Here is a 263,978-nt window from a genome sequence, read left to right on the forward strand (position 1 = left end):
ACTGTACGCGGTCACATGGCTTTTCAAATCTGAAGACACATCGGAAAGGATTTTTCATTCGCTCATCCATCCCTTCCTTCATTCAGCTAACAGTTATTCCGGGACTTCTGTGTGTGTCCCCTCGTGCCAGATCCTGACTTGGGCTGGTTAGGCAAGGAGGGGTCAAAGAGTGGGTCCAAGGTTGAAAATTACATCACCTCTGCAAAAAGAAGAGTTATAGAAACATTGCATTAGATCATAATATTGAAGCAATGTTAAATCCCCGAAGGTTACAATTATATCATTATGTAGGACAGTGCCATTGTTCTTAAAAGGTATATATTTAGGGGTAAAGTGTCATAATGGGCACAATTATCCAAAAGTTTGGCAAGAAGAATATAAGTATGTGTGTGTGTGCTCTCTATACACGTGTGTATACAGACTATATATTTTTTCTGTAGAAAATATATTACGCATGTGTATGTATCTATATGGAGAGACCGAGTGTTACAAAAGAGCAATGATCGGCGAATCTAGGGCCAGAGAACAGGGGTGTTCATTGTATTTATCTTGTACCTTTTCTATGTTTTTAAATTTTTCACAGTACAGAGTTGGAGGAAAATTTATCATCTCTGACTTCAAGGAGCTTACTATCTAGAGATCAAAAATTTTTTCTAATAAAAAAGGAAGAGAGGGAAAAACTAAATTTAAAAATGTAGGATCAGAAGTCCCTGGAAGGATGTTGACGCTATTCAACCAGGCTGGAAACCTTTGGCAAGGAAGCCTTGGAGGCCGGTGTCGGCCACATGCACAAACTCAACTATAAAGAAGGAAGGCCCATGGCCCTTGCGCTTGAGTCCGGTGGAGCCCACGGCCAACGCTCCCAGGAAGCAAACACTGCAAGTTTCCTGGAGACCCTCCCTCCTTCCCCTCCCAGCCCGTGGAGAGGGTGTCCTGCTGTGGACCCGGGTCCTCAGAGGTGACAATCACCCCCGCTAGCCGGGGCCAGGCCACAGCCTCCACGCGACGTGTGCCTGCAGTCACTGAGTGCTGGCCAGGTGACACCGGAACGGATATTTAAGAACGGGGAAGGTACAAAGGATGTTTGAGAACATAAATCAGAAGGGAGATGGAGAGGGCGCCTGGATGGCTCAGTCAGTTGAGTGGCCAACTCTGGATTCATGATCTCAGGGTGGTGAGATCGAGCCCTGCATCAGACTCCGCACTCAACTGGGAGTCAGAGCCTGCTTGAGATTTTCTCCCTCTGCCTCTGCCCCTCCCCCTGCTTGTGTGCACACACACATGCTCGCTAAAATAAATAAATAAAGCTTAAAAAAAAATAGAAAGCAAACACCTCTGCTTTGTCTTTCTTCAGAAGGACCTTCACAGAAGCCGATGGAAACAGATAAGGGCATGCAGTTGGCCAGCCGGGCCCGACTGGACGAGGGGCTGAGGGGCTCTTCCCTGCTGACGGTTTGACTCAGATGCTAGACTAGAAGCCTGAGCTTCTTGGTTGGTGACGTTACCACAAGAGGAAGAAGAGAGAAGAGCAGCAGTGGGGCCCGTTGGGAGGGGTCAGGAGGCTGCAGACCTGAGAGCAAGGCTCAGGGGAGGCTCTGATGACCTCACGGCCAGGCTGGTGTTGACTTGACCGGGAAAGCTAAGGTCATCCTGCAACCCCTGAGTCACCCAGGATGGGATGAGGGCCAAGCCGTCTTCCCAAGGACGAAGGGCCACCTGCAAAGCTGGGAAGTGTCATCCTCCTTCCGTCCTCACTATGTTACCGCTGCAGGGAGGTGACATCGTTTGTGGCTAGCAAGTCACCCCCATCGTAAATAACAGTTTCAGAAGTCAGGAGGTCACTCACAGGAGTGGAGAAGAGCCAAGGTGGACCTGGAGAGAATGTTCTCCACCTCGGTAGGAGCTGTAATTCTCTCCCCATCACTAGCCAATTACAGACGCAGGACTTAGACGTCAGCGTGTTCGACCACAAAGCCCAGGTCTCTCTGTGCAGCCGTGAATTCCCCGAACCACAGGGTGCTGCCTCACCATCAGACCTGGAATCGAAGGTTTCTCTCTACCCAGTCCTGTGCGAGGATGTCAACATCCTGGCTGGAATTCCTGATGCCCGACTTCATAGTTCTTGACTTTATAATGCTTTTGATCTGGGGGTCACCTCGCCTAGCAATCCGAACCATGCCCTGTGCGGTGGTCCCCGCCCTGAACTTCCTGTCCTGTTGGCCACCTGGGCTCCCAGGCCTGGATTTCTCTGTTCCTCTGTAAGATCGTCAGCTCAAAAACTCAGACTGGGGCCTCGCTCTGACTTGAAACACTTTCTCATTCATCCCGAGTCCCAGCTACTGTGCAGATGACCCACAGGATCTCTTTTAGTTATAAAAATCACTTGGCTGTACCTTTTATTAACTCTTTAATCCTTAAGTCAACTGAGTCCATTCCACTTGCTCCTGTTTTTCAGGAAGAATGATTATTTTTGCTCTGACAAAGCTAACCCCTGCTCCGTCTGTGCTTTTGACTCCTTCCTACATCTTCTGGGGTCTTATTTTAATTATTTCCCCCCATTTTGGGGGGGATTTTTGATCACTGTCTTTTGGGGCTCTTTGCTCCCAGCCAGCATATCCAGTCTCTCTCCCACATGCCTCACAGACCGTGAAGCCCAAAGCGTTTCCTGCCACCAAGAAAAGTGGCCATAGAATGTTTGGGGGGCATAAAGACTCGAGGGCTTGTACCACGTGCTTCCAGGGAAACCAGCCTGGATCCTGGATATGACCGCCTACACCCAGGATGGGTGTTCAAGCCCAAGGTAGCTTCTTCCCAGTGTAGGAGGTGGCTAGACCCAAGTTGTGACTTAGAGAAGTCCTCCAATCAGATCCTGTCCCAAAAGCACGGCTCTCAAGTACAACCCGAGGAAGGTCATTGACCTGTTGAGTCCTGACCTGGGATAGGTCAGTTTTCCAGTTCTTGGCCAACATGCTGTACATCCCAGTGTGGAACATGTTGGAGGCAAATGGCTTCCATGCTTGTCACCCGTTGAGATCTCAGCACTTGAGATCATCTGTGGTGTGCTGCTTCCTTCCTCGCTCCTACACGCCTTCCTGTGGAATGGCAGGGCAGTCAGAACGTCTGGCTCTACACAGGCCATAGCATTTCGTCACCCCACGACACACGATGGGAGCTCAGCACATGTATTTGACCAAAGCAGCCTCCTCTCATTTCTGAGTATCTTTTAATGGACCACCATGTCATATCTCCACAGTGCGTTGGGTTACTTCCTTTCTCTCTAAGGGGTTATTCATCCTCCCAGCTCAACTTCTAGGGTGCCTCTTGAGTTTGTCACCACCTTCCTGTTCTCACTGTCACTACCATCAGGTGTCAACCTAGACTTTCTGACCTCATGCCCCTCCCTGCCAACCTATCCTACAATATTCCCAACAGGCAGCGGCCATTGGGCATTCTCACAATGATGACTGTTGGCTCATGGAAGTACTGTTTCGTGACTTTGAAACACCTAGAGCATATTCACTTTGGTTGTCCAAGCTACAGGTTCTTCTTCGGGGTCAGAGCAGGCAGGGACACGTGCCTCTTCTGTCTTCACACACTGAGTCTTTCTGTTGGAGCTACAGATAAGAGCCTTTCTCCTCCCCCTGTTCTAGAAAACTCTGTCCTGTGCAGCAAGATAGGAAGATCAAAGCTCTTGGCAAACACAACCCAGTGTTCCTACAAGAAAGATGGAGGAAATGTCCCTGGTGTCAGATTGGGGGTCTTGGGTTCAGAGAGAATCAGTGAGTTGGAGGTACCTGAGACTGGAACCTGGAGAGCCCGCACCAGGGCCAGCACTTGCGTTCAGTAAGAGCTGTCTCGCTTCACATTCTCATTCTTCACACCCTTTAACTGGAGGTTAGCTCTTTGGTATTTGTACTTTCAAATGCCCCCCCCCCCACACACACACACAAATACAAAAGGACAGTCTGATTGATCAGAACAGAATTCTAATGTATGTGTAATCATATTAAATGATGAAAATAAATTGCTTTTTCTTTTTTTCTCTATTTTTTTATAGAAGGGTGCTAACTTTCTTAAGGCAATTAATTACCTTTTTATGATTTAGACATTTTCAATATTTAGAAGCAACAATGGTTGCCCAAAATGATAAGCACAATGCTATTAGATGACTTCAAAAACAATTTTAAATTATTTTCTTCTATCCTTCTTCTGCCAGACTGTCCGTGATGAGGTGACAACCAATATTAAGTGATAAGAAGCACAAACTGAATAACCCACCAGTGTTCTTCCCCCACGGCTAAGCGGCTACTACGGGGGAGTTTGGATGTGGGCTAAAGCAGTTGGGGCCAAGGGTCAAGGACAGATGAAAAAATGGCAAAACTGAAAGGGCAAACTGAACCAGACTGCCGTTACAGGCTGAGCAAATTCTAACGGGAAAAAGGAAAAGAGATCTAGCAGGGGGAGAATGGAGGACAGCCGGATAGGGGGATGAGCATTTGAAAGCTGAAGTCTAAGACTTTGGGGGGCTGGGGAGAAAGAAAGAGTTGGAAACAATTGCCGCAGGAGCTGGGTGAGAGATTTTGAGAGCAGGAAGGAATGGGGAAGGAGGATTTTAAGAGAAGTTGGAATGTGTAAGGAACATACTCCTTCAGAGACATGGCAGTCAAGGCTCAAGTTACCTCCAATTACTGTAGTTCTTCTGAATGGGATTCTGGCCAGACATAGGCCTTAAGATGAAAAAGAACTGATGCCTTTATGCAGATTCAATTTACAAGACAAGAGTCAAATTAATTTAGGAAGACTGGCGTAGGCCTCCCTGCTCCCCAGGGAATTTTAATGGCTGATTCTCAGCTGAAATTTTATTCCCGGGTGTGGAAACAAAGAGCCAATTTGCTAGACAATGGCCAGTGTGAAAATCCAAATTCACAGATCCTCATAAAAGCGGCTTTTTATGTGGACTAGAAGATCTTTCTAGCATTGCAAAGCTCCCTTCTAACCCATATATGACCAGGGCCTTGTCTACGGGGTCATTTAAATTTCTTAATGCTTGTTTTCCTCAGTATCTCTTCATTCCAGTGATTTCTAAAAAGATATCAATTGATTCTCTCCCTCCCCAACTGGCTTTCATCTTTTTAAGTAACATCTTTCTTAAGCAAAACACTTCACCTGTACAGGACCCCAGAGAGAAGGAAGTCAGAGAGAAGCCATTACCATCACCCAGACCATTCTTGAAATTCAGGCAAGTTAGTTACACCAAGCTTGTCGAGCACTTTTAGACCTCAGTTTCCTCTGACAGGCTTGGTTGTCAGGTTTCTCAGGCATTCATCTTCAGGGGAAAAAAATTTAAACGGAAAAAGAGTGACCCATGCTGCCCTGTTTCTGTTAAGGATTCAAAGGATGGATGTTGGAGGAGTGGATGGATGTTGGATGGATGTTGGGTGGATGTTGGGTGGATGTCGGGTACAGGAGTGGAAGCGTGTTGGGTGGATGTTGGGTACAGGAGTGGAAGCATGTTGGGTGGATGTTGGGTACAGGAGTGGAAGCATGTTGGGTGGATGTTGGGTACAGGAGTGGAAGCATGTTGGGTGGATATTGAGTGGATGTTGGGTACAGGAGTGGATGCATGTTGGGTGGATGTTGGACGGAGGAGTAGAGGGATCCTTCCTTCCACAGCCAGCCCTGTTGTGGGGCAAGGATGGGAGATAGGGAGACACTGAGGCATAGAGAGTTCTCCCAGCATTAAAGAGGACAGACAAGCAGGTAGACTGAGTTCTAGGGTCTCTATAAAGGCAGAAAGTAGAAAGACAGCACTCAGGCTTCTGGGCCAGACTTAGGAAGCATCTGTGGGGTCTGAACATTTCGTAGACTCTTCTGGTGGCCGGCCAGATGTCAAGTTCTGAGTCCTCTATACCTACAAAGAACTTTTTGTTCTCATAAGACAGACTATATCTCTTGCCCAGTTGGTTTTTAATTGCTTCCCAGCACTCAGGTGACTGATGCTTTTGCTGGCGCCTTTTCTTAGCCCATTGTTGGTGAAGGGGAAAGGCTCAGGACCAAGAGGGGATTGAACCAGTGGTGATAACTGCCAGCCCCAGAAAGCCCAAGCTTCATCCTAGCTCCTAGGGCCACCATTTCTGGATGGCCTGGGCTCTGGGCCCTGCAGCTCTCTCCATGTACCCCTTGCTCTGCAGCCCAGAGGCAGCCAGCTGGCCTTCCCTGCTCCTCCCTCCCCTGCAGGGCCTGGAACACAGTCTCCCAGGCCCGAGTTTGTGGTATCAATCACTGCCTTTGTTGGAATGATGTGGGAACAGATCCTTTCAGGATGAATGAATCTATCAATTATTCTTCATTCCAGTTATCATCTTGGAGTAAATCTGCAACTATTATTCAAGGACCTTAACTGTAAGAATGTTATGAAATTCTAGACCTATTATAATTGTCTTTGTCCGCAGAGTGATTCGTGACAACTTTAAAAGTGAAAAAGACCTGTTATGGACGACGTAGTGTCAGCCCTCTAAATCCCTACGTTGAAGTCCTAACCCGTCAGAAAGTGACTGCTTTGGAGACAGGGTCTTTGAAGGGGTGACGGAGTTGAAATGAGGTCACTAAGGTGGCCCCTGGTCCACTGATTGGTGGCTTTATTAGGAGAGGGGTGAGGAGGCACACACAGAGGACCGTCGCGTGAAGATGCAGAGAGAAGACCGCGGTCTGCAAGCCAAGGAGAAGCCGACCCTGCCGACACCTTGCTCCCGGACTTGCAGCCACCGGGACTGGGAGAAAATGACTTTCTTTTGTCGAAGCCCCCAGTCCGTGGTGTTTATTATGGCAACCTCAGCAAACGAATACAGGGTCTCAACCCCCAACCACAGGGGCAGCAACAACAGAAGGTGAAACAGACTTTGTCCTCATCCCAGAGCAGAAAGCCAGGGGAGGCGAGGGAGGCAATGTAAAGAGGAAAGGAAGTGCCCCATGCCCGGGAGAGTGTCCCCAGCACTCACCACACAAAGACCCCAGTGGGACCCCGCCTCTGACATTTGAGAACAAAGCAGAAGCCCCCACTGAGCCCCCACTGAGGAGACTAGGGTTACATTTAGAAGCAGACAACACTTACTCCCTGCACACCCACAGAGTTACAAACAGCAAATGCAAAAAGGCAAAGTGCATGGAGTCTCAGCCCATTCTGCAAATGGGAGACTGGCCTTTGCAGCGGGTCCAGCCTCTCAAGCGCGCCTCCCCACCCACCAGTCAGGAAGGCAGGGGGCCTGGGGTGCGTGGTTCGGACCGTGGATCAGGAACGGCAGCCGTGGCTTCTGGACCAGCTCCCTTCGAACTAGCAGCACGTTCCTGCTTTCCACTCCTGTCACGCCCCCATTTGTGCCTCTAGAAATGGAGCCAGCTGCTCTCTAAGGGCCCTTTTTGTACGAAAATGCTATGGTTTTGATTCATAATGATGATTCATAGTGAGTCAACAAGAAACAGTTTAAATTATGTTCTGATGATTCTAGTTAAGAAAACAGGCAAGTAGGCACTCTGTTGTGGAAATGCTTCCATCAGAGTTACGAGAATTTGAGAACCGCTTTGTTCTTTACGGAGGTGAGGTTCAGATACTGGGTGGAGCCTCTCATCCCTTCTGATGCTCAATGGGGACTAACTGTGCGTGTCTCCGCAGCATTAAGAAGATTACGTATGGTGCAAATTCAAGGTCAGGAAGTTCCACAGGTTGAAAACAGCACGTTATTTCAGGGCGTGTGACAGCGTGGAAAGTTGACATATCATAGCTACTCAATCCCAGCTTTCTTTCAGAAGCAGGACTATCCAAGAACACAAAACCTGGGTATTTACAATGTGGTTAGCATCCTTCCGAAGAAGTTCGTGGTTTCCAAATAGTGAGAATCTGTAGATAATCTTATCTGTCTTTACATTATTTTATAAATTGTAATTATTTCAACATTAAAACCAAAGGACATGAAGATGTCCCTTGCCTCTTAGATAAAGATGCGTTCACTTCCTCTGGTTTACTTACCCCTCGCATTAGATATGAAGAGCGTGGCAGGTCCAGCAGGTGCCCCCCTGCTCGACGCCCAGTGCAGAGCGCGGGGCAGACAACGAAACAGAGAAGTGCCCGAGGAAAGCCCCTCTCTGCTCCGGGCCTTCATTTCCCACACCAGGAGTTTTCTGGACTCTAGGTCCTTCTTTCATATGTTTTGCTGGTTCATTTTCATTCTAAGATGAGCATTTTATTTTTTATTTTATTTTTTTTTTAAAGATTTTATTTATTTATTTGACAGAGATAGAGACAGCCAGCGAGAGAGGGAACACAAGCAGGGGGAGTGGGAGAGGAAGAAGCAGGCTCATAGCGGAGGAGCCTGATGTGGGGCTCGATCCCGTAACGCCGGGATCACGCCCTGAGCCGAAGGCAGACGCTTTAACCGCTGTGCCACCCAGGCGCCCCAAAGATGAGCATTTTAAAGAAAAAGAATAATTCTCTGTGTATCAATGTCTGGAATGCTTGAACCACTGATTTTGCTCTGAGATTTCCTGTAGTAACGTGTCCCAGATGTCCTATTGACAGGGGACGATGCTGACGCTCCGAGCTGCCCGGCTCCTCCCTGCCCGGAAGAGGACCTGCTGACTCTCCCTCGGTGTCCTCGCAGGAGAGCACAAATAGGTATGCTTCCACTGACTCATTCGACACACGTTTGTGGAAGGCCTATGGGGTTTAGGTCGACTCACAGAATATTAGGGTTTCAAGGAATTTTCAAAATAATCTGGACCAAGGCCTTTGTTTCGCAGTCAGAAAACCGAGGCTCTGAGCCAAGTGACTTGCCCAATGTGGAGGTTATGGCATTGTGAGTGACAGGTGGCACTGGAATCCAGTCCTAGGCCCTGGCCTGAGACACTGGGGTTGACTTCGTCTCTGCTGGCTGTGGTTCCAGGAGTGAATGAGAAGAGCTCAGCCCTGCTCCTGACTAGGATGACCACCCCTTGCCACCCTGTCCCCGCAGAGCTTGTGGGTCCCGCCACCCAGGGCCCAGAGCCTTGGCACAAGGACCCAGCTCGCTTCTTTGCGGCATGGCCAATAGGCCCCTTCCCATAGCTGGGTCTCCCCTCCAGCCCAGCGAGCCAGGCTGCTCCAAAGAACAGGAGACCGAAAGAGTCATTCCTTAGCTTTTGACATTTTTTTCATTTTTGTATTGTGATAGGACACGACATAAAATTGTACACTTAACAGTGGCCTTAAGTACATTCAGGACGTGCAGCCATCACCACCATTCCTGTCCAGAACTTTTCCATCATCTCAAACAGAAACCCTGTCCCCATTAAACAAGACCTCCCCCTCCTCCCTCCCCCCAGCCCCCGGCCACCACCGTTATACTGTCTCTGTGAACTTGTCTATTGTGGACGCCCGCGTAAGTGGGATCACACGGTATTTGTCCTTTGCGTCTGGCTTATTTCACTTAGCATTACAATTTCAAGGTCCATCGGTGTTGTAGCATGTGTCAGATTTCATTCCTTTTTCCATAATTCTTTTTCTTTTTAAAAATGCTTAACTGTCATACAATGCACGTAACGTCAAATTTGTCATCTTACTCATGCCGTGGTAAGTGCCTTCATACTGCCGTGCAACGGGTCTCCAGAACTCTTTTCATCCTGAACAACTGGAAGTCTGTCCTCGTAAACAACTAATCCCCATTTCCCTGTCCCCGCATCCCCTGGCTACACTGTTCTCCTTTCTGTCGCTATGAATTTGCCGATTCTAGGTGCTGCCTATAAGCGGAATCATGCAATCTTTGTCCTTTTGAGTTTGACTTGTTTCGCTTAACATAATGTTTCAAGGTTCATTTATGTGGTACCATGTGTCAGAACATTCCTTGTTAAGGTTGAAAAATATTTCGTTGTATGAATATACTACATTTCGTTTAATCCAGCTGTTGATGGATATTTGAGTTGTTTCCACCTTTTGGCTATTGTCAGTAATTCTGGCTTAGCTTTTGATATTCAGAATAAACCAAGGTAATAATTTAAGGGAGTGAGGTTTAGAATTTCCAAAGCTCAGAGTTTATGCCACAAACAAGAGCTTAGTGAATTCGTCATAACGTAAAAGTCTGCTTCCCTCTCTAGGCTGGGGTAGGGAGTGTGCGAGGGGGCTCACTGACTGATGCATCAGCCACCTATCCAGCCCCAACTGGGGACAGCAGAACCCCCAAGATAGATGTGGATATCCAAGCATAGAGGAAATGAGAGCAAGCCTCACTTCTGCGGGGGGGGGGGGGGGGTGGCAGGGAGCCCTCCCAGAGTTCCCCTGACTACAAGAGCATGGGTCTTTAGAGTGGGGATGCCTGAGGGGGGGCAGGCAGTAGGGCATGGGGAGCAGCTAAATGCCCTCATTGGTGAGTAGGGGTGAATCCTTTGCCCTGTAGAGAGGCAGAGTCATATGCACCAGAAAATGAGCAGCCATGTGTGATACCATCAAGGGTTCTGTCCGGGTTCCGCAGGGGCCTGTGGAAAGGGCCTTCGCAAAGGATTTTGGGCATCACGAGGCATGCTTTTTCTAACTGAGACAGAGAAGCAACACTGAGGTTCAAATTCAAAGAAGTATAACCAGAAACGTGAAAGTCTTGATGTTCACGATGGCTATGTCATCCCTCTAGCTCCAATTCAGGCTCCTTTCTGCCTGTCATCAAAAGGAGGAAAGGATGTGCATAATTTAAGCAATATAAAAATAGGCTCCCTTTTGACTTAAAGAGGAAAAGAAGAGTCAGTCCCTCTCTGTCCAGGAAAGACAGGAGGGAAATGTCAGCAGATGGAAATGACAATGAGCCACTCTGGAATTCTGGGAGACTGGATGTGGACCCTGGGCTCTGGTCCTGGAAGGACACTGACATTTATTCACTCACATTGTGGGTTCTCATCTATAAAATGAGGAGCTAGTGTCAGATGCTTCCCATGGCCCCTGGGTGGCTCAGTGTGGAGAACTTCTTTATAGATAAGCTCTATGATGGCCCTTCTCCAAGTGGGGTGTGGTCCCCGGACCAGCAGCATCTGCCTCACCCAGGAACGCCTTAGAAAGGCAACTTCTCAGGCCCCACCCAGACCTACTACAGGAGAAACCCTGGCACCAGGGTGGGGCCCAGAGCTCTGTGGTTTAACCCGCCCTGCAGATGATTCGGGAGTGCCTCTAACTTTGAGAACCACTGCTCTGATACAGATAAAAGACTGAGTTGGGCCTCACCACTTTACTCTTGGGAAGATGGCGAATGGTGAATAACACTTATTCAAGAATCACTAGATGCTAGGAGAAATAGATCAGACTCATTAGATCTGGTAACCGGGGTGCACCAAAGTAAATAAATTTTTACAATTTATAAACATGTAATGCCTTCCTTTTATTTTACTGTAATTAAACAATTTTGAGTTTTTAAAATAACAGTGCTGTCAGTAACCAGACATCTCTATCTGATTAAATGCACAATGCGCAAAAAGCTTTCATAGAGAGATGAAGTCATATAATAATTAAGTTACAGGGAGATCTTTGCAAATTATTTTTCAAAGGCCATGTCATTAAGTTTTTTAGGGGGCTAGCCTGTAAAAACAAAATGTATTTAGATTTAAGTAGATAGATTATATACAAAACTATAATGTTGTGGAAGTAAATATTATTATTTTTTCTTTTAAAGACAAATGTAATCCCCCCAACAATTTGCAGTTACGTACGGTCGTGTTCTCTAGCTCATTTTCTAATACAAAAAGGCTGCCTAAGGTTTCCAGTCATGATATTATTTGGATACGAGACAAAGATGAGCTCTGTGTTATCAACTGTGAGGCAGAATGTTCTTTTGAGTTGCAACCCTGGCTTGCTCTTAAAGTAAGAGAATGTCCTGTGTCTGGGGTGATATTACACCCTGTGAAAATCACCTCACCTCCCACATCCAGCACCGTGTTTTTATTTCAATGTAGCAAAGGCCAAGGTGTGTGTTTGCTTTTGTTAATTTTGTTTCGTTTTTAACCCTAAGAAGTAAGTCTTGCTCAGGGGACTTGATACACGGGACTATACCTCATTGCTTTCAAGTGAAGAAAGAATGTTGTGTTTTTCTTGAATTAAGGTTCTTGATGGTAACAACCACATTTTAAAAGAATTGAACGATTCAAATGGTACCACTGCTGTTTCTTTTTCCAGGGGGGAAAAAAAAAGTACTTGCAATTGGAAAAGGGCTAAGTACGCTGTGGGGTGTGGGCCCTCCCAGCCCTGCCAAAGTCATGGCTTCCGGCTGGGCTAAATTCCTGCTTCCGGTGCTTCTGGGCAATGAGGCGCAGGGCATCAGGTGACCCTCAGTTCTTCCCTTGTCAGCCCCTGTCTTCATCAATGCACATTACGTTCCCCCATTTCAATTCTGCATCCAGACTCACGATTGCCTTTTCTGATGGAGGTGTCCAGGGAACTTAGTTAAAACCCCATGGATCGTGTTCCTTCTAGGGCAGCTTCGAGGTAGAAAGCGCCTCCCTGAGCACAAAGGTGAAAGTCGTCCTGACCCCTTTCATCCACCCAGCGCCAGTGAGCTCAGGGGGGAGGAGAAGAGCTCTCCCCCATGAGCTGGGCTCAGACTCAGCACCGCAGCTGGGCCAGATGCTCGCAGCTGGGCCACGTCGGCCCTGTCAGGGCCACCAGCCCCCGGATCCCAGAGTCAGTGGCAGTCCCCGTGTCCCTGGAGAGCAGAAAGTCACCTCCTCCTCCTTACTGCTTTCTCCCTTCGGGCTCCAGGGCCCTGTACCCTCGGATTATCTTCCTCCTGCTTCCTGACCCACCCTTCAGTCGTCAGACCTCTTTCCTGGCACTCACTCCCAATGTAGCGTTGCCACACTTCCGACGTAGGAGCACAGAAGTCCCTGTTACGGCAGAGTGTCAGGCAAACAACTAATAATTTTGTAGTATAAATGTGTCCCTACTATTGCACGGTGCCAAATATTTACTCGGTTGACAAGTAAATATTGCATGAAACAGACTTAGGGTAAAAATTCTTTATTTGAATTCAAATTTAATTAGGCATCCTGGGTTTTTTCTGCCAACCTTAAAATGATCTCATCCAGTTTCAGGGCTTTTATGCCATCCAGATGCTGACTCCTCCTAAAATGCGTATCGCCAGCCTGGACCTCGCTCTCCCGAACCTCACACTCCCGCTGCCTACGCCCCACTGCCACACGGGTAATTAGTGGATGTCTCCACCTCAACGAATCCAAAACAAGGCTCATCTTTGCCTCAAACACTTGCTCTAGTCCCAGGTAATTTTGTTCTTATCTTCTCAGCCAAATCCCCGAGCTCGTGATTCTTGTCTATTCTCGTGCTTTGGTCCCAGCCGGTCTGCTACCAGCATGTCCGGCAGGCCCCCTGCAAACACCCTACTCATCCTCTGCTTCGTCCTGGATCCCGTACAGTTTTTCCTTAATGTACCAGCAAGAGTCTTTGAAAACATCAGTCCTGTGATGCCACTTCTCAGCCCATCCCCCCACCAGGCTCCCCATGCCACTCACCCTAAACGCCACAGGTCCTTACACTATCCTGCAAAACCCCCATCACCCAGTAACCTGGGTGCCCTCAGACATTCTCTGCTCCTTCAGCCTCCTTGTCCCTCCAGCAAGCCGGCATATTCCAGACGCTTGGTTCTGGTGCCCATTCCTCCTTCCTGGAATGCCCTTCACTCAGATACCCCTCCGCCTGGAGAAGTCCTGCCCATCCCAAAATCTTTGCTTAAATCTCACCTTCTCAGGGCTCCTGGTGGGTTCCGTGGGTTAAGCATCTGCCTGCGGCTCAGGTCATGATCCCAACGTCCTGGGATCAAGGACCACATCAGGCTCCCTGCTCAGCGGAGAGCCTGCTTTTCCCTCTCCCTCTGCCCCTCCTCCTCCTTCCCCTCCCCCATGAGTGTGTGCGTGCTCTCTCTCTCTCTCTCTCTCTCTTTCTCAAATAAATAAATAAACCTCAGCCTGGCTCCTGACCACCTTATTCACATTCTAACCTACTTACCACCCCAGGCACTCCAGACACCCCTTTTCTGACTCTTCTTATCATTTTTCCTGACATAACAACTTCTACTGGGTTGTGACCATACTCATGAAATTATCATTCGTTTTCATGCTCTTCCCACCAGAAAGACCTCCAGCCCCCCAGAGATCTTTGCTTGGTCCCCTGATGGGTGCCAGGCACCCAGAAGAGGGCCTGCCGCACAGCGGCATAAATATTTGTTGGATGAATAACTGGAAGAACGTGTGCGTCTTGGGCAACCAGCGATGACCACAAGAAACACAGCTTCAGGTCGGCTCGTGCTCTCCCAGCGCATGGTTCACTGGGTGGAACAGAAGAGAAATCATTTGCAGAACGTAAATCACCCTTCAATTCCTTCCTTCCCACCCCTTTCTATCCCTCGAAATTCAATGGAGGCGGGTTAAACCCGAGAAGAGGTTGCCCTGTTTCTCCGGTTGGGTGGAGTCCCAGGGAAGTGGGTCAACTCACCACAGAGCCACCTGGGCAGTTTCCAGAGATAAGCCTTCCCAAGGCCAATCATTAACTTGCCGGCCTGCAAAGAGCTGTTTGTTCTTGGGCTCTGTAGCTTTGTAGTCACCTCCGGGGAGCTAATGAACCCGTAAGGAGTCCTGTGACACCGATGGAATGAATTTCACGGCCGTTGGGGCCGTAAGCACTCTCACCTGGTTATCAATAGTTATTTTCCTGGGCGAAGGTGTCAATTTCAGCTTCAGAGGATCCTGAGAATGTCACGTTTTAGGGGTGCGATCAGGGAAGAACCAATCCAAGTTGTTTGCTGAAGGGACTTACTCACCCTTACAAAAATAAGACACAAGGGAACCAGGCTGGGACTAGTCCCTGACACCACTCTCCCCAGCACCCTCAAGTCTCGCTGTCCTTGGCGAGCGTGTGATCCTGGGCAAGGTGACATGGTGCCCAGGGCACAGGCTTCAGGCTAACTGACTCGGATGAAGGTCCAGCTCTACTTCCCTTGTGGGATGCTCTCAGCCTCCCTGAGCCTCAGTTTCCTTTTTTAAAAAATAGGGATGCTATGCCAAAGAGGCGTTGTTAAACACAAATGAAATATGAATGTAATTACTTAGCATAGTGACTTGAATGTAATGAGCACACAATAAACTCTCAGTATTTCCATTTGGGGGGAAGTAAGTGACAGATGCTGGCTTGCTGGGTCCAAAGAAAACAATTTAACTAGTAACAAGTTTTCCCAAGAAAAGTGAACCTCATTTCCCTGAAGGGTGTGGTTTTGCTTCAGTGAATATTTGAAAGTCAGGCAAGAGTTTACTTCTCTGTCCTGGCCAGACACTTGGCTGTTCCTATGATGATACTGTAGGAAGCCTGGTCAAGGGACTTTGTAGTTCAAGTTATATGCCTGCAAGACACAACGTCTTCCCAGAATCGAACTGGGTTGTGTAATTGGTTCCTGGCAATACTTACCGATCCTGTCTTCAGAGAGTTGGTATTAAGTGGTGGAGGCATGATAAACTAGATTATTTTTCATTACAAAGATTACAAAACTATATGATGCATCCGTATAATAAAGGAAAAAATGAATATAGACCCTATGGGGGGAAGAAACGCCACACAAAGCAATCACACAAAGAGTCTCTGGAAAAATGCAAACTATTTTAGTTTATACTGATCCTATTAGGCCATCTTACCTACAATATTCTTCCTGAAGCCCTTTTCATAAACCAAAGCTAGGCTCAGTTCCATTCCTAGGTCACCTGAGCAAAGAGAAATTGACTTTCCTATTAAGATTGGGCTGGAAACACCTCAAATCTGTTGTTTTTGAGAGAAGAGCTAGAGTTTCCTGCTGAATAACAAATGGAGAAGTTGGAGTGAAAAGTTTCTCCTTTCAGCTTTTTTATGGAAACAACACGCGTGTGGAGAAGCATACACATCCTAAGCATGTACGTAACAGTGACCGTCCCCAGAGTGAATCCACCTGTATAATGCTGACCTGACCACCAAAACAGGAAACAGAACGTTACCAGTATCTCTCCCTACCCTTTCCCACTCGCTACCCTCAGCACCTCCAAAGGTAACCGCAGACTTGTAACATAACTTATAACCCATAGGCCACTTCTCCAGGTTTTGAATTATCAGTGGACTCACAGAATAGGTTATCTCTGGAGTCTAGCTTCTTTGGATCAAAATTACATTTGTAAGGTACTTTTTTTTTTTTAAAGATTTATTTTAGAAAGAGAGAGAGAGGAAGGGGCAGAGGGAGAGGGAGAGAGTCTCAAGCAGACTCCTTGCTGAACTTAGAGCCCGATTCTGGGCTCGATCTCAAGACCCTGAGATCATGACCCGAGCAGAAACCAGGAGTCGGATGCTCACGACTAAGCCGCCCAAGCACCCCTGCGACATTTTTCCGTACTGCTGCGTTTACTTGAATTCCATTGATTCCCATGGCTGCACAGCATCATGTGGCGTGCATACCCGACCGTTTCTTTGCATGCTGTCTACGCAGTCTCTGTAGCTGTGAGTCAGTCACTGCAGTTGCTCGCTGGTGCGACAGGCTGCTGTGAAGACCGCTGAACCGTGTGCGCGCACCTCTGTTGGGCATATGTCTAAATGTAGAATTGCTAGGTCATGGGGGGTGCATATCTTCCACTTTATCAGGACACACTGCATGACTGTCCCAAGTGCCCCATCTCTTCACCTGCCTCCAGGGTGTTTGCTCCAAGCACTCCGCAGTCCTGTCAACAACAGGTACATGTCATCGTTTGTACGGTGGCCATTCTGATGGGCGTGTACCGGTGAGGTTGGTCATCTTTTCAAATGTGTGTTGATGACTTAGACACTCTCTTTTGTGAAGCGCCTACTCAGATTTTTCACATTTTCTATGGGGTTGACTTTTTTAAATTTTATTTATTTTTAATTTTATTTATTTAATTTTATTTATTTATTTATGTTTTTATTTATTTAACTAACTATTCACTCCCAACTGTCCTATAGTGCCACCATCGTCATAAATCAAGTGCTCATAAAATCCATAGGTCTATTTCTGGGCTTTCTGTTCTGTTCCATCGGTCTGTTGTTTATGCTTGCACTGTCTTAATCGGTATAGCTTTAGCTCTTGGATCTGAAACGATAGGTCTCTCCCTCCTTGTTCTGCTTGGCTTTTTACATTTCCATGCAAGTGTTAGAATCAACTTACACATCTGCTGGGTTTGAATGGATTGCGTCGAAACCATAGATCAGTTTAGGGAAATTTTGCATCTTGACTTGAATATCTGAATTTCTGTCCATTGATTTAAATCTTCTTTAATCTCTCCTAGTAGAGCCTCACAGCTTCCTATGTACAGGTCTTACACATCCTTCATTAGATTCCGCCTTAGGCGTTTGAGTTTTTTGATGCTATTGTAAATATTTTCATCTTTAAAATTTCATTTTTTTTCTAATTGTCCATTATGGGTGTGTGTTTAGATGATGCAAAGCTGTGTGACAAACTCCCCCAAGCTCGGTGTTGGGAAATAACCACCATTCTACTATGCTCGTAGCGTCTGTGGATGAGCCACACAAGGGACAATGAGAAGGCCCCCTTCTGCTCCAAGTGTCCCGGGCCTCTGCTGAGAAGACTTGAACAACTAGAGGTGATTCACACAGCGAGGGAACCATCTGGAGGCTTCTTCGTTCTTGGGAGGGCACTGGGGCTGGACTGACTCGCAGGCTGGTTTCCTCTGGGACTTCCACAGAAGCCCTTCACATGACCTTTCATGTGCGTGGGCTTCTCACAGCTTTGCTGTTAGGTTCTGAGAAAGGGGACACCAGGAGCAACCCTGCAGAGCCCAAGAATGTTCCAAGAGCCAGGAGGAAGCTGCCTGGCCTTTTCTGACCGAGCCCTGGGAGTTCCACAGCATCATCTCTACCACATTCTATCAGTTGCAGTCAGGTCAGAAGGCCACCCAGATATAAGGGGAGGGAAGGGAACCCCATCTCTTGATGAGGGAGGGTAACTTCCAGTGCAGGAGGGCATGTGGGACGGGATGGCAGGATTGCCAGGGCATCTTTGGAAAATACAGCCTGTTGCTGGTTCATAGATACCCCCGATGCCGGCGTGGTGGCCTGCCAGACTCACTTATTAATTCTAATAAATTATCAGCAGATTCTTTTGGAATTTTATCTATACAGACATGCATTGCGAATAATGAGACTTCTATTTCTTTTTTTCCAGTCTTTACACTTTTTACTTCTTTCTCAGTTACTGGTTTCTTTGTTGTTCCATCAGTGATTCTATCATGCGGTTAAGTTCGCTCTCCCTCCAATCCCGACACAACTGTTTTGAAAAATATTCTATAGAAATGACACAGACAAAGAAAGGATGGGGGGAGGGAATGGTGGATAGTAATGGGGGTGGGGTAAAGGAAGGGTATATTTTCTTCCTCAAAAGAATGTTTGAAGCCCTTGATTCATTTTTTCCCCTCTAGGCTCAACTATAGAATTGGCTTGCAAGCATTTGTTTCACAATTGAGCCAGATGTCGGTTGTTAAGACATCTGGTCCACTGCTCCAAGTCGGCCTCTCATGACTGGCAAAATCCACTGCCTTGGGCCACCCGGGCATTCCTGTGTCCTGCAGCTTCGATTTGAACAACGACTCAAGTCCTCAAGATAGGGTTGCACTGTGGGTGGGATGTGGGATGAGGGAGGGGATGCTTCAGTCTCTCCCTCCATCCCACATCGCTGAGTCCCTCAGGGGATCAGAGGAGAGTATACACCCCCCCTTGGGAAAAGCATTCCCAACTCCAACAGGACTGCCCTCCTCAGCCGGGCTCCTCACCCACCTCTGCTTTCTCCAAAAGCACTCTTTCTATGTCAGCACCCTCCAAACAAGGGAGGATTTATTCACTAAGTGGCAGGACAGAATAGGAATTTGCTAATCATCTTAAACCTCTTACATCACACACAGAGGATGAACTGAAAATGAGACCTGAAATGTGGAATGATAGGACAAGGAGCAGAAACCAGAACCGAGGGCTGAAGCAGGTGAGATCATAGAAGAAACGGATCGACAAATCACAGTTCAGGTGCAAATGCTCAGTTCCAAGCCCGAGGCATCGAGCGTCAGTGCTTAAGAATAGGTCTCACAGAAAAATACCCGCAAATGGTAAAAGTAAAGCAAATGCTTCGCATGCAAGGCGCAAAAATTAAAATTGGTTTTATTTACGACTGTGAAACTTGCAAAACGTCATGAAGAGATTAACAAATGATCGTGAGGTGGCGACGAGAGGCAACAGATGAACGTATGCAGGGATGCGTGAGCGAGCTTCTTTGAGGCTCTCTCTCAGGGCATCACCCCAAAGGGGAAAACCTTGTTTGTGGCAATGGCGGAACACTACAGAAGTCAAGACTATGAGGTCTCCTGGGTTAGGCGCACCTGAGAGGGAGTCCTGCCTTTGCTATTTACCAGCTGCGTAACCTGGAGGAAGGGGCGTGGCCCAGCCCAGCCTCAGCTCCTCCGTTACAAGACAGGGCGAAAGGAGCACCGATACAAAGTGCCCACTGCCCAATGAGTGGAAGCAGGGGATGGTCCGCAGCAAGGGAAAGCAGGAAGCAGGCAACATCCCACAGGAGAACCGTCGTGACAACTGTTGGATACTAAGTAGGTAGATAATTCGGAAAGCAGTAAGGAGATAATTATGAAAATCCTGATGAGGAAATCTTTAGGATGTGTGACATGAAAGTATGATGGCGTTTTCTACGCTGCTATGATTACAGATGAGTAAAATACACATGCACGTGAGCAAAGACTGGGAAAGAACACAGTATACGTGAAAATGAAGGAGGTGATTTTAAGGAGAGTTAAAACTTTTCCTGAAATGTATTTATTATACAAAGTTGCCGAAGAGGTTCCTGCGGTCAGCCGTGAGAGGGATGCTGCGGCGCCCTCCACCAGCAGCAGAGCCAGTGCGAGGAGAGGCTGCGCGCAGGTGCCTTGAGAAGAGAATTAGCAGCACCACGTGGGGAGCAGGAGACGCACGAGGAAGAGGGAGACACAAAGGGAACTCGGAAATCACCATTCACCAACGCAGGGAACCAGAGGTGTGTGTGCGACGGCACCGAGGAGCTCGGGCAGGGTTGGGGCCAGAGATCGTTAGGGGACTTAGTTTGGGATCGGCTGTGAAGACGATCATCAGGTTCCCAGGTAAATGTGTCTGGGGGTTAGGAGAGAGCTGCCAACCGGAAGCAGAGGTCTGTGCGATGTCTTTCCTTTCATGAACGGGTTGAGGAGAGGAGACAAGAATGATCATTGTTCTACACTGTTTCAGGTGCTTCCAGCTACTGTCTCATTTCAACCACCACACGATGGATTTTAGGAATGAGAAAGCTGAGGCTCTAAAAACTTACATGAAGAATTAGGATCCTTTGGGGCGCTTGGGTGGTTTAGTCGGTGAAGCACCTGACTTGATTTCCGTTCAGGTCGTGATCTCGGGGTCATGAGATGGAGCCCCGTGGCGGGGCTCTCTCTCCCTCTCTCTCTGCCCCTCCGTTCACCCCCACCAACCTGCTCTCTCTCCCTCTCTAAAAAATAAAATAAATAAAATAATAAAAAATAAAAAGAAGTAGGAACCTTTGTTGCAAGAAACAAAGCTAGCTTAATGAGGAAATTTGCTGTATAGGAGACTGTCATGGCACCCAAAGCCACAGATGAGAGAGGGGAAAACCACATGCTTTATTTTTATTTTGCACAGGCTGCCAGGTAAGGAGCAAACAGATTGGAAAATGGCGAGAGCAAAACAAGGAGGCCCATGGAGACCATTTTCTTTTTTACAGCCTCTTGGAAATCGGTCATGAAGCTGAATTTTGTTGAACTGGCCATGGCTTTGGCTTGCAACCAAGATAAAATGAGTGATCGTGGAGAAAAGATGTCACATGCTTTTTGCCAGCTTTGGTCTAGTATTCCAAGACTGACTTTCTTTGGGTAAAACTGACTCTCACGTATAAACTCAAGTGCATGGACTATAAATGGACTTCTACACTTAGAATAATAAACATGAGTTTAAGTAAAAATTCTCTTTTTAGCATTTTTATGCCAGTGGAGTTTCTTTCAGACCGGCTTTTCACCCAGAAGCCTAGAGAAGGCAGTGGAAAGAATTTTGAGGTGGGAATCATTAAAATCGGAGCCTTGGCTTTAGCTGCTTCCTGGTCATCGTGTTCATTGTGTAACTCAGGACAAGCAGACCCAGCCTTCCCGGACTCAGGTAGGAGACACTGTCTGTAAAATGAGAGACGCGGACTAAAACAAGTACTTCTCCATCTTTAATGTGCATCTGATGGTCCTGGAGATGTCATTACAATGTAGTTTCTGATTCACGAGGTCTGGGTGGGGCCGGAGAGCGCAGCTCCGACATGCTCCCAGGTGATGCCCATGCCGAGGGTCCACAACCACACCTGACTTAGGTTACCCTCTAGGGCGGCATTAGGCTATACTATAAGCTTCAGTGGTTGCCAGATCAAGAGAAGCGTGTGCCACAATTAATAACAATAAATGCTTATTTTTAAAAATGAAAATGCTTGAATTTTCTGTTTATAAAAGTAATTCATGCTTATCAATTCTTAAAAAAATCACACAACTTATAAAGTGCAAGGGTTGGAAATCATCCAGGGTCAACTAGCACTCACAATGGTGTGCTCTCTTTTCACTCGGTCATGAAGAACACAAGTGCTAAGTTCCAGGACTCCTTTGTATTGCCTCCTCTCCTAAAATCGGATCGTGAAGCCCAATTTGCTGCCCATCACCTGGGAGTTCATTGATTTAAGTTCAGCTCCTCCTTTTACAGTAGATTTGCTGTATCATGTGGTTTCCAGCTGCTCATTGCCCAGATTCAGGAGGAGGGAAAGACCTTCTAGTCATCCCTGTCAGGTTGAATGGACCTGAAGATATCTGAATACTGAGAATAATTTTTAAGAGACTTAAAACACAATTCCGAGTTAAGATCATTAAGAGCTGTTGGACATGAGGTCCTGCATCCACAGTGATGTTTAGGGAATGACTTAGGACATAATCATCATTGATCAAGGAGGAAATCTTGCCTCGTTCCTCTGCACTTTCCTCCATAACAGTTAATGTTATTTGAATGTTAAATGTTCGCGTTAAAGCTATTTGAATGTACTTAAAATGATTGCAATAATAACAACATAGCCTTAAGAGCTTGTTGGTCATTACAAGCAATATATGATACATTTGTAAGGCTCCATTAGAGTTGATTGAAATATACAACTATTAAACGTAAGATTAAATATTCCAAACATCAAGTTGACTTTACTATTTACACATTTTTCTTTGTCTACTTGAAACAGCCGTAACTTCTTTTTTTAAATTTTTTATTATGGTATGTTAGTCACCGTACAGTACATCATTAGTTTTTGATGTAGTGTTCCATGATTCATTGTTTGCATATCACACCCAATGCTCCATGCAATATGTGCCCTCCTTAATACCCATCACCAGCCTATCCCAATCCCCCACACAGCCGTAACTTCTAATTTAGCTACAGTGAGGTAATTATAATTGCAAATCTATGATATGTTTATATTTTATAATTTGGGGAAATTTTCAGTGTATATATATTTATATGGATTTACTTATAATTGTAATCATAATATCAGGCGAACAAAATAAAGCAAAAAAATCATCAGTGTGCTGCTAACAAGGTGTTAAGAGAATGGCTGTTTGAAATGCTCATTAATAACTCAACCATCTAGCATGGCAGTTAAATATAGGGTATATACGTTAGCATTTTAGATAAATGATATTCATCATCTTAAGTACCAAAATTTAGATTAAAAAAACTTTCTGAAACACATAGCATTCCCTCTTTAACAGAGGGTTCTGAAAATACTTTAATCTTTGGGCTACAATACGTTTAATCATCATCGATTATTCTTCTGTTCTTCATCGTCCTAGAACACTGTGACTTTGGAAACCTTGAATCTTTGGGGTTTTACTCATAATCACTTTCTTCTATAAAAGTTATAAATGTTCATTGTTGAAATTTTTTCAAAATGCAGTAAAATATAAAGAAACAATAAAGAATCACCCTCAACCTCACAGTCCAGAAATAATCATTAACAGTTTAATGATTTTTTTGCCCACTGTATGAGTCTCCATGGGCTTCCATGACAAATGACTGCATGGTTTAAAAACCAGAAATTTGTTCTCTCACAATTCAGGAGGCCAGGAGTCTGAAATTAAGGTGTCAGCAGGGTTGGTTCCTTCTGGAGGCTCTGAGGGAGAATCTGTTCCTGCCTTTCTCCTAGCTTCTGGCAGTTGCCAGAATACTAGCCTTGGCATTCACTGGTTTGTAGACACACTGCTCTAAGTTTGCCTCCAAGCCTCCCATGGCCTCACTCTCTGTGTATATTTCTCTCTGTCCTCTCCTCTTATAAGAACACCAGTCATTGGATTTAGGGCTTGTCCTAATCCAGTATGAACTCAACTAATTACATTCTCAAAGACCCTGTTTCCAAATAAAATCACCTTCTGTGGTTCCAGAAGGACATGAATTTTGGGGCAACACTATCCAATCCATTACAGGCAGTGTAACACATATTTGTATAATTATATATTTTATATATAGCCTAGTTCCCTCTTCACTTAACATATTGTGAAAGTTTCCTCATGCCTTTCAAACATAGCATTTTAAATGTATGTAGTCTGTTCTATTATATGACTATCACATCATTTATACACCTAACCTGCTACTTCAGGCATTTAAATGGTTTTCGGTCTTCACTATCATAAATGACTCTAATGACTCTACCTGTACCTAAATCTTTGAGGTCATCTCTGCTTATTTCCTTAGCATAAGTTTTTGTGGGTTGAATTATTGGATAAAGAGTAGGACAGTTTTAAAGGCTCATGATAGATCTTGTTTAATTGCATTCCAAAAAGAATGCACCAATTTACTATCACCAACAAGAGAGAGAGAGAGAGCCCATCGTATAGCGTCCTCTCTACCTTATATGTCAGTTTTTGAATGCTTGACAAGTGGATAGGCAAAAAAATGACAGCACTTCTTCTATTTTTATGTGAAGTGGCATATTTGTTGTTGTTGATGTTGATTGGCTGTGTATCCCTTTTTTGGTGTGTTACAGTTTATATCTTTTATGTCCTTTTATTTATTTGTTTGTTTAAATTTAAAGTAGGCTCCACACCCCGTATGGAGCCCAACATGGGGCCTGAACTCACAACCCTGAGATCGAGACCTGAGCTGAGATCAAGAGTCAGATGCTTAACCGACTGAGCCACCCAGGTGCCTCAATAGCTCTTATGTCTTTTTAAATTTCTCCACTTATCATCATGAATTACTTACAGTCTCGCTGGTTGAACATGCCTCTTGTTCTCACCCCTTACGGCTCGCAGTGTGCTAGAATCCTCAAGCAGACTCCCCATTGAACATGGAACCCGACTCAGGGCTCCATCCCAGGACACTGAGATCAAGACCTGAGCCAAAATCAAGAGTCTGCAGCTTAACTGACTGAACCACCCAGGTACTCCGAAATAAATGGATTTTAAAACATAATTTGAAAAGTTATGAGAACTCTTAAAAATTGCATTGGCTCTAAGAAAGGTCTTGCAAGCATCTTTTATAAGCATTTCTATATGGTCAAATTAATTTTCACCTGGCTATTAAAATAAGCCATTGCCACAAATGAGTTTTCTCTTGAGATCCCTGTTCAGACTCCTTTTTAATGCCTTTGATGTCCTTCATCCTCCCCCGCATCCCCCACCCCATCTCCCTCCCTCCCACCACATACCATCAATATGCCACACACCCTATAGGACCCAGTCCAAACCCCCTTTCCTCAATTAGGAATGCCCTCCCCCCCCCCCCCCACCATAACTGAAAACTCTTCCATCTTCTCTGTCCTCGTGGCACACTGTTTTGTTTTGCTTTTAGCAATTTCTGGTCTTAGTAATTTTGCAATGTGGTCTAGTTATCTGTGAGCACTTGATTTTTCCCTGTGGATGGTAAACATCTGAAGAATGGGAGTGAACACAAGAGTCATACCTAAATACTCCAACGTTATTTGCGACTATGGTTCTAACGGTGGACATTTGAAGGGCATACATCCTAACTATTTGGAGGTTGAAATAATGTTGTGGGAAGGTTAAGAGACCTGGCCTTTCTGGAGTTTCAACAGCCCGCCTCTTTTAAAGTTGCCATGACACTGTGTCATTATAAAGGTCTGCCCAGACCCTCTCCAGCACACTACATGGAATGCCACGTGCACGTGCGTGCCTGCGCGTGCCTGTGTGTGCGCGCGTGTGTGCAGTGGTAATCGATCCTGGGGGCTGCTCTGCGGGGAGAGACTACATCGACCTCAGAGCTGCTGCTTTTTCCCAGTTCTGAACGCCTCCGATCGCTTGGGTTTTCGGCATTATTTCCTTGAAGGTGCTCTGGGGCTCTCCTGGGTGGAGAGCAGTCTCCTCCCCAGCACAGCGTAGCAGCGAGAGGTGAGGGGGGATTGCAGAGTGTGGGGCATCCGCCAAGACAAAGCGATCGCAGGCTGGCTGAATTAAAAGCGAGCGGGTTTAGGACGATTTCCAGGTCGCCACGCAGCCGGGGCGGGAGTCCGTCCGCGCTGAGGCTGGAGGAGCCATGTCGGCGCGGGGATGCAACAGGATTTTGGGGGCCGCGGGCAGGAAGAGAAAAGGCCACCTAGCGGGCTTTGTTTCTGATTCCGGCAGGTTTCCGAGCCACAGATTTCAAACGCGGAGCCAACCTAAGCACTTCCTCGCACTAATTGGAAGAGGAAGGGAGTGACTCATGTTACACCAGCTCCTCTCTTCCCTCCCCGTAACTGCTAAATTGTAGCTTTAAAAGGAAGTGACATGGGGTGGGGAGAGACGTCAGCTGAGGACCACTTTTTTTTTTTCCCCTGAAGGGTCCACCCCATGGGTGGAGTCTCGCTTTTTCTTTCCAGTGTTGGCTGATTTACAGCTCCTATAAACTAGTGGTAATTTCTGCACCCCAGCCTGCACCCTTTCAGTTTCTGATTTCTAAGCCCATGTGCCAGGGGCCGCCAGAAACGAGGTATGTGCTGTTCGTGCTGTTTCCAGGCGAATTCACCTCTGGGCGTGGCGGATGTCTGTGTCTCTCTCTCTATCACTGATCTCCTCTCCTCGGCTGGACCTCACTAAAACCTCTGGAAGGGGTAGGTACAGGACGAGGAAGAGTGGAAGGTGGAGAAGGAAGTGAGGCGACAGTGGGGACGTGGAGGGGGCAGAGCCTGGAAGGCAGACGGGGTTTTGCACCCTTTCTTTGTGCTCAGCGGGGTGAGCGTGCCTTTCCATGTTGTGATTTCGAGCTGCTGTTCTGGGCTGAGTTTCCCCCCTGCGGCCCCCTCCCCTTGGGCGAGAGCGTTTTCTCTGCAATGGATGAAGCTGGGGAGAAGGTTCCTGTTACAGATCGGTCTCCTGTGTCATGCAACACGTTCTTCCGTCCCTGGCGTTCCTATGGCAACCACAAAAATAATACTACACAAAAGGCAGCCCCGATATAAATGGATTTATTTGTATTTCGGTCCGAGCCTACTGCTTTCCGGCTGGTTATTGCCTCGGCTTGCTAAAATCCAGCGTGGCTCTGTGGCTACCCCTCGTCACTTTCATTTTGGTTTTTCCCTATCACAGGAGGGCTGGGGGAGGGGTGTTGTCAAGGAAACGGGCTTTTGTAATTACCTCTTTATTTACTTAATTTTTGGCTTCTGAATTTCTCCATCCTCTCTAGGAGTTATAGAAGGAATACTTTGGTGTTTATGCAAGTCCTCAATTCTGGTCTGTTTTAGAAAACCAGGACAGTTCTCTAGATGTGATATTAATGCTGTAGCCAGACTAAGCAGGGGGGCGAGCGCTCACTTCTTTAAAGGAGGTGAGATTCTTGAAAAAAGTTTCAGAGGGTGCCTGAGAATCAGCCCTGATAGATACATTGTTACTGCCTCACAGGTTTGCCTCCGAGTCTAAATATTCAAAAGAGGGTTCTTTGCTCTAGCTTGCACTTACTTGGCACAAAATCTAAGTTCAACAAGTATGAGTGAGTAACCAAAGGTAACCCACAGCAGGATTCTGTTTTGTGCCCGTGGTCCTTAGATGGATCCCCCATGCGATCGGCTCTCATGAAGGTGAGGGTCCGCAGACCTTCTCTTTTTCAAAATTGGGAAAGCATTCACCCATCTGTGATTATTAGTCAAGCATCCGCAGTTAGAAAAGAATATCATGAGAAGAGGGAGAAAGTGTGTGTGTGTGTGTGTGTGTGTGTGTGTGTGTGTGTGTAGGTGGGCAGGGACAACAGGGACAAGTCAAAGTCCTAAGTTAAAACTACTCAATCTTCTTACTATCCTCTGTGGGGATAAAAAGAATTGATTTTCAGGAAAGATATAAAGCATGAGAGAAAAGTACCACTTACCCAGTAATCAGCAAAGTTAGATATGAGTAGAATCAATGACACGTCTGTCATAAAGATGCAGTCCACACGGGACTGTTAACAGGTTGGAGTCGAGCTGATGCTTTTATTCAGTGTAGCTGAGGATTGACCCCATTCCCCTAATTCAGTCTGTTGAATTACAAATTAGCCTTTATGAGACAGATCGATAGTCATCTCATCCTTGATTCTTAAAATTATCTGTAATTTTGAATAAAGATTTGCGAAGGTCGCTCAGCCCTCATAGTGCCTTCCTGCGACTGAAGCCAAAAGCATTACTTAGAAACCTCAGAGTAACCCCGCAGCATGGAAACAGGAAGAAGGGGTGGTTTTAATGAGGTTCTGTTTGCAGAGATCCTTACCTAAACATGCTATTATCTAGGACTTACAAAACTTGCTATAGTGCAAGAGAGCTCAAGTATTGCAGATTCAAAAATTATCGGAAGATCAGGACTGCAGAGCATGGCACAAGGCTAACTAGAACCAGAGTGAAAGCCCGGAGAACTAATTAAAGGGCATAAAGCATAGAAAAGTGGCTCAAGGATGTAGGTTTACCCCATGGCCCTGCCAAGCAGATGGCCAGTGTGTACGTCTAAGTCTGTGATGGAGTTTCCAGACCTAGCAATTTCACAACAAAAAAGCATTATGGAATGGAGTTCAAAGGGCAAGAATCGTTTGGAAGCACAGCCAGAAATAAATAAATAAATACTGTCCTATCATGGGACCCTGAGCAGAGGTTAAAAACATAATCAGCAGCCTTGACCTGGGAAGGTCAATGGAGCTATAGATGCAAAGGGAATTCGGGGTCTCAGGAAAGAGGCTGTCTAGATGTGACACCAAAGAAGGGATTTGCGAAGTTGGAGTCAGTTTCCATGGGGCTGGGACCTCATTGTCTGCGAGGCTCTGAGTTGGGTGCCCAAGTTAAAGATCCGCCAGACGGGGGTGACAACACATGCAGATGCGCACACGGCTGGAAGGCAGGGGCCAGGCGGGAGGGAGACGGGGGAGCAGATGCGGTTAGTCTGCGAAGAACATGACCGGGATGAGGACGTGACTGTTGGAAGGAGAGGAGATGGGCAAGTCAAGGGGGAAGAAGGCAAATTTGTCCCGGCTAACGGGGTTGGGGGGTAGGAGATGGCGCGTGGTTCTCCATTCTTTTCCCAAGCGGGGGAGAAGTCTGTCTTTAGTGTGGAAACAGGGCAGGTAAACTCTGTGCTGGTGAGTATAGATTCAGGGACAGAACTGTGTGTAAACCAGAAGAAGAAAGACCGGTAGGAGAAAGGCGATGTAAGTAGGTGGTGGAAGCCTACCTAATTCAGTTATTGTTGAGGAAAAGCTCAAGAAATGAAGGCCAGACTTAAATCAGACTTCAAACAAATAAGAAATCTGGGAGAGGGAATCTCACCTATCCCTACAACATCATCCTAGTGATACCTACCACCGCCATCCTTTAAATTGTGGGGTGCTCAGCTGAGCACGTGGCCAACTTACTACGTTTTATGCAGTCCGCTGCATTCTCAAAAGGAGGTCTACAGGGTGTGGGAAGACTCTGCATTCACAGTTCTAAATGGTTTTTGGTACGTGTTTTGAGAGACGTATGTGATCAAGCCTGACTTAATAATCACCCAGCACGACTCAGAGCCTGGTCAACTCTAATTCAATAGTCTTTGTCCAAGACAGAATCTGTTTGGAAAGCAAGTGTTGGTTCTCTGAAATTAGACTTCGTGGTATGGATCAGGGAGCACCAGCTAAGGCTGTGGGAAAGAGCAAGCTCACAGCAGGAACCCATTCTTTTAACAATATTCATTGTATCTCGTATTCTTTTAACAGTATTCATTATATCGTTGTGTCACTGTGTTCTTGAATCTGCCAAGTGCTGTGGACACAACCATGAGCAAAACTGGATACAGAGTAAATAGCTACAGTTTTCAAATATCTGAAGGGTTTTTCAGGGAGATACTTCTAATGATTAAGGAGAAAGATCTTAAAATAAAAGCAATTTTTGGAGGACATTATCATGGAATGCTCTATCTAACCTGTCTCCTCTATTTTTTAAGATGCACTCTTGCTCCACCAAAGATTTTCTAACTGTTTTTGATTTTGTCTTCATTTCGTTACTCCAGTCTGGCTTGTTCTACTTCTTCCTGTGATCCCAAATCCTACTTCTCGGTCACCCTTCATTCATTCATTCATCTATCTATCTATCTATCTATCTATCCACCTCTTTATTCACTCAACAAATGATACCGACTATCATGTGTCAGGCACTCTAAATTATGGGTATAGCAATAAATAGGAAACTATTTCTGTCCTAAAGAAGCTGAGGAACGAACAGGGAGACAAATGTGGAAACAGTCCCTTAAACTAGGGAGGGTTGTTTTTGAGAGAGGCATTTATTGGCCAACGGCACCGCATGCTTCCTTCATTGAACAATTTTATGTATAGCCTGTGCTGGGCGGAGAAGGAAAGAGGGGTTAGCTGTTTGACCATTGTCCGTCTTATAATTTTCTTTTCTCTTTCGCACTGGTTGGTGTCAATATACATTTGTTGATTCATGAAATGGGAAGAGGTGGGATTTCTGACCCTGGAGCCATAGAGGAATAGAATCCAGAAGACTTACCTGTTCTCTTTCTGAAAAGCATTAGCTGAGCATCGATCAAAGTTCCCTCACAGTGACTTACCTGTAGACTTCCACGGGACTATAGCTCCCTCCAGATGGACTTCAAGTAAAGCATTTTTAAAAGAAACTCCCACTGTCATCAAAATGGTGTGCCCATTGGTTTGTGAAAGAGCCTTTTGTCATTTAGAGCTAGATTTCTCCATAATGCATTGCAAGCCCATACCTCCTTCCGACAGAACCACAAGTAGGTTTCAACACCTAAATAGCCAAAATAAAGACTGTTAAAACCGAATTGGAGCACTTACCCTGTCTGTATTTCCTGATGTCATGAAGCTCCTCAGAACTGGATCTCTACCTTCAGCACAGGGATTTTACTGGCAACACGACCGAGTTCATCTGAAGCACTGCTGTCCTCTGCCTACCCGACCTTCAGAGGAAATATTTAGCAAGTTCCCCTTCTTCTTTGGTATTTTGATCTCCGATGAGGTCAGCTTCTCCCTCCAGCGTGAAGCTGTTTCAGAGTTCCAGATAACTCTGGCTGGCACAGATCTCTCCCTTCCGAATTTGGGTTATACCTAGCGGCTATTCCATGGTTATTTCTACATAGGTTCCTCTAAGAGAAGAGGCACATTTTGGGCTTCATAGGAATCTGAAGCTGATCCCTAAAATTGCTGCAGAAGATTAGTCCTCGGTCTGGGGAGGGGGGGGGGATGGCAGGTCACCTGCAGAAGCCATCGGAGATGCTCAGGGGACCAGCCAACCTATAGGTTCTCTGAGAATGGTAACGGCCCACTTTGACAAGGACTTCCTGTGTGCCCGTCTAGTACAGAGACCTCACATCTATCGATTCATTTTAGCCTCATAACGAATCAGGCAGGTAGAACTATTACCACTTTCCACTTTATGGATGCAGAGAGTAAAGATTAGTGAGTTACTCACCTGGTTTCATAATAAGGATCAGAGGTGAGATGTGAACAAGACTGTTCAGCGGTGTATCGTGCCCCCTCCCCCCACGCCGTTGGTGCCATATTCATCCATCTGTGCCCGGGGCCAGCACAGTGCCATGGACTGAGCAGACACACAGTGACCATTTCTGACCTAATGATCAGCTCTCTACCATGCAGACCTTCCCCTGGATCCCTTGCACCCCAGTGTTTGGGAGCTGCAGAAAGACTGGAAGAGACAGTAGTGTTTTGGAACTTGGGGAACAGCTAGAAGCAGAGCCTAGAAGACAAGCTGCTGTGGTTTTCAGGGAGCTTAGATGCTCTGGTTTAGCCCGAGAGCTGATCTGGTGGGGAAGGGCAAGGGCGCTATGGTTCAAATAGCTGATTGCCAGTGCAGGACATGACATCCAATTAAACATGAACTGTTCTCAAAACTATTTTTTTAAAGATTTATTTATTGATTTGAGAGAGAGAGAGAGCAGGAATGGGAGGGGCAGAGGGAGAGGGAGAGAGACTCTTAAGGAGACTCCGTGCTGAGTGTGGTGTGGGGCTCGATCTCATGACCCTGAGGTCATGTCCTGAGCCCAAACCAAGAGCCAGACGCTTAACCAAGTGTGCCATCCAGGCGCCCCTCAAAACTAATTTTTAACCAAGGATTGACCTTTGCTGAGAAGTTGCTCTCAAGGACACCTGTGGTGGCTGCTTGAGCGGCTCCCGAGGCTGTGGGTAGAGAGGCAGACTTTCCTTTGTGTGGTTGCTTGTCAACAAATCCATCGTCGCCTGTAAAGGCAGAGTATTATCTGGAAAGACACTGCCTGCGCTTCTCTCGGACACACTTTGAAATGAGAACCGGTGAAATGCATTGACCGGGAGCGAAATCTGGTCTCTTCCCGTCTCCGGCGCTCTCTCGTGAGCTGTCACCTCTCCGTGGGCTGAGGTTACCCCAGGCTGATGAAAGCTTAAAGAGCCTCTCCATCCCAAGTGCTCCTTCCCAGGATGCCGCCGCTCTCCGCACACCAGCGGTACCATCTCTGAACCTTCCTCCTGGGCCCGGCTCCGTGCCCCTCTTTTCTCTCTTCTGCTGCGGGGAAGGGCGGGCTGCGTGGACCTGCGGTGGTGAGCCGCTTCCTTTCCCAGACGTGCGGCACCTTTTGTGTCTATCTCCTGAAACTCTTGCCTCTGTTTTCTGACATTCATCCTCCATCCCGTCACCCGTCCTTCATAAAACATCACTGTAGATGCTATGACATTGAATGGCAATTTGCTCTTTAAGGTTTAATCCTAACAACTGCCTTTCTAACTGCACTGTTTCTAGCACCGAGCAGAGTACCTGGCACAGAATGGGTGTTGTAGCCTTGTGAAAGGTGGGGTCAGGGAGCCAGGGGTCAGATTTGCTTCACCTGATTCCGCCCCCCCCCCCCCCCCAGGTCCTCCCAGGCCGACATTCCTTTAGGACAAATTCTTGATCTGGGCACTGTTGACATTTGGGGCTGAACAATGCTTTGTCCCGGGGCCCTGCTGTGCCCTGTGGGATGTTTAGCAGCAACCCTGCCTCCACCAGTGGACCCCACCCCCACTCCCACCCCAGGAGTGACAGCCAGAAATGTTCCAGACGTTGCCAGTTGTCCCCTGGGGGGCGGAATCCCCCGCAGTTGAGGACTTCAGGGAACTCCTACCTCTGACCCTCAGAAATCAGGTCCTCTGGCTCCCGGATCCAAGCAAACCCATTTCTCAGGACTAACTTGTACTCACCAGGTTTACAACCACAGCCCAAACCAAAGGGGCAATTCGGTCATTTAAATTAACAGCTGAGAATTGAAAACCAGTTAAGAAAGTAAATGAGGAGCAGACTTGTAACGGGAAGCACTCAAATAGGGCCCCATCCACAGCCTTCTGCTTGGGTGGCCCCAGCCCCTCATCCTGGCAAGGCCCACGGGCCTCAACTCCCTCAACTCCCCCAGAGGGCAAGACAGCCCCTGGGCGGGATGGATTAACATATCTACAGAAAGAACTGTGAGAGCGCTTGCCACAAGGACTTCAGGTCTGTCTGCTGGGAGTTCCTGATTAATTCCCAGTTTCTAGCCAACCAGTGAGCTCCACACCCAGGGCCCACTGGTTACTTATTTGCCTCTTAGCACCCTCCCCTTCCAATCGCGAAGGCATTTCAAGCCTTCTCGGCCTTCTCACTTAGGCCAGAGGGCCCTTTTACTGCTTGTCCTGGGACCAGCCCCTACTTCAGGTAAGGCCCCGGCTCCCCAGCCCAGTGCCTGGTAATGCTGGACATCCAGCCACCTTGTTCCTTCCTTTGTCTGCCCTTCTCCTTTCCAGGACTGGAAAGATGGGCTTGGGGTGGGGGTGGGGGGCTCGGGTGAGTCTGTTCTTCTAGACTCCCACGCGATTCCAGAACCCTCTCATGGCATTCCTTGCTGAACCCTTGTTTCCAGCCTACTGTGGGCCAAGCGCTGAGGGTACAAAGGTGAACCAGATAGGGGCTGCCTACAGGATAAGGCAGAAATTACAAAAGCATTGTGTGTGCTTGCATGATGCGTTCTTTCCCACAACTTCCCTGTATCTTCTTTCAGGGTTAAAGGACCTTCCATAGCTTCACATAAATGAGCAGACATTCTACATCTTAACCCCCCCATCATGTGGAAATTGAAGAAGTTACTTAAGACTGAATGATGCAATGAAAGTTTTGTGGTGTCACTAAATTCCTCCTTTGGCCTCCCACTTCTGGTAGGAGAGTGGGGTTAAAGTGTGAGTAGGGCAGAAAGGGAGAAAGGACCGCAGAGATGTTTTAAATGTGCCTGATTGTTTTAATTATTTATTTTGGGTCCAATTTGAGCCAAACTGGGACTTCATCCCCTCCACCCCACTCCTTCTGTCTTCTCAAATGGCTGAACTGTGATTTGTCTTTAAGACAGTCTGGTCCTAACAGCTTCGCTTTGGCTTGGCTCCCCAGAGAAGATGTACCTTTCTGGAACGTGTGCTTTGCCAGGCTGGGATCTAGTTGTGTCCTGTGGGTGTTGGGCAAGCACTGAGCTGCAATTGCCTAAGAACGGGTAAACCATATGACACGACCCTGCCTGCCTCTCTGGGCAGGGAGAGGACTAGCAGACTGGCAGTCAAGGTGTCCTGCCCTTGTCGAAGAACATAGCATGGGAACATAGCATTAGCCGGAGTCTGGAGACTGCCAGGCCTCCTGCTGTAGATACTTTCTGCTGGGCCACAGAGACGGGGAGCAGGGTGGTGGGGGGGTGCTTTTAGGGACCATGAAAATCAGCCTTGCAGAAGGGAGGACCAGGGGAGGGGTGGCAAAGCCTGGGTTGGCTCCCCAACCCTGGCCACCTGCTTACTTTCTGTGGGACCTTAGGCTCCTTGAGACCAGGGCCTATCTCTGGGTCTGCACTGGCCCCAGCACTGGGAGGTAGCCTCGCATGGCCTCTGTGGCCTCATTTCCCAACCTGGTCAGGGAGGAGGCCTGTGTAGAGGCCAACTTCTTCAACCACCAGCATGGTGGGGTCATTTTGGGGGTGTGCCAGCACGTGGGCAGAGCTGCAGGGTAAACCAGGCCCAGGTCACCCAAGCATCCGTTTTGCTGAAAGAGCCAAGATATATTTTATTTTAAAAAATAAAACCAACATGGATATGCCATGACATAACACGCAATGTTCATGTGAACTTTTAAGGCAAAACGTGCTTGGTTGTTCGATGGCTTTACGCCATAGCTCCAGACCCTGGAGAGTTAGCTTCTTCTGCTGAAGGGAGCGTATCTGCGTAAAGTTTTTAGAGGAAAACTGAGCTGGATGATCTCTAAGTGACTTTGTGGGAAGGAAGTCAATTTATCGTGCTGTCCCTTCCGCTACCTTTCCTCTTTACTCCTGTCACTGAACAGTGAGTCTTGGGGATGGGGTGGGACGGGGCAGGCCATGAGTCATCCCCGGGGACTGGCCTGCCTTGCAACTGTTTCTTCCTTGTCTCTCTGATGGTATCACTGATGGACGATGGACGGTTGCTTGAGTCCCTCTCGTTTTTGGCTCTGGTCATCCACGCTTCTGGACTTTCTTCCCTTCTACTGGAATAACTCCTTCTCTGGATTAGCCCAACGCCCATTCTGTTCTTTCTAATCTCTTCCTGTCCCATTGCATTGACTGTCTCTCCGATAAGGGGTTGCTTTAACTCCTACTGCTTATAGATGTCTTTTATCTTATCACTGGTTTATGATACATTATCTCCTGGTCTCATAAAGATTTCTCTCACTGGGGTTATCTTTTGAAATTTGAACAGAATAGTCAGGCACGTGAAATTTGCCAATTCAAATCCTAATGAGCTATCCTCAAGGTACGCACCACTTTAAGGGTCTTACGCGCTCTAGGAGTTGAAGAATAACTCAACCCAAACCTCCTGCCTTAACTAAGAAGCCTGGGCATGGGCAGATCTTGTTGTAATAGAGGGAACGAGGAGAACTCAATACCGAACTACCCCAATTAAGTGCTTTTCCTCCCTTTTACAATAAGACGTTGGTGGAGAAAAAAAAAATCTGAACTGTGGACTTTGCCTAGGCACAAGCAAACCAAGTTTTATTAGATATACTTGCGAATAATAAGGAAGAAGGGTAGGCCTCGTGTGTGTGTGTGTGTGTGTGTGTGTGTGTGTGTGTATCCCTGCTCTTTTTAAAACCATGTTTTTGGGCCACCTGGCCGGCTCAATCAGGAGAGCACTCGGCTCTTGATCTCCAGGTCAGGAGTTCAAGCCCCATGTTGGGTATCGAGATGACTTAAACAAATAGAACCGTGTTATCAAGTGTGGATATGCAGTATCACTTGGCCCAAGGTTTCACTGAAAATGGAAATAATGCCGTCAAGGTTAGGGTGCAATGGCATCTGCACATGAGAAGTGCTACAGTATATTCCAGTGAAATGTGCACTTGAGAATTCGTGGGACCCTGGGCAGGGCATTAGGGGGCGGAGCCTGCTGAAAGTAGAGAAGCCTTCTCTGTGACCACGGCGGGGGGCGGGGGGGGTCTATTGTCTAATTCAGCTCAAGCCAGCAAGTCTGCAAAAGCCTAGTCCATGTACGAGAGGGCAGAATATCTAGGCGGGGTCAGATTCAGCCGCGTGGAAGACGGCCCCAAATCTGCAGTGCCTGGTGGGAAAAACTATTGTCCAAAGCCTATGTACTTCTGGGGGCTTAATCTGATTTTACCCTGAACCTCCTCACAGCAAGTACAATCCTGAAATGACTGGCTTAACAAGGTCGCTTACTTGTCTGCCTGGGCAAATGGTGAAGAAGGAACCCTCGGTCGCAGGGTAGGGAACGAAAAGAGCAGTCGGCTAAGGAAAGTTTCAGGGTTGAGAGCCACTAGTGTCCAGCAGAGCCATGGTCCTGAGCCGTGTGTGTGTCATGTGACGTCCTCCGTTTACTCAGGCAGGACAACCCGGAGGACGCTGGAAAGACTGCCATCAAAAGCAGAGAGCGGTCTCGTCCACTTCATCTTTTAGCAATTTAGTTCTAAATTTTAACTTTCCAGAAAATTACTTCATTCAAGACAAGTTGTCCCCTGGCTCAGATGGGTGAGGACGGAGATGGCGACAGGTAACGTGGAGGTGGCCGGCTGCCTGCTCCGGGCCACAGCCGTCCCCCGGGGCAGCTGGGCTCTGAGCTGGCCTTCCCAGCCCCAGACGGCGTGTCCTGGCGCGTCTGCTCCCTGTTTGGTTCCTACCCCAGGCTACGCCAGAAGGAAAAGGGAGGTAAATCAAAGCAGGAGAGAGCGAGCCTCGGTGGCGCTGGCGTGGGAGGGCACGCTGAGCCAGCTCGCATCCCTGCGCTCGGATGCAGGGTCCCGGGACGCAGCCACAGACAATGCGGGGCGAGTACCAGGCTGCAGTGAGCAAGGAGCTGCGTCTCCGTCGCTTTAGTCTCATCTCAGGGTCTCAGTGGCAGAGGCTCACCCATGTTCTCAACCTTGCCTGTCTGTTAGTATTGCCCACCTTGGACCAGCAGATCGAGTCTCTGGTTCCTCGATTTTTTAAAAATGTGTTCTAGGTGATTCTGATGGGCTGGGAGAATTGGAACCATGTGACAGAAAGAGGGCGGCTAGAAAGACAGTGACTCTGGACAAACAGAAACCCAGAGCCAGAACAAAGGCGATGAGGATGCTGCTGCTAGCTAGCTACACGTAAGGTTCTCATGTGTCAGGCAGGGTTCCAGAAACAACTAATCCTCACCATGACCCCATGAAGTAGGACCTATTGTCTCCATTTTACAGATGAGGAATTTGCCCAGGGTTGCATAGCCCATAAGGGCAAACCAGCTCTTTGGCTCTTGAGTCCCTGCTCGGGTGTTAAGGTTGATACCTTTACGGGCCTCAGCCTCTTCAGATCCTCCGTGTGCAAGGTTCTGTGTTAGAGGAGTGTAGCAAGGGGCTAATGGTCTGTGTCATAACTATAGTAGCAAGAGTCTGGTAGGTTCTGTTATCTCTGACCAACATAGATTCCTAGAATAGAGGTCGAGTTAAATTATTGAGTTGTCCCACATCAAATACTGCTTAGTAACATTCCATTAGTAGCTGGATTTTTGGCAAGTAAAATACCCACCTGCCTGTAGGAATGCTGCTGTGTTAGTGACGGTGCCCGGGTCTGCGTGTGGTACAGCAGCCACGTTCCATGGACGCTGTGGTCGGCTTATTCATGCGCCATAAGCTGGGTATTTGTCTGGAACGGTGTGGTGGATGTGACTGGCCATTCAAGTCATTCGTAGTATGAATATTGATTACCTACCTGCCACAGCCAGGTCTGCACGCTGGACGCTGTGGATCCCGGATGAAACCACGGGAGCTCCTAAGGAATTCAGGCTGGTAGGAAGGCAGGCAGATAGGCACAGGAAAACATTTACTGATCTCTATGGCCTTGGTACGGTGCTGAATCTTTGACCTCATTTACTCATGCGGTAAGTGATGATTCCCACGTGATGGTTCAGTCCTTGACCCGTGAACTTCACAGTGAAGATGGAAGGGACCATGAGAAGACAGGGAAAAAGGCATCTCATGGTTTCGGGGGAGGCAGCGGGATGGTACAGTCTCAGGCAGGGTTGGAAGGTGTGTTGCTTAGCGAAGCTTGTAGTGACATTGTCCCCAAGTTCTTTACCTCTGGCCATGTGATTATACCTTAAACTGACCCTTACTAAAACCCAGTCCGAAGAACGGCTGTCTGTCGATGGTGTTTCCATGTTTTTTTGGGAGGAATATCGAACACAGCCTGGGAGGAAGGGGGAAGGGAGGGCCTCAGTTGGAGGGGACAGAAGACAGGGGCGCAGAGGGCATACCCTGTCCTGACCTCCTCACCGCCCACCTGCCCTCACTTTCCCTTCTGAAAACACACTGCAATTTCAGGAGAGTCTCTCCTCATTCCTCCCTACACTGTAGCAAGTTCCCTGGGGACGGGGACTGGACGTTTGGTGGCTCCACTCCCCAGGGTGGTGCCTCAGTAGGTATTTGCTGGAGGAATGCAAGGCATCCTTGGAGGGGGGTGTCCAGTGGGAGGACCGCCACCCCCGATGCCTGAATGCCTCCCAGCAGCAAGTGGCCAGGCCAGTGGGGCTTTTGTTCAAGAAGACACCGACCCTCCTTCCCTGGGACAGGTTTGTGTGTTAGCATGCAGTGTAGCTCGTACCAGCCCCAAGCACGTACGGTGTCAAGTGGCTGTGGGTGCCTTTGACGGTGGCCCGCGCGCCCGAGCCGGTGGGAGGACAGAGGTGAGACTCAAGTGTAACCACTCGGTGAGCTCAGGAGCTGGGCTCTGGCAGGCAGCTTGCAGCTGCACGCTACAGAGTCAGCTACCGACGTATTTTGTAAAGTGAACCCCTTTCCTGGAGATTTTTGTTTGCTTTCTGGCAATTCTTAAATGCCTTCCTGAGTTGGGCAGGTGGAGGGGCTGCCCACTGGGCCGGTCAGAGCGCCCCCGGGTGGGCGTAGCTTGGGGGGTGTGCAAGCGGCAAGGTCACACGGGGACTTGCTCTTGGTGTGAGATGCTGCGTTCACTGCCTTGAAATTCCCTTTTTTTTTTTTTTTTAAAGATTTTATTTATTTATTTGACAGAGAGAGAGCACAAGCAGGGGGAGCGACAGGCAGAGGGAGAGGGAGAAGCAGGCTCCCCGCCGAGCAGGGAGCCCAATGTGGGGCTTGATCTCAGGAGATTGTGACGTGAGCCAAAGCAGACGCTTCACCGACGGAGCCCCCGGGCATCCCACTGTCTTGACATTCTTAATACCTTTTGAATAAGGGGCCCTACATTCTCATTTTGCCTTGGGCCCCCCAAATTATCTAGTCCATATGGCATCGAGTCTAGGGAGGTTATTGGGTGTTGGTGAGTGCCAGGTAGAACGGGAAAACTACAGTCCTGCCCTAACTCCGGACGGCTTTTCAAAAGTGGGACCGTGTGAGCCCAGATGGCTACATAAAAATAAAGCCGTGATCACCAGCAGCTCAGAGCACAGGGGCGACCGCTCGAGCCACTGTCACGTCAGGTCGTCTCAGTGTAGGAAGGATGGTGTGTTGCTTAGCGAAGCTTGTAGTGACATTGTCCCCAAGTTCTTTACCTCTGGCCATGTGATTACACCTTAAACTGACCCTTACTAAAACCCAGTCCGAAGAACGGCTGTCTGTCGACGGTGTTTCCATGGTTATTGGGAGGAATATCGAACCATCTTCCAGCATATGAAGATGCCAAAGTCCAAGGCTGAAGTTGCCTCAAATAAGAGAAATCATTTCTGGTGATTGTGAGCCATTATTGCTCTCCTGGGTCCATTGAAATGTGTGTGTAGGTTTTCTCTGTTTTGATTGCCTTTCTGACTCAAGACCTGAAGAAAAATGTGTGTTTGATGTTTTCTACTAAAAACATCAATTTTATATTCAGTAGAAGGTCGCTTTTTAAAAAACAAAATTCTGAGTCGTTAAGCGTCTGCCTTCGGCTCAGGGCGTGATCCTGGCGTTCTGGGATCGAGCCCCACATCAGGCTCCTCCGCTATGAGCCTGCTTCTTCCTCTCCCACTCCCCCTGCTTGTGTTCCCTCTCTCGCTGGCTGTCTCTGTCTCTGTCAAATAAATAAAAAACAAAATTCTAAAAATTGATAGTTAGACACTTTCAAGTATTTGTGGAGATTCCGCCACCCCTGTTTGTGGGAAATTGGTGTTCAAATGGGGGAGGATAGAGAAATACAAAGGTGGAATTGCTGCCATGTTATTTCAGTTATTCCAGTCAAGACAAATCACTTTTTTTTTTTAAAGATTTACTTATTTACTTGAGGCGGGGTGGGGGTGGGGAGGGACAGAGGGAGACGGAGAGAGAGTCTTAAGCAGACTCCCGATGCAGGACTAGATCTCATGACCCTGAGATCACAACCTGAGCCAAAACCAAGAGTCAGTCACTTAAGTGACTGCCAACCCAGACGCCCCCAAGACAAATCACTTTTTAAGGAAGGCAGTGAATTCGCAGTTTTCATCTCTGAATTCTCATTCTTGATCTTGGCATCTCATGGGGCAATTGGAAGAGTATCCTAGGACTGGAGACAAACAAAATTCCCTGTTTCCAAAAGTTGGGAGATGTAAATACAGGAGCCTTTAGTCTGGTATGCAGGACTTGTCCCAAAGGTTTCAATTTAGTAACTAATAAACAATCACATGGAACCAGCGTGCAGCCACTAACGCTAAGCTATGCTGAGTTGGCTTAACTTATTTTGTTGATACCATTATTGGGCGAGTCAACTGGGAAAATGGTGGAGCAAAGGTGTTATTTTTATTGAAGTAAAAAGATCACAGAATGTATGCTCACATCTTTGTGTGTATGATAGTGGAGCTGGGGCTTGGGAGACCAGCTGGACTCAAAAGCTAATGGGACAACAAAACAGGCTTGTTTTCACTTCCGCTATGAAATAGAAGATGGAGCTCATGCTGTCTTTCCTTTTTCCTATTTTACATCTCTTTCTCACTCATTCCTGTCCACATTCCTTTTTAATTTCTGTGAAGAAAATTAATTTAAATCGGCTCCTCAAACTGAAAGGATGGGCCTCTCATTCTTTTTCATTGTTGGGAATTCAACCATTTTTTTTTTCTTTCTTCCATTCATTCATCTGATTTTTGGATGGCTTTTTTGAGACCTACTTTACATACAATAAAATGCACCCATTTTAAGTGTACAGTTCAATGAGTTGGGCAGTTTATACCGTTGTGCTATGGTCGCCAAAATCCAGCGTAGAGCCTTTCGGTCACCCCCAGGACCTGCCCCCCCCCCCCCCCCCGGTTCCTGTTCATGTGAGCCTCACTTGTCCCTGTAGCCCCAGGTAATCAGGAATCCACTGTCTGTTTCTGCAGTTTCAACTGTTCTGGGAGCTGCAGATCGATGGGATAATTCACTATAGAGTGTTTTCGTCTGGCTTCTCTCATTTAGCAGAGCTTTTTTGGAGGCCTGTCCGTGTGTTGCACGGGTCTGTAGTTTGTTCCTTTCATTTTGCTGAGCATGATTCCACTGTATGGATAGAGCACGTCTTGTTTATTCACTTACCTGGTGAGGGATAACCTTACCAGTTTTAAGTTCACCGCTTTTATTCCGGATCCAAAGTATGGATTAGAAATAGGTCCCATTTTCCTTGCTGCTTCATCCCCATCCCCAGAATCCGACTCGAGGGACGCGGACTTCCACAGGAAGGGCTTGGAGGAAGAGTGGGGCGGGCAGCCTCCACCCGTCCCCAGCCACAGTGTCTGTGTCTCAGAACAGCGCAGCAGACCTTTGGAATTGGATGCTGTGGGTTGATCAAGTGAATAACTCAGACTCTGGGGAAAGAGCAAGTCTCTCAGACCTAAACCTGGACTACAAGGCAGCACAAATTCCTGACTTCTATCCTGGCTCATTTGTCTTCCAACCAAAAAAAATGTAAAAATTCTAATGTTGCAGATTGATGAACCCATTTTTTTCTACTCAATTATTTATCTCCCCACTGATTTCATTAACAAAGTGAAGCTTTTGGCAACTCACCAGATTTCATTCACAAACTCTTTCCGTAAGTGTCTACTACACATAGGCCCCGTGCTGGCTCCTGGGCGAGGGGGTAAGCCACCAGACACCGGCCCTGCCTCCCGGAGTCCTGCTCCTGGGAAGCGTTGTCAGCTTCTGCTCTGCTTGGCCGTTAAAGGGCAGCTGACATTATAGCTCTAGTAAAATCTCTTTCGCATATTTCAGCCCTGAAATCTCATCTGAATTTAATCATGGTGAGTCTGCTATAGCGAATATAGTCTATTATGTTCTTTAGTGGGTCGCGTTGATAGTAACGAACAGAAGCAGAGTATTCAATCTCAGGTATTCAAAACTTTTGACCCACTGAAGATTTTCTCTGGACCTTAAGTGCGGAGCCTAATTATCCTATATGGTGGCAATCGCTTCTGTTGGCGTGCATCCCTGAGCTTGATTTCCCTTTGTTCTTTGAGACTGACCGGAAGATATAGGGGTAGTAATTATCCTTACAGCCTTTGCCCACGGGCTTCGCTTAGGATGGAAGTTGAGGCCCCGTCCTACCCTTATTTATGGCCTAGTGTCACAGACATACATCCCTACGGTGTGCTGGTGGGCACTCACATCACAGCAGCACGCCAGGGCACTGCCATCTTGCTCTGTTGCCTGGGTGAGGGGAGGGTGCCTTTTCTGCAGGCTGAAATTCCCCTTGTTCTTCCCCAATCAGGACTCACCCGTTCCTTGTTTTCAACAACGTCGGGACATGTGTGATTATATCACATGTAGAGTAAAAGCTGACTATGCTTATATTTTGTCATCTGTAGACCCAGGAGCTTGTCTTGCTTTTTAAAACAGCTTCATGAGATATAACTCCTACCACAAAGCCCACCCATTCAAGTGTACAAGTCAGTGGTTTGTGATCATTCAGAGTTGTGCAATCATCGCCACTGTGTACTTAGGAGAACATTTCATCACCTCAAAAAAAAAAAAAAAAAAAAAAGGAAGAAACCGGTACCCAGGGGCAGTCACTCCCCCCCCTCCCCAGCCCTGGACAACCAGTAGTCTACTTTCTATCTCTATGGATTTGCCTATTCCGGATCTTTCCTATACACAGAACCACACAGCATGTGGTCTTCTGCGACTGGTTTCTTCACTTGCTGTAATGTCTTTGAGGCTCACGCATGTTGTCGCATGTATCTGTCATTCCTTCTTTTTTTGTGGCTGAGTAATGTTCCATCGTGTGGATACACACCGTTTTGTCCATGAAGCAGTCGATGGGCATTAGGGCTGTTTGCGTTTTTAGCTATTATGAACAATACTGTGCCGGACGTTCGTATACAAGTTTTGGGTGGACTTCATGTTTTCATTTCTTTGGGGCACATGCCTAGGACTGGAATTTGGGGATCATATGGGAACTCCATTCAACATCTAGGGAACCTGAGCCGGGTGCTTTTCATTCACCTCCTAAAATCGTCAGGAGGCTAAGGAAACAGTGATACTTCGCATAGACGTCTCAGACCTTCAAATCCAAGTCCGTTTGCTATTCAGGCCTATCTCGAAGTGTTATCAGAGACCTGATGCAGGAGAATTCTATGCATGGGATGCCACAGGGAAGGAATGAAGAAGCAACTATCAGAAGGGCTGTTGAGTCAGCTCCTGTAGTGGGGATTACAGGGGGTTTTATGACAGGGAACCGGGGCTGTGTCCTGTCCAACCTGCTGGACCTCTGCAGGGCCCTCAGGATAGTAAAAATGGTTTGGTGGGTGTGTTCAGCCGTGTATGCCTTTTTCTTTCCTCTCTTTCTCTCTTTTTTAGAACTTTTATTTTTATTTAGGTTTTTTGTTTGTTTGTTTTGTTTCCCAAGTAGGCTCCATGCCCAGCGTGGGGCTTGAACACATGAACTGAGATTAAGAGTCGCGTGCTCTACGACTGAGCCAGCCAGGTGCCGCAGTGTGTGCCTTTCTCCGAACAGTTTTAGGACACCAGCTCTTTTTGAGTTCAGGCATTGTATTTCCAGAGCTCTCCACTCTGCCAGGATTTGCTTTCTTAGAAAGTAGGAAGTCCTGTGAAGAGCGTTATCTGAAACCGAAAAGCACTTGCTTTCTGTATTGAATCCATTTTTTGTTCTCTCATTTGAGTCACTATTTACTGATCTTTAAGAATTAAATTACTGTTTGAATAAAGCTTAGATCAAGGATTAAAGGAGTAAGTCTCCCAGCAATAAACCATTGCTAAACTATACTTCTGTCCGTGGGAAGGACCTGTTGAAATGGTACCTTGAAGTTTTGTAAGAATGTATTTTCCCCCATATTCCCTGATATTTAGTTATTTTTTACTCTGTGTGGAGGAGTGACATAACCATGAAAAAAGATAACCAATGAATTATACATGTATATAAATCACCTTATAATATTTTGTACAATTTCAAGCCAGTTGTCTTATTTTTCACCCCCAGTAGTTTTGTCGAGTAGGTTGATGGGAATGATACAAAAAGAAACTGAAGGCCCAAACTAAACAAGTCGTAGAACTTCCCTGAGCCTCTATTTCCTTATCTATAAAACGGGTACATGATAAATCAGACAGCATAGTCAATACCAAGTAATGTACAACATACTTAAGTAATCTGAAAAGTGTGGTGCAAAAGTTTGAGCTCTTTTTTTTTCCCCTGAACTAAAATACATTACCCAAGTAGGGTAATGCATTACCCCAACACTCTTCTACCGGGAGTATTTACCAGCATAAAGAAGAAAATTACTATTTTCCATTATCTCTAACTCAGAACATCCTTCTGGAGTGTTAATTGTCCAACCATTTTGGAAAGCAATTTGTTAATATCTGGGAAAGCTGGAGGCGTGCTGTTAGACTAATGCAACAATTCCAATTGCAGTGGTCATTAATCCATTCATTGTCTGTAATAGAGAAAAAGACTGGGAAGACCCTAAATGTCCATCAATATGATAATACATTCATTTTTGGTATAGTCATACAAAAGAATATTTTTCTGCACTTAAAACAACTAAACTGGATGCATAAAATTTCAAAAAGTAGCGAGTGTAGAATGGAAATCATAAATAATTTGAATATTTTTTATGTACATCTTCACAACTAAAAACATATTGTCTGTGAATACAGATACATACAGAAGAATAGACACAGAAGGAAACACATGAATTTCAACCTCAAACTGGAGAAGTGGCTTCAATATCTCTAACAGGTTATTTCTTTAAAAACAAAAACAGCAACAACAACAAAAACCATGAAGCAGGGCACCTGGGTGGCTCAGTCTGTTAAGCATCTGCCTTCGGTTCAGGTCATGATCTCAGGGTCCTGGGTCCTGCTCAGCAGGGAGCCTGTTTCTCCCTCGCCCTCTGCCATTCCCCCTGCTTGTGCATTCTCTCTCTCTGTTGAATAGAGAAAATCTTAAAAAAAAATACGAAGCAAACATGACTAAATATCAATGGGATAAAATATTTTGTATGTTTCGTGTATTTAAAATATTTCAGAAATTTAAAAAAGTTTGATGGCTTATCATCCAGACTATTTCCTAACCACAGAGATACACTTTTCTTGTCTTATACAAGTTGTCTCCTGCTGTATGTATTTTTGTTGCTTGCGCATATTGTAAACATCTTTTTGTCACTAAATATACTTGCTTGTTGTGCTTCCTGGCCCTCCTAAGTCTTTCTGTTACAATTTAATTATTTACTCAGAGAAGAATTTTTAGAAGAAACGAAACTACTGGTGCTTCCTCTAGATATTTTATAATTATTTTCCATTTATTCATTTGTAATTCAAAATTATTTCTAATTCTCTTATGATATATCTGGTCCCTGACACTGAAGGAGCTCATAACTAAGAGCAGAGGTAAAATTAAAGTCTGGCTTAATCAGGGCACAAAGAATCCATTGAGTTTCTTTTTTTGTTTTTTTTTAAAGATTTTATTTATTTATTTGACAGAGATAGAAACAGCCAGCGAGAGAGGGAACACAAGCAGGGGGAGTGGGAGAGGAAGAAGCAGGCTCATAGCGGAGGAGCCTGATGTGGGGCTCGATCCCATAACGTCGGGATCACGCCCTGAGCCGAAGGCAGACGCTTAACCGCTGTGCCACCCAGGCGCCCCTCCATTGAGTTTCTTAAGCAATTCCTTAAATTTGGGCATTCACAATGTTGAACTTTAATTTACTATTTCCAAAAATAACCATCAAACAAGCGTCTGTGTTGGAAAGAGAGTTCTCCCATCCTGGCGGACCTACCTCAGTCACTGCCTGCTGCCCATGACTCCCTCTAATTTTTCCTGTGTCCCAGGAGGCCCTGTGGTTCACCTGTGTCCCAGGAGGCCCTGCGGGTTCCCTGTGTCCCTGGACTCCCTTTAGTGTCCCCTGTGTCCCCTGTGTCCGAGGCTGTTGGTCCTTCAGCAGGAAGTGGCCCAGAGGCCTTGTGAGGCTTTGCTGTCCCCTCTATTCTTGGATGCGTTCCATTCTGGGTTCTTGAGATGTACCAGTTAAGACAACTAAAGCTCCCTGCTGTGTGTGCTAGGGTTTCCATTCCCTAATCTATTTGGTAATGTGTCCTTTTACAAATTTGAACTATTTTCCTTTCTTCTTTTTTTTTTTCCTTCTGCAGAAAGCAGCCTATAGGTAGATAAGTACAATATCAGAGCTAGCAGGACCCTTACAAGTGCTGAGAGTACTTCTTGGATCTCTGAATGGGAAGAGTAAGGCCCAGGCAGTGGCTTCAGCATCCACTTTGGTTTCCCTCATTCCCGTCTGGGATTATGTTGGCATGAATGTAGTTCCAAGGTACAGCTTCCCGGTTTCCTATGGATTCTTAACTAGTGATTGGTAAAGGCAGGTCTGTAGTACACAGTAAGATTTGCTGCCTCTGGAAGAGGAAACAGCATCTGGTGGAGGGCCAGGGAAGAAAGAGTGCTCAGAGCTTAGTCCCTACCCTCGTGAGTGATGGGGCCTGTCACCTGACTCTCTTGATGGCCCGTGTTTCATCTATAAAATGAGTAGTTGGAGTGTCGATCCCTGTAGTTCATTTCTTCCCTGTTTACTGTTATTTAAGGGATGGGATTGTAGTATGAACTTAGGAACAGGGAGGATCTTTCAATAAATGCCTTGGATACAACTCTTTAAATATTTGGAAATACACCCATTTAGATCTTCACGGATTATCATAGACAAATGTCGGATCAAATAGTTAAGAATAAAAATTAGTTATGAAAAACAGTGACGTATGTTTTCTGCAGGATGAAAAGGGTAGAAGGACGAACTTTCTAAGCTCAAACTTTATGAAAGAAATCATAGTTCTCACTTCATAATAATTTAAAGCTCCAATGAGCTAAAAATAAGGGCAAAGAAACTGGGGAAAATGGTCATTTTAAATGGAATAAGAAAGATGTTATTCTATTTAATATATGAAGAGTTCATGAAAATCGATATGCAAGAGATAAACGGGCAATAGATAAAAAGGCAAGTCAGGAAGAAAAAGCAATAGTTTAATGAATGTTAAAAAATATGCCACTTTACTTGTCATCCTGAAAAATGCAAGTTAAAACAATGAGACACACTTTTCGTATATGAAGAGTGAGTCTAGTTTTTGTTGTTCTTAAGTGAGAATTCTTGTTGACAGACATGTGAGGAGATGGGTATTTTTGTATTTTGCTGGAAGAATGTAAATAACTGCAAACCTTTTGGATACGGATTTGGTGATATTTACCAGATACCTTAAACCATTTGCTCCTTGAACCCAGAAATCCTATTCATTCTAAGGAAACAAGTAAAAAATCAGAAGAAAAGTTACCCCCCAAATTATTAATCATTGCTTTATTTATTATTAAAAAGGCAAAAAGAAGTCTAAACGTACAACAATGAGGCGATAATAATTATGATATGCCCAGTATAAGAACTAGAAGAGTTATCTTGTGATATATGGACATTGAAGATGATCTCACTAAAGCTTAAGAAAAGGACATATGAAGTTGATTTAACCCAAGTGCTCAACTATATTTAAAAACAAAAAGGCCTCTGCCATGGTTGTACCTAGCAAAGAAAAAAGAGAAGTCTACGCATTCACCAAAGACTGAAAGAGAATAAACCAAAATGTCAGTGACGGTTATAGGTGCTAAAATTTCTACATTTTAGAACTTTACAAATGTTATATAATGAATGTGAATTACTGTTATAATGGGGCGAAATTATCTTTAAAAATATTCCATGACTATGGCTAAGTGACTTACATAGTGAGTATAATTTCCTTTACTTTTATCAGATTTGTATTTTATTTTATTTTTGTATTTTTATTTTTTTAGATTTGTATTGTAATAGAAGAGTCTTTGTTTAAAAACAAAACAAAACAAAACAAACAAACAAAAACCCAGTCCACTCTGGTCCCCAACCAATATCTGAGCTCCCCTGATGGGGTCTAAGTAGGTAATTTGCTTTCATTTTCGTTGTCTTCATGTCAGTTTGATGTATTTCCTCATGCGATTTCAGCATTTGTAGAAGAGGATTCCATGCTTGTTACACAACGTGATGGCTTAGGGAGCAATCATGGGGGGTTATCTGCATGGCTTTTGCAAGGAGAATAAATTGTTGGGTCATCTGTCCTGTGCTTATTGTAATGGGAAAGAAACGTAGGATGTTGTCATTTCATACTATTGCTTTTGTGTTTGCTTTTGATGGTTCAGTTATTGGTGTGAAGATCAAATTATATTAGGTCATCTAGAGATTTGGATTGGGTCAACATTTCTTGAGCATCTATTTACTCTGTAAGAAGTGGATGGGGTGGGGGTTCATCCTGGGCCTGGAAATATTACTCAGTAAGTGCTGTGATTCGTTGAGCGTAGTACTGACCCACCTGAGACACAGAGAGGGCCCTGTAAGAATCCCCTGTGCTTACCTTCAGAAGTCTAATGCAATGGTATGAAGTTATAACAATAAATATGAATCAATGGCTCTTTAACTGAATGGATGAATGAGTAGCTTCAGGGACAACTTAATGAATGAATAAAGCTATTAATGGATTAACGAATGTTTGCACAGATCCAAGAATACCTGTCCTGGATTCTACTTAACAGAAGTTGAAAAGAACATCACTGCGCTCACCACGCAGTGGTGAGCTCTGTTCCTGAGCTTTGTGACCAAAGGAGAAAAAGAAAAGGAGAGAGAGGAGGCTCTGCTTCATGGTTTATCACTGCTGTTATTAATGAAACTTTTCGAGGAATAGCCAATCCATAATGACCCCAAAAGCACTGTTGCTGTCTGAGTACTTCAATATTCTGTGGTCATATTTCAGACCTCTCTAGAAACAAGGATACTGTAAGTCAACTTATTTTGGGCCCTCACAGCCAGCAGTTCTGTCTTCAATAAATGATTCATGTCAGGAAAGCATTTGAGTGCATTTCTTTTCTAATAAGTCTCTCTTCGGGGCCATTATGCATGGATCAAGTCAGGGAAATTGCCTGGGTTCATCGGCATCCCTTTATGAAAATCAAAGAAATGAAAGATTTAAAATCTAGCCTTATTGATCTCCTACCTTCCACATACTCCTTACCAGAAAAGGAAGAATTGGTAACCACAGGGCCTCCAAGATCTCAAGGATCAAGGGCACTTATGGAGCAGTGAGGAGGACAGAGAGGGATCCACCAAGGAAAGGGCCCAGTCACTGGTGCCCAAGGCACAGAAGAAAAAGACCGCTTGCTTATTTCACCCAAAATTAGTTCCCCTGAGCGGACCCTCACGGAACCCTCCCGTGACACACACAACGATCCCCACTGGTAATGACAGAGCCAGCAGAGTGCTTCCTCCAAGCCCCACTCCCTGGTCGAAACCCTAGGGTATTAATGCCATGGCCGTGCGTATGAATCCGAAGCACCGTGGTTGACAGCATGTGGAGAAGCAGGTCCATTTCCCATTTTCTGAGCCATAAAATCGGGCTCGACAGAACCCGTGCACATGCCTTCCCTCCCTGAACTCTCCCACCGCCCTTCTCTGTGGTGAGCGAATCGGTCGTATTGAACTGACAGCTGAGGAAACTGACATTCCTGGAGGCCAAGTGGCCAAGGTGATGCAGACACGTGGATGGTCAAGAGTCCAACCCAGACCCAAGTCAACACTGGTGCTTCCCTCTCTCTACTTCCGTCTTTGACCACCGCTGGAGTCACGAGGGCTCTGATCCAGATGATCCCAGCCAATGCAAGATAAATCAACGTAGCGCCCCCTGGCCTGGGCTTGCCCCTTAGCTGTTGTGTGGAAGAGAATCCCGTGTCCATGTGGTGTTGCTACACAGCCTTCCAGCTTTGACTACCATCACTTCACATCATCTTGGCTTTATCATTTCCTATCTAATGTTCAGAGCTTCCCCAGGACTGGCAGTTGGGCCATTTGTCTGAGGCTAGTGACCTTTGTTGGTTACAGGCCCTGTTCCCATGGCCACAGACAGTGCTGTCTTGTGCATAATGGTGAAGAGCCATTGACCCAGACAGACTAGGTAGGCTAGGCCGGCATAAGTGAAGAGATTTGTGCGATCTTAGCAACTTTACTGGAAAATCAATGCCAGAGAATGTGCTCGGCAATCTCCGGTGGCTCAGTATCCGTATCCCCACGGTCTCCTGACCCGGCCACTCCCAGACCACGTGGGGTTGTTTGGCCAAACTGGAGCCTGCTTAAAGGTTAGAGCTTCTAAATACTGAAAAGATTAGTGTTGTACCCCCTCCCCCAATGGGTATCGAGAATGAAAATATTAAATTATAAAATACATTTAAGGAAATTTCCAACAAAGTTTTAAATTTTGCCGTAAGTCTTAATTTTAAAGGCTTTTCATTATTATTCGTTTTTAATTTAGTTTGTAATCTTAAAGATCAGATTTTATGAAAAAAATTGAGGCACCATGATTTGCTGGTGACCTAAGTTGCACCAGTAAGTTGGCCCCAACGTCACCCTGCTCAGAAGTCAGCCTCCTGCAAATTGCTTCCTGGTGGGATGCAGCCACACCTTTTCTCGGCTTATTCTTAACATATTCCATATCGCCAGGGTCGTGTTCTCAGCTCCTTATTGCGAGGCTCCAGGGAAGTGCTGGTATGTTCAGAGGACACCAATATGATCATGGTCTTCATCTTGTCAATACCACTCTTTATTTCTCTTCAGCAACGTAAAAGCAAAATCCATATCGTAGGTTCAGCTTATTTCTTCCATGCAGATTAGATAGATAAGTAATTGAAGAAAGCCTCAGAATCAATGATTTGGAACAATCTTCCTTTCGGACAGGAATGGGGACAAAATCATTTAATTAAAACTTGTGAGTGGACTTTGAGGGTCTTACAAATCACTTCACCTCATCTGGGATTGTGTGGATGTCAAAAAAATGCCCAGACAAGGACTCTTACTAAAACAGAAGAGGGGCACCTGGCTGGCTCGGTGGTAGAGCGCGCAACTCTTGATCTCCAGGTTTATAAGTTCGAGTCCCGTGTTGGGTGTAGAGATTGCTTAAAACAAACAAAAGAAACTAATTGTGAGAACCACAGTGGAAAGGTTAATAAGACAAGATGGTAGATGGTCTGGGGTCTTGGGCAAAGCACCTGAAGGAGGAAGAGATGTGTCCGGCAGCCCGGGAGGGCCGGCCGGCTTGTACCGGGGAGCTCCTTCTCGCGTGCCTGAGCTGGGCGCTTTCCTTCTGTCCCTTTGTGCATGTAAGCGTCACGCCATTCCTGGAAGGAGGGGATTATTGCCTCCATTACACAGACACAGAACCTGAGGCGGAGATGAGAAGCCCAGGGTCACACAGTCAGTAAGTGGGGATTTAAACCCAGTGTCTTGCCCACAGAGCTGCTCCTGGGCAGGCTTGGCCACGCAGCTTGTCACGGCCCGCGTGGGAAGGAGAGAAGTGGGCACCGTAAGACCACAGGCCTGACCACGTTGCCTTGGTGATGGTAGGACTAGAGTAGGAGGCGGTTTATATACTGAATAAAGCTCTTTTTTTGTTTTCTGGTGCCAGCTGGTGCCGCGTCTGCCTCACGCCTGCTTCTGTAGGCCCAGAGCTGGTCCCGGGCCACTTCCCCCCTTGGAGAGACCTGAGGGGATAACTGCCTCAACTATTCCTTGGCTTCCACGTATTTCCACACATTTCCCCCATCACAGGTGTATCCCTGACTGACGGCCACCACCCCGCAGCGGCAACCGCTGAAGAGCCAACAGTTTGCATTCAAACATCCGTCCTGCTTTCCTTCTCTATTTGGAAAGGTTTCCTTACTAATTGGAATATCCTTATTTAAAGCAGGAATGTCGATGCTTCCCCGTTTGGAAGATTAGTTTTCCTCACTTCGTGATTTCGTGATACTGGACTTTTGAGAAACTTCCAGAAATTGAACATAATATAACCGTGCATTTTCCACTGAGCGCCTAGCCAAATAGTTCACACACTCTTGGCTGTTGGGAACGCAACCAGCCAGGCGGCTCCCTGAGACGGCACGCACGCTGTGAGGTCAGAGCCCCCCGCACCCTGTGACCGTGGGAGAGCTGGGCTGGGGTTCAGAAATGGAAGACATCGCTCTGGAAAGAAGGTGTGACTGAGGCTGTGCAGGACCAGCTGGCAGGGCAGTCACTCAAAACTCATGATCACCCCAACATCAGAAATGGGACCAGGAATTGAAATACGGCACGTGTTCTCAAGGCTCAAGTTCACGTGCAGTCTAGTTACCTCGGGCTTCCCAGCAGCAGCAGCGGTAGCGGTCAGGTCAGCAGCCTGGCTTTCAGACATTTACTCACTCTTTGACCTTTGCACGCTCCCTAGTCTAGCTAACCCCGTTTCCTCATCTGTAAAATGGGGGTAACAAGACCCTGCATGGTGGGCTTTTGTCACAGGGAATGACATAATGTGTGTGAGACGTTTGTGTACGGACCCTGCTGCGTCGGTTACTGCTCGGAACATCTCCTGTTTAACTCTGGCCGTTTTCATCTTGTGCTCGGTGCAGCTACGAAAGGCCTTAGAGAGTATCTAATTTAACTTCCTGCCATCTCTGTTCTTTTCTCAAGACCGAAAAAGTTACCCAGGTAACTTTTCCATCGCTGTTTACCTCTGAGTCTTGGTCTCCTTGGATTAGACAGAAAAGCCCCTCAGAATGTCTCTTTCTCATTGAAGCTGCTCAGAGCCAACTATGAAATATTAACTAAGAAGCCTCGATTTTCTCTAGACTTAGGTTTTTATTATCCTAAAATTAGACTTCGGAGAGAGAGGCTTGGGTTATTTATCAGAGGGTGTAAGGAAAGCGTTGAGTATGATTCATGACTTCTTCGGAGCTCGGTTTGTTTTAACGGACGTCATGTACGGGACAGGGATATTGGACAGAGGACTGGTCCATCAAATTTTCACACAAGCTAATTTTAATAGGCTTCTGCCAAACCATTAGATGAGGATGATTTTTTAATTGAGGACTATTTTAGTTAGAGATGGTCCCAGAGACGGTTAAATTTGGTCTAGAATACGTTCTCTCCTGTTTTGTTTTGGGCCTTGGGCCAGTCTAACTCTCAGGAATCCAAAAACTAAATTTATCCTTGTTCGTCAGGACTAAGTGCTAAGTGGCTGCCTCAGGCTTCCATAAGTTAGTTGCTGCCCTCTTGGAGATCTCTGCTAAATTCATTCAACCTCACGGAGAAGGCAGAATCGGATCGTTCCAAGAGCAGAACACCCCTCACTCATTTCCCCTAGGACTGCGTCCACGTCCCTTTCCTCTGGGGCCACCACTGGCCCCAGGCATTCTCTGCTCTGCCGACCGAAAATATTGGTCCAGAGACAAATTCACCAGCTAGCCCCACATTAGCTTAGTCTGTGCTACTCTCTGCCAGTCCCTGTAGTTTTCCTTTTCTTTTTATCCGGTTAACCTCGCCCCTTTGAGAGCCCCCTCTGTACACGCAAGCCGAGGAAGAGAGAAGGAGCTGGATCCGCTCAATCACTATTGAGGAGACCCCACTGAAATAACAGGAAACTCTGGTGTGTGAGGGCATCAGTTTTCTGTATTAGAATCAGAGACTATTCGATTTGTGAAGGATCTTAAAGCTCACCTACTCAATTTCTTCCTAATGAAGATGCTGAAACAGTCAGACCAAGCCCAGACTCCAGGTTGGCTGACTTGTCTAAGTGTGTGTGTGCGTGTGCGTGTGTGTGTGTGTGTTGGGGGTGTGTGTGTGAGGTGTGTATGTGTGTGGGGGGGTGTCCACAAAGACAACTGCTGTTAGTGTTTTCCTAAGGCTTTCTATGATTCCAGTACTTTTTTTATACTTGATTTTAAAGTTGTGATTATTATATGTGTGTGTATATATATATATATATATATGTATATATATATGTGATTTTGGGTTCTTTATCTCATCATATTTAAAATATATTCATTTTACTACAAACCTATTATAGTGATACTTACTCAATCGTGTGGGTTTCCCATAATTCACTTTATTGTTTCCTCATGTCGGAAATGTAAGCAGTTTCTAATTTTAGGTGCTTATAAATAATGCTTGCGGAATATCCTTGTGCAGAAAGAATTTTTCTAAAAGTTAATTTTGTCCTTAAGAGAGTTTTCTCAGAAGCTGGGTTACTAGATTGACTGGTGTGAAGATGTGTAAGGTCGTTCTAAAAAGCCCGAGTGGTTGTTCTCACACTGAGGCTAGGGGTCCCACGTGACCTCATCTCTTTCAGCACAGAGTATTATTATTTTAGTTTGGAATATGAAAAATAGGTTTTGGTTTGTTTGCTTAGTATTTACATTTCTTTTCTCTCTTTTCTGTTTTGTGACCTGTCCCGGTATTTGGAATTCAAAGAGTCTAAATAAGGGGTTGTTTTGATTTCGGTGATGATACTAAATTTGTCATGGCTATTATTTTAGCAATTCACTGGGACTGATTTCTTTGGAAGAAAGTTCTGCTTCTTCTAAAACCCTGACCTGGTTCGGTGCTGTAATGTAAATGTAACAAGCAAGCCAGACCTTTAGAAACAAGCTAGCGAAGGAGCTCCTCCCCTTTCTCTCTTGCTGAGTGTAACTGAAGTTCATGCTTATTTAATAGTTTCAGAATATTGACTAAGGCAGAATCTGTAAGTCTTAACTAAGGTTCTCCTGTTTGTTGTTTAATTGAATGCTTTACGTGGAAGGGGTCTGTGTCTATTTAGCGGAGGATGCAGTTTGCATTCTCTCGTGGGGACATTCCGGGCTTGCTTTATTTGCTTCTGTTTCCACTGGCGGAGGCTGGGCAGCATATGGTGCCGTCCGCCTGGCCGTGCAGAGCTGCTCCGGGAGTCCCTGGGAGCCGGGCTAGGCTGCTGTGTGCACGGCTGCGTCCGCTCACTTCCCGGCTAGGAGTGCCGCGTGGGGATCGCGGTGTAGGCGAGAGCATTCCGCCGGCTTGCTCTTTCTCTTATTCTGAGGTCCGCTTCTTCATCCCCACGCCTGGAAATATTGTTCCAGAGTTCAGAAGGTAAAGAGTACGTGAGCTTTTGTGAATGCATCGTTTCCCATTTCTGAGTCACTCGTGGAAAAGGAGAGGTTAGAATTAAAACAGATGGGGGAGGAAATGTTTTAACACGCTTGAAGGTAAATTAAAGAAAATGTCAGGCTCTAGGTATGTAGTGAGAAGGAAAACTAAGTCGATTTATATCTCAGTGCTTTCCCAGAAATGCCAAAGTAATATATCTTAGCTGCTCCCCTTTGCCTCTTTATTTTCTTGCAACTGCAGAAAAGTTCTCCCATTATGTGGGTGCTCCCTGTGTTCCAGGCATTCTGCTAAGTGTCTCAAATACTTGATTATCCTTGATCCTCACAACAACCTCATGTTGAAGGTACTGCTCTGATTTCACGGACAAGGGAAGTGACTTCCATAGCTGTCAAGTGGCTGAGCCTGGATTTCCAGCCAGAGCTGCCTGACCTGAAAGGTCCCCTTGGCCTTTCCTGCTCTCTAATGGCTGTGCCGTGTTGCTCTTCCCAAGCACCGGTGTTTGGACACAAGGTGGACTCCGCTGGCCTCCATGTTGCAGAATTTCTCTTGTCTGTGGCTCATGGGCTGGATTATCAGCTTTGCGCTCCCCGGGATGGGGGTGCCAACACTCTAGTCCTTTCTCCTCAAGTCTTCTCCATCAGCCACCTGCAGTTTCTCACCTTGAGCACCACGTGTGCCCATCATCTGACCACACCTAACCTCAAGGCAGGCCGGGAATGGGTCCATCCACCTCTCTGCCCGGGAAGGGGAAGATCGCATTCTCATTAGAGAAAAGAATAATAAAGCAGAGGAGAAAAAAGAAACCACCATAATTCTTCTGCCAGAATTTAGCCACTATTAATAGATGGCCATGAATATAGAAATAGATGGAGATGTGAATGATATAAATATACACATTATTATTTTACAAACCTGAATCATGCTTCTTTGTTCGCAGTTTTCACCCAATATATTCTAATATTCTTCAAAGGCCTGTACTCGCTGGTTGAATGCCTCTGTTACACAATTGGTTCACGGTCATTCAACATCCCCTATGCATAACCCCTAGGTGTCTCCCATCATGAATGACCTTTTTAGGTCCCAGTGGTACATAGGGCGACTCCTTCCATTGACTAAGAAGCCTTTTCCAACATTAATGACAGCTCTTTCAAAGAGCTGGGAACCAATTTAACACAGACTCATGGGCAACAACACTCTCAAGGACTGCCAGAGACTTTGTCAAATGATGAGTTAAATTCAAAATCTGCTAAACATCCGTAGCTGGGAAGTAAAGGTAATTTGGAGTAACCTATTCTCCTTGAACCACTTAGGATTCCTGGTGACAGGAGCTTTTCGTCTATATTTAAAACGCTGGTTCAGTAATTTTCAGGTGATATAAATTAAGCTCATGGATCAGACTCAACCTTCTGAAAAATTCAAATAATGTATACAGATTGGGTTTCCTGGCATTTTTTCCTCTTCTCTGTGCTTTCTCTTTAACATGTCTTCGCGTGTCCGCAGTTCCTCCTATGTCACCCTCGCTCACTGGACGGTGATGGCCTGAACTTCAGTATCTGGCGAGCCCCCCCCTTCTGTTCTCACCCACAGCCAGCTTGTGCTTCAAGCCCCGATCACATCACTTCCTCCCTCTGTCCCCTCCTCAAACATGACCTGTGTTCCCCACTTGCAGCTGGATTTCACTGTGTATACAGGCTGGAAGGGAACGCCCGGTAGGGTTTGGCTTGAATTCTGCCCCTCACGGGCCTGGAGCCAGCATCTGAGGGTAAGGGTCGGGTAAGGGAGTGCAGGCGGGTTCAAGGCCACCTCAAGCTCCTGAGGTACAGGCCAGGACTCTTCATTGTGCAAGAACCCGAGACAGATAATGGGCAATATCAGCTTGGGGTTTTCAGGCACACGGCTTCTTCACTGTTGCCCTTGAACAAGAAATATCTTTGTTCACAGGAATAGGCTAGGGCAACGGCTTCGTGGTTATTTGTTGATTTATAAACTCCATGAATTACTGCTCTCATCGTCTGAAAAATAAAATTCTTTGTCATTTCCTTGCTTCACGTAAATGACTGAAGTGAATTTACTGGAAAGGTTCTCCCCCTCACGTTCTAGGTAGTCACCAACCTGAGAGGGAAAGAGGCAAAATATTTTAAAATATTTTGACTCTACCTGCTTTCACCACTGGAAAGATCTTTATACCATCTTTCCTCCGTATGGCACTAAATTGGCTGATTACCACATTCCAGAAAAAGCTCGTCTGTATTCAATATGGGTAGGGCGGTCCCCCAGACTTCCATCTGGAATAAATTTAAGACACACAACATATATTCACCCACTTGACACCTTCTTAAATATTTTAGCCTTGTGTCTCTTTTACTAATCAGTCCTGAGACTAAGTCAGTAAAATTGCTTAACAAACTCATGGCTCTGCTAACCTCATCCTTCAAGCAACTCCTTGGCTAGTTTTGGATTTTGCTCTTGCCTATACATTTGAGAATCAGTTTAAGTTAAAAAAACAAAAAACAAAAAACAATAGCTTCTTTGGAATGCCTTTTTTTAAAAAAATATTTTATTTATTTATTTGTCAGAGAGAGAGCACACGGTGGGGGGGGCGGGGAGCGGAGGGAGAAGCAGGCTCTGAGCCGGGAGCCCTGACGCAGAACTTGATCCCAGGACTCTGGGATTCATGACCCGCGCCAAAGGCAGATGCTTAACCAACTGAGGCACCCAGGTGTCCCACCTCCTTGGAATCTTGATACCTCTTTATAGATAGAGAAACTGAGAATGAGAGGAGTTAATTTACCTGAAGATATATGACCAATAAGAAGTACAGTAGAACTTCAAACCCAGACAGTTGAACCCACACTCAGCCACCACATTAATCTAGGAAGGGAATTTGAGGAAGTGTGGGCAGAACCAAACCACCCAAAACCCACCTGCCTGTGATTCCCCTTAAACATTACCAGTATTGCGTTAGACCCCTGCTCCGTGCAGTACTAACAAGGGTTTTACTCAAGGACATGGTGGTCCCTTGTCTTTTACAAGGAAAAAAAATCTTACATTTTCTTTGTAACGTCCTACTGCTGTCTGGAAACTGAGGAAGGCAGCATTTAATCCCCTGCATTTCCAATGTTAGTTGACTTCCTTTTCTTAGCGTTAAGCCAGCATAGCAAAGGATTTGCCAAATACTCATCCTTCTTCTGGCCAGATTGTATGGAAGCTTTTAGTGGCTAATCTAGGGACAGTGAATAAAGCACATGAATATTCAACATCATCCTATAACTGCTGCCAAACGGTAAACCAACGTACATCACTCCTCCCTGTGTGGCTCCTGGAAGTCCAGGGCGCGGAGAGTGTAGCTTAATGCCTGCTCCTCGGAGAGCGACGGAGTATGTTAGAACCGGCTGTGTTTCAAGGAGTTTGACAGCCTGGACATGTCTGTGGGAAATGCTGCCTGAGAAAGCTCAGAAATATGGTGCATCTGTCTCTGCAGAGTCCTGGCTTTGAGCCAGAGAGCAGGGCTTCTGGGAGAGCGGGGTGTCTCAGCTGACCCCAGAGAAGGCAGGCCTAAGGTTACTTTTCGCTTCCCCCCCCATCAGAAATGTATGGAAACCATGCGGGAGTACTGTGTACCTTCCAGATTGTCTAAGCAAGTGTAACGTTCTGGAAGAACACACCTTATGCCTGTCTTCCCGCCCAAGACTATCCTCAAAACCAATCTGGGTGGCCAGAAGCAAGTCCCGTGCCCCACTCTGAGCATAGCTTGTGACCCTGAACTTCACTGAAGGCTGCACTAGCTTTTACATCTGGGGTCATCTCTGGGCTGCTCTGCACAGCCCAAAAGACCCCCCCCCCCCAGCTCATACCCCTGGAGCAAAACAACCCAAGCAGGTGCACAAGAAAGAGCTTAGGAGTAAAACTGAGACCTATGATTAGTTATGGGCTGTGACAACCATAGGCAAATCACCCAACCTGTGAGTCATCTCGTTTCTTATTCTGAAAAATGGAATAATAATAATATCATCTCATTAGACTCATGTGAGGCTTAAAATGGTTTAGTAGATGTGAAACTATTATATAGATTCTTTGGTGTTATTAATAAAGACTGAGGAAGTCTACGGTCTCCCAACCATTACCGTAGAGAGTTCATCCTGAAGTTTGAGCTCCTTCTGGAGAAGTTTGCAGTGAGATCCGCTTCCAGAGCACCAGGCTGCTGTGTCTGCCTGCCTCAGCTTGACTTATTTTCCCATCAGAGTGTGAGAACCTCCTGCCTTTACACTCTCCCTCCAAGGCTTTATTTGCCACACTGTAAAGTCATATCATTATGCCTTTTTGGGGTTGGAGACTGACTACCAGGCTGTGAGTCTGGTTGCTATGCATGTTTTGAGTTTCTTTCTGATTTTAGAATGTGTGTTTGGGGGGGTGGGGGGTGATGGAGGTGGTTCTCTTGCCTTCATAGTTGGTTATTTGTGTTTGCTGATATCTCAAAGTCCATCCCTTGTCCACCTCTATTGAAGTGTTCCACAAATGTATATATTTTTTTAATTAAGCTCCAACTGTGTGCCAACGACTATTCCAATTGATGGGGAGAAAATGATGATTTTCAAGGTGATCGTGTACTTGAAAGAACTGACGGTGTAGTGGAGGAAGGCAAGCAACTGGACAAGGACCAGCAGGGGCTACTACATGGCACGCTAGCACGGGCGCTCTGGGAGGTAGAGCCCATGCCAGGCATCTCCCTGTTCTCACGCAGACCAGGCTTGCCAGAAGCGGAGGGGATGGGTGGGCGCTCAGGCAGAGATGGCAGCAAGAGGGAAGGCCCAGAAACACAGCCGCTGCTGTGAGCCCCAGAGACAGGAGCTGGCATGGTGGCCAAGCACGAGGACTCAAGCCAGCTCAGCCACCCCTGAGCCGTAGAAGCTCTGGAACCCTGGCCAAGTGGCTTGACCTCTCAGGATCTCGGTTCCCTCCTCTGAAATAGTAGTAACTACCTTGCAGGGAGTTAGGACAATTCAAGGAACTATTCGTTTTAAAGTTTTGACATCATGCCTTACGTAAGTAAGCACTACGTAAATGCTGAATATAAATAAATCAACTCAGGCACAATGCATTTAATCTTCAGAGTATCTTTTTAAGAGCTCCCCCCCCCCCCGACTCTAAAAGCACGTATGGTTTTTTGTAACATGTATCATTGGTTTGTATTCTAGACGCTTCCCCGTGTGCCGGGCCTTTTTCCCCTCTGGAAGCATTCTCCTGCAAGTATTTATTTGTTGGAATAAAAGCAACCACACACCATGGACCTCGTCGGGTTGCTGAAGTCTCAGTTCCTGTGCCATCTCGTCTTCTGTTACGTGTTCATCGCCTCGGGGCTAATAATCAACGCCATCCAGCTCTTCACTCTGCTTCTCTGGCCGATTAACAAGCAGCTCTTCCGGAAGATCAACTGCAGGCTGTCCTACTGCGTCTCCAGCCGTAAGAGTCTTTGCGTATTCTTTTGCATCCTCACTGCCGCGGGGTCAGAAGTAGGGCTGCGAGGGGCTCCTGTGTCCTCAGCTGCTGTTTGCTCTTTTCTCTTCCTTTGTTTTAAGTCTGAAATGGCTGTTTTGTCCTCAGTCTGAACAAAAATTATTTTCTGAATGAGTACTGTCATAGCACACCATTCAGCTCAACAGGACGGAAGGGTATCCCGTAGAAAGTAAATGGGCATTCTGTCCCTTTTCTAGTTTTCCTCCTCAGAAGCATTCAGCGTTCATGATTTCTTAGTTACCCTCAGGGAAATAGCATATATGTGTGCGTAAGGGAATATCTAGGTATGTACGGCTCGTACGTGCAGTCACGAATGCAGGTGAGTCTCTGTGCATATGCCTAGATACATAATACATACTCGTATTTTTAAAAATGAAATGACAACATAATATATTGTTCTCTTTCTTGCATCTTTAACTTTTTATTTTGAGGTAATTGTAGATGTACGTGGGATTGGAGGAAATAACACAGAAAGCTCCGTATACCCTTTGGCCAGTTGTCCCCAGCGGGAGGAAGTCTCTTGCATCACCCTAGTATAATGTCCCAACAAGAAAACCAACACTGACACAATCCACCAGCCTTATTTAGAGTTCTCCGGTTTTATATACGTGGATTTATGTGTTTGTGTGTTTGATTATACTAGACTATTTTAAGCATGACTAATTCCATTGGCCTGAATTTTAAAATTGAAATGAAAGGGGATAAATCAGAATATTGGAATTGTCTAGAGATGAGTTTTGTTGTTGATTGACCTTAAATCTGTACCTATTCTCGGTAGAGAATACAGTATATCATTACCAGTTATATATATGGGTGTGAATATATTTAACAATATGAGCTCTTTCAGATCAAGCAATTTAAAAATCTCAGCCCCATTAGATTATGCCAAGAGTCCAAATTTATTGCTATCTTTCTGAAACCCTTAAAATGAAGCAAATTTGAATTTGAATCACAACAATACAAGCTGCATACAATTATCCAAATGGATTACTACTGATCCAATCAGTTATTTATTTTATTTTATTTTATTTTTATTTTTTATTATGTTAATCAGTTATTTTTTAAACTTCAATATACTAACTTGTGAGAAAAAAAAATGATAGAAACATCCTTACTCATGATTTCGCTCACCAACTCAGAACTTGCAAGTATGTCTGATACTATTTCTGATATGGTATCAGTCCTAGACCCACTATGTCTTATGTTAGTGTGTTTTACATAAATGTGTCTTAAAATATTCCTAAGATCATAAAGGCAAGTTATAACTGAAAAAAAAAAAGAATCTTTCATCCACAAGTCTGTGGCATATTGGGTACAGAACTATTCAATGCAATGGTACGGAATGCAAGTTTCTTTGTCATACATTCTACTCTCACGTTGGTCTGTGGTACTTAGGCATCTGGAAATGGACAATTGTCAGAGCAGGGCAGAGGCAGTAGGAGGTGGCCTGAGCCTGAATTGTGGCTGTTTGAAGAGAGAAGAGTTTGCATAATCAAGGGAAGGTGATGATTGTCTGAGATTTACCTTTCGATTTCTTTTTTAAAGATTTTATTTATTTATTTGCCAGAGAGCGAGCTAGCAGGGGGAGCAGCAGGCAGAGAGAAAAGCAGGCTCCCCGTTGAGCAAGGAGCCCAATGAGGGACTCGATCCCAGGACACTGGGTTCATGACCTGAGCCGAAGGCAGACGCTTAACGGCTGAGCCACCCAGGCGCCCCATACCTTTCGATTTTGAATGTCTTTTCATACTCTAGCAATAGGTATCTACTTAAACAAAATTTAAACTTGACGAAGCAATGCTGATTGCACTTTTCATTGGGACCCGTATTTTTATGATTTGCACACATCTATGAGATTCCAAAATCTGTCAGTTTGCAATTTGAAATCATGTCTGTTTGCTGTCATTACCCCTAACCAAATTTCAAGCAGGTGGTTCGGAAGTGCGTTTCTCATTTGGAGTCAAGTAAGAGGTAGAGGTAGGATTCGGGATGCCAGTTCCTAAGAGTACTATATTTGCTTGTAGTGGGTAGTGAAGACTCACCAAGGTTATGGCAGGATCATGTCAAATTCTTAGGGTGCTTTAGTCTCCTTGTTTCTGGTGGAAATGAAGACGGGTAACAAAGTCAGAAAGCAAAACGGATTTTTATGCATCACAAACTGATTAAGTAATTTTAGAATAATTCCAAATGAAACTCAGGAACTAAGCATCCAAGACCGCCAGCCTTTCCCCGCACAGGGGTCACAGAAGGACGGGCAGCCTCGGGGAAGGGCCTGGCAGCACATCCATCCACGGGCTGTGCCGTCAGGTGCATCCACGGTGGGCTGCGCCTACGGCCCCAGAGCAGATCTTCCAGGGGCTATCGGCTGAGCAGACACAGAGTCATTTTATAGCCATGTGAATAGAGAAGGGAAGGAGCAGTTCTGGCTCCTGAGAAAAGAGCAGGTGGTAAAGGAGAGGGTGATGCAACGTGGGTTCGGCTTGTGGGCACCTCATTGTAGTGAGTCCCGTACAAATTCAGGGCTCATCCTTTTCCCAGATTCCCCTTCCCTGGTCCCGTAACGTGCTACACGGCAAGGCAGCTCTCCTCTTCCTCCTTTCACTTGCTCTCTGTGGCGTAGATTTCCTTATACCCTGAGGGCATCACAACGACGACAGAGGACATGTAACAGACAGACTGCTGGCCGTTGATGGTCACGGGCTACAGGTCATGGGCTCCTCGGCAGCTTGGAGTAAGAGAACGTCAGGCTCCTTCTGTTGGCTTCCTCCTCCTCTTCTCTCCAACTTGAGATGAAAACAGTTCATGGGGTTTAATTGTGTCTTCTGGTGTATGAATCACTCTAAACCTTAGGAAATCAGCAGCAGCCATCATTTGTCACTGATATTTTAAGAAAAAAGGCCGAGTAAGTTGTTTCCTGGAGACTCAGACCCCGCTCCCTCCTCCACCCCCATTCACTTTTCCTAATAGAGCTCTGTCCTCATCCCTTTCTCTTAAAATGTTTCTTAAGAGCTTGGTGTTGTAGCAGGTAAATCCAGAGTCGTCAGCAGCCCCGGTGTGGTGCAGCAGGTGTGCAAAAGGCCACACCGATGTCAATGACACGTAGAGACAAAATGCAGCCAAGACGGCTTGGTTACCAGCAAGAGGAGCAGCACAGAGCATTTCATTCTGGAAGCCAGGACCAACATCATGCATAACAATTTGAAAGCATATTTAATCTGGATGGCTGGGTTTGGGATGATTGTTTTATTTTATTTTCGCTTAGATTTAGAGGCAGGAAAGGCTAAGACAGGAGGACAGCTGAGTGAGGAGAGGGAGGGAGGAGCCAGCTTCTGCAAGGGGAGGAGCAGGAAGAAAGGGACAGGAAGGGGGGCAAGGAGTAGAATTGAATTACCTTTCCTTTGCACAGGATGTGCCTTTTAATATCTAGGGAAAGGTGGCCAAGACTGGCTGGATTGTTTTTCTTCCCCTCTGACACTGCAGGTTAAAAAACAAAACAGAACAGAACAAAACAGAAAGATGAAAAGAACCTATTAATGGCAGAGTTTTTTAAAGGGTGTGGGGTGGGGGTCAAGGAGGACTATAGATGACCTTAATGATCCAGCAAGGAAAGGACTACTGGTGACAGGAAACAAAATGGAGATACCCCCTCCCCCTCCTGCCCCTCCCCCTCCTGCCCCCCCCCCCCCCCCAGCCCTGGTGCCTTGCTGCCAAGTTCCGCGCTGCTGCTAACTAGTTCTGTGTGGTTGAGCCGCCCCATCTAATCCCTCCGGACTGCAACACTCGTGGTTTTCAATGTCTGTCCGACGCTCAGCTCCAGGGGCAAGGCTGCATGGTGGCGAGGGGGCAGTCGGCATTTGGAGTGCCAAGTTGCAAAAGAAAACATCTGGCCTTCCTGCTTACAGCCCGCCTCTTCTTTCTTCCCATTAGGGTAGTTAACTACTTGGATAGGTAACTTCAGAACATGAACAACATTTGAATAAAGGGGATGGGGTGGAATTGTCCAAGATTCCAAGATTTTTCTAATAATGAGTTTCGATGTTTTGTTTTTGCACTTGGGAAATGCTTCCTCCTGTCTTCAGCACCCCTGGTGCTCCCCCTGTCTTGGTTCTTGGCCACTTCATTGATAGTAGGCAGGAGTTGAGCATGAAGAGAGAAGCAAGCTTTGGATCACCTAGCCTACAACACCACCCATGTGTGCTACCTTGAAACAGACATTAGTTTTCCTGCTGTAATAACGATACACGTTTGCAATGGACTCCGGGATGTGTAAGTCACTTCGGAGTTGTGACCTGAGAAATGGGGCTCACAGTATGGTGACCTTGGCAGAAGCCGGTCTATAATCCTTTCTGGAAGGGTCCGGGCTCAGTAACTTGTCAGAACAGCCTCAGCAAAGGAATGTGCGTGCAGACAGGATGGAAGCTACGAGATGCCTGAGAAACTGTGCATCCCAGGGCGTTGAATTCCCGGGACACGGGTGAAGTTGAAGACCATGGAGACAGGGAGGCAGCTCCATCCTCCTGAGACAAAACAGACTCTTCCCCCAGCCAGCACATGTCGTTGGCAAGAGACTGATCCATCAGAAGAGGGGTCGCTGTAACCTTTTCCAACATGACCTTGGGAGAAACGCTGCGACCTGTTACCTTGGCAGCGGGCTGGACCATGTCTCTCCTCCCGGCCTGATTTATGGCAGGACTGCTCTTCTCATTTCAAACCAAACTGATTTTTCACTCTCTCCAGTCGTGGGTAGGTTTGACTCCCTCACTCGCCACAGTAGTTCCTCCCCCAGGACGTCAGAAAGGGTCTTTGTTAGATAATCCCAAAGCCCCTCGTCCCGATCCTGCTCATGCAGGCTTGGCTCCTGCTGAGATGTGGGTCCGGGCAGGACCTGCCGATACCTCTGCTGGGAGCCACGGCCCGAAATCCGGGTGTCGTCATCAAAGGTCTTCCGCGGCATCCTTAGCAGGTCCCAGGTGGTGAGCACCTCCCCGGAGGGGACAGACAACTGGCTATATAGGTGGCCATAAGCAGAAGAGCCTAAAGTTGGCACTCTCTCCTTCACTCCAGCTGTGTGAGCAGATAGTGGCCTTGATGCATAGTCAAAGTGAAGGAATTTTGAAGACTCAGAATAAGTGCCTCAGCCTGGGGGTTAGCATTCTGACCCAAGGGCAAAGCCTAGCTCCCCGAATTGCTCTGCTGAGACCCCTTCCTTTCCTCATTGTCACGTGCTGGCACGTTCTGCTTCCCCTGAAGGTTTAACGAGCCAATGCTGCTGGCTTCGCCTGGAGTCACCCTCTGATGGCCTGACCCGGGAGATTTCACTGTGTCCACAGTGCTGTTTAGCGAGTGCTTTCAGGATCGGGCAAAGAGCATCTTCGTCCTCCTAATTTATATTTCTAAGGACTATACCTCCTTGTCAACCCAGGTGATGACAATGGAATCCCAGACTGGATCCATGAGAGAAGGATCAAGCAACAGAGATCCTATGCTAAGTAGCTCCCCCCCCCCCTTTTTTTGGCGATTTATTCAACAAGGATAGAGTACCTCCCACGTGCAGGGCAGAGAGGTTCAGCTGTTTGCCCAGGACGACTCAGGGGGTGGAGGGGCTGTGGATAAATCCGGGAAGTCTAAGTGCAGAGCTCTGCAGCGCTACCTGGCGTGGCCTGGGGCTTGAGGAGCCCAGCTCCCGAGCTGAGGCCGCATGTCCCGCTAGTGACTGTAGTAAGTGACATTCCCCAGGGCTATGGAGGAAGGAAAAGAGAAATGCAATCATAATAGGAAGTTAGTTTCATTTCTAATCATTGCAATCAGTGCAGTCTGTGGTGTTGATTATGTATTAGGCATCATACTAAACCTTTTCTATCCGTTACGTGGCTTAAGCCCATAATCACTCTGAGCAGGCATTCCCCATTTTGTGGCTCAATTAACCAAGGCTCAGAGAGGTCAGGTAACTGGTCTAAGGTCATACAGTTAGTAATGAGGAGAGCTGAGGTCTGCAAATGCATTTTTTTTACCATGTTTTGAAACAAAGATAGTACGTGATCAGAGTTTTTATTTTAACACCCATGGCTAATGTCCAGCAAACATCTGCTGGGATCAACCTTGGGCATGTGAATTCACGGTCTCAGCCTCACCGTCACTGCTCTTCCATACACACACACACACACACACATTGGAGTTCATCCGACCCATCCCCAGGAGGAATGAAGGGGACCCAGTGGCTGCCCTCAGAGGGATCCAGTCTCGTGGGGAAGACATGGGACACAAGCCATTGTGAAACACAAGATAAAAGCTAGGATAGAGGTACACAGGGAACACAGAGGGAGCGACAGTCCATCCTGTGAAAGGGTCCATGTTCGACTGAAACAACATTGCAGGCCAGGGATGACAGAAGAAGGATGCTTTTTGATGTCTTGGCAAGAAGAGGAAAGGTGGTCTAGCCTGAGGAAAAAGCATATTTTAGCATCACCAAAGAGGTAAGCTGGTTTATTCAGGCTGTCAGGCATCGAAAGGAGAGGGGCCTACCGAATGTCAAGACTGTCCTGTGTCTGGAGCCCGAATGGATGGGGCTACAGCAGCCTCGCCAGGCCGGGAGGACAGGAGGACAGGTGTGTGGTGGGGGCTAGAGTGGGCTCGAAGCCTCCGGGACCCTAGATGAACTCCAGGTATTTGTGCTCGGGGATTCCAAGCACCGTGAACATCAGTTTACATCAGGATTTATTTTTGTCTTGCTCTGAGCGGCATTGTTCAAAATGTGCCTTGAGAAATTTTAATTTGTTCCTTTTGAAAAATCTGTTCACACATAATCTTTTATAGAAAGATACCCAGCTGGGTCATTATTTCTTTGAACCATGTTACACCCTCAGGATAATATGAAATAAAAATAGCATGATGCCAAACCGTACAATATAATACCAACCTTATAAATATAGACTGGAAGTCAACTTATTGGAGTACCATTTTTAGGAATTGTAATTAGAGACGATTTTTTTAATTGCCTTTATATTTTCTGAATGTCTTGTATTTCCTACAACGAGCATGTCTTATAAAGTGAAAGAAACAAATACAGAATGAAAACCCAAACACCCAAAAGGACTAAACAGAGAGTGGCTTATGGGAGGGAGGAGAGGGGGAAGATATTAAGGGAGCCCTTTGCAATAAAGGTCAGGTGTGGAGGGAGTCCCGGGGACTGGGATGATGATTTTCAGGCCCTGCTTTCTGCATTTCAGACCCGCATACGGCATAATGAACCCCATTGCAAATACAGTAGTGAGTCCATAGAAAGGAGATAAGAGAGAAGCATGACCCCGGGGCCACATACCCAGGTTACAGGTTGAGCTGTGTCTGCCTCCCCCAAAGCGGTGAAGTACTAACCCCCAGTGCCTGTCAATGTGCCTTGATTTGGAAACAAGGTCTTTGAAGATCATGGAGTTAAGATGCAGTCAGTGGGGTGGGCGCTAATCCATTAGGACTGTGTCCTTATAAAAGGGGAGACGGGGTCACAGTGACAGATGTGCACAGAGCAAAATGATGTGAAGATATGGGGAGAAGACCCGATGTGGGGAAAGGCCTGGAGCAGATTCTGGCAGCCTCATGGGGAGCCAACCTGCCTGCCCCATGGTCTCCAGCTTCTGGCCTCCAGAACTGGGAGACAGTATTGTGGGTTGTAAGCACCCCAGTTTGGGACACTTTGTTATAACAGCCCAGGAAAACCAGTACACTTTCCTTTTCTAAGTCTTTCTCCAGTTGGGCTTTACTTTGCGTTTCACAGCCGCAGTGGAAGGAAATTGGGGTGCCCATATGTGTGGACCCTGTGTTTTTTTCGCCCTCTTCCCCCTCACCTGGCTTCTGCTCACCCACCCGGGCTTGATTTACTGGTAGCACAGGAAACGGAGATGTGCAGATAGACTGCCTCGCTCCCATTCATGGACCAATCCGAGGGCTCCCTCTTCCTACCCCTTCAAGTCAGGGACCTCCGATGAGTGAGGTGGGGCTGGTAACCCGGGCATGAGGAGGACAGTGACAAGCCCACCCGGAGGGGGCAATCCCACGCCCCCTGACTGGTGTGTGCAGATCTTCCCATGAATGGAAACAAGGGCTTGCCCTTTTCTTTCATCCTGTATGTCTTGTATTTGCCACTGACATTTATTTTTAATCACTTTAAGTACATTATTCAAGTCCAGACTGCTTTGGCTAACCACCAAAGCCATCTTCCTGGGAAAAATAGAATTAAATGGTCCTTCAAACCCGGAGAAAGGTCTTAGAAGTGTCAGGGAAAGGGAATCGCTTACACAGAATGCAATACTTGGGTCTGTCTTGGTAACCACCTCTCTGGCCATAAAGGGGGCCATCCATCTTCTCTTCCTTCTATTTGCCTTGCATAAAGAAGTCCTAGCAAATGAAGTAATCTCAGGGAGGCAGTCTGTTCTGGCTCCCACATGCCTGGCTTTTGTGTTCTCAAGTATCAAGGTCGGTGTCTGCCCAGCTTCGTTCAGATACAATGTCTTCTCTTCCTCATCAGTGCAACACTCCCGCCCAGCATCTCTTGCTGAAACCATTTCGTTTAGAATCCGGGCTTTTCCTTTGCTGCCCTTTCCCACACAAAGCTTGTTACTGGATTAGCTCTTTGTACCAGCACCATTTTGTTTATTTAGGGGGAAAAAGTATTGGGGTTGAAATCTGACCACAGCAGCACGTTTTCAGCTCAATTCGTCCAGAAATATGGCGGCTGTCTGGTTGCTACTCCCAGTGACTGGAAGCACATCGAATATCCAGATGGTCTTATCTTCTATAACTGATTCAGTAAATGGAGTTTGATTGGCGACACTGGACTTTTTAGAAAGTTTTTAAGAGTAATGTCCCCGTGTTAGAGGACGCTGTGTTCAACTTGACTAACACCATTTCTGTATCTTAAATATATGTTTGGGTATGTGTGTGTGCATATATGTTTTATGCATAGTAGAGAGAAATGTGTATATTGTATATAATTATATATGTATATAATCCCTACTTTATATAAATTACTTTATATTTTACATAGGGAGCAAGTTTCAAATAGGGATAGTAAAGAAAAGGCAAAATTAGTAATAGCCGTGTGAAACTGAATTGTATGAGCAGATGCTCATCTTTGAGCAAGGCGTCTTAGCTGTTGATGTGGTTTATAAATAAATTAATCCTCAGCCAAGGTTCCCATTTGTTTTTGCAAGCATTAAATTTCACCTGTGACTTAAGTTACAGCTTTCAAATTAGGTTATAAGTTTGACTTTGGTGTCTCGTCACTTCATAAGATGATGGTGTGTGGTCTCCAAAGTGGGGTGGGAATTCCCTAGGAGGTTAACAAGACACGCCATTAGGGTATAGACAGCAATTTATGTTTCTAATTTATGTTTCCTTTATCATTATACATGGGTATAATAAAAGACACTTAAACTATTTTATGAATTCTATAAAACATTAAATCTGCATGTGCTAATGGTGCGTATTTAATTTCTTTTACTTAAATAATCGTAAAGCATTTGAAGACCACCGCCGGAGCCTGCGGGCTTCGGTGCCAGCATACTGGAGATAGAATTTAAAGTAGCACAGAGTTTGAGGCAAGGGAGAGACAGGCTTCATAGACACGAGTTCCAAAGCAAAGGGGCGACGAACAGCAAATCCCCGCGTTTACTTCAGTTGATCTTCGTCCAGACGGGAGGTGAGGCATTTTCAAACAGTTTGAGGCATCCCTTCTCAGGCTCTATCCCAGGTCTTCAGAAAGGAATTAGAAGTATTCCCCCACCTCCACGTTTTGTTTTGAAGAAAAACACATAGCTGTTTTATCATAATGTTGTAAAGTACACACGAGGCCCCTGCCTGTTGCGGCGCACGGAGGCCATCCGTGGAAAGCATTGAGTCGAGTGGGTTTTCTCTCACATTCTCAGGCTGCCTTCACAGACCCCGTGCAGCCGGATTGGGGTAGATTTATTTGCATGTATTGTGTCTGGGGCCATGGGATGGGGGGTGAGCAGTGACCTGCTCTGGTCTTCCTGGAAGGAAACTGCATTGGGAACGGCGTGTCCTGGATTCCTGTGCGCTGGCCTAACCCTCTTGGTGACTGGGCCTTTGTTTTTCCACTTGTAAAACGAGGGAAAGAGAACACGCTATAAAAATGTAGGGTGAAGGCATTCTTGCTGTTACGACGCACTTAGTCAGCAGGTGCGGGCCAGATGGCGTGGAGTGTGTCTGGCAAGGAGCTCTGATAACCTGGAACGGGGGAGGAGAAGGACTTGGTTGGGGTGGTGGAAGAACGTGGCAGGGGACACGCTGGGGGCCGGGGGGAGACCTGCCCGGGAGATGCCAAAGAGGTGGCCGTACTTGCAGGACAGTATGCGGAGGAGGGACTAGGGACTAGAGGTCACACAGCCTAGGAAGGAAGGAGTCGGGCACATGGAGAAAGCCACCACCACCCGGGCAAAGACCCGTAATGATGGGAGCTGTCTGGGAAAAGCAAGGCGGCGCGGGACATGCTGAGCCCCTCCGGTGAACTCTAAGGAGACCGGGGGGGTGGGGGGAGCTTCCCTTGCGGGGGACTGTGTGGCAGGGCGTTCTTCAAACCACCTGTGTGCATGGAGTTGTTCAGACGACCTTTCGAATCCCTTCCAGGGTTGAGAACCTGAGTCAGGAACGTTGACCCCGTACACAGGGCTGCGGGCCGCCTGCCCAGGCCTGGGTGCTGAGGATAGAGTGTTGAGGGCTAAGGAGGTAGCCCTCAGAGTTAACAAAGGGCTATGGGGACGCGTTTCAGAGAAAATAGATGTGGACTAGATGAAGAGATGACGGAGGTACAAGGCGTGTTCACCCGCCGAGGGAGGGGGAGGGAGGGGGAGGCTGGCGTGGCATCAGCTAGATGGGCAGAGGGAGGAACTGCGCAGATTTTGTTTAAAACAATAGCATTAAAAACTGCAGTAAGAAAAATAAGGCTTTGAAATGGCCAGAAGGCCTACTTTGGTGACAGCTTTGCCTGATAATGGCTCCTGGGAGGGAGGTGAGGTTCACGGGGAGGGGAGGGCTTCCCCCTTCTGCCTCCTCCTCCCCTCTGGGTCCTATTTGCCCCAAGCGTCTTGAGGGTGACCAGCCTTTCAAGTTTGCCTCCATCTGCCAGGGTCCCCAGGCTGTGGGACTAACAGCTTCATAATCAGGACAACCCCAGGCAAACTGACATGTTAATCTCTGTAACTTTGGTCCAAGGGCAGACACCCAGGCCTAAACCCACCGCCGGAACCAAGAAATGAGCTAATGTTCACTGCCTGCTCCTTGTGGGTGATCCTAGGCCAAGGACAAGAAAGATTTTGGTTATGTGCCCTCCTAGGCATTAATGTTTTACTTAACCTGCCTTTTATCATATGAATTCGCCACTTTTCACTTCAAAAGGGGTACCTTTTGACAGACACTACCGTGACATTTTAGTTTGAGCATTCTCTGCCCCAACACCACGGCTGGCCGTCCTGGGTTTTGTAAACCCAGCCTTCGTGAGCGCTGCTTCAGCTCGTGGTCCTTTCTCAGTGGCAATAAACGAGCTGTGTAAATTCAACAGAAATTATTTTCATGTGAGATATTTGTTTCGAGGATGAATATGTCTGGCTGACATTGCACTTGGAGGTCATTTTCATGCTAGTCTCATAATCAGTTAGGCCAAGACTGGACTGATGGGACAGTTCCTGGCTGAGATGTGCAAGTGGAAAGCAATCTTTCATGTCATTTGCACCAAAATAATGTGTGTGATGCTTAGGATTATTTTCTTGGAACAAGAGAGGGGAATGCCATGTTCAAAGAATAAGGCGATGCCTGCCAGCAAAGGCACTGGGCGGGTGCACGGTACAGAGCACTGGTTAGTGTGTGACTAAGGCCCCGAAGCCTTCATCCGGCAGCTCTGTCTCAGTCCTGCAGTTTGCAAAGCCCATGCTGGCACTTCCCCTCAAACCTGGAAAGATGAGTCACTCCCTTCCCTGGGATTCCCTGGCACTTGTCTCTGTCTTGACTTAACCTTATTGCTGCTGGGAATGCGAACTCCCTGGGGCAGTGATGTTTGATTGGGGGTCATCCCCGTAGGGCCAGCGGCTGGCACAGAGCAAGAGCCCTCTCTGGGACGGTTGTGTGGATACATCAGGGGACCGCCCCAGGCCTGGAGTGAGCCACTGTGCACATGGAGCACCCCGCTTGACCCTGAAGATATGTTTATGGAACCTGCAGGTGTGGGTGATTGGAAGACCCAGATGGACTCATTGCATTTCACTGTTTCTAAGTCATAATTATTGAATGAGCCCAAACCTGTCTATCGAGTACTAATCTAGTATAACACACAGGAGGGAACAGAAGACCGTGTTACTCATTCCTAAGTAATATGGGAGAGACTTCAGTATTGTAGGATTTCAGTTACTCTAGTCTGGACTAGCCGGGGAAGGCTCTAGCAAGGGAATGACATCAGCCAGACCTCAGAGAACAGGAACCCGGGGTGAGGAGAGAGGCAGAAGGCACGTGTGCCAGGACTCCCAGTTGTGTGGGGCTGAAGCCCAGCTAGCCCAAGCACCTGTCAGGACTTTATTAGCTCACGGTACCAAACAACAGTGAGGGGGGCTGGTGTTGGCGTCCCCCGGCCACAGGAGCCTGGATGCTGGCTGACTCAGCTCCCTTAGCTCCTCTGTGCTGGTGGCCCTGATTCTTTGCACGTGGGTTTTCTTCACCCAGCATGGCTGCCAGAAGCTTCAAACTCTCATTCTGCTACCAAGGAGGAGAGGGGTCTCCCACCTCCCAGCTCCAGCGCCTGGCCCAATCGGAGTCGCGAGCCCATCTCTATAACTAGTAGAGCCGATAGTCCCCAGTGCCAGCTGCTAAAATTTTCCAAGTCAGTTATGAACCACAACCACCACAAACTTATATTATAAAACAAAGGCAGTAAGTACTCAAAACTCATCCCTTCCAAATTAGTTTATTGCATTTTACTCTTACGTCCCTCCTGGAGGTGATTTATGGTGACCTTGTGCTATGTAACCCCGCATTCAATGTACAGATAGACATCAGCCACGGTGGGGTCTTTACACCACGGAAGTCGGCAAAGCCATACATCGGGGCTTCTCTTCCGCCCTGCAGAGCTGGTTGGTAAACATTTTCCAGCAACCCACCGTCTGCACTGTCACTCTGGACAGGGGAGAGTACGGAAGTGACCTTGTCCAGGTCACAGGCCCACCACTGAGTGTGTGCTGTCACCGGCCAGGCGGTGGAGCAGAGGCTGCTGGCTGGACTCTTTCATTCTTTTCCAAGGCTGCGGGTCGTGTCTCACTGGAAATCGTCCTGAGCCAAAGGCAGCAGGCGTCCCTGCCAGGCATCATTTTCACCAGGAGAATTTGCATGCTCGTAAATACGTGGCTATTCAGGTGCAACGTGTAGCTTGAAGCAGACGGGGGCAGGTTCTAGTCCCGCATCTCCCACTAGAGGCAGGATTCACGGAGAAAAGGTGAATGAGGGAAAGGCTTCCATGCTGGGCTGGGACATTGTCGGCACCATTGTGCACCCTACGGAGCTTTGAGCACAGGTCTCCACCTCAGCGCTCCACCAATGCATCCTCCCCCTGACGCCCCCTGTGGTTTTGAAAAGCACACTCAAACAATGGAATGCCCTTCGATTCAATGCAGTGAACATGTATTGAGTCCCTACTGTTAGCACATTCCAGGCATGGTGCTCTAGGTGCTGGGCACGTAGAGCTGACTGGGAGCCAGGCTCTGACCCTAGCGCCTCCTGCCCCCACCCCTGTCCTCTGCTGCATTTCCCACCCTCCGCGCTGTGCGTTGGCTTCCCCACGGAAGGACTGCATTTCCCTGGGCACTCCTGTCTTTGCCCATCTCCACACTGTGCTTGCTGTGCTCTGGCCTCTGGCATGCCTCCTTGTTCCGTCTGCTCGTCGTCCAGACGTGTTGTGACTCAGGCCAGAGCCAGCCGATGGGAAGCCGGGGAGCACAGCACAGCGCGGGCGAGAACGGTATCGGCAGGTGATGAGCTGAGCGGGTGCAGGAGGGAAGCCCGCGCCGGTTAAGGCAGGAGGTGCAATCACTGAAGGAATTACCTTAAAAGAGAGAATTGGGGTCCCAGATGCTGCCCGAGCATTTTTGGAGCTTTCATGAGTGGAGCAAAGCGGGTGCATGGGGAACGAGGGGTTGCATGAAAGCCATTTGACAGCGCGGATGGACTAGCCCGAGGATTCCCGAAGGCGGGCGTAGAGATTGTCTGCCCTCCTGGTGCAAGAGGGTTGTGTGTTTCACACGGTCCCCTGGGGACAGAGAGACTGGGGAGAGGGTGGCCTCTCCGCCCCACAGCTTTCTTCCAAGAGCCCTGAGAGCATTGCGCTTTGCTTCCCTGTGTGTTAGTTCATTCTCGCCCCAGCCCACCACCCCAACGTGGGGCCGGAACTCTGGAACACGTATCACCGTCCAGGCGTCGGGTGTGCGCGTGTTACGGTGCCCTTTGTGGGGCCGCCAAGGAGCCTTGTCAGCTCGGGAGGCAAGCGAGCTCTTGGCCGCCTCACGAATTTGGCTTTAGTTGAATGTCATTGTTTGTTTTCTGTAATCCCTGTCAACAGGACGTGGAGCCGCAGAGAGGCAAGCTCGTCTGCACTGGGACAGCTTCTCAGCTCTGGGGGCAGAGAAGGGTTGACAGCCCTTCGTGGAAGGGTGCGTGCAGAAGGTCTTCCTGTGGACACACATTAACTTGATGTTGTCTACTCCATCCACTCTGATGTGTACGTTCAGTGGTACTGCTGCGTCAGTAGGAAAGGATTGGGTACATACGTCTACAAAGGGGACATCGTCGTGCACTGGTGACCGTATATGGAGACTTGGAGAGTTTGAGCCACCAAGAGGAACCTTGGGATTTTTGTTGCAGTTGAGGTGGGAGAGATCATTCTAGCCGGTGGTTCAAGTGAGGGGGCCTCTTCTGTCTCTCAAACATCTCTGTATCTCATGTGTGTGCTTGACTCTCAGACATAAACGACTAGGATGTTGAAGGTTCAAAAAGAACTTATTGTGGGTTAAAATACGGTTTCTGTCTATAGCTCTCTGTGCCAGAAAGCCAGACCTGATCGCCGCACTCATGCCGAGGAGCCAGGATATTTCCGTGCGGTTCCCAGGAGCCAGCCTGGGCTGAGCCACGGTCACTGGGGATTTACGTATATTCTGTCGAATCAGAAGTGTGCAAGGTAGCAGAGGAGGAGGAGCTGTGACCTCCAGGAGCTTGAGATCCAGCACAAATCTGCCTGCTGGGTCGGACAGACCTTTCAACCCCTAGATACATGGAAACTCGAGCCTGGGAAGTCATTTACAAACAAGCAGTAGATTCAAATGCAATGCTCAGGGGTGTGCAGGGTGGGCTCTTAAGTTAAGTGGGAATCACGTGTCAGGCCGAATTGTGACGACTCCTTTAATAGTAGTGTTAAATTGTATTCAGGTCTGTAAAATTAGAAATGAGAGTGTCTGTAGATATTCCCTTTTGGGGATTTAAGTCAGTATTTAAAAGCCTACCTAAAGGCCATAGCCTAGCCTCCCTAAAGGACCGATTGTCACTCGTGAGCCAGGTGTGAACCGATTTTTCGAGGCTGCCGTTAGCTGCTCCTGTTGCGTTTATCTGAGTCCTGAGGAAGCTAGCAGAACAGGTTTGGGAGCCTACAAAAGCCTAGTTTTGGAAGATTCCAACTTGCAATCCAATCCAACGCAGTTTGAAATATTGTACTTTTGCAGGCCCTTTCCCAGCGAGGACGCTGGGGGCCGAGGGCAGGCCCCAGGCACCCCGCTGCCAGCCCTAGAACTGAACAGTCCAGCAGCTCCTCTGAGGTTAGCCAGAAATGGTGCATAAACAGGGACCCCGAGAGCAGGCCAGAGAAGTGACGTCCCCCCATACTCTGCTCCCCACAGGCAGATTCACCCGCTGACCTGCAGGACCCGGGCCAGTTAGGCTGGTTTGGTTTCTGCCGCCATGAGACTGCTCAGAAGCCCCCGGGCCCCCAACCATCCTTGCCTTAGCCCGTCTCCAGGCTTCTGCCTGTCTCCTTCCGTCCCGGCCGTCACCTTGGGTTTCGAACACACCGCTCAGCCTATTCTGCCTCCCGTCATTTCTGGTCTTCAGCACATCCTTGTCGGGTCTCCAGCCCTCCTCTGTATCTGGGCCTTGACCGCCATCCCTGATTCACTCAACAAACGTGCGTGGAGCACCTGCTCCCGCTGCTCACTGTCTTGGGAGCCGGGCAGACAGCGGAGGGCACCTTCCCTCTCCCTTGGAGCTTCCCCGCCGGGGGCCTGGCGGCTGAGCCTCCAGAAGTGGACTGGCCTCTGACAGGGGGTCTTGCTGCCTGAGTGGCCCCCAAACCTAGGCCCTGCTCTCTGGCCTCACCCCGCCCTGTCCACGTGCAGGTCTAGTCCCAGGTCTCTCCTGGCCTGTGCTCTCAGACCCCCCTGTTAGACTGGGTGCCGACCCTCAGGATTGGCAATAAAGGAAACAAAAATCCCCTCCTCGTTCTGCCTTGTTAAGATCATTAACATATTTTATAGCTAAATTCCTGAGGACTCTTTGGAGGGGCTTGGCAACATCTTCCTCGTAAATGAGCGGTCTCTAAGCCCTTTGATCCAGCCTCGTGGCACCTGCTGTGGCACCAGCTGTCGGAGAGGTTGATGTGAGCTCTTGGATGAATTCTAGCGCACGCCGGAGAGGAGGAGGCCGACGATCCCCCCACCCCGGGCTGGGCTCGGGATTTCTGCGTGTGCCTTTCTGCGGAGCTGGCCTCCAGAGGGAGGGAGCGCCATCCACACGTCAGGTGTCCACTCCCATGGGGATCGCATCTCAGTGAAGCACCACTCTGACCTCCATCGGCAGGCGTCCGCTGATTCATGGGCAGCCCAGCTTTTTCCATTTGGCTTGGTTTCTGTTTCCTTGACGAAGCCCGATTCCCTGTGTGATGCTCGCGCCGTCTCCCAGGGACGGACACACGAGGCTCGTTGCAGGGAACCCTTTAGTGCCGCTCGCCCACTTCGATGACGTTCCGGATGGCGGTGCCAGTCACGTGTTGTCTGATTTTGAACCGCTGTTTCCTGTCGGGCTACATTTGATTGTCCCAAATTATGAATTCATGGAATTCACGTTCTCTTCTTTTGTACCTGGTGTAACTACTTGGAAAAGAATTCTTTATTTAAACCCACCAGCCACAAAGATTTTCCTCTTGAGTCCATATCGTTATTTTCCATTCCTTCCCTTTTTTGTCCTGTAGCTCTGACTCTTGAAAATCTACGTGATGAACGATACTTTTTCAACCAAGTCGCTCACTGCAGGCGTTTCTGTTACTGTGCATCTAAGTGAATTCTAACGCAGCTCACAGAGACAGGGACTGCTGTGCGCCTTATTGGATTTTGTCTTCAATTCTGGAGTGCTGTACAAAAGAAAACCCAGCTCAGCTCTGCGGTGTCAGTGCCATCTGGAGTGTGTGGGTGTGTACATTTGTAGACAAAAGTGTGTGTGTTGTATCCAGCTGTTGACAACGGAGGACGCCAGGGTTGAAAGAAAGAGAAGCGTCTCCCAAGCTGCAGAGATGATAAATGTACGAGAGCAGTGCTCCCCAGAGGGAACTTCCACGTGGGAAGCATCCTGAGAGATTTGTCCGAACACCGACTGGCTTTCCTTTCAGTGACACGGTGTTTTTCTCGGTAGCTGGTGTTCATATAAAACAGGAAAGACTGAAATGTCAAATGGATGCTTGGTTTCCAGAAAACCAGTTTTTGCACTGACAATCCCTGCCTTATTAGAATGGGGACTCGGCCTCACCTAGTTTTGAACAAGACAACCAGGGCTGGAGGTAGGGACATTAAAAAGCCTAAGAAATGATGGCTGATATCGCTTTTGGTTCTCATTTTTCCACCTCTTGTTAGAATATATAAAGTAAAATACCTCAGGGCATCCCTTGGCTGATTGTAAATCCATGGCTCTCGGTCTCCAGCTCCTACGCAAGCCTCGGGCTGCCTTTCCCACTCCTGGCACCACAGGCTCCGTGTGGTGCTCAGAATTCACCCCGGGCCCCCCAGCTGCCTGTCACAGGGCTTTCCTTGCTCTGCCAGTGGGCCGCCATTTTCGTTCCCAGTGACTTCCCATCTGCCTCGCCCATATCCAGCGCCCACTCCCTCTCCAACCCCCTTATCCTAGCCTACCTTTTTCTTTTTAACCAGAGGAACAGATTTTTCTTAAATACTACTTTATGTATTTCTTGTTGGTTGTTCATGGTCATCTGTCTGGACCCCCGTCTGCCCCTCGCTTCACTGGAATTTGAGCTCCTTACAGGGACCTCCGTCTAGAGTCCACGTATGGGTTCCATCTGTACAGAGCAGTGCTTTGCACCTGGCAGCACTAATAAATATTTGTTGAAAGAATTGGTTCATTGCAGTATACTTGTGTTACCTTCTTAGCAAATGTGTTTACCCAGCTTTACAGCATCTTCATAGCAAAGCCCAGTGCCCTGAATGACAGTTGGTACCAAAACAGCCTAGAGACTGATCATGTGACCCAGGAGGTTTTTGTTCTGTTCTGTTCTGTTCTGTTCTGTTTTGTTTTGTTGCTCAGAACTGCCCCAGAGTTAGGCAGGGTCCTGGCACTCACTGGAGAACAGATGGGTCTATGCCAGAGCACCAGGAGCAAGAGGGGCTTTTATCTCTTCAGTGACTGACTCTATTGACATTTTTAAGCAGCCAAAGACATTTTAGCAATTTTGCCTCCAGGAGATTTCTAGAATCACTAATTGATTGCTCACTCTTCTTTGCAGAAGAGAGATCAGATCAACTCATCTGCATAGATTTTGTGGAAACATGAGACTCTTAAATTCACATCTGCATTGGAAACAGTGTCTGGATAATAGCTTTATACTTTCTAGGGACCCGGGATTTCCTTGGAATGTTCCACTGGGTAACTAGAAGGACTATCTTTCAGCCTATTTTCTCTCTGTTGTTCTGATTGGAATTTCTATTGTTCTGTCTTTGATCTCATGGATTCTTTTCCTCTGCTGTTCTGTTGGGCCCACCCATTGACTTTGTTATTTTGTTGCACCTTTTTAATTCCAAAGTTTCTATTTGATTCTTCTTTGCATCTTCTGTTTATCTATCAAGACTTTCTACTTTTCTTTTACCTCAATGTGTTCACAATTCCTTGTTGAAGGATTTTTAGGACGGCCATTTTAAAGCTCTGGCCAGAGAAGCCAAGTATCTATAGCATCTCCGTGTTGACAGATGTCAGTTGTCTTTCCTCATTAAAGTTGAGACTCTCTTGGTTTTGTTATATACAGTGATTTCTAGTTGTATCCTGGACATACTGAGACTCTGGATCCTATTAAGACCTGTTTTAGCAGGTCTCCTCTGACACTGTGTTAGTGAGGGAAGGGCTGCCATCTTGCTACTGCCCAGCAAGGGTAAGTGCAGGGTCCTCATTGTACTTTCACTGAAGGATGCCCTGGAGGGTGGAAGGGTGTCTTGCTGGTGTTGAGCAAAGACCACCTGGGCTGGGCGGGGGAGGAGTGCATTCTCACATGGGGGACTTAGGGGCTCATTCCCAAGGGAGGGTGGTGAAAGTCCCAGCTCCGCAATAAGCCTTCCCAGACACCACCCAGGAGGTGGAGGAATTGGGGAGGAATGCTTCCTTACAGCCTGAAAGTGGTCCCCCTCCCCCGCCCAGGCCTTTGCTGATATGAATCAGAGTGGGGCTGTAGTTTTTCCGTGTTTGGTTGGAGTAGGGCAGTTCATGTCTAGAAGTTTTCTGTCGTAGAGACTGCCTTTTCCCTGGTCCCTTAGCTGGAAAGAGGAGGTTTGGGGGGGAAGCTATTTTCATCTGCATCCCATTAGCATTTCCAGGTTGCCAACATCTACATCACCCAGTCTGGGATATATGAAAAAATATTCATGAACCTCAGGGAACTCACCGCCATGTTCTCCCTCTGATCCTGAGGTGGCCCCTGCCACCTTCTCTCCACCTTTCAGAGTCTCTGTCTAATGCCCTGCAGTTAGCTGAACAGGAAGAAGTGTGTCTAATCCACCTTGTCCCAGAACTAGACGTCTGAAGGACTATTTTTTTTTAAATTATTTATTTATTTATTCTACAGAGATAGAGACAGCCAGCGAGAGAGGGAACACAAGCGGGGCGGGTGGGGGAGAGGAAGAAGCAGGCTCCCAGCAGAAGAGCCCGACGTGGGGCTCGATCCCAGAACCCCGGGATCACACCCTGAGCCAAAGGCGGACGTGTAACGACTGAGCCACCCAGGCGCCCCTGAAGATCTATTTTAATGCCCTATTTTAGAAGAAACAACTTTGAAAAGGAGACCAAGAAAGAATCAAGAGTTTCATGTTGGCATGTGTGTTGTAATTTCAACTCTTACAAATGTGTTCCCCCCCCCCCCCAATCTATTCCTCAAAATGGATTTAACTTCCTTTCTGGGTTTGGTTTTTTTTTTTTTTGTTTTTTTTTTTGTGATCTGCCAGTGGGAAGATTCATGCTGCCTCCCTCCCCCCCCCCAAAAGTTCTATTGCTTCTTGCTTCAGACAGCAGGTACCCATCTAGTTGATCTTTCATGTAAGTTGGGTGTCTTGAGTAGAATAAGCTGGATACATGCTTCATTGCCTGACAAGATGTGCTTCAAAGCCTCTGTTCCCTCTGTCTGAGGAGTGTTGCTCTTTCAAGTTTTTGACTTTCAGGTGTCCCTTTTGGTCATTCTTGAGAGCCCTGACTTATTGACCAAAATTGATGCAGGAAGAGAATGCTGTCACGTCAGCATCAGGAAACAGAGGTGGAAGGAGACTCATGGCTGCCCTTGTTCCAGGAGACATAGGACTGCCCTTGCTTCATCTTTGGGCCAGCCCTGGTCATTTGGCCTCACTGCCTCAGTTTCTCTGGCTGAGCCTAGAGAGCAGCTTGGCACGGGACCTGGAGGTCAATGGCACATACATGCCCACTGTCTGAGGTTGGGCAGCCTGGAGGGAGGCAGGTGGGGGGTATATGTTTTAGGAGCAGTCATGCCAGTGGATCATTACTTGTTTGACCCTGGGCAAGTCAGCCCTGCAGTGCTGTTCACACTATGCTTACAACACAGAGCGTCCGCGGGTAAAAGTTTTCTGCACACACCCTTCCATGAAGCGCCGTCAGCCTTTCTCTGCCCCTGTGTCAAAGTCTTGCTCAGTCACCAGGGCTGAGATTGAGGCCAGGCCTGTCTTTGGTTCCCCCCAGCACTTTTTCATCAGTAGTGCTGTGTAGGCACTCATACCACGTAGACCTTTAAACTTGATAATCTTTCAAGTATGGGGGGGGGGAACCCTATTTTCTTTTCTTTCCCTTTAACTACAACTCACTTCTTTCTGTAGCTGATTCCGTAGTTGTTACAACATAGTCAAGTGCAGGGGGAGGGGAAGGAATGGAAAGTCATTCGAAGCTTTAATTCACTGCAACTACGTGTTTAATTCTGGAGGAAAAATCTTGCGTCTTCTATCAACTACATCAGAATATATATATATATGTCTACTCGACTTGACACCATAGCACCAAATTCTTCAGATTTGAGGGAACAACTTTTTTTTTTCTTCAAACATCTGCTGGTGACAAACAACTGTAGATCAGTTTTGATTGACATTTTGTTTGCTTTTTTAGATTTAATTAGCATTTGTAAAATTTAGGAGAGTTAAACTTAATCATGACATAATGGGATAATGAGAACCGAGTGTGGTTCCTAGGTAATTGTCTTTGACTGCAGGGTAAATACAGAAGGAAAAGGAAATCTGGGGGGGGGGGGGGGTAAGTAGTAGCTGAAGTATTTACCTTCCAGCCTGGAGCCAGTTACAAACTTGGATGCATGAATATGAAATTGAAGGCATGCGTTGTTATTAAATCCAATAAAACTGGACCAACCGAAGGGCAGTGTGAGGACGCAATAATTGAAACTTCTATCCAGACTAACTTAAAGACCATTTTCTCAAATATCGGACATTTTTAAAATATATTTTAGGGCGCCTGGGTGGTGCAGTTGGTGTGGCTTCCGATTCTTGGTTCCTGCTCAGGTCATGATCTCAGGGTTGTGGGATGGAGCCCTGCCTGGGCTCTATGCTCAGCGGGGAAGCTTCTTGTCCCTTCTCCCTCTGCCCCTCCCCCCACTGGCCTGTGTGTGCTGCTCTCTCTCTAAAATACATAAAGTCTTTAAAAATATATATATACATTCTATATTGATGTAGAAAGATATACAAATGTTAATAGACACACAGTCCCCTTTGTAAACATTTATTAATATGAGGATTAAATGCGTTCAACTCCTCTGAACACAACTGAGGACAAATTTAATTTTTTAAAATGCATCTTCCCAGCCCATATATTTGGAATTGAGAAGGTAAAATCAACTCAAGTGTTCTCAAATTGTTTTCCAAACATTGAACCTAGAATCAAAATTAAATGGAAGCATCTTTCGACTTGGAGGCCACAGCCACTTTTATGAGCCCTCATTACTGCTTGTTTATGTTAATGGTATGCAAGTCTGCACAGCCGAAGGAAGCCTTGATTAAATGCTTTTGCGGTGAATTTAGAAGGTCAGAAGAAGGGTGAGATGAGAATACAACAAAGGAACACAAACTCCATGGGGGCAGGGAGCTGGGCAGGGAGCTGGCCAGGCAGATAGTGGGAACTCTCCCACAGGACTTGGGTCCCATGGGTCTCATGAATTCCAGCCAGCCCGATTCCAGCACAATTCCATGAATTCGCATCCATTCGTTATTCATTTAACAAACATTTGTTGAGTGTCTGTAACATGCCAAGCACTATGCCGGGTGCCTCGTAAGAAGGAGTAAGACACAGCTCTGTGCCCTAGAAAAGCTTTTGGTCTAACAGTCGAATCCGGGGAGAGGGAGAGAGAGCATAGACAATGATGATGCAAAGTACGTTGCGGTTACTAAACACTGTGTAACACAGCACCCCAAAATGTAGCGGTTTAAAACAACCATTCCGTTACGCCTACTGATGCTCTGGGCCATGAAGCTACACAGTGCTTGGGGGGAATGGCTGTACTCTGCTCCAGGCTGTCTGGCTCTCGGCGAGAAGACTCCAGAGCTGGGGGCTAGAAGGAACTGGAGGTGTCTTACTCACTGATCTAGCAGTTTAGGTGGGCTGTTGGCCAGGACCTCAGCTGGGGGCTGTCAGCTGAGAGCTCTGTCCCTGTCATCTGGCCTTCCCTGTGGCCTGGCAGCCTAAGGTAGTAGGATTTCTGAGCTGGTCATTCGGGGCCCCAAAATGTGTGTCCTAGCTCAAAGGGCGAAAGGTGTGCTGCCTCTGTGACCTAGCCTTGAGAGTCATCCCTTGCTTCCACCATGTTCTATCGGTTACAGGCACGTTAGCAGCCCTCTCAGAACGAGGGCCGGGGCGGGGGAACTTGACTCTACCTCTCAATGGCGGAACGACCCCATTCTAGAAGAACATGGGGCAGAGGAGATATTCTTTACAGCTATCTGGGGAAAATTCAGTTGGCCGCAGGATAGTAATTTTTAATTATGTCTTTGACAATCCTTTCTGCAAGAAGTGGGACCTAATTGCTAACTCTCCACTGTTGGCTGGTCGTAGTGACTCTCTTCTAGCAAACGGATGGTGGACATGATGCTCTGTGACTTCTGAGTCATAAAAAGTATAGCTTCTGCCACCCCCCATCCCTCCCTCTTCCCCCCTCCCCTCAACCCCCCTCAACCCCACCCCCACCCCCACCCCCATTCTGGGGAAGCCAGACGCCATATCCTGAGGACTTGCACGCTGCCCTGAGACAGGCCTGTGAAAAGATTTGGATCTGTAGCCGCCGTCAGCCACGTGAGCAGCCATCTTGGAGGTAGATCCTCCGGCCCCAGTCAACCTGCAGCTGACATCTTGACTACAACCTCCCAAGAGACCCCAAGCCCGAATCGCTCAGTCATGTCAGCCATAAATTCCTGACCCCAGAAGCTGTCAGAGATAATAAATGTTTCTTGTTGTTCTGAGCCATTAAGTTTGCGGGTACACTTGTTCCCAAAACAGTGGATAACCAATGCATCGAGTATAACAAGTATATAGGAGCGTGTGTTGATGTTCATAGGAGACCCACCTTGTCTAGGCTTGCTGGACCAGGAAGGCTTCCTGGAGGAGGAAACACATGTGCTGAGTCCTCAAAGGCTCAGACCAGGAATGGCAGGCTAAGGCATAGGAACCTGGATGTACCACATAAGAACAATGGAAATAGGGGAAGAATTATGGGTGAATAGTGACCCAAGTCTAATTAATTGTCTGTCAGATGGGGCCTTCCTTGTGGACCACTCAGAGACTGAAGAGAACTAATACATTCCAAGAGCTGAGACCAGGACCTGGCCTTAGTTGGGATGTGGTGTTCACCCACCTCTCTCCCCCAGGTCAGCCTCAGCATCACCCTGGAGTTGTTAGAAGGCCAGACCCAAGCCCTGCCTGTTCCCCAGACCTAAGACTCTACATCAGGACACCATCTATGGATGGGGCAAATGGCCTGTGACAGTTCGAGAAGCCCCCTGCAGAGGACAGACGTGGGGTTCCCGCTCCAGAGCCCTTGGTGCCTCATAGGAAGAGCTCATGGTGGGGAAATGCAGACAGCAGCCTGGGGAGCCAGGAACTAATAAAAGAAACAGAAAACCATCTTGCCTGGTGGTGACACTCCACTTTCTTACTTCTACGTTCTATTTTTAACTTGAGGTCTTCTTTGAATAAAAATAAAACTTAAAAAAAAAAAAGGAAATTAGTTCCTGTAATTTCCTCTTTTTTTGGTACCTTGACTTCTCCCTTAGGACCACAATGCTCATTAATCTAGTCCCAAGGCAAATCGTCATTTTTCCTTAATGACTTCCTAACCTTCGCCTTATCTGATTAGGTGTTGAATTAAGTCTGCCTTGAAAAGCCTCCAGGACCCACTTCTCTGCCAGCTGTTTTTCTCCAGGAAGACCTGGAGGATCAGTACTGTGAAGGAAGCTGGGTGGATCGTTGGGACAAGGTTTCCTTTCTAACACCGCCCAATGTCTGATGACTTCTCCGCTCAGCTTTCCCCGGGCAGCAGGCTGCAGGGTGAGGACAGGCTCTGAAGGGAGCTGCAGCTGGAAGGCTCGTCTTGCCTCGGGCTCACCAGCCCGCAGGCTGCACGTGCAGTTCGAGCTGAGAGCTCTCATCCAGTCTGTGATGGGGACTCATAATTCTCCAACAAGGTGGTAGGAGATCTCCATGCGGATGAATTTGGATGGCTCGGAAAGGGTGGCCAAATAGAGTGGCCTTCTTGGGGACGAGAGCCAGGGGAGGACAATGCACCAAATGGTCCAGGAACAGATGGATCCTCCTTTGAATTCACACATGTCATTTGTCCCTGAGTCGTCGTCTTCCTTTTTTTTTTTGACTCATTTTCAAAATTCAGTATATTTAAACTAAAAAACAAGCAAACTCAAACAGTTCACCGGTTTTTCCCACCTCTGACCCTCCACCACCAGCCACCACCAGTCTGTTCTCTGTATTTATGAGTTTATTTATTTATTTGTTTTTAGATTCTACACGATATTTGTCTTTCTCTGTCTTAGTTCACTTAGCATAATGCCCTCGAGGTCCATCTGTGTTGTTGCAAATGGCAAGAGTTCATGCTTTGTACTGGTGAGTAATATTTTACAATATGTATTATAAATCTGTATATGTAGTTGTAAATATGTAAATATGTATATTCACAGTATGTACTGTAAATATACTTAAATTGTAAAATATTATACAATAGGTGTGTGTGTGTGTGTATATATGTGTATGTGTGTATACATACACACACACACACACACACATACCCCACATCTTTACCCATTCACCTACTGATGGACACTTAGGTTGTTTTCCCATCTTGACTATTGTAAATAATGCTGCAGTGAACATGAGTATACATATATCTTTTCAAGTTAGTGCTTTCATTTTCCTTGGGTAAATACCCAGAGGTGAAATTGCTGCATCACAGGGTAGGTCTATTTTCAATTTTTTGAGGATCCTCCATACTGTTTTCTAGAGTGGCTGCGCCAGTTTTGATTCCCACCAACAGTGCCCAAGGATTTCCTTTTCCCCACATCCTCGCCCACACTTGTTATGTCTAGTCTTTTTGACAGTAGCCATTCTAACAGGTGCGAGGTGATTGATACCTCATTGTGGTTTTGATTTGCATCTTTAATGATGTGGGGCATCATTTCATGTAGCTGTTGGCCATCTGTATATCTTTTTTGGGAAAATGTCTATTCAGATCTTCTGCCCATTATTAAATCAGATTTTGTTTTTTTGCTCTTGAGTTATGTGAGTTCTTTGTATATTTGGTTATTAGACCCTATCAGATATATAAACCCTATATTGAAATACTTTCATTCGGTAGGTTGTCTTTTCGTTTTGTTGATGGTTTCCTTTGCTGGCAGAAGCTTTTTAGTTTGATGTAGTCTCCCTTGTTTGTTTTTGCTTTTGTTGTTTTTTTCACTTTTGTCACTTTCACTGACACTTTTGATGTCAGATTCAAAAAAATCATTGCCAAAACCTATGTCAAGAAGCTTACCATCTAGGGGCGCCTGGGTGGCACAGCGGTTAAGCGTCTGCCTTCGGCTCAGGGCGTGATCCCGGCGTTATGGGATCGAGCCCCACATCAGGCTCTTCTGCTATGAGCCTGCTTCTTCCTCTCCCACTCCCCCTGCTTGTGTTCCCTCTCTCGCTGGCTGTCTCTATCTCTGTCGAATAAATAAATAAAATCTTTAAAAAAAAAAAAAAGAAGCTTACCATCTATGTTTCTTCTAGGACTTTTATGGTTTCAGGTCTTACTTTCAAGTATTTGATCCATTCTGAGTTAATTTTTATGTGGGGTGTAAGATAGTGGTCCAGTTTCATTTTTTTGCATCTGGCTGCCCAGTTTCCCCAACACCATTTATTGAAGAGACTGCCCTTTCCTGCATTGCATAGTCTTGGCTCCTTTGTCATAAATTAATTGTATATGTTTGGGTTTATTTCTGGGCTCTCTGTTCTGTTGACCAATGTCTATTTTTTTGCCAATACTATACTGTTTTAATTACTATAGCTTTGTAATGCAGTTTGCAAAAGGCTGCATGATGTTTTGTTCTTCTTTTTCAAGATTACTTTGGCTATTTGGGATCTTTTGTGGTTTCATACATATTTTAGTGAAAAAAATGTCACTGCAATTTTGACAGGGATCGCATTGAATCTGTAGATTTCTTGGGGTGGTATGGACATTTAAAAAATAGTAATTCTTCCAATCCATGAACATGGAATAGCTTTCCATTTATTTGTGTCTTCTTCAATTTCTTTCATTAATGTCTTGTAGTTTTCAATACACAGATTTTTCACTTCCTCAGTTACATTTATTCCTGGGTATTCCATTCTTTTTGATACAATTGTAAATGAGATTGTTTTCATAATTTCTTTTTCTGATAGTTCATTATCAGTATAAAGAAATGCAACAGAGTTGCGTATTGATTTTGTATTCTGCAGCTTTACTGAATTCATTTATTAGCTCTAACATTTTTTTGATGGAGTCTTTAGGGTTTTCTAAATATAATATCACGTCACTTGCAAATACTGACAATTTTACTTCTTCCATTCCACCTGGATCCCTTTTACTTCTTGCCTAATTGCTCTGTCTAGGACTTCTAATACTATTGAATAAAAGTGGTGAGAGTATCTTATTCCTGATCTTAGGGGAAAAGCTTTTAGCTTTTCACCACTGAGTATGATGTTAGCTATGGGCTTGTCATCCATGGCCTTTATTATGTTGAGCTCTGTTCCTTTTACGCCCACTTTTTTGAGAGTTTTTATCATAAGCTGATATTGAATTATGTCAAATGCTTTTTTGCATCTATTGAGATGATCGTGATTTCTGTTATTCATTTTGGTAATGTGGTGTATCGCATTGGTTGATTTGAAAATGTTGGACCAACCTTGTGTCCCTGGAATAAATCCCACTTGATTCATGGTGTATGATCCTTTTAATGTATTGTTGAGTTTGGTTTGCTAATATTTTGTTGAGAATTTTTGCATCTATATTCATCAGGGATATTGTAATTTTTTTTTTCATGTGGCATTCTTGTCTGGTTTTGGTATCAGAATAATGCTGGCCTCATAAAATGATTTTGGAAGAGTTCCCTCCTCTTGTTTTTTTTGGAAGAATTTGTCCCTGATCCATTGCTAGGAAAGGAGCGACCTCTTGTATACTCAGTCAGCATAATAAACGTGATTACTGATCAAGGGCAAGAGGCACAGATAAATTCAGAGTATTCTTGAGCAATCAAAGAATGAGATTATGCCGCACTATGACATATGCTCAAAGACACACATTTTTTTTTTCTCTCCTTGTCCAGTCCCAGTGTGGTAAGACAATGGGCAGAGATGGGAGGACAGGAAGAGAATTCAAGTCTTCTCAGATCATTAGAATTTTACTGCAGTTATTTGGGGATGAAATGGCATATTATTTGAGATAAGACTGAATCATACAGCCACTCCATTATTTACTGGCCGATAAATCCTTTACTATGGCGCTTGGTACACAGAGCTTAATTAAAAATTTAATCACACTTATTGAATGGCTTCTATAGGAATAGTAAATATACCAATGTTAACACTAATATTATTAGCATTATTCTACTGTGATTTCTCATAGAAGTCATCCACAGCTCCACAGTCTCCTTGCCAGGTTCTAACTCCAGAGCTGAAAGAAAGAAAGCCTTTCTTTCTTTATTTCTTCCTTCCCCGTTATGCCTAGATTCATCCCAATTCAAATTGGGTTTACCAGAAACACTCTTCAGTACCTTTGCCTTTTTCTCAGTCCCCACAGCACTCTGCTAGCGCTCAAGGCTGGTGGCTGTCCGAGATCTGAAGGGGAAGCTGGTGTTCTCGGAGGCCAAGAGGCACATGTTCTCTTCGCAAGAGTTTGCGTGGTGGAGAGGGGCGTAACCCCAAGCCGTTTCTCCAGCGGTGCTGATGAACGTGGCCGTCCCTCCCCTGCTCTTGGCCGGCCGCTGTGTGCAGTAAGGGGCTACTGTGTTCAGCTGCACCAGTCAGGCTCCCTCAAAAAGAAATTGTGCATACGATCTCCACGTCGACAAAGAACCTTCACAGCGACACCTAGCTTTAGATTGGGGCTTGATTCAAGAACTGGGTACTATAGTCAGGACAACACGTGAACACATAAGCCTGCTATCCCAGCAGCCATGGCTGGAACCACGTCACGGTGCCCACGTGGGGTTAGAGGCCTTCACTTTGGCCTCCGCAGCCTTGTGCTGCGAGCAGGACGAGAGCAAGGGCGGGGGGGGGGGGGGGGCGGTCAAGCCAAGACGATGCGTGGAAGAAATGCAACCAAATTCCTGCTGGAAATGTTTGCAGTCCTATAGAAAGGGCTCCATAGGTTTCTGCAAACCTGACGCACAGTCTTGTAATGTGTTATTTCTGCAGAAGAGACACCAATTGTTCTTGTGTGTGTGTAATTTCTCTACAATTACCAAACCGGAATCTTTTTAAAACCCGCATTGTTAGGCATGCCGTATCCAGATGTTCTGCACGAGCCAGTGAACCATGCTGAGAATGTAGACAATCTGTTCCAAAGGCCTGCTGCCCTGTGGATTTCAAAACAGCTTTTAGGACTTCAGAGCATGAATTAATATTAGCAGTAATTCTGGTATATGTGAGTCTGAGAATCTTCTAGAGTTTAAAATACAGAATCTTGAACACTATAAGGTATCTTTCCCTTAACAAGCTATGTCATCCCGCATTCATTTGAAGACATATAGGAGCTCTGGGTCATTTCTCCTGTTAACACGCACATACTCTGGCAAAGGAGAGGGAGAAAACAACAGTGATCCAATGTTCTAGTCGGTGTCACAAGTTCTTGAGCAGACTCTGCGCTGACCCCGGAACCCAAAGCGGGGCTCGATCCCACGACCCAGACATCATGACCTGAGCCCAAATCAAGGGTCAGATGCTCAACCAACTGAGCAGCCAGGCGCCCCTTATCCGCTTTTAAAATGAAGAACAAGAAACATAGAACTCTTCAGTTAGCGTATTGGTAAATGCAACGGGAAACATACTCCATTCTTTGTCATAGAAGGGGGAGGGGAAAACTGCGAAGATACGAAATACACTACGAGTGAGGAGGAAAGAAGTGGAAAACTGAAGAAGAGCAGATGTAAAAACAGAAGTGGAAAAGACATCCCCCCCCCAACAGAGAAAACATGGAAATGGAGCGAACAAGTCGCTAGCCTGAATTTGGGTGAAGTACGTGGGGTTGTTCACTTCAGTTGACCGTGAGGCAGGACCAAATTTCAGGCAATCACTAGTGAATATTGATTGATGGTGACATTTCCTCTCAAGCCCAGGTACTTCCTAGAACTTGAATGCCTGTAGGCACTTAGCCCTCTGCCCGGATCTTCACCGGGAGGAAGGGCTGGGTCATCAGAGAATCTCCTTGCCTGCCTCCCCTCCACTCTCCCCCCATCTTTCCAGGAGCTTCTGGAAGATGACCTTAGGTTAAGAGCAGGAACACGTGTCAGTCAGGGTCTGAACCTCCCTCCATGGCTGGCCCCCCGAGGCAGGAGGGAGTGGGCCTGGTGGTCTGGGACATTTTCCAGAGAGGGTAACTAGGTTTAGACCTTGAGAATTTTTACAATATTACAAGGAATAAAACATGAGGAAATCAAGATAAACAGGTGTACTTAACTTCGTCAGGAATTACTCACAGTGTCCTGGAACACTCGCTCCTTAGCAGCTCTGTAGTGGGAGGATGGGAGTTCGGGGCGGAGATCCCTCTCTGAAAAGTCTCATTAGCACATTAAGTGTGTTGTCTTGACAAGGCTGGTGGTGAAGACACTGATGTGTCTCATTTTTTCCTGAGTGACCCATCTCCCCAAACACTTGTTAATGTCACTCCCTAGTGTTAGTGAATTGGGGTTCCATGGTGCAGAGTATGGGAATGTGCTTTTGAGTGTGGGTAAAGTCTGCATGTGAGGGACCAGTTGTGATTAGCTTTTCTGAAAGAGGTTTGTGACCACACAGGCCCGCTGGTGTGCCTGGACTGCCCCAAAGTCTGCATCCCACAACCACCACCCCCATCACTTTGACTGTTTGTCTCTCCCATTTGAAGAAACACAAAGTCATTTTCTCGTCCCAAGTTCAAACTCTCAATTTCCCCCTTCCCATCCTCACACTATCTTTAAAATCATGTCAGCGTAAGTCCTTCCAGGGCTAGAACCCTTCAGTGGCTTCCCATTACATTTATAGTAAAATCCAGAGTTCTTCCCGTGGTTTCTGAGGCTGGCATGATCTGGCCCACATCCTCTGACTCACTTCCTACCGCTCCCTTCTCATACCTTCTGCTCCAGTCTCTGTACCCTCCTGCAGGGACCTGCATGCATTGGGCACACTCTCCCGGCAAGACTTGCCTTTTCTGTCCCCTCTGCTGGAGACCCTTCCCCAGCTACTGAGGTGGTAGGTTCTCAAGTTGTTACCTCCCAGATGCCTTCCCTGGCTGCGCCCTCCTGCAATACCCCCTTAGCTTACCATATTTTCCTGGAATGTGCACACCACTCCTGCTCTCAGTGTTTCCTCCCTAGTGGACAAGCTCTAAGAGGACGGGTACTTGTTTTTCTCGCTCATAGAGGAATGTCCGAGGGCCTGCTACGGGGCTGGACACCAGTGAGTGCCCCTCAAATGTTTGCTCAGTGACTGTGTCCCGGTAGAACTCTCCCAGCCCATCACCTTTCCAGTGTTTCCTCTTCTTGCTTCTAGGATTTAACACATTAAGTTGAACTCTGACACTTAACTCTGGTCTTCCCCCTAACTCCGTTGCTTCAGACCTATCTGGGGACGTAGGTCCTCGCCTCCAGGTCCAGCTGCTCAGAGTTGGTGTCCCCCATACAATCACCATGTGTTATTCGATGTGTTTCCCCGCTGCACTTGACATGGACCCTTTTCTTCTATCTTTTCAAATTTCCCCTTCTCTTGTTTCTTCCGATTTCCCTCCAACCTCCCAGGCTCACCAGTTTCTGGATTTTTCTTAATGTTGCTTTAAATGTTGGTAAAAATTCAGCCCTCAGTGTCCACAGTGTAACTGACCATGTCCCTCCCTGTTGCATTTCTCCGTCTCCTCGAAAGAGAGTGTTTGAAGATGGTGAACCCAATCATTCAGAAAAGAAGTCAGGACTATCCTTCTGTTTTGTGACGATGGTTTTGTTAAGGTCTGTTAAGCTATGCTTGTCCTAAAACTCTGACCCCCGGAGGTACTCTTGACTACCAGGACTTGCAGCAGCATGTGAATCATGAAACCGTGTAAGAGAGGGCTGCCCGGGTCACCAGGCAAGAGTGGGCAGAGCCTTAACAGGATCAGAATGCTTCGGGGAAAGTGTGATGGGAATCAACCTTGAGCAGCGTCCCATTCAAGACTTGCCTTGATGCCTGATGCGAGAGACTTGGCTGCTCGCTGGCCACTGCACCTGCCAAGAGCAGGCAGCTGGGCGCCACTGCGTGTGTTGAATGAGCCTGTTGGGGGCGGTAACCCTCCCGGGTCTGAAGTTTCTATGCATGTGAAGTTTCGGATCTGAGAGGTAGAGGGTGGCTTTCCTAGAATTGTTTCCTATTCACAATGGTCAAAGACAACGGAGGCGTGACACGGCCAGATGCGTTAGATCTCCCAGTGACTCTTGTCTTCCTCTGGGTCTCTGACTCCTTCATGCGGTTCTACCAAGTATGCTTCTGCTGCATAGACCAGGAACACGCTGAGGGAACTGTGACATTAAATGCACTCTACAAAGCTGCTTTGGCCTTTTAAAGATGACTGGTTACTATATGAGATGCTAATTCTAATGATCATGAAATCCCCGTAATTCTAGATGGCTCTAGAGCTAGGAATGACTGTGTATTCATTGCAGGGCACACCACCCAATGACTGTTTTGGTTGAAAAGTATTTATTCCAGTTTGCCTTCTAATCCAGTTGTTGTCCTACAGTGCTTGTCTTCTCCCCCCTTTGTTCGGGAAGACTGCCGCTGGAAAGAGCTAGAATCTTACCCTGAAAATTGTCCTGAGTTAGTCTTCAACTTGATTTGGAGTTAAATGGGAAGTTTGCAACAAATTCCAAATGTTTCCAGCATGGTCAAATTAAACTGTATTTTGTTCTGGTGGAGAAAAGAATATATGTCATTTTGGACATAGATAATGTTGAGATCTCCAAGAGGCCCCAATAAATAGTGTCCTTCTCAGTTATTTTTCTGAACAATTTGAGAACCTAAGCAAAGACATGGAGGATGGTGGCCAGAATGTTTCCCTCTGTCTCTGATGGAGAAGCTATAGCTTTGTAAAATCCAGAAGGGCCGCTGACCAAGCCCCAGAGTTGGGCAGGCAGTGCTGGCCCAGGGCAGCCTCCTAAGGTCGAGGAGAGCAGTTCCCGGAGTATTGGAATGCTCATTTGAGGAGGGAGTGTAGAGCCAAGTCGAGAATTCCTGTTTAACCTTCGCAAACTCATCAGTCATGTATTACCGCCCCTCTCCCGGGTCAGGTGAGTAAAGGGGTGTTGGGAGGGCAGGCGTTTACACAGAGAAACCAGAAGCGAGGAGAGGCTTCCATCAAGAGGGAAGAGTATCAGATCGCTTACCTTGGAAAGTATTTCATTCATTCATTACTCAAATGTTCACTGGTCTCCTACTCTGTAGTAAGCACCAAGTCTGATAATAAAGCTGAGAAAATGTTTCTCTCCTCAAGTAACAGTCTTGTGGAGAACTCACACACACACACACATACACACACACACAGGAGTGGTGACCAAGTTTGGGAGTAAGGCTGGTCAAGGACAGGGGAACTCCTCATGCCTCTGAACGTGCTAAGGAGCTCTAAGTTTATCTTTTAGATTAGTGCTGTCCGTTAGAAGTGTAACGAGAACCACACATGCAATCTTCAACTTTCTGGTAGCCATATTGAAAAATTTAAAAGAAACAGGTGAAATCATTTTAATAATATATCTTATTACCACCATACACTCAAATTATCATTTCAAAATGTTACCATTATAAAACACTGGACAGCACAGCTATATAGACACTGGTTATTAACTCCCTTTTACATATGGGGACCTTGAGGCTTACAAAAGCTAACCACCCTGAAGAGAACTGACCCACTTTCAGTATGGCTGCTGAGGTTACTTTGCCCACTCTTGCTCTGCGAGAAGAAAGATTAAAAACTAAAACCTAAACTAAAAATTAAAACCAACCTAAAAATACTGAATAAAAACTATTTTTGAAAATCTTCAAAGTATCAAAATGCTGACAGGATAGTAAGGACATACCAGGCAACATCTCAGGGAAGAAAGGAGCCAAGAGAGTTCTGATAATTTTGAAGAAGGTGAGAAAGGAGAGAGAAGAAAGACACATTGGAAACGTGGGGCGAATAGAGTGCATAAAATGGGATGGTCACTGGAAGTCCAGGAAGGAGAGCAGTGCACGACCCCAGACACTGTAGGGCTCTGGCCACAATGGCGCAGGCTGTGGGCCTTGAGGTGGAAGCCCCATTTCTGCCTTCAAGACTGAAGAACAACAAATGACCTCCCCAGAGTCATCCCCTAGAGGAAGTAGAGTCAGTGATCCAACCCGGTCTATGCTGACAGCAGAGTTTGAACTTACTGAGGGAACAGTAACCTCCTTGGGGCCTAATTTTGTCCACATGAACTGAAACTCTCTTCTGCAACGACATCTTTCCTCACCGGGATGACGCAGATGCAGTCTCTCCGCTCACGTAACCTGTATCTGACAAAATCTCGGTTATTGATATTTCCAAACTCAATTAACAAAAGTCAAATGGCTGCAATTTAACCTTGACTATGTCCTTACCCTCATGACTCCATCGATGTCTCCAGGACTATGACAGGTGGGAAGATGTATACATACACCCTTAATCTTGTCTGGCCCTAGTTTCACCGGCCGTCAGAGCTGCTGGGAGTGGAAATCTCTCCACTCATACCTGAGATGTGTGGCCCCTTCTCTTTCTGCCGCTTGGCATCCTAACTTCAGTGGTCTGGACGGTTGGCCCCCTTGATCAGAGACTTGCTTCTCTACCCTTGAGTTTATATTGCAATGGTATAATTGTCCCAGTTTTTAGTTCCTAAGTACCAAATTTTTACTGTTCTGCAAATTTCTTACTCTTAATTTGCATACAGCAGAGTGGTTAAGAGTGTGGGGTTTGGAGTCCACTGGGCCTAGGTTGAGTCTGGCTTTGCGATCCTGGGTGTCTGCTCGAGGGCTCTATACTTTGGTGTCCTCACGTGTAAAAAGGGTCTACTATAGCTGCCTCATTAAATGAGAGAATGTTTGTAAACATTGTCGCTATGCACAGCCCATAACGAGCACTTAATCAATATGTTATTATATCTGGAATCCAGTCATTAGCCTTGTTAATATTATATCCTTCAAGGATTCAGAAACCAAGGTAGTGATGCTGGGGAGATTTAGACACCAGAGTAGCAGTGAGTCTAACCGACTTCTATTCGTGGGAAATCTAGGTTGGGAAGACTGTTTGCCTCTGAATGTATTTGTCAAGAGCAAAGAACAAGGCTTGACTACCATGATAGCCTTAGATTAGAGTCTATTGGATAAATAGATCAAATTATGGCCCAAGAGCCAACGCCATTGACTCTCCTAATAATGGACTCCTTTCTGCCTCCCTTTACCCTGGAGATGGATATTTCAGGTCATGTTGATATCGTTCCTTTTTCATGTGGACCTACTAGGGCTTGGCAGCTGCTGGTCTTCCTCTCTCGCCCCCACAATTGCAGAGTGAGCTTTGAGATGTTCGGAGGTGTGGGTGGAGTGGGGTTCTTTCTACCGTCTTGGTCAGCGTCGTAAGACCAGGGATCTGACAGAGCCTCGGTTTGCTTTGTTCCTGGCGAAGCATCTCATCGACTCTCTGTTGATGGGCCATCGAGAACTGACAGCAGCTGAAAGGCAGGAGAGAACGTGCCAAGGACAGAAACATACATGATAGTTTATGTGTCTTCTGGAACATTCTTTTTATGGGAGAAATAGGGAAGGATCAACTCATCCTGTCCTTTTTCAAATTAGTAGACTATTTTTTAAGAGTGGTTTGAGGTTTACAGGCAAACAGAAAGTACAGTTAGCTCCTGCGTAACCCTCACTTCCGCCACCCACCGCACGCACGCACGGACGCACGCAGAGTGTCCCCTCCTATTAGCATTTTGCATTTGTGGGGTACGTTTGGTACAGTTGCTGAAGCAGTTGGAGGTACTGATATTCACCGAAATCCAGACTTTACATCAGGTCCATTCTTCAGGTCTTGATGGACACATAATATCATGTATGTGCCACGACAGTGTCATACCCCACAGTTTCACTGCCCTAAAAATCCCTGTGCTCCACCTGTGCCCCCTCCCCCTCCCCCCCACCCCGGCACTACCCAGATGCATGGCCGCATTTCAGATACAGCCTGTCTAACCGGCGTCAGTTTGCTAAGGTCACCCTGGTTCTTGTCATTCCTGTCCTTCACAGAAGCTAAGATGCCCCTGATGGTGGGGCGCTCGTGACTCAGAGGTCTCTAAGAAAGAGACAGACTGGCCACAGTTACCCATCCTCGGAGGCACTGTTTCCCGACGACGTGCTGCAATGAGGACAAATACGCAGCTCAGAGTGATCGAATGAGAAAATGTGACGTAGAGCCCCGGACTGCAGGGGGCAGAGACTCCTGAGGCCAGCCCCAAGGTTGCTGTTGGCCTCTGCTGAGGGGACCCTGAGGGGCTTGGGAGGCGGGAGGGGAGGAGGGGGTGAAGGGGCAGAAGGAAGTTGAGGGAGGGAGCTCCAGGCTGCGCCCACCCCCTCCCCAGCCTTGGTCCAGCATCAGCACAAACCAGAGGCCCTGGGCCGTTACTGAAATGTGGGCCTCAGTCCCTGCATCCGTGTGGGGACTACTAATACTGACAGGTGACCTGGGGCTAGGGAATGAGTTAGGGTATGTGACAAGCCTCGCTGGCTGCCTGTGTGCTCTCCCCTCCTCCCTCCTTCCTTGACTCCCCCTTGCGTCCTGCTCCATCCCTTTGTGTCCTTCCGCTATCCCCCCAACCCTCAGCCTGGGCTGGGTTACCTCACCTCCAGTCTCAGAGCCCTGGATGGGGGAGCCCCTGCATCGGCCTTGGCCTCTGCCAGCTGCGGCAATTTGCCTTCACAACCAGAGCCGGTGGGGATCACCTCAGAGGCTCACAGATGGCAAAGCCTCTTAATTCTTGGCCTTGGTGTTGCCAGGGCTGTTGGGCAATGAGGGTTTAGTAACGGGTCGTTGTGCCCACTCACTGGCTTTAAAACTTGATTAAAGCTCAGGCAAACCCCAGTGAAATGATTTCTCAGGGACCTTTGGAAGATTGGGATGTAATTGAAGCATAGGTTTGTTATTTAACAATTGCTAAGATTCTAAGAAACACGTGTTCTGCATATTCATGAGGCCGGCCAGGTGAGAAAACTCTGCCATCAACTGCCAGGAATCTCCAGGGGCAGCAGGAATCCTGCTCCCCCATCCGATCGGTGCCTTGGGGAGCCCTGGACCTTCCGCCTTCCCATCTGTAGAATGGGGGAGTCAGGCCCATCTCCCAGACGGCTGCCGGGGTCCCAAGAGGTGAGGTTCACGAGAGCCCGTGGGGCCGTTGAGGCGGGTCAGCCCTGACAACTTCCGGTCCATTCAGAGCTGCCTTCCTAGAGCCTCCTCAGTGCTCATTGCCATGGCAACGGCTGGCTTGATGGGGACTTCCAGATTTAGCAAATAAAAATTCAGGCTGCCCAGTGAAATTTGAATTTCAGATGAACAACGAAGAATTTTTAATATGAGTACACCCCAGATAGTCCATGGCTCACGCTTTACTCTGTCTTTCCTTTACTATCGCATGAGACCTACGTAGGCTGAACAACAGCTTGTAGTTTATCTGCAGTTCAGTTTCGCTGGGTGCTTTGTGTTCTGTCTGACAGCCTTAACAGGGACAGAATATTACCTTGTTGAAAACACTAGCGAGGTGTTTCACTTGAAATGGCTGATGTTACGACAGATTCCGAACTATCTGGTGACCTCATTTATCACTTGTGAGAGAATAACCAATTTATACGTTATTCTCGATAATTAAAAGTTGCTGCACTGAAGTTGGTCCTGTGCTAGTAAAGGCAAAGTGAAGTACCCCGTGGCCTCCTAAGCTGAGAGGAGGAGTATCTCATGTGAAGAAAAGGTTGGGGTTTTTTTAAGTTTATTTATTTATTTTTTGTAATCTCTACACCAAATATGGGCTCGAACTCAGGATCCCAAGACCAAGAGTCGCATGCCCTTCCTGCTGAGCCAGCCAGGTGCCGCAAAGGAAAGGTGTTTTAAAACAATTCCAGGATGGTTTCTTCTTCACATGGCCCTACAAATTATTTGGGGAATTGTGTATATTTTAGCATCTTAATTTTTTTTATCCTTTTCAGAATTACGATTTATGTATTTCTCTGTGGGTAACGAATCTGAGTTATGAAAATAAGCCTAATTATATTTCGATGAGGGGAAGGTGAAAGAAGACAGCACATAGATGAAAATTAAGAGCAGGTATTTATCTTAAGAAGGTTCTAAAATTTGCTTTAAATGCTCTTAAAGTGATTAGTAATTTCTTAATGTTGCTTTAAAGAAAGGTGTCCTGGGCTAGAGGACCCTACCACCCTTAAGTGATTTTTTGACATAACCTGGATCTTTGTGAATTTCCTCTTACCCTAAACTCACACCCTTAGCCAGGTTGGTGAATGACAACTATTTTTCTACGGTCAGGCAAGCCCTGTTCTGTGTGCTGCAAGCAGCAAAGCAACAAAATGGGCAAGGCTCGACCCTCCGCCTGAGGGAATGCGTGCCCTATGGGGGGAGAAGTACCCACCAGGGAAGCCTCCCCAGAATGTGAGAAAGAAGAGAATCAAGCTAACCATTACCACTGCTACCTGCAGGTTCTTTTGTAAACATTAGTCTTATTTAATGTTCAGAACAATTTTTTGAGGGACATTATAGTATTCCTTTTTTCTAGAGAAAACGGAAGGCCGGGGAGGTTGAGTAATATGCTGATGTTGTAAAGCCAGTAAGTGATGGGATGAGATTTCAAACCAGGTCTGTCTGACTTCAATGAACTACTGGTACAGAATCCCTAAATGGGGGGGTTGGGAAGAGAGACGAGTTACTTGTAATGGAAGGGGTTGGGGGGCATCAAGAAAAACTTCCCGGGGAGATCTCATTTGAGCTGAGACCTGGTCAACAGATAAGGTTTGACATGCCATGGAAAGGAAGGGGCTTCGGGCCAAGAGAAGAGCTTGAGCAGGAGGCCAGACCTTGCGGGTAGATACAGAGGTCTAAGTGGTTCCAGGAACTTGACTTTAGCTCAAGGTGTGTAGTAGGATAAGGGGAAGAGCCGGGGTGGGCCAAGCAGTAGGACTTGGCTGAGGATGGTGGGGACCCAACAGGCGTGTTGACAGGGTTAAGCGGGCATTGGGCACAGACTGGTGGAGAGGAGCCTGTGATTCTGGAGGCAGACAGACCAGATAGAAGGTCATCAGGGGCAGGGGTGGGGGGAGACGGCACCACTGAGAATGGATAGCAGTAGACACAGACGAGGTAGGACGGGGACCAGGGCGATGGTAGTGGATGGGAGGGGGCAGGAAACTGTCGCAGGGTGACCAGATGACCTGTGAGTGAGCTCTGTAAGTCAAAATTCCTGGCCACAAATAAATGGCTGTTTGTAGAGGAGCCCTAGTGATAGCCGGACGCGGGATGGCTCTCCCCCTAGGCTGGTTGTACTTGGAAGACTTACCACATTCTGGAGCCTGGTCCTCCGTGTTTTGGGCTATGACATTTGATTTATTATTATTTTAATTAGGCTCCAGTGAGCTCATGTTAAGTAATCTTCTGATACACTTACGTCTGAAAATAAGAGCGCAGCTGATAGTCTACTTCTCCGTGGGGATGGTATGATGTAGCAATTGCTCGCATTTGCTGATCAAGACGTTTCGGGCCCGAAGCTGATGTACGCTGGAATTCAGATCACATTCCGAAGGCGGATGGGTGCATCTGCAACCTCGGCCAGGGGACTCGGTGGGTATGCAGTGGTCGGGGGGGTATCAGCCCCGTGGGCAGGCCTGGCCGCTGCGTCACCCGCACGCCTTCTGGTTCATTCACTCTTTCTACAGCTGTGTCTGTTTCTTTACCTGAAGCTGGGGTCTCAGTGTTGGCCAGGAGACCATGTGTTCTCTTTAAGCGACTTCTACACGTCTCTGCTTGGTCCTTGGCATTTGTTTTTACAGTTTTACATCGAGAACGCCATCTTGTGCCCTATTTCCAGGCTCTTTGGCAGACTCTCAGTGTGGAATGTGGGTCCCGCCCACACGGAGATAGCATACACCCAGCTTGTGAAGTGTAACTTCCGTTCAAGGATGGGGGGAAGGCCTCTTTCCTTCAAGGAGAACATTCAGACCTGAGGCGCAACAAGGGTGTAACATCTTTGTGCGTATGGGAAGGGAAACACCTCAGAGTATAACCACAGCCTTCATACTTCCTGGTTTTAGGAAAGCTTTCTTTTTTCTTTTCTTTTCTTTTTAAGATTTTATTTATGTATTTGTCAGAGAGACAGAGAGCACGAGCAGGGGGAGCAGCAGGCAGAGAGAGAGGAAGAAGCAGACTCCCCGCTGAGCAAGGAGCCCGATGTGGGACTCAATCCCAGGACCCTGAGGTCATGACCCAAGCAGACTGAGCCACCCGGGCATCCCTTAAGAAAGCTTTCTTTCCTTGAAACAACTTAGCACGTAGTTCTGGGAGGACCACTCTGACGGAGACCTTAGGAGCATATAATAGAAGTCGAAGCTTCCAGACACCCTGGGCATTTAAATAGCACATTTTAGTCAGAGCTCAAGGAGGTGGGAGAGACCAGAGGCGCACGAACCCGCCGTCATGAAGCAGGAGGCACAGAGACCCGCTCACGAGTCAAGGGCACTTCAGAATTTGGGGTCAGCGGGATTTGATCCAGTCTTGAAGGGCACTAGGATTTGGATCAGAGAAATAGGGCGGTGTCAGTGTGTGAAGGGTTGGAGGGAGAAGAGGGGAAAGGGTCTATTGCCCTTAAGAGTGGGCTGTCAGCCAGACCCTTCACAAAGTGTTGATACGTTCTCATTTCGCTTGGGTGTTTCTGACCTTCCTTCTGTAAGAGAGCCTGGAAGATTTCTGCCCGTGCTTCCCCGCAACCCCCAGACCTGGCAGAGAAAGCACTTAGCAAGTACTTACTCATTTGATCAAGGTCGGAAACATGGGCCAGAGCCAATAACTATTACCAAGCAGTCACCTGGCTTTTATTCACCAAGCACGGACATAAGAGCATCGCCACAGACTAGTGGTACCATTGTCCCCACTTTAGACATCAGGAGACTGAGATGGGGGGATGGAGTTCCCCAAAGTCACTCTGCGGAGACGGGGTGAGGCTTGGGGGCCCCACCTCTGTGGCCTGACTCCCACGTGGCCTGGACCAGGCCTGGGAACTTGACGTGGTGACAGTGTGGACAGTGGACAGCAGAAGCTTTGAGAGCTCATGACCAGCCCATGGAGGGAGCAAAGGGAGAGCAGAGAGGTGAAGGCTCTCATTCTGAGAACTGTAGACCTTCCTTTAAATCGCTTAATAGAATGGCATTGAAATGCAAAGTATTTTCAAATTGTATTTTAATCTTCATCTCTCGCAGAAATTAGAAAAATGGAAATCCCTTTGTGGGCTTGGTCTACATTTTACACGTGGATATCTTTCTAAGATTCTTGTCTTTGTCTCTTTCTCCCGTTGCCTCTAGAGAAGTGGCAGTGAACAATGCTTGAGGCAGGACTCGAGTGTTTTGGGGAAAGCCCTTGACCCTGGGCTCATTGTTTCCTGGACAGATTCTTCTGTGGAACAGGGAGCTTGTTTCCTTTGGCTTTCTTTTTCTTAATTACGGAACGTATAAATAAATATGAGTAGCGAGAATAGCGTAAGGACTCCCCACGTTCATGGCACCTAAACTCAACTTTAAGTATTTCATCTCAGTAGCAATGGTTTTCAAGTGAATCCCAGACATCGTATGTCATGAAATGCCGCTCCAAATTATCACAAGGTGTGTTTTATAAAGAAAAAGGACACCTTAAAAACATAACCACAATATTATCGCCACTATCAAAATTAATCTTCTCTTAGTATCATGTCTTACTATCTAGATTCAGATTTCTCCAATGGTTTCCGACCTGTTTGGAGCATTTGGAGTGTTCAAATCAGGATTTAAATCGGGTCCTCCCACTTGTTACGTCTGTCTTTTTTCTACTAGAACAGACCCCTCCACCTTTTCCCCCTTCTTGCCTCTGTCCTGTGGAAGGCCCCACATTCTGGCGGGCTGAGCTCTCACAGGGGTGGGGTTTCACCTGCTCCGCCCCCCCTCCCTGGTGAACCGGGAGTTAGACCTGAATGCTCCACAGATCCAGATTCAGTGGCTGTCCAAGAGAACAGCTTGCGGCACTGCTGCTTTTCCTCATGGCGAGCAGTGTGCCTCCTGACCCTGGGGAGTCATTTCTAGAGAACAGAATCTGGCTGTTAATGGTGTTTGCTCGTCCCGAGCTATCGCTGCTTCCAGACCTGGTGAAGTTCAATTTCTCCTCTTGCCGAGCGCCGGGAAGGGGTTGGAACCTGATCTGGTGACTGAGTGGGAAAGTGTTTCAAGGAGAATGACAGGCAGGGTTTGGGAGAGAAGAGGTGAGGCAGGGACTGGGGACGGAGCAATCCGAGGGAATGGGGAGGCTCAAAGGCCGGGGTGGGATAGCACTAGTACCACTGCACCAGTCCGAGCCGGGACTGCAGGATCCCCTCACCTGACTGACGGGGCCCAACCCCAGCCGCCACACCCCCACCGCCCACCCCTCCCTCCCTGACCCTTGCTTCTCAGCTCGCTCACCAGGAGGTCCAGCCCAGCTACTCAGGGCAGAAACCTTAGAATGTGTCTCTAACCTCCTATTCTCCTGCACCCCATCCAGCCTACCGTGGACCCTGTCTGTTCCACCTGCTGGAACCCAACTCACCCTCCACTTGCCCGCACCCTCTGCCCTCTCCCCAGCTAATCACACAGCCCACTCCCTGTCCCTGGTCTCCTGAACCTGCTGACGTCATTCCCCCCAGGGCAGCCAGTCACCTCTTAAGTGTGTCCCCAGTTCCGGGCACCGGAAACTTCCGATGTACGAGTCCAGCCCCTTGTCTGGCAGAGGTTACGTTCGATTAGACCACGGCATGCTTTGCGCTAAGCTGCTGTGACAGCCGGAGAGGCCTCCTCGGAGCCCTCCGGAAAGATCAGCCTCGTCCCCCTCCTGCCCCCCCCCCCCGCCCCACTACCATGACAGCCGTCTTCCAAGTTACATGTTTCTGTGCCTGTGTGATTGTATCTCTCGTGCTGGAATTGGTTTGCTCACCGCCACATCCAAGCACCTCCAACTGCCCTGGGCGCCCGTAGGGCTCAGGATTTGATGGCTGCGTAAGTAAGGTTCACACATTCAGGACTGGAAAATCAGATGGCAGGGGTTCCACAGCTCAGTGATCTCTGAGCGGCTTACCTGGAAGGGAGTTTCGAGAAGCCAGATGTCAGGGTACCAGAGTGGTGTGGTGGGATTTGGGTTCTAGACCCTTTCTTTCCCTCTCCTCCCACCTGAAGGTTTTGACTGAGGGTGGGAAGCATAGGGCTTCTCCCCGGCTTTTATACTCATCACTCAAGATAGTCGTATATCTTGACGTTTGGCCTCTCTGAAAGATTGACCCAATAATTGGAAGCAGAGGCTGACTCCACTTACTATGAAGCTGATTTTCCACCGCTAACATTATTCACTCCATTGTTCATGCTGTAAAGCCTGGGAGCGTTTATACTGCCTGTTCTCAGTCCACCTCTAGCTCAAAATCCATTGCCCAATTCCTCCTTCATTTGGGAGGATGTGCATATGGTGGGGAAGAAAACAGCAGCACCCCACCCCCCTCACCCCCACCCCACCCCATCTGGTTCAGGCATATATTTTCATGGCCCCTCATGGCCACCTGCTCAAGGCTTCAGGAGAAAGTTACAATGTAGCAGCATTACCTTTTTACAATTTGAGCTTCAAGAACATCCTAGGTCAAGTCCATTCCCTCCGTACCCTGCCTAGGAACGGGCACTTCTTGGGGGCCGGAAAAGGGACGGTGATGGAGGAGGTGGCTTCGCTCGATGCCAGCTCCTAGCAGACCAGTTTCCATCAGAGCCCCACTGCTCAGCTTCCCAAACTTTCCCTCCTCCTCCCCCACTCTGTGGAGCCTTTATAGAGATTGTTTTCCTAACCTGCCCCACGAAATGTTAACAGCACAGGTGTCCTGTGTGTCTGTTTATGGGTGTCTTGCCTCAGCATCACCCGATGGCCCGGGCACGGAAGTGGGGAAAGCTGGAATGCCTCCGGGGTGTGGACTGAAATGTCACAGGTGCACTGGGCTCCCCGTCTGGTGTGGCCAGAAGGGAGCACTGAAATGAAGGCATGTGCTGGGGCGCTAACTGGAAATGGTGCAGACAGAATAAAATCCAAGCAAGCGCCCAAATGAGTGGAGCACACTTAGCATCAGGAAGTTCGGAAGACCTGGGTGTGTGGCCTTGGAGCTGAGATGTGGGCATTGTGCTGAGCCTGGAAGGCTGGATAAGAGGTGGTGGGAAGATGGAAGTGGGGAAGAAAGAGAAAGCGCAGAGCAGGAGCAACTGGCTCCAGCCACGTTTGCAGCTGGTTAGGGACGCTGTGAGTGGGGCGTGGGGAGTAGGCGGCTGCACAGTAGGGCCTAGAGGTGGACGGGCAGGGACGGATACCTAGATTTGGTCTCAGATCGGAAGTCCCAGCGTCTGCGTCAGGCCGCGTAAGATGGAAGGTACATTCGGTTATTTAAGTCTATTCCCTTTTACAGCGTGTCCCTGCTTAGCGCCTGCAGCAAGCCCCCCAGGGGCCACGGCTGAGACCAGACCTTCCTGTTTGCTCAGCTCCCCAAATTGTTCAGTTTCATAGATTTATTCCACTTTTTGCCCAGGGCCCAGAGAGTGCCAGGTGGGTGCCTGCGACCTGATGGCTGGCCCCCAGGTGAGGGGTGCAGGACAGGTGCAAGGGAGCTCATTGACGGTCCCCTCCCAGGCCCCAGCGCGGTGTGGCCAGGGGAGAGGCACATCCCCTCCGCCTTCGGTTCAGGACGCCTTCGGTTCAGGACAGGGACAGTAGCCCACCATGCATTGCAAACTTCAGAGCTTCGTGTTTGCATTGGGGGGGGGGCTTCTGAGGGTGAGAGGTTTCATTTTTCACCTAATTATTATCAGTTAAAAGTTAAAATTATAAAAACTATTAGAAGCACAGAATTATATATACTTAGTTTATAGATTACACATCATTATAGATGTAATCATATCATTTTTAAAGTTAGATAAAGTTAATTATAAAACTGTAGTTTTCCTTTGTTGCATCTCTCCCCTACATCCAGACGTGGGAGATGCTGTATGGTTGATGCTTGAACAAGAACTCTGATCAACAGTCTGAATTTCAGGGTCTTTTCTACAGAAACGTTGCCTGCCCTGTTTTCTTAGACTTCTCCTCAGCGCCTCTACCAGAATGCGTGGCAGAGAGGAGAGAAAATGGCAATCCCGTCAAGCCACGAGTGAGCAGAAAGTTCGGTGTAAGGTGTGCGGGGCCAGGAGGGGACTTTAACACCGCGTCCTCTGGGCGGGGGAGAGGTCCTGGCTGTGGGTCTGCAGGATGGCAGGGTCCCCAGGGAGCGCATGTGCAGCCAGGCTCCACACCAAGGAGGGGCCAGGTCGTGCAGCTGCTCAGTATCGGCTGTGTCGGGGGAAACTGAGGACAGGGTGGGTGTGGGGTTGCAGATGGAGGGGGTGTCCAGAAGTGGACGCTGAGCCTGGTGTGTTGCTCATTTCGTCCATCTCCGGAAGGAGATGTTTCTCTCCATCTCGTCGTTATGTCTTTGTCCTCATCGCTGTAGGGTCGCTGTAGGAGTGACGGGCAGACCAGCTCTGTGTCAGGCACGCGGTCAATGCCGTGAATGCTGCCGCAAATTTCACCTTTACCACGAGCCTTCTACATCTGACAGATAAGGGCCTGAACACCCTCCGCCCGAGGCCAAGATGTGATCCTTCCACTTTGATCTTCCTCTTATCTGCCCCCTCCCACCTCCCACCCCACCCCATATAATCATGGCTTTTAGTGTCTGTGCAGCCTCGGAGAGGCCTCCTGGGCACCAGTGGCCGCAGCTCTGGGTTCAACACCCTGCATGCTCATGTCCCAGCCCCGGGAGTGGAGCCAGCTGCCTGGCCCCACGGTTTCCATGGCCCGATCTGCAAAATGGGGACAGCAACAGTGGCTCTCCAGGATGCTGCGAGCTAACCCAGTAAATGGGGCTTCCTGCCATTTTCCTCCTCTTCCTCGTTCTTTACAAACAGGAAAATAGGTGCGTCTCCTCCTCACTTTCCCTTTCATCCATCTACTTCTTTGGGATCTGTGATGAACCTGAGCAGCACAGTAGCAAACCCAACGAAACAGCTCTGGGCTCCAGACCTTGCTTCTCTGTGGCCCCTGGGGATTTTGCAGGGCAAGTCTCTTCCTGCACCACATGCCCCTCCCCCACGCGGTGTTTGCAAAAAACGGGCTGAGCCAGGTGTGGCCCCCCGCCCCCACTTTGTGTGTAGAATTGGGGGTGGCTGAGCTGTTGGGAAGTAGCCGCTGGCCAGCTCCAGCCCCTGCCCTCGGGGAGTCGCTACAGGAAATATAAAGACTGCAAAATTGGGCAAACTGAATATTTTTAAATAGGACGGAAATTTCAAAATTGCTGCATCATATCATAGAAGCCATGGTCATAAATCTTGTCTGTTAAGAGTTTCTGACAGCCCCTGAGGTCCTGCTGGCTCACTGGGCACCTCTGGGGAGGACCAGGTGAAGAGGGTGTCCCTCCCCTCCTGATGGGTAGGAAGGTGCAGGCTGAGGCTGCAGGGGGTGGAGGGAAGAGATTGTGCTACCTTAGGGATCTGTTTGTGAGGGGAAGTGGGGTCTGAAGGGGAGGGGAGGGGAGGGGAGGGGAGGGGAGGGGAGGGGAGGGAGAATGGGATGGAACCGGTTTCCGTGACAAGGTGGTGAGGCCCTGGGGACCGGAGGAAATCTGCTACCCTGCCCACCTTGTGAGACAGGACTTCACTCCGTGTGCGGCATGCCTCCCTTTCTCCTGCCTCCCAGGCATCTCCTCCATCTTTGAACAAATACTGATCTTTCCATTTAGATTTATTCTGAGGTCACAGTAAAATGGCTTGAGAGTTGGGGCAGCCCTGTCTGCGTTGATGGTGATATGGGAATGTTCTCAAGGGCCGAGACAGACATGAGAATGTAGGAAGGACAGAACCTGGACAGAATGTGAGTCCCGAAGTGTCTGCACCTACTGAACTTCGTGGGTGTCCCCCCCACTCAGCCAGCCAGATGAGGAAGCTGAGAGAGGCTCAGGGCCTGGGGGGGGGGGGGCGTCTCCTGGCTGGGCCACCGCAGAGCCACCAGCAGCCCCAGGAGTGCAGAGCCTGCTGTCACCACAGCGTCTGGGCCACGGCAAGGCCAGAGAAAAGAGTGCGGAGTCCCTAACCTGAGGCAGTGCCCCTGGATAGAAGGATTTCTGGGACAGAATGGAGAAGACTCTTGGTTGGAGGAGAGGCAGCGAAGAAAAGGGAAGGATACCCCCCAGGCCCCTTCTTAGGTCAGGGACCAAAGTTTTTTCATTGCCACCAATAAAGGCTGATTCTAACCTACAGCCCAATGTGCCCGACAAGCGTCAGGAAGGGCCGGGAGAGAGGTGACTCCGGGGTCTGAGGACACCAGGTGTGGATGGCTCGTGGTCTGTGCACGACCCCCTGGCAGCCATCATCCATCCCATGTGGACCCATTCACCACCCACTTTCCCGGAGAGCAGGAACAGGCTGATCAAGGAGAACCATGAGGCATCTGCCAAAAGCTCTAGATAGGGAGGCTCTCCATGAGGACGTCACTGAGGGGCAACAGTGGCTTCTCCGTGCTCCAGAGTTTTCTGCCATTCTTTGCCTTTTCTGTCTCATGGCCGTTAGTTCCCCGTGGCTGGCTCATCCTTGGGGTGGCAGACTTTTTGGCTCAGCAAATAATCACCGCACACAGTAGGCCCAGGCCAGGGGACCTGGAGTCTGGAGGTCAGCAAAGGATCTGTCTGCCATGTTTTCTTTACCTGCTGGCACCTGACCCTGGAGAAGTCAAATCCCAGCCACTTTCCCGAGTGACCTTCCTGGGTGGGGCCCTCACAGCTGTCCTGTCTCCTCGTGTCTCCCTACAGTCTGCAGCTCCGGGGCCCCGTACAGAACGCCCTGCCCGTGCTCAGGGATGCGTGGGGCTGGGCCCTGAGTGGCCATGTGCACCGATAGACCCTGCACTTGCTCACCCTAATGGCCCAGATGTGACTGCCAAGTCACGGTGGTGTGAGCCCAGCCCGGGGAGCCCCCGGGAACTTTGCCAGCCTGGTTTCCTTCCTCCCAGCATCTTCCCAGCATCCTCCCAGTGCGGGCCCCTCACGGGAGCACCGCAGCCTCAGGGCCCTTGTCTGGCGCTGTCAGAGGAGCCCCCTCCCCCCTTCCTCTGTTCAGGTTTGATTTGATGCATTGTTTTCATTCCTAGCTGTACTAGGAGTGTGTTTTTTAATTAACTACTCAATTATTGGCTCCACTTCTTGTTAGATAAAAGCTCCTATTGCTTTTTCCTGGTTGCTTCACGAGAATTGGTATGGTGCACAAACAAGATGGTAAATGCTGTGGGGGCAAAGACCTGATTTTGCTTCTCTTCTGTTTGCTCTGATAGCGTTTGTCGTTGACTCCCAGCATCGTCATGCCAGATGATAGGTCTGCAATCCACAACTGCTGACGAGCCCTTTCCCCCCAAATACGCAAGGGAAGGACCTTGCTTCCTTACGGGCGTCCTTGGCACCAGTCACCTGCCCATAGTTCTGATCAGAATCGTTTGCACAGGTGCCCTTGGGCCACTTCCTAAGTTGAGTTGGAGGTTCCAAAGAGTGCAAGGAGATGGGACCCCCGTTTCCATGGAGGGTGGGGCCCAGGGCAGATGGTGGGAGCAGGCGAGGCAGGCCGTTGAGGGGGCTGCTGGCCGACCCCACAGAGCCCTGTGCATGAGGACCCGGGGCGCCGTGCCTGCCCTGAGCCCGGGGCCGCTGTAAAGCCCTGACATCCGACGCGTGTGGTGTGGAGTGCGTCTCACTGGAATGACAGATGTCACCCCTCCCATGGGAGCAGCTCCACGAGGCAGGTGCCCTTCAGCTAGAAGGATGGTGCTGCCCAGCGGTTGGCTGTGAAACTGTTGAGGGAAAGGCTGAGCCAGGCCCTGGCCCAGAGCGGTGAGAGCAGCCACACCACAGGGTAAAGGAAACCTTAATTCATGGGGGTATTTGTAAGTCGTGCGCCGTTACTTATGTAAGAACATCCAACTAAAACATCAGCCGGTAAGTCATTCAACTAAAGACAAAAGCTTTCTGAATATCTGCCATGTGGGGTGTGGGGACAAGGGTGGCAGAGACCAAAGATGAGGAGACACGGGTGCTGCCTGGAGACTCTCACAGGGTCAGTGACAGTACCGCATACCCCACATGGGAATGCATGTTGCAGGACACACGTGGCTCCGGCCTGCAAGGAGCTTCGCGTCAGTTCCAGGCAGTAGGACACAGACCCTCTCCCACACTCTTGATTTAAGTGTAGATTGGTAGATCTTTTCGGAGGGCAATTTGGAAATACCTGTAACATTCTAAAATATGCGTACACTTCAACCCATAATTCTACTTTTGTGTATACCTATGCTGGAGAAGTACTTTCACAAATATTTTTGTCTAAAACATGCATTTTCAAGGATGTTTATTGCTGTAACAGTAAAAAAACAAGGGGAAAATGCTAATCAATGGCAGAATGGCCGCATAAATCACGGTATATCCATAGCATGAACTGCCGTGCAGCCCCTGTGTTATCCTTTGTGAAGTTGTCATTCTGGCTATTTTTGACCCGAAAAAAAATGACAATTTCATATATTGAACAGAAGTTCCTGTGCCTCTGTTTCTTTATCTTTAAAACGGGGATAGTAATGGTGCCTCCCAGTCTCAGAGACTTAATGTGAGGATTTCACAGATCCAGAATATACATTTTGGAGAAAATTACTGTATGTATATTTTTACAAAGGTCGATAAAGTATGAACCCATTTGTGAGTGGGAAACTTATGGGTGTGTGTGTGTGTGTGTGTGTGTGCGTGTCTTTGTGTAAACGCCTAGGAACAGGACTAGAAGGCTTCCTTCCAAACTCTTCCTTTTTTTTTTTTTTTAAAGATTTTATTTATTTATTCGTCAGAGATAGAGACAGCCAGCGAGAGAGGGAACACAAGCAGGGGAAGTGGGAGAGGAAGAAGCGAAGCAGGCTCATAGCAGAGGAGCCTGATGTGGGGCTCGATCCCATAACGCCAGGATCACGCCCTGAGCTGAAGGCAGACGCTTAACCGCTGTGCCACCCAGGCGCCCCCTTCCAAACTCTTCCTAATGGTTAGCCCTGGACAGGCGAGTGGGTTGGGGGTGGGGAGGAGGACGAGCCTCATCAGGGCAGAGCCGCTGGGAGCTCCGCACCCACCTGTGCAGGGACGGATCGCAGGGAATGGTCCTTATTACACCACGGGGCTGGCCAGGCTGTCTCTGCAGCTGGGGGTGTGGTCTCTGCGGCTCATGTTGGAGCTTGAAGCCCCAGGGAAGGCAGTCAGGAAGGCGTGATGGATGTAAGATGGGACGATCAAAAGGTTGGAACCCCCAAGCACCATCTGAAGCCCTACGAGGACACACTGAATCCCATGTCAGTTCTCATTGCGTCTGGTGTTGATGGCCCGAGGGCCCTGTGTCAGCCAGCAGACACACACACCTGGCCCGGGAGTCAGAGAAGCCGAAGGAGGGGGATGTGAAGGAGAGGAGCAGTTGCAGCCCCGCTCGGCTGCCGCTTCGTGCCGAGGAGGTGAATCAGCAGATCAGCAGCAATGTGTGTGAGTTACGCCTTCCTTCCACCTGCCAAACCACCCAGGATTGTCCCTCATGGCCCCCCATAACTGGAAACAAACAAACACAAAAGGAGTCTGGGAAATGTAGTCCAGCCTAGTGTAATTGACAGGTCACAAAGCCATCAAGGGGAATTTCACCTTTTCCTCTATATACTTCTGGATTTTTAAATTCTTTTACAATGTGATTCTATAAATGTATTTATTGTGAGTAAAAAAATTGAAAGCCTTTGGTGAAAAAAAAAAAGGAAAGAAAATTCTTCTGGGTGAGATTTAGTGTTTAGTTATATGGCTAACAGTGTCCTGAGAACCAGTTTCTCTGCTGTTAGCTGCCTGGCCTCGGCACCATCACCTGCTCACTGGGCTGCGGCACCCACCCCCTCACTGCTTCGGCCCAGCTCCTCAGTCTGTTCCCACTTCAGCCAGAGTGAGCTTTTCAAAATGCAGATTAGATGCTGCTGTGTGCCTATTTAAAAATGCTCCAGTGGCTTCTCACTGCCGTCATTATGAAGCCATAAATCATCGCTCCCCACTCTAGTCCAGAAGTCGCTGTAACACTCTCCCCGTCTCTCTCGGTCTGGCTCCGTCTGGCTCCCCTCCCCCACCCCTTCCCTCTTGCCTTCGGTGGTTGCAGAACCTTGCGTGCTATAAAATCACCATGCATATCATAGTAATAAAAGGCTGCCACTTACCAATTACCTACTATGTGCAGCATTATGCTAGCTGCCTTGACGACGTAATCTGATTTAGTACCCTCAGTCTCGGGTACAGTCTAAATGCTTTTCCTGTCCCTATTATGCACACTAGGACAGGGAGACTTAGGGGACATTGAGAAATGAGCCAGTGGTGAGTGGCACCCCCAAGACTGGAGCCTGGAATGTCTGACTGTCATATGCGCGAGCACAATATTCAGCAACCATCCATCCTGTGAACAAGTCTTTCCTTCTCTGTCACACCGCCTTGCGAGTGGAGAACTCTCTTCCCCCTGGGCGGTCGGCTCCAGGAGGGCAGGCGTCCGAGCCACGCCTCCAGCACCTGGCATGGTGTTTGCACACAGTAGGTGACTGGTGTTTGTTGAAAGCATCAGTGTGCCGGCACTGGGCTGGGTTCTGGACTAAGGCCAGCATTGGAAGAACCAGCAATGCAGTCCTTGCGCCCAGGGCTTGTGCTCTGCCATCAGGGAGCTGATCTGACGCTGTATCACAAGCCGCTCTAAGTCCCGGGGAGGGCGCTGGGGAAAGTGTGCATCGGCGCTGCCTGGACCCTGTGGGGAGGAGTGGGGCCCGGAGAGGCGTTCAGGGGTTATTTGCAGAATGGCAGTGGATGTGAGTCACAGGAATGGTCAGCCTTATCTGGTGGATGCCTGTGTAGTTCTGCTTTTGGGGTTTATCTGTGCTCTGTGGCTAGTAACGGAGTAGATTGTTCCTGCCCGCCCTGTCTCTTAGAAGAAATCAGTGCGGCAATACAAGCATCCTTCTACCCAGTGGTAACAAACTGGCCCTTAGTCCTGGCTGGTGGTGCTGCCTGCCCCTCCCGCCCTCCCTATGCACTTAACTTCTCCTTCCCTGACTTGCCACCTGAGGTCCCACTGATGTCACCACCTATTGGACAACTGGGGACTTGGCGTTTTCTCCAAGGAATAGACAGACACTTTTCATTGTCAAGTAAGGGGAAGGTGTTGGTTTGTTTTTAATGATAACGCTGGATCCTGAGGGGCTGATTTGTTGGGACCTTCATCTGCGCTCTGCGTGGAGTGCCTGCAGCGTGTCATAGACCCGAATCCTCACGGAGCCTGTGAAGTGACCCATTCTAAAGATTAGGACACCGAGGCACCAGGAGGTTCACTTGTCCAAAGTCCCACAGTGCTCACTGCTCACAAACTAGCACGCAATGCCTTCTAGAGAGTTCTAGAACAGCAGTTAGAAAGCATCAGTCTCCAGCTTCAAGGAGAAAGGTTTTAAAACATAGGTTTGCCTGGAGTCAACACTGCACCTGCCCGTCTGTCTGTGTGCATGCGCGCGTGTGTGTGTGCGCATGTGCGTGTAGGTGCATGCGTGTGTGTGTGCACGTGTGCGTGTAGGTGCATGCGTGTGCATGTGCGTGCGCGTGCATGTGCGTGTAGGTGCATGCGTGTGCATGCGTGTGTGCGTGCGTGTGTGTGTGTGTATGTATGTAGCTAGTGAGTCCTCTGATAAATGTGCACCCCACGAGCCAGAGATAAACAGGGCTCTGACCTTGGCAGAGGCCACGCACCCACCCATCCACCTGCCGAACCCCTTCAGCTTTCCAAATTCTCTTAAAGCTCCTACGTAGATACAGTTTTTACGCCAACGTGCCCCTCTTTTTCTGGACAATTTCTACCATATAGATGGGCGTTTCCTGAAGCAGCCAGGTTGGGAATGGGTCACCAGGATTAAAGCCATCCCTGAAGAATAAAGTCAAATTGGTCATTATTGCCCGAAGAAAGGACTTCTGTTTTCACAGGCGCCTACACGGAGTGTTCTAAGTTCCACTTAGGCCCGCAGTGTCGTGGCCCTGATGGAACCTCGCTTCCTCACACCCGGGTCTTCATTATTTTGGGCGCTCACAAGCATCACGAACGGGAGAGAGAGATGAGGTATTTCGTGTTCTTTGATGGAGTTTGTAAGTGTCCTGACGAGTCATTTCCCAGGATCTTCAGAATTCCGGACATCACCTCGTGCCCCCTCAGAGCGCTGTGCACACGAGGGCGCATTCCTGAGGGACTAGGCTTTCTGACTGACCTCTCCCCAGGCACGTCACCAGGCAGTGCAAGTCGTTTGCCTTCTCGGTGCTTGCTCTCCTTCCCTGGACACTGTGGTGGAGCCTTTCTCGTTCTCCTTCTGCTTCTAAACCATGCCAAGGACAGGGGCCTGGCAGAAACGATCCAGAACTTGACCGCTAAAAGTTGCTTTCTGCCCCAGGCGGGAGGGGAGAGCCTTGCGCCAGCCCGGCCCAGCAGAACCAAGCCTTGGTCGCCAGGGATGCATGAAATAAACGTCTGTCTGTTGTTGTGGTTTGTTCCAGAGCTGGTGATGCTGCTGGAGTGGTGGTCGGGCACGGAGTGCGTCATCCACACAGACCCCCAGGCCTACCCCAAGTATGGAAAGGAAAATGCCATCGTGGTTCTGAACCACAAGTTTGAGATTGACTTTCTCTGTGGTTGGAGCCTGGCCGAACGCTTTGGGGTGTTAGGGGTAAGTTGGATTCACGTTTCCCCCTCGCACATTTCCCCTGTTCACCGCTATGACTTGCCTTTTTGCTCTCAGTCATCCAGGATCGCAGGGGCATTCACGGTTTCCACCTGATGAAATGTTCGTCACCGATTGCTTTTTATTCCTGCTTGGAATCAAGATGAATGTCTTCTCACGAGCAATAATGATGTTTATTCAGTGATTATTATGTGCTCCATGTGTTATACACTATTTACTTTTTATAGAGGTATTTACTATTTATAGAGATTATTTTATAGAGATATTTATGATATTATGAATTTACATCCCTTTTTAGAAAACCGAGTTATAGAGGGTTTGAACAATCTGCTCGAGGTCCCACAGCGATGAAGTAGGTTTGGATTTGGACTCGTGGTGTCCTTCATCTCTAAGCTGTTGTCCTCCCCGGCTCACGGACCGCCCTCACCCCTGCCTTTTCAACTTTATGGGCTTTAGAGTGTGGAATCCTCAAGCCAGAGAGTTTCAATGGCAGAATTCAGAAGAAATACGAAATTCTGTGTCCTCCAACTAGTTTGACTTCTCGCATGCCTTTGGGGCTGGGCTTTCTTAGTTGACTTTTTGTCTCCTCGAAAACGGCAAGGTGTGTCTTGGTCACGCCTCTTTCAGATAACCGAATTGAAGTTGTCTCAGCGCTGGGCTGTCGCAACAGGGATTGCAACGCGCGCTTGCCCGGGGTGGGGAAGGGCTGGGACAGTTTGCGCCAGAGCTTGGCGATCCTGTTTTGCACCTGGGAGCCACCCCTGCAGATAACCGGGGTGTCTGCTCATGTCATGTTGTTTTTGGTGGACCAGGTCGATCAAATCACAGTGTTCAGAGCAGAGGAGATGTGAGACCGGAGGAGGAGCTGGGATGAGAGTCCCCGGGTCTGACCCAGCGGGGAGGCTCCGTGGGTCCAGTCCCTGACGTGCCTGTGGAGTCTCAGAGTGGCCAGTGGCGCTTGGGGGTGCCTTTGACTTGGCCTGTTTGGGAAGACCCTTGGTGAAGGAGAACTGTATAGCCTGGGACACATTTTGTATCTGCTTTTAAACATTTATGCACTTTTAAATTGGGGGCAAAAGGAGAGAGAAGGACATGTGCTTAGAACCAAGTCCCATTCACATCTTTGGGACAAATGATACTCATTATGATGCAGTTAAACTATCAAAAGGCAAATGAGGTCTTCTGCCATTTTTCAAGCCATAGAAACAATGAGTTCCATCACTGTTGCTTGCCTTGAGACTTCTAGAAAGCTGCATTGCCTGTGGGTGAATCACTGAAAGGATTTCTAGGAAAGCAACAAGCCTTCCTGCCAACAGTGTTCTTTGTTTTCCTATTTATTCTTCCAGTTCCAACTTGATATCTGTGTGTGCATGTGTGCTAAATGTATTTTCAGGAGCAAGACAGAACATTCTAGCATCTGCCTTTCTCTGTTTTAGAGACCCTGGGCAGAGATCTCAAGTACAGTTTTGTGGTTTTGTTCTCTGCAAGAGGAGACTTCCCCCTAAAATGTCACCATCCGAACCCCATCGTGGATGTGGATGATTGGGACGCGGTCCTTCCTCTGTCTTGGGAGAAAGGGTACCTGGCATCTTTGCACCCTGACTGCTAGAATATGCGTTTTCCTGCCTTAGAGCTAGACTTCCTGGCGTGCTAGTGTCCTCCCAGCCCTGGTTCTCCCCGTGTGCTTGAGGGACAGGCGACGTGTCCCGGGCTTCCCACGTGGCTTTGGGAGGTATCCAGCCTCCGAACGTGAACGCACATCCGGTCCGGGGCAGGAGGCCCCAGGGCACAGCAGGTGCTGTGGATCTGCAGGCACTGTCCCGTCCACGTTGTGCTCTCGGTAGCTTGATGACCTCTTTCCGGGTACCGTTCGCTGCGTTTATGCTATTCCTAACTCTTATCGCATTGCTATTATTTGCACTTCGTGAAGACACTCCCAGAGCCCCCGTTTGGCTAAATCATTGGTTCCAGGATGGTGACGAGTAAGTCTAATCGCAGAGCTCTGCTCCTCACCCCAGGGAGGCATCAGGAGGAAAAGCTGCGGGTGCCTCGGGGGCCCTGGAGCCTTTGCGTCAGAAAACGACCAGGGCCAACTGGCACAGGGACCAGGCTGCCAATTCCCTCCCGGCTCATGGTCTGCATGGGGCTCGTTCTGAGGACCGAGAGCTGTCAGTACTTCGCTAGGTCAGGGAGGGACCCGGCAGGAACTAACAGAGCAAAGGCAAAATAGAGAAACTCACAGAGGCATGCAGCCACGGGGAAACGGGCACTAACAGATGGCAAGAGGGGACTCCTGCGGTGTGCTCACGGGAGAAGTAACATGTGGAGGGTCTCCCAGGCCAGGAGAGGGGACCCAGGCCAGGAGAGGGGTCTCAGGCCAGGAGAGGGGACCCAGGCCAGAGGGTCAGGAACAGTCAGGAGAGGGGACCCAGGCCAGGAGAGGGGACCCAGACCAGGAGAGGGGTCCCAGACCAGGAGAGGGGACCCAGGCCAGAGGGTCAGGAACAGGTCAGAGACTCTGGAGTCCTTGATGGCTTCCCAGCTTGCACACAGCACTGAGACCGAGGTGGCCGGAAGGTTATTAACGGGACAGCCGTCCAGCCAACAGCACCGAGACTTTTCGCTTCCAGCTGTGATTCCATAAGTGAACACCATCATCATCGGATTGCCTTTCTTACTATTGAAAACCGAGCAGCCAGGGTTGCCAGTGAAGGGGTGTGAGCACTGCCGTCAGAGACTGTTCTAGAAGTTTGGAGGTTTAGGAGACTGCCAGGCTACGAGGCAGGCAGGTTGAAGCCTCAGACGGGGGTGAAGCGTGTCTGCTTCTTACTGGAATTGGGGAGCCCTACTCAGTGGGGCCTCAGGTTTCTGGATGCTTGCTAATGTGCTTCCTGGAGCCTTGGAGTCCCCACCAGGACTGGAGCGAGGGTCTAGACAGGGACGGGAGGTGGCCGCCTTCCCTTTTCCTCCAAGCACCTTACACCAGCCTGTGCCGTGGCTGCACGTTCTAAGGACGCCTCGTGCTGGCCGAGTAGTGGCTGCCAGGAGAGGACAGGGAGGCTCCGTGACCTTCGTCGGGGTCGGGGGCTGGGCCAACTCAGGGGGAGGCTGCCAGACTCTCCTCCCAGGGGAATGCCCTGTCCCCGCGCAGGGAACAGTTCCCATCCCCGCACGGTGCTCGAGCAGCTGAGGTCCAGCGGGAGGCCATGACGCCAGGTGAGCTGCTTGGCCCCTTTCCAGGTGGCACATTCATTCCCGCCACTCTAAAGGGGATACGAAGCCGCAGCTTGTTATGTTAATTGTTCCGCGGTACCCCTGGTCTTAAATCACCTTCAAAGAAAAGGCGCCTGATTGATCTCTTCTTAAAACTAACGCCTGACGTTGAGATCCTTCTGGGGTCTGGGGAACTTGCTTCTTAGAGAAGAAGAGAAGAGCCAAGGAGAAGGTTCCTGACGGGGCAGTTTCCACCCACACATGTCACAGCCCAAGAAGAAGTGAGTTTAAATTGAAGCAGGTGAAATTTGCCAAAGTTCTTGAGAATGGGGTAATTAAATGTGAAATTAGTTTTGGGGGGAAAGTGATGGGATTTTCTTAAAAAGGAGGAAAAGGTCTTTTAACCTTTTACAGGCATCTGAGGCCCCCCACGGTCATTCCAGGGGCCTGTTTCCGGAGGCCCTGGTTCTCCTCAGAGCTGGCATTTCATGGCATGGGCCAGGGCACCGAAGGCTCTGGTTATGACCTTCGTGGAACACACTGACTATTCCCTCCCTGAGGAGGCGCTGGCCTGTGGACAGTTAGGAGGGCACGTCTCTAGAGTGTCTCACAAACTGTGGTGTGCAATGCAGAGGCTCAGGGTTCCGAAGCTTCTGGTACCTATTTATCTATCTTTCTGCCCCAGTAAAATATGTACGCGTCACTTCACAGTGGTTACGGGTTACGGCAGGCTACCCACGGTCACGTCTGTCGGGTCTTCCAGCAGCGCGAGGCTACAGGTAAGCGCTCCGTACGCAGTAGCCGGCAGGGTCCATGTTTCCCGGCTGGGTGGTGTGGCCTGGAGGTTGACCTGGAGGCCAACTGGGATATTTCTCTTCAGATCGTTAAAGAGGCCAGATAGATCTATGGCAGTGTGACAAGCCACGAAGTAGAGCCACTTAAGACACAAATAGGTCTTACCTCAGTTTGTATGGTCTGGGATCCAGGCGCAGCTCACCTGGGGGTTGTGGCAGGGGTCTTTCATGAGCCGCCAGCCAAGCTGGCGATCTCATCAGAAGGCTCGCTGCAGGGGTAGCCTGCCTCCACAGCCATCCGTGTGTTTGTTGCCAGGCATGACCCCTCCTCTGGGCTTCTTCTCAGCTTTCCCCTGGACCCCTGGATGCAGCCACTGGCTTATCCCCAGGCAGGCAGAACTAGAGAGAGTGGGAGAAAGCACACCAGGCAGAAGCCGCAGCCTTTTTGTGACCAAACTTGGAAGTGGCATCATCACTTGGTCATTATTCTCTCTGTCCGTGGTGAGTCGATGAGTCCAGCCCACCCTCCAGGAAGCAGGGCGGGCTACATGAGGGCTCGGACCCCAGGAGGCGAGGACCACCGAGGCGAGCACAGAGCCTGCTACCATGCCACGGCATGACATCTTCTCTTGGACCTCTATTTGCCACTAGTAATGTTATTTAGTTAATATATATTACAGCTCAGCCTGAGAACAGATCGAACTTCTGTTGCATTTCCTCATACAGGGAGAAGTAGGAGAGTAGTAGAATGATTACCCTAAGCAGAGGGCATGCTGATGTCGCCCACAAAGCTCTTATGGCTGTGGTGACAGCCGTGTACGCATCTTCATAATACTTACCCAGCGGAAGAGCACTGCGTGTATTTTCTGTGGAAGACACGGCTGGGCGCTGTGGAGATACAAAGGTGGATGTGACTTCAGTGACTTTATGATGTGTAAAGAGAAGTAAAGAAGGGACATACGTGCCTGTCACAGGACAGGGGGTAGAAGAGAGCAATGACATAGGGCTGGCCGTGCTCACCTGGGGCGGCAGGATGTGGTGGGCAGGGGCGACGGCCAGCGCATTTAGCCACAGACCAGTCAGCCTACGGCACCATCCTGGGGGCCCCTGGCGTTCCCAGTGCCCCCCTTTGTTAGCTGGGGAAGGCCCAGAGGGCCAGCGGACGAGCTGGGGTCACTGCGGTAATGGTGAAATATGGGGGGGGAGGTGAGTTTTGGTGTGTGAGGCAGCTCTGTTTACCCAACTGTGGGGAGGAATTTCAGTAGTTTCACAACTGGTGTAATACTTTGGTGCTTACAAGCCCATGGACTGTTGCCCCCCTCAGACACAGGAAACTTCCAGAAGGTGATGACATTGGAACAAGGCCTCGAGGGGCCTTGTTGAGGAGCAGTGGGAGGTCGAGGTGAAGGAATGATCGTGAGGCATGGGACAGAGGTGGGAGACCAGGAGTGATACACCCCTCCGCGAGCAAGCGGGCGGGTGCCATGCTCCTGGGCAGAGCTAGTGGCCGGCTCAGCTCTCAGTAAAACGACCTGCAGATGCCATAAACCCCCAGAAAAGCACCCAGGCGCTGAAATTAGAACCGAACCCCACCCACTGGTGTTCCGATTTAGTTTTACCAAGACGCTTCTGGTCCTTGACATTAAATATGGTTCTTCCTGTGAAAGGTGACACGTGTCTGAAATCCAGCATTTCTTAAAGTTTGATTGTGAAAGGATCACTTTTCTCCCTAAAGGTTGTCTGCAGGAAAAATGTCAATGCAGAGTTGTTTAGAAAGGCTACACGAATGTGATTTCCTATAAACCTCCCCCCAAATGGTGGGCTTCCTCTGTCTTGTTTTTGATCATGTAAAACTTAGCAGAAAAGTGGACCGTCTAAAAGATGAATCTGTGCCTTCTGAGCTCAGTTATCAAGAGAAATTCTTTCTTTTCCCCTCTACTTACTCCAGAAGATTCTCTCCTATGGGTGGCAGGGGAGAGAAAGATGTGTAGGCAAAAAAAAAAAAAAACCCCAAAACCAAAAACACCCCGGTGTCTTAGGGTCCCACAGATGCGGACTTGAACCCTGGCTCCTGCATTTGTGTGACCTTGGAGAGGTTATCTGACTTTTCTGAACCTCAGCTAGTCATTCCCATTTCATGGTGTTGTAAGGGCTTAGTAAAGAGGTAGGGCTTACTGAACATATGTACCGGTTTAATGAATATAAGAAAATACCTAGTTGAGTGCCTTACACAAAGCAGGTGTGCAATAATGCTTAGTTTCCTGGACCCGAATTAGTTCCCCTTCCCTGAGTGTTTTCTTACGATGAAGAGTAGGATCGGTATGGAAGCCTGAAGAGAGATCACATACTTTACTCAATGGGATTTAAGCGGCGCTAGATACCCATGCGACTGACGTCTCGCATCGTCTTTCTGCCTGTCTTCGCTCTATCACCATTTCTTCACACACGTTTGTCAAGGTCCTGTTGGCTGCAGAGAAATGAGAAGTGTTTACATGTGGAGAAGTGTTTTTCTTTTTTTAAAGATTTTATTTATTTTTTTGAGAGAGAGAAAGTGAGCATGGTGGGGGGGCAGAGACAGAGGGAGAAGCAGACTCCCCCTGAGCAGGGATCCTGACTCAGGACTCGATCCCAGGACCCCGGGATCATGACCCGAGCTAAAGGCAGATGCTTTGCCAACTGAGCCACCCAGGCGCCCCCCCCCCCAATGTGGAGAAGGGTTTTATGTTTTCTTTTCCATCAGATACACCTGCAGCTCGGTGCATGGGCTCTATTAGGGTGGGTTTGCCTCTCCGCCAAAGCCAGTAGCATCTGCTTGCGGAAACATGCTCCCCCACCCCGCCCTCAATGGCTCAATCCCATCATCCGTATTGTACCTGGCACCACCCATTAGACCACAAGTGGGGGGGGGGCACTGTGAGCCTCCAAGTGTTCACCCATTGGGCCAGGCATGCTGGGACCTGGCATTGCACCACTAAGGACGCCGAGAGAATGGTGAGGAAGCGAGATCCCTCGCGGCCCAGGCAGCCAGCTGCCGCACTGGCCAAGGAAAGGGGTCAGTGGCTCAACGGAAGTACAGACGCACCTTGAGTTCATAACTGAATAGATCCCTGGATTTATTTTTAAAACTGTAGTGCTGGGGCACCTGGGTGGCACAGCGGTTAAGCGTCTGCCTTCAGCTCAGGGCGTGATCCCGGCGTTCTGGGATCGAGCCCCACATCAGGCTCCTCTGCTATGAGCCTGCTTCTTCCTCTCCCACTCCCCCTGCTTGTGTTCCCTCTCTCGCTGGCTGTCTCTCTGTCAAATAAATAAATAAAATCTTTAAAAAAAAAATAAATAAAAAAAAATAAAACTGTAGTGCTGAGTTAGACACACCAAGGTCTTTTTAATTTTTTAAAATATTTTATTTGTTTGCGAGAGAGAGAGAGAGAGAGAGTGCAAGAAGGAACAGAGGGAAAGGGACAAGCAGACTCCCTCCCCTCTTGGGGCTCCATCCCAGGGCCCCGAGATCACGACCTGAGCCGAAATCAAGAGTAGGATGCTTAACAGACTAAGCCACCCAGGCGCCCAGTCTTCTTTTTTATTAAGCTGGACCCTCTGGCAACGTCTTTAACAAGCCAGGGTTGGGTTACCCCAACTGACTGTAAATCCAGATGTGCTTAAAGCAGCAATACCATTGGGCTTCCTCCCTACTCTTCACACAAGCCTCCATGGACCTTCAGAGCCTGTGATGTTCGCCCTGGGAACCAGCTCTGACTCTGCCAGGGCCCCAGTGACTGTTCCCTCTTTGTCACACCCCTCCGCTAACGTGCCCAGGGCTCTCGCATGCCCCCGTCTCCTTGGGCTTCCTTCAGCTGCTTATTGAACCCCTGCCGGCCGCGAGGTGCTGGCAGACACTCCTACTATCTTCTGCCCTGGCAGGGCCCTGGCCTCCCCGCCCTGCCCCTGGCTTCCTTCTGCTCTGTCTCTCCACCTGCCCAGGCCTAGGGCCACCCGGCGAAGGACTCGGGCTGGCCATTCGAAACAGAGGCTGGGAAGGGGACACAAGGATCTGTGCTCAGGAAGGGGGAGCAGGACACTGCACCCTCTCTCCTCCGTTATCGGGAGCCCTGACCCTGCTGAGCAGAGTCAAGTGTGACAAGTACCCAACGATCAAGTTTCCTTTGTGCCCAGATGCCTCCCCACTCCACAGCTGCACAGCAGGCAAATCCAGAAGCCTTTCAGGTTTGGTCGGGGGAGGGACGGAGACCTGGGTGGGGGAAGACGCGATCAAGAGCCCGGGCAATGGGGCGCTCTGCCCCACCCGGATAAACGACACGCGCTTATCTCCAGTCAGAGATGAATTCGCAGAGAAGGCTTTGGTTTCGTGTTTGTTTTATGCATTTCCCCCGTGGCTGTGACTAATTGTGGAACAGTGTTCATTTTGTCTTCTGACTCTCTTGCGATTTTTCTGGTAATGTAAGGTCCCCAGCATTTTCTGTTTTAGCATCAGAGAAGGGAGACAGACAGTGAGACAGTGAGTAGAAGCAGAATTGGGCCACGTGTATGTTACTCTCATTGGCACAAATGGAGTCTCCCCTTCTGATGGGCACATGTGCACGTGTACAGACACACACACGCACATACACCTGGTTCGTTATTTTGAGTTCCAGTCTTACCACCTGCCTTTCACCATCTCGAGGGACTTACATGTCAGAGACACGTTGCAGCGCCATCTTTTCCAGTCTTGGACCTGCCTCCTTTGCCGGAGAGCACATCTGTTCAAGAATGTAGTTTAGCGGCAGACGTAACACAGACATTGGTAGCTTTCTATTTCTCTCCTCCCACTAGACTTGAACATCTCGAGGCCATGGATAATCACCTCCACCTTGGTGTCCCCACCTCGTGCCATGCCTGGCACAAAGGAGGTGTTTAAAAAACACCTGTGGCATGGACAGAACGGTTTTGAAGTTAAAGTCCACAGATCACACACCAAAAAAAGGATGAGCTGGTGGCTGACTTGCTAGTCCTCTGCAGTGATGGGGCCCAGCTCATAGTCGAGAAAAAAGTCAAAGGCTAAAGTGTGGATGTTTTAGTCTGCTTTCAAAGTTCCACTTAAGAGACTCCATTCAGGTTTTTGTATTTTTAGTACAAATAAGTGACCTTGGGTGACTCCTGTGACCATATGGTAAACCTTGAGGAATGGCCATGTGTTTGGAAGCCAGAAAGCGATATTTGTGCAAGCAGCCTGTTGACCAGGTGCCATCCTACTGACCAATGTTAGTCCCTAACTGTGTTTCCTGTCGGCGCCTACAGAGTGGTCAGAGGAGGCGGGAGCATCACGGAAAGGTGGCTGAACAGGATGCCCTACCAGTTCCAACCGTCCTACAAACCCAGCATCAACACTAAATGTTTTCATCTTATCAGCTGGCAGGTGGCCATGTTGGAGAAAAACCTTAACTAGAAAGTCCTGATTCTGATCATTTTTTATCACAGAGGCTGTGGAGCTGACACAAGTGAGGCGAGAGCCACATAATCTCAGGGTTGGAATGTACTGGATCTCATTGCATCTTCAAAGCAACTCTTTCTAACACCACATGGTCTCTGCAGAGGGGTTGACCAGTTGGCTGGAGCTGTTGAAGAGTTTCCTGGGTGTTCAAGGGTTCATGGGGTTTGCTATCTCTCTGAGCACCTGGATGGTTCCAACTGTGGTTATGGGCTGCTCAGTTAGATTGATTGAGCAGCTGTGGTAAGATAGCTCACCCTCTTTCTCTCTCTCATACACACACACACACACACACACACATGCTCTCTCTCTCTACACACACACCCCCTCTCTCCCACACACACCCTTTCTCACACACACACTCATTCCCCCTCACACACACACACTCACTCACACACTCTCTACAGACACAGTCTCTCTCTCACACACACTCATACACACAGTCTCTCTCTCACATACCATTCTCATACACACTCATACACACACTCATACACATACTCTCACACACACTTTCTAGACAGTCTCTCACACACATACTCATATACACTCACTCACACACTCTACACATACAAGTCTCACACACACACTCACACACACATACACACACACACACACACTCTCAAAAGTTTCATAAACTTTTGACTGTAGAATGTGATATCGTGTCAGCAATGCCCTACAATTACCAGAAATGGCCAGGTCCCTGCTGTTGTGGATTCCTCTTGGGAAGTTGCATTTCCTATGAACATTTTTGATTTTCCAGACATGCTAATGTCTAGATGGGCCTGTGGTAAATCACACTCATCAGTAAATCCTCTCAGATTTACCCTCAAAAGAAATCCAGAATAAACGAAATTGATATTGTGTTTATACATTCTTTCTGAAGACATTGCCATCCACACAGAAACCTTTGCTTGGCCCGGGAGGGTCACGATATTGATGGAATATTGAGTTTCTTGGAAGACTGTAAGCATATTTGAGTAGTAAGTTTCTAGTCTCTTGGACTTAAATGAGTGAACTCCTGTAAATCTCTCAGCACACTGCCTGTCAGGGAGTGCTGGATACCTGCGACCTTTTGTTGTTACCATATGCGAAAGCATGGTTTAGGAAATGGGTTGAACTGAAAGGGACGATTAGGCCCTGTGCTTACTCTGTGGTGGTGATAATAGCATGTGTTATTGAACACCTGTTGTCAGGTTGTCAACTCAACACCTTTGTGTATGTTTCCATATGTTATTAAATCGTTACAGCAACACTTTGAGGTCAGTATTCCTTTCCTCATAATACAGCTGGGAAAATCGAGGCCCAGGAAGGTTAAGTCTCTGGACCAAAGTCACACAGCTGGGCCGTAGTAGAGCCTGATCAAAACCAGGACTGATTTCAAAGCCTTCCAAATCCTATTATCCCTGCCGAGGAAAGGAAATCAAGTAAAGTGTCTTTGATTTGAAAGGCAAAAGTTTCTACCTTAATATTTTAAAACATTTCTTATATCAAATAAACATAGTCGACATCAAGGGCTAGGCCTAATGATAACATCCAGAACTTTGAGGTTGAAAGATGTATTAATTCAACATAAAAACAGAAATATCTCCTCTGTTCCTTTTGATCGTCATCGTCAAATAGGCTGTTTTGATCTAGTCTTACTTATGTTCCAGAAGCAAACCGTTGGAATGGGCTGGTGTCAACTACTTCTTAGAAGGGGCATTGTTAGAGGAACACTGCAAAATATTCTGTTGATAAAAAACAGGAAAATCTGGGGCGCCTGGGTGGCACAGCGGTTAAGCGTCTGCCTTCGGCTCAGGGCGTGATCCCGGTGTTATGGGATCGAGCCCCACATCAGGCTCTTCTGCTATGAGCCTGCTTCTTCCTCTCCCACTCCCCCTGCTTGTGTTCCCTCTCTCGCTGGCTGTCTCTATCTCTGTCGAATAAATAAATAAAATCTTTAAAAAAAAAAAAAACAGGAAAATCTAATAAAACAAACAAAAAACATCCCTTCTGATTTGACCACTCAGCTATAGCTACTGTTCTTTTTCTGTTTTACTTTTTTCATGTAGTTGTAATCAGACTATGGACTCAGCTTTGATTCCAGACCTTTCAAAAATTTAGTATTCTATAATAAGCATTTCCCCAGCTATGAAATAGTCAAGGAAACAAATTTTAGTGGCTCTAAATCCAAGGTTGACAAACTTCGTAACTGGCAGGATAGTGAATGTTTCTGGCTTTGTGGACCATATTGCCTGTCACAACTCTCCAATTCAGCTGTTGCAGCGTGAAAGCAGCCATGGGCGGTGTGTACCCAAAGGAGAGTGGCTGTGTTCCAATAAAACTTTATTTATAAAAACAGGTGGTGGTGCTGCTTTGGCCCACAGGCTACAGGAAGGACTCTGCAGTAGCACGTTACGCACCGTATGTGCGGTCTGCCGTATACACCGTCGTTCATTGAGCTCTTCTACTGTGGGACGTTTGGCTGATTTTCAGCGCTCTCTCTAACACGGTAGGACAGTGATGGACACGTAGACTCTGGAGCTCACCTCTTTGGTCACTGTCAACGTTCCATTTCCTCTTGGCAGGAGGTTATCAAAGGCCAACCACTAAGACCCACTTGGGTCTGGTGGGATAGTTCCATTAGCAGGAAATACCCTGAAAGTACTTCCCCACCACACAGCTAGGACTGACCGCATGAGGCCACTCATCTTCCTAGACCCAGTGGCTGCTCCCTTAAGCATACGATCCCTTGTTGGTTATACAACAGATCATCTGTTAGAATCCCTCCATGTTGCTGTACAGCATTTTTGGAATGAGTTCAGGAATGCCATTTTTGTACGTAGTCCTAACCTACCGAGAAGATACGTTTAGTTCATTGGGGGGGATTTTCTCTCTTGTTTTCGTCTCACAAGCCATGAGTAGGAAGTTAACTGAAGTGTGGACGCAGAGAGCATGAGAACATCCCTGCCGACAAGACGAGGGGGTTGAGGGGGTCGAGGGAAGGCCGACAGGGTCTCCCACGACCTGAAGCCTGGCAGTGGACACACGCTGATAGGCTTTTAAATGGCTCCTATGGGCACAGTGGTGACTTCCAAGGCAGTTTGGTTTTGTGTTCTGAGGGACAGGCACGTCCCTCTCATTTTAGCACGAGAAAGCCCAAGTCGGGATAATTAGTTCATGCGTTTAGGATTTAAAGTAACCCCATGCTGAAAAGAAGAAAGCTGACTACAGGCCAGATTTTTACCAGTGACATGACTGATACTCTGTCATGGGCCCTCGTCAGCTCAACATGTACAGAGACCCTGACCCCGGGGCTTTGGCCATGAGGACATTCTGCTCCCTCAGATATAGCAGGGCTGTAGCCAGATGCCTCCCGGGTTGGCACAGCGGCTCCAATGGTCTCAGCATTTCTAGGCTCTTGTCTCAGGGTCACAACATGAGGTCAAAGCCGTGACACACTCAGCGACCATGGTCATTGCAGAAAAAATGGTGGGCCTCCTGGCCATCTCTCTTTTCGTCGTGGAGCAAAATCTTCCCAGAAGTCTCAGAACACATGCACCATAGCAGACCCCTGAGCCTCCTTATCGGAACTGGGTCAGATGCCCATACTAGGCTAAAGGGTCCAGGGGACACGAGGCTGGGTCGACGTCACTCATGGTCACCCCCAGAGCCTGCAGAAGGAGGCTGCAAATGAAAGAGGAGGGGACAGTGACCACTGGGTAGGCAGCCCTCCGTGTCTGGCCCCGTGCCTTGGTGGGCGTGAACGTTTCCCCCGGATGGTGCCCTGCGGTAAGCAACCTGGCCTAAGGCTTAGCTTCCCCAGCTGTCAGCTCTGTGATTCCGGGCAAGTTACTGAACGTCTCTAAGCTTCAGTTTGATTATCTAGAAAATGGGGCATCTAGTCCTTTGACGTCAAAGGGAGTAGAATTTATATACGTGCATCACCTGTGCCTAGCACGTGGGAAGGCCTCCTCCCAGGTACGGCGAGTTCTGGACCCACGGGCACTGGCCTCTAGGTCCTCTGGGGGCAGGCCCCGGATTTGATGGCTTCTCTTCTTTGAGAGAATTTGCATGTTGGGTCTGTGAGAATAACAAAAACAAAACCCATCAAAACATGGAGACACTAAACCTGAAAGGGGTCTGTCTTTGTCTTTCCCACCGTGAGGGATGATGTTTATTGTTGGGTTTTTGAACAGAAAGGGGGCAAGTGGCTGTTTGTGGCTTCTCTGGTCTGTGCAGGTGGGTAGGGGGATATGGCCCATTGCTCTTCACTGAGCTGCAGCTGTGTGACTGCTGCGGACATGACAGGCCTCCTAGGCTCAGGGCAGAACTAGACAGTTGTCACCAAGAGCAACGCTAAGGCTACCTGGCTGTCCAGATCACTGCCCCTCTCACCTGTGCCATCGATCACTGACTGCCATCTCAGAGAGTATCTTGGCTGATTCTAAAACTAAGGGTAAAAAATGCAGAGCCCAACCCGCTAGATGAAAAGCAGTTTTTGTGTCTCCCCTGCCCCCACGATGCCCCGGATCCCTAGTCTTCTCCAGGCCAGCACAGGCCACGTAGCCTGGCACAGCTGGTGAGGGGCCTGTGCCGAGCAGCCCCAGGGGCCCGCCTGTTGGTGGGCCAAGTCCATGCGGTTTGAGCCAGACTCGGGCAGTCTCAGGTGGGAGTCCCAGCCCCACTTGCAGCTTAGAAATGAGCCAGGGAAGGGATGGGGGAGAGACTCCAACATGATCTGGTAGCCCAAGCTCAAGTCCAGGCTTCCCCATTTTGCAGCCCTAGGACCCAGAGAGCCCTCTAGACCCCATTTCCTAGTCTGTGAAAGGAGAATAATGTCTGCCCTGCTGGCAGAGCCAAGTTTGGCTGAGGACTGGTGAGATCTCCGGGAAGAGTTTGGTGTCACAACTGCCTGACCAGCTTGGAAAATGACCTGAGCATCGCTGTGACCCTTACATGTCCCTCATTGTTCTTGATGCCGCCCAGATGCCTGCCCACCCCCACGAAAACCCTTCCCCCCGCCCCACCGTGCAGAGTGAGCACAACCTTGGCCTCTGGTTGACCGCTGTGGAGGCTGCAGGGTCAGTGGCTGAACTGTCCCGTTAGGCCTTTGGAGAGTATGTCCGCCCCTCTTTTTCTAGGAACATCTCTGTAAATCGCCCTGGGCCCCCTCCTCTGTTTCAGGGCTCCAAAGTCCTGGCCAAGAAGGAGCTGGCCTACGTCCCGATCATTGGCTGGATGTGGTACTTCACAGAGATGGTCTTCTGCACGCGCAAGTGGGAGCAAGACCGCAAGACCGTCTCCAAGAGCCTGCTGCACCTCCGGGATTACCCCGAGAAGTATTTCGTACGTAAGACCCTGGGCAGCCACACCCCCGTCCGCACTTCACCAGCCCCCAACCACTCCCATGTGAGCAGCCCGGCACGCTTACGCCTGTCCTGACAGCCCGCCCGGCTGGCCTGCCCCCTGTCACACGCTACCCGGTCCTTCTCTCTGAACTAACTGTTGCAGAATAGACCCTCAGAACAGTCTTGTCACACACTCAGGATGCTCTTGTCACACTCACACTCAGGATGCTCTTGTCACACTCACTCACACTCAGGATGCTCTTGTCACACACAGGAGACTCGTCATGCACACTCAGGATGCTCTTGTCACGCTCACACACACTTGGGATGCTCTCGGCACATTCACACACGTATCCACACACACACTCACACACAGACTCACACATATGCTCACTCCTCTGCTATCCTCAGGTGGCACATTTTGTCTCCGCAGCTCACGTAGACGCAGAGAGGAAGGCCAGCCTCTGGGCCGCACCCCCAGGTCAGGGGCAGGCGTAGCCGCCGGGGGCCATCCCTGCTGTGGCCATAGGGGCTCCCATGGGACCATATGTGTATGATGGGAGGCGGCGTGTGACTCAGAACGAGTGTGAGCCGGGGCTGCGTGTGTGACGAGGGCCGCGTGTGACCATTGCGCTGTTTGCTGCAGTTCCTGATTCACTGTGAGGGCACGCGGTTCACGGAGAAGAAGCACCAGATCAGCATGCAGGTGGCCCAAGCCAAGGGGCTGCCCAGCCTCAAGTACCACCTGCTGCCACGCACCAAGGGCTTTGCCATCACCGTGAGGAGTTTGAGAAATGTAGGTAAGGAAGATCCCAGTGTCCCCCGTGCCCTGCAGCAAGGAGACCGCACCCCAGCACCCCCATCTGAATAGCTCTCCCCTGGCAGCTCCTCCCGGCTGATTGGGGCTGGTAGCTAGAAGGGCAAACGGGGACAAAGGATGGTTAGCTAGGATCCAGGCCTCTGCCTGCTGGCGCGCTCTCTCGCTCTCTCTTTCTCTCTCTCTCACACGCACACACAGGCACGCACACACCTTGCACACACAGGCCGAGCAAACACTGCCCTCTACTGCTCAGCGCTGGAACTGCAGGGCTCTGGTGACCTTCCCGGGTCCTTCCTCACCTGGGTCCTCACCCGGGTTCAGCCTGACCCCACACCCCGCTAGCCCAGGGTTTTGGCGTCATTTTGCTGTGTTTGGCATTTCTTGCCCATCTGTTGGCACCAGCTGCCTCCAGCTGATGAACTCTGTGACCTTACCCTCTGTGCCCGCTGACCCCCTGAGTCTGGAGCCCTGAATCACCGTGAGTGAGAAGAAGAAAGCAGCAGCTTTTGTTTCCAGTCTTTTGTCAGGACTCTGTGTCATCTCACATCCTCGGCCCTGGGGTCTGGCAGTACGGGCTTTGCTCCCCGTTCTCCCGGGCAGCCCCCCCACCCAAAGACCCACTTTCCTCCTCTGGCCAGACAGGGCTGGGAGGAGGCCGGGAGGAAGCCGGGAGGCCGGCGGGCCTCGGGGGCTCGGGCTCAGGGCAGCTCCGAGGTCGCACCGTTGTCCTCACGTCCCGTCCCCCAGGGCCAGGCACCGCCCTGGCGGGAGTCCGGCAGCCGGTCTAACAGCTTCTGTCCGTACACGGCTGTCTTAATCCGGGTCCCCAGGCCTCCTCTAACTTTGTGAGCCAAGGGATCTGAGCCGAGGGCGAGGGGTCTCCTGCGGCGCTACCCGCGCCCGGGGCCGCCTGTAAACCCGCCCAGGCCTCCTCTGCTCAGGCCTGAGCCCGAGGCCTCGGCCTTGAACCCGCAGTAGCACGCGCTCAGGTGCCGCCCCGCCCCGCAGGCGCAGGCACCAGGGCAGGTGCGCCGAGAACCCCCCCCGCCACGCCCTCCGCCCCCGCCCCCCGCTGTCCACACCCCCCCATCGCCGAGCTGACCTGGGTTGCCTCCTGCCCAGACATCACCCGCCAGTGCTCCGCACACCCAGCAGCCGCCCCACGCGCACTAGCTTGCAGCTTTGGGGCCACACTCGTCCTCTGCTCAGCCTCGCAGCTGTCTGCGGAGCTCTGGGGTCACCCCAGAGATAGAGCCTGCCTGTCACGGAGCTCCCTGCGGCCCTGCCCCGCCTGACCCCAGCAACCCCGGGCGGAGGTCGCCGGCCTGTCGCCTGTCCCTCCTCCGGCTTCCCAGACCCCAGCGGCTTGCATCCTGCAGCGTCCGGCAGGATCAGAGCGAGGCGGGAGACCCGACGTGAGTGCGGGCCCCCTTCGCCGGCTGTGTGACCCTGGGCGCGTTACCTCGCAAAACGTCCAAGAGTTGCAAGGAGGGTTAAACGCGAGAAGAGGCAGAGGATCAGCCTGAGGCCTGGCAGGTACCAAACACGTAGTCAAAGGTTGGCTGTTAGGAGCTGCCCGAGGAGCCTGCTCGCCTCACCTTCGCCCCCTAGTGGGGGCGCCCCGCTTCTGGGTCTGGTTTTCCTCGTGGGATCCCGGCCTTGAGACAGACTCCCTGGCTGAGCTTGGCGGGCGGGGCCGCAGCAGGGAGGTGGCCGGGCAGGGCAGGCTGTGCCCCCCCTACCCCGGAATGAGGGCCAGCACTGCCAGGGCACTTCGGATTTGCCCCCCGGCGCAAGTTCGTCCGGCCTGGCCAGATCCAGCGAAGGAAACTGTTTTTACTTCCAATATACAGATGAAGAAGTTGGGGCTCGAGAGAATTTGAGGACACGGAGGCTGCCCCGGGGGAGGGGCTGTCTGGGCTCCCCTCCTTCTCAAGGGCTTTGCAGGCAGGTGGAATTAGTGCTGGGCTGTTTTATCACTTCAAGGCGCTTCTCTTTGGGTTGCTCATCAGAAAAAGAGGGAATTGTGCAAATCATTAGTTTTTAGTCTGTCCTCTGGGGAACCCCTGTGGCTGCCCCCCCACCCCCGTCCTTGATTAACCAAAGTAACCCCACTTCCGTTGTATCCATCAGGCTCTTGTGTAAGAGCCAGTCTGCAGGAAGGAGGTTGGAAACCCACTGAACCGCATGGGCTCCATGACCCCTTCTTGCTCTCAGACCCTGTGACCCCACGGCCACACAGCATATGGCTTGAGTGCCTATTACTGTAATGCCTGCAAACTGTGGTAAACATGGAGGTTGTCCTCCACCAGGCTCACTCTGCCCATGGAGAGTGATGCCTCCCCCCGCAGCCAGCCAGCCTCCAGTCCCAGGACAGGAAGGGGCAGTGGTCTAGTCACTGGGGGTTGGGAGCTACCCGCAGGCATTCCTGCGAGCCAGCAGGAGAGACCCCCTCTCCTCAGCTAAGACTCACGAGCTGCCAGCAGGCCTCCTGCAGACCCCACCTGGCCGCCAGGCAGCAGGTAGAAGAAAATGGACAGTGGTTTTCTGACTGATGTTTGAATCTTGGTTCTTCATATCCCCGACTAGACCAAGAGGACCCCCCGTCATCCTCCCATCCGCTTTATGAATAGTAACTGCACACAGGCAAAGCTCTCCGTAAAGTACCAGGCCCACATCGATTGTCACGCGTGCCAGGCCCCGTGGGAAGCGCAGACTCTCTCCAGCTCAGCAAGCGTGTGAGGAAGGGTCTCCTCCTCCGGGGGAACTAGGCTCCGGGCGGCTGGGGGCACGTCCAAGAGAGGACCCCACAGGCACCAGGCTGACTTCATAACTCGTGTTCTTCTACTGTCCTGTCCTGTCGTCCTGTCTCCACGCTGCATTTCTGTGCACTCGCGGTCGTTCACGCACGCCGCATCCCTCCCCCTCCGCCCGCTGAGCGGTCACGGAGCCCGGGCCAGGCCCTGCGGCCGCAGCACTCACACCTAACACAACCTGCAGCTTGCCGACAGGTTAACTCACCCTTCGGCAGCTGCATGGACCTCACACGTTCTTCTCTGCCTCTCAGCCATGTTTCAGCAGACTCTAGTTCAAGTCCTTAAGATGTCTCCAGCATCTTATTCTAGTTTCATAGCGATCTTACATTTCTAGGGGGGAGAAACGCTTGTAAAGCGGTTCTACTGCCATAAACTGAGACATGTCCTTAGATAGGATGCTCTCGACTGTCTGATCTTATGACTGATATCTGCCTAAATATTGGTACTTATTCTAGAACTTCTAGATGGGACACTGCAGTATTGCTTGACACTACTCTGACCTCAGTAATAACTATTCTCAGTTACAGAGTGGTAGTGTGCTTTTCTGATTACAAAAGGTGATGTGTGTTCAGTGTAGGGCATTTGGACGATATAGAAAAGCATGAAGAACCCAGTCATCCCACCATCCTGAGATAACCAGTTAGCCCATCTCATGATTGTTTTCCAATGTGTGTATCTACAACAAAATTGGGCTCACACGCTATATACTGCTTTGTATGTTTTATTTTTTATAGTTTCAGCTGTATATGACTGTACACTCAATTTCAGAAATAATGAAAATCCAACACTGTTGGGGGTCCTCAATGGGAAGAAATATCACGCAGATTTATATGTCAGGTAAGTTGGTTCCATTTCCTTTCCAAAACAGAGAGTGCCCATCAAAGTAATGAAATCACAAATGGCCTACAGACCTCTTTCCAGGGAAGTCTGTGTCGTATTTTCTTGTCTGCACTCTGTAATGAAATGAACTTCACAGCCTGTATTTATATCAGGAACTCAAGACACACAGCACTAATGTCAATCATCAGGGGAAGCCTCCTTTCTTCTCAGCCACTTTCTGACTCTCTGACCAATTCATACTCATCATAGAGCTCAGTATTTCACAGTCATTTGGAAGATAGTATTTTATAGTCATTTGAGACTGAGTATGAAGAGATTATTTTACTGACCCCTTTTTTGGAGGATGTGTCTGCTACAGACAGACACAGATAAGAACATGTATAATTTATAGGGAGGTCTAGAGACAAATGGAGAACATTTTAGCAGTATCTTATGTTTTATATCCCAAGCTATTATGATTTTCTTGAAAAGACTTCATAAGATATTAGACAAACCCGTTCTCCTGGCCCGTTATATCAGCTTACGGAATGGGCCTCACCCTGTCTTCTGCTATGTCATCGAATTGAGTGCGAGACAATTGAAAGATACTGCAGACCGTAAAACACAGTGGGGACTCACACATAAAACCCAGTGCGACAGTGGTTTCCTTCGCGCTAGTTTGTCTTCCCGGGAGGCTAACCAAGGTGATCCAACATGCCCGCTATTGGAGAACTAGCCAAGTGTTCTAGAACATTCTGATTATTTTTTTAAAAGACCTTATAGATACTAAAGTACAGCCACACGGGACGATGTAAATTCAGTGGCTGATCATTACAAGGCTGCAAGAAAGGCTCAGACCTTCCAGGAGAGATGTTTTGGTGGACGGACAGCCTGAATTAAATAGCTTTCCAGCTGGAGATGACTCCGGCTCCTACAAACAGGAAAGAAGCACCCTAATTACTCCTGTTTCCTAATGCCACAGCCGACAGTCTACCTTATTCCGCAGTTTAAGGCAGATGAGGGCAGAAAAATCAACCTTCCTGAGGGAGGCCATCTCCCCGAAATAAAGGCGGCTTTGTCCCCTGAGCTCTGTCGACACCCGGCAGAACCCCTACTCGGTGGCCAGCTGGGCCCCAGGTATTTGGGGAAACCTGGAGCACTATGTGGGATTATCCGATGCACGTGCAGGGGTGGGGCGTAAACAGCCGAAAACATACCACGTGGGCGCAGGGACGCCGGTGCTCTCACGGCCTCGGGGGGAGACTGTGCCGCGGCACACACTTCTCACGGTGCAGGTACCCCTCAAGGTGGTACAGGCTTTCTCGTGCTTTACCTGCACGCAAAATATTAAAATAGGAAGGGCAGGAATGTCAAGGAAGTTCCTGAAAAGAGCGAAAGTGCCTTAAACGCCTACTATCCAAATAAGTAGTATGCAGGCTCCCTATCCTTTTTCAGGAAACACAGTTAGAGATCCGGCTTCCAAACCAGAGTGAGCCAGAAAGAGCGAAGGAGTCGGGTATTCATGGGAGGACGTGTAGGAGTTTACGGGGTAATTTTTCATGGTGTGAAAACTCACCCCTGTACAGTTCCGCCTCGGTTACAGGACGGAATCCCACATTCTCTCAACAGGCCCTAGTGTGATGGGTGCGTTCTAAAAATGTACCTGATTACTAAGGTAGTCCTGAGCCAGAGAGGGGCGTGAAGCCACCCATGGCAGTCGCGGGGACACAGGACGTCCTGCACACGTCAGGTGTGAATAAATATGCCTGGACGTCACAAAAGCCAGCAACCCAGGGCAAACAGACCTAGCTCTCTAATAGGGTAACTGGAAATGTGGTCCAGTGCCCCCCCCCCTTGCTCAGGGGTGCTGTTGGCAAGTGGCTGAGCCTCCAGCCCCAGAGCCACCCTCGAATCTCGTGCACCTCTGGTGAGCACAGGGCCACCGGGCCTGAGAGTCCCCTGCTTTCTCCATGTTCCCCAAGATACTCGGCCTTCCATTTGTAGAAACCCTTGCAGCACGCCGGCCTCCACATGTCCAAGAGGCCAAAGGGAGCACTGGATGGAGACACTTCCCCACTGCATTGAGTCACTACCCGGCTGAGAGAAGCCCCAGCACAGGATCACCTACGCACGGATTCCGTGTATGGTGCATTGTAGCAGGTGGCAAATGGGGCAAGACTGCTCTCTGTCGGAGAGGCAAACCCCAGGTGTTTGGAGCCTCTCCGTGAGGCAGGGAGGGAGGACGGAGAGAGGCAGGCGTCCTCTGCTGACACTGCCTCGGTCTGAGTCACTGAACCTGCCGTAGCAGGCCGTTCCTTCAGGGACCAAGACTGCACCTGGGCCCGGATCTGCCCAGTATTGGTATGAATTTCCACCTGTCAATTGAGTTGTCCTCCACACATCCTCATGACGAGGCTCCCTACGTAGAAGCCCGGAGATGTCAAGCACTGTTATTCTGAAAGCATGGTTGGGGCATCTGGCGCTGGCCTCCTCCCTACTAGCTGCTCTCTGCTTTGCAGGCGGATTCCTCTAGAAGAAGTCCCAGAAGATGAGGACGAGTGTTCGGCCTGGCTCCACAAGCTCTATCAGGAGAAGGTCAGTGCAGCGGGGCGGCCCTGTGGGGTCCAAGAACCCATTTCGAGGTGCAGCTGTGGGTGCACCGTGGGGGCCTCTGGGAGCTGATGATGGCGACAAGCGTTTTTCCATCGCTGTGAGACCCCACACCCAGCGTGTAACCACCTGGTCTGGTGCTCTACTTGACAAGGGGGAAAGAATATAGCAAATAGGTTTTAAGGGGGCTTCACAGGAAGAATGATGGGTGTAGTGACAGGAAAGGAAGTGATGGCCTCCAACAGCCCTTGTCTACTTAGGAAAAGTAGTCTCTGGTTCTTGGAGGGGTGGAATGTCCTTTCAGCAAATGCGTAGGATCCTGATGGCTCCTGGACCTGCAGTGTGGCTGCCTGTAGGGTCTCAAAACGGCTGGCAGGAGCAAGATGGAGGCTTGCAAGACTCCGCCTCGCTGGGCTGGAGCTGGCGCTGTGCCCCCCACCTCCCGTGTGTGCTCCCCCCACACCCCCCACACACCCCGCCGCGCAGGCACCTTCCTTCCCTCCTCTGAGCAGGGCCTTGCCTTTCATCGCTTTCTCTCCTCAGAGATGTGTGCAGGGGGCAGAGGGAGTGGATTCTTATTGCCCTAACTGCTTGATCTGATGGAGGAGAAAGGGTTAGCGTCCACTTAGTGAGGAGGGCGTGTTGATGACCAAGTCTCACTGCCCACAGAGACTTATTTCTGATTCATCCTACACGTCAAGGCCAAAGCAGGCGATTACCCAGAATCGCGCGCATCGAGGAGGAGACTGATGTCCTGGTGCCGAACTCCACCCATACGGGCCGGCTGGCACATGCTGTCTTTTTCTCCCCGCTCCCTAGAGAAGAGAATCACACAGAACGTGACGGGCTGTCCGCTCCAGTTGGATAAGCACTTTAATCCTTTGAGATTGCGTGTGGGCCCCAAAGACTTCCAGGTTACCACCATCGGATGAAGGAGAGACTTCTTACAAATATGCTCAGTTTGGGGGATCAAGATCCTGATACGCTCGCAGCGAGAAGTCGCTCCTATGTGCCCAAGGAAGTGCTTTTCTGACGGTTCCTTTAAAAGCCCTTTCACAGAACTTGTCATTTTGGGGTCTTCTCTGGATGGGTTATAGGATAGGCATCCAATCTCCTCTTCCAAACAGCACACAGGGACCAGCCCCTGTCACAGAGCGGGGACCACGCAGTCCCCTCAGCTTCGGAGATTCACCCCATAGATCGGAGGGGGCCCTAGAAATGCATATTTCTGACATGTGGCCCATGCTTGGAAACGCACTGCGGAGCTTTTAAACCAGGTTCCCAGTTAGGAAGGTTCTGGGCTGCCTGGGCCTGACAGAAACACACAAACAACATTTTTCTTTTCCTCTGGTTTCACACACGAGGCGGCATTTTTCCTTGTGCTGTTTTCTGGTTTAATCTAGGCGGTATTCACCATGTCACTGTTAGCAAGAAGCACAGCGCGCTAAGAAAAGGCCTCAGAAAGGAATGCCTTTGTAAAGAACCACACGAACAAATCTAACGAACGCGGGCCCCAAACCCAGCAAAGCAAAGGAGACTTTTTCTCCCTGGGCCCATTCTCGGCCGTGTTCAGGTGGGAGACTTGTGGCCATCCTGCGACCCGAACCACTTGGGCGTTCAGCAAATAGGCACCTCACCTTCCTGATGAGGTCTCTCCGGAGGCTTTTCTCTAAACTACGTACGCTTGAAAATGATCCATTCAGTTTGGAAGGGGTTCTCAAAACGATTATCTGGTGCAAAGCTCTTATGCTAGTGATGGGGAAACTGAGGTCCAGAGAATGACATCACTTTCCCAGCTCCCGGCTCCCTACTGAAGCCAGGTGGCGGAGGCCAGGCCCTTCCTCGCTCCCGCGGGCCGTGTCTGTGAGCAGACCTGGGAGGCTCGCCTTCTCCCCGGGGGACCACCACGGAGCAGTAAGCAGGAGCGGTCAGCGGTGCCTCCAAGAGGAGCTGTGAACAGATGGGAAGGAAGCCCAGCATCCTGTCGTTTCTGTGGCAGCCCTGTCCCCTCCCTCAGGAGCCTCGATGGGTCTGAGGTTTTACGTACCAGAAACCCCGGGGCCCCACCAAGCGTGCCACAGCGGGGTTCTGTGTTAAGCGTCACCTTTCAGACGTGTGGTGTTGAAAGGCAGTTCTGCTGACGTTGAGCTTGGGGCTTCAAGGCAGCAATTCTCAGGCTTGTCTCACGGGCCAGTCAAGTGTCTGCAAAATGCGGGAGGGGGCACCGGGCGGCCGAACAGGGACATGCCAATGCTTGATTCTGGTCGGGCAGGGACGTCATCAGGAAGGGCATCTCCGAAAATAGGGCCATCCTTCAAGTGGAACAAATTTCGTGTTTGGACAGGCACAATGTTCGTGATTCGTCAGCACCCGGGACCGCTGCTGGTGCAGGTGTGGGCTTTGGGAAACCATCCATGCCCTCGCACGATCTCTTTGGGGACAACGGCAGCGCCCAGATAATCACTTTTCCGCAGAGCCAGGGGTTACCCCATCATACGGTTTGAACCAATTCTGACTTCTCATTTCTGACTTAAGATACTTACTTACTCCCCTGGCTGGGAGTCTGACGTCTGCCGGGGGGATGAGGAATTGGCCATTATTGGTGCACACTGAAGAGCAGGCAGAGGAAGCTGCGTCCGACCTGTCTTGTGGGTGTGCAGGGCCCACGGGGGCCACGGCTGGGAGCTGCTCTGTGCGGGGTGCAGAAGCTGCAGAAAATTCTTCAAGCACAAGAACGCAGGGTTTTCCAAGCTGGTGATGGCTTTCGCACGGATGCTGAGGGCATTGCTCCCGGGAATGGCGGCCGGATCTGCGGCTTGGCCCCACAGTGCGGTCCTCTGCCGACAACACACTCCAGCCTGAGTGCCGCCTGCCCGTCAGGCTGATGCCCTGGAGGGCTGTCCTCTGAAGGGTCCCTCCTGCCCCGGCCTGCTGACAGGGGAGCCAGCTCTGACTTCCCTCTCTTTCCTTCTCTTCTCTTCTCTTCTCTTCCCCCTTCCCCTCCCTGCCTCCTTTCTCCCCCAGGGACTTATCAAAGACATTTTCTTTTGCGGAGCCAAACGCTGGGCAAAGCCAGCCGGTCCAGCTGTTTGCAGACGGCCTGGCCTTTGGTGCCCACCTACACTCTGCGCACTTGGTGGGTTTGCCCTCTGTTGGGAGCATGTCCTCCCCCTTTAGACTTTGGGGTTGAGATTTCTTTCTGGAAACAAACCAACTCCCCCTGCACTAAATACGTTCCCCAATTCCAACTTATCCTACGCCATGTGACGCTAGCACACGGAAACAAAACATGGAAGCATCAGTAACCAAGGCCATCTCCCCGGGGGGGCGGACTTGATTGCAGAAGAAGTGACACGGCTAAAAGAGGCCAGGAACGTCCTGCTGCTGGGGCGAACATCGGCCCCCCACACCAGGCGCTCCGTGTCCCACCCTGCAGGGTCAGGGTCACAGCCACGGCCCTGGGAGGCCAGCATGTCACTGGGGGCAGTGAGGGGTCTTGGGGAGAGATTTAGTTTTCTGAACAAAACGGAGAACAAGAAAATTCTGGAGTGAATGAGTTCTGACCCCTAGGAAAGGGGGTGCTTTTTCTTCTTGCTAGAGGCACAAATAACCTTTGGCTTTAGCGAGTGTCTTTCTGGCACGAGATGAAAAAAGCAGCACCGGTTCCCCAAAGAAACATTATGATAGACGAGTACGATCAAGACTATTCAGGAAAAGAATTAAAAAAAAAAAAAAAAAAAACTTGCCCATTTTTAAAATGGGGGAGTTTGATGGTATGTAAATGACGCCTCAATAAAGCTGTTTCTTTAAAGGCGCAGAAGCACCCCCTCCCACCCCAGTCCGGTCAGGCTTCTAGAGCAAAGTGCCACAGGCCAGGTGGCTTGTAAACAGCAGACATTCCCTTCTCACAGCTCCGGAGGCCAGGTGACCAGGAGCCTGAGAGCCGGGCCCCCACTGGGGCTGCTGTGTCCTAGAGTGGTGGACGGGGCGTGGGGACTCTCTGGGGTCCCTGTGTCAAGGGCACTACCCCCGATCACGAGGGCTTTGTCCTCACGCAAGGTCCCACCTCCCGAGCCCAGCGCATGGGGGATGAGGTCTCCACATGGAGATTCCAGGGGGACACAAACATTCAGTCCGGAGCAGCCCCCTTACCGAGTTATTGGGCTCCTGTGGCCCAACCTGGGATGAGAAAAATCACCCGGGGTCATGGCAGGGAGGTAAAATGGGAGGCCTTGGCAGAGTTAGGGCCCTCTGTCTGGACAGGTCGCTGTCGCTTGCCCAGAGCTGGTCTGCTTTGGCCGCAGGCTTGTCTCACCGAGGGTGTGAACACTTGGCACACAAGCCGATTGTCCTAAAACTGCTTGATTATTTTGTCCAAAAGAAGAGACACAGGAGGAGAGTTTGGGCCGGGCACGGGGAGGGCCAGGAAGGGGCCACAGGGAAGGGGTCAGAGGCTCCCCTTCCAGAATGGCCTGTCTGGGGACGCATTTTAACCATGACCCCTCAGTGGGGAAAACAACCTGTTACTCTGTACATCCCGATTGGGGAAGAAAGTACGGTCTGTTTTAGAGATTGCTCTCTCAGGCTGTTAAAGGGAGAAGTTCCACACCTCGGGTGTAAGTTCTAGATAGATGGAAGCTCGTTTTCCGGGAAACTTGACTCTTTGGACAACAGGGACATCACCAGGCTCAAGCAGGGGCCTCGCGTGATCCAGAGATGGGTTTTGTTCGGCATGCACGCCGTTGTTGCTGATATTTAGAAGTGGGCAAACTCCCCGTGGCGGCCAGTCGCTGGCCCCCATGCCCCCACTGCCCTGGTGCCGGTCTCTCTGTCCCTGCTGCCTGTTGCCTGGCCCCGCAGTGTCACTCACTCCATGGCCGCCAAGCAGCGCCTGGGGTCTCCCGGGAGCAGCCGGACGGTGCTCGCTGCACAGGCCGGGCCTCGGGGCTCCCTGGTGTGGCCCACGTCCGACCGAGAGCCCCCCGCAGGCCTCGGTGACACACACACACTCGGGGACAGGCGGTCTGAACCACGGCTGCTGGCGGTCCGGAAGCCAGGGAGCCACCCCCCGCCGAGACCGTTGTCCTCGCTCCATCTCATCACGCAGGCACCCCTCTCGCCCCGTCCCCAGGAGGGAGGCCACGTTCGCACAACCTCCGTTACAGTCTTTTGTGAGAACTGCTGTCTGCTGCCGGTGCTCATCTCGAGTTTAGAAATGCAACGATGCCCACGGTAGAGGCCGGGTGCCGTCCACGGGATCCCGGGGGCGCCGGAGCCCAACGAGGGGCCTCCTGCATTTAGGCTCAGGTCGGGCACCAGATGAGAGAACCTGCCCCGGCTCGTCAGGACAGGAGCCTGCTGACCACCTGGCTGTGTCGCCAGTCACGTCACAGAGCCGCTGGGCAGTGCGCTGCTGTCGTGCTTTCGGTGCAAGACGGCGAGCTCAGGGCTCTGCCTGAGGCTCGGGGTTCTAGTCTGTTCTGCGGGCGTTCAGTGGGGGCAGCTTCAGTGTCTAGTTCGCTCTCCACTGGCCTGTTCTGGGTGGCCGTGCCCCCTGTCCTGCCCACCAGAAGCGGGGCCTCAGAGGCCGGCCACCCGCCCGGGGGCAGGTAAGTACCGAGGCGCGGATAGGATGGAACCGGGCTGGCCTGGCACCAAGGCTCCAGCGCCCACGCCTGGGCTAGTGACGGAGCTGCGGCGGCCCTGCCTCTGTGCCACTGGGGGAAGCCAAGTTCAGTGTTGAGAGGACACATCAGGTGCCTGCAGACGTGGGTCTGCTGCGCTCACAGGGGCCCAGGGCTCTGAGCTGCCCTCTGAAGCAGAGCCTCGGGAAGGGCCTGCACGAGCACGGTGTCCTGCACAGGGAAAGTGCGTCAGGGTTGCCTCTCTGTCCCCAGGATGCCTTCCAGGAGGAGTACTACAGGACGGGCACCTTCCCGGAGACACCCATGGTGCCCCCCCGGAGGCCCTGGACGCTCATCAACTGGTTGTTCTGGGCCTCCCTGCTGCTCTACCCTTTCTTCCGGTTCCTCGTCAGCATGGTCAGCAGCGGGTCTTCCCTAACCCTGGCCAGCTTCGTCCTCGTCTTCTTCGTGGGTAAGTAGAGAGCACAGGACCTGCCCCACCCATGCAACTGTGAGGAGCACCTGCCAGGGGGACAGGTGGAGGCCAAAGTGGGGGTACAGTCAAGCCGGGCGTCGCAGGTCTATGAACAGAAGGCTCAGCCCGCAGACGGACAGGGAATGCTAGCTTGCAGGACTCCCGGTCAGGCCCACCCAGGGTCGCAGGCCCAGAGGAATTCACCTGTGGCTGCTTTCCCCAGGGCTCTGCGCGGCACGGCAGCTCTGCAGACAGCTCTGCTCCCTGTAATCAGTCCTCCCTCCTCACCAGGAAAAACTTTTCCTGGAGCCCAGCAGCCACGTGCAGAGAGGCTCTTGGCCATTCGAAGCAGGTCCCGGCCCCTCTGGGGAAGCGCGTGTGCTTCTAGACGTTGGTTGCCACATGCATGACATGGAATAGAGAGGTCTGGGAGCACTTTTGCATCATCCGTACTGGCTTCATTGACCAGGAGTTTGACTACTTTGGTTTCTTCATGGCCCCGCGGTTCTCTGCACCCTGCCGCTGGTCTTCTAAGTAGGGCAGCCAGAGGGAAACTCGGTAGGATTCCCCGGGAGAGCAGCCCCGGGAGAGCAGCCCCGGGAGATAGACACATCTCCCAGAGTCTGAGGGAGACTCTGGAACTCCTCCGAGACTTTGGAAAGCACGGGCAGAGCATGCTCTGCCTTCCTGAGACCAAGGGGACATGGCACGGAGTCAAAGCACGCAGTGATCTGCGTGCTCGTTTCAAATGGACATAGCTCAGTTGTTCCTACAACGGACGAGGTGCTGAATGAGTGCTCGAAAGACTCCGACAACACAAAAGAATATAAAATTGAAAGTGTCTCAGGACAAAATCCCCCTCCGAGCTTGCGCCCCAGAGATGAGATAATCATTAACATTCTGGTGCACATTCTCCTGGACTCAGACGTATATGCATATATACATTCACACACAGGGACTATCCCTAGCTCACGGTTCTCACCTGATAAATTGTGGCCACCTGCACACGTCACGACACACAAAACCTAGCTCATTCTTTTGGATCAAGCCAACCAGTTCTAGACTGTTTGCAATAGGCAAACTGGCCACTGTTCTGACACTAGACCCTATTGTCATCTTTTTAAAAATGGAAGGTATATTTTAATGCTGAAAATTAAAATAGTATCTGCTCTGTGTAGGAAAAAAAGAAGGTATAGGAAAAAACCCGCTTCTAATCATTTAACTCCCTGCAACACAGGCCGGAGGACCCCGCAGCACTGCTGTGTGCTGGCCAGGTGTCCAGGAGCTGTGGTTGTTGGGGTCCCCGGAGGGAGGGGAGCAGACTGAGCCTGCCTTCAGTGGGGCTCCCTGGTGATGAAGGTGTGGAGCGCGTGCCAAATGGGGGCCGAACACTCTCCCGGGGTCTCCAGGAGCTGACTGCCCTGGGCCCCTCGGCCCTCGCCCCGCAGACCCGTGCCTCATCAGCTGTGAGCCCGGGCCTCACTACCCTCTGCCCGGGATTTCTGTATTTGTGTCTCGTTCCCCTTCCAAGGCCTTTGAGCGACGGAGTCTACAGTGCGATCACGGCCACGGCATGGTGGCCCTGCCGTTGGGACAGGCCCTCCTGGAACTGCCCGTTTGTAACTGGCCCAGGGCATACCCGGGCCTTGTTGGGCGGGGCTGCGCTCGCCCACACAGCGATGTGTGTCACATTGTGACCTGGAGATTTTGGTTATCATCCATTTATCCATTCTGAAATGCGTGTTATGTGCTTGGTGCTCGGCTCCTCAGGGGACTCAGACGTGCTCCCTGCCCTGAAGGAGCTCCCCGAGTCCGCCCTCTCCGAGAGCGGCTTCGACTGCAGTGTGTGAACTCGGCCCTGTTGTCTAGCTTCCTGGTGGCCCCGCTGGGCTCTCAGGAGGGTCCCTCCTGTTCCATTTGGGCTGGCCCCACTCGGAGGCAGGGGGTTTTCCCGTTCACTGCTCTAATACCCCAAGAGCAGAGCTGGGCACTAAACAGATGTTTGGGCTCGTGCACTCTCCAGGCGCCTGGTAGGTTATCCAGCTTCGCTAAAGGGTGTTGTGTAAATTCCTGTCCTGCATTCGCAAAAGAATCCTCTTTGCCTTGGGGGCCAGCGTGGCAAGCAGAGGAATTTGGTAAGCCTCATGTACAGTGGAGCGCAGCTCAGCAAACTCTAAGGGTTGAAGGATTAAAACCCACCAGCAGAATAGCCTTGCTCTGTTCGTTTGAATGTCACTTAGTCTGACGCCCGTGCTCCCGGAGAACTACAGAGAGATTATGCAATGGGCCCCAAGTTAGCTGGCGAGATCTCAGCTGATGCTGGAGGTCTGCAGACAGCTGGCCTCCCAGCATTCTCCCCGGCCGAGCACCCTGGAGTCCCCTGTGGGCTCCTCCTAACTGCCTGCGCTTCCCATTTCTGCAGCTTCTATGGGAGTTCGATGGATGATCGGTGTGACAGAAATCGACAAGGGCTCTGCCTACGGCAACATCGACAGCAAGCAGAAACGGAGCGACTGACCCCAGACACATTAGCGCCCGGAGGGACCCTTGGGGACTGGTGGACGCTGCCAGCCATCCTTAGTGGGACCCAGGGACGAAGTGGGGTGAGCCCCTGCGGGAAGGCAGGGAGTGTGGTCTCAATGCCAGATGGGGAGGAAGATGTTCTTAAATCTTTTGTCCCCCATAATGCTTTAGTGGGTTTTGATTTTTTCGTGTGAGTGTGTGAGTGTGTGTGTGTGAGAGAGCGGGTGTAAGGGAAAGGATACATACAAGTGAGAATGATGTGCGGTTGTTAGCCTTATTTTGTGATCATTCAGAGGGGATCCGAGGCACGGGGGGGGGCAGGGATGGGGAACGGAGGGCTCCCCTTCATTCTTTGGTGCTCAGTTTTCTGTACTGGATTGCATAAGAGTGAAAGGCGCTTTAGGTAAGATGACTAAATTATGCCTCCAAAAAACCGATTAAAGTGTTTGGCTCCCTGTGCTATGTGTTTCCACGGACTGCTCCATCCTCCGATTCCACCCTCTGCCACTGTTCTGGGGTTCTGGACGGCAGTGACCCCGCAGCGCGGCCAGGAGGGAGCGGGGTGGACTCAGCATGAGGGGGACAGCTGGATGGGGCCCTCCTGGCCACAGACACAGGTACAGGAGTTGGAGGGGTGTGTAGTTAAGGGGTGCGGCAGGTGCTGGGGGACGAGCTGAGCGTGTCTATTGGACACAGTGAGAGGCCTGTAAGGCAGCTTTGGTTTTCCCAATCTGCCTGCAATGGAGTCTTCCTGGCCCCAGGCTTGAAGAGGTGGCCAATCCCCGGAAGGACCTGAACGGAAAAATAAAGCACAGGCACTCTGCAGCTGTTTGAGAAACGACCTCACGTGCACGGCTCATCTCAGTAGCAGGCAGAACCTGGGCCCCTCAAACCAACACAGGCTCACTTTTTAAAAACACCATGCAGGAACCGAGATGCTCCTCTGAGCAGGGTCAGACTGGAGCAAACACCGTGGGACGAGGACCCGCCAGCGTCACTTTTCTTCCGGAAGCCCAGACTTTCACACCGAGAAAGAGGGCTGGCTGCCCGTTGACACGTGAGGCCACCTTTGGAGTCTCGGCCACACGCAGGACCTCTGCAAACCGCTGCCAGTCCAGAGGCCACACGCACGCGAAGGACAAGCAGCAGTCTCTCTGGTGGAGAACGTTTAGCCACGGGACACTCTGTCCTCTCAGGCCGCGGCGCCGATGGCACTCACAGCGGGAACTTAGGAGCTGAGAGGTAAGCAGACGGCTTTCTCCCTGCGCACAGCGACACGCTGCCCGGGACGGAGCGCTGTCGCTGCGCTTACAGACGGGAGAAAGTGCTGCATCCAAAAGCTGGGCACGACCTAGTCAGCATCGCGTTTTCAGACGTCTGCTCATTTACTCACCAAGTGTTTCCCAAGCACGACGGAACTAGGTAAGCCAAGGAGTTAGGAGAGCGCGCGAGCAGCTCTCTGCTGAAGGGATGACAACGTATCCCTGTTAGGAACTGCAGAAGCGAAAAGACAAACAGATCCTGGCTTAGCTGCGGGGAGGGAGTTTCGGGGAGGCCAGAGCCTGAGCGGACATTTGCAAGCATCCCTGGGAGCAGGGGTGATGAGCCCATGCATTTGCTCACCCTGCGTTGGGCCACGGGCAGGTTTCAGACACAGTCTTCCCTCAGAGCAGGAAGAACAGAGACACGTGGGCTAAAGTGCGGGGATGACCACTGCAGGCCTGGGAGCGGCTCCGGCGTCTGTGCCCGTGTTTCTGTGTGTCCGCCTGCACCTGGACGTGGGGGGTGCTGGGCACCGGGGACTCCTCGCTCCACAGCAGAGCTGAGCAGGGCCGCCGGGGGGAGGTCAGTCCTGCTCGCAGCTGCGCGGTTCACCCTCACGACCCTGAGGCTCACTCGCAGTAAGCCCGTGGGTGAGTCGCCTTACCTCGAGAGTCCCAGTTTCCCCGTTTGTAAAATGAGGGTGATCACACCTGCCTCCTGGGTTGTTTCAAGGGTAAGATGAGGCCATATAATGTGAACACACTTTAAGAATCCTAGAGCACTAAACACAGAAGGGATGAGAGATTAGAAAGCTGCCTCCATGTTGCTACTTCGCAAAATGCTCAGAAACTACCCTGAGCCAAACGTACATCCTTCTTCTGTCATTTCCCCCGTGAACATAGTGACTGAGTGCTAACAACTTACACCCCGCCTTCGCCCAAGAGCGTAACGCATGAGCAATCGCAGGCTGCTCACCAGCGCCGTGGGTCCAGGTCGGAGGAGGGCAGCTCCATCAGCGCTCCTTTTCACAATGCCTCAGGTAGCAAGACAGGGTGGTAGTCTGGGGACAGATCCTGCCATTTTCTCAGCTGTCTGGCCCTCCCACGGAGAAGCATTTTGTTAGGAGGCATGGGGAGCTGGTTTTCCCTCTGCCCTGTTGCTATAGTGGCAGAGATGAGCACGGTCCCCTGGAAAGACCCAGTCCTGGATCCCTTCACCCAGATCTCATGGATGCCACAGTCTCTTCAGCAGAGAGCTGTGCTGGCTCCCAGGATACAGACTTCTCGCAGAAATAAAACCCCACGGAGGTTAAGCCACCTGTAGTGAGTGCTAGTCCCGGGCGGTGCGTCATGAACCAAGAGCTTCGTGTGCTAACACTTTCATAGCTTGCGTCGGCCCTGCTCAGAGCCCGCTCTGAGATGCAACGCCGCAGAGAAAAATCGTTTTCCTGCACTCCAGAGAGCGATGGCCACTCCCCAGACTTCCCTGCAGCTTGGAGGCAGGGAGTCTGACGCAATTCTAGGAAACCAAGTCCCCAGAGTGACTTTCTTTACTAAAAACACCAGCCATCCAAAACGCAGCTTGCGGCTGGGGCCGTGGACCCGTCCAGTGACTGCTGAGGGAACAGGAGTTACTGTGGACGAGGAACTAACGCACTTTGTGAGTTAGTCTCTTGCCTTGTTTACTTTCTTCCGAGAGAACACAACCTTTCTCCTGTGATCACATAGTGGTACTGGAGTTATCTCGTGACCGCTGTATTCTCTAAATAAATGCATGCAAAACCTCGTACAAGGAGCTACTGGTGTTTAAAAACTAAACGCATGAATCCTTTTCTAACATACCTGTAAGTGGATCTGAACGACAGTGACTTAGATGTACGATCCAACAATCATCAGCCAGGAAGGGTGATTAGGAAGGGATGACGTGCCAGTCACCAGAAGGGGCGCTGGCAGCTCCCGGGTTCTCTCCTGGTGGAGCCCGACAGTGGTCTGGCTGCCCCCACACAAGACAGATTTGGCTTTTGCAGAGGCTTTAGAACTTACTCATGAACGTGGACAGAAATTCTCCAGGGTACCTGTTCTCTGCTCAACACGAGGTTTCAGCCAGCTTGCCCAAAGCACTGGGCAGACCGTCCACATACGTGCTAGGCTCAAGAGAGAAGAACAAACACCCCGGGGGGCCGCCAGTTTCCTGAGCGACCACAGGAGGAATGTCAGTGTCCCGTGAGCTGCCACTCGTGTTGAAAAGACCCCAGGGGCGGGGCCCAGTGTGGTGGCCCGTGTCTGCCCCAGCTGGGGGGGTCTGGGCAGGGCGCCCGCAGGGTGTCTCCGGTTTATGGTGCCTCGCGTCCCGCAGGCTGTCCCATCAGGTGGCCGGGGGCCCCTCCTCCAGCAAGGGTGTCTGACAGCCTTCACGGATGCAGCGCTCACACGCTGCTTGCGGAGAATAAGTGTCAAGCACGGCACGGATGAGGCGCTGGGCCGCCCGCTTCCCGACCGCGCGGCGCCAGCGGGCTGTTCGTATGCCTGCCTCTTGCTCTAATAAATGCTCTTCCTCCAAACAAAAACGGTTCTCAAGTGTCCTGCTGGAATGAGACACGGGGACTGCCTCGGCTGGGAAGGGACTACCAGGTCTGGGGGCGAGAGCCGGCTCTCCCTTGTGGGCTCCGCGCCGTGACCCAGCGTGGCCTTCCTCTGCCTCCGAGGAGCCGGCCAGCAGCCGCTGCCTTTGTGAAACGGGAAGACGGCTCAGTGGCTCCTAAGACAAATGACTTTGGGTTGACACACCGGCCTGTGCGGCGGCCCCTCCCCCGGGGTCAAGACTCATGGTCATTTGCGGCCTTTGCCAAGGAATCACTCAGGAAGGCCAGGCCGGCTGCGAAGCTCCCTCACGTTTGGACTCGTGGCCACTCCAGAGAGCGAGCGTAGCCGCGCAGACACAGAACTGGCGGCATCGGAGCTGGGTGATTTCCTAAAAACATCTTCAGAGATTTAATCAAGAAACATTTTTAAAACACTTTTTTTTTTTTTGCCAGGATGAATGAGGCTCAACTCCCTTTCCTGATGACATGCTAGACAAAAGGGCAAGTCCCTTTCCGGGCAGCCCCTCTGCCCTCCAAAGGCAGCCCGGGGCAAGGCTGGGTCAGCACCGAGCGCCCCAGCGGCACGGCGCCTGACCCATCGCTTTGCAATGAACGAATACCCCCAACGCACTCCTGCAACCCTGCCTTGGGGTTTGAGTATTTCCCGAGTCTCCACAAACGTAAACGAGAACCACTTCAGCCGTGTGAAGGCCTTCTGTCCTAACACAACGGGGCTGCGGCCTTGCGAGGGCGGCAGAGGACCGAGCGCTCACTCCTGTTTCTCTTGACCCACGACATTCTGTACCACTCGCAGCCTTCCTCACCGACAGGTAATGTGTCCGAGACAGAGTATCAGAAACGTCTCCTGCACAATTAGCGTATGTCTCCTCCTCGGAGCGTCAGCTCCGCGGGGCCGGGGGCTCCGGGCCACCTCCAGCGGTGGTGGGCGCTCAGGGGGGCTGACGAAACGAACGGAGCACCGACTCGGGTGCTTTCATGACTGAAATGCCACTGTCTTCTCTTGATGCCCTTTCCGAAAGTAAAAATAAGAACCTTTCTTAAGTGCAATTAGGCCAAAATAAAATCCACAACGTTATACCCGGTCAGTATGTTGAAGTTCCAGAGTTAGCAGCGAAAAAAGCAAAGCTTTTCTCCAGGAAAGAATAAGCAGTTCCACGCCAGGCAGTCCTCAGCCCTGCAGCCTTGTCCTATTTTAATGTTAGGGTTCTGAACTGTTTGAAAAGCATTTATTAAGCACCTTAGATCTTTTCAGTATCTAGAAAAATGTCCTAGGCTTGTGTGAGTAAAGCATCCCACTGAGTAAGACTCATATGATTTTTTACCTTTAACATTTTTTTTTCAAACAAAAGCACAGTCTTGATTTACATGTTGAAGGAACTAGATATTTTTGAAATTCCTGGCATCTCCGTTCTGTTGAATTTTAAGGAAAGGAGCAGTATAAATACAAAGTTAGGATTGCTGAATAATAATCCTTTTGAATTTGAAAAATGAATTAAACGACACAAATTGCACTTTATCTTAAAATCTGTAGTCTTTAGCCGGTCGTTCCTAAATGTTTCAGGGAATTAGGAAAAGTCCCCACAGGAGTTTCAGGGTGCCATTCCATTCATATGTTTGCAAATGAGGAGGGAGGGAAAGAAGTGGAGAATATTAACAAAGTTGATGAACTCGTACAGGGTGCTCGGACTTTTAAAGTTTATACAAAATAACATCACGAAACTACAGAAGCCCACACCCGGGCGGGACGGGTCGGCATCTAGAACAAGCTTGAGCCGTCTGCGGACTAGTGGGTGGAGAAGCAACGCAGGCTTTTTCGTCCTGTCCACAGGTGAGATTAGGGAATGAGTTACCTGAGTGCACAGTGAACCCTATCGATCTCGTACACAAAAACTAACTAAAAATAGATCATGAATCTAAATGTAGGAGCTGAAACTATAAAACTCTTCGAAGAAAATGTAAATGTAAATCTTGGGTCAGGTAATGATTTCTTAGATGCGATATCAAGAGCATATGCAATAAAGAACAATAAGCCAGACTTCAAAATTAAAAACGTCTGTGTTTCAAAAGACACCCTTAAGAAAGTGAGAGGACAAGACACAGACCAGGAGAAAAAAACTATTATAGATCACATCCCTGGTAAAGGACTTGTATCCAAAACATATAAAAACCTCTTATAATTCAGTAAGAAGTAGACAAATAACCCAATTAAAAGATGGGCAACAGACTCGAATGGGCCTCTCACCAAAGGAAAACAAATGGCCAACACACACAAGAAACAAAGCTCACCATCACAAGCGAAATGCAGATCAAAACCACAGTGGCTACTGCTTCGCGGAGAGTGGCCACGGCCACGGCCACGGCCACGGCCGGGGGAGAGTGTGGACAGGCGGGAACCCCCACACGGGGCTGCTGGGAATGCAGGACAGTGCAGCCACTGGAAACCGTTTGGCAGGTTCTTAAACTATTGAACGTGGATTTGCCATAGGACCCAGAAGTCCCAACTCCCAAGAGAGATGAAAACGTCTGTCACGCACAGACTCGCATAGGAATGTGCAGAGCAGCATGATTCATCACGAACACAAAACGGAAGCAGGAGTGAAGAAATAAAACGTGTGGCATCCCCGCGCACTGGCACGTTGGGCAGTACAAAGGACTACAGTCCCGACGCGCTACAACGCGGACGGACCTCACTAACGCCACGCCAGGTGAAACGTGCCGGCCACCGAAGAGCACGCTCGGGCAAGTTCTATTTAACTGGAATGCGCAGAACAGGCGCATCTAGAGCGACAGGCGGCTCAGCGGTCGCCCAAGGCCAGGGGCGGGCGTGGGGACCGACTGCAGAGGGTACGAGGCTTCGTGTGGCGGGATGTCCTCAGGCGGACTGGAAAGACGGCTGCACGCTCGCACAGCCACACGGACGACCCCTGGACTGCACGCGCCCAAGACTGTGAATCACGCGGAAAGCTATCTGAGAGAACTGAAATCTTAACGAAATTCTGTGTCTGTATGATCCTCCCGTGATGCCAACGTTCTCTGGACGTTACGTCTTGGAGAGGATCTGGTGCCCTGCAGGGAAGGTAGGACGTCGTGCCCGAGAGATTACTCGCTCAGAGGCAGCTGCTAGGTGTCAGGAGTGAGTCTGTGAGTTCACTCAAAAGAGTTCTCAAAAAGTTCAGGGAGCTGTAACGTCAATCTTTTAAAAGTTTAATAGCGAAAAGAAGCTAAAGAGCACCATCAGTGACACATACTTGGGGCTACTTTAGAAAACTAACTGCTGCAACGCTGACATAACGACGCTGTCTTGTCAAGGCGTAGTTCAGCAGCACTTAACGCTGACCACACACTGACACGTCTTGTTAAAGGTCAACAGCCTCCAGCACGTGGTACCAAGGCTACTACTGTCCCCCGACCGCCACTGCCCGGGGACCGTAAGAGAATTTAAAGGGGTCTCTGGCATCCATGGTGGCGGTTCCTTTAGCCCTGATGCTTTTTCAGGGAGGAGATCCTAGATCCTGCAGGGCTCCCAATCCAGGGCTCATCTCTTGCGCACTGGCGCGCACCCCTTCTGTACGGGAACACGTGAATATGAGTGACAGGCCTCGGTCTCAGATAACAGCTCTGAAGCTGATAACCAGTAAAAGACAATATAACTGAGCTTTCCTAAAATAAACCATTTATTGAAAAAAGAACCTTTTTCTTAAATTTCATTTATCAGCCTTTGCATAACAAACCTGTGGCTTGCCAACAACAAAAAGGTAAGGTTTCACAGTCAGTGCACTCGACAAACAAGAGTTTAACAAGGCCCAGGACACCTGATAACACTACAACTGCTTTTGAACCCAGGAAGGTCAAAATACTACACTGATGTCACGGTTCTCAGTCACACGAGAAACAGGTGACAGAGGCGATGGTCCGTGTACAGTAGTAATGGCACTTAACATGCAGCTTCTTTACCTCGTGGACACCGTCACTCGGAAGGGCCCCGTGCCACGTCAAACAGGAGCAGCAGGAGAAGTGACGCTTGTCACCTGTGCAGTCTTCAGTCTTGGAAGGTTAAAAAGGCTTATACTGTTTCTCAGCACAGTCTTTATGTAAATATTACATACAGTAGTGATTACGAGAATTCTCTGAGCACACACACTACCAGGCCGCAGACCGATTAGCTTCATTCTTCATCTGTGCAGACCTGCGAGAGAGGCGGGAGAGAGCTGAAGCCAGTCCGCGGCAGGCACGCGACTTACAGGTAAGTCACACCGCTGCCACCGCCGCCACTGCCGCCTCAAGGACCCCCGCTTGCAGCCAGCCCGGAGGGGAGGCTCAACTCATGTAGCCAGTGACGTCTGCCAACCGGCCACCGAGAGTGCTTTTCAGAATGTATCTGTACAAATCGAGTTCATAGTGTCTCAACAAAGAGATGAGTGTTTTTAATCACGAATCCCGAATATCTACACAGCAAATCCAGCTACTTATTCCTTCATTCCACCCACCCTGCTCTCCTGCACCTTCCCTCCCTCCGTCAGGGGCTCCCCTGCAGGGCCCTTTCAGCATTGTTTTCCCCAGAGTTCCATTCTCACCACATTTCTCCTCGAAATCCTCTCCCAGCAATGTTCTGTCTCCTGGATCTGCATCCGAGCCCATTCAATCCCAGGCGTGAGCCCACATTACCTGCACGCCCGTCTGAAGTCCCTGAGCAGACGTTCCAAGCACCTCAACCATCATCTACCGGAGAGGAATCCACCGCCGCCCTGACCTGACCCTCAGCCAACTGCCTCTGCACCCCTCCTGGCCGACGGGATCTCTAACCTGGGGACCCGAGCCGGGGCCTGGGAGCCGTCCTAGACCCCTCCCCTTACTCGCCTTTCTCATCCCATCAGCTATTCAGTCGTGGCCATTTTAACCCCTAAATATCGCTGATAACTCGCCCCTGACCTCCCATGCCCGGCCCAGCAGCTGTATAAGAAACTTCGTAACTACTCTGTCTCCAGAAGGATCATTCTAAAACACCATTTAATCATCTCGTGCTATCATAAACTGAACTCCTGGGGCTCCTGTTCACTTTCGCAGCCTAACCTTTGGCCATTTTCCACATCCTGTGACCCATCTAGACACAGCTCCTCGACTGTCTTACCCTCGTTAGCCTGCCGTACCCCCACCTCCCTGCCCCGCCTCCCCACACCCTCCCAAACACTCAGGCATCTCATTCCAGAGGAAGCAACGACAGCTGAGATTGCCTGGCTGGATGAAACCGCCCTTCTCAGTGACGTGACAGCATGGCATATACACCCTCATCCCAGGTCGGAACACACTGCTTCGTCACTACTGAGCCTGTCCTCAAGGAGACTACACACTCAGGAGTAGAAACTATGTCTTTCACCAAGTCCCATTTAAAATTCCATGTTAACAGTCCCAAGTGTACCATAAACACACCAGGATGGATCAAGCAGAGAAACGCAACAAGCATTCTCTGGAAAAAAAAAGACATACGAAATTCCCTGGCATACTATATTTAGCTCCTTTCCACTTCACGTATATACAGATCTAGACATTCTATATCTAAGTTTCCAAATTTCCTTCAGTGCCAGATACAAACAGAACTTAAACATTACAACATGAGAAGGACTGTATGGCGATCTACCCAACCTTGACGAAGGAATGGTCGAGGAGCTGGCTGGCTGTCCACCTCATCCTGGGCTCACTTTCAAGGCAGTGAGAAAGGAAGTCCTTTCCTTCCGGGCTTAATCTTTCAGGGATCGGTGGCTTGTGCCCCATTCCCACTTTATACATAATCTGAAAGTTGTGTTCATATTCATGCCAAGGCCTCTAAAAAAAAGCAAAAAAAAGCAGGTTTAATAATACTACATGGCCATAAAAATGAAACTGCCCAATCTTTTCAGGCATCTCAATGTTAATAAATATCCAGAGGCCAGCAAGCTTTTACTCATAGGGCCAGTCAGTAAGTATTTTAGGCTTGTGGGCCACATGACCTCTGCTACAGCGCCTCAATTCTCCTACTGTGGCCTGAAGCAGCCACAGAAGATACACAAATGAATCGGTGTGACTGAGTGCCAGTAAAACCTTATTTACAAAACCAGCTGTTCAGCACAGTCTGCCTATCCCATCTGGATGTTCCATTAGTCCAGCATTATCTAGAAGCCACCATCGTGCAAATAAAAAATGCAACATATAAAATAACACAAAAATGTCAACAAAACAAAACTCAACAGTTCTCTCGTAGGGACATCACTACACCACCCTGCTGAATAATGAACGTCAAATTCTAATAGTGTGAAGCTCTGGTGATTTTTTACATCATAAAGGATAAAATGCTATTTTGTTCACAGACACAGGGGATACTACATTTTCCCACTAGTAACCCCTGAGAGGTTTCTAACACTTTCTGCTTTATAAACGATGCCACTCCACACACGACGGTCCCTTTATACGTCTGTACAGTTGTTCATTAGCAGTATTTTCATCAGAAGGTACATTTTTAGAATTTCCAGATACACGATCGCACAGAACAGTCTCACTGCCCTCAACACCCTTGTGTCTATCTAGCCATCCTTCCCTCCCGCTCCCGGAGCCGCTGGTGCCCACCGATCCTCCTCCTGCCTCCCCCTGCGTCGCCCGAACGTCATGAGCTTGGAATCACCGCGTGTATGTGGTGCTTCCAGATCAGCTCCTTTCTCGTCGGCAGCACGCTCTTGCAGTTCCTCCGAGTCGTCCTCTGGGCTGGACAGCTCATTTCTCGTCATTGCTGCATAATAACCCGCTGTCTGGATCAGCAGTCCGCTCATCCGGTCCCTTCCGGAAGGACACCTCGGTTGCCTCCAAGTCTGGCAATCGTGAGTCACGCTGCACTCACGCGCTAGTGTTTGCGTAGACAGAGGTTTCTGGTTTCCCGTTTCTTTCTGCAGTTCCTCGCTTCTCCATGTTTTCACTTGAGCTTCCTACTTTTTTTATTCACTTGCCTAAGCGCTAAGTCAAAAATCTTACAAATATTTGGTTCTTCCTAGTTTGTCACTTGTCTTCACATTACTGTATCTTTTGACAGGTCGCATCTTTTATATTTAGTCACGTTCTCTAGTTAGCAGAAAATGTATCCGTGGTATTTATCATAGCTAATAAAACCACAGTTACAGCTCTGTTCATGTGAAGTGCCCTCCGGGAGTTTCTCCTCCAGGTGTGGGCTCTGCTTACCTTGCCGGTCACCATCTCTATGACGACGCAGCCCAGACTCCAGATGTCCGCCGCACGCCCATGGCCTTCTCCTTTTGCGCGAGTGATGACTTCAGGAGCCATGTATGCTTTAAAAGTCACAGATACGGTGGTAGGAATGGGTTATAAATACAGCACGCCACAGTCAGAGAGCCAAGCAAAAAATTAATATCGTGTAATACTCCACATAAATGAAACTAATTTGTTGCGGGGGCAGAGTGGATATTCTCCGAGTTACATAATAGGAAACACTGAAACTAACAGACATTTCAAGTCAATTTTCTGAATGGAGAATTTTTGAATGGCAAATTATTATCTAAAGGACAATTTTTGAATGGTAGATCTTCAGATAAGCTGTATTCACAATAAAATATGAAATTTAATGTGCAAAAGAAGACGTAAAATTTCATGACACTGAACAATCAAAACAAATAATCACCACAAGACACGTCCCTTTTTAAAGGGACAACGAAGCAGACTGGTGGGGAGCCTGCCAGTGGGCCTGGCTGCCCGGGTAGCACATTCCATGTGGTGAGATATTCACTGACTTCTGAGTATGCCTACCCACTCTTTTTCCTGTACAAGGGCCAAGAATTCTCCAAACTTCCTGCTTCCTTTAGAGAGACATGAACTGTCACAGGTGTTGGGCAATAAAAGAGTTATGTTCTTTAAAAAAAAAAACCAACCCATACTGTTGTATTTAAAATACTGCTGTGTTTTGACTAGAATGGTTTTAATAAAGCCCATGTGAACAACAAAGGAAGTTTTTCTGGGAAGAAACAGAGGACGCTCCTCCCTCCTTTTACTTTGGGGGGAGAGGTGAATTGGTTGGCAGGTGGATGCCCAGGGGCCCGTGCTCTGAAGCCTCCCTCCTCCCTGATCCGCGCTGACAACAGAAGCGATGGGAAACCCAGCCAGCAAGCGCACGGCAATGGGTCACCTCGGCAAAGACAAATCAAGCCGGTCCCCACCTGCTGTCCCCAGCGTGCTGTTCACTTCGCCCGGCATGGTCTGCGCGTTGTTCTTAAGCTTTACTGAGCATCCGAAATCCCCCAGCTTGATGAGCCCCGAGGAGGTGAGGAAGATGTTGGCACCTAACAACAAACAAGCACTCGTCAGGCTCGGCAGCACGGAGCGCATTTTCAGCACTCAGGCCACGGCCTGCAAAGAGCCAATTAAACCAGTGCTCACGTTAGGTAAATAGCCCTCTTTGAGTAGAATCAAAACAATCAGTGATATTCAGCCGTACGACAACGTAATACACACATAAGAAAGTTAGTGATTGTATTGGTTTTATTGCTTAGCCACTTTATCTGTCTCACACTGAATGCACAGAAATAAAACATAATGTGAAGGAAAAAAAAAAAAAAAAATTAAACCAGTGCTCAGAATGATCCCCGGCAGCAGAGCACTACGGTAGACCGGCAGGCGGGGAGGCAACAAGGCTGGTGGATGCTGGGGATTCAGGGGGAGCCACTGGAGGGAGGACGGACGATCCTCACGCTCAGACCAAAGCAGGTCTGGTGTGATCTGGCCCCGCCCCGGGTCTTGCAGCTGGTCGGAAGCCAGCCGACTGTAGAGTGCACGTGTCTAGGCTGGCCTCGGACTGTGTGACAGAGTGGAATCCTTCGGTCTAGGGCCCATCAGAGACAAATAATTTGTCACTTTAATTATCCCCAGACTCCCCAAATACAAAGGTCAGGGGCAAATGCCAGAGGGACAATTGTGAGACGAGCATGACTATTCCCCTCATGCAAGAGAAAAGCACTTCAAATCCATCAGCATGACTGAGTCAGTCGTTAGCAGAATTCTACGCGGGAGGAGGTTGGTGGAAATAAACCTTGTCTCCCAAAACACCGTCTACACTGGCATCTCAGATTCCCTGCCACTTTACACATCCACCCTGTTCACATGGAAATACATCAGAGTCCTGACACGCAGATAAGATGCTCTGATGGTGAACGTCTAGGAAATACACAAGGTTGGCTAAATCAGCCGACAAAAAGAGGCAATTTCATTCTTGGGGAAACAGACCGCACTGAGAACTGTGTACGCAGACAGAACAGACTTGTCTGCTCACGGATGGGGACGTGTGTTCTACGCGGTCTCTCAATACTGGGCTCTTTATGGAAGCATATTCACAGTAAAGGTACTTCTTTCTAGAGAAATGACATGTGGGAGTAGGATCGAGTGTCCTGGCGGCACCTATTATGTGGAGGGCACGCAGTCTGGTCTCCATGGCAGCCAGGTGAGTGTGAGGATTACCTTTGATGTCACGGTGAACTATGCCATGCTCATGGAGGACATTGATTGCAATGGTGATCTGCTTTGAATACAGCCTAATGACATGTTCCTGAAGTCCCAGCCTTGACACCTCTTCTAACGTCCCCTCGTCACAGTACTCCATGAAGATGTACATTTCTTCCTGCGGGAGGAATAAGATGCAGCCTGTGTTTACAGGTACACCAAGTAAAGAATCTGGAAAACGTCACAGGTCATGCCCCAAAGGACTTCTTTCTAATGGTATGCTACACTCGTCATCCTCAACACTGAATTTGTCTGAGAACAGTCATTTCTCACTCCTACACAGAGGTGTCTGTCTGCCTCCTGTCTGGAATTATACAGCTAGTCGGGATAAGAGTGTCTTCTCCAAATCACAGGTGATAAGTTCTCTATAATCCTCTGCAATTAAGGCTGCTATATAATCTCAGACAGGGACCAACAGGACTGTCCCTATAAATGTATTATTAAGTACTGAAACACATCCTTTTCAGATATGAATTTATTTGGGAAAACATTAAAGATCACCACTACTCAACTTCCCCTGGAAGTTCAGACTCCACCGAGATGCTCCAAGTTATCCTCTTTCCCTCCAAGGGTTTACTTCTAAACACAAGGGGGGAAATGAATTTGAAGTTTTAACTTTTGCATTTCACAACGGTTCCTTAAATACACGTAAAAGAAAAATCAGCATGATCAGTGAAAAATGGGGGGAAAAAAGTAACGCGCTGTGTAAGGGGCATTTTAGAAGAATCTTCTGATCAGCAGGATGGGTTTCAGTGCTTTATAATGTCGGGTTAACGACTACAGTCTACAACTTACATTTTAGGAAGAACTCCTCTAGTTTCAGAGAGAAGGCAGAAATGGTGTAACTCATGGAGATTTCCTGATAATTAGGCAAAGTTACTGTGCTCTGAAATGAGAAGACCTGCGATGTAGAACAGGACTCCGACTGTGCCCTTAACTGATTCCTCACACAAAACCGCGTGACCAAAGTTGGCTTACTCTATGTAGCTCCACACCAAAATACCGAACCAGATTGGGGTGTTTGATGCCCTCAAAGATTTTCAATTCGTCTGCAGTTTCCTTGATAGTTTTATGGTCATTAGGTTGAAATCGAATCTGTAAAGAGAAAACCGTTGGTCAGCGCTGGTCCTGTCACAAACCAGGAACAAGACACCTTTAACCACGAGGGCCTCCGCGGACACCTGCACCATCCAGACTCACGGGGACTATGGTCAGTGTGTCTGTGACTTGACTTCGAGTCTTTCTTTGCCTTGTCATTCCAAGTGAATTAAACATGCCTGCTTTAGAATATTTGGTGAGACAACAGCTAATGGGATCATTTTCATAACTGCAAACTGAATTCACAAGAACATCAGCATTCAGTAAGTGATCACAAGTGTATAGGTTCTGGGAAGATAAAAAGATGTGAGACGATTGTGCCCTTAAGAAGTTTACAAAGGGGCACCCGCACCCCAATGTTTACAGTAGCAATGTCCACAACAGCCAAGTTATAGAAAGAGCCCAGATGTCCATCGACAGACAAATGGAAAAAGAAGATACGGTATATATACAATGGAGTATTACTCAGCCACCAAAAAACAATGAAATCTTTCCATTTGCAATGATGTGGATGGAAACAGAAGATATTATGCTAAGTGAAATATGTCAGTCAGAGAAAGACAATTACCGTATGATCTCACTCATGTGTGGAACTTAAGAAACAAAACAGAATCACAGGGGAAGAGAGAAAATATAAAGATGAAATCGGAGAGAGAGACAAACCATAAGAGACTCTAAATCACAGGAAACAAACTAAGGGTTGCTAGAGGGGAGGATAGTGGGTGGATGGGATAACTTGATGATGGACATTAAGGAGGGCACGTGATGTAATGGGCACTGAGTGTTATATAAGACTGATGAATCACTAACCTCTACCTCTGAAACTAATACATTATATGTTAATTAATTGAATTTAAATTTAAAAAATAAGTTTAGAACAGGGGGCGCCTGGGTGGCTCAGTCAGCTAAGCGTCTGCCTTTGACTCAGGTCATGATCCCAGGGTCGTGGAATCAAGCCTGACATCGGGCTCCCTGCTCAGTGGGTAGTCTGCTTCTCCCTCTCTCTCTCCCCCCATTCATGCTCTTTCCATCTCTCTCAAGTAAATAAATAAAATCTCTTTTGGGCAGAGGGAAAGGGAGAAGCAGGCTCCCCACTAAGCAGAGAGCCTAATGCAGGATCCCACACCCTGGGATCACGACCTGAGTTGAAGGCAGATGTTTAACTGCCTGACTGAGCCACCGAGGTGTCCTAAATAAAATCTTAAAAAAAATAAAGGAGATGTTTACGACCCAGCAGGAACAAGGTGACAGAGGCAGTGCCGGCGAGTGTCTTCCCACGCAGAGAAGACACGAAACACTTCAGGAGCTGGGGGGTAGGGCCATGGCAGCTCCGGCCTCTTCCCCCACAGGCTCGTCTGCCCCTCGAGTCCCAGAGTGTCTCCTCATGAGCAACAACGGTATCTGCTTCCCTGACGGGCCTCGTCAGGTTTCCCCTGCTCTCCCCCATCCTACCTCCAGCTATTGAAATGCCGCTCATTTCTGAAGCTGATTACAAGTGGCATTTTCTCCCCTAACTCCCTGGGAAGACGCTGTTACCACCATCCTTTCAGCCTTCAGCTAACTGTGCTCCTCCCTCTGTATGGCACTTAGCACACCCACGTGGCGGCAGAATCATCTGTGCGCCTGGTCTGAGTGACCTCACGGGCATCGGACACTCTGCTACTCCGTCGTCTCAGGGCACCTGCCTAGACGACGCAACATGGAGGCACCTAAGCTAGCTCTCGGCACTAAGAAGAGCCTTGAAAACAAGCGTGTTCACCAGATCTCTGCCACACAGAGGCTTCAAACCAAAAGGCCTCCCACAAGGCCAGACCACTCACCTCCTTCATAGCCATCAACTCGCCGGTGTCGACACTAATACAGGTGTAGACCTTCCCATACTGCCCCTCCCCTGTGAACAGAACAAACATACTACTCTCAGTCACCAAAGCGAGGCCACTTTACATCACTCAGATGTATAGTAATCTTTCCCAATTCTGGATCTATATTTATATAATCTACAATTATCTACTATAGCAAGACCCAAAATGTTTCTGAATGTTCCCCAATGACCGAAGGCAATCTCTTGGCTGTGCCTTTCCTGTAAATATCTAGAGTAGAAGTGACTTTGGCAAACCCCAGAAGGGGCATGAAAGTGCACACTTCTGAGCCCTCACGGCCTCAAGGAGGTCAGGGCCGGGGGTCAAGAGTAAGCCGGGCCACCGTCTAACTGTGCCTCATCGCTGCACAGCCAGCGGGGTGTGGGAGGGGATATTCTACCAACACATCTTTGGGGGCATTAAGTGAAGGGGATACATGGCTAAGACTGATAACGAGAACTGATAAAATCTATAAAGCACTTGATTTTTTTCAGTGTTTTCTGTCCTGATAGCTCTACAGAATGTTGAGGGTTTCCTGGGGGCTCACAGAGTCCTATTATTACACCTGCATTGGCCTCTTCAGACCTAAACACTCCCGGAGACATGCACTTAAAAGACGGAAGGATCTGAAACGCGGTCAGATTCCTTCTGTCACAGGATCCACCAGCACTTATTTAACAAGAGGCGTTTCACCTGGAAATGAGTTAACAGGCAATGTTTTAGGAAAGACTGTCTCTATTTGTACCCAGTCTCTCTTCAATAATGTGCTGGAAGGAGTAAGGTCCTAAAAACATTAACTGGAACTAATGGGTAAAATTTATGTAGTTCTGCACTGGCAACTGCTGGAGTTACTGAGCAGAACGATTCAATTTAGTGAAACATTAAAAAAAAATCTTCCTAAAATCTCCTCTTATACGGCTCTTAGAACACATCTTATAGACACATTATTTATACAAACTAAAAAACAGAACCCTCTGCAAAAGATATGCCATGTCTGTAAGAGAAAAGGACCAATTATATGATTTAACCTAAAGACGTGTAACTATTGCCATTTCCAACAGAGGTTCCTCAATTTCCTTACCAATTTTGTTTCCTCTTTGCCACTTGAAGGTCACCTTCCTCAAGCCTACGTGCATAACGTTATCGTAAGATTTAGGGGTATCACAAACTTGACCAATGATATTCTTTCTCCTCATTTCTCGATACCTCTTTTCTTCAAACAATCGGACTGACTTCTGGATAGCTTCTATGGGTCCTTGTTTGGAAGCGCTGTCTGCAGGGAGAATCACAAACTCAGTAGTTCCAGTCACTAGCAGCGAGTCAATGTCCAGCAAATAAGAATAGAGACAGAGCAATACACATGAGCACTCCAGCATGGCAAGGCTTATCAGCCTCTAGTCACCCAGCAGGTGCACTCAAGTCATTCCAGTCCAAGAGCTCCAGGTGCCACCCACTGCACAGACACACACATGGAACACAGGCTAGTCAGGTGGAGCCGATGACCTAGTCCCCCCAGACTGCGGCTCAGACAGACACTGCAGTGACTTCCCACTTGCCTCCAGTCTCTCCTGTCTCCAGTCCACTCTTGTTGGCCAGGATTGTCTAACAGGTAAAATCTGATCATGTTCCTTTCCTACTTAAATTTATTTCATGGTTCTCAACAACCCGTTTACCAAAAATCCAAGCCCTTCACAGGGGATTCACGGCCCTGCAGAATTTGGACCCGGTTTATCTTTCCCAGTTCACTTTTGTCAGTATTCTCCTTCTCTTCTCCTATCACAGGCCCCAGATGAACCAAACTGAACAGACTCATAGACTACTCCAAGCCATTTCTCACTTCGAGCTTTTTCCTGCCTATGCTGTCTTCCCACACCGTGCCTGGCGGGTACATCTCACGTGTCCCCACTCCGCTGAGATAACCACACCTACTCTCGGAAGCCATCTCAACGAGAAGGGAATTAAGTTGTCCCTTCTCTGGAAAGAGTGCAGAGCAAAGGCTCTGGAACCAGAATGCCCGGGTAAAGTCCTGGCTTCACCATTTTCCAGGTGTTTGACCATGGGCAAGTTACCGGACTTCTTCACATATCAAATTCCTAATCTGTGAAATGAGGGTAATAAGACCTCACGCACAAGCGCTACTGTACTTAGTGAAATCACACGTGTGAAGCGCTGAGCCCTGTGCCCAGGACACAGCAATACTCAGTAAGATTTAGCTACTGCTGCTACTATTCCTTACCTTCTCAGGCTCCACATCTCCAGTTCCCCGACTTATTTTATCATGACTTACAGTAAAAAATAACTTTTAGACACACAGAGATCTAAACAACAGTTTCATAAAACTATTACTCTTACCACATGTGATTCAGACTCTATCCTATTTTTTTCTAATGCTGACTTTACAACCCACCATTGGGTCACACCTGTCATGTGAAAAGCACAGTTTCGGACATGTCCCCATTACATACTCCTCATTCTGTATCCTTGCTATTTAAGAGTGTGAATTCTCTGGCCAACAAAGAGATCACGGAGGACAAGGATGGCTGTGAGGTTAATTTGAGAAAAGAAATTCCCCAAGGTGTATAATGTTCTAATTGTAGTTTCTTACTACAACCATTTCTTAAAAACATGAATCGCTGTTTTCTTTACCTCAATATATGACACATCAGGTCTCCTGGGCACTGAACAAGATTTCACAGCTATGAGGCCACGGACTCCACTGTCAAATATTTCTGGGAAAGGTTTTCTTTTTTTAAACAGTAAAAATTTCTCAACATTTCTCCATCTTTGTTAGTGTGAACTGTAACTATCCCGAGAGTTCCCAAGTTCTCTTGACCACAGAGTGTTTGTTTTGAAAATTATCACAAAGACCTGGCATGCATGGGAACTACTGGTGACGTGAGAGCCACTGGACAGACTCTCTTCCCTGTCACCCAGGCTCCAGCCCATGGATCTCCCTGCCCTAAACCCTCCGTGAACACCTCGCCTGCCCCAGGCCTGGCAGTCATTTCTCGACTTCATTCCTTTTTTGAAAATCCCACCTTAGTCTGGTATCTGACACTGTATGATTCTAATGATATACTAACCCATCTTCCCATTTCCTCCCCACTCCGGGCTAGCAGCTTCCTCCACTCTGGGGTCTTCTGAGCTCCTCCTCCCCACTACCCAAACACACCAGGTGCCCAACAGGCTACAGGGCTGCCCGCCATCTCTGGGGAAGGCCTTTATCACTTAGTTGTCACTGAAGACTGGCCATGGTCTAACTTCCCCCAACCCCTTCAAGTACACCTCCATTTACAACTACACAGCCACTGGGCCTTCCTCCAGATGTGTTTTTATTCTGTACTTTTCCTCTAGGCTTGATGCAGACCAGTTTTTCCTTCAAGAGTCAACTCAAGCCTCACTCCTCCATGAAATCCCCCGAATAGTCTAGGCTTTGGGGGACAACATACTTCCAAGGGGTGATGGTCGGTAAGAGCACCGGACTTGGAGACAGAAGCAGTGTGTGCTGGTCCCTGCTCTGTCAGTTATCACCTGGCCAAACTATTTGGCTTCTCAAAAACATTATCATACAGCACAAGACATGAATAGTTCTTCATTTCACAAATAGTAATTATATTCCTACCACGTACAAAGAAGTAAGCTAAGGGCCCACCCAAGGTGACATACAGAATTAAGCACAACTGCTTGAAGAATACAAAGATGAATGAAACATGTTCCAGATCAAAGGAGCTTATAATTTATTATAAAAAATAGGAAATGCATACAAACAGTACACATAGGAAGTAATGTCACAGGTATAAAAAAGAGCACAAAATATTAATGTAGAAAGACTAATAATTCAAAAGCTAAAGCGTATTTTAGCTGAAACTCCTCACTTTATGCTTAAACATTTTAAGTTCAACATTCTCTCTCTTACCCTTCGTCTGGCTGATAAGTGTCCGAAGTTCCCAGCTTCTTCGAGCTGACCCACTTGAATCACCTTTTGGATATGCTGGTTCTGCAAGAAGTATGTTTTGCACACAAATTAAGATTTATGGAACAGATATGCTTGTGTAATCGAGAGCAAGACTGAAATGGTGCATGGCAATGATTAGTTACCGTCAACCTGTCCTTTCTGGTTATTAATTTCTATTTGACATGAGTGTGAGAAGCTGTCTTGACAATCAATTCTAGAAAACTATACCAAACCAAGAAATTGTCAAGGGCATTACATGATTTTAACTACATAAATTTTCCACAAATAAGCCAAGAGAATACTGAGCAGAAATTAGATTCTCTGGGGTCCCCACTCAAGAGGCCCGGCATTATAATAAAGCCTCAGTGTATCATTAACAAACCGAGGGCAGGTTTGTATTTTTAAAGAAAATAAGAGCGTTTGGCAATTAAAGTATTAGAAATAATAATTTTTTTTAGAAAAGCAGCAAAAGTAGACATAGAAAATACAAGTACAGCTAAAAAGGCATAAAGAGCCAACATGCTAAACATCAAACGTTCTCTGGGAACTCTGTTATCTCTTTCTCACTCTTCATTTCTTTCTAAGGCATAAACCATGGAAACTGGTAAACTGAGGCAGAGGATTCAGCTGGTCGAGACCAGAGTCTGCGGCTCACACACTCACCGTCACGCTCCTCAGTGGGGCTTGAGTGGCGGCTCAGGGACCGAAACTGTAACTCGGCGGCTATGGAGGCCAACCGGTCATTCTCAGGGACGCTGGAACCCCTGTTTCGAGATTTTTAAAAAATTGAACTGTCAATTCAATGGAACTCAAAATGAAAGATCTATGAGATTCTTCTAGAGCAGTAATTCTCAACTAGGGGTAATTTTGCCCACTGGGGACACCTGGCATCTAGTAAGTACAGGATAACGCAAAGGACAGCCCCCAAATAATTATGCACCCAAAGTGAACAGCACTGCTACTGAGAAACCCTTCTCTGGAACTGGGAAGGACTGTCAGATTTTTATCCTCCACTGCTGACACATGAGAACCTGACTGCGTAACAGTCTGTTTTAAGTTAAAAACAACAAAAGTACAAACAAAACAGGATTTATTCAAGTGTTACTGACATGTGTGGAAAGTTCCACCATTTAAGCCCAGGATGGATAAAAATTATTAGCCAAACAGGCTAATATTTAAAATTCTGATCATATTATGTATTGATGTACTTAATTATACTTAAAGTGTTAAAATTATTACATGATTCAAAAGATTTCAAATCTCTTAATAAGAAAATGGAAGGGAAGACTTAATGATTCTTCAAGCAGTCGCCAAGCAAAGGTGCAGAAGAGCGGGAAGCTTAGCACGGAAAGAACAAAGTTAATTTGCTGCTTTTCCAGAATAAAGTTAAGGGTGTTTAGAAACCCAGAATGAATCCATACTGTAAAATCCAGAATTAAATAAGGGAAGTGTTAATTATAATTCTAGTAATCCAAGATAAGTACGGCCTCAGTTTATTAACAAATTTCGCGTGTACCGTGTGTATGAGCAATAGTATGAAGTATGGTAGCATTTATGCTCTTTTCCATCAAATGCTGAATAGACTTAAGGTGACAGGGTTCTACTGAACAGATGTTCACAAATTACGAAGCATGCAAAGCTTTTTTACTTCCCTAAACTCTCAAATCCAGCATAATACGTGTTAAGTCTGAAGAGAGGGGGACATCCTCTATTGCCATGGAGTTCATCAAAAAGTCTTGACGCCATTTCACGGAAAAATCACGGATGTTGAAGTGAAGAGACACATGACTCCTAAAGCCATGCCAAAGACTGTGGTGCCGAGAGGCCACTCAACACCTCTATTTTCCTGATTTCCTGGAGATGAAAAAGCCAATTTCACATCCTCAGAGATTTTTGCTAGGGTAAAAGGCAAAAAATATACTTAAAGGAAATAGCGTGCTGGTGAATGTTTAACTACTAGTCGTGGAGCTCCACAATTTCTGTGGTGTAACAACCGGCTTGCAAAATTCCTGAAAAACTAACAATCAGTCTCGCAAAGCAGTAAGAGCTGGCTCCAACAAGCAGAACACTGTAGAAAAGTGTTATGAACTCTGGTAAGATCACTGAAGCCCAGATTATTTCCTAAGTCAAACCAAATCAAATTAAAACATTCCCAGGATGCTGTGGGGCACAGTAAGACTCACAGGGCTGACAGGTCTCTAGGACAGGAAGGGCCGCACACCGAGAGGCAGGGGCCTTCCTGCTGATGCTGCAAGTCCTGGCCATCACTCGGCTGCCCCCACAGCACAGTCACAAACCCCGGGCTGGACCGGGTACATGCCAGCCGCCGTGGGGTCTGCAGCACAGGTCCACCAAAAAGGGGCTGAGGCCCAAGGTTAAACTGACCAGGAGCCGGGCTCGAACGCAGGAGTGAAGCAAACACCGTTGGCTAAGCACATCTCCACCTGGACTTGCCGTCCTCTGCCACAGTCACATACGCACCACCGGAAAGTCAAGAGAACTGGATTCCTTTATGGAAAATGGCCTTCAAGATGGCACACCATGATGGTGGTAAAATTTCTCTGTGTTAAGAATCATCCTTAAGATGAAGAATACTTATGAAATGCTACTCACAACAGACTGAAGACAACGTCCACAAAGCCGAAGACTAAATGCACACGAAGGCTGACCAAACATACTTCATTTTTATACTAAAATATGCTTAACGTACCACACCTCCAACTCACAAATGACTTAAGCCACAGTTCATGAAACTCGAAAAAAGGGGGGGCATTTCTTCCTTTTCTAGTTTTGCAGGAATGGCGTGCAAACGTGGACGCAGCAGGTCACGGTGAAGTGCTCTCCTCCACCGAGTCTACACGTGAGGGCAAGTGGCTTCCCTTCGCCCTGAGTTATACTTACAAAAGGGTACTTTCAGCGCCTACCTCAGGGACGGGACAGCATATGTGGAAACGCTTGCCATGAAATGCTCTCAGCATAAAAATGAAGAAGGTAAATGGGAATCTGTCTCCTGGTAACTGTTAATCGTTTGGGTTGGCAGCTTAAGCTATAAAACACGTTGACTTTTTTTAGGTTATAGATGTTTATCACTACAAATCAGGAACATTTGTTACTTTAATGGATGAGAAGAATGGAAATGTTTGTAGAAATTTCAGACTGTCATAAAGTAAGTCTAAAAACATTTTAGTGTGTTTTCAATCCTAAAGCTCCATCTTTAGGCCAACAACGTACTTCTTCTTTGGAGCAACATACAGGGCACTGAGTTTCTTCCCAGTTTCATCTTTTTTTATCAGATTATCCTCAACCCATAAAGTTTTATTTGCCTCTATCTCCCTCTTTAATTGGAAGATGAGAAGAGTGACAGTGAAACTGGCTAATTTCATCTCCAGGAAATCAGGAAAATAGAGGTGTTGAGTGACTTCTCGGCACCACAGTCTTTGGCATGGCTAAGGGGAGACTTAAGAGTGACCGAATGTCCTTTCTCCATTAAGTATACGAGACCTTGATGAAATCCTCTGTCAAAACTAACAACTAGAATGGGAAGAAGTGCCACACGCTCCTTACCCACTTGGAAGACTCATGCAAGAGACTTTCTGGAGCTTGCCAAGTGGCTGATAGCTCTACTAATGATACGTTCTCCAGATAAGATACAAACCCTGTGGTCTCATTTTTCCAACTTCACAAACTACTTCTAATCAATAATGCTATAAATTAGAAAATTTGGTTAGAAAAGTGATCCTCCTAAAAAACAAATCCCCACCTAATGGTGTTAACTAGGATCCATCTCTGAACTACCTTGGGACCCCTCAAGAAAGGCACCACTTGCCAAAATTTTCACGTCCCCTTTGGTGGGGACCAGGTTCGTTGGTCTGATACTCTCTCCAAAGAGTTGTTATTAGTGGAGAGTCTGGTCATTTTGGTTAATACTCGCTCCAAAGAAATATTAATCAGGCAAATTATCTACTTGTGCTGCTGGGTGCCAGAGCCTTCGGGGGGTGATGCCCCACAAGCCACATCCCAAAGCTGAGGCCCCGGCGAAGTGCACAGGAGGGGGCCAAGGAGGCATGCCGCTGGTGGAGGGTGACTACCTGGTATCATGGGCACTGCTGATGGGTTTGGGTGGCGCAGAGTCGCTGCCAGAGGGGCCGGGGCGACCGGCGGCGGTGGCGGCAGTGACAGAAGCAGCAGCGGGGCTGCCGTGGCTCCGTGCATCCGAAGGCACGCTCCGAGTGCTGAGACGAGAAGAAAAGCTTCAGGAACACAGCTGAGAAAAGGCACTGGACTCTCCAGTGGTTTTCAATTAAGAATAAAATAGGGTGAGGAAATGAAAAATATTTAAAAATATAAATTGCAAATTTTTCTTTGATTGAGACTCAGGTCTAGGTGTAAAAAAGAAAAAAAAATAATTATCTTGAAAATAATTGTGGTTTTTTCCTAGCAAATAATGTCAAATAAAATTAACTTTTAAAAAGTGATTCTACAGGGGAGAGAAAATGCTCACTCCCTCAAGATGCAGAAATGCCACCACATTCAAGGGAAATACTTTGTACTAGAGTTTCAGAACTCACTTTAGTATTTAAATTGCTTCAAGGTTACATACACACATGAAAGTCAAGACTGGAAAGATCATTCCAATTTTTCTTCACTGCTACACTATGTTTAGGATTGTTTTTCAAATGTTTTACTATGCTATGCACACTCAAATTTGTTTTTGTAAGGTCATTTTCAAAGAAAGAGAAAGAAAGAATTATTCCAAAGCTGGTAAGCATTTAGTAGCTTGAGGTTATAAATAAGCTGAGAAACTAAGTTATGTGGAAAGGTACAAGTCGGTTTTAAAGTTGCATCTCTTTTTGTCTTGCAACTAAGGCACTGTGGTGTATCTTCGAGATAATGCAACTAAGAGCTTTTAAAACAGTAGGAACGAGAACACAGAAAAAATACTCCATGATCAGAGCAAGCACCCAGTAGCCATCAGAGCAGGACCATGCGCATCAGAGAAGAATCCATACAGTGGAAGGCTAGATAAGCTCCAAATACCTGAAACCCTCTGGCGTCGGGATGATGAGATGTGGGTTAGGAGGGTCACTGTGGCATCGCGGCACCTTCACAGGACGGGGGCTGTTCCGATGAATAGCTGCCAGCGACAATGGTGAAAGTGCCACTTGTTAAAGGGGTCAACAGAAAAAGCCAAAGCAGCTCACTACACAGAAACGGGATGGGACTTAACTTTGCCACTGGCCAAATAAACCCATTATGTAAGTAAGAAAATCATATCACATAGACAAACATTGTGGAAAACGTTACTTTTAAAAAATTAATAAAAGGTATATTATACGTTCAAACTTTTAGCCATCAAAAACATTTCCTAAATCCTGGAGAGCAAGTACACAAAGGATATGAAACAAACAATGGGACCCAGCTAGAGACTGATGGGACCCAGCTAGAGACTGATGGGACCCAGCTAGAGACTGAAATGTAGCATCTCTCTAATAAAAAAGAGTTCTTTATGCTGGCTACATTTTTAGAAAGATTCTGGCCCATGCTGATACTTCAACCGGTTCTGAGTCAGGGACAGTCACTGTCAGTTTCCTGAGTACAAGGAGTTTCATTTAATTCCTTTAAACCAAAGGAAGAGGATTAGACACAGTTTAAATGGGTTATTCTTTTTTCAGAACATGTTTTCTTTTCTTTGTTTAAATATTCTGGTAAAAACTAGATAAAATTTAAAATAAGGATTTAAAGGGCCCTTGCCCAGTGATTACAGAAACACTGATAATTCTCCTTTCCCTGAAACTAGACACCACTGGCATAGCGCACCTGTTACACTTTGTCTATTTCACCCTGACTCGTGCCATCTTACTTTTGACTTGGTTTTAACCCTCCTTAATTTTTTAAATGTCATATTTTCTCTTCATATGAATAATTTCGCTCCATGTTTTATTTCATCTACATATGCTTTATTCTAAATGGAAATACTTCCTTCTTCATGGTTCTGGTTTGTTTGTTGTCAATAACATTACACAGGAAAGACCGACGTCCCCAAAATGGAGAGATCTGAAGGGAAAACTTGCAAAACAAAAATCACGCAATTATTAAGAAAAAATTCAGGCAGTTTGTGTCTCTGGTTCATTATCTCAACAATTATGATCATAAATGAAAGAACTCCAATAGTAACAAAGATAAAAAGAGAAAAAAAATAAAAATGCCTCCGGAAAGAAGGTGATGTCTTTAATTCAGCAAACATAATGGGAACTTTGGAGTCAAAAATCACTACAAAATTTCCCCTTCAAGGTGTAAAAGAAAGACATGCTGCTAAAACACACACACACACACACACACACACACACGTTTCGCATTTTTCATATATGAGAGAGAACATTTAAGAGTATATATAACTAACTGCTGCAAAACTGTGATATTTCATTGAAAAGAAAATCCCAACAGTCAGTAAACATAAAATAGACACTCTAATTTCACTAGTAAGATTTACTCTAGAGATGTTTTTCACGGCAAAAACTAACAAAACAAATGCCCACAAGGAAATGGTGCAAAGAACTATAATACACCCATAATGGACACAAGGCAGCCACTAAGGAGAATGAGTTGGATCTCTACCTGTTGACAGGGAGGAATTTCTACATTTGTAAGAAATGCAAGAGAATAAATATCCAATGTGATCCAACTTTTATACAGTAGAACAGGGAGCTTGTCTATGCTTGCGTGATGCCAGGAGAATAAAGAAGGCAGGGCACAATGCACCCGTACAATTACGTGAGTGTGCAGAACCTAGGGAAGGCTATCCACCAGGCTGTTGTCTGTGGTTCCGAGTGCAGGGCAGAGGGAGAGGAAGACAGCAGGCAGCGGGAACGACAGCTGGTAGGCTCTCCCTTTCACTAACTGCCCTTGTAAGGCAAGAGCACAAAACTGGATGCAGACTGCTGCTATGCACAGAACACTACGGTTTACAAAATCTAAATGCGGGACCCTCATTAGCATCTCATGTTGAGCATTTGCAGAGGAGGCTCAGCGATGTTACACGCGCAGCCCCAGGTCACCAGGCTGTCTGGCAATCTGACTCTCAGCCAGTGCCGTTTCCACCAAGCCACATGGCCCAGAAGACAAAGAGCACCTCCAGCCCACAGACAGCACTGTTAAGCCACCGTCCTACTAGCAGTTGGGGGAGAAGCACATGAATAGTTCGTGATCCCACCTTAGCAGTGATTATCTATCAACTGTGGGAATATGACTGTTTTTTTCTTTCTTCTGTAGTATTTTTCTTCCTTGAAACTTTTTTCTATGTACATTTTCTACATTTCTCTACATACTCTTTCTACGTTGTCCTTCTGTTACCATGAAAATGATTCCGTATATAATTAAGTATTTTAGAGAAGTGGTTTTTACTCAATTATTGACCACGTATTCTAGTGAAATATTTAAGAAGATCAGAAAATCAAAGTTTTTAAGATAATATGATTAACCAAAAGTTTGATAAGAATATAGAATGCTATAAAATTATAACATTATATAAAATGTTCAAAGAGTTTTGCAAATGATAACTTTCATTTCATAACAACCTTGGGAGAATAAAAGGTATAAGCTGAGTAACTGAGAGAATTTTAGAGAATCCAAGCATTAAAACCTGGTCTACTAAATTTTCTGTAGCTAGCAAACACCCTTTAAGATACAGTTCCTGCCCAATAAGTTTACCGTTTATGAATTATTTTATCTTGTGCAATTTAAACTGCTTTAAAATTTCTAAGTTTTCATTTTTGGATGTTTACTGCATATAAATACAGTTCTGCTTTTATTTACTATCTCAAGAATGGGGGAAGGCACAGTCTTTTTCTGATATATTTTGTTTTAAAGTTTCAACATACTCCGTAAAACTGTAATTGAAAACTATAATGAAAATATATCATAGCATCACTTAGGTTTTTTGTTTTGTTTTGTTAAATAAAATCAGTTAAGAATTTACTCTGTTAGTGAGGAAAGTCTTAGCTGTGGAGAAGAAAACAAACTCCTTCTCCTTTGAAAGGTGAGGAAGGGGACAGAACAATTATACTCACGTCCCTCTATCAAGAAAGGCCCTCGCTCCCTAACAGCTATATCTCCAAGTCTTTCCTTCCCAGAAGAAGAGATTTTAAGGGGGAGAACAGAATCACTGTTGGTGCGCAAAATACTAAGTAATTAAAATGTGTAGTTAACACTGCCGGCGGGCAGTGAATGTGCTGTGCTGGCACTGTAATCTTCCTGTTGGACTTGGGACTGTGGAGTTCCCCACTACACACCTCATTCCTGTCACTGTCATCTCCTTCGGTATTGCTAAAGAACTTCTCTACACAGCGTGAAGGGCTGCAGCTGCAAGCTGATGTGCTTGCCCAAACTGGGAGGTGCCAGGGGAAATGTTCTAACTGCCGTCTTACCAAGGTACAAACCTGTAACAGGACTGTGTGGCTTTCCTATCACGTGGCCAATGCACTCATTCATCAAGGCTTGAAGACTCTAGGAAAATGGGAAAGGACAAGGGAAAGAATGTACATTCTCTCAATCAGGTAAGTAGCACAAATTAAGCTTTCAGTATATTTAAAAGAAACATGCTATGCTATCCTTAGTAAATATTTTCAAAGTTCATTTAAAAGAAAATAGGTATAAACATGAACTGCACATGATTTAAAATAATAGTACTATATACCACTTGTTTTTATAAATAAAAGCAAATTAGCATTCAATTCCCCACAAGGCAATGATGTGCACAAGCAAGGGACTTCTCCTATAATCATCTCTACTATTCAGAGGCTAATATGATTAAATTCACATGTTGAACATCATCTTTTTGAGCTGATGGAAAGTACTGGAAAAACAGCGATAATATTTAACATCTGGCATGCTCTCAAATGACGCATACTGAAGTGAAATGGCTAATCCTTGTTCTTCATTAAATTGCTAAAAAGCAGCAACTAATAAATCAGCACTTTATAAAATCTGAAACTGACAAATATTTTACAAATGCCAGGCTTCACAGCTATCCACTGACTTAGTCAATTGAACAATATTGTTATAAAAAGAAAAGAACATGGAATATCTTACTATTCGTTGTTACGAATGCCTTAATTTTCAGTGCTATAATAATTATGAAAAAATATTTAAGAACTATAAAAAATACACAATCAGGAACAGTGATCAACTTATTTCTTTAATAAAAAAAAAAACCCTCTAGAATATTCCATACCAAGAAGTCATCTTCTGGCAAAGCTGAAATAAAGGCAGGTTCAATGGCTTGTAGAAAGTCAAAACCTTGGGTTGCCCACCTGTTAGATGAGAAAGTTCAATAATCACAAAACCAAAAAAACGCTGTAGCAGTTTTAATCTATACCACACTGAAGAGTAATCTGACTGGAAAATTAACACCTAAGAAAAAACACACTTTTTGTCTTTATGTAAATGCCTAGGGTTGAGTAATTTTATAGAATGTTTTGAGAAAAAAGGACAAACAGCTTCTTAATAAAGGAACTGGTTACCGATTTGTTTCCATTTACATTCATAAAAGGGTTAAATTTCATGAGAAAGGGAAGAAAAACAGCAATCAGGAAGACCTGTCCAGACAGAATGTGAACTCCCTTAAAGTTAACTCATTACAGAACAATTTTTTTTTAATTTTCCAAAAATTACGGGGTTTTCTGTATTAATAGTTTCATTTAAAAACAAAACAAAGCAAAATCCTATCAAAGAGTTCAAAACGCTCCTTTTTGTGTCATCTGCTCAGAAATCTCACATAAAATATACGTGAAATATTACCATTCCCACTTCCCTCTCTTATTCCCGCATTTCCCGGCTTCCCAGGCTACAGCATTCACACTCTCTCTCTCTGCAGCAGGAATACTGAGTTACTTGCAGTTCTAGGAAACATCTACTTGGTCATTACCTGGGTCTTGTACCTCGACCACTCTCACATTTAGTTAGGACATAGTTCATCCATTTCCGGGCAAAGCTTATATATTTGTCTCCTATCTTCTGTCTAAACTCTCCAGACATCAAACGAACAACTTCTTTATGATACTGTAAGAAGATTTTGTGTATATCAAAATTAAGAAGAAAGTAATGATTATATAAATATCTAAACACTACAATGCCACATCTGTTTCAAATGCCATTTTTCTAAAAACAAAAAATAAAACCCAATTAAAATTTACATATTTTCAAGAGTATGAAGAATTATAGATAATATAATGTCTCAAAATGCAGTTTCACCAATGTTTTACTCATAAGTTTAAATTACGAATGTACTTTCAGAACATTAAACATCTCTTGAAGGTTTTAAAATATAAGTAGAAAGCTGGTAGCACAAAATAAAAACTGGGCAACTATCTGACAATTTAAAAGGAAACCAACATTTCTGATACTCAGTAATGGGTAAGACGACATTCTTGACGAAGCTTGATGACAATCAGTAATCTGATTTGCTGTACAAGAGTCCTCATACTTTTGGTAAGTAAGTTACAGAGCAACTGCGAAGTTACACTGTGTTTTTCCTCTTCTTTTGTACCTACCTCGAACCCAAAGTTGTAGCCCTGAATCATGGCTTCTCGGTAGTACTGCTGCAACGTGACAGACTCCGATTCATCAACTTCGGCATCAAATTCTGAGGTGAACATGTGGTCCACTCGGTCAATGGCATCGCCTATTCTGTTGCAAAGCTCTAGGGCATCATTCTGAAGAGTCCCAAACCATAATTAATGCAAAGCAGATCACCTAATACTTAGCTGTATCTTAAAGGAAGATTTCTTTCATCATCACAGACATTAACCAGTGCAATATATTTGGGCCATATTTATTTTGGTTATTCAAAAATAAAGGAAATGTATTGTTTATTTATTATTTTTGTTTTTATTTGTATTAGGTATTCTTTAACATCTTATGAAATACAAGAAGACAAAAAAATCCACTTACAATGATAATGCCTAATTACTATGTGGTCTCTGAATAGATGCTCTCAACTCCAATTATTTTACATCTCAACCACCAGCTGCTTTTTCCCCCTGGGCAGTTGCTGAAGTATGATTTCAATCCAACAGGAAGACTGTATTGTCCTTCCTATCTCCCTGCCACTCCCTAGCTCAGGGGTTCTCAGTTGGGGTCTCATTTGGGGTCGATTTTACCCAAGGGGACATTGGCAATGCCTATTTCGGTTGTCAAAACTTGGGGAGATGGGGAGCGGCTGGGTGGCTTAGTCAGTTAAGTGTCTGCCTTCGGCTCAGGTCATGATCCCAGGGTCCTGGGATCAAGCCCCGCATCGGGCTCCCTGCTCGGCAGGAAGCCTGATTCCCTCTCCTACTTCCCCTGCTTATGTTCCCTCTCTTGCGGTCCCTCTTTCTGGAAAATAAATAAATAAAATCTTTAAAAAAAAAAAAAAAAAAACTTGGGGAGATGGGGTGTGAAATCATTTGACAGCTAGTGTGTAGAGATCAGAGATGCTGCTAAACGTCCTACAAAACAACTCCCCAAAACAAAGAATTATTGACCCCAAATGTCAATATTGCAGAGGTTGGAAAACCCTGTCCTAGTTCACGCTCTGTTGTCTCCCTAAGCAGCAGTACAATCACTCCAAATTGGACCCTCTTCCACTCACCCTTAAACACACACGTATGTACACATGGTCTCCACTGGGCAATCCCCTTACAGACTTTTCCAAAATATTCTTCCTAAATATTCAACTACTCTCTGAAGCTTAGAAAAAATTAAATCCAAAATATCTCAATAGCCTGATTTTTGCCCACCTGATTTTACCAGCCTTATCTCCCATGACTTTCCATGTACACACCAAGATGCAACTCCCAGATGTGACCAGAAAGATCTAATATCTCCCCCCTCAGTATTCACCACAAATTCCTTGTGCTCAAGAATAATCAATATCTTATATAATTTTGCACTCTCCAGAGTTCATTGACTCAAACTAAAAGAAAAGACAAAAGTTCCTTGCACTGGCATTCGAGTAGGATGGCAATCGATGAGAGAACGTGTTTCTAAGTGAATGAGATAAGTCAGACTGACAGAAGGAACAAATGTTTATCAAACTACTTAGAGTTTCAAGACGTGCTTCTTCTTCAAGAAGTCAAGCCTTAAATGTGACAAAAAATGCATAACTGATGGCATAACTGATGGCCTGTGGAAAAGTGTGGATCAGACTGAGACCGATGAACGGAAGACAAGTTAGAGGTGGTGAAAACAGGAAATAATGGGAAAAGAAGGTGAGGATCCGGCTTGCCCTGAACTCTGAAGGCCTAGTGCCTGTCTACGACTAGCTTTCTCTACTACATTTAATTTGGATGAATTATCAGTTATATAAAAGAAGAAACAGATCTTTTTTTAGGTTACACGTTACTGATTTGGAGAACCTCTAGCACATACTCGTAACTGCTAAAGAAGAAAGAAACCCAGACTAGGAGTGAAGAGACCTAATTCCAGTATCAATTTGGCTACTAACCAACCATGTGGCCATTCAGAAGTCACATAACTGGTCAAATTTCTATCCCTTCCAATTCCAACATTCTATGGTTCCAAGAAAGATCTGGGAGGTTTTAGTGAAGACATGGGACAATGTGTACCGGGAAGAGGGAGAACGGTAAGGACCACGTTAAGACTTCAGGTCCCTCGGGGCGCCTGGGTGGCTCAGTCGTTAAACGTCTGCCTTCAGCTCAGGTCATGATCCCAGGGTCCTGGGATCAAGCCCCGCATCGGGCTCCCGGCTCAGCAGGAAACCTGCTTCTCCCTCTCCCACTTCCCCTGATGGTGTTCCCTCTTTCAGTGTGTGTTTCTCTCTGTCCAATAAATAAATAAAATCTTAAAAAAAAAAAAAAAAAAAAGACTTCAGGTCCCTCGGGTGGAATAACACTGTCACAAGAGGATGCCTCCACAGCATCGCCTCCACACACAAACTAAGGAGCTAGGGTGGAGGAGGCGGTGACATACCTTCAGCTGCTGCAAAGCTCTGGCAATGACCGGCTGACTGGACGTCTGCTCCTGGCGCAGAGTCATGAGTCCCTCGATGGACTGCTGGAAAGCTTTTCTCTGGCTGGTGAGATGGGCAGACTGCATGACCACAAGTAAAAGATTATCCACCTGGGGACAGAATAAAGCACAGGGCTTAAAAACAGACCTACTTACCATTTCCCATTCTAGGTCAATCCCTAGTCCAAAAACAATGCCAACCTTGTCAGGACTACCAGGCCAGTAACCCCTAGATCAGAAAGTAGTTTTTAAGCAGAGCTACTCCCTGCCTTGGGAGCAATGCTCTGCAGTGGGCACTGCTGTCTAAGGTCTCTCACACAACGCTGAAAGACCCCATGGAACTGTGCAGGCAGGGGGTCTCTGAAACATCCCACTGCAAGTAACTCAGACTCCTGCAGCAGTGTGTGTGCGTGTGTGTGTGTGTGCGTGCGTGCATGTGTGCCGGAACAGCCTGTGAAGCTGGAAAATACAGGATTAAGAGAGGGATGAGTGCCCTTCCATGAAATAGACAAAATCAAGACTTTATTATCTTTTTCTTTTTTTTTTTTTTTTTTAAAGATTTTTTATTTATTTATTCGACAGAGATAGAGACGGCCAGCGAGAGAGGGAACACAAGCAGGGGGAGTGGGAGAGGAAGAAGCAGGCTCACAGTGGAGGAGCCTGATGTGGGGCTCGATCCCATAACACTGGGATCACGCCCTGAGCCGAAGGCAGACGCTTAACCGCTGTGCCACCCAGGCGCCCCTATTATCTTTTTCTTTTAAGTGACAGTCACTGCAGTATTTTGCATAGAAGTGTGTGTGATGTGACCAGAGTTACATATTATAATGATTGTTCTCATAGTACCCAAACAAACACACACACAGACTTGGATGAGGGAAGGTGAGGCTGGAAGCAGGGAAACGAAAAGTGAGACACTGCACTAGGCCAGGAGCGGGATGACAGTCTGACCATGGCAGGCGCTCTGGACTGCAGACAAAGTGTCATAGACCGGAAATGCTCCGATGTGTTAGGGCTGGGGATGAACTGGAAGGGTAAGAGGATGAGTTTAGATTAACGGTCACATTCTGGTTTCAACAACTGAATGGCCAGAGCACCATCCGCTGAGACAGGGAACATGAGCGGAAGAGCAGATCATGTGGAATCGAGAGGACAGTAAGCCAGTGTGTTCAACGCCAGCCAGAATGAGTCTGAGACGCACGTGAGCACGCACACCACTGTCCCGAGGTCAACAAAGAGAACATGAGAAGGCTTCTTACGGGTTTTAATTAATGAGTTATACAAATCATCATGGGATCCCTGTTGGGCAGGTAGGTAATAGCCTTTACTACAAAAATATTAACTAACAGCAAGTAAACCAGAGTACTTGAACAAGTAGAATTTCTGGATCATGAGCACACAGATCATGGCTGAACTAAGTAAAGATATAAATATTTCAAATATTCCAGTAGAATCTAACATACTTACAGATTCTGGAGGAATATCTTAGCACAAGTTGTGATACAAAATTTTTAAAACATCGAGCCTTATTTTTGGGAAGTCAACACTTGAGATGACTATGACAGCTAAACCAATCACTCAGGAATTGCTAATAATTTATTCTTCCTAAAAATATTTTAGGTAAATAATACTGCCTCAATGTAGGGTGGGGAGTAGTGGATATGGGAACTGGGAGTGACACACCTGCATGCTTCTCAGGGTATCAACAGTCTCGACCTGAGGCACAATTTTGACAGGCTGTGCTTCCCACGTGGCCCAGCTATCTTCTGAATCCCGAGCGCGATCACTATGCTTGGTTAGCAGGAGATAGGCATCAAGCAGTTCATCATCCGACTCTTTCGAGCAATCCTTTCCTGCGGCTGCATTGAGTAACTGCAAAATAATGTTCTTCTCTGCAGCAAAAGTGTCTAGAACAAACATCTGCAAGTTTTCTAAGCCAGGAATCTGTACCTGTAGAAGAAATGATCCAAAATCTTAGATAAGGGAATGTCACATGTTATAAAAATGTTATTTAAAATACACAAAACTAGAAAAAGATAAGCAGGTGTGGGGAAGGCCCGCGCTGAGGGCATTGCAAGGAGCCCAGTCCCATGTGACTGGAGGAGGAGCGGGGGAGCACAGGAGTGCTGTGCTGGAGGCCTGGGAAGGCTTCTCCACTCACTGGGCATCCTCTAACTGCTTTATTTTCAAGAAGCAAGAAAATACCTTCAGGGGAGGAACGCCAGCCTGAAATGACCTTAATTGATGCTACTTTGTGATGCTTAACAGAAAGTAAAAAGGCAAAAAAATATTAATACGGATTCATTAATCGTTCTTGGTGGGGGCACCATGACAAGCCTTTAAAGATCATTTTAATAAGGAACACATACGTGATACTGTTGTGCAAATCACAAATAACTGTAGGAGGGATAACACCGTGGGCCTGGGATACAATTTCCAGTAACAATATCATACACCGAATCTGTAAGTACTAAGTATCAAACACCTTAAATGGTAGTAAAGATGAGGACTCAAAAAGGGGAGCTAGTGGTAAGTCGGGCACTGAAGGCCAAAGTTCCTGTAAAAAGTCTGAACTGTTTCAGAAAATGTGACAGTAAAAACAAAACAACTACTTAAAAATCAACCATTGGGGGTGCCGAGGTGGCTCAGTCAGTAAAGCATGGGCCTTCAGCTCAGGTCATGATCCCAGGGTCCTGGGATAGAGCCCTGCATCAGGCTCCCTGCTCAGCAGAGAGCCTGCTTCTCCCTCTCCCTCTGCCCCTCCCCCTACCAGGTGTGTGCACGCACACGTGCACGCTCTCCTCCCCCTCTCTCAAATAAATGGATAAAATCTTTTAAAAAATCAATTATTATTTTATTATTTTACATTACTATTTTAGATACATTACCTTAAATATATGTGTAACTAATTTTAATGAATTGTATGAGTAAATATTTGGTTACTTTATTTGCATTCTAAAAGCAAGTTAATAAGTATGAAAAACTTTGTTTTTCTGAGAAATTATGAGGAAGTCTTATTACTGGCATCAATATATAGCCAGCAAAGCCTAAAATATTTACCAGTTGGACCATGAAGAGAAAGTTTTCCTGTTTTAGAAAAAAAAGGAAAGGCAAAATATTCCAATTATACCATCTTTAATATTTACCTTAACATATCGTTTTGATTTCAGAACATCCAGAAGGTCTCTAACTGGGGCTGAAAGTATGAACTCTGCTGCTATTTCCAGGTCCTAGGATCATAGTTACAAAGAAACTTCTTTAGGGTTAGCTTTTAAATAAAATATGGTAAAAGAAACATTTTTAAAAATCAATCAGGATTGTTAACTCACCTTTCTCAACATTTTAGCAAATCCAAGTGCCTTAGAGGCTCTTTCTCTAGCTTCATGAAAGAGCTCCTTCAGTGCTCGACTAATCTCTATAACAGATCTCCTGCCAAGTTGATTGAAATCCAGTTAGAGTACATTAGAGTACATCAAGAAATAGATAGCAATAAAGATGAAGCAAATTCCAAATCACATTAATAAAGACTGAAAATTGGATAAATAGGAGCAAGCAATTATTGAGAATGTACTTGAAATATTCAGAAGCTTGCTCTCTTGTGGTTTTCTAGAAAGTACTTGTATTCTTCAAATAAGTAAGGCACATACTATAACCTTCAAATAACAGTAAGCTTTATTTTCTAAAGATGCCCTTATAATAGTTTCTTGAGTTTGAGATAAAGTTCTTACACCAACTCCCAGCTCAGAATCTTACTAAAAACGAATATATACATGCAGTGGCGGGCTGGTGAATGTCTAACCGGCTCCCCTCAAAGAACTGTCTTATATGGTGTCTGGAGATTCTTGTGGTGTAGATACTCCCATCGTCGCTGCCTGTAGGCCACCAGTGTGACAGCACTGAGCTGCGACTGGAGAAGAGACGTGTGGGATCGCACCTCGGCTCTCTGGAGCCAGGACGAACCACTGCACACGAGCCCACGTCCTAGATCCATCGCAAGTAAACAATCAGAGCATCATCAGAGCCGTTCTCTAGTTTACGCGAGCTTAGATCTCCAATTTTCCCTGCTTACTTGGAATCCACCACATTGGCTCTCAAAACTACAAGGCCTTCTACAAACTGACTCATTCTGATTCTCGGCCATTCAGCACTGTCCCAGGTAAGAATCTGTGTGGATACTTGTTGTTTTAACCCTGGCATGATGACATCTCTGGTGTCCTGAAACCCAAAATGTGTTTCTCATCAAATTTTGGACGGTGAGAGAAAACATTTCAGGTCTAGAGAAGTCAGCTCCCCCTGAGCATTTCCAAAGGTTGAATCATACGCTATCGCTTATAATTGGCCACAAAATAGCTGTATGGCTGATATTGACACAAAAACAGCAATTTAACCTGGTCCAACCTGAATACTATCTCACGGACGTGGAGGAAATACAACAGATGCATAAGCCATGGTTTCACGTACTCAAGCTTAAAGTTCAACAGAAGGAATAAGCCATGCATAAAAACAATAACAACGTGCCAAGTATCAATTAAATGTATTAATGGACTGCTATGGAGGTGAGGGCATGGGGAGAAACAGAATTATTTAATTAGAACCATTCTAGGACACAGGGATGAATTCTCTCTACTCATTTTTAGTCAACTTACACTCTCTCTCCTCTCCTCTAAAGACACTATTTTCATTAGGCTAACTAAATTCTAAGTTCACCTGCAAAGAAGATTTCACAGAAAATCCTAAGCAAGCACACGAAAAGATAAGAGTAATAAACAGAAGTCTTTCGGTCTACTATGGAAATGCCTAAGGTCCAACATGGTTGGGTTTGAACACGGCCCATTCTAGACTCATTGCCACAATCAGAACTCTGTGAAGTAAGGAATGGGAAGGAAAGGAGCGGGGCCGCACCTGATTTCATCTGAGGCGTTGCTGTCGTCAGCGCTGGTCCAGAACTCCGCACAGCTCTCCTGCAAGCCAAACTCTAAAAAACTTCCTGTCGACTTCAGCAGCATCCCCGCGATGTCACTAGGGAACAAGAACACGAAAATAAACCAGGGAAGAAAAATTGTCCTCGCTCATTCTAATTCTTAAATAAGACACCGAAAGGGTCAGCTACTGTTTTAATAGTTTGAAAATCAACAACAGTGAGAATCTGCTTTTACTATAAAATCATGATGAATGTGAAAAAGAGGAACTCTTCCATTATGAGCAAGTATCTATCTTTGTTCTATTTCCTCGGTTTTATCATAAGCCTTAAAATCTTAAACTATATTCAGAGCAACTATGTAATTATTATGTAAGTGTAATTTTCATCTTAAAAGTCCAAAATGGTATAAAATGGCCTCAAATATATATCTAAGACAAGATGTTTTTAAAAGCCTAATAAACTAAACGATAGCATAAGAAAACAAACTGAATTTCTTAAATGCAACTGTTTGTACAAATTTCCCTCACAAGTACCTTTTCATAGTCCATCAACATGAAATGTTCCATACGGCTGATTCTTCTCTCTGAGTACGCAAGCTAAATACTAGGGTTAAAATGTAAACCCAAGTGTATAAAACAAATTCAAAGGAGTATAGTAAAGATTCACCAGCAGCTTACTGACTTCTTCACTCAAGGAAAGGAGCTTCTATCTAATAAAAGAGAGCAGGTAAGCACGCAAACAGCGGCAGAGGACTCGTCAGGGGAGGGAGACCAAACCCACTTGAAGGCCTGGCTGCACGGGCCTGCAGGCAACGCAGAACGGTACCCTGACAGCAGCAGTGGGAAGAGGGGCTCTGTCAGGAAGGGAATGGAGGAGGGGAAGTCCAGGAAGAACAATGAATGTGATCAAAAGGCATGAAAATGTGTTAAGCAAGAGGCCTGGTTGTGAAAAGAAATTGCACAATGTGAAAGGAGCAGAAAGGTGGTGGAATAAGACTGAGAAAGTACACTGGGGCCATGCAGCAGAAGGCTCGCGTGTCATGCTAACTATCCAACTTTCATTTGGTGGGCAAAGAGGCCAGGCTTTAAAAGTAACTGAGTGGAAAGTGGCCTGATTACAAACCCATTTTCAAGAACAATAGTATACAAGGACATCCACGAAGGGTTTAATCCACAAACACTGAGTATCGGTTATGTACTAAGCAGCATGGAGCAGAACAGATAAAAATCCTTCCAGTGAATAGAGGAAAAAACAAGAAATAAAATAAAAAAGGAAGAAAAGATATAGTTCAGATATTCTTAAGTGCTATGGAGAGAGACAAAACAGGAAAGGGAACTCAGAAGTACTCATAAGTAGAAATTTCCATGTTAAATATGGGGAAGATGACATTTAGACAAAGATCTAAAGGGAGTGCAAAATGGGTCATGAAAGTAATTGGGGGAAGAGCCGTCCAAGCAGAGAGACCACCAAGTGCGAAGGACCTGAGGCAGGAGCGTGCCCAGCATGGGAACACAAGAAGCCCCTGCGGCTGTGCAGTAAGCCCAGGAGAGCCTAGCAGGGGAAGAAGACAGAGGTTTAGTGACAAGTCAGACTGCAAGCCTGAAGGGCCACATTCAGGCACCCTCACTTTCATTGAGGAAGCAGGGAAGCCATGGAGTATTTGGAACAGAGGAGAAAATAGTCTGATGTGCATCTGAACGAGATCACTGGCTGTGGTGTTGAGAACAGACCAAAGGGACAAAGAGCTGAGCAGAGAGACTCCTGGAGAGCATCTGCAGTCATGTGAGAAGTAACAGCCTGGGAAGAGCTGCAACAGGGAATAGTGTGCAGGGGTCAGATTCTGGATCTTTCCTGAAGGATCAGAGGTAGCATGTGAGACAAAGAAAGCAGTTAGGAATCACTGGGAGACTGACGGAGCCTGGGACAAACAGCACGTGAAGGAGACGAGTGCTGTGCTGACACCACGGGCTCGGCCGAGCGAGGGCCACACCAGGGGCCAGTCCCTCAGCGGGGCCTGGAAAGCTCGGGAGCTGCTCAGAGCAAGGCTGGTGCAGGCCAAGGCCAGAGCCCCCACTGCCCAGACCTGAAGGACGAGCAGCAGACAGAAACAAGGAGACTGACGAAACGGGGGACGCCGTGAAATCACATGAATTTGTAGTGCAAATAAACAGTGATCTTTAAAACCATCTCTCCGCAGGCAGGCCAGCCTGGAGACAGAAACTGCAAACAGAAGAAATGGCAGAGCCGGACGACAGGAGACTGAGAAGGCGAGATGCTGAAATGCGCCGGGAAGGCACTTCATCAGAAGGCTGACTTCGGGAAGTGAGCTGAACAGGAAAGGCAGACGCACGGGGAGTCAGGGCCTGAAGAGCTGGAGAGCTCTGGGGAAGAGTGAGCTCACAGCTAACTGAAAATACAGAAGGAGAGCATGTGACGAGGACGTGAAGAGGACAGGTGGCTGGGGCAGAAGGGGGAGCCTAGGTCTAGAGCAGGGGACAGAGGAGACAGAGACGACGACAATGCGCCTCTGCAGCTGGAAGAGCCGGCGAGCCGAGGCCCCGGAGAACACACACCAGGGAGGGGAAACGACCCCAGGCTGGTGTGAGAGGACGCAGCAGCCACCGGCGATCGGCGACCGAGTCTACAGCCGAGGCGTCAGGCGGCGGGGAGGGGCCCCCGCCACCAGCATTCAGCTCCTGGACAAGAGATGTCCATTTCCAAACACACACCAGTGACCACACTCTCCTCCCTCAGGGCTTTTCTCTGTTTACATTTCTAACCCGTGCCTCATGAAGAGATTCTGTGTTAGCAGAAACCCTGAAGCAGTCTCGGGGAGACGCACACCTTGGGTTCCACACGTCCCCACTGAGACGGATGCACACAGGTCTACAGGCCTGTTCTACTCGTCGGAGGCCTAAGAGGCTTTACACTAAGGCAGGGTTTCTCAACTTCAAAACTGACATTTTGGGTGGCCCATGTTTGGTTTGGGGGCTGTCCTGTGCACTGTATGATGTTTAGCCGGGTCCCTGGCCTCTAATCAGTCGGACCTCCCAGTCATCACAGTCAAAACTGTTTCCAGACCTTGCCAAATGTCCCCACGGGGCAACCTGCCCCCGGCTGAGCACCCCCGCTCGGAGGACCCCAAAACCTGGCACACACACACACACAGGACTGGTTGTCACGCTCACATAACTGAACAGGCAAACGGGCTGGCAGGCGCTCTCAGGAGAATAAGGGTTCCTACCAGAAAAGTTTTCCAGCCTGTGCTTCTCCTCCTCGGATGTAATGAGTTATTTCTTTGGTGAAATTCCATTCTTCTTCTAACAGGTTTTTTAGACTATGGGAGGCTTGAGGTAACTGCTGCAGCATCTGAATCCAGCTTCTCATGTAATCAAAATACACCTTGAAATACAACAACATAAAGGGAGATATCTGAGAACGGAACTCAGCAGCTGCCAGCTTTCAGCTCTGTTAACCTGGAAACTACGACTCAGAAGGGCCAGTTGAGGGGGACGCTGAGCACGCAGCGTGGAGAGAAGCAAGATTCGTCGTCACAGGACTGCTGTCTACATGGGGATGTCTCTTAACCCTGCACAACTCAACTCCCCGGCAACTTAACACATTATTTACAATCTATTTCAATTACCAACAAAATAAAATGTTCACAATGTGTACAGAAGCAGAAAAAGAATCAAACTAAGAGCACCCAGAAATGTTCATTATTAATATATTGCGAACACTACTCCTTTAAGAGGTTGGGATCGTTACTTGTTTAACTGCTTATTTCAACTTTAGACAGTATCTTCCGTGTTGAGAGGGAATGAACACACTTTCCCTCACCATCCCGTCCTGACACCCGGATTTCTACGACACAGGTTTTTTTCAAGATTTATGACATGTAAATTATGATTTCTAATCAAAATACCCAGTTGTCCCAAAATGGGGTTTATGTCCACCGCAAGGCCTACGAGAACAGCCTTCCCATTCCTAAGTCCTTATTTCGATGTATCTGCTGCTTACTAGGGTTTCACTGTCCATCAGCCTTTCTCCAGACAGGGTCACAACTGCTAGATCACAAATCCCCACTGCCTATGGATTTTTTTACCGAAAGGACAACTCAATTGAGTATAAAATACCTGAGTTACACATTCTCTGCCCCAGGACGCTGAAGGCATTACCAGCTTCAAACGCTGTGTGCTGTTCGAACAAAGAGCCCCGACGCCGGCCTTGTCTCCCGCTGCCCCTGCTCCCTCACCCCTGGAGCTGCCTTGCTTTTTCTCTGGATTCTGTCTTTAGTCTTGGATCTCAGTTACCTCACCAGGCGACACCTCAGGGTTCACTGGAAGGAATGCTTCCTGAAATCCAGTGCTGACTTTCAGTCGGCAATTTCAGGTCTTTATTTTAAGAAAACTGTCTTCTGTTGGGTCTTTGGATGCTTCTGGGCCTCCGCCAGCCAGGCTGTGTGGTGGGAATCTGCAGTCCAGGGTCCCTCATGAACACCGGTGTCTGTGTACGGTGGAACCTACAATTCATGGGTCTACCACCATCTTCACCAAATGAAATAAATCTCTTAAACATGAGACCAGGACCCTCCTCTGCCTTCTCTGCGTGCTGCTCCCTCTCCCTGGCCTCCCTTCAATCTGGCTGTCTCCTGAGGACGGCCCTTCTCTCACCCACCCTGCCATGGGGCGCCTGTATGACCACGCCTTTCAAACCACTGCTCTTACGGTCTCATTTAAAAGCAAAACAAAATACCTGCCCCGTTAAGATTTACATCATCAGATACACCAAGGAACCCTTTCTGCAACCTGTCACCTACGGCTTTCCAAATGCCCGCCAACCTTCGTCACACTCCGACATCTGACATCATGTTCTCTCCGACCCTGGCTCAGCTACCACACTGCGCTTCACCCTAGATCTTGTCATTACAGAATCAACTCTCGGCCTCAAATCATCCCAAATAGCCTGATTCTAAAACCTCCTCTCCTCCTTCCAGTTTTCTGTTCAACTACCACCACTGTGACTGTTCTCTTGTTTAAGCCTTACCTGAACTCCAGCCCACAGGTTTCTCTTCTCTCTCCAGGTCACTACCCCTCACTCTGCCCCCTTTCTACCCTTACTCAGCTTAGAGCCCACATAGCCACCCTTCCCACACCACTGCGGGCACCACCCCACACTCCGCCACCTCTCCTTTCCTTTTCAGCTCACCTGCTTGCCAAACCCCAAAGCATGATGAGCCCGACAGCCCATGCCTCACACCCACACCCGGGAAGCTGAGGGCCATGACTGTCCTGGGACAAGGAGGCCGCTGCTCTACGCATCGTAATCCCAACCACATGGTGTACGTTTCTGGTAATATTTGTATCTCCACTCACCTAGTCTCCCTCTCCCCTATGAGCACAGTCTGAAACTCTGCCATTTTTGTCAAACAGCCAGTGCCCACCCTCACACATCTCACCCCTCCAAACGAAGAAAAAAAGGCATTAGATATAAAACCCCTCATCTTCTCAATACCAAAAATGCACACCCACATGCGACATGCTGTCCTCCCCTTCCTAGCAATGGCAGAGCGAAGCTTCCTCTGGATCTCAACACTTGTGTTTGGAGACCCACCTCCTCATGGCACCTGAGGAACCTCGCACCATCGATTTCGCTCTTCTCTGATACACATGTAATTCTGTTCATCTCTTTCCCTTAACAAAATCAGTCCCAAAGGCTTTCAAATGGTCTCTAGGAACTTCAATTTAAAAACTCTCCCTGGGGGCGCCTGGGTGGCTTAGTTGTTAAGCGTCTGCCTTCAGCTCAGGGCGTGATCCCGGTGTTCTGGGATCGAGCCCCGCATCAGGCTCCTCTGCTGAGAGCCTGCTTCTTCCTCTCCCACTCCCCCTGCTTGTGTTCCCTCTCTCGTTGGCTATCTCTCTCTGTCAAATAAATAAATAAAATCTTTTAAAAAAATAAATAAATAAAAAATAAAAATAAAAATAAAAATAAAAACTCTCCCTGGACCCACAACCTTCACTATGAACTCCACTGCAAGAGCCAGGCCTCAGCGGGAACCCCAGCTGTGTGTGTCTCAGCCCTCCCTCTGGGGTGTCTCGGCCCTCCCTCCTGAGTCTCAGCCCTCCCTCCAGGTATCTCGGCCCTCCCTCCTGCATCTTCCATAACTGCCACATCTTGTTCATCAGTTTCACATTTTCATTCCTCTTAAATTCTTTTTATGTGGTTTCCTTAAATCGATCACATGTTCCTACATCTCTATCATGTTTATCGCTTTGGTTATTTCTAAGGCCAGGGCCAGAGAAATGAGTTAAGACAGCTGATAACTTCAATGTGGTTTGTTGCCTCAAGCAAATGCTCACCAAGTTACGTCCCTGGACCCGCACACATACATGCTTAGGCTTCCCGAGTCAGGATGATGATGTAACACAGAGTAAAGCCCCCAAGTCACAGAAATTCTGCATCACAGCCTGCTGCGTCCCCTCACCCTGGGAAGCTCGCATTGGCAGTGTTCCTCAGCTGCCAGGATACGCTCACATGGCCGAAGTGTCTCCACTTCTGTTCCCCTGTCTTGCAGATCTGCCACTGACAGGTCCTCCACAGGGATTGCTCCTGCTTCTCTCCTGACTGTTCACATCCCAGATATCACAGCTCTAATGACTCACTGGCCGAGCTATGAGACAGTTAGAGCTTGTGCCCATCCTCATTTTAGCCCAGATTTCAAGGCAAATAACTGTTAACAGTTTTCTGGAGGCAAAGAGAGGAGAGCAATGTAGTCAATTTCCTCCTTTACTGAACATGGAATTTTGTTCTTTACTCTCCATTCTTTTTGCTGATTTTTGGTGAGGTTCCAGGGAAGGCTGCTGTGGTACATATAATGTGACTGACCATTCAAAGGCCATTCTCTCCCTCCTTCCTAACAGAAACACCGATTTTGCTTGGGTTCCCCAGTTTTCAAAACATGCCCCTGCCATTAGCCATCGAGCATACCCTGAGGCACAATTTTAAAATCACTGGTAATTTCTAGCTCTTCATCTGTGAAGTTATGGAGATGAAACTAAGGGAGATCTTGCCCCACATGGATCACTGGTAGCAAAACCGAGACTGAATCCTTAGCACTTGTAGCTCTAAGGAGTAACTTACTTCCCCTACATTTCAGACGACCCACAGGTATACCACGGACACTGTAGCTGAATGACCTGGAGGGCACAGTTCGCCTGCCCGATTCTCTTCCTTCCTGCCCCAGTGACTGCATGCTAAAGCGTGCTGTGCACACCTTTGTAAAACCACCAAAGACAGTTTGGAAAGCAAGCACTTTTTGGCTTTTTAAACTCCTGCTTTAACCATCCACTGAGAGAAAGAGAGAAAATAATTTGCTTTTGCATTTTTCCGTGACTTTTCAATGATAAAGACTTTTCTGACCTAAAAAATATTTAGTAGTTCAAAATGTAGCCACATTTTACACACTCTGGTCTTTTATGCATGCTCCCCAAACAATTAGGAAATAGTTTCAAACTCAAAATTATTTCTTGTGATACGCTGGATGGTCTAAGTCCCCTTTGCACCCACATTCTTCTTCTTTCTATCCTTCAACCATAGAGGCCGGAAAACTAAATATTTGCATCCCCAGACTCCATTACAGTCAAGAGGCAGGCAACAGTTTGGCCAACATGGCACAGGGGAAATCTGTCGGCTGTGGCTTCCAGGAGAGCTTTGCTGCTCTGGATTGAGCTGGCAAGGAAACTTTTTCCCTTTTGCTTTTTCCCTTTCTTCTAGCCTAGAAAGTGGGGGTGGTATCTGGAGGTGCTGCAGCCATCCCGAGGCAGAATACAGTGCGATGTCACACAAAACATTCCGAAAACAATATACCCATAAACATCGTCATTTTTATATTGTTTCACTGACCTGCCACGTGCCGGGATCATCTGTGCATATACTCTCATGAATCCAACCTGTGTTCATTATACACTAATACTCTGCCAGGCATTATGGAAGACAAGACCACTTCAAGCCATAGCCCCCCGTCTTATGAAGCTTTTGGGCTAGCTGGGGAAAGTGGAGAGCAGAGCAGATCGCTGAGTGTGCAACGGCACAGCTCGCATCGTAACTACCGTAGAGTGCAGAGGACGTACAGGTAAATGCACATTAAAGGCTGACGTTGTCAGATAAAGCTTTCTAGAGAAAAGTAAAACTTGCAAGTAAGTCTTACATGGGTGGATAAGGAAAAGGGATATGTCTATCAGGAGAGATAACAGGAGCAGAACGACAGAGGTTAGAAAGCACCAGTAAGCACAACACCTGTGGTGTGAGAAGCCTGGGGAGCTCCTCCTGGAAAGAAATCAAAACAAGTCTGCTCCTGCCAAATCAGTGTTTACGATTCCTCGATTCCTCGAATGTACGAGGTTCCTCAGCTAACTTCTGACTCAGGATAAGAGCTCCCAGGTGTCCTCAGGCTAGCTGAGAGGACCCGTCTCCAAGTCGTCCCTGCACCCCAGCAGAATTCCGCCCTGGCATCTAGCACTTAGGGTGCAAGTATCCCCCGTGCCCAGGTCCCAGCAGGCGAGGAGCCTCTCACTGTCCACTCCTGCCTTCCCAGCCCTAGCTCGGGCAGGCGTTACAGAAATGGCTGATGCTAGACGGCTGGATAAAATAGGACCGGACTATGATTCCATTTCTGGGCCATTCTGCTCTAAGATGAAGAATCTTGTGTTAAACAATGAACTAGGGTAAGCTTTGTCAAAAATTCTAATGCAAAAACCACTGAGGACTGGTCAAGATGTGGGTTTAGGTGAAACAAATTTAATCCTATACTAGATACAAAAGTCAAGTTGAAGACCACCGCTCCCCATCCCGTGCTTGCTCTCTCGCGTGCTCGCACTCTGCTCTCTCTCACATACACACACATACAGGCACTCGAGCGTGAGAACCCCCCCCCCAGGGTCTCACCACGAGCATCTTGTGCAGACACACACATACAGGCACTCGAGCGCAAGAATCCCCCCCCCAAGGTCTCACCACGAGCATCTTGTGCAGACACACACATACAGGCACTCGAGCGTGAGAATCGCCTCCCCCCACCCCAGGTCTCACCACGAGCATCTTGTGCAGACACACACACAGGCACGTGAGCACGAGAATCCCCCCCTCCCAGGTCTCACCACAAGCATCTTGTGCAGACACACACACACAGGCACGTGAGCGTGAGAATCGCCCCCCCCCACCTCAGGTCTCACCACGAGCATCTTGTGCAGACACAGACATACAGGCACTCGAGCACGAGAATCACCCCCTCCCAGGTCTCACCACGAGCATCTTGTGCAGACACACACATACAGGCACTCGAGCGCGAGAATCCCCCCCTCCCAGGTCTCACCACGAGCATCTTGTGCAGACACACACATACAGGCACGTGAGCATGAGGATCCCCTCTCCCAGGTCTCACCACGAGCATCTTGTGCAGACACACACACAGGCACGTGAGCACGAGAATCCCCCCCTCCCAGGTCTCACCACGAGCATCTTGTGCAGACACATAGACACAGGCACGTGAGCGTGAGAATCCCCCCCCCCAACCTCAGGTCTCACCACGAGCATCTTGTGCAGACACACACATACAGGCACTCGAGCGCGAGAATCCCCCCCTCCCAGGTCTCACCACGAGCATCTTGTGCAGACACACACATACAGGCACGTGAGCATGAGGATTCCCCCCCGCCCCAGGTCTCACCATGAGCATCTTGTGCAGGTCCTCCTCGAAGGCGTCGATGTTGCAGTCAGTCTTGTCCAGGTGGTCCAGCACCTCGTGCAGCATGAACTGGTAGTACTGCTTCATCAGCAGGCCGCCCTTGAGCACCTCTTTACACTCCCTCACCAGCTGCGGGGACACAGGCTCTGTCACTCCACACCCCTCACCACATCCCCTCCTCAGCCTCAAAACCTCTGAAAGGCCTCAAACATTTTCTAATTCCTTATCAGTTCGTTTCTATAACTATCTTAGCAGTCTTGATGATGAACCAAGTAGTGAAAACAAAAGTAGTTAATATTATAGCATGAATACACAGAGAAAATATCATACAGGCAAACACTGATTTGTGAAACTATATTCCCCTACAAATACACCGATATAGAAAATAAACCTCACTGAAAAAGATCTATTTTTCTACTAGTTTGCATTACCTAAGACAAGGGATAGGAGAGAAAAATCTCCTAACGAAACTGATGATTTTTATCCAAAAACATAACAGAGGTTCAAATATACTTACATGCCACGGAGCATGACAATCTTTGTAATGGTTTAGCATAGCAACGACTGTGATTTGTGGCCTTTACCATCAAAAGCCTCTAATCATCACCAAAATCAAACCTAAGAGCAATCTGATGAAATGAGACGGAAGTCAAGGGAAAACAAATCTAAACAAAAAGCTAAGCGCCACTGCCTTGGGCAGGCCCAGCAGGTAATGCTGGAAAGGAGGGGGGGCTGACACTGGATGACTGCCCTTGAAGTTCTTTCGTCATCATAGTTATCCTATATTACCATGGTATTATTTAAAATGATGGGGACTAAATAAATTGTGATGTACCTATATACCAGACCACTCCCGCAGCCATTTAAAATCTTATTTTTGAAAAATAGTTAAGAGTAAAAACTCATATACGGATTTTTCTTTTACTTGTATGTATAGGAAAAACAGATGGATAAAAACATACCAAAATAGTTACAGTGGTCATCTCTGAGTGGCAGCATAATAGGATAATTGTCATTTTTGTCTGTATCATTTTCTGTGCTTTTCAAATATTCTAAAATAAATATGGATTGCTTTTATAAATATAATTTCCCCCTTTAACATGTTCTAAAAATAATTACCCACGATAAGACAGCCATGGCTAGAGTTAAATCTATTAAAAGCTGTTATGTTCAGATATAAATTTCTCTGTTAAAGATGTCACTTAGGTGCTTATAACTGAATCTTCGAATGATTTTAGCCAAAACTTGTTTTATTTTTATTCTAGTAATGCTACATTCAACTAAGTACTGTTTTTATTTTTTTTAATGTTTTAACATAAATTACTGTTTCATCTTCACAAAAGCTCCATCAGCAAAAAGTAAACTCTGCCTTGTCTTACCAGGTTATATTCCTGAAGTATTCATGTTGTGACAAAGGGAAGTCAGTATTTTACCCAAACTTCCTAAATTACCACTGCAATCAGGTGGACAAGTGAGAAGCACGGCCACAGTGGGTGACAGGCCAATAACCAGAAGCAAGGTGGGGAGCAGCAGAGCGAGTGAGGAAGTAGGGCTCTCTGATGTTGCTGGGCAGAAACTGAAGCGAGGACAATGATGTCCACGAGTCACCTACCCCCCCCCCCCCGCCCCCGCAGCTAAACCAACACATTCAAGTCCTATTCTGTCCTATTGTATGGCCTGTGCTTGCCCCAGGTGCCAATGAGCTCCTAGCTCTTTCATCCCGAGGGGACGGACATGCACAGTTGACAAAAACATACCTTTTTCTTTCTTTCTTTTTTTTTTTTTTTTCAAAATCTGACATGTTTATTTTGCATAGTAGATGTAGTAATATCATAAATATCATACGAACATTCTCCAGCATTCACTGTGCCAGATACAACGGCTTCCAGCCACTCCTGTTACCTCTGGAGTATCAAACTCCCTAGAGAATCCCATCCAAAATGAATGAAAACCAAGAAAGCAGCAGCTGTCATTAATGTTTACACCATGCAACTGTCTAAACAAGCAAAAAGTCCAAACATCTCCCCACTGCATACTCTAAAGACATTTATCTGTTTCCATGTAGCTTAAATAGAACAAAAAATAATAATAATAAATTAAAGGAACTTAAACTACTTCTAACGAGTGATTTTTAAGTTTCTAGCCTCGAAAGACTGTGTTAACAGATTATGTGTTTACATCACCAGACTTTTATATCCTTTTGGAATGAGGAAGTGATGGTAAAAAGGTTGGATCACAATCTTATCTTTCAGGACTACATGCAAAGAACATTTTAAATTACCCTAAAAAGAGCAGCTTAAAAATACTAACATACTCATTTTTCACTATTTGCAACAATTTAAAAAAAAAAAATCCTCAATCCAAAATAAAAACGACAAGTCTATAGAATAGCCCAGTAATTGCCAAATATTTTTAAACAGTCGTTGAAACAGACCTGCTTAATACTCAAGAGAGATGGTTCGCCAGCAGGTCTCTGTTCCAGTCTTAACTTGAGACACTCATGGATCACGTTCAGGAGGACACGACAGAGCACCAGGAAGGCGGGCTCGAAGGACGGTAAGTCCATGGACTGCAGCTCGTCCCACGACACAGTGCTGCACTTCTGCTCCGACGAAGGGGGAGTCCTGGATAACTGCACGTAATCGGAACCCCACATGGGGTCTGGAAATTCAGAAAACTATAACGAAAATTCAACAAAGGTTAAAAGAGCACACAAAAGAATGTCCTAAGGGTGTGGTTATCAACTATTATTCTCTATAGTTTGCTGACGATCTGCAAAATCACAATTTTACAGGTAAAACAATCTTTAGAAAAATTTAACATTTTCAACATAGACCCAAGAAGTTCTAAAAGTTATAGAAAATTATAACAAGGGCACCAAATTATAATATTTTTATCAAGAAAGCAGAGTAGAAAAAGAATCAAGTTCACCATTTGCATCAAACATTTTATCATCATACTTAAAATAATTAGAACACTTTAAGGTTATATATATTATTAGCCACAACTATCTCCAGACTGAGAAAACCAGAAATTATTGAAATTTGAGAAAAGATTACAATACCAGGGAGCCATTAATGTAAACATAAAGACCAATTCTCCTGTCCGCTGCTCTCCTGAGCTACACCAAATGATGCTGATAAAAAAACAACTCATCAAATTGATCCAGCTGGTCCCACTCAAACATGTCATTCACCGTTCCCGGGAATCTCAGTGTTGCTCACCCTTTCTTACAGTTACCCTCTTCAGATGCCTTGTGCTTTTCCCTCATACAATTGGGGATTTGGAGCTTTTCCCACTGTCCTTAGAGCCCTGGCAACATCATATCCAAAGACCTTCCCTTCTCCTTTTATTGAGAAAACAGAGGCCAACAAAATTCGAAAACCTCAACTTCTCATCGATTTATTTTAAGATTTTATTTATTCATTCCAGAGAGAGAGATTGAGACAGAGAGAGCAGGGAGAGGGCCAAGCAGACTCTGTGCAGAGAAAGGAGCCCGACACAAGGCTCGATCTCAGGACCTGACATCATGACCTGAGCCAAAACCAAGAGTCAAACACTTAACCAACTGAGATATGCAGGAGCCCTTCAACTTCTCTTCAAATTAAAACATCACCAATTATAGCTATTCCGCCTCCACGTCATTCCTACCTATGCTCCCTGTCATTTAGTGAACTCTTAACTGGTCTCTGCTCACATCTTTTTATGCTCAACACATACTTCTGCGTTTAAATTAATACATACTTTAGTTTCCCATAACAGCCAAGAATTTTTAAAATAGTATATCATTTTTAAAATGTGATCAATGTGGTTAGGGTTAAGACAAGTCTATTTAAAAGCTTTAGGCAGGAGTGCCTGGGTGGCTCAGCCGTTAAGCATCTGCCTTCAGCTCAGGTCATGATCCCAGGGTCCTGGAATCAAGCCCCGCATTGGTCTCCCTGCTCGGCAGGAAGCCTGCTTCTCCCCCTCACACTCCCCTTGGTTGTGTTCCCTCTCTCGCTGTCCCTCTCTGCCAAATAAATAAATAAGAATCTTTAAAAAAAAAAATAAAAATAAAATAAAAGCTTTAGGCAATATAGATTAAGAAGCTGTGGTCCATATATACAATGGAATATTACTCAGCCATTAAAAAGAATGATTTCGCAACATTTGCTGCAACATGGACGGCACTGGAGGAGATAATGCTAAGTGAAATAAGTCAAGCAGAGAAAGACAATTATCATATGGTTTCATTCATTTATGGAACATAAGAAGTAGGAAGATCGGTAGGAGAAGAAAGGGGGGGTAAACAGATGGGGGAATGAACCACGAGAGACAATGGACTCTGGGAAACTGAGGGCTTCCAGGGGGCTGGGGAATGGGATAGGCTGGTGATGGGTAGTAAGGAGGGCACGTATTGCATGGTGCACTGGGTGTTATACGCAAGTAATGAATCATGGAACTTTACATCAAAAACTAGGGGTGTACTGTACAGTGACTAACATAATAAAAACATTATTATTAATAAATAAATAAATAAATAAAAATACCATTTTAATTTAAAAAAAAGCTTTAGGCAATATAAATGCTTGTTTTCCTCTGGTGTAGAGACTGATCTCAGATCAAAGGTTTATTTAAAGCTCTACAAAATTCAGCAAACTTTCTCTGATAAAGAATTCTTTTTGGCATTTACTCTAGACTTCCAGCCCGCTCACCCACGCACTACAGGCTCACTGGGAAAGGGAACAATCCCTACTTGTCCACAGTGCAAGACAACACTGCCTGGGAGACCCAACAGCCAGACCTACACTGCTGCTGAGGAAACGTGTGCCCATTGCTGGTGCATGGTGGGTCAGTCCCTGTCCAATGAGGAACAGACGGTAAGAAAACTACTGAGCACTGAAGAGGAAACAGCAGCGTTAACTGCGGAAAACCAAGGTGAAGCATCAGAAGAGCTGACACTCACTAATGCAGGAAACGGGAGAACCATAAAAATCCTCTACTACACGACCACACTGAAGTCGCAACAAATTCAATAAAGGCAGTGAAAATAGAATGAATGTGGTAAAAATTAATAACTTAGACATTAACTACAGAAATTACCACTACAACAAGGAGCAAAAGAAAAAGGAATGGAAGTTTTGAGTAAAAAACAGAGACAGAGAAGTTGGACCTAAGAGCCTAACGTGAGAGTAACGGGAGTTCAGAAAGAGCAGGAGGAGATGGAGGAGAGCTTTTTGCACAGGCAAGATACCACTAATATATGAAGAAGAAAGAAGAAAGCTCTTTGGACAGGGAAGAACTCAAAGTACAATTCATTTACCTTCACTTAGAAACTCCCTGAGGAAGCACAGTAGGGTCCAGTCAATTGAAAATTAAATCAGAATCAAGATCCAAAGTTACAAAAGTACTCAAGGAAGTGAGAAGCCATGAAACCAGCAGAACTTACACAGCAGATACAACTCCATGATGATAGCTTGGTGAAAGACTATAATCGAGTTCTAGAAAGGGGTATTTGATTGTTTTTTTTTTTTAAAGCATACTATAAGAAAAAAACCTGGATCTTAAATTCCCAATTATTTCAATAAAACACAAGACGAGAGGAAGGGAGCAATACAGTGCAAGAATGGCATTATTTGCTATTATCTCATCCATTTATTATTACTTCCTGTGAGAAATACAGGATTAAATATGGTATAAAATCTGTGATCAACTCAGGAAAACTGGGCCGACTCAATAGCAGAGAGACATTGATAAAAATGCAATATATTTACAATCATAACCCTACTGGCATTTTGTGGCGGTTAATAAATTCAATCAATACAATTCATGTGGAAGAAAGTAGTGTACAAAAGTAAAAACAGCGCAGAAATTTTTTAAAAGAATAAATGGGAAGAACTGCCCTACATGATGGCAAACCTTACTAGTAAACCTACTTTATTTAAAGTAGAAAAGATCTGTAAACAGATCGGCAGAGAAACATATAGAATTATCTATAATAAACACATTAAAAAGTAGGCAGTAGTTGAAGAAGCTGGAAAATGGATAACCCAATGTTAAGGAAAATTGAAAAATAATTACATCCTTACCTCCCCCATAACTATAGTCACAATATTTTAATTATGTGGCTATTTTAGAAATTCTTGCCTGATATGAGAAACTAGAGTATGTATTAACATAAATACAAAAATGTTTTGAACATATACATATGGAAAGACTCCAAAATGTTAATAATACAGGTTTAATAACATAAACACAGAGCTATCCATTAGGTTAAGCCATATAAAATTGCCATTTTAGTCAGTCAAAGGTGACCAAATCTTGGCAATTTAGTACAGGTCAACATAACAACAGGAATTCTGGAAAGACGGTGGTGGCAGCAGGATTTCAATTTAGTTCCCCCATAAGAACAGACAAAACAAGGATGACAAAGTCAAAACTCCTTAAGGCACATGTCCAATAAAACTAGATGACAAGGTATCTCCGTGAACTCCAAAGTAGAAGAGATGGGGAGAAGTGAACCGTGCCAGATCCTGTAGTATCACCACTTGTGCAAGGGAAACACGGGGGATTAATAGGGTGTCTGATGGGCCCAAAGGGGAAAATTCCACAATCACTAATGACTATTCAATAGAAAGCTCACTGCTTCTATTTGAGGACTTGAGTGAAACAGAAAGTGATTTGGGCACAAAGTCGAGTGAGGTCAAGGGGTTGCAACAGGTCTGAAGGTGCTGAAGTGGTTTAGGCCTCCCAAACTCTTAAAACTATTAGCTAAAATCCCCTTCCAGGACAAACCTGCTAGACTAAAATCCAACTGACCAGGGAAGTAGAGTAGAGGTAAAGAACAAGAAGGTCCAGAAGTGGGAGGGGAACACAGCCAGAAGATCTCAAAAAAAGAGAACATTTTTTTTTTTTTTGGCAGATCAGAAGAAGAAGCTCAAAGCTACAAACCCTAACACGTTCTGAACTCTCTCTTTCCTTAAACTTCATAAAAATAAATATGTGTAAAAATGAGCAACAAAAGGACCGTGCTAGAATCCAATACTGGGCTACTAAGCAGAGAAATAAGGACCAGAATAACCCTAGAGACAACAAAAGCCTGCCAGAAAGAAATGCCCACTAAACAGAGAGGACTGCAGCCCAATTTTCCAAAAAAAAGGTAAAAGAAATTAAGAAAATCATAGAAAATATAAAAGAACGACATAAATTAGAACTAGAAAGACTCACAAAGTGATAGTACTCAAAAGATAATTTTTTTAATTGAAAATCATTTTAGGGGCACCTGGGTGGTTCAGTCAGTCAAGTATCTGACTCGGTTTCGGCTCAAGTCATGATCTCAGATTCGTGAGATACTGAGCGCCGCCTGGAGTTCCCCAATCAGCGGGGAGTCTGCCTCTCTCCCTCTCCCCCTGCCCCTCCCCCTGCTCCTGTTCTCTCTTTCTCTAAAACAAATAAATCAATCTTAAAAAAATCATTTTAAAAACAAAAAGCAAACTAGCAGGAACATGAGCACAAATAAAAAGAACAGATAATGGCTTCACAGAAATAGGAGGTAAAAACGAAGAAAATTTTATAAATCAAAAAGAAAGAAAGAAAGAGAAGAAGAGATTTGAAATAGTTGACAGAGAGGAAAGGCAGATCTAAAACACATACAGTAGTGGTTCCCAGAGACCCAAACTAATGAAACAGAAAACAGTTAAAACATTAAGAAATTTACTTGAAATTAAAACAAACAAACAAACATAAAAAGCAAACAAAACCTGAAATCATATACTAAAAGGCACCACGTATTCAAAAATATCAATGTGGGGGGCGCCTGGGTGGCACAGCGGTTAAGCATCTGCCTTCGGCTCAGGGCGTGATCCCGGCGTTCTGGGATCGAGCCCCACATCAGGCTCCTCCGCTATGAGCCTGCTTCTTCCTCTCCCACTCCCCCTGCTTGTGTTCCCTCTCTCGCTGGCTGTCTCTATCTCTGTCGAATAAATAAATAAAAGCTTAAAAAAAAAAAAAATCAACGTGGAAAAACCACCACCAGGTAAAGTAGTAGAGTTAAAAGAAAAAGAAAAAAAAAAAACAATCCTTTGGGCATACAAGTTATAAGTAAATAAACAGATGAACAAACAAAAGTTCTTATACATAGAAACAAAAAAATCATATGCCATGAGACTTTACAACCTCAGTGCTGCATGTCAAAAGACAATGAATAATATACATTAAACTTATTCAGGGAAAGAAAATACAAGCCAAAGATTTTGTGGCCAAATAGACTTGTAAGAGTCAATGCTGCAAACTGTTAGGAAAATCCAAGAACTCAGAAAACATTGGTCTTATGAGCCTTTACCAAGGAATCTACTACTAACAAAATGACTCAGGAGGCTGTTACAAGATCAAAACAAGAGCCTTAAAAAAAAAAAAAAGGTAAAAAACTACGCATCTAAATCTAAATCTCTTATCTATGTCTCTATGTCCATCTATGGAAACACACACACACACTCCTGACTCCTGTAGGGCTAAAAGGAGGTGAGAACTAAGGGAGAGTTTGGTCCACAATGGCCGTATTGCAGATATACAACAACTATCAAACCCCAGGAGAAACGGGAGCATGTGCAATGTTGTAGCATTTCATCGGAAGTAAAAGAAAATCACTTCAAATGAAAACCTGGGTAAAAAAAAGGATAATTCCAATATACTCAAAACCAAAAAATGTTGAGGCAGGGGAGTACAATAAGGGTATTAATATTAATATAAGTATAACCCTAAGGAGTAAAAATAAACTTGTCATATATTAAAAGTAACTAAAGAAAATTGAATACACAGCTTATATGGAAGCTTATACACAGCTTATATGGAAGCTTATACACAGCTTATATGAAAAATGGAAGAATAAAACAGTTTTTTTTTAAGCTTATCTTTATCAGGGAAACCACCTTCCCTTGAAAATATATTACTCCATAGACTTTCTCTTAAAACAAAGTATTTTATATAATTCTTCAAAAATTAAGTTTAAAAAGCAATACCTAAAAGTAAAAAATAAAAGATCTATGAATGGAGAAATAAAACATGGCCTATCCGCACAATGGAATATTACGCAGCCATAAAGAGGAATGAAGAACTCATTACAACATGGATGAGCCTGGAAGACATGATGCCAAGTGAAAGCAGCCAGTCACAACAGACCACATACATGATTCCATTTATATGACATGTCCAGAACAGGCACATATGAAGAGACAGAAAGCAGGTAAGTGGTTGCTCAAGGCTGAGGTGATGAGTGGAAGGACTGTGGAGGTGGCAGCTGAAGGGGACAGGGTTTCTTTTAGGAATGCTGAATATGTTCTAAAAGTAGACAGGGGTAGTGGTTATACAACTCTGAACATAGTAAAAACCACTGAAGTGAACACTTCAAAACGGTGAATTTCATGGTATGTGAATTCTGTCTCAATAAAGCTGTTATTTTAAATATACAACCAAAAAAAGAAAAGATTCTAATTATATGTCTAGTTAGTGGCATAATCATGTGAAGAATTATTCAAGGGTCTTGAAAACACAGTAATTTGATGGTATATCCCTAACGGACATATCCCTAAGGATGGGGGGAAAAATTTCTACCTTTTCAGTAGCATATTGCTGATGGTACTATTCTGAGATTACTGTGTATGGCTTCTGGAATATAGTCAGTATATTCTAATAATCTACTACTTTCATATTCTAAAGCCATCATTTCTGTTATCACCACAAATTGAGATTTTCAGTGTAGAAGAGAAGTCAAACGAGATTATGTAAAAAATTTAAAATCCTGATTTTGAATTGTTAGCATGAAATTGGGATGTATTTTTGTGTATTTGTGTATGTTTTGTCTACTGAAGAGAACTAAAACAATGATCGACCATTTCAGTTACAATGAGCAATGTATAGTCCCAGTATACCATTTCCCAACAAAAGGAACAAGGATTCGCTGAAGATATATCAGATTCCCAATCTTGAGCAGATGTACAATATAAGCTTAAAATAGCTTCTTATATCAGCTATCAAAGAAGTTATGAAACACTACTCACTAGGGCTGGGATAAAAGGACTTCAGCCAATTTGAGTATGCTCCCACTGTCCAAAGGGGGACAACATAAACATCAATTACTATAATTACTTCAATGAATTACAATGATTTCGATGGCTTGAAACATATCAAATAGGTTTAAATTGATGAGTTCAGAATCATATTAACAAAAAAACACTAACTGGTCACCAATAAACCAACTTGTTTTTTTGAAAAAGGGTAAATAAAAGGGAAAGACTCAAGCATATTCACCCTGCCACTTCTGTTCAACTACTCCACTGGGTGACCAAATAATGATTGAGGAAAGATTTTCTTTGTTAACAATCTACTTAACGCAGCTGATAATTAAGCTAATAAATTAAGAAGAAAAGAGAATAAGAATATCACTTTTCAATCCTTAATAAAGTAAGCGACCTCGGCAATGATATTTAACTGCTAATATCTCAAAGAGACGTCATATATTAGATGTGTCCCCATGAAGCAGTATTAACACCATCAATCAACCAATCATTCAAGAAATCCTGAATCTAATCAAGCCACTAGTTCTTACAATCAGTTTACACAGAACACAGAGAAAAAGGAAACATGTAAAACAACTGTAGATACAATCACCAAAATTCAGAATGTAGGAAAATCTCTATAGGATAAAAGGTCCAGGTTCTTCAATAAATATATGGCAAAAAAAAAAAAAAAAAAAAAGGGAGGGGGAGCTACAGATTGAAAAGGACTTAAGAAATATAATGAAGTGGGGGTGCCTGGGTGGCTCAGTTGGTTAAGCGTCCAATTCATGGTTTCGGCTCGGGTCATGATCTCAGGTTGCGGGACTGAGCCCCATATCAGGCTCCACGGTCAGCGTGGAGTCTGCTTGAGATTCCCTCTCCTCTCTCTGCCCACTGCTCATGAACAAACTCTCTCTCAACTAAACAAAATCTTTAGGGAAAAAATATAATGAACTGTTACCTTGTGTGATTATTTGAAAACTGACTTAAATTGTACAATATTTTTAAAAGAAAACCAAGATAACTATGACACAATCAAAATATGAACACTAATTTGATCTTTGATGATCAAGGGAGTTAAATGCTATGTTTTAGGTGTGATAACGGTACTGTGGTACATTTCTAGAATAAGCCCTCATCCTTCAGAGAAACATATTGAACTATTTAAGGATAAAATATGACACCTGAGGTTTTTTCAAAGTGACGGAGGAAGGTGTTGAGGGGCTATAGGTACTGCCCATGAGCTGATAACTAGTGTGCTGGGATACAGATTCAAAGGGATTCACAATATTATTCTGCCTACTTTTGCATGGTATTTTCCATAATAAAAATTTTTGAACTATGTAAAAATAGGGGAAAAAATATAGAACATTTTATAATCTCTGACTATACCAAAATAAGGTGATCAAGACTAAAATAAAAATTTTAAATTTCTATCTAGTGAAAAACATCATAAACAAGTTAAAGACAGTTGACAGCCATAATAAAAAATGAATAATATCCATAAAATAAAAGTAGCTCCAACAGGTCAAGATTATAATTAAAAAATCAATAGAAAATGAACAAAATGAATAAAAGAAAATTCAAAGAAGACCTGCATGTGGCCTATAAACTTGACAACAGGTTCAATGTCACTAAAAATGAAATTATAGTTTTTACTGATCATGGTTGCAAAATGAGGACAAATGGGATTTCTCCTACACCACTGGGTAAAGTATACACTAGTACAGCCATTGTGAAAACCAACTTTGCAATATCTATCAAAGATTTAAATATGCATACCCAATGACCCCATAATTCCATTTCAATTAATCATTCTTACAAAACAATGCAGTGAGTTCATAAAGGGGAATGTACACAATATCTGTGGCTACACCACTTATAAAGCAAAAGAATTAAGTGTCCATTAAGAGTGAAATGGTTATAATCATTAGGGAAACGCAAATCAAAACCACAATAAGAGGGGCCCGTGGGTGGCACCGTCAGTTGAGCATCCGACTCTTGGTTTCGGCTCAGATCGTGACGTCAGGGTTGTGAGATCGAGCCCCAAGCGCAGAGTCAGCTTGAGAATCTCTCTCCCTCTCCCTCTGCCCCTCCAGCTCATGCATGCATGCATTCTCTCTCAAAATAAATAAATAAATCTTAACACACACACACACACACACACACACACACGATATCACCTCACACTTACTGAAAGGCTATTATCAAAAAGATAAGAAGCAACAAGTGTTGGGGCGCCTGGGTGGCACAGCGGTTAAGCGTCTGCCTTCGGCTCAGGGCGTGATCCTGGCGTTATGGGATCGAGCCCCACATCGGGCTCCTCCGCTATGAGCATGCTTCTTCCTCTCCCACTCCCCCTGCTTGTGTTCCCTCTCTCGCTGGCTGTCTCTATCTCTGTCGAATAAATAAATAAATAAAATCTTAAAAAACAACAAAAAAAAGAAGCAACGAGTGTTGGTAAAGATGTGCACTGTTGGTGGGAATGTAAATTGATGCAGCCACTATGGAAAACAGTACAGACTTACTCAAAAATTAAAAATAGACCGACCATATGATCTGTCAATTCCACTTCTGTGTATTTACCCAAAGAAAATGAAAACACTAACACAAAAAAGAAATCTGCATCCATTGTGTTCACTGCAGCATTAGGTTTTTCCATATCTTGGCTACTATACATAAGTGTCTATCAATGGTGTGAGATTTTATATCTATCTATCTATCTATCTATCTATCTATCTAGGAATCTTATTCAGTCACCAAAAATAGAAGGAAACCCTGCCATTTGTAACAAGAACGGATCTTGAGGACATTTTGCTAAGTGAAATAAGTCAGATAGAGAAAGATAAATACCATATGATACTACTTTTAGGTGGGATCTAAAAACAAAATAAAACAAAACTGAACCCAGAGATACAGAGAACAGACTGACGGTTGCCAGAGGCCAACAGTGGGATTTAAAGAAAAGACTAACATGACTCATTCCTATGACGGCATACCATGTGGTATTTAACTGGAACTGAAGTAGAGCTACATATACCAATACGGACAAATCCAAAGAAAAGAATGGGAGGAGGGGACACTTCCCCAACCCTATCAGTCATAGAATAAATACAGCATTATCACTTTTCAAAAAGAGAGCACTTGTCCTGAGGACCACCGGGTGTTGTATGGAAGGGCTGAATCACTACATTGTACACCTGACACTAACATTACACTGTATGTGAACTAACTGGAATTTAAATAAAAACTTTTTAAAAATTACCTGCAAAGATAATAACAAAGATATAAACTTACATAAGCACAAAAAAGTCTAAAAGATGCAAACCAAAGGATTACTACTCTGAGCCAGAGTACAAGATAAGCAGCAACTTTGTTTCTTTATACACACATTCAATAAATAAGTAAAACAAAAGAAAGCGCATTGTTTTATAAAATAAAGGAACAGATCAAAATACAGTTGACCCTTGAACAGCGCGAGTTTGAACTGTGTGGGTCCACTTACACTGTGGATTTTTTACAGTACAGTACTGTAAATGTATCTTCTCTTCTGATTTTCTTAATAACATTTTTTCTCTAGCTTACTTTATTGTAAGAATACAATACATAGTACACGTAACATACAAAAATATATGCTAATTGACTGTTAAGGTTATCAACAACGTTTCTGGTCAACAGAAGGCTATTAGTAGTTAAGTTTTGGGGAAGTCAAAAGTCATACACTTATTTTCAACTATGCAAGGGATCAGCACACCTAACCCCCGTGTTGTTCAAGGATCAACTTTTTGTTACCCTTCGTAAGTTTCTATGATTCTACACCAGGGGTCATATCACAAACTGAAAAGCCCACAGGGCCAGGTGGGTGATGTCAATGGGTGGGCTGCGGAAGGGTTGACAGTAAGAGAATAAGAAACAATGGGTACTGTGGTCAACTGGAGCCTGCCAGATGCTACCATGTGTGAATGTGAGCCCAGGGTTGATAGACCTCCTCCTAGTACTTTAAGGAAAAAAAAGAAAAAAAATCCAGATTCTCATGTGAAATTCAAATGCTAGCCACTAAGTCAAAAAATACTTACAGCACTAGGTAGGGCAAAATACAACTTCAAGAGGCAATATACCGTAATGGTTAAGAGCACAGCTTCACAGCCAGTTCTGGGTTCACATCCTGGCTCTATCATACGGGGATATATGACCTTAACCAAGTCACTTGACTGACCCGCCTCCATATAACAAATATTCAGTTAATGCTAGCTACTAGTCTTGTTGCTACTGGTGTGTTGTCTTCATGGGACGCAGTTCTCCGCTGCAAGCTAATGAGTTCTGTCCTCTGATCTTCTCCATCTTATATCAGGTTTGACTCCGTTGGCTCACTGCAGTCAAAAATAACATAGAACAACTTCCTATTTCCCCTCAAGTAAGTGTGCTTCTTTTAGAAAACAGAATACCTATCGGCAAATGAGCAAGTATGTGCTTATTAGCTTGCCACTTACTCAATTACAAAGTCCGTGTAACTTTACTAATGAAATCAGACAGGTGATGACTGAAGCAAATAAAACAATTAACTATAATAACTGTATTAATGAACACTGATCTGGAAGGCAGGGGTAGGTGAGTACTGTGGCCTACTTAGTGTTTCCAATGGGCTTACTCAGAATTGCACTGGTGCTGGTCCAGCTACATAGGAAGCACATTGGAGGGCCATTAAAAATGTCAGCGTTCATGTCCTACCCCAAGAGATTTTGATTTGCCCTGTATCCAAAGAGGCCACAGGTACATGAATTTTCAAAAGCTCCCTGGATAATGCCAGCGTGCAGCCACGTTTGGACACCATCAGCAGAGTTTACAGTCTGGCATCCCAGAATTCTGGATTTGAATCCCTCCAACGATCTACAGCTTCTGTGATCTGCGGCAAGTTCTCTACTCTCCTCATTTGTAAGATAGAGAATTAACACCACCCCTTCATTCGGTTGTTGTGCCTAGCACATGGAAGACTTGATAAATGGTGACTTCTTATTTTATATCATAGTTTCTACAGGCGTTGTTCACTCTGAATATAGAAGGCAACCTCTTCAGGGTTTCTTTTGCTTATAGGAAAAATTAGCATAATTATTTTGGGATCATTAAACAATTTTTAATTGGCCATTAAACTTATAATAACCACATCATTATTTCTAATTCAAAGGAAAGTAATATACAAAATAACCAAAACTCTTCCTTAGGATTTGAGGTAATGTGCACGGTAACATGCAGTCAGGCAACTAAATTTTTTTATACACTACATTAAGTAAAAATTTTATCTGTCTCTTCTTCTGAAAATGTATAAATAAGGTAAAGCAAAAAGGGAGGGACATAAAATAATCATTTCATAACCTATGGCTCAAATATTTTATGGGTATTTAACATTTTAAATGCACAAAACCCAAAGGATGAAAGTAAACTTTATGGCAAACTTGAAAAAAAAACAAATAGAACACTTGGGGAATCCCAGGACGGAATGCAGACTGAGATTAAGTGAACCTAACTATATTACATATGTATGATATGATCTCACTGAAGAGGGTGAAGGAAAAAGGTGCTGACCTAGCTAACTCTGGAAAATTCTGTGGTGACTCTCTTTTAAGACTAAAGACAAAAAGAACTGTACTGAAATGCTGTACTCTAGCTGGCAAATTTATTCCTCACAGGGGTCCCGGTTAGCAATTCTGAAATTACTTTCCCTGTATACTCTGGCTGCACAAATACGTAAATAACTGTAGTAACGGGAGCCAGGTTTCTCACTGCAAGAGGAGAAATTACAAATAAGCAGGAGAAGAAGGCCAGGATGAAACTGGTGATGCTGGATTAAGCCTGAGACATCAGTGTGAACTCATGTTATTTTTCACAGATAGACAGACAGACGGGTAAGCAAGGAGACAGACTGATCCATCAGTCAGTCGGTCAATCGACAGAGAAGTACCTATCAAGCTGTGCATACACAAGGGGTTGAAAGACACACCTATATTTTCTAACTCTACCACTGAGTGGGCCTGGAAGCAATGACACCCCAACAGTAACATCCAGCACCCAGATCTTCATTTCTAAATACCATCCTCCAATAAAAGGAACCAGAGCTCCTCAGGGAAATGGGTGATTTCAGGACTGCCAACAGGAAAAATAAAGGATGGTGCCATAGAGTAAGAAACTGCTCAAAAAGAAAACTGTACAAAAAAAGATGCAGGCATGTCGAAAGACACAGAAGCCAAATGAAAGAGTTCCAGTGGCTAAAGAACAAACACTGAGCAACAAAATAAAGAATAATACTACTGGACTAAAACCCAAAGAAAAAATATTTATGACTTCCCACTGAGATAAATAAATGGGAGGGAAGAGGTAAATCTTTCATACAGAAGAATTCCAAATAATATGTGTAGATATTCCCGACTCCTGGAGGCGGAGAGTCATTGCCCTCCCCTTGAACATGGGCTGCATTTAGTGACTCACATCAAAGAGTACAGCAGGGAAAGGGAAAACTGCTAACCTGTGGAGGAACCGGCAGACACCACCTTCACCAAGGGATCCAAGTTAACATCATCAGGGACAATACAGTGCCATGGGGGCGCTTCAACTCTGTGGCATTCCTGCCCAAGCCCAAGCCGCCAGTCTCATTTTGAGAAAACACCAGACAAACCCAAATTCAGGGACGGTTCTACAAGCCGTCCAGATCGTGAAAACCACGGGAAGACTGAGCAACTACCACAGATCAGAGAAGACTGAGGGGACATGACTAAGTGCAAGGTGGTGTCCTTGACTGGGTCCTGGAACAGAAAGGGGACATTAGCACAAAAACAGAAACCCAAACAATGGCCGCAGTTTAGTTAACAGTATTTTATACCATTGTTAATGTACTAATTTTGACAAATCTAGCAATGTTAAGTAAGATGTCAATATTAGGGGAATCTGGATAAAGAATATATGAAAACTCTGTACTATCTTTGCAAGTTTTCCATAAACCTAGAACTATCCCAAGATTACAAGTTTTTAAATTTAAAGATCTTTGAAATATAATAAAATTTTAGAGAAAAATTGCTTTATAAAGCATGTTTATAAGCCAAGGGGAATTAAATATAAGATCACATGTTATTTATAAACACTGATCACAAGTAATGTAATCATAAAGAATTAAAAATATAAAGACATAGACAAGAAATCCTTCAACTATATTCATTACTATTATCACATAAGCCAAAAAAACAGTGCAAAATAGAAGGTATGTATTGGGTATAATCTGTGGTGCCAGTTGGTCAAGATGCTTCTACTAAGAATGAAAATAAAATTGTCCTTAAATCTAAAGTCTATTCACTACTTAAAACGTATGCCCTTCAAATGTAGGAGTATTTCGCAGAGATTAAAGGTTAAACACATTTTAAAAATAAAAATATAGAACAGTCTGGCCCATACTGACTTACACTCAGCTTCAAAAGAAAAAAAATTAACAAAGCTTCTAAAAATTAATAGTTTACATTTGGCTTCTATAGCATTTTACCATTTACACAAATACCTTTTTAAAGCCTCACAACAACCCTGTGAGGTAGGTAGGAGAGTATTATAGCCATTTTACAGATGCAATGACTTAGGGTCAGAAAGATTAAGTCATTTACAAAGTCATGTGGTGAGAAAGACCCACACCAAGGAATGGAATCCAGTTACTTGATTTCAAAAACTGGCTGTTTCTCCAACATATTTAGTCAAAGACTAAAACAAACCCAGAAGGAAAGTCTACATATATTCATACACATACATATACATACACCTCCCCTTCCAGAAATTATGTTCCTGAAATGGAAATAAAATTGTAAGTCTTACTTTCCCACCGAGTTCATTGTAAGGTGAAGCCTCATCTTTTATTAGTTTGGATTGAATTTCTATTTCAGCTCTTGGTTACTCGTTTGTTATCTGACAAACACAACATTTTATAAAACAAAACTTAAAACAGGGGCTTCCGTACTTCATATTTGTTTTGAAAAGCAAACAATCTACAAATAATTCCAATAGTCTTTAATTCACACACTTCATAAGCTTTGAATTTGTATGTCTCTTCTTTTCTATAAGGATAACCTTTTCAGTTAAATCTCAACTGGTCAAACTGAAGGAATATGACGTGGACACGAATTCAAAACTATGGGCTACCTAATATCAGCAGTTTTAAGAAGCCCCCACAGACCTCCCAGGACCCTTACCATGAGCCCCTCTTTCTCATGAGATCCACTGAATCAGAGATGAGGTTATACCGCCAGAGCTGTTTTGTTCATATTACTTCAAAAATAGTGCTTCACAATAAAAATCAATCATCGACCCCGTCTTGCCCACATGTGTCCTCATTGGAACTGAACCACTCCAGCCAAAAACCGAGACCAAAGCAAGTTATTCACCATCTGAAGTCTATGGCAAATCCTTATTCCTTATCTAGTTTTGTTCTACTGATTTTGAAAATTGCACTATAACAAAATCGTATAAAATAGTTATTTCGGACTAAAAGGGGGAAAACAGTCATTTGCTCTAATAAGAAGATGTACATAAAAAATCGTTCAGTTAAAATACTGTTCAAAGAAGATCATATTGATCCCAGGGTCCTGGGATTGAGTCCTACATCGGGCTCCTTGCTCAGCAGGGAGTCTGCTTCTCTCTCCCCCTCTGCCCCTCCCCTGGCTGATGGGTTCTCGCATGCTCTCTCTCTCGTAAATAAATAAAATCTTTAAAAAAAAAAAAAAGATCTCATATATAAATTCACTTTTAAGACTTGTAATTAAAATACTCAAACTAACTTCTTATAGCTACAAAGTACAGATTCCTTTTGCAAACATCTTACTATACTATGTGAATGTCTGACCCCTTCTCCTAGGAGTTCACGGTCTAGTTCATGAAAAATAAAAATCTTATAAACAGAGGTTCTCTTCCAGTGTTTCCCATTACAAAAAAAATGCCCTCTGTTGTATCACCTCTCACTCCAAAGCAAGCCAGATTGTATAGTAAACGGGAAGTTTAAAAAATAAAAATAAAAGGTGCATACATACATATGTAAATAGCTATTAAAATTGAGAATGGCAACCAGACACAGGTATAAAGGATCTCAAAGATCTGGGTGCTTTTGCTTTTAGCCAGACGAACGTGCAAACTCACCACAAGAGAAAAACTGTTCTTCTTCCCCTCAAGAACGGTATCCAAGAGTGTGCCCCTTTCTAGTTTGACCACACTTAACAGTAAAGAATTTCTGAGACATCAAGCTATCAAAACAAAATTTGCACTGTTTTCAAACTGCTTTTCCTAGGAGGTATACTCCTCTCACAAAAATCTTCACATATCAAATTGTGGATCTGATAGTTAAGGCTTCCCTTAAACTTCTACCATCTATGCTAATCGTTAACTTTGCCAAAAACGTAAACTCTTTCTTCCTTTGACCATTCTTACATTTCTTTAAATACAGAGTCCAAATTGCTTCTTAGCCTTTTGGCTAAAATCATGTGTAGTATCTAGTATCTGTTCCTATCGGTTTAAAATACACGGGCCAAAAACTGGAATAAGCTATTGCAAAGAATAGAGAAAGAACTATATCTATGACCTCGGATGCCATATTCATTTAAAAATATTTTAGCATCATGTTGACTTTTTTACTGACTCATATTCAGCCTGTGGTCACCCATGATTGTGGCTTTCTTCCCTCTTTATTTATACCTAGCCTGTCCTTCTCCATCCTATATTTATATGGCTGGATTTTTTTCCTCCACACACCACCTTACACTTAATTCACTAAATTTCATACAGTTTTCATAAATCCATTTCCACATTTATCACAGTGCTTTATAGAAATGTTTAAATCTGCAAGTTACAGGAACCACCACTTACACCTTAAAAATATCAAGACTATGAAAGTACATAATAATCAACACGACACTGTAAGAATGGAACTAATGACAAGGCCATACTAATGCCTACCAGAAACCTACCTCCACTGGACGGTCACTCTTTACCAGTGCTATACGTGCCCTTTGCAAGGAACCGTCCATCAGCTTGTGAAGTCTTAAAATTAACTTTCTTAACCCCATTTGCTTCAGTGCTTTGTCTACAAATGGTCTATAAATAGAAGTCAGACAATGTCTACTAAAGCCTGCTTCTGTGCTGCAGTCTGGTGTGCCCCAGCCAACAGAATCGTCCTCAGATTCAAGCCTCTCAAGCTTCTTAGGTACGCAATCCTGCGAATGGATGTTGAAACTGTTGTCAGTGGGCTGTGTGGGTTCCGGTGCCCTTGGACCTGAGAGCTGTTCTTCTTCACTCTCATCTGCACTACTTTCCAGCTCTTTCAAGTCCCCTTCTGTGTCATCACCCTCATCTTCTGGCTCATTGCCTTTGGATGATCGAGGAGAAGGGATTTCAAACACTGGCCAGCCAATGTCTGATAAATTCTTGATGCCCAAAACAGTGCCCATAATCCTCAACTTCTGGTTTAAGTCTTTTGTGATGTTTAACCACAAACAGAGTGCCTGCACCCTGTCCTGGAAGTCTTTTGCAGCATATTTTTCATAGTCCTTTTGAAGAGCCTGCAACGATGGATAAAGTGCTTCTATGTACTCCAGCAGCTCCATTATCCGCTTTACCTGCTCAAATGACACCCTCTGGCGTTGGAGATGCTCATGATATGTTGAGTAACCCCCCATCTTTGTTCCATGAGGGGCTCTGCACTGCCCTTCTACTGAAGTACCATTAAAACTAGCTCCATTTCTAACAAAGGCAAAGCTCCCATAATTAACTTTGAAAGTAAGGATTTCATTGATAATCTCTGGGATGGCTTGACGGGCTGTATATAAAAAGAGGTCCTGGTCGTTAATGGTCCGTCCCGCATGCCAGGCTTGTAGCTCTAACCAGATCAGTTCATTAGATCGGTTAAACCAGAAAGCAGACGTATTTTCCTGTCCTCTTTGCTCCCTGTCCTTCTTCTTTGAGACTGAGGTAAGCTTTAGCAGAAGTCTTAAAGTCTCAAAAAACTTTAAGCGATCTGCTGGACAGTCAGTCCTAGAAGTCTGGCGTGCAGTTCTGGCTATAGGCATGGGCACGGATACCGGAAGCTTAGCGTTGCTGCAGCCAAGACTGAGGTAAGGCTTATTAAGATCCACATCTGGAATTGATTTTTTGGGCAAAGACCCACCCACTGAGTCCAACATGAACGAGCACTGCACATTTTTCTTATGATCGCGCTCTGTTGTCCTAAGAGTCGCTCGGATCTTTTTCTCCTGCTTATAGCTGTATTCTTCCACATTCTCCACAGTTTTTCCAGTGTCTTTGTGTGGAGGCTGGTTTGGTGCATTCATTTTTTCTATTAAAAAGAAATAAACAGATCATTGTGTTAACTCTCAAACATGAAGCTACTCTCAATATATTCAATAAAACTGATATTCCCATGTATTTATTTTTCAGGCTGTTACTGGAGAAAAAAGCGTTAACCATATGCTGAAAATGAAAAGACTCAAAATATACACATTTCTCTCTAAATTTCTAAGAAGATTTTATCCGTTTTCCCTGCTTTATTATACTTGCTATGCTTTTTAATACTCTCCACTACAAATCTAAAACAAGCGGTTTCTCCACACTAAAAGTGCAGTTACCCAAGTGAGTGAAATCGCCACAAGTTAACCACCTTCAACTTAAGAGGGGAGAAACAGCACAGCGGATCTGACAGAAACATGGTTTAGAAAACACACCCCATCCCTGCCTCTGCCGTGACCTGAATGTATTAACTCGGGAGCAGACCACGTAAGTTTCCTGGGTCGCTTCTCTCATTTGCAAAATGAAGTAGACTGAGCAAAGAATCTTTAAGACACTTTCAGATGATTCTCATAAAAAAATGAAAGAGAGATAATAGATAAAAATGTTAATTTATTCTACTCCTTGGTTTCTTCTTTCCCACAAATGAACAATAACATTTTAAATTTAAGATTAACAAAATTAAAGATATATGGACTAATTCAGTATCATTTGCCTCAAATAGTATATAAAATCATCCAAAATCAATGCAAAGAAAGTAAACATCACACTTTCTCATCAAACAATTGTAGAAAGTGCTAGTAATTTAATTCCCGAGCTTTGAAATGAACACACACTCCTTCCTTCCTGTTTGACATTTCTGTCACTATTAACCACCTCCGCCTTACTGAAATCCCTTCATGCTGTTGCCTTCCAGATACAACAGTCTCTGGGTTCTTTTCTACTTCCCAAGTCACTCCTTTTCAAATTCCGTCCTTGGAACCTGGCTCACTCCAGAAAACGCTGTTTCTCGGAGTTCCACTCTTCAATCTCTTCTGCCTTACTCTCCCCTCTCCCCAGGTAATCTTCGCTTCCACTTCATACACTGATAATGCCAAACCTAAAACCCCATTCCAGTCTCCCCTCCACACCCAAGATATACTTCGTGTCACTGAACCTAGGACACACATTCTATATCTTAACATCTCTGAAATTAAAATATGTTTTATAATTGATGATATGAATAAGTTTTAGAAACATATTCACTAAAAGGTTTCCTTTACATTTTCTTTTATATATATATATAATATATATAATATATATAATAAAAATATATGTAATATATATAATATATAGTATATATATAATATATAGTATATATATATAATATATATATTTTTTTAACACACACACACAGACACAACATAAGTAACAAAATAGTTTTTTCAAACCTGTATCTAAATATCAAGAAGTATAAAAAGGGTTCTTTCAGTAAATAAGTAATAAAAATTCTAAGTATAAAAACACACTATGTCATCAATTGTAAGCATCTTTCTTCTTAAAACATAGTATGTCTTAGATTTAGTGAAATAACATATATTCATATGGGTTACAAACTAATATACTCAAAATCAATTCACTAAAGAAATCCCATTTAAAACCAATTTATCTTCTAATCAATTTAAATTAAAATAGTTTTAAAAGAAGAATTTCAGGGGCGCCTGGGTGGCTCAGTCGTTAAGCGTCGGCCTTCGGCTCAGGGCTCAGGGTGTGATCCCAGGATCCTGGGATCCAGCCCCACACTGGGCTCCCTGCTCTGCTGGGAACCTGCTTCTTCCTTTCTCACTCCCCCTGCTTGTGTTCCCTCTCTCGCTGGCTGTCTCTCTGTCAAATAAATAAATAAAATCTTTAAAAAAAATAAATAAAATAAATAAATAAATAAAAGAAGAATTTTAGGGGCATGTGGGTAGCTCAGTTAGTTCAGCATCTGACTCTTGATTTCTGCTCAGGTCATGATCTTAGAGTCATGAGATTGACCCCATATTGGGATCCCCCCCACTCTGGGCGTTGAGCCTGCTTAGGATCTGTTTCTCCCTCTTTCCCTGCCCCTCCCCCTTGCCCACAGGTACTCACGTGCACTAATTTCCTTTACGGTCCATCAAAAAGGATTTTATCTGTCTATAGGGATTTTTGCTATATTTTAATATAAAAAGTTATTATTGCTTTTTAATTACCAATATTTTTAAATGATAGAATTTTTATCTGTAGTTTTAATCTATCTTACTTCTAAAGGTCTTAAAACTTTTTATGCAATCTATTCAAGAAATTTCCTCACAATTTTGTTTCTAGCTACAAATGCCTATCATATTCCTTCATAAAAAATTTGCCCAGGCCCGGCTTTTGTCTTTTCTTTGGTGCTTTCTTTAACTGTGTTCTGTATACCTTTATTGACATAGCACATACATACCATTCATCTCTACTTGGTAAAACAATGGTTATTTGAAAGCAAAGCTAACAAGCGCTTCCAAATTTAACTTCACTGTATTTTATTTTTCAAGATAGGAATTTATACTATACTCGGTCACTATGAAACACAAAATGACATACATGGTATCACTGTTTAAGGCTAGAGGTAAAGATAATGAGTTTAGTTTTTAATACACTAAATTTGAGGTGCCTATGGGACAGCTATGTTGGTGATGTCTGCAGTAAGTAATGTGGGTCTTGAGCTCAGGAAAGAAATCCAAAGATGATATAGATTTGGAAGTCATCAGTACATAGACATGCTATTTAATACCAGGGGAATACGTAAGAACATCCAAGAAACATGTACAGAAGAGAGGCAATGTAGACCTAGAAGAGAATGTTGCATTGGTACAAACATCCATATAAATGGTTTTGAACGAAAGAAATCAAATATTTATGTAACAAAAAACACTTTTTTTAGCTTAGGATTTAGGATCCTAACAAAACTTTATAAAACGATATAGAGTAACATTATTGATAATGGCCAGAGAATGTCTGCACACCACTTAAAATTTTTAAGTAATAGTGAACAGTGAAAATGTATTACTTGGCTTATATAACTCATAAATGTTCTTCTAATCCATGATTCAAAGATTCTAAGGAAAACAAAGGGTTAACGGAGAGTAACTGGGATAGTTTTTCATAACTCCAGAAGACTGGGCTATAAACATTATGCCCAAATCTATGCTATATTTTCTAGGAAGCTAATATTCAAAGCATTAAAATATTAAAAGATAGAACTTCTCAGCCTTGATCTTTATTTCAATAATTAAAAGGCCTTAGGAGGGAAAAAAATGCCACAGTCCCATTTTTCTATATAAGAAGAATCAAATTTTAGTAGCCTAAGAAACTAATTTTTGCAGATTACATACAAATCTTAAGCTTACCTTACAGCATACAAAATGGTATACTATACAATTTTTTTAAAATTCTGTGTTTACATAAAGCAATGGCTTATTTGGATTTACGATGTGTGTAAAGAAAAGTAAATTGGGAAAGGCACAAGATGGAACATAAGAGCTTTTTTTTTTAATTTTTCAAAACAAAAAACCAAGTTGGTTTTGAAAAAAAATACACAAATGGAAATTGATATATCATGTTTTAAAATGATGTAATTTTAATTTAAAATAGATTTAAACCCTAGTCTAGCTACTATGAAAAAAACTCTATTTATTTTATCAGCAGTTATACTTTTCAAATAATATATTTTTGATGGACAAAGGAAACACGAGAATACTTCCTAGCAATCAGTGACCAGGTAGTCCTCTATGAAACCATAAGGGACCTGTCAGTTAAGGGACATTGAGAAGTACTATGGTGTTGGTGGTGAAAAGAAATCTGTAAGCTGAGACACAGTTATTATTCCCAAGCACTTTATATTCTATCTTTACCCAATCTGACATGAGTATAAAATTTTTAATAATAACTTGAAAGTCCATTAATAACAGGCAAGTTTGTTTCTATATCTAGTTTTCTTTTAATACTAAATCCCTTTGCAGGGCGCCTGGGTGGCTCAGTCATTAAGCGTCTGCCTTCGGCTCAGGGTGTGATCCTGGCGTTCTGGGATCGAGCCCCACGTCAGGCTCCTCCGCTGGGAGCCTGCTTCTTCCTCTCCCACTCCCCCTGCTTGTGTTCCCTCTCTCGCTGGCTGTCTCTCTCTGTGGCTGTCTCTCTCTCTGTCAAATGAATAAATAAAATCTTTAAAAAAAACCAAAAAAACTAAATCCTTTTGCAATTAATAAAAAGTCAAATACAAACAGCTTCTGAAAAGGAGAATAAATCAAAAGTATACAGAATGTTGGGATGCCTGGGTGGCGCAGTCGTTAAGCGTCTGCCTTCAGCTCAGGGCGTGATCCCAGCGTTCTGGGATCGAGCCCCACATCAGGTTTCTCCGCTAGGAGCCTGCTTCTCCCTCTCCCACTCCCCCTGCTTGTGTTCCCTCTCTCACTGGCTGTCTCTCTCTGTCAAATAAATAAATAAAATCTTTAAAAAAAAAAAAAGTATACAGAATGTATTACATGACAAGTTCTCATTATAGTATTACAAAACTAGTTCATAATAACTTCAGTAAGACTAATGGAACATCTGATCTCCCGAGTGGTTGCAAATTAAATGGTATGATTTGGTTAGTGAAGTTACAGGGATCTTCCAGAGTAGCTACTTTTTCCTTTGGCCAATCACCAATAATTCCTGCCTAATCAGAAGAACATGAAAGGAAAAGAAAAAAAAATTATAATGAAAACAAAAGCAACCAACGACAAGCAATATAGTTCACTTGTTTAAACAGATATGAGACAGTCAACTGAATTCTCCCACCATCCATATCTAGAACTGGCTCCTTAGAATATGTATAAAATGTATTTTTTATCAAGTCCTTGAAATACTTCTGCTCTCCCCTTGAGTACTATCCATACTCAACACATCGGCCTTCCTCAAGCTCTCAAATGCGTTAAGCGTGCACACATGGCTGCTCTTTACCGTTAAGTGTGAGATGGTCATTAGAGCAAGATGTCCTGGATTACCAAACAATGTCAGCAATCTGCAGGGTTTAGAGATCGAATTCATGGTTCTCAAATATCAGTCAACATTAAGAATCACTTAGGTTCTTGCTAAAATGCGGACTCCTGGGCGTACTCCCACTGTCTCTGATTCAACCTGGCTAGAATGGCACATTTTCAGAAACACTGCTTTCTTCAACCCCCTCATTTTCAAGTAGCAGCTGTACAGAGACTGTCATAATCTTCACAGCAACACTGTGATGAAGACTACCATGGAACAGATGGTAAATATTGCGTCAGGGATTCTAACCCATGTTCGTGTCATCACACTAGGTGCTCACAGACCAGTACTAACCGCCCAAGGAAAGGTTAGACAGTGTCATAAACGACAGATTGTAGCAGGTAACTAATCTGTAAAGACTTTAAATAACACCACATGCTTGACTGGGGGCTCTGAAGAATGGACAGAATTCAAACAAGGGCAGCAAGAAAGTCAAGAGCGTCTTTTAAGCCAGAGAAGAAGAGCATGAAGAGACACAAAGGCAAAAAGAAGAGAGCTTGGCTGCAACAGTGAGTCCTTATGTGTGTAGCCTGAACCAGAACTTTGGCTATCAGGCCAAGTTTAGACTAAAGAGCTGAAAAACAGATTTAAGTCCACTCTAGTGAACAACAAACAATCACATGACTGACTATACAGTTGACCCCTTGAACAACAAGGGTTTGAACTGCACAGATCCACTTATACACAGATTCTTTTTTAATAAATACTGTAAATGTATTTTCTCTTAGATTTTCTTAAAAACATTTCCTTCTCAGGGCGCTGGGTGGCTCAGTCAGTGAAGCATCTGACTTGATTTAGGCCAGGTCATGATCTCAGGGTTGTGAGAGCGAGCCCTGCACTGGGCTCCACACTAGGCAGGGAGCCTGCTTAAGATTCTCTCTCCTCCTCCGCCCCTCCCCTGCCCTCTCTAAAAAATAATAATAAATAAACAAAAATTAATTTTCTCTAGCTTACTGCATTGTGAGAATATGGTACATAATACATTTACAAAATATGTGTTATTCAACTATTTATGACATGATAAGCCTTCCAGTCAATAGTAGACTATTAGAAGTTAAGTTGTTGGGGAGTCAAAAGTTATACACCAATTTTTGACTCTGCAGGGGATTAGCCCCCCTAATCCTCCCCCCGGCATTGTTCAAGGGTCAACTCTACAGAATGAATTTGACTTGTAACCATTTTATCAGCTCAATTTTACAGCAGTATCATACTCTTTCAAAAACAAGTTGCTAATCTTACTACTGCTAGCAAAAACACAGACTTTTACACACACACACACACTTTGAGATATTTGTTTATGATAGGGAAATCCATATGTGTATATATGTAGGCACACATAGGTTCAAATTCTGATATAAATATCTTGAGATATTCATTCTCTCTCTATAATTTGGCTATTGCAGTATAGTATAATACTGCTGGCGAAATGGAGCTGATACTAATTACAAGGCAGATTCACTTTGAAAAGGACGTGACTTGAGTGTTTTAATTCTTATATAACCTATTTAAACTGTGAGATGAACTAGGTTTACTTCCTTCTGCTATGTTAAAAGGCACAAAAATTTAAGGATGAGATAGCATGACTATCTCTCCCTTAAACCAATCTTAAGAAGAACAGCTACATATGACTAATTATTGTCCAAAACTTAATAAAATCTTAATTGGCAGTTATTTACCATTATCCAAAGTACAATTTAAATAATACCACAACTAAATCCTGTTACTCGTCAAAATATGAAATTAAGCCTGGTCAGTGAGCTAATTCAAGAGCTTAACTGGTAGGTTACATCAGTCAGGATGTCACATAGCTGACTTTTTTTAGGTAATAAGGAACTAACCGTTCATACCCAGACATCGTAACATTGCTACATATTTATCACAGCTTCTAAAAGCAGTTGTTCATGTTTCAAAAACAAAAATGTCTTTAACATTCCCAGGGAAATGCAGAAATTGGATAAAATACCTTTTTGCACACTTCTAAACTGGCAATCAAAATTTGAGAGTCCACCAACATAAAGCAAGAAATAAAACACTGCTACAATGACAATCCCACCTTCATTCTTCACATCCCCATCCCAACTCGACAATGGCGACCTCGCCTTTATCCTTCACACCCCCTCCATCCCATCCCAACAATGGTGACCTCATCTATGTCCTTCACCTTCCCGCCAGGGTCTCCTCTCTCCTCAGTTCCCTGGCATCTCGGACAACCACTATGACAGACACTTGTTTTGAATTACCCTGCTTGGCGGTTACACAACTGCATATTATGCTTGGAAATCACAAACGATGAATGACACAATGAATCTTTTTACAGGATTTGTTATGCCCATTTGCAGGAACTTCTCTGAAGTCTGCTCCCAGTGGTGGATTTGCAGAGTCAAGGACATAACCAACCACCACTTGATTGTATTAACAAATTACTTTCCCACAAGGATTGAGACAATTTACACTCCCATTAGCCTTCTATCAAAGCTGCCATCTCCTCATACCTTTGCTAGCAGTTGCTCACTGAGGAATAATAAGAAATATATTTGCATCTTGTCCAGATTCCTGGCACAGAATTGCTAAAAACTCTTGGAATTTCCTGAGTGATAGGAGCATCTTTTATTATTCATAAGGAGCCCCTTTCAATCACATCTGTATTTATGCTAATGAGGGCTTAAGGGGTGCTCCTAGATAGCCTCAGGATGGGGCCAGTCACAGAAGGAGGAAATAATTAGTGGGCTGGAACCTTCAGCAGCCCCCACCCACCACCCTAACCTCCCAGAAAGGGGCTGGAGGGGGCAGTCTGGAGATAAAGCTCTATAAAAACTCTTTAATAAGGCAATGTGATGAGTTTCCAGGCTGGTGAACACATCCAGGCAGTGGGAAGCTAATCCCGGAGGGACCCGGGGGGATTCACATCACCCCCCACCGCTTGCCCTATGCATCTCTTCCATTTGGCTACTCCTGAGTCTTTATAATAAATCATAAATGCAAGTAAAGTGTGTTTCTGAGTTCTAGGAACAGTTCTAGCAAATTATGGAACCTGAAGAGGGTCTCATGGGAACTCTTGATTTACAGCCAGTTGGTTAGAAAGTGGCCTGGGACTGAATTTCTAATTATAAAAAATAAATCTATAGTAGTTAGTTACTACTGTAGATTAGTAGTAGTTACTCTGAGCCTATAGTATTAAAAATAGTTAAAGAATCATATCCATATAATCAGTTCATGACAATGGCTACCACTGCTTAAAAATTTAAAAAAAAAAAATTTAAAAAAAAATTAATGGTTACTCTCACGTCCTTGCAACATAGTGCCCTCAGTTACCTTTCTGTGTTCTTCTAGCCCTTCGGGAATGCGTATGATGTCATCTGTATTGACAAAGGAGAGGGGCTGGAGGCATAAAGACAGTATGACTGACTAGACACTAATTCCCCGAAGCTGTCTATCAAATGCAGGTAGGAGCTAGTCCGTTACAGCCCACAACCACACCTCCTGCTACTGAAATGCCCTGTGTGGTCCCCTCCCACGCTGACTTTTGGTGGCCTTGTGTAGCCAAAGCATGCAGCAGAAGTGGTGTTGTGTGACTGACCTCCCAAGCTAAGAACCCTCACAACTTTCACCTTGATCTCTCAAGACACTTGCTCTAGGGGGAGCTAACTGCCACGTAAGAATTCTAATTACCCAGGAACAAGTATGCTGTGAAGAAACCCAGGATAGGGGCGCCTGGGTGGCACAGCGGTTAAGCGTCTGCCTTCGGCTCAGGGCATGATCCTGGCGTTATGGGATCGAGCCCCACATCAGGCTCCTCCGCTATGAGCCTGCTTCTTCCCCTCCCACTCCCCCTGCTTGTGTTCCCTCTCTCACTGGCTGTCTCTATCTCTGTCGAATGAATAAATAAAATCTTAAAAAAAAAAAAAAAAAGGAAAAAAAAAAAAAAAAGAATCCCAGGGTAGCCATGTGGAAGGTCATGTGGGGAAAAAAAAAAAAAACAATGCCAGCCAGCTCTCAGCCCACATGCCAGACATGTGAGTAAAGGAGCCATCTTGGACCACAGAGACCTAGCAGACACCATGTGGAGAAGAACCGAAAGCCCACACTTAGGGCCCTATCCAAGCCATGACAACATCTCCAGCTAACTGAGCCATTCCAGCTAAAGCTCCAGGCACGACGGGTTTGAGACAAGCTGTCACTTGCCTAAATATGTGGCCCACAGAATCATGAGCACAATAAAATGGTTGTTCTTTCATGCCACTAAGTTTTGGGGTGGTTTGTTACACAGCAATAGATAACCAGAAAAATGCAAATATTATTGCTGACATTTATTAAAAAGATGAGTCCAACTTGGACTGCAGTTCTGAAGTGAATAGTATGACTCAGGGAGCCTTTGCTTGTAGCAGTGAGAAAGAATGCACCAGTTCATATTTCCTCAGAAAGCTTTTAAAATAAATCTGACCAACCTAACTAATTCTAAAAGCTCTTGAAAATACTGAGGGACCAATATATTATCATGAATCACACACTAGTTTGAAATATTGGTCTCCCGGCCTCAGCTTTCAGGTCATAGCACAAATGTCACTTGTTCCAGAAGTCTTCTAGCCCCAGGGCTTCCCACTCCCTCCTGTGGACACCCGCAGCAGCCTCTCCTCACCACCGTCCATCCCAGCTCCCCCGCAGGAGCCTGTACTGCCTGTTTACCTGCATGCTTCCCACGTGAGACGGGCCTTTCACACGGCTGGTAAGAGTTATTATTTCTGTGTATTGGGGTTATAGGTATATTTATTTCTTTTTGTCTGTAGTTTCTAAATTTCCTATAACGTGATCTTTTACAATAAGAAAAAAGAATAAGTTTTTAAGGATTTTGGTTTCCTAGCTCTGCTGTTAGATAGGTACAAGTCAAAAGATGTATGGCCATCCATTTCTTTACCTGAAAAATGGCAGGAACTGGAATGAGTAGTCTCTAAGACTCCTTCCAGACCTAAAATCCTGTAACTTTATGAAATAAATGGTTGAAAGAAATTGAAGGAAAAGAGACAGGCTTCCCTCTTCTATTTCCCACACACCCCGGAAAGACAGTAGGAGCTCAACAAATAGCTAGTGACTGGGAGTGCCTGGGGGACGCAGCCAGTTAACCGTCCGAATCTTGGTTTCAGCCCAGGTGGTGATCTCAGGGTCTTGAGACTGAGCACTGGGCTGGGCTCTGCGCTCCGCACGGGGTCTGCTTAAGTTTCTCTCTCCCTCTCCCTGTGCCCCTCCCCACCCCCATGCATGACGCGCGCACTCTCTCTCTCAAATAAATCTTTAAAAAAAAAATCTAGTGACTGGTTTTCTGACTGATTAGTGAAAGCTAGTATAGTTAACTCAAGTACTGCATTCATAAGTGCAACACCTGCTGCTTATACTAGGAAAAAGTCCAAATCGAGTACCAGGCGAACTGTTTCTAAAAACAGTCCTGTCACTATCTCCAACCTTCTGGCCTCAAAGTTGCTTTACAAATCCTAGACCTCTAGTTTCTCAATCTATAAAATGTGAGAATTATGCTCTCAACTCCTATTCTAAAATAGTATGGACCAACAAGTGAAGAAAAAGCAGCTGTGCTACTGGCATCTTCTCCGTTTCAGCAGCTTGAAGCCCAACTGTATTAACTAATATTGATTAAGCAGATGCTACTGCAGTGCCACCTGTTTCAGATAAGGAACTTTCCAGATGTCTTTGAGAAAATGAATAAAGATCGATTTTAAAGATGAAAAACTGCAATGGAAAGCTATTAGTCCAAACGGGGTAATAAGTACAGGTCACAGGTTAACATCCTAGTACAAATAAAGTTTTACAAGAAAGTAAAAAAACAGGGGACCTGGCTGGCTCAGTCAGTAGAGCATGCGACTCTTGATCTTGGGATTGTAAATCTGAGCCGCACATTGGGTACAGAGATTACATAAAAATAAAAAAGTCCTGGGGCACCTGGGTGGCTCGGTTGGTTAAGCATCTGACTCTTGATTTCGGCTAAGGTCATGATCTCAGGATTGTGGGATCAGTACCCACGATGGGCTCCACACTCAGCACGGAGTCTGTGCGTCCCTCTCCATCTGCTCCTCCGCCCCTTGTGTGCGTGTACTCTCTCTCTCTAAAATAAAATCTTCAAAAATAAATAATTAATTTGAAATTTTTAAAAATCCTTAAAATAAAAAAAGAAAGCAAAAAAAAAAAAAATCACCTTCCCTATGCAAAGGAAAGACTATTACTGCTTAGAAATTCTTCCTTGGGCAAGATTTCACCCAAGCAAATAAATACAACAAAATCCATTTCTCTTGCCCACCCTTCTTTCTTGAGGAAGGGCTACAACAGGGACACAGAGTGAACTTGCCACCTTATAACCACAAGAGGTCAACGTGTGTAAGATATGTGTGGGAAGGGGAATCTGGCCAGACAGGAAGGAAGAACACGGGCCAAAGAAAGGAAGAAACGGGCATGAACCTGATGTCAGTGAGGGAGAGCATGTGACAGGGGAAATTTCTCAGATAAGAAATAAAATCTATATTTTGTGCAGCAAGAGATGAATGTATTCCAAAAAGCTATGAAATCAATTTTAGGACAAGTGGCTTGCTGAAATTAATAGGGGAATTCTAAAATCCTAAGGCTTCAGTGACCTGAGGATCTAAGCCAGAACGCAGGGTACGAGGAGGCAGCAGGTCAGCACGATTTGATTTATCTACCTCAGAAAAGAACAGCTGTGACATGCTGGAGCAAGTATGAAACGAAAACAGAAAACAGTCCCAGCTTCTAGGAACAGAACATTATCTGGACTCTGAGATTCCAAACAAAGAGAAAAGAAGAACACAAGTTCTGTCCGTGGTGATGAGGTGTGGGTAGCATCCAGGCATGGTGCTTAGCAAGGAGGAGGACGGTGCACACTTAGGCACCATCAGAGTCACTGATAGAGAGCACAGGTCACAGCCTGGTTGGGGAAGCCTGGCTCTGCCACTCCCAAACTGCCCAGTACATCATGTCTGAAAGACAAAAGCTAGAGATTCAAAGAATAAAAAAAGCCACCTCTCTCATCTATCAGCAGCCATCTTAGGTGAGTGCACGGATTCGGGCCCACGTGACCTCTTCTACAGACCAAAAGGAATACAAATGCCTCACACCACCAGCTTTAACACTCAGGACAAACCTTTCTATCTATTTAACAATACTGCTCATGGTAATAATTCAAGAATGAGGAAGTGAAATTTAAAAGCAGCATTAAAACCAAATTTAAGATAAAAAAGAAAAACATTATGGTAGAAAGGATCAATCAGTAGTTAGGTGTTATACAGATCATGTACCGAAAGTGCCAGGCCTGTGTATCTTTGTAAATATCAGACTTACCTTTCAAACCAGATCGACTGGCAGGCCTCCCTACGTTATTCCTCTGGTGCTTGGCAGACATGCGTTTCATCTGCCGAGGTGTGCTGGGGGGAGAGGTGCCATAAAGGTTCTCCGGATTGGTTTCATCTGAAAAGTCCTCTGGATCAGACTCAGAATTCTTGCATGCTGAATCTCCCAATGTGCACTCTTGCCTACGAAAGGCAGAAAGCAGAGAAAATATTCAGTAACATATTAAGTGAACTCAAATCTAAACTGCTTGAAGCTTCTTTTCTTTGTCAACTTTTCTATGGCTACGTCTCCTCCTCAGCAATGTGGTCTTTCTCCTCTATTTGTACTTGTGGAACTCACAGGAGAACTTCTCCTTCGCCCAAAGGGAGTAACGTCTGGGATGGCTTCTGCCCTGACCCCGAGCAACAGGAGGGTCACAGGGGCAGAGCTGGTGTGCAGTTTCTGCTGTTGATAGAATTCTGACAGAAAGGAGTTTAAACCTAAACACTTACAGACTGAGGAAAAAGAGAGCCAAAGACTAGAAGATACCAACTGAGAGAGAACAAAGCATGTACTTGTGTGCTAGCCACTGCAGGCTCGGGGGACAAGTGGGCCAATACAGCCCTGCCTTGGACTTCAGGGCACCATTTCCTCTTCTTGAAGCACACACAACAGGAAGTATAGGAATGCTCTACTGTGATCACAGCAAAAGCTGCAAAGCACGAGCTTTGTGATCAGAGCAGCAAAGCAGGGGGTACTGATAACTTACGGTTGGTCAGTGTTTCTACGTTCTCTGCCAACCACTACAGTGCAGAGCTCAGGGGAGCAGTGAGGGAGAAGGATGCAGTGGAAGAAAAAGGAATTCGTTTCTCTTCACCTTCAAAATGCAACTCCTCCTCAACTTGTTCTCTGGTAATGCTTCCGGCCGATCCTCTGTCCCCAGCCAATTTCTCAAATACTATCACTATTTTGATAACGTTCCTTTCAAATATATATCACAGTCTATCCCACTCCAAATATTCTTTCTAAAATACACTTCATATTTTACAAACGTAACTCCGAAGTATATCCAAACTATAACCAGTGTTCTTCCTGGCAATTTATATCCTGATATAAAATCAAAGCTATTACAAAATCAAGATGGAAAGAGAAAAAACCACTCTAAAGTAGATGACACCATTATTATTGAGTTATACTGACAAATAAAACTTCAGAAAACGAACTTTCAAAAAATAAAAATGCTGCAGAATTATATAAATTTACAGCACTGAAATCCATAAAGAATCCCTCTAACAGGTCAAAACTGATTTAACCGGACAACAGTACTCTAGACCCTGTGAGTACCGTGCCCCCACACATACGTGCATACATTAAGACATACACATGAAATACCCTGAAAGCTAACTACAACAAATAAAACCGTAAGCAAAGTTAGAAATAAGTTGTAAATATACGTATTCCCTTAGGCTAACCATAACCGAAATATCACATAGTGATACAACAAATAATACAACTTCCAGATGAACTTGAAATTTCCTACAACTACTTCTTCCACACTCACTGTAAAACAGTTCATTTAGCTGATGAGAAGACATGGCTATCCATGCCAAGGTTGCTAATCTCATCTCCCTGGCTGTAGTGCTTACTAGCACAGTTCTGGAATGATTCACACGGCAGATTTTGTGGTCTGAGGACTTCGGTTCAAATCCTGACTGCGCTGGCTACTAGCTATGAGGGCCTTAGCCAAATTATTTAAAATCTCCACACTGCACATTTACAAAATAAGGACAATTCTTTGATTCCAATGAGGATTAAATCCCAATAACGCATGCTTAACAAAAGAGTAATAATAGACTGGGGGTTCACTCAATGATTGCTACTATTCCTGTTCTAAGCCTTGGAAGTCACCGGACCCATTTGCAACCCACTGAAAGAACCTCAGTTCCTTACTCATCTGCTTAACATTAAGAGTGGGGGCACCAGGCTGGCTCAGTCGGTAGAGCATTTGACTCTTGATCTCCTGGTTGTGAGTTCAAGAGCCCCACACTGGGTGAAGAGCTTACTTAAAAACAAAAATCTTAAAAAAAAAGAAGGGAGAGAAAGAAGTCTGCGTTTGAGTTCAGCATGGTATAGGCCTGGAGACCATTTTAACATTTGTAGCATCATCTAAATTCTTTCAAATTCAATACTATAACTTTTTTCGTCCCCAGAAAGATAAAGTCAATGGTAAGGAAGGGCAATGTATTTCATTACTTTTGTATCTCCAAGTTTCTAGAATAGTGTTCAAAACCATTCAGTGTTTTTTAGCACAATAATATATCTCGTATATTAGAATGATAATCACTATAAAACTACAGTGCAAACATTTAGCCAGTTTAATACATGGAAGCCAGACAATAAGGAATGCCAAGCTAAACAGAAAAAATGGAGTCAGAGAAAGGAACACACAAGACCTCATTTAGAACATGCTCTCTGCAGTGAGGAGAGAGACGTGAACTCAGGAGTCAGAAGACCTAAGGCTAAGTTGCAGCCTTAGTAGACATGTGACTGCATACCTGACATAATCTTTCTAAAACTAAGAAAAAGACTAATATATAATTTATAAAGTCAACATTCTAAAATACTTCAGGAAATTCAGTTGTGAATATTCAAAATAATCAAAACAAAATGCCAGAAATAAATGGCTATGCGGAAAACACTAAAATATAAACATGCATATAAAATGGTTATGTTTTACTAGTACCCAGCAGTATTGTGTGAATGAATAAATTAATAAAATGCAAGTGAAAGTGGAAGGGGATTTTCTGAAGAGGGACTGAAAACGTCCAAACTTCAATAAGCCAAGTCTCCAAGGGCAGGCCCCCAGAGCTAAGGACAGAATCATGACAAAGAGAGTTTATTTTTCAAATAAGTACCCCTGTCTAATCTACATATGATAGAAATAAGTCTGGTGCCTTAGCAGACAAAAAGAGTCAAACACAGCACATATAATAAAAATGTTAAGTTTTATGAAAAATTTAATTTGAGGAAACAGAAAAAATATGTGTGGTGCTGTCATGCAACTATGGAGAAATTATTCTCTACCCATGGAAAATTTCATTTGGCTGCACTCTCCAAATAAAAGTAGACTAAGTCCCTGTAATACTTGTACAAAAGCTGAAGATCTCTTGCTTTTAAACCTGCACCTATCATAAAACAAAGTCTTTATACCCTCACACAGATACAATAAACACAACTGATTTCAAAGTATTTCCAAATTATTTCATTAATCTAACAGCAAACATAAAAAATAACATGGAACCAAAAATGAATACTTTCATAAACAATGCATTACAATAGATAAAACAGTACATTTCATCACTCTTTAATCATTATGCCACACAGAAAATGAGGTAGAAAAAATGCCATGTGGTGCTATATAACTCATAATTAAAATAAATTTTAGAACAGACATTATATAAAGGTGAAGTTATGCATTTAATACTTTCTTAGGATTTACTTAACTCCATCAAGATGGTATTCACACTTACTGGAAATGTTAATACATTCCATCCAAGTCACTTAGTAACTTAATACATGTCAGTGCAAAGTCCCAAAATTTAAAGGAATTAAAATAAAGTCTAGCATTCAATAAATAAAACTCACAATGTCTGCCAACCTATCAAAAATTAGCAAGGAAAAGGAAACTACAACCCAAATGAGGGGAAAAAAATCAATAAGCAGACCAGAAATTACTCAAGCAAAACTTGCAAAGATGAAAATTGTATCCTGCAATGAAAAATACTTTGGATGGGATTTAAAAGCAGCAGATGAGACACAGCAGAAGAAAAGATCCATGAACGTGAAGACATAGCCACAGAAACTATCCAATATAACTTTGGGAAAAGATTAAGGGAAAAAAAGAAAAAGAATAGAGCATCAGTTATCCATGGGACAATATCAAGCAGTGTAACACATGTGTTATTAGAATCCAAAATGAAAAAAGGGAGGCACAGAAAAAATCTTTTAAGAATTAAGGGCTGAAAATTTTCCAAACTTGAAGAAAACTAAAAGTTCACAGATCCAAGTAGCTCCACAAACTCCAAACAGAACTTTAAGAAAACGATCGATTTTAATTTGCATATCATAATCAAATTGCTGAAAACCAAAGATGAAGAGAAAAATCGTAAAAGGAGCCAGAGAAACACAACTTAGTTTGGGGAGTCTTAATGTAGAAGCAATATATAATACGGAGTGGGAAGGGAAATCCAGTAAAACTTTCTCTTTGCTTCTGTGAGAGAAAAAAAAAGTGTGTGTGTGTATACACACACACACACACACACACACACACACTCTAGGAATATAAACACTAGTGGTAAATTCAAAAGAACTTACATCATTTCAATGAACTAAAACCATCCAAAACCTCATTTTGTATTAGCTCATGTGAGATGAGCTAATGTGGTCAGTTGACTGTTCAAAATGTTTCCATGGATACCAATTATTTTGGATAAGGAAAGTAGTACAAGGTCTACATCAATTGCCCTGAAACACTGGCCTTATTTGTGCTGAAAAACACACAAATGTGAAATTTCTTTCTGGTGCTAAACTTCTGACAATCACATAAAACAATGTCTCATCCTTTTAACATAAAACTTTACTAAAGTATTATTCACTTGACATAGAATCTGGTCTAACAAAAGCATATCTTGAACTCAACCTGAGGGGGGTCGGTGTTATTTTCAATGGAAAACGTGTGGAAGACAAGACAAAAATTCAAGTAACTTGGGGTTACATAGTTCTGCTGTGACACAGTAGGTAAACCACATGGTGCCTGAAATAGCTCATCTATAAAATAATGAAGCTGGATTAGATGAGCTCAAAAATACCTGTGGTTTTGCAAAAGCCCTAAAAAAAAAATTCATTAGAAGTTCTTTAGCAAAGTCCTTAGAAATAAGATATTTTAATCACTTATGAAGTACAGTACTCAGCGGTGTGAGGTCCTCTTTGCCACCTCCACCTCCTCATTAACCTGCTCTGTATTAAATAACGATTAAAGGGCGACTTCTGCTGCTGAGGGAAAGAGACGGAGGGAGAGGGAGTCAGGGATGGTAGCTTTTCTAGGTTTTCTTTTTAAAGAGCTTGTGTAGTTTGCTTGGCCAGCGGTATACATCAAAAGGAGCTAAGCTAAATTTGAGGTTGCATGGTTGGTTCATATTGTAAGAGCCAATTAATGAATAAGTTAGTTGATCTATACTGTCAGCCTATCGTTGAACGTTTATCAGCTAACCTCCAAGAAAGCTGCTGTCAAACCTCAAAACTCATCCAACAGTCGCTAGTTCACTTCTTCATTGATTCAGAGTACAAGGTCTTGACAAACCTACTTAGTTTTCAAGACAGACTTTTTTGTTTAACTAACATTTCTCTTTTTTAAAAAACAGGATTAAAAAAAAAAAAAAAGATGTCCCATGGAAACGAACAAGAACTATCCCCCCCAACTAAACTCAAAAGCTCTGTGAGGGCGGGGACCCCATCTACAGTTTTACCACTGTTTCTCCACTGTCTAGAACAGTGCCTGGTATAGATTATGTGCCCATAACTATCTGCTGAATAAGTGAATTTGTGAGGTAAATAATGTTATCTTTGATACTTCAGACTTAATCATTACCTAAACTCTATTAAAACGCAATCACAATTATTTGAAGAATGTAATTTTTTAAAGGCTGCAAGACTTGAACAATGGTTGATTTCTGCCAATAATATTATTGTGATACTCTAACCCTAGGTGCCAAGATAACTACTATCCAAAACAACTGCAATGGGGTATAATGTAAGGAATAATGGCTTTGAAATCAGATTCACATGGGCTGAAATTCTTATGTCCCCACTCTTATTAGTGAGAATACAAGTTTTAATCAAATTACTATAAATAAGTTTGCTTGCAAACACTTTCATTTATTAGAAGCCTTCTTATCAAATGTCACTGGGACCTGTGGTTAGCCAGTTAATTTTAAAAATATATATCAAAAACATTAAAAATGAAACATGCCCCCACTTAAAAAACTGAAACATCTCTGGTGGCTGTGACTTTGATGGCCTCCCAGTATTCACACCTTTCTATAATGACCTCCTCTTGATCTGGGGTGACCCTGTGCCTGCGTTAACTAATGAGATGTAGTCAAAGTGACACTGGGCCAGTTACAGCGGGATACTTCAGGGAAGCTAGCCACCAGGTAAGAAGTCCAACTACCCAGAGACTGCCACGGTCTTCAAAGCCCAGGCCTAGCCAGGTGGAGAGGCCGCATGAAGGAGAACCTAGCTAGGTCACAGTCGTGTTGAGCTTCCAGCTGACAGCCAGCACCAACTTGCTAGTTTGTGAGTGAAGCTATTTTGGACTTTCCAGCTGTCCCTGAACCCAAGCCAACACCATGAGAAGCAGAAGAACTACTCAGTACCGTAACAGATAATAAATGGTTTTTATTTTAAGCCATTAAGCTGTGGTATGGCTTGTTAAATTATAATAGATAACTACCACATATTTAAAACTTAAACATTTACTTTCACTTTAAGCCCGTGAATGAGATTAAATCCATCCCCACTTTGATGAGGACGACAGCCTTGCCCTGTAGTGTGGTTCCCTGAGAGAAGGCATGAGTCACACACACCACAACCGAGTGCAGTAGCTGCAATCTACACTCTCTATTTCTTTAAAATAGAACAAGAATCTAAAGACTTTCATGAAGCAGTTTTTCTGGATTTTCATGATTTTTCTTCCAAAATGTTAACAGCTCTCCCCTATATGCATTTGAGAGCAATTTTCTTTTTGTGACCTATCCTGACACTTTCAAAGCACTGCAATTCCATTTATATAGAAACCACAATTCTCTTTTGCATTCACATTTCATATATTTGTATAAGAGTTTACTAAATTATGCAATAACAATTAAAACATACAATAGACCTAAACAGATTTAGGAACAAACAAGGAACTCTTGATAAGCATATATTTCAATTGGTGGAAACAGAAAGTCACGGGTATTCTAGAGAGTAGCCTATTAGCTATAAGCATTCATGATGCTGGAAGCATCAGTAGATATGTTTTATAGAAGAAATGGACAGGGTCAGGTCTTGGAAAGGGTTAGATAGTTCCATGGATAAGGTCTGCCCAACTCAGATCTTCTAGCAAAGTCTTTTATGTTGCTCACAGATTTACACAAAGTATATTTTATCAGTCCTAAAATACACAGAACAAAAAAGAACACATAAAGATTAAAAACAAATATATATATATATATATAGCACAATTATTCCACATGGATGAATTCTGCTCAAGAAATAAAAATAATTTTACTCTGTTTAAAAAATATTTTCAGATGAAAGCTTTCAGAAAATAAAGTCTTATAAAACCACATAAACAAAGTAACAAAATGCTTTAAAGACTTCATATTATCATCTTTCACTTCTGGTTAAACAGAAGACTACTCGAAAAGAACTAGAACCAAAAGAAGAGAGAGAAAGAAAGAGACAGACAGAAAGACAAAGAGAAAGACAGAAACTCTAGGTATTTAAATACACAGGAGTCATGTTACAGATGAAAAGATGAATGTGATTATTTCTGTTATTTCTGCAATTTTGCTACAAAGAGTTGAAGACTTAAAAACAAGACGGCAAAGAATAAGACATTTTCAGGTGTGCTTTTTTATTTTTACCAATTCTGGTGGCTCCTAAAATATGTTGGGTACATCTATATCTACATCTTTTTCCAAAACTGCAGATCAACACTAGATCATATGTATACAGATCAGCAGGGAGACAATCAAAATGGAACAAAAACCCTCTGAGATGCACCTATTTGGGGCCTTCCACCAGTACTACAGGTTGTATAGGGGGAATGATGCAGGGAGCTCAGGTGGGAGGACGTCCTTTCAGTACAAGAAGAGAAAATAAGCACACGTCGGTCTTGCTGTGAATGCATTTGACAATGAAATGCCAATGAAAAAACATTAAAAGAAAGCAACATAAAATAAAAGTGCTAATTCATTCAAAAGGTTGTTTTAGGTTTAACTAAAGAGAACTATGGGGCTTAAACAGGAAGAGTTGGAAGATGAAAACCTGGATCGAAGCTGGAAGAAAAAGCGAACAAAAGATCTTCTACCATGCCAAGTGCACAGAAGACATTAGAGTTTAAAGAGAAATAAGAAAAATGTTTAAAACTTCAAAGGTAGCAAAAAGAATTATGATGTCCCTCTACCTACTCTTACAAATGAGAACACTTTTTATATTCCCTTATTCTAATTTGAGTTTATTTGTGGAAAAAAAATAAAACATTTCCTGTCATGAATTACTCCCTGTCATTCTTAGAAATCAAGTAACTTAAGAGCTAGTTACTATAGGAAGCACATGAGCTGTCTGAATCTCCTTAGCTCAAGTTCTCATTCTTTCTAATTTGGATTTTTTAAATAGTTAACTATAAATATGCCCTGTGACACATACACACATTCAAAAGATGAACCCCACCTGTTGGGAGGCTAGATCTAGGAAATAAAAGCATATGAGATCTATTCGAATTCTCAGGGTTTTCAGTGAAGTAAAATGCAAAGACAAGTGAGGAAAGCAATGAAGACAACTGGGACATAAAATAAAATAACAAATAAAATAAAAATAAAATCTGCTTTGACACCAGCACAGAAAAAGCTCATTTATCTGAGACCAGATCTTGGCTTCCAACACCATGCTCCAAGAGAAGAACCAGGACTCCCTGGAGAAATGGCCGAGCCCAGGACTGGGGCAAGGGCAAGATGTAATATGAGCCTGGAGCACCTTGTAGTGCCAGCAAGTGAGGAAGTGCTCAAAAAAACCAAAAACAATGCAATGGGAGTACTTTAGAAGGACACAGAAGCAGAGCAGAGCTCCCACTGGCCAAAGCTGGAAAGATTCTAGTCACAAAATAAAGATACAGAATTATGTTCAATTATAACCATGAATCCATGAGTCCATACTGACATAAATAATTACTAAAAAAAATAAATGGGAGAAGAGACAAATCTCCTATACAGGAAAAAAATCCAAATAGTTTATGTAATACTCCTCTCTCCAGGAGATGGAGTTTAACTCCCCACCACTTAAGTGTGGACTTCACTTTCAGTGACTTACTTCCAATGAGTAGAGCATGGAAAAGTAGAGGAAAAATGTAACTGTACAGTAGAAACCTGACAAACGCTACCAGCCATCAGCCAGGTGACCAAGGTGAATTATCATCAGTAAAAAGTCATGTTGAGAACATGTGCCCTGATATGATGAGAAGGGCACTTCATCTGTGTGGTCATCCTCCCAAAACCCAGAACTCCGGTAAAACTATGATAAAAACACCAGACAAACCCAAACAGAGGACTAGTGTACAAAACACCTGACTGGTACTCCTTAAAACTATTACAGTTATCAAAAACAAAGTGAGAAACTGTAACCACCGAGAGGCAGCTAAAGAGAAATGACTACATGTGATGGGATATCCTGAATGGTGTCTGGAACCGAGAAAAGAACATTAGGGGAAAATGAACGAAATCTGAATAAAGCACAGAATTTACTAAAGAATAATACGTCGATGCCAGTTCACTAGTTGTGACAAACGTACACAGTAAGATTTAACAACAGAAGAAATGGGGTACAGGAAATACTAAAATTCTCTAAATCTAAACTATTCTATAGTAAAAATTATTTCAGAATTAATTACCTTAATAATGTTGTAGGGGACAGTTCATGGCAATGCTGAATAAATTTGGTGTTACTGTACAGGCACAAAAGACTAAGAACAAGGACTAAAGGAAAAATGTAATATAAAATTAAGCAATTCTTTAGCAATATAACTGATTGTGGTTGTAAAAAAATTTCAAACAAGAGGTAAAAAAAAATCCACTTAAAATAGTAACTTTCAAAATGGGAATATGCATCAGATTTCTGTTTATATTTTTAATCAGCTGTATAATTTGTTACACAGTAATGAACAATCTCCATTCTAACAGTGTAATAATTGCTACCACTGCGTACTGATTAGTCCTTGCCAGAGCCTGCTCCATTTTAGAAAGGATTTTTTGCCCAGAAGGCCAATTCTCATTGACTATGAGAGGTACTCATCATCAAATACCTGTTATATACTAGGTAGTCAATTAGGCACTTTACAAATGTTAGCTCATTTAATCTTCCCGATGCCCCCCGCAGGTACTATGGCAATCCCTAATGTTACAGACCAGGAAAAACAGTGGCAAAGGTAACTTGTGTGCTCAGCTGGAAAAGGTCTGGGCCAGAACTGGAGTCCTGGTCTAACGCCATGACCCAGACCCCTCGAACTCCCAGCCTGGTCCCTGGAACGTCTGCCCTTTCCGAGTGGCAGACACAGAGGGTTACTCCCCCTGTGGTAGGAGGTCCCTACCAGCTGGAGAAAGAGCACCGGGACAGCTCGAAAACCTAGTTCTCTCCTCAGCTGCAGGACTCACATCGTTGCTGAAGTCTTTTAATTTTAACCACTCCACGTCTAAATTTCCTCGCCTATAAATACAGGCATCAGCCTAGCTAAGATACTGAGTCTCAGTTCTGCCGGGGACCCACAGTGTGACTATAATTTAAACGAAAAAAAGAGAAAGTGAAGGTTTTGCTTGCCCTACTTATTTCTGCATATAAAATAAAAGGTATAACTCCAATCCTCTCTCCTTTAGGTAGCTACTTACCTTCCCTACCACATCCAAGACTTACCACCCTGTCTTCCATGAAACACCAATATACTGGTCCTCTAAGAGAGCATTCTTCAGATCAGGCTAGTGTTTCCATTCGTTTTGTATAAACCTGTGTGTGTTTATGTCTAAAAAAGAGCATAAAACTACTCCCTAGAGGGACAGAAAAACAAGGCTTTGAAATTAGAGAACAATCATTTGAAATCAACAACTTTTTTCATTCAGAACAGTATTCTGCGTAAGAGAGGAGACAGAAGACAATATAAAAATTTAAATGTATATTATTTTATTTTATTCACTTCGGGGTTTTTTGTTTGTTTCTTGGGTCTTTGTTCTAGTGATTGGTCTACTTAGAGGTCGAAATACACATGAACTGCTTTGTCCTTTACGTGTGCGCAGGTGCGGCAGCAACGTGATGAGCTCCTCCAGGACAGAGCTGTGTCACTCATTCAACAACGGCTACTGCACAAGTGCTGTGCTAAGAGTTGAGGAAAAATACATCACTGAACAAGAGAGTCACCATTCCTGCCTTCCCAGAGCTTTCAGTCTATAGAAAGAACTAGATACTTAGTGCAGAAGTACACACACACGTGTCTTTCAAGTGCAGTCCTCAAGGACGCGACAGATTACAAAGCACACTGGCAGACAGGATGGAGCCTCGAGAACTGCAAGGATCCTAACAAAGGCGACCTCGCTAGAGAAGGAACACTGAAGCTGAGATTCAAAAGCTCTGAAGGCGCGGACTAGAAGGAGAGGAGAAGCAGCCGAGACAGAAGAGTGCAGGGCTCACTGGAGAAACTGAACGGCCACAAACACCTGGAGCAGAGCGAGTGGAGGGAACAGGAGCACCCACAGGAGCAGGCAGCCATCAGGTCACACCGTGCCCTTCGCCCTGACAGAAACGTGCAGCCACGATGGGCATGAAGTAGGGGACAGACAGGAGCAAACCTACCTTTCTCTTCTAAGTATCTATCACTGGACACTACCAGACAGGTGTACAGACAGGCACAATTTTCTAGCACTATGCAGATTTTTTCAACCACTGGGTTCTCAACTATTCAGTCTTAAAGTCAACCTAAACAGCTATGCTATCTGTACTATTTCACAAGCAAAACCAATTCACTGGTTGGGAGCCAAAAGAGGAAAAAGAATTGCTCACCTGAAAGGAACAAGACCTGTAGGGATTATGAAATCCTTAGAAATGGCACATTAACAACTAAGAAGTAAAACACTACCCAACACCAAAGATGTAATTCAAGATGTACATACATACAAAGGTGTCTCATGAAAAATATAACTTTCTTCGAATTAAAAACAATGTAAACTAGGAAAAAATTTAAATGGGTCTAAAACAATTTTAGAAGAAAAAAATAAAAGCTCCGATTTTAATTATATAGCTTTCTTTACTCAAGAGAACATAATTGGTAACTGTGGTTGAATACATAAGGCCAACGTGAAATTTACTGGAAATGTGGGTCCTAAAAGTCCTGTGTATGCCAAAAATAAACACCACCTACAGTTTCAGAAAGAAATGTCTCACAGTATACAATTAAATGCAACATGTACAAAAAAATATAGGAAACGCAAAAAAAAACAGCTAACGTATCAAAACTGTACAACTTTATATCTCAATCACTGGACCATGAATCCCCTGAAACTGAATGTAAATTTTTATTATGTGCATTTTTGAGAGGAGTCAAAAGTCCACAGTTTTCAACAGATTCTCAAATGCAATCTATGATCCAAAAAAGATAAAGAAGCAATGACCTAGACAATATTTACCACACATCTAGCAGGGTTCTCTTTTCAAAATATCTCATCTTGACATGTATTAGACACTCAAAGGATAAAGATGCATAACTAATTCAAAATCAATATTCAAACTACAAGGTCACTTCCATAGTAGCCAAGAAGAGAGACAAATCCCCTCCCAGCCACAAATACTCGCTTCACACAAAACTGACTTAAAAATCACATTAATGTCATGAAGTGAACCAAATAAGAAAATAGTTCTCAATCTTTTGTGACACACTTTTGTTTTAGGTTTAGGATAACACAATCCTCCATACTCCCTGCAAAAGTGGTTAATTAAAATAAATTAACATTTAATTTAGTAACACAATTTAGGAATAAATAAATCCTTAAATGGTTCAAATCAAAGCTGTAACTAAATACAATAAAGGCAAAGCCTTTTGGGGAAAAAAAAGATTTTAGGTAAACATGGATACAACGGTTCAGTAAATGAGAGAAAAGGACAATGTTTCACGTAATACAATGCTAGAAACGAGAGAGCAGAAGAAACACTACAAGAATAAAGTTATTTATAAGACTGACAAGGGTAGAAACTATAGAAGAACAAGAGATTTAAGCAGTGATTTTTCCAGTGATGGTTGCCTTTGAGTTTATCCTTCTTGGGGCTCATCAGATTTTTTGAATCAATGGGTATATAAGTGCTCGTCAAATCTGAAACATTTACAGTCATTATTTCTTAATTTTTTTTCCAGTTTTCCCTCTTTCTTTCCTCTTTCAGGAACTCCAATTACACATATGCTGACTGCTTGATATGCTCTCATATGTCACTACTGTCCTCTACATTTTTTCTGGTCTTTGTTCTCTGTGTAGTACATTTTGCATAGTTTCTATTGTTAGGTCCACAAGTTCGGTCATTTTTTTCTACAGTGTCTAGTCTGTTGAAAATCCCATCTCGTGTATTTACCATTTCAGAAATTGTATTTTTCATCTTCACAAGTTCCACTTGGTCTTTTTACATCTTTTATTTTTTTCCCAATGTCCATGTCTCCTTTAAATACCTGAATATAATTGTAACCATATTAACAACTCTTTCTTCTACTTCTATCATTTTTGAAATTTCTGGGATTGTTTCTATTGGCTAACTGCTTCACCTGGTTATGGGTCATCTTTAGGGGCTTACTGGCATGTCTATAATTTTTGGTTGGATATTAGACATTATAATTCTATGTGTTTGAGTATCTGGATTTTGCAGTTCTCCTTTAAAGAATATTGGACGTTTTTTTTTTTTTTTTTTACAAGCTGTTATTTCCAATTCCACTTTATCCTTTCAAGATTTGTTTTCAAGCTTGCTTAGGGTAATTCCAGACGTGCCTTCACTCTAGGAATAGTCACCCCACTACTAAGATGTGAATCTTCCAAATCTTTATTGCATGTCCCAAGTGATCAACACAAGAACTCCACTTTGACCAGTGGGAATTCAAGTGCCTCCAAGTCCCGTGTGAGCTCTGGGAACCTTTCAGCTCACAATTCCCCAATGACTCTTGGCTTAACCTTGCGGTTTCTACCCTATACAAGTGCATCTTTTTTCAAAGACTCAAAGGGGCCTGAGGTAGATTTCTGGAGCTCTTTTCAATATCACCCCTTCCTCTCCAGAACTCTGCCCTCAACTTCCAACTGCCTCAGTCTCCCTGAACTCCAATCTGCTCCCTTAATTCAAGAAGACCACTCTGCTTTGCCTGGGATTTCCCTGCTTGCACCACACTCTGGAACAACTTGTAGACAGAAAATTAAGGTAATTATAGGGCTCACTTCATTTGTTTCCCTTGTCTCAGGGATGACAATTGGGTACAGTTTTAGTCCAATGTCAGAAAACACTTGTTCCATATTTAAGTTTATTCGAAATACGACAAAAATAGTTTATTATATACCACTAAAAGGCAATAAATATATTTATAAATTTTTAATTTAAAAATTGCTCTGTGGATTTTTTTAGTGTTATAACGAAATGATACACTATCTACTCTATAATATATATAAGGAAAAGCAATACTTGACTTTGAAAGAGACTAACGCCATAATGTACCTAAGTATTTTATGATAGATTTTATCATATAGCAGTTACTTGAGGAAACAAAGAAGAGGGAAAATTTTGTTTACAAACAAAAATAAATTAATATATGAAGGCAAACATCATATCGTTTTAGAGGTTAAAACATTTACAAATAATCAAATCCAACCCATTTACTTTGTAGCAATTAAAACACTCTGGGTCCCAGTTTCTATAATTTACATAAATCCAGAAAGATTCTTTGTAGACCTAATTTTTAAAAAGGAATAACAAAGATCTAACAGATAAAACTGGTATCACTTAATATACAAATCTATCAAAAATTACATACTTCTCAACTATAGATGGTACCAGAATACCAAACCAATACACAGCATTTTTGGCAGTTCCTCATGTGCGTTCATCAGAAAAACTATAAGTAGTTCTATTACTCTAAATTCTCCTGCTGAGGGAAAAAAAATCATTAATAGAAACAAAATGCCACTAAATTTGTGTGACTTAGCTAGAATCAACCAAACAAAATTTCTAATATATTAATTAAGACAAGAAGCCACTTAATTCCTGAAAGCTTCTATTTAAGTATACAAATCTGCAAGAATAATTTTAAGCATATTGAGTCTCAATACTTCTTCCTAGCTTAATATTGTGTTGGTTAATCACTAAAACCTTTGTTGATGTTTTTTTTCCTCATCCAGGATTCTTTTCTCAATGCATACAGGACCTTTAATAAAGCTGCATACTCCCATGATATATTTATTTCATTACTAGAAACTTTTCTTAACAGAGACAGAAATAATAAGGAACTGAGGTATTTCATAAAATACACTGAAAATGTATTAGCTACAGTTGGAAAATTATTTTTAGAGATATCAATTCACCACTTAAATTGAAGCTGAATTAGTTACTTTAAACCATCCCTGCAATAAATACTTACTAAAAGTTACTATATTCTTTTTTTTTTTTAAGATTTTATTTATTTATTTATTCGACAGAGATAGAGACAGCCAGCGAGAGAGGGAACACAAGCAGGGGGAGTGGGAGAGGAAGAAGCAGGCTCATAGCGGAAGAGCCTGATGTGGGGCTCGATCCCACAACACTGGGATCACGCCCTGAGCCAAAGGCAGACGCTTAACCGCTGTGCCACCCAGGTGCCCCAAAAGTTACTATATTCTAAACACTATTCTAGGCACAGGGATACAAGGGGTTTAAAAGATTAAGATAACCAAAACAATCGTAGAAAAGACTAAAGTTGGAAGACTCACCTTCCTGATTTCCTGTTGCAATTACTACAAAAGTTAACAGTAATCAAGACAGTGTGGTTGTGGCATATGACAGTTACATAGATCAATGGAACAGAACTGAGAGTCCAGATATAAACCTACCCCTATGGTCAACTGATTTTTGACAATGTGCCTAGACTATGCAATGAGGAAAGAAAGAGTCTTTTCAGCAAATGATGCTGGCATAACCAGGTAGCCACACACAAAAGAATGACGTTGGACCCTTAACTCACATTACATACAAAAATCAATTCAAAGTGGATCAGACCTAAATGTAACAGCTAAACTATAAAACTCTTAAGCAAAAACAGGGGTAAATCTGTAGGAACTCAGATTTGGCAATGGTTTCTTAGATGTAACTCAAAAGCATGAGCAACAAAGGACAAAATAAAATAAGTTAGACTTCATCAAAATTTAAAATGTTTGTGCATCAAAGGACACTATCAAGAAAGTGAAAAAGACAACCCACAGAATGAGAGAAAATATTTGCAAATCATATATCTGATAAGGGACATATCAAGAATATACAAAGAACTCTTACAACCCAATAATAAAAAGACAGATAACCCGGCGTGCCTGGGTGGCTCAGATCATTAAGCATCTGCCTTATGCTCAGGCCATGATCTCCAGGTCCTAGGATCCAGCCCTGCATCGGGCTCCCAGCTCAGCAGGGAGTCTGCTTCTCACTCTCCTCCTCTCCCCTGCTCATGCACGCACTCTCTCTCGCTCTCTCTCTCTGTCTCAAATGAATAAATTAAAAAAAAAAAACTTTAAAAAATAAAAAAAGACAGATAACCTAATTTAAAAATGGAGAAAGGATCTTAATGGACACTTCTCCAAAGAAGATATGTAAGTGGCTAACAAGCATCTGAAAAGACGCTCACCACCATTAGGAAAATGCAAATCAAAACTATAAGATAACACTTGAGACCCGTAAGGATGGTTATAACCAACAAGGTAGATAATTACAAGTGTGGGCAAGCATGTGAAGAAATCAGAACTCTCATACACTGCTGGTGGGAATGTCAAATGGTGCGGTCACACTGGAAAACATACAATGGAGAATTTCCAATCCTAGGTATATATCCAAGAAAAACCAAAACGTGTGTCCACACAAACACTTGTGCATAAGTGTCTATGGCAGCATTATTCATAATTGCCAAAAGGTGGAAACAACTCAAAGTCTAGCAAATGATGAATGGATAAACAAAATGTAGTACATCCATTAAAGGAATATTATTCAGCCATATAAAGGAATTAAGACTGCTACATGGTACAACACAGTTGAAACTTGAAAACATGACGCTACATGAAAGCAGTCAGTCACAAAAGACCACATCTTGTATCATTCAATTTATATAAAATGTTCAGAACAGGCAAATATACAGAGACAGAAAGCAGATTAATGGTTACTTGGGATTAGGAGGCATGAGGATTTAAAGGTGGCAACAGCTAAAGGGTATAGGGTTTCTTTTTGAGGTGATTCAAATGCTCTAAAATTCACTGTGGTAGTGGTTACATATACATTCACAGATTTATTAAACTGTGAATGTATTTAAACCAACTGATCTGGACACTTCAAATGGGTGAATTGTATGGTATCTGAATTATACCTTAATAAAGCTACTTTATCTCTTCTGTTGGTTTTTTTGGTTCTTGCTGGGCGGCGGGGGGGGGGGGGGGGGGATGACACATGAATGTGAACCAGAGACTTCCTGATGTGCATAAAGCTGGTTTTTAAAAAAACAATAAAAGCAAGATCCCTACTCCTATAGTTCTCTTATGCTCCATGTAAATTCCAATCCTGGTTAGAGTACTTTCTGGTAACTTAGAGATACAATGCTTCTGATAGTCGGGAATTCAAATACATATACTTTAAGGTTAGTACAACCTTCCAGCACCTTAATACAAAGAAAGGCTATCTCACCTGTTTTTTTTTTTGTTTGTTTGTTTGTTTGTTTGTTTGTTTGTTTTTTAAGGTGGTTTTATTAAAGCACCGGGACAGGACCCATGGGCAGAAAGAGCTGACTCACCTGTTCATTACTTGAAGAAATTGTGAATAGCAATACATTTGGAAAAGTGTACGGTACAGATCTCCACATAACCAAATTAACTCACTTTAGTCACCTATTCAAATTCTGGGGAAAAAAATGTAACAGGACTAGCAAACTAGCAGGATCTGAAAGGAAGGCAAGCCCGTTTCTCCCTAAAACAAGGGGAAACAGGGATTTTAGGACAGGTTCTACACTAACTCGCACTCAAATACCATTTCCAGGAACAAAGCTCTTACCAGGCATGTAAGATGTAGTGCCAGTGAGGCAAAAAGCAGTAGAAATCTTATTTAAGAAGCCTAAAAGAAAGGGCACTCCTTTGTCCTTTATTAGTTCACTAATTCTCAGAAAATAAGAGCATACAGAGAATCCAAGGGCAAAAGTGCCAAGAACCAGCAAAATTATTAAAGTCATGTCAGAGATAATTCATTGAATTCACTCTTATTCATTCCACCAACAGATAATTACTCAGAACCTACTATGTGCACAGCTACTACTGGAATAAGATTTATAATAATGCAAAAACACATAAAGTTCACATTATAAGCTCCTTTACAGCCTACAGTATACGTAAGCTGTGGTATTTTTCCATAAAATATTACAGAAAATGATATTTTATGGTATTTTTCCAGAAAATGGATCTGAAATTATTTTCCCTTAATTGCATATGTTGGACGTTCTAGCTTTAAGAAATGGAAGAAAATTTAAATGAAAAGATTTAACCATGTGAATATCTAAAACTTCTATATTAAAAAAAAAAAAAACTAAGCCATATTCAAAGATAAAATGGATAAAAACACATTGTCCTTAATTTATAAATGGCTCATTAAATCTGGCATGAAAAACACTAAGACACCAAAAGAAAATAAGCAAAGAATGCAAAAAGATAATTCACAAAATAAATTTAAATAGCAATAAAACATGGAAACAGTTCCACCTACACTAGCAACCAGCCACTCAAATTAAGATAACCTTTTCTGGCCTATCAAATTAGCAAAGATTTTTTGTAATACTCAAAGCTACAAAGAGAACAGTATGGTAAGCACAACTTGTGGCCTATTGTACACTGTACATTTGTACAATCTTTCCAGAAGCAAATGTTTAACAACACATATTGAAACTCTTAAAAGTGTCCTAACTCCTGAATTCTACATTCAGAAAATAATTTTATAAGAGCACCCAGAAGAGCAGAGTTGTGTACTAAGAGATTCACTGCAGTGTTATCTAAAACATGAAGAAACTGGTAATTATGTAAATAGTTTATGGTATAACCGCAAAAGGGAGTATGATGGAGCCATTTAAAAATGCTATTTTAATATTTTTACTGATATGGCAAATGTTCACAATACATTCAGATAACATAACATGCCCATCTCAGCCTAAAAAGCCCTCTTCCCACTCCCGCATAATTTACTTGGCAATTAATCATCCTTGTGAAATCTCTTATTGCTATTACGAACTACTGTTGAGAACCTTCCCCATGCCCTCTCACAGTTATGCCTACGGAGGTAATACATAAAATAGAGAACCACAGACTCTGAAGGACAACAAATACGGATGAAGCCTGAATCCAGGTATTCTGAACTAGTATGGCTCTTAAAGCCTCATTTTCCTCATCTGAAAAACACATATCTATTTTACAATCTTGTCGTAATCGTTATATAGAACATGTTACACCATTTGAATGATGGCACACAAGTAGATGACAGACGTAAATTTATTACCATTTCTGCACCAGACTATGAATTATCAAATATCCATTACCTTATCTGTTCTCTTTAACGAGATTATAAATTCCTTGAAGGCAAGGCATGTTTTACATTATGCTTATGTGTAATAAAAGGATTACCTGCCTGGGGAATATGGGTATATCAACAAGATGGGTGCCTTTTGAAATGACTCTAATCGAAAAGAGGGGAACTAGCAGCTGACACACAGGAACCAATATAGGCAAAGACAGGAAGCTGAGGAAGAACACAGAATATTCGGGAACTGGGAAGATGGTCAGTGTGAATGGAGATTCTAAATTCTAAGAGGCAAGGGGTTCAGGAGGTCTATTTGGCCCGAACCTCCAGCTTAAGCCTGAAATTTGGCTACTGATGATGAATGGCAAATTTGTGTGGGGTGCAAGGTCTCCACAAATGTGATTTAACTAAAACTTGTGGTCTCCCTAATTCTAGCTAAATCTGCAGGTAGGGATATCTCCAACTCAAAACTTTCTGGGCCTAATGAAGGCCCTAGAGGGCCTGGTCACTAAACCAAGTCATGTCTTAATTTTATCCACCACTGCAGTCCCATGGCCTGGCCTACGCCTGCCTGACACCTGGTAGGTACTTCAGTTATGAGCCAGTCTCAAGGGAAATGAAAATACGGTACAAGATGGGATGTTTAAGATGGGATGAACCCACACAGTACTACTGACTACTAGTCACTACAGTTAAGGTGGAGTTTTTAAATTTCATTCACAGACTCAAGCTACCGAGGCTCCCTTTTTAGTAAGCGTTCCTCAATACATACATACTCCTTTTGGTTTTCTGCTAAATAACACCTGGATATTCAAAGAGCCAAGTGCTTCTTTTACAAAGTAAAAAGTCAGCTCTGAAGTCGAACTTCATGGCAAATGTTTCTGATGCTTTCGGAAGTACTTCCCCAATTTACTTCTGACATCCTACTTCATTAGATACGTGAGTGTAATCAAACAATTTCTACATTATTTTAGTTTAAGACATGATTTCCAAAATTAAGTGTGTGACTGGGGACAGTGGAGGGGGTGTTGAAAGGCAACCAATGACGGGCTGCCATCGTTTTGCTTTGCCAAGGAAAGATACGGAAAATACATAAAATCTATTGCTGCCATCATCTCCAAAACATAAAATTTAGCCCCGGAAAATGAGTTTAATTTTACAGAAAAAAATCACTACCCTGTCATTTTATCAATTCACTGCAGGCTGATAACTTGCGCACCTGTCTGGGAACCTCTCATTAAAGGAGTTTATTTGAGGTATGCTGCCAAAGAAACTTTCCTTAAAAGCATTTTACTTTATAATTCTTCATAAGATTTTCCTTCTATAAGTCTGTCAGGCCAAGGACTGCTACTGTGAGTCAGGAAGCATGTTTCTACCCACCTCACCTCCCTTCTTTGCATCTCTGTCTCTCGCTGCCAAGCTCTCATCCTTCTCCTTGGGGTTCTTCTCATTTACCCACTCCCTGCAGCCACTCCTAGAATCACACACCTAGGAAGTGTCTAAGCAAAAGCACCAGTGTTAGAGTTCTCACTCTGGCGGCTGCTTTAGGATCCTCTGATGATCACCAGCTCCAAACACACAAGTAATAAGAGGCACAAAAAAGCATAATCAAAGGCAAACTGAAGAACAACCTCACAGCCTTCAATGCATATAATTTAAAAGTTCCAGAGCAAAGAATTCAAAGTTGCATAAAATGCTTCCTATCAGACACATTCTTTCTTAATCTTTCCAAATAATTAAACTGTTAGTGGTTGAGTACTTAACAAGGGTTAATGACAGTGAATACAGCCAAGTGGTTAGTGATACAATCCTAAACCTAGGCTCAATAGTATTCTCAAGCTTATCTACTCTACTTAAAAGAAAATAAAGGGGTAGGCAATTACACAATTAACTTAGATGGACTATGGACTAAGTAGGAAAAAGAAATTTAATGGATCAAAATGACTTTTTTTTGAAGTGAACTTTTTAGGGGTACTTGGGTGGCTCAGTCGGTTAAGCAGTCCAACTCTTGATTTCAGCTCAGATCATGAACTCCAGGTCATGAAACTGAGCCCCTCCTTGGGCTCCGTGGGGGGCATGGAGCTTGCTTGAGATTCTCTCTCCCTCCCCATCTGCCCCTCTCTCTTTCTCTCTTAAAAAAAAAATTAAAGTGAACTTTTTACTGCCTATTTAAGGAAAAAAATATATATTGGTTTAACCTAAGAAACGTGTAAAAAAAAAAGCCTAAAATAAAGATAATTTCTAATCAAATGTTACTTGAGTCTAGTTATTAAATACTACTTGAAACTGTTACTATGCAACTACTTTAAGAAATGTTTTTAAAACGGGTCATAACAAACCAAAAAGTACTATAAAGATACAGTCTTATGAGGTCCCAATACATCCACATACAAATGTATTCATTCATCTACCAAACACATCCTGGGCATCTCATGCAGAAGACATAGTACTAGGCACTTCAGGAATAAAAAGAAGGTCTAAGATGATAGCTACTACCCTCAAGTAATTCACAGTCAAGAAGAAAGATAAATAAACAATTTTTTAAAACACAACAGGAATATAAGTAACCAATTGATATAAGACAGTTCAGGGGTGCCTGGGTGGCTCTGTTAAGCATCCCACTCTTGGTTTCTGCTCAGGTCATGATCTCAGGGTCGTGGGTTCAAGCCCCACATCAGGCTCTGCACTGAGCAAAGAGTCTGCTTGTCCTTCTCCCTCCCCTTTTACCCCCTCCGCCCACTCATGCTCACTCACTCTTTCTAAAATAAATACATGAAATCTTAAAAAAAAAAAAAAAAGTGTTCAACCTCACCAAAGACTTAAAAATTATCATTGTAATGGCAAGAAAAAACTCACATGGTTCCTGGTGAAAATTAACACAAATTTCCTGAAGAGCATTTGGCAATATAAATCAAAGATCTCTAAAATTATACAAACTTCGAAAGATGGAAACAACCCAAGTGTTCATGGACAGATGAATGGATAAACAAAATGTGGTATACACATACAATGGAATATTATTTGGCCTTAAAAAGGAAATTCTGCCATGCCACAGCAGAGATGAAGCTTGAGGACATTCCGCTAAGTAAAATAAACCAGTCACGAAAAGACAAATACTGTATGATTCCACTTACATGAGGTGCCTAGAATAGACAAAGAGACTAGAAAGTAGCATGGGGCTCACCAGGGGCTGGAAGGAGGGGGGATGGGGAGTAGTTACTTTATGAGCACACAGTCTCACTTTTACAAGATGAAGAGTTCTAGAGACCTGATGCACAGCAGGGTGAGTTGAGCGAATGTACTTAAAACACTATTGAACTGTACACTTAAAAATGGGTACTATGGTTAAAAAAAACACTGAATGAATACACTGTGATACATCCACACGGAACATCTTACGACAAGAATAAAAGAACCACTACTGCCCAAAACAAACAACACAGATGAATCTCACCAACATCATACTGCATGAAAGCTATAACATATGAGTAGGAGTCGGGTAATGAGAAGACAGAGAAAAGTGGCTGCGTGGGGGCAAGAGAGGATTTCCAGGATGCCACTCCTGGTCTGCTTCCCCACACAGGTGAGCTCTATTAGGGCACCTTCACTTTCGGACAATCTATCAGGCTATACATTGCATATACACACAAATATCTGTGTGACATTATACAAGAAATATTACACAAAAATTTAAAACAAAACAGCCTGAGGCACTTACTAGGTCTTACCTAATTGATCAACTCCTCTCCTCCATCCTTATATTATCAAGTTCTGCAAAAGCCTGTACAGTTGCCTCCATTATAATGAATTCACTGTGTAAAATTCTGTACTTAAAGGATAGCAAACTAGAACTAAATATATATCTATGCATACTCTCTCATAGCAATCACATTTTCAGAATTTTATCCTAATGAAACATCCTGGATATACATAAAGATTAAGCTAAAAGGAATGAACATTCTTACACAGTTGTTTATAAGAGCAAAAGAAATGGAAACAACCTAAAAGTCCAACAAAGGACTGGTTAAATTAATTAAGATCACAAACAGCTTCCTGGAATAGAAACATCAGAAAACATTCAATGGGAGTCAGCACAGAGCTTGCTACACAACAAAGGTTCCTACTGGGAGACAGAGATTGTGCCAACTTTTACGTAATAAAAACCACTACATCCCACTTTCTTTTTATTCTTCGTGAATTTATCAGGATCTCGTAGAAGCCAGCTTCTTCTGTATATATACTACCATATATATCACATTAAGTTTAAAAATAGCAGGAGTCGGGTGCCTGGGTGGCTCAGTTGGTGAAGCAACCGACTCTGGATTTCGATGATCTCCAGGTCGTGGGATCCAGCCCATCAGGCTTGGCACTCAGTGCAGAGTCGGCTTGAGGTTCTCTCCTTCTGTCCGCCCCCACTTGAGCTCTCTCTCTTATAAATAAATACATAAATACCTTTTTTTAAAAAACTGCAGGAGTCGAGACCTCCTCCTATTTCACTGACTTTAAAACATACATTCATCCACACTTTAACATCTCTGATATTACGCTGCTTCCTACAACAGATATAAAATGCACTGTGTCATAGTTCAATTGCAGTATTTTTTCCTCCATGATATATAAAATTATAGTGCATCTTACAATCAAGGGCATCCTGTATTTGATGAAATACTACTCTTTAAAAGTTCATCTCAAGAAGTTAAATAAACATTACGCAACTAAAAATGAAGTCTATTCAAGAGCGAAGCACCAAAACAAATATGAACCAAAGCAATTTTTTAAAAAGAGAAAAAACTTTCTTTAGCATTTTTCAGAGCCTATAAAAATTATGTCCAGATACTCACAATTAAATAAATTACTTCTAACTATTCAGTGCAAATGAAAATACTCAATGTTATAAACAAAACACAACAGTGGGCTGGGCACTTACACACATCACTTGTGATAACTGTTCAATCTCAGCTGAGCCCTGTGCTCCTGGATGAGAGCAAAGAGTAAGAAGCCCCCACCCTTTTGTTTTCCAAGAAATGGCTAACCTGAAGGGCCACCACACCCTTGCATAAGGAAATAAGACCCACCTCTATCTTCCTCCTTGAGCTCCATGTTTCATCAAACAACTTTTCTCTCTCCTCTTTGAGTCATTCTCCATCAATGAACGTTCCCACACTGCCTGAATTGCCTGAAAGCTAAAGTTTCGTGTGCAGGAAAGGTCCTTTACAACCATGCTGCCCCTTATGTTTACTTTTAAAATCTTTATTGTCACTTTGGTCAAATATATATTTCAAGCATCACTTCTTGGAAATCCATAATCCTATCTTAACTAAAGTGTTCAAAACTCCTGACAACTTTTGATACTTGTCTTCCCAAAATTAAACCCTAAATGTTATTTTGTTTACACCTAAAACTGTCTTTGAGATTTGCCACAGGGGCCTTGGAAAATCACAAAGGATTTGTTTTTTCATCTTGTAAAAGGGGAGGGGCTAGAATAGACTCATCTGATGTGTTACTATTGGTGAGTTACTAAATCAGAGAAGATGCTTAGGTTTAATTTGTCTTGGTTGACATGTCATACATATTTCAAAAATGGTTTGCTGTATGAGAAGTTCCTATAGAACTGTCCATGACACATTTCTGTTTATCAGGGTGCTAGGGCTACCCTGCTGGATATTAAACAACAGCCACATTCTCCGGACTAAGTCAGTTATGTTTTCTCTATTGTTCACTTAGTCACAACTGCTTTAATTTGAATCTAGGATCTTCTAGGCCAGTGTTTCTCAAATGGAAGTTGGTATCACTTGCCTATGGAGTTTTATACATACACAGATGTTTAAGACCTATTCCAGATTTACAGACTATCTCTTTACTTGATATTCTTGATATATTCTTGGTATATTCTAACTATGTGTCTGGTATATTGTTGGCATATTATATCAAGACTATTGTATGTTATATCTGAAGACCTTTTTTCTCTATAAAGGTTATGTGTTCTCCATTTTCATAAATTAGACACAATATCCACTCTTTTTTTTAAGATTTTATTTATTTATTGGACAGAGAGAGAGACACAGAGAGAGAGTGAACACCACCAGGGGGAGTGGGAGAGGTAGAAGCAGGCTTCCTGCTGAGCAGGGAGCCCGATGGGACAATCGATCCCAGGACCCTGGGATCATGACCTGAGCGGAAGGCAGACACTTATGGACTGAGCCACCCAGGCGCCCCAATATGCACTCTTTCTTGACAGTTAATTATTATGTTTATAAATATTTTGTTTAAAGATTTTTGGACTGACTTTTATCTTGTTTTGCATGTCACAAAAACACCCAAATTTTATCAAATGCCTTAATCTTATCATGAATCCCTACTGGATCTTACACTTTTGAAAATTAGCAGTAGTAAATTAACCAGAGTCACTTGACATTTTCCATCACCTACAGGTAGGCTTTTGTTTTACTCTGCTGTTTTCCTGAAAGCACACTTGCGATCATCCCTAGGCTAGTGTGCCCATCTTCCACAGAGACAGGCTGTCCCAAAGCCTGGGGAAAAGGACGATGCCAGGTACTTTTGGGTATAGGCTTCGGCTAGCATGTTCAAACAACTCAGAGACCATACCAGTGGGCTGAGTCAGGATTTCTCAAACCCTAGTCAAGAAGGAGGATTCATAAAACTGCTAACTGAACATCGAACAGAACCAGAATTGCCTAGGACCAAATGCTCTGATGAAGGATGACTGTGGGTTTTGTTTGGAATACTGCTGCTGTACTCATGTTTTATTTTCTGAATATATAAGGAATCTCTTTCTCTTTTCTCTTAACCTATCTGTAACTCATAACAATTTAGTAGACTGTGCTTTTATAACTGAGATTATCCAGTGCATTTTCGTCTTTCACATTAGTATGGGTAAAACAACTTAGTATCTTCTAAAAAGAGATGTCACAACGTATCAACAGTCTTAAAACTCGAAATATCTTATGACCTAGTAATCTATATTAAAGAAATAATCTAAAAGACTGAAAAGTTTACGTAAAGATTTTTATCGAGTCATTAATAAGGAGGGGAAATGTGTATTTTAAAAGAATTCAAGAACAATTAGTTCAATTATGGTATATATATTAAGAGGAATACTGTTTGTCACTAAATTATGTTCACACCATAGAAAGGTGCTTATGATACGGTAGCTTTTGAAGATAAACTGTATAGATAAAAAAATGTATATATACACATATATATATACATGTGTGTGTGCATATGTGTGTGTGCGTGCATATAAATATATATGAATATACATATGCACGCACACACATCACAAACATAGATAAACCCGGGATATAAATATGCCAAAATGTTAATGGTAACTATATTTAAGATTATGGTTAGTTATTTTCTTCTTTTTCAGATTTATCTATAGTAGACATGTATTGCTTTTATAATCTGAGCGATTTCTAGATGATTAAGTTGGCTCTATTGATCAAATTTTATTTGCTTTTCTGAGGCAGCAGCTAGATCAATCTGAAAAATATTACTCTTAAATATAGCATGCAACATTTTAAAAAATGAACAGTATTGACCAAAGTTATAAAGACATGTCAAGTTAAATAAACAACTACAAAGAACTCCCAAAGAAAAAGACTGGGCTGTGCCGACTAACCTAACAAGTCACTCCATTGGTAGTGTGACACTTCTGATTCTAGGAGCATGGTTTATGACCTGCCAAGTCAGAATTCCAAACACCTTTAGGAATAATATGCAAAATAAATCAAGTAATTGAAGCAAAAGAAAGAATCCGGAAAACTTAGGTCCCTGAATCCTTTTTTTTCCTTCTATGACTTCTGCAGACATAGAAAAAAACAAATGTTTCTGGAATAATGCAGATGATTGCAGCTATTTTCAAAAGTAGCTAGTCTCTAAGCATATGTGATGGCTTTTTAAGAAAATTAATTACAATGGGCTTCCCCTTTTTTCATTTTAAACCAAAAAGGGAGGAAGAAAAGAGAGCTATAACCATGATAACTAGTTTGGACTGAGTACTTTATATAAAAGTACCATTATTTCACTGAATCTTAACAACCTAGAAAGTAGGTGCTACTATTATTATATTTCTCAAATGAGGAACTGCATCTGAGAGAAGCTATATAACATCCCAAAAGCATACAGCTAACAACCAAAGGTAAGATTCAAAGCCCATCAATGTAATACCAAATCCATGCTCTAACCAATATAGTCACCGCCTCCAACATCCAACAGGTATCATCAGTTGAGAGCCTACTAACCATTAGATGCAGTACCAGGAACTGGGATATAAAAATAAGCAAAACAATGTCCGTGTCTGCATGGAGTTTAACGTCTAAGGCAAGGCACAATAAACAAGCACACAAAAATATATCATTACAAACCGTGGCACACTGGGGTGGCAAAGTACAAGGGCCATGCAGACTTATAACAAAAGGACCTCCTTTAATCCCAGGGAGAGGAGGACGAGGTCAAGGAAAGGTTGACTGAAGTTAAGGAATGCTTAAGAGAAGACCTAGCACAGGAGGAACAATTAATTAACAGGTAAAGAAGGCAAGGCAAAAGACAACTCTCCAGGTCCTCGTCTCTTAAAAATAGACGTCAATGCACTGAAATTGCTCTGTACACACACACACACACACACACACACACACACACACACAGCAGGGGAAAATGGGGGTATTTCCCCTCCCTTAGGACTCACTCTATTTTAAAAAATCTAAATAGAAATCAGTGTTTTAAAGAAAAATAAATTGTCTAAGGTATTCATATATTCCCAATTTTACTCTAAAATTAATCCTAAATTCTAAACTCGCCTTTACAGTTCCTGTGTTTTAAGGATAAGCAATGAAGAGAACGGCCCTGGGCAGCAAGGGTAAAATACACTCTTATTCTTGCTTCAGGAAATAATGCTGTTTGTGAGGAAGAAATATTCAGATCCTAACTTTGCCCAGCTTCCTCAAAATGATCCCTTAGTGGATAAGTACTGTGCCATTCTCCTGACTCAATCTCAAGGGACAAGGGACAAAGTTCACTTGCACCTGTTTTTAGTTTTGGTAGAGCCATGTTTTTCAAAGTGAGGGTCACAACCTACTTGTGGGTAATAAAATCAATTTAATGGATCATGGTGAACAGTTTTTTTAATAGGACAGAACAGAATTATCAGAGTGTATCATATATTACAAGGTCAAACATTTGATAAATTTTTATTTCGCTTATATAACATACACATACTGTTTTAACATTTATTTCTTACTGTAGGTCACAGTCACAGCCAGAGTTCAATATCACTACCCCAGAACAGAAACTAAAATCTTACTGTCTGCTTAATCTAAAGACTGAGTACAGAAAAGAACAGCAAGATAAACAAAAAGGTTTCAGCACTGGTTTCTCTTTATTCTGTGAACTTAAACTTTCATGGGTTAAAAAAAAAAGATATGTACATGAGTTTGGGGGAATTTTTCGGGGGGGGGGGGTTGCTTTTTTTTTTTTTCCCCTGAAAATGTATCTTTCATCACTGCTGTATCCTATAAAGTCTTCTTAATCCAGAAAATACAGTATTCCACAGCTGCCGAGTAACTAGTCTCGTGCACGTGAGCTGCTGCTGGGCTAGGCAGTCAGGTGGCTGGAGAGCACCTTTAGCTTTGGACCCTAACCAGGGGAGCACAGTGTGACACGAAAGAAAGGGAAGCAAGAGCCTGGAAACCTGGATCCTAAGCCGTGACCTTGGGAAAGCAGCACCCTCTCCAGCTTGCTTTACGCATCTCTAAAATACAGAGCAGGGCTCCAAATTCCCTTCCAGCTCCAATTCTTGTAATTCTATAAGCAATGGCTGAGAGGTTGGACTAAATAAATATTAACAATCCTACCATCCATAAGACTTGCACTATAAGTACTTAACTCCTTATTTGAATAAGAACTATAGAAACCCAAGTTTCATCTACCTTTTTGTGTTCCTACATAAAAAAGACTTTAGGATTTTTAATGGTACAATAAAAATAATGCATGTATTAAATTTTCTTCCAAAATATTCCCACTGACAGAGTAAAAAGGTTGACAATTTCTATTAATTTTACATCTCTAAACTAGCTATCCTCTAATAAGCCCTATTCAGAACATTCTACAGTTCAGCAGTATCCTCAAATGGCCTGCTCACATGCACAAAAGGCTTTCACTGAAAACATCAAATCTGATCAGCTTTAAAGCTTAGTATCCACTTTTCTCCACAGAAGGTTTATTTCTTCTGAAATTATGCTGAAATGAAATCCACTTATGAAATGCTTTTGATAGAATGCCTAATCTATTCTTAATAGCTTTCCCTGCTACTTCATAAACATTTGGCATCCACATGATCGATGAGACGAATACTTCTACGGATGTCTGCAAAATATGACAAACGAATGTTCTTACAGGTAAAAAACAAATTCTCATTTTGCCCATGCTGTTAGTGAATAAATATCCAAAGGCAAACTGCACTCCATTACATGAGTCTGAGGTCTGTGGGAAACAGAAGAATGTCCCTACCACACCTACTTTCCAAAGGAATAATGTTCCTTTTAAAATACAGTGGTTTTGCATTTGCCTCTTAAAAAGGGGAAAGCATTTTAACATAACATACATGATGAAGATACAGTCATAGATTCTAAATGGTACTACTACAAATATGAGAGACTATCATCAAGCAAGCCCTTTGTTTGTCACTGCTGATGCTATTTCTAATCTACAAATTCTGTTACCCAGGATGAACTAAATAATTAAAGCAAAGCATCTCGATGTAGTCGGCTCAGTCAGTTCACAGAGACTAAAAACACCTTTGAAAAAAGAAAACGTAATTAAGATAATTTAATTTAAAATTTGGAAAGCATATTCTCTTTATATAAAATGTAGAATCTCATCAGTTTCAATTTTAGTAACAATTCAAAGGACACTTGAAAGTATAAAATACTGGGTAAGAATTTCGGCTCCATAATTAGCTTTTGATTATAAAATAACATGTAATACGTTAACTATAAAAAAATTGTAGGAAACAGTTGGTACATACCCTTTCAATCCTTTTTCTATGCGCATATACACTTTTTAAAAATGGGATCATACTGAGCATTAGCTGGGATTAAGAAGCCCAACTCAAATTATTCAGAGTTTAAGCAAAAATAGAGAATCTATTAACTCACATATCGAATCAAGAAAAAAATGGAGGTGAATCTAGCATAAAAAGAAATTGGCCAAAGAGCTCTTTTGGCCTCTCTGCCTTTTCTCTGGGGGTTAATGTTACTGTCTGAGACCAAACTACTTCTCCATGAGCCTGACTACAGCTTCAGGGAGCTAGCTCCAGGCTCAGAACTCCCACATTATATATATTTTGGTTATTAAAAAGAGCATTGCTCTCCTCCAGCTCCAATTCTAAAAATCCCAGTAAAGAATCCTAATGGCCTGGCTTGGGTCAAGTGTCCATCCCTACAGACAGGAACATGTAAGAACAGTACATGTCCAACCTGAACCAGGGAGCTAGAGCTGACAGAGAAAGAGATGACAATGGGGGAGAGCGAGGACAAAGGAAAGACATAACTGGTGGAGAAATACATACCACCTGAGCAGCCATCTCAAGTTTTAGCTACCATGTTCTGCAAATACTGTTTTATAATCTGCTCTCATCGAACACAGTGGTGAGCATGCAGACATCAGAACTACTTGACAATCTTTTAAAAACTAGATACTCAGGTCCCACTTACCTATAAAGACTTTTCTAGAAGGACTTCTGTCGTGAGCGTTTTTCCATGTCACTGAATAGCCCTTAAAAACATGGTTTTTTAATAGCTGCAAAGAATTCTACTGTGGTTCTAAATTTTTTCAATTTAATTATTTAAATCCAGAAAAACCACATACCATCATGATCTTTTTTTGAACATAATACTCACAAGAGTCAAAAAGCATTTTATGAAAGCACCAACCACTGACATCTCTGCCACACCTTTCTCAGAAACTATGCCACAGGATTCTTTGGGGGGGGTGGCGGCAGGAGGGTGGATTATGGGGTGGGTGGAGACAGTTAGGTGACCTTCTGGGACTTACCACTAGTAAAAATCTAGCACTGAGGGTTTAACAAATGTCTTTAAGGGACAAGGATACAATATACCTCAAAGTATAGCCAGAAGAGCAAGGTCTGTCATAACCTAATTAAAGTAAGACTGAAGATTATAAACACACTATAACCCAACTAATGAAGGGAAGTTAGTGACAAGGGTGGGGGGGAAGCAGCCTCTCAAGTCTAAGGAAATGAAAGCCTAAGACTTTGTCACACGCCTCTCATACTAGAAGAAGGGGGTACATCGGATAGGGATGCAAGCCAACCTTCCTGGTCTGTTAACATTAGTCGCTAAAATCATTCAACTAATTTTCCTTGCTGATGTTATGTTCGCCAATCAATTTCTTAATTATACTCTGGCTTTCTATAGGCAAAAGAATACACTGGCCCACCTACCAGGTATAGACAAAGTTGAGGAAGAGGTAAAGCACAGGACCTGGACCTTGCTTATCTTATCCTGTCAAGGGAATGTCAGCTCAAAAAGACCCACAGCAGTCATCGCCCAAACTCCTTTTCTGACATTTCTTCTATTTTCCTTTAAAGAAACTATTTCCAATGGCCTACTGATTGGCAACATGCAAGTGTCTTTAAAAAGAATACATACCACCCAGTCAAAGAAGAAGGCTGAGACAATAGAATGCTATGAGTAAAAAGATAATCATTGAGGAATGAGGAATTACTAAGTAACAGGAAGTTATTAAAGCAAATGTATCCAGTAAGCAGTCAAGACCTCATATCCCCGTATTTCAGGTAGAGCTCAGAACAAGATTTACAAGACACAAAGAGAAGACATGTGAAGGAAGTAGAAGCAACTTCTAATAATATGACAATTAAAGGGAACCACAAAGTCCTTCTTGAGAGACAAGTTGTCCCCATTTCAGAACATGAGAAAGCTTCTGCCATCACTGGAGCCCTTTGTTACTGCCGCTGCATGGTCAGGGCTTCTCTGCACTAAGCCGCCCCGCCAATGGGATCTCGTGTTGTAATGGTCTCAGGCCACGCCCATGCCTGATGCTGCCCAGGCAGTCTGCAGCTGCACCAGAAGGTGGATTTCCTTAGGGAGAATAGGTGACATCCAATGTCAAGACAGAAACATGTAGGCTCAAAGGGGACATTCAAGTTGAGAAAGAGATCAAATTATCTAGGAGTGACAGAATATTCAAGTACTCTTTTCCTAGTGAAACCTATCTTTTTTCAAATGAACTTACAAGAACCATATTATATAAATAGTAAATAAACGTACCTTGGTTTAAAAAAAGGTATTTTTATGTACATGTAACATGTACTTATCAAGGTAAGTGAGAACAATGAAGCTATTTTAACATAAAAATTTTAAATGAAAAGTTACAGATAGGAGCAGTCTTTTATCAGCCTTAATATCCAAGTTCTGTTTTTTTAAGAGCAGATTCAAGAAATCACAGAAGTAAATTGTTCCAAATTAGTTTTAATAACTCTCCTTGTAATCTCAGGATCCTCCTACAAATGACCCAGAAGTCTGAAAAAGAAATTATAAGAAATGTTTACTTCTAAGTTAAATCACTAACAACTGCTACCCTTATGATTCTTTATCAAAAATAAGGACAAGAAGTATCCACGACTGACAACAAGCAGTAAAACTATAATAGAGTACTATCACCTCTCGACCTGTTCTGTGTTCCTTGGTGATTGCATAACTCTCACGTCAGCATGCACCAAGCAGATGTGCTGGGCTGGCACCTGCCACAGTGGTACACTGGCCAACATGTGTAGACCTGCATTCTACAAAAGACCTAGGCATTAAAGCAGCCTTCTTAATCAATGACACGTTAACATAAAGCACATGAACAAAGACGGCAGAAAGAGTTTATTCTGTCTGTCCCAAAACCAGTTAACCTGGTAGCATAAATCACCACATTATTGGTCTCCACTGTTAAAACGTGGCATCTATCATTTTGAACATGCACACTGAGCTTCTTTAAAATAGTTAAACACAAATAAAAGAAATCCAAATAAACAGGTGCAGAACCCCTAAAGCACCTTTTACTAATGATCTATAGTAAGTGTGTCAGAGGTCAGCTCTGTGGATTGAAGAAGTGGTGGTGACAACGAGGGTGTGTATAAAAGACAAAATCACAGCTTTGTCAAGTAATCTGTTTTACAGATTTGCTATTGTAAAATTAACTGTAATGTTGCTAAGAAAAATATTTCTAAGATCTTCTTGTTCTGCACACTGCTGTTCCCTTAAAGTTGGATGAAGCCCATTTATCCTGACCTATTTTTAACAAAGACAGACAAAAACCTGACTGAAAAAAATCAAGGTTTCTTTTTACTGTTGGAGAAAGTGATTTTTCGGGCACATTACCACTTCTCTCTGCCCTTTTTACTTTTACCTAAGAAAGTTCACATCTATTTTTTTCCCAAAGTACCGTTATACAGATTTATAACCTCTGACCTACCCATTTGGGTAATAAAATCACACCTCTTCTTCAAGGTAGTTAAGGGAGCGCAATGTGCAGCCAGACTTGAGCTCGACCTGGTGTGAAAACTTAGACAAAACACCCAACCTTTGTGCCTCAGTCTATACTCATTCATAAAAGAGACATAAAAGGACCTACCTCATAGGGTAGTTGTACAAATTAAGGAAGCAAAGAAAATGGCACATTTTAAGCGGTTAATAAGTGTTCACTATTATTATCCTTTACAGAAATACTTAAACAAGTCAAAATGCTCAAAGATAATCTACTAACAAATTTATACAATAAGCTACCTGACAAAACTTTAAAATGCTAGATGTATTCAAAAGGAACAAAATGAATTCTCATTACACCATGTAATATTATTTAGAGGAGTTGTTCCTTAAAAGTTCACAGAAGTATCTCAGAATTTAGGAAAATGAAGAATGACGTTTTTCACAGCTTATAAAAATAAAACAAACCTGTTTGAACTGACTGGGTCTGCAAGCAAGGATATGGTTCCTGTGTTCAGTTCTAACTACAGCTACAGAATTTGTTTTAAATTTTTTTAAGCAGGAAAAATAAAGAGGACTCTTATTTGCCTTATTCCTGGAAGTACAGAGCAAGACGGTAAGATTCAAGAGGAACTCTGCAAGTATTTTCATTATAAGGGACAGGGGGCAGCAGTTTGCAAGTTTACTCTGGGATGCAAAGGACGGGGGAAGAGGACATTTGAACATACAAACATAGGCACATAAGAAGAGGTAAATTCTTAGTTATGGTGACTCTGATTTCCCAATCAGAAAAAAAAAATGACATAAAACTGATTAATAGAGTCTCTAAGGGACAGAACGCAACAAATGCTCTGGGTACCAAAGTTCCATCTTAGAGCTTCAGGCGGTAGCAAAGTTTTAGAGAAATCAATCCTTTACTTTATGTGCACGTGTGAGCAACAATCTGCACAACGCTACTGCTAAAAGCGGTAAACGACCCTCAGAAAGAGAAACCAACCTGTCTGTTTGCAGAGACTAAGTGGAGTTTCTCACGGGAGAGAAGGCAGGCAAAGGAAAGGGGGTGCACAAGGAGGGCAGGCGGAGAACGCAGGGAAACCACCAGAGCATGTCTGCTTCAAGAGCGTCTATTTCTTTACTCGAATTGGGGCAGAGGAGAGGTAGCATTTTCGTTTAGCAACGATGCAAGCAATTTCAGCGCGGCCCCTGGTCTGAAGCTCGCGACGGGGAGGTCACAGTTCCCGCAGGACCAGGGGAGCTCCACAACGCTCCCGGCCCCACCGCGTTCGGGAGGGCAGTGAAGCTGCAGGGAGGGACGGCAGGCTGAGCGCTCGGGCGGACCCGCAGTGCCCGGGCAGGGGTCCCTCGGCAGATTCGGCCGCGGCGCCCTCGGTCCCAGAGTTGCACCCCGCCCCTCTGGCCCGGCCCGGGAGCCTGGATGCAGCCCTCACCACCTGGCGGGAAGCGCAGACCCCCACGCCCCCTCGGCCTCCGACCAAGCTCGGGCTAGGACAGGACCCGCTTTTTGCGCCGGGCCGCTGCGGCAGCCCCACTCACCTCGCCACCCGGCAGCGCTCGGGCTCGGGCTCGGGCTCAGGCTCGGGTCCCGGCGGCGGCGGCGGCGGCTCCTCCATGGCGGCGGCGGGGGTGACGGCGAAGGCGGGCGGGGGAACCAGCTCGGCGGCGGCGGCGGCTTCTCTCATCCGTGCACGGGGCCTCGCATGGCCGCGGCGGGCAGTAAGCTGCAGCCTGGCGCGGGGGATCGGAGCCCCGAAGTGCGGGAGTGACTCGGCTCCGCCTCCGCCTCTAGCCCGCCGCAGGAGCCGCTCGCGCCGCGGCCATCTTGGAAACGGCGACCGGCCAGAGCCGGGCTACGGCGGGCGGCGAGGGACAAGCCTCCTAGGGCGGCGGCGGCTGCGGGCGCGGCAGCGGACGGGCGCGGAGCCGACGAAGGGAGGGGCGCGGGGAACTGCCCCGGGGGGCGGCGGCGTGGGCGACCTAGGCGGCGGCCCGGGAGGCACGTCGGAGCCACTTGCCCCGGGGACCGCGGCTTTGCCGCGGTCGCCTGTTTTCGCTCTCGGGGCGTGTGCGCTGGGCTGTGCGCGCCCGTGCTCCCGGGCGGCCTGCGGTGGGCGTGCGCGGAGGACCCCGGGAGGGGCCGCGCGGCCTGGGTTAGGCGGC

General features: G+C 45.6%; 2 protein-coding genes across 10 annotated transcripts; one reads left to right on the forward strand and one right to left on the reverse strand.

Moving 5' to 3' along the window:
* Positions 1–25,939: 25,939 nt before the first annotated feature.
* Positions 25,940–146,431, forward strand: AGPAT4 (1-acylglycerol-3-phosphate O-acyltransferase 4). Of its 3 annotated transcripts, none has more exons than XM_026505176.4 (9): positions 25,940–26,204; positions 60,706–60,970; positions 115,282–115,451; positions 130,122–130,283; positions 130,932–131,085; positions 134,656–134,758; positions 137,260–137,335; positions 143,248–143,446; positions 145,872–146,431. In XM_026505176.4, exons 2-9 carry the CDS (start codon positions 60,793–60,795, stop codon positions 145,964–145,966), a joined length of 1,137 nt encoding a protein of 378 aa, XP_026360961.1. In that variant the 5' UTR covers positions 25,940–26,204; positions 60,706–60,792; the 3' UTR covers positions 145,967–146,431. The 3 variants fall into 3 exon arrangements, with proteins under 3 accessions (XP_026360961.1, XP_026360960.1, XP_057166892.1); XM_026505175.4 differs by having other exon boundaries at positions 25,940–26,083; XM_057310909.1 differs by lacking the exon at positions 25,940–26,204 and adding an exon at positions 33,101–33,269.
* Positions 146,432–153,493: 7,062 nt separating this feature from the next.
* Positions 153,494–263,673, reverse strand: MAP3K4 (mitogen-activated protein kinase kinase kinase 4). Of its 7 annotated transcripts, none has more exons than XM_026505172.4 (27): positions 263,355–263,673; positions 227,683–227,873; positions 213,954–215,317; positions 196,377–196,619; positions 193,925–194,071; positions 187,445–187,602; positions 184,182–184,298; positions 182,609–182,708; positions 182,426–182,509; positions 180,963–181,229; positions 179,241–179,390; positions 176,822–176,983; positions 176,197–176,330; positions 175,504–175,582; positions 174,710–174,776; positions 171,312–171,408; positions 170,363–170,506; positions 166,938–167,038; positions 166,236–166,316; positions 163,401–163,592; positions 162,281–162,351; positions 160,341–160,457; positions 159,321–159,480; positions 158,027–158,149; positions 157,038–157,144; positions 155,478–155,657; positions 153,494–154,023 (listed from the first exon to the last, which is right to left on the reverse strand). In XM_026505172.4, the coding sequence occupies exons 1-27, from the start codon at positions 263,498–263,500 to the stop codon at positions 154,003–154,005; spliced, it is 4,803 nt and encodes a 1,600-aa protein (XP_026360957.3). In that variant the 5' UTR covers positions 263,501–263,673; the 3' UTR covers positions 153,494–154,002. The 7 variants fall into 7 exon arrangements, with proteins under 7 accessions (XP_026360957.3, XP_048081842.1, XP_048081844.1 ...); XM_048225885.2 differs by having other exon boundaries at positions 174,698–174,776; XM_048225887.2 differs by lacking the exon at positions 170,363–170,506.
* Between the last annotated feature and the right edge of the window lie 305 nt (positions 263,674–263,978).

This window comes from Ursus arctos, unplaced genomic scaffold (assembly GCF_023065955.2).
Source record: "Ursus arctos isolate Adak ecotype North America unplaced genomic scaffold, UrsArc2.0 scaffold_13, whole genome shotgun sequence".
In the NCBI taxonomy this organism is placed as follows: domain Eukaryota; kingdom Metazoa; phylum Chordata; class Mammalia; order Carnivora; family Ursidae; genus Ursus; species Ursus arctos.

Bases quoted from the DNA above. Each gene is read 5' to 3' on its own strand.
- AGPAT4 (XM_026505176.4), top strand. From the start codon at position 60,793: ATGGACCTCGTCGGGTTGCTGAAGTCTCAGTTCCTGTGCCATCTCGTC. The intron at 60,971-115,281 runs GTAAGAGTCTTT...GGTTTGTTCCAG, and splicing joins GTCCTACTGCGTCTCCAGCC to AGCTGGTGATGCTGCTGGAG. The intron at 131,086-134,655 runs GTAAGGAAGATC...TATTTTTTATAG, and splicing joins GAGGAGTTTGAGAAATGTAG to TTTCAGCTGTATATGACTGT.
- MAP3K4 (XM_048225885.2), bottom strand. From the start codon at position 263,500: ATGAGAGAAGCCGCCGCCGCCGCCGAGCTGGTTCCCCCGCCCGCCTTC. The intron at 187,603-193,924 runs GTGAGACCTGGG...TTGTATTTCAAG, and splicing joins ACCTGCACAAGATGCTCATG to GTGTATTTTGATTACATGAG. The intron at 167,039-170,362 runs GTAGTCACCCTC...ATCTCGAAACAG, and splicing joins AGCAGTGCCCATGATACCAG to GGGTTCCAGCGTCCCTGAGA.